This window comes from Prionailurus bengalensis, chromosome C2 (assembly GCF_016509475.1).
Source record: "Prionailurus bengalensis isolate Pbe53 chromosome C2, Fcat_Pben_1.1_paternal_pri, whole genome shotgun sequence".
In the NCBI taxonomy this organism is placed as follows: Eukaryota; Metazoa; Chordata; class Mammalia; order Carnivora; family Felidae; genus Prionailurus; species Prionailurus bengalensis.
In genome coordinates, this window is record NC_057350.1 from 96,042,853 (window position 1) to 96,309,674 (window position 266,822).

General features: G+C 42.6%; 2 protein-coding genes, 1 non-coding gene and 1 pseudogene across 3 annotated transcripts; 3 read left to right on the top strand and 1 right to left on the bottom strand.

Moving 5' to 3' along the window:
• Window positions 1–11,348: 11,348 nt before the first annotated feature.
• Window positions 11,349–11,528, top strand: LOC122491005 (annotated as a pseudogene).
• Window positions 11,529–70,642: 59,114 nt separating this feature from the next.
• On the top strand, window positions 70,643–70,747 carry LOC122492447. Its single transcript, XR_006299634.1, has one exon. It is a non-coding gene; the product is annotated as a U6 spliceosomal RNA (small nuclear RNA).
• Window positions 70,748–101,739: 30,992 nt separating this feature from the next.
• SLC7A14 (solute carrier family 7 member 14) lies at window positions 101,740–212,080 on the top strand. The gene is made up of 8 exons (XM_043594923.1): window positions 101,740–102,355; window positions 158,696–159,152; window positions 180,528–180,764; window positions 182,421–182,638; window positions 191,480–191,626; window positions 194,109–194,317; window positions 196,186–197,063; window positions 209,681–212,080. The coding sequence occupies exons 2-8, from the start codon at window positions 158,849–158,851 to the stop codon at window positions 210,001–210,003; spliced, it is 2,316 nt and encodes a 771-aa protein (XP_043450858.1). The 5' UTR covers window positions 101,740–102,355; window positions 158,696–158,848; the 3' UTR covers window positions 210,004–212,080.
• Window positions 212,081–239,605: 27,525 nt separating this feature from the next.
• CLDN11 (claudin 11) lies at window positions 239,606–254,772 on the bottom strand. The gene is made up of 3 exons (XM_043594927.1): window positions 254,329–254,772; window positions 250,364–250,528; window positions 239,606–240,894 (listed from the first exon to the last, which is right to left on the bottom strand). Exons 1-3 carry the CDS (start codon window positions 254,552–254,554, stop codon window positions 240,662–240,664), a joined length of 624 nt encoding a protein of 207 aa, XP_043450862.1. The 5' UTR covers window positions 254,555–254,772; the 3' UTR covers window positions 239,606–240,661.
• Between the last annotated feature and the right edge of the window lie 12,050 nt (window positions 254,773–266,822).

The window sequence follows — 266,822 nt, forward strand, 5'->3', positions numbered from 1 at the left end:
GCAGTGATTCAAATCACATCTTCGGGGTCCAAGTCGAGCCTTTTCCACACTCCAACCAGCTCTACATTTGTGAGTCCCGCTTGATGACCACCTTGTCAGCTTGCACAGGACGTTTGTCCTGACTTGCTGATGGTGCCTTTCAATCAGGATTACCATTTGGGAAGAAAGAACATCCCAGAGGCAGGTTTTCAGCCTTGTGCTTTCTTCATTATGTCTCATATGTTTCTTCACATTCTCATCCCCTCTGTTTTCCATCACTTCACACGGGGTTGTTACATATCTACGATGAATATTCTGTCACTCTGCCTCTTCCTTCCAAACCAGTTTCCCTATCGATATAGATTAATCTTCCTAAGATGCTGGCTTCATTACTGATTTTAAAACACTCAAGATATTGTCCTCAGGATCAGGTACAAACTCCTTGGCCTGACATTCAAGGCCCTCACAATTTGGCTCCAAACTATTTTGTAATCTTATGCCCAATTCCCCCTGTCCTTGGTCGTCCCAGAGCATGCATATTCCCAAATCTGAAGCTTTATGCCCTATGCTCACTCTGAACAGTGTTCATCCTCATCTCTCCTCTTACATCTATATATTCAATTTCTATTATTTTAAAGCTGAGGTATAGTTTTACTCCTTCGGCAACTTTCAGGGCTAGAGCCTTCTGTTTGCCCCTTCAGATCCACTTGCCACCCCCCCACCCTGCTCTGAGCCCCAGGAAACGAGTGCCATGGGTGGGCCCTCTTACTCTCTAAATGCTGAACTCTCTGTGGTTCTGTTCCACCCAACATTTACCTTGGTAAATAGCCTTTTTAAAAAAGGAAAGTCTCCTGTAATTCCCAACTTGAACGTAACACCTTCTTCCTACCAGGCTCCTGATGGATACCTTTTCGTTCCTCTATATACTCACAGGATTTATTTATTGCTTTAAGCCGCCTTATATCATAGCAAAGACTGCCTTGAATTAAAGGCCATTTCCCTCTGTGGTTATATATTTCTAGCCTGACTAAAGTTTCCTGAAGGCAGGAAATATGTATTATGCTCCTGTGTATGCCTTACCACCTCCCATCCCAACAATACTTAGCACATCTTTTATTTGTATGTATCTCTGTATAGAGAACACCTAAATTGATTAGAAAAGGCAGACCTACTTAAAGTAAAAAAAAAAAAAATCACATGCTTGAAAGTATCTAATTATAAAGGAAACAGGTAATTGAATGATGCCAGGAGTTGATAATGATATATTGTACCTTCCTTCTCCAGGTAATTGGTTCCAATTTAGTCCTGCTTAGAATTAAGCAAATCGTTACAATAACTCAAAGACATCCCCATTGGCCTGTTTCTTCCTAGCCCGTTGGGGACAGCTGCAAATGTGGTAGCAACTTTAAGAATCTGCCATGATCTTTTTTGTCCCTCAGAAATGGCTTCTAAAAGACCTGGAAAACCATTTTCCAGAAATCAAGAAAACAACCAAAATTGCTGTAAAAGGTAAATTTATCTCCTGTGACTTTTGTGAATACTAAAATAATAAATATAAAATACCAGGGTGCTTGGGTGGCTCAGTCGGTTAAACGTCCGACTTTGACTCAGGTCATGATCTCACAGTTCATGGGTCTCAGCCCCATGTCAGGCTCTGTGTTCACAGCTCAGAGCCTAGAACCTATTTCAGAGTCTGTGTCTTCCTCTCTCTCTGCCCCTCCCTGGCTTGCGCTCTGTCTCTCTTTCTCTTTCTCTCAAAAAATGAATGAAACATAAATAAATATATAAATAAGTAAATAAATAAATAAAACTTAGTTCAATGCCTGGCATGTGGTATTATTCAGTGGGTTTCTCCCTTCCGTCATATACTAAGATGCGTATACATTATATATGTACATATAGACACACACATATAATTATATTAAAATATAGAGTTATATATACAAAGTATACATAGGTTTAATTATAAATGTGTTGCAAACATTAAATATAGCACCAACATAATACAGACTGTACTTTTGGAAGCTTAAACTGAGAACAAAATGTATCTGCTTTTAATCATAGTAAATATCCAATACGTTAAGAGAAATAACCATTTCTCAAAATTCATAAGCAAGAGAATCACTGCCTAAGACAATTTGCTGAGAATTAAATGTAGTCTGTACGGTGTGTTTGTGGCTATTGTGAATTGCAGCTGGGAAAATGTTTTGGTTGTTTTATTTAATTGCCTCGGGCATTATAATTGGCTCTAAGTCTAATCTCTACAGGTTTTATAAGGATACTTTAAGAAAGACCACTGAATCAGTTGGCTAGAAAAGAAAGGTATAAAGAACCAGCTAAAAAGTGTCTTTATTCCCTTGTAAAAATCTCATAAGTAACGCAAAGTTGGGAAATGCATTACACTGAATCCCAGCTCTAGGTTAGATGGGAGTAAATAAATTGGGCTGTTTCAGCTAGCCTCCATCTTTGCTTCTTTCTCTTCCTGCTTTTCTTATGCCTTTGCTACTTTGTTTCTGGGTCTCTGCTTCTTTGATCTTGGTTTCTACTGTCAGGTGGCTTCCGCTCTCTGTCTCTTTCTGTGGGTTCCCCGGCTTCCTCTCCATTCTCTTGTTGGCTGAGTCTGCGCGTCTCAAGTGTCGCTGGTCAGGGACCTTCTAGAGGGTCAGTTCCCACTCACAGAACACGTCTGTAGAGCCGAGCTCCGGCTCTCGCTCTGCTTCTAGCAGTGTGGCCTAGGGATGGTGTCATGTGATACCTACATTTCAGAGAGGCTTCCTCAAGTGGTCTGTGGACACAGTTGGCACCAGTGTAATAACACCCATGGGACACCTTCCCTCTGGCTGCCCAAGACTGTAGATGCCGCCAGTTACAAGACATTAAAATGCAAATGCGTATCTTAGAATCAGCAACATGGGTATTATTAATTTATAGATGAGGCTTAGTGCCATTCCAGCCGCTTTCCTGTGGAATAGGTGGGAATATATGAAGTTACTGAGTGTATACTTGTTTGGCATTCTATACGCTTCCTTGGCGTCATTAAATGCTCAGAAAAACCTTTTGAAATGTGTGTTGTTTTACAGATGAGAAACTTGCCGGTGATCATAGATCGTGAACTAGCAGAGAAAGAATGTACCCCCAGGTCTTTCTTGTTCTGAGCTAGACCAGCCTGTGAAGGTTCGACTGTGATTGGAAGGTTGGACGAAGGGTACCTGGGTGACTCGGTTGGTTAAGCGTCCAACTCTTGATTTTGGCTCAGGTCGTGATCTCATGGTTGTGAGATCGAGCCCTGCGTGGAGCCCCATGTTGAGCCCCACATCGGGCTCTGAGCTGAGCATGGAATCGGATTAAGATTCTCTCTCTCCCTCTCTCTCTGCCCCTCCCCTGCTCACGCTCTCTCTCTTTCTCTCTCTCTCTCAAAAAAAGGGTGGGCTAGAAGGACAACTAATATTCTTAGAAAGCCCTCTAACAGACCAGCAAACTACCAGCATCGAGGACACACATGAATAAGTGGCTGCAACTCCCTAGCGTCTGAGGTCTGATAGTTAATACTGCCTGTTGGGAATAGGGAACTAGTCCCTGGCTTTCTGCCCCTGACACCCTAGCCTTGAGTGGGGTCTCATCAGCTCCCAAGGGCCTATCACCTATCACACAGGAAAGCTACACTATGTCCGTTATATTCTGCATTCATTTCTCATCATTTTGTCCAGCCTGATCCAGATCTGACCATGGTCTGCTAAGGAGCCTAAAGCCCTTACTTTCTTTTTGCTGTTTTTCGGTGGCAGTGGTTTGCTCATTTGGCTCTACAAGTCTAAAAGGATTCCATTTTATAAGAAGACCCTAAAAACATGATTTAAGATATTTTCCTTTCATTTCAGATAGACAATGATGAACCCGGAATTTATCTAGTATAAAAAGGACTTGAAATGGGAACACAGTTGGTGCCTGGGTGGCTGAGTTGGTTAAGCATCTAACTTCAGCTCAGGTTTGATCTCACCATTTGTGAGCTCGAGGCCCACGTAGGGCTCTGTGCTAACAGCTTAGAGGCTTGGAGCTCGCTTCAGATTCTGTGTCATTCTCTCCCTCTCTCTCTGACCCTCCCCCACCTGCACTGTGTGTGTGTCTCTCTCTCAAAAATAAATAAACATTAAAAAAGATTTTTTTTAAAGAAAAAAGAAACGGGAACAGGGCCATTTCAGAGTATTGTACCTGAGATAAAGATTTCCACCGTGGGCAAAGAGGAATGGCTGGAGGTAAGATTTCATCGTTACAGATTACATTGTTGCTCTGAGCTCCTCAAACTCTCATCAGGCAGCCAGGGGCATGTGTGTCTAAACGGAAAAAAGCAGGGCACCTGGGTGGCTCAGCTGGTTAAGTATCCGACTTCGGCTCAGGTCATGATCTCACGGTCCGTGAGTTCCAGCCCCATATCGGGCTCTGTGCTGACAGCTCAGAGCCTGGAGCCTCCTTCGGATTCCGTGTCTCCCTCTCTCTCTGCCCCTCCCCCACTCATGCTCTGTCTCTCAAAAAATGAATAAACATTTAAAAAAATAATAAAAATAAAAGGAAAAAGGCAAAGGGCAAGAAGTCAGACCACAGTGGGGCTATAGCTCTCCACAAGATGGGAGTCTTTGATGCGGCTCCCTTTTGTAGGCCCTGTTGTTCCTGAGGCAGAGCTGTAGGAAGCAGGGCCAACTGCTACTCTTACAAAGCCGTGGCAGGTAGTCTAATCTCCAACTCCATGACGTGCCCTTGGGCCAGAGTAACTTGCGTGAACTCAAGTTTGCCCACGGTTCCCCTGACTCCCTTCCAAAGCCAAGAGAAGCAATTCATGGGAAGGTCTCTGCCAAAGTCTGTGAGATGCAGTAGACTTCAACAACAACCATAAGCAGCTGCCACATATTGGGGACATCCCTTGTTTCGGACGTGTCACACATTTCCTCTCGTTCGAGCCTCCCAACCATCCTATGAATACCTATTATTACTCCAACTTTAAAATCAAGAGACTGAGATCTGGAGCCAGCTAAACTACTTGCCAAAGTTGACACAGCAACAAATGGCCGAGTTAGCACTCAAATCGAGAGCTGAGTGATGCCCAGACCGCTACACCGTGTCACCATCTGAATTCCCAGGGCCTAGACTGGCCACATCTATGGTGACCGATCAAAGATTCCTATTCCAGAAAACAAAACAAAACGGAACAGAACAAAAACCAAAATGCCTATAGGTTGAGGTAAGCTCTGCTTCAGTTCATACTCATAGATTTTAAAACAAATAAATGAAGAAACCAATACAAGAATTTTGTGTTTTCTCCTGCCTTTAAGGCTGTTTACATTGTCTGGGCTTGATGCCAACTCCTCCTTTTTCCTCAGCTCCCTTTGACCACCAGCTTCAACATCCCATCCAGCTCTTGGCTGTCTAGTGATTGACTCTGCCATTTTTGCCCCCCCCCCCCCCCGGCTTACATCTTAGCTCCATCTTGGCTCACCCCAATTCGGAAAACTACTCCTTTGGCATATTTCATACCTGTAGCTGTTACCTGAACACCTCTTCCCTTGAGTTCAGCAGGTCAAGTTCATGAAACCACTCTGCACAGAGGGTCTCTAGGAAATGGGTGGGAGTTGAGAAGATGAGTCTCTTAGAATTCCCCATCAGGCCTTGATCTTGATATAAAACCAGTTGGATGGGAATATCCAGGACACAAAAAGAATCGCCTGGCAAACCAAAGTTAGGTAGTCAAGTTCTGTTGGAACTCTGTGGTTTATTGTTGGGTCTCTGATTGTTCAGTAGTCAGGTTTCGGGCATAGAGGAATAGGAGCTGGGTGTGTGTGTGTGTGTGTGTGTGTGTTTCTGACTGAGCAGGTGCAGTGCAGAAAGGTTGTATTAGGAGGAAACCTAGAAGCTGTGATTTAAGAAGGAAAAGGTAAGCAGATATGGGGTATTTTGCTCAGAGCAATGATGTAATCTGTAATGATGAAATCTTACCTCCAGCCATTCCTCTCTGCCCACGGTGGAAATCTTTATCTCAGATATGGGGAACTTTGAGTGATATTTCCTTCTCATCTTCCAACTTTTACTTTCATAAACCCTTCTTCCTTTTTTCCTCATTGGTCAGTTTATACACTCAAAACATACTATATTGTATCTGAGTTCCTGGGATTCTGCATTCACTCTATGCAGTGAAAAATTTATTCTCATCTACTTTCCTTATGAAGAAGAACATTATTCCAAATACATCTCCACATATCTTTTCTGGAAGACATTATTGACTCTACTGCATCATCTCGCAAATTTTCTCCTTAGACGAAACTCAAGAAATGCTCAGCTGCTTCTCATAAAGGAATTTTGAGGCAACATTCAGACCTGCCAACCATCCAGAGGCCCGTATTGTTACCTCAGTGCCATAAACTTCAAATGAGTCTCCTGGCATAACAGCCTGAGAGATTTGCCAGTTCTAAATGAATGATTTGCTCTTCCACTGGCATTCCATTGTCCTTAAAACAGAGGCAGAAAAGAAGAGAAGAAAAGGAGTGGAAAAAAAAGAAGGAAAGAGAAGGGACAGGAAGGGCAGGGGAGGAAAGGAAGCAAAGGAAAGAAAATAGCCATTTCACCTTGCTGATCCATGCACTTAATAGATGCTCACTAAACGTTTGTGGCAGAACCCATGAGTAGTTGTTATCTCCAAACAAATGTTCTTCAAGAATTGATAAGAATCTCCAGGTGCTGACAAATGGTATTCCCTTTGGTAGAACAAGTTCCAAATTGCCGAGTAGTCGGGAATTTGTTTAATGGTGTCAGCTTGGGCACAACGTCATTATTTCATGCAAGTCCCATTTTTAAGTGCTTACTACCTGTCAAGAGCTGTGTTTGACACGTAAATTTTTTCTAATCTATTCAATAACACTAGATACGCATTTTATTTTATTTTTTCAGTTTGAAGAGGAAGAAAGTAAAGCATAACCTCTCTAGGTTATGCTGCCTGCCCAAGATTACATAGATAGTGAGTAACGTTGCTGGATTCCTACCCCAAGTAGGTCTGCATTCCTCCTGTATGCATTCACACATCTTCAACTTGTCATAACCGAACTCTAAGAAAAATACAGGAACTCCAAACATTACTTGGGATATGTAATTTATTCAGTGGGTAGGTTTTCTGAAAGCAAAACTATTTCACCTTTATACAGCATTTTAGAAAGCATTAAGTACCTATGCAGATATCACTTTATCTCACTTATCTTCACTCAGACCTTATGGGACATTATCATTATTTTTATAGTCTAGAGAATGTATAAATTTATTGGGTCAGAAAGATTGGAAAACCTTCCCTAGGACACATGGACAGAAGTAGCATAGCCAGAACTAATCACAAGAATTTTGTGGTTTTCACCACATGATTTCACATCCCAAAGATAGCAAGGAATCCTAAAAGGCTGAACAGAGAAGCAGTCAGCAGACGGGTTCTTGTCTAACACTATGGAAACAGAATTGAAAGTCAATACGTGCTAAAATATAATGCTTCACGCATGTGCCTTTAAAGAACATATATAGCAACCACATTTCAGGGGTAATTGTGCATGGTTTCTATAGCAATATGATTTATTTCCAGTGGAATTTGCCAACTTAAAATAGGTTTTTCTTCGTCGAAAAAAAACAAATAAAAAGTTCACTGATATTTGTTTTTCCATTATACAAAGATAATCATGTTTGGTTATGGCAAAAAGACAATAATTTTTGCCACAGAGCAAACAGGAGAAAAGGTCACCATTGTTTGTCTGAACAAAATGGATTCCCATTGGTCTTGAGGAGCTGCAGCAAAGTGCCGGACATGCTATGCCCAGGCTGGAGGTCGATGCAACGTTGGCAAGTGTACTACAACACAAAGAAGTTTAAGTTTGCCTTCCTTAAGTAGAAAAAAATTTTAAAGAGAAAGAAGAATGATTTTCTGCAGAAATGATCACTTCACCTTGGATGGAGGAGGGAAGTCCAGAACTAGAGGAAAACAACAATAATGAAAGCTCATGTGACTTGTGCTTTCTCTGTCAACACCATTCTAAGATCCTCTACGCCTGGGCTCAGTTACTCTCCTAACAGGCTGCGAGGTAGAAACTATTTCTATCCCTGATTTGCAGCTATGAAACCAACACAGAGTTGTGCATCTTGCCTGAGCACACCCAGTTGGCCCCAGAAGCAGGGCATTGAGCCACTCTTCTATGCAAGCATGGAAATCAAAATGAGGAAGTTTCTTGCCCAAACTCCAACGGGGTCTGACGTGACGGAAGTTAAGGTCTAAGACTGCAGATTCTCCAGCATTTCCATCATTCCAAGCTGGCCCTTCATGTGTGGCCTCAGGTATCAGGAGAATGGAGCCTCCCAGGAAGCCCAGTGGTAAAAGCCCTAACGCTTGTTTTTCTCATGTTTTTTTTAATAAACACGCTCATTCCTCTACTTTCAAACAGCCCTCTCCAAAACTTCCTCGACAACTCAAACCCTGCATAAGCTACTTTAAGGGTATGCCTGAATTTTGGTGGCACTACAATTTGATTAGCTGATAATTATTGAGCCTCAGATTTGAGCTTGAAGCTTTGCCACATAGCAATTGTCATGTTTGGAGGAATGGGGTTTGAACTGCGTTTCTTTTAGTCAAGGAGTGATCATGTAAAATGGCCGCATTCCATACACCAGCTGTCTTTGCTGACCTTGTAGACAAAAGTATCTCCAGTGAAAACAGGGACTTCAGCAGCTACTTGTTGGGACTGAAAACCAAGTTTGTCTGTGAGCTGAAGCATGAAGATAAACATAAGGAGGCAGTTTTGTATAGTGATGAATGTTGCTTCTACATGGGGGTCAAATCTCAACCTTAACAACTACTAGGTCAATAATCCTGAGCAAGTTATACAATCCTTCTAAGGCTCAGTTTTCTCCTCTGTTGAATGGAGCTAAGAACACCACCTCCATAGTGTTGTCAAAATTAGGCAAGAGAATTAATATACAGCAGTAAGAGCAGTATCTGGCCAACTGTAGGCCTCACCCCCTGCTTCCTTTGCCCTTGGTGCTCCAATACTGAACTTCCCCAAAATGCCATGTTCTCTAAGCCTTCCATTCTGCATGGAAGGCTCTTTCCCTTTGTGTCTTCTCGAAAACCCCGTATCATTCTTCAAGTTTAGCTCAAGTGCTTCATGACTCGCCCAGGCTGCCTTCAACATCTCTCCCATCCTTCCACTGTTTCTAGTAAACCACCATTGCATTGCTCATTACACTGTAATGTTTGGCCAGTGTGCCTTTCTCTTCATTCCACTCCTTGAGCGTGCATTTATCCTCCATGCCCAGCACAGAGCCTACTACGCAGTGGGCATTCACTAAACAGCTGTTAAATAGATGAACAGGCAAACACTGAGTTTGCCTATAAAGTCCAGGCTTACGTCAATAAAATAAGAAAATCTTCTGGAGGTACTAACAATCTAATGCAATTAATCAGAAGGGCTCCAACCAATAAAATGTAAAGTGCACTCCCATTTCGGTTTTAATTAAACTCCCAAGCTTTAAAAATTATAATCCAAACATAATTAGACTCAGAAGAGATTCTAGATTGTTTTGTGACAGAAGATGACTTTTGAGGCCAGTGGAAGGAGACTGATACCATGACCCAACTTGCACAAGAGAAATTCCACAAGATTCAAATTCATGTCCCAAAAAGCATATCAGTAACCAACTAGGTGTTGTCTTTCACATTAAACTAACAGTCTGTGGAAAGAGTTATAGCCCTTTCATTGTTCCAAGAGGATATGAAGTTCTAGGGAAGTTTCTCTATAATAGATCTAGAGCTAAGGGCTAAGTCTGGAAAGCAGCCCAACCACACCATTCAAGGCTTCTCTGGCCTACAATGCTGTAGCAGGCAGGATACCAGTAGTTTGATAAGGGCAGAATACTTCCACATTTTCTAAATGAAAACCAGGGGAATATGCACTGAAGGAAACTTTGTAAAGACACCTTACAAAATGCCACCCCTCATATAGTCTGCTGATCAGCCACCTTCAGCTGCATTAGCTCACAACCAGTGGAGAAACTGGAAGTCATTGGTATCAGGGTAAAGTCTGGATATCCCCAAGGCCCCTGGAAAAAGACCCCACAGAGCAGATGGAAAGGCAAAGCTTACTCTCTGACAGGTCCCATAAGAATTTCTCACCTGTAGCCAGATTACACAAGATGTCTCAGGGTTGGAGAAGACCTATAATATAAAAAGCTTCTATAGACACTTCTCTAAAGAAGACATCCAGATGGCCAACAGGCTCATGAAAAGATGCTCAACATCACTCCTCATCAGGGAAATACAAATCAAAACCACATTAAGATATCACCTCATGCAAATCAGAGTGGCTAAAATGAACAAATCAGGAGACTATAGATGCTGGAGAGGATGTGGAGAAATAGGAACCCTCTTGCACTGTTGGTGGGAATGCAAACTGGTGCAGCCACTCAGGAAAACAGTGGGGAGGTTCCTCAAAAAACTAAAAATAGATCTACCGTATGACTCAGCAATAGCACTGCTAGGAATTTACCCAAGGGATACAGGAGTGCTGATGCATAGGGGCTCTTGTACCCCAATGTTTATAGCAGCACTTTCAACAATAGCCAAATTATGGAAAGAGAGTAAATGTCCATCAGCTGATGAATGGATAAAGAAATTGTGGTTTATATATACAATGGAATACTACTTGTCAATGATAAAGAATGAAATATGGCCTTTTGTAACAACATGGATGGAACTGGAGAGTGTTATGCTAAGTGAAATAAGTCATACGGAGAAAGACAGATACCATACGTTTTCACTCTTATGTGGATCTTGAGAAACTTAACAGAAGACCATGGGGGAGGGGAAGGGGAAAAAATAGTTAGAGAGGGAGGGAGGCAAACCATAGGAGACTCTTAAAAACTGAGAATAAACTGAGGGTTGATGGGGGGTGGGAGGGAGAGGAAAGTGGGTGATGCGCATTGAGGAGGGCACCTGTTGGGATGAGCACTGGGTGTTGTATGGAAACCAATTTGACAATAAATTTCACATTAAAAATATAAAAAAATGAAAAGCTTGTAGAGATTACGATCACTTTTGTAGACTCCATCTGCAATGTCATAGTCAGAAGGGTGTGTGTGTGTGTGTATGTGTGTGTGTGTGTGTATGTATGTGTGATAAGAACACCACTATATATTCCTCCAGATGCAGGACAATCTGATACTTTTTAAAACATCAATACTGGGAAGGCAGAGTGTGTCCATATTGAGACCCACAGAATCCAGTTTACAGGGCTTCTTCCAGCTGGGCCAAGAGGTAGCTGTGTATGGGCTGCAGAATCTGTGTCTTTTGTGAGATTGAAATCATGGTAGTACCAGAAACTCATGCCCAATTCCATTTCACTGGTATTAAAAAATAGTCCAATACTCCCACAGGGAGAATGAATTGTGTACTGGCCACATGCAGCGGCATTGCTTTGGTAGTTTTATACTTGAAGTTAAGGTCTAAAAAACCTCCAGCTATGAAAGCCACATACGAACTCTAAACAGTCAGTACCTCATCTGTTAAGTTCCCATGCCTGGACAAGCTAATGTCAACTCACCATGTGATACTCAGTTTGTACAATACATTATGAACCTGGAAAAATAGAATCCAGTTTACATTTTTCATCACTTTCCCACTTGGTTGTCTCTAGGTTTTCATAGAACAATGGTTATCAGGCCCTAATTGATATCTCCCTCCATGTGGTGGGCACTCAGTGCAAGAAATGCTTCTGCTGTCTATCTGGTCCCTCTCTGATTCCTCCCCAGAGAGGAGGACTCCTCTTACCAGTGACTTTGTGACAGAAACTAGGCAAAGAGAGCTCAGTCCTTTCCTCTACCCTTATTCTAGAGAGTCAGCTGCCCAAAGAAATCAAGCATTCTGTTCTGATTCTCAGTACAGTAAGTTTTTCAAGAGGAGAGCTCCATATGGAAAAGCTTTTGGTCGTCCAGACGAGCTTGTGACCGATGGGTAGTTCTGCTTGATTCTGGAGAATAGTATTAGGAAGTCCCTTCTTGCTGCACCTAAACCACATTCACCAACCTAGCCTTTACCAGCAAAAGAGCTTATACATTGGGCTCCATCTATCTGACTGTTCTTTGTATTTTACTTAGTTCAGAACTGGGTTGGGGAAAATGGGTATCTTTATCAGCTCCCTAAAACCCCAATATGTTTTTGTAGACTCAGTTGATATTACCCATGGACCACGTTGTATATGCCACAGCAGGACAGATGGCAGTATCTAATCAATGGCCTTTGATCCTTCGGGGAAAGGCCCAATAATCAATGGATCTCCAAGATAAAAGCCTTCGCTTACAGTGTTTGCTAATTTCCATGGTGCACATACCTACACCATGGCTGGTATCAAGCTACGCTTGGGACATCACTGAAAAGACTTGGGAGATGTTCGCAATCTGCTCTCTCCAGCCAAAGAAGAGCCAACTGAGCCAACCTGTTGTACCTCTTTAGAGCCGGGGAACACTTCCTTCCACAGGAGCAGATGCCCCCGGCGCATGGCCAGATGCACACCTCTGAGCTGGAATTTCTGTTTGGTGATAGTTTGCTGCCCTGAGAACTGCAACTTCAGGGAAAGGCCAAGCTTTTGTTCCATATTCAGTGGCAAGTCTACTGTCAGCTCAATACATAATTAAAGGAAACAAGATGAGAACAAGGTTACCTTGCAGGAGGCCACACCAGAAGCCAGCCCAGCATGGATTAGGACTTTCTAAGTTCCTGCAGTGACACATTTCCTTACTCGCATTTTGGAGCTTGGTAATCACTTCCCCATCACATAAGACAGGTCATTTTTTTCTGTCCCTTACCCTCATTTTCTAACCAACAGAAACACCAGAGTTTGGATTCTGTGGAATGGTTGAATGATCGTGGACTGGTTGCTTACACAATCTTGATCCTAACTTTCCATATTTGAGAAAATGGAGATTGGGCTATTCTTCCCAGAGGTTGTTGGAAATATTACAAAGGATGTTTCTAAAACTGTTAAGGTGATGCGTTGCTTGCAGCAGGCACACAATAAATAGTAGACACGCAATCACCCCTGTGTTGGTGGCAGGGGGCACACATTCAGCCCGAGGGGAAGGTGTGGCCGAGTAGAGCTCAGCGGACGCAGTTCCTTTTGATTCCATCCCCTCGGTTGGTGCTGTTTACATTAGTTTTGTCTACTTGGCCAGATACTACATATCTGTTCTCCTTCCAGTTCCACCTTCTTCTGAGGCTTCTTCTCAGAAGTCATCACTATTAAGGGGTCACAGGAACTGTAAGCAGAAGTGTAAGCAAAAGGACTCTTGCTTCCAGCAATGGATAAAGGAAATTGTTTTAACATGCATGTCTATACTATTAGCATTTCATGTTTTAAAATATGCATTTTAAGAAGGGCCTGGGTGGTTCAGTCGGTTAAGCATCTGGCTCTTTATTTTGGCTCGGGTGATGATCTAACGGTTCCTGCATTCGAACCCTGCCTCGGGCTCTGCGCTGACAGTGGAGAGCCTGCTTGGGATTCTCTCACTCCCTCAGAGGACCTCACAAAATCCACCAGCCACAGCATGGTCCAGAAATGGAGACTGATTCCACACAACCCCCAGAGGTGCTGCAGGATGAGAATCATGTCCCCAGAGGGGCACAAAAGCAACAGAGAGAGCTATTAGGTATGAAGGGTGTTTGTCATGAGACTGAGGAATGCTGGACATGACCTGAGAGCAGGATGGATGGCTTAATGGCCCCAGAGCTAGCAGACAACAAATAAGAACCAGATGCCTGCCTCTGCCCCCCGCACCCCAAAGTCTTCCAGGGACTGGGATAGAGCCAGAGAAATTGGGAGGAAGGCAACCTGGATTGACTTAGAGTTCTACCTCCAGCAGAATGAGGTCTTGTCAAATAAATTCTTTTGAGTTACGGACAAACGAAGCAGGGACATCTCCCATATACTCCAGTTTGTGGTTTTAAAGTTATACCTATTGCCCAGTAGTTCCCCTAATTTCATGTTGTTCTCATCAATGAATCTCCCAGAGTGAAGTAGAGAGAGTAGAGCTTTTGCAGGCAGACAGACTTGTATTCAAGTCCTAACCCTCTGGATCCCAGTCCCTCATGTGTGATGACAGGCAAATTAACAGTATTTAAACCCTTTTTAGTATCAGGTGCCTCACCTGTAGAGTGGTGGTTAGTAGGAGGATTAGAAGACAAGACAGAAGATCATTTCCAGGGGAGTCTGAGCAGAGGAGGCCTCCAGCAGGGACTGGTGTGATAGTTGTGATTCTTGGCTTCCCGTACTGCAGAGTGATGTCGCCATGGCTCACAGACGAAGGGGAAGGAACCCTGATGGATGGGCCACCATGGCTCCACCTAGGCTGGGTGACGTTGTGAGGACATCATAGACTTCATGGAAATATTCCAGATGCACAGGCTGAGAGGGGAGCTTGGAAAGGAAAGGTTCTGTTAGAGGAGACGGACAAGAAACCTTCTACAAGAAGCTGTCACGTCATCTCACCTCTTGTTTCGCAGATGCAATTATATCAACTCGCAAAGGTGAGAGAACGTGCCACAGACCAACAAGCATTTCCAAAGAATAAAAAGTTTTCATATATATGTATATTTGTATATATGTATATCACACCAGTTTTTTAAATTTTTTGTTTGTATTTTTATTTTTTTTTAATGTTTATTTATTTTTGAGAGAGAGAGAGAGACAGAGCATGAGCCGGGGAGGGGCAGAGAGAGAGGGAGACACAGAATCTGAAACAGGCTCCAGGCTCTGAGCTGTCAGCACAGAGCCTGACACGGGGCTCGAACTCACAAAATGTGAGATCATGACCTCAGCTGAAGTCAGACGCCTAACTGCTTAACCGACTGAGTCCCCCAGGTGCCCCTGTATCACACCAGTTTTAAGGTAAAACTGTGAGTGAGCATCGTGAATTCCAATCTTCATTCCGAGAAAAACTAAGTAGAATGTATCATTTTTGTATACATGCTTACATGTCTAAAGATTTAGGAGTTTAACAAGATACTCTTTTTTCCCCTTTTTCAGTTATATCCAGATGTTTTTAATCTATGCAAAGTAATGATGGATACATGCTACATCCTTCAACTGATTTGCAAGACATATTTACATGAAATAAAGGAGTTTTAAAAACAAAATTCTTTCAAAACAATTTCTTTACCACATCTTTTGGCCTGGAAAATTATTTGCCTATTATTTTGCTCTTTGGAGTTAAGATATTCAAACTGTAGAAACATTGTTAATATAGGACAAATCAAGTCTCAGAAATTTTGGAAACAATGGCCTTCTGCAATATATGTAAAAAAAATATGATACACAGTGTCTGTCTTACAGGTAGTGCTTAGCAAAAGTTGTCTTCCTCCCTTCCTCCCCCACTGATGGGGGCCATATGAGAAAGAACCCACTTTCTCATTATTCCTACATATGGGGTTTCCCATTCTTAGTCTGCCTATCTCCAGATGTTTCTGCTTCAGCTGCACCAGGTCCTGGGAATGCAGAGAAGACTCGATCCCTGCCCGAAGAAGCTGACAGCTAGAGAGGGAGAAGGGCATGTAAACCTTGGACAGACTGTCAGTCTGACACTCACCAGTCTAGATTTCATTCCACAGTTTCCTGTTGTATTAGACAATAGTCTTCTTACCGGGCTCCTGCTGGCTTTCTTCTTCCTCGGGCCACCTGGTTCAATGAATGGGGTCAGCTCTTGGTAAATTGGGCCTGCCTCACACAAGTCCTTCAAACTCTAAAGTAAAAAAGACTAACAGCTCCGTGGTTAGGCTTGATAGATTCCTGGAAATGGCTTCCTAAATACAGCAGAATCTGCTCCTGAATTGAAGAGGGAATATTTTTAAAAAATCAATGACTCTAGATTCAAAGGAAGAAAGAAAAGAAAGAGAAGAAAGAGAAGAAAGAAAGAAAGCAAGAAAGCAAGAAAGCAAGCAAGAAAGAAAGAAAGAAAGAAAAAAGAAAGGAAGGAAGGAAGAAAGACAGAAAGAAAGAAAAGAAAGAAAAAGGAAAAATGCAATGAGTTTATATGTGGCAAAGACAGATGCCTACTCAAAATTTAGACCTTAGGAAACAAATTCTCTTTCATTTTTACCCATCAAATCTTTGATTCAATAAACATGCCTGCCTTGGGCCAGCCGCTGCACAGGCACTGAGGTAAAATGAGTTAGACATGGTGCCTGCCCTCAGAGAGTTCATGGCCAGGTAGAGAAGAAAGGCGAGTCAACAGGCATCAGAGAAGACTGCAGTGAGGGCAGCGGCGGAGAACATTGAGGATTGTCTCAATCAATTTAGCAAAATGTGCTCTTTCACAGTGTGCCATGGCCAAAGTTATCTCCGTACTATAAGAGAGGTCATCTGGGCACAGAGAATAAGAATATATTTTTCCTGATTGCAATTTGGCTCCCAAGTGAGGTGGAAGGGAAGTGGTATGTTTTAATATTTACATTCTTTCTGCTAATATGCTATAAGCTCATTGAGAAACTGGTCTCAACCTGACAGTCTCCTGGACTCTATTCTGTGTCCCTGAGGACATCTCAAAAAATGGCAACAATTGGACTGTCTTTGGCATTATCACATCTCCTCCTGAAAGAGTCTGATTTTTAGAACTTTTTTAAGTTTATTTATTTACTTTGAGAGAGAGAGAGAGAGAGAGCACAAGCAGGAGGAACAGAGAGAGAGGGATAGAGAGAGAATGCCAAGCAGACTCTGCATTGTCAGCACAGAGCCTGATGTGGGGTTCGAACTCACGAATGGTGAGATCATGACCTGAGCCAAAATCAAGAGTCAGATGCTTAACCGACTGAGCCACCCACGCGTGCCCCTGTTTTTTACCCACATTAAATGGAAGCTTATTCCCTTGTATTTCCAGGGAATTTCTTATTCCCTTTGTATCCCCCTAACAATTGGTGCTTAGCCCTAGCTCCTTGCTTATCACCATCCTCAGTCTGGATTAGATCAAGTAGAAAGTCTTCACATTTATTTCTCCCTTTCAAAGGTGTGCCCACTCAGCCTGTTTACTCTACACTGGGAATGATGAGCTGAGGGACAGAGGAGACTTTCCCAACTGATTCCCACTCGGAGAAATAATTGATGGGGTACATCCTCTCTTTTGGGCTCCATCACTGCCCTGTCGAAAGTAGGAAGCTGACCTGTATGGTGCACCTGTATGGTGCTGGGGATGGAAATGGAGTTGGAAGAAAAGATCCAGGAGAGGCTTTATAACCTGTGGCAGAATGGGAAAGCAGGAGAGACCAACAGCTGGAGGTGGGCCTATGGGGCAAAAGTAGAAGCTAGAAGGATGTTTCATCAATCACGTAGAACTCAGCACGCAGAGGCAATACATAAAAAATGAGATTAAAAGTGCTTTTTTAAGGGGCGCCTGGGTGGCTCAGTTGGTTAAGCGCCACATTGGCTCAGATCTCGTGGTTCATGAGTTTGAGCCCTGCATTGGGCCTGTGCTGACAGCTCAGAGCCTGGAGCCTGCTTGGATCCTGTGTCTCCTCTCTCTCTGCCCCTCCCCACTCATGCTCTATTTGTCTTTCTCTCTCTCTCTCAAAAATAAAAACAAACATAGGAACACCTGGGTGGCTCGGTTGAGCAGCTGAATTTGGCTCAGGTCATGATCTCATGGTTTGTGAGTTCAAGCCCCACATCAGGCTCTGTGCTGACAGCTCAGAGCCTGGAGCCTGCTTCAGATTCTGTGTCTCCCTCTCTTTCTGCCCCTCCCCTGCTCACGCTCTCTCTCTCTCTCTCTCAAAGGATTAACATTAAAAAAAAATTTTTAATAAAAATAAACATAAAAAATAGTTTATAAAAAAAGTGCTTTTAAAAAACATATAAAGTTCTTTGAATAACATTTTTAAATTAAAAAAATCAAGTTTAAACTATTTTGCTTTGAAACAGACAGCTGTTTATAACATTTTTGGTAAGGATGAAAGCTCATTTGCAACTTATGTAAACATATTGAGGGTTTTTTTTTAATTTAATTTTTTTTTAATTTACATCCAAATTAGTTAGCATATAGTGCAAAAATGATTTCAGGAGTAGATTCCTTTTTTTTTTAATATGAAATTTATTGTCCAATTGGTTTCCATACATCACCCAGTGCTCATCCCAACAGGTGCCCTCCTCAATGCCCATCACCCACTTTCCCCTCCCTCCCACCCCCCATCAACCCTCAGTTTATTCTCAGTTTTTAAGAGTCTCTTATGGTTTGGCTCCCTTCCTCTCTAACCTTTTTTTTTTTTTCCTTCCCCTCCCCCATGGTCTTCTGTTAAGTTTCTCAAGATCCACATAGGAGTGAAAACATATGGTATCTGTCTTTCTCTGTATGACTTATTTCACTTAGCATAACACTCTCCAGTTCCATCCATGTTGCTACAAAAGGCAAGATTTCATTCTTTCCCATTGCCATGTAGTATTCCATTGAGTATATAAACCACAATTTCTTTATCCATTCATCAGTTGATGGACATTTAGGCTCTTTCCATAATTTGGCTATTGTTGAAAGTGCTGCTGTAAACATTGGGGTACAAGTGCCCCTATGCATCAGCACTCTTGTATCCCTTGGGTAAATTTCTAGCAGTGCTATTGCTGGGTCATAGAGTAGATCTGTTTTTAATTTTCTGAGGAACCTCCACACTGTTTTCCAAGTGGCTGCACCAGTTTGCATTCCCACCAACAGTGCAAGAGGGTTCCCGTTTCTCCACATCCTCTCCAGCATCTATAGTCTCCTGATTTGTTCCTTTTGGCCACTCTAACTGGCGTGAGGTGGTATCTGAGTGTGGTTTTGATTTGTATTTCCCTGATGAGAAGCGACGTTGAGCATCCTTTCATGTGCCTGTTGGACATCTGGATGTCTTCTTCAGAGAAGTGTCTATTCATGTTTTCTGCCCATTTCTTCACTGGATTATTTGTTTTTTAGGTGTGGAGTTTGGTGAGCTCTTCATAGATTTTGGATACTAGCCCTTTGTCTGATATGTCATTTGCAAATATCTTTTCCCATTCCGTCGGTTGCCTTTTAGTTTTGTTGAATGTTTCCTTTGCACTGCAGAAACTTTTTATCTTCATGAGGTCCCAATAGTTCATTTTTGCTTTTAATTTGCTTGCCTTTGGGGATGTGTCAAGTAAGAAATTGCTGCGGCTGAGGTCAGAGAGGTTTTTTCCTGCTTTCTCCTCTAGGGTTTTGATGGTTTCCTGTCTCACATTCAGGTCCTTTATCCATTTTGAGTTTATTTTTGTGAATGGTGTAAGAAAGTGGTCTAGTTTCATTCTTCTGCATGTTGCTGTCCAGCTCTCCCAGCACCATTTATTAAAGAGACTATCTTTTTTCCATTGGATATTCTTTCCTGCTTTGTCAAAGATTAGTTGGCCTTACATTTCTGGGGGTAATTCTGGAGTTTCTATTCTATTCCATTGGTCTAGGAGTAGATTCCTTAATGCCCCTTACCCATTTAGCCCATCCCCCCTCCCAGACCCCCTCCAGTAACCCTCCATTTATTCTCCATATTTATGAGTCTATTGAGGGTTTTTTAATGTTCAATTGTTCAGTTTGAGAGAGAGAGAGAGAGAGAGAGAGAGAGAACAGGGGAGGGGCAGAGAGAAAGGGAGAGAGAATCCCAAGCAGGGATTCTCACTGTTAGAGCAGAGCCTGACGTGGGGCTAAATCTCATAAACTGTGTGATCATGACCTGAGCTGAAATCAAGACACTCAACTGGCTGAGCCACATAGATGCAGCATATATTGAATTGTTTAAAATATCACCTCAGGTTCTAGGGTGGAGTTGTTTATGAATTTAGGGGAGAGGTGAGAGCTTCCCAGAATACTTTTTTTTCTAATTAAAAAAACGTTTTTATACTGCTGTGTGAATATAGTGTGACCACAGTGTTACTTTTTCGGGTTTTGCTCTGTGGAAGGAAGAGAGGCACCCCTCCAAGGAGGAGAGGAGTAATGCTGTGTTTTTCTCGCTCTGCTCACAGTTCTTCCTCAGTTTAATGAATGGCAATAAGACTAAAATAACAGAGAGCAACTGTGGATTGCTATAAGTACATCTATGTTACTCCATTGCAGAGTTAAGCTTCATATAAGCTTAGAGACTTCAATGGAAAATCAAAAAAGGGAGAGAAAAACGTCAAGGCTGTGTCTATAGAAAGATACAGGAAATTTTAGGAAACATATCAATGAGGCTTAGTCAATAAGATGCTTAAAATGTACATAGGAGTTTATTTCTTTAAATTTGGCTCTATACAAATAGCACATTTATAGTGTTCCATAATGTTCATTTTTTAAATAATATATTTCATAAGATGATGGCTGGGTAAAAAGCAAAGCTTCTTTACCACTTCACTTTCCTGCTATGTACTTTCTTTCTCTCTCTCTCTTTTTTAAGTTTATTTATTTTGAGAGAGAGAGAGAGAGCAAGTAGGGGAGAGGCAGAGAGAGAGAGAGAATGCCAAGCAGGCTCCTTGCTGAGCCAGATGCAGGGTTTGATCTCACAAACCATGAGATCAGGACCTGAGCCGAGATCACCAAAACTAAGACACCTCAAATGACCTCAAGTTAGGATATGCAAATTGCAGGAACACTCTGTAAAGAGTTGGGCTTAGCAGACACTTAAGTGATAAATTTGCAACCTAAATATGAAGTGACCAAAGATATAAAGTAAATGCTTATCTGATTAATGTCAGTCACATAGTGATCAAACCATCTCACAGATTGAACTTAACACAGAAGAACCATTCCCATTGAGCTCTAAAGGCAGTCAACACGACTGAATCAACATGAACTGAAGTCCCTGCAAAAATAATTTTGGGAGTCAAATGAGGCTTCTATGGGGATTAATTGCCAGAGTTGGACTCAAAATCAAAGCAGCCTCTGAGAAAAATTCAATTCCCTGGCATGGAGAATGTGTTTTTTGTGGTTATTGTTCTGAGATATGCGTGGATAATTCAACACTGTAGGCAGAGTTCATTCTTTGGAATACCATATCTTGGAAGAGGCTAGACAAGAAACCCATATCCTCCTCCCTTGCTCTTATGGATGCTTGGTTTAGGAATCCAGCCACCATGACGTGAGGAAGCCCAAGAAATCCCAGGCAGAGACCACACTGGGAGCCATAGAAAGGCACTCTGGTCACTGAGCCCAGCTGAGGCCCTAATCAAGGGCATCAAGTGCCAGACATGTTGAATGGAGACACCTTGGATGATTCCAGCACCAAATCATTGAGTTGTCCCAGCTGAGAAACCCCAGACACATAGGGCAGAAAATAAGCTGTCCTTGCCATACACTGTCTGATTAATTGACACAGAATATACAAGTATAATAAAATGGCTGTTCTATCCCATTTAGGGTTTTTTTTGAGGGGCAGGGAGGTAATTATGCAGCAACAATAACTGCAATATTCAGTATCCTCAAGTCCCCCATGCCAAAGACCCTCTATTATAGTATGCAGAGAATAAATCTCCAGTCTTCATCCAGGATGGAGGAGAGGCAAATGGCAGTCACTTGAATTGGGGGAGGGGTCCAGAATCTCAGGATCTGTTTTTTTAGTGTACGTTCAGTGAACCTTGTCTTTAACCACACGCATACTATTCACTTCTAGAGTCATGGTGCCATCGAATCCTGAGCTCATCGACAGTTCTGCTCAGATTTTTTTCTTATCTGCCAGCTCAGAATTTAGCTTTCTCTGGTCCACTATTACCAGCCATCACTCCTTTAGTATCCCAGTTTCCAAAATGTCGTTGCCATGGTCTTCTCCTCCATTTCTTTTTCTTGTGAATTTATGCTTTAAAAATCACCTTATTGGGGTGCCTGGTTGGATGAGTCGGTTAAGCATCTGGCTTCGGCTCAGTTCATGATCTCATGGCTCATGAGTTTGAGCCCCACATGGGGGTCTCTGTTGCACAGAGCCCACCGCAGATCCCCTGTTCCCCTCTGTCTGCCCCTCCCCTGCTCTCTCTCTCTTTCAAAAATAAACATTTTTTTAAAAATCACCTTATTGATGTTTTAGTGGGATTTGGGGAGAAAATGGACTTAAATACATATGTTCAATTTAGCATCTCTAATTGGAATATTACTTTTTTATGTCTTTTATGGGTGTACTGACTCCCTTTACTTTTATTTATTTGAGTAAAATAAATGCCTCAAGAGTATTGGATACAAAATGTCTTGTGCTTTGTTGGAAAATAGCAATGACAACAACATCAACAACAAAAATCTTTTTACTCTCTCTTTTCAAATATTTCAGTTCTGAAATTTGCCCAAATTCATGAGTCTGAATGATGGGGGAAACAAAAGCAGAAGGAAATGATAGATAAAATTAAATTTCCTTATAACCTGCAGCCCATTGACAAATACTTGAGACTGGCAGAGTAGGACCTTCCTCCAGGAACTCCCAAGTGTATTAACAAGGGAAAAATAAATTTAACTCGACAGTAGCCAGGCTTCCAAGATCCTGTGAGTTTTCTTTAGCACAGGAAAATCCTTCTGGAAACTTCCCCTTACCTTTACCTCCCTCAACTCTCAAGTATATAATCAGTCACTTCTCACAATCCCAGCAATTTCTGCCCACAGATTCTGTCCCCATGCTTTAATAAAACTACCTTTTTGCACCAAAGATGCCTCAAGAATTCTTTCTTGGCTGTTGGCTCCAGACCCTGACATTTTCCCCATAATGAAGGCTCCCCTTTCTCTAGTTCCAACCCTCATCAACAATTTTGTGTACAATCTGTGTACATTTGTGTACAATCTGTGTTACATATTCATAAGAAGCTATAAAAACACAGGCTCATTCCTGAAGAAGACAACCTAATATAGAAAACAATGTAGAGAAAACACAAAGACTGCCAAAGAACATGTCATAGTTGTAAATAGGTAGAATGGATGAAATATTTACAGAATGAATGGCCAGGGGTTGACTACACCAGTGAGTGGTTTGGGCCATGAAGTCAAGAAAGTGTGAGGGTTTTTCTGTGGTCATAGCTATTACCACTTATTAGGACCACTGACATGCCCCTCCCTGCCCCTACAGATAGGGCCTCAAAGGATGGTGTTTCTACTGTTGGACTCTTTGGAAACAGGAAGAGTCTCCCTCTCTTATTCTCTCTGCCTTAGCAGAAATGAAAATTCCTCCCTGGAGGATGCTATTCTCTAACCTCAGTTCTGAGTCACACCTTGTCCATTCCTTGCCGCAGGCCTTCCTCGGTGTCTCCACTGGATGGGGCAAAGGGCCGCCTGGAGAAGCCATTGTCCACAAATAGAGTTAACCAGCACCTCTGCTCCCCCAATTCTTAATCTGCTAGAGCTTGGCAGCCATTCTTCTAGACTGTACCACATCCTGACCCATTCCAAACCCCAATTCTTCTGTGCTTGGAAACCTCTCTCTCTTTCTCAAATTAAGAGTTGGGCATAGCTTGATGTGATTTTTCATGTCCTCCCACTAGCCAATGAACATTCAAGCATCTTATGATCGTGTGAGAACCACACCTGTTAATTTACAAGTATTTACCATCACAGATGTGAGATAGGTAGTCCTTAGAAGAATTATATGTGTTCAAGTATTTCAGGGGTTTTTTTTGTTTTTGTTTTGGGTGTTTTTAATGTTTATTTACTTATTTGAGAGAGAGAGAGCATGAGAAGGGGAGGGGCAGAGGGAGGGAGAGAGCGAATTCCAAGCAGTCTCCTTGCTGTCAGCTCAGAGCTTGATCCTACAAACCATGAGATCATGACCTGAGCTGAAATCCAGAGTCAAGTGCTTAACTGACTGAGCCACACAGGTGCCCCTCAAGTATTTCATTTTTTAAAGTAAGCTTAGAATTTCTTTAAGTGTAACTGAAGCTAGTGCCACTTACTTTAAAAGTAGCACATAAAAGCATTTTTGATAATTATATGCATCTCTGAGCATATATTTTTGCAAATACTTTCATGTATTTGAAAATATTTATTTAATCAAATGTAAATGATTCAATGAGTATAAAAATAGCTGAAAAAAGAAGTTGAAGAAAGAAGAAACACTTCAATGAGAGAAAAAATGACTAAGAGGGAAAGTGAAAGACTAAGACAAAGAAGACCCTCTTCAGAGGGTGGTGCACCAAAAACAAAAGCCAGGGAAATGCCATGTGACTCATGAAATGGAAGCACCTGATGATGTAACTAACAAGTCATAACCAAGGTAGAAGAATGTGAGAGGAAATACATCAGCTTTCGGTGAACTTCAACATTGATCTCCCTCTACACACACCTTCCACTCCATCTGACTCCAGTGTAGTTCCCAGAGGAGACAGGACAGTTCTCTATACACTGCACACTTATTCAGAACCGGGGACAAAAACCAAACACCATAACAAAAGATGTCCCTATTGCTCTTATCACTTAGGAAATTACAGGAGTTTTAGGAACTCTGGCCAGAGGTGGAGTTGAACACCAAAGTGTATTTCTGATTCTATCACAATATCACATACATTATGTTCAAATGACAAATATAAATAATTAAAATTCAGTACTATTTTATTAATATGTTTCAACATGTTTAAGTTACGGTTTGTTACTCCAAGGTAAATGGGACAATAAATCCTCAGGTAAAACATCAAAGTTCTCCCTTATTTCTCTCTCAAGGGACATTCCCTGTTTAGAGGCAATCACTGTTATTGTATATAGTTAGGTATATTATCATTCCAGGCTTTTTCTCTGCATTTTATTGTGGGATCATTGAGTGTGATGGTCAAGAAAGAATTCTTGAAACATTTTACGGTGCAAGTTAGTAAGGTTATTTAAATAGCACAGGGACAGGACTCATGGACAGAAAGGGCTACACTTTTGCTGTAGGAGGCTAGTGGTTCTATGCTTAGTGCTCAAGAGGGAGGGGCATTGAGAGAGTCTTAGATCATAAATGTCTTCCTCGAATTTCTACTCGGAAAACTACTTTCACAAGATTTCTCTGGTGCTTGGGGCGCCTGGGTGGCTTGGTCGGTTAAGCGTCCGACTTCGGCTCAGGTCATGATCTTACGGTCTGTGGGTTCGAGCCCCGCGTCGGGCTCTGTGCTGACAGCTCAGAGCCTGGAGCCTGTTTCGGATTCTGTGTCTCCCTCTGTCTCTGCCCCTCCCCTGTTCATGCTCTGTCTCTCTCTGTCTCAAAAATAAACAAACGTTAAAAAAAAAATTAAAAAAAAAAAAGATTTCTCTGGTGCTTATCATTCAGCTCAACATTAACTATCGGTGAGATTTACAGGCAGTCATGAGACCCTTTAAGAATGTAACAACCAGCACGTATTTGATCCTTATCAAAACTATGCAGGCTATTAGGTCAGCCTCCCGGGCTAAAGATGAGCAATTTTCTGCTTCTATCCCTCATCAGTCTGAGTGTATGCACACCTGTGGTAGGCAGAATAAAGACCCGCCAAAGATGTTCACATCTTAATCCCTGAAATCTGTGAACAGGGTAGATTACACCCAGCAAAGGGAAACTCAGATGGCTAATCATCTGACACTAAAATATATATACCCTAAAATATATTATCTGGGTGGACCTAAGTAATCACAAGTTTCCTTAAATGTGGAAGAGGGAAACAGAAGAGCTCACAGTAATAAGATGTGAAAAAGACTCGACCTGCCATTGCCGACTTTGCAGATGGAAGAGGGCCAGGAGCAAGGAATGCAAACAACCTCTGGAAGCTGGAAATGATAGGAAAACAAATTCTTTCCTGGAGCCTTCAGAAAGGAACACAACCCTGCCAACATCTTCATTTTAGCCCAGTGAGACTTCTTTAAGACTTCTGGCCTCCAGAGCTGTCAGATAATAAATTTATGTTATTTTAAGCCACTACATTTGTGCTAATTTGTTGCAGCAGCGAAAGGAAACTAATATAAAGACTTTGGGAATTCCTCAAGAAATGGCTCGCCCATATCACCCAACAGGGAAGTTGAGTTAACAAGCCTTACACACACACACACACACACACACACACACAGAGGTTCCAGTCAGTTCTCTCTTGCAATCTCAATCATGAGCAGATAGACAAAAATCTCCAGACAGCTAATGAAAGGTAAGAGAACAAAACAACATTTTAAAAAATCTTGGTGTTGTCAAATCATCTTCTCCTATAAGGCTTCTGGATTTTGTGAATTGACAAGCAAAACCTGCCCCCTTTTCCAACAACGTGCTAAAATTAGTTTCCTATGTTCTTTTCCAAATCTTATGATGTTTTTGTTTTTAAGTTTTAACTTTTAAATTCTGTCCTTTCTACCCATATTGAGCCTCAGCTGATGGTTTCAGCCTTCTAGGGCATATACATTTTATCAATACCATTATATCATGGTCTCCCCCATCCTGAATGATTCTAGCCCTCAAAGTTTTTTAAAAAAACAAGTGGGTTGATGATTATGAAAGTAAATTTTATTTTTTATTTTTTTTAAGAATATTTTTATTATTTTTTTTAACATTTATTTATTTTTGAGACAGAGAGAGACAGAGCATGAACAGGGGAGGAGCAGAGAGAGAGAGGGAGACACAGAATCTGAAACAGACTCCAGGCTCTGAGCTGTCAGCACAGAGCCCGACGCGGGGCTCGAACTCACGGACCGTGTGATCATGACCTGAGCCGAAATTGGACGCTTAACTGACTGAGCCACCCAGGTGCCCCTGAAAGTAAATTTTAAAAGTAGATTTTTAAAAATGTAAAAAATACTACTCAAAAAGTTTGAGTAGTATCAGTTTCATCATCAAAAGGATGATGATGATGATCAATGTTTCCAACAGTCCTGCTCCTTGCCAATAATCTGTAACTACTTCTTTCCAATCATCCCATCTCTGAATTTCTGACTTGCCTTTTGTTCCCTCCTCGTGTCTCAAGCCCCCGGAATCCCAGTCAGGAATTCTGCTTTGCCTGGGAAGACCATCATCAGAAAAGGCCTGGGCAGGACAAGGATCTTGGAACTATAGTCATGAGTCCTGTGTCACCCTTGGCAACTGCAACAAGTTTGATATAGCAGTGGTGCTGCCCCACACAGACACAAACATTTCTCCCTCTGGTTCCACCCTGCTGGGGGGTTTATTTACCAGGCCAGTATTCCAAACGGAAGCTCCATTCACTTCATCTCCCTTTCAGAGGGTGGCAGAAACACACCACAGGCCATCCGTGAACTGGGTAGGCTTGTTAATCAAAATTTCTTTAGCTTCACGTAACGACAGGGGTGTGTTGAATAAAACTCCCAGAGTCAAGTGTTGGCTCAGCCTCCTTGAAAGGAAAACAGTAAAGCAGGAAAGGCATCCAACCGAGATAAAAGCTAAGTTAACAAATGATAGCATTTTCAAAACAAGTCATTGGGCTTGAACGCCCTAGAATGGAATAGAAGAGAAGGGAGTGTCAGAGAAGAGCACAGGCTGAACTCAACCTTGTGGTCGACAGAAGGCAGGGGGGCTGACAGAAGACCTTGCTATAAGAAGAGTGTCTTCCTGACAGTTTTCCCAAGAGCCCACCCTGCCATTATCATTCTGCTCTTCCTGTTTTCCCCACATTTCCTGTCTTCTTCACAAGTTGCATGCTGAGAGGACATGTTAGGCTATTGTTCTGAGGTTTAAATTATTTTCACTGTTTTGTTTAAGAAAATAATCTTTTAGGCGCGCCTGGGTGGCGCAGTCCGTTAAGCGTCCGACTTCAGCCAGGTCACTATCTCGCGGTCCGGGAGTTCGAGCCCCGCGTCGGGCTCTGGGCTGATGGCTCAGAGCCTGGAGCCTGTTTCCGATTCTGTGTCTCCCTCTCTCTCTGCCCCTCCCCCGTTCATGCTCTGTCTCTCTCTGTCCCAAAAATAAATAAACGTTGAAAAAAAAAATTTAAAAAAAAAAGAAAATAATCTTTTGGAGAGAAACACAGAGCTGATTGAGAAGAGACCATCATTTTTAGCATGGACAAGGAGCAGTGACAAATGTGGACCAAATGTGATGATAGAAAGCTGTTCTGGGGCGGCGGGGGTGGGGGGGCACCTGGGTGGCTCAGTCAGTTAAGTGTCTGACTTCAGCTCAGGTCATGATCTAGTGGTTTGTGTTCGAGCCCCATGTCAGGCTCTGTGCTGACAGCTTGCTCAGAGCCTGGAGCCTGCTTCGGATTCTGTGTCCCCCCCCCTCTGTCTCCCCCTCCCAGGCTCATGCTCTGTCACTTGTTGTCTCTCAATAATAAATAAATGTTTAAAAAAAATTAAAAAAAAAAAAGAAAGCTGTTTGGTGATGGAGTCAAAATCAAGCTCATGCCTCTAAGGTCATACGCTTGCTCCTAAATCCTGGTCAAGCCTCCACTACAAATCACATGATAAAACACACATAGGTCATCTCTGAATCAAAGTCCTGAAGAAACATAGGTGGACCTTAGGGTATGTTGCAGAGAATCATCTCAATGCATGCTGTCTTGGTACTTTCTCTGTGCCAGGCGTTGTGCTGAGTTGGAAAGGGCATAAAGATAGGCAAGATACTATTGTAGCCCCACGTTATCCAGCAGAGGAAATGGAAAAGCAGAAACATGTGACCCAGTCATAGAGAAAATTCAACAGGATTTGGAACCTGTATCCATCAAAACTCTTTTTGGTCTCAAGGATGAACTTGAGGTAGCCTTCAAGAGAAGGTGGGTTTTACTGGTGCTATATGATAGAAAACCAAGTATTGAAAAAGGCAGTGACATAGTGGAGTCTCAGAGTCACCTGGAGCCGGGGACTTGAATGCTGCTAAGAACTTTTTTCCATCTCAAGCAACTGTATTTTTCTTTTCCTTTTTCTCTGTAGATCACCTCTGCTTCTCTAGTTGAGTATCCAATAACATTCAGCTATTTGCATTCTTCTTGATTCCAACTCTGAAAATGCTGGGAAGGGTCTCAATGATCCATCTTGATTCATGTTCCCACTTTTGACCAATCCATTGAGGAGAGAGGGCAGACTAATATAAGAACACAGAAGCTCCAGTGAAAACCTCACAGCTACCCTCTTCACCTGGGTAAATGCCTCTGAGCTGTGCCTCTTACACTTACCTGGTTTCTCTGGGTTTTCTGGGGTTTTGTTTTTTCATAGTCATATTCAGATTCTTCTTCTCTGCCCAGATCTTTCAAAATGATCTGTATGATTTGAACCGTCTATTCTACAAGACAATGTCTCATGGATCTCCCACCTCCGTGCCATGAACATGGGCCATAGGCTCATGATGTATATCCACCCCTAGACTCCCAAGTGCCATGCACCCTTGACTAGACAGTGAGATTACCCATTGAAAAAAACCACATGGATCATCCAGAGGCTGTTAGAATGTGGGTTTGGAGCCCAAAGAAGCATTAGGATTGAAGGCATTGATTTTAGGGAATTATCTGTCTGGAAATGATAGCTGAAGTTGTGAACGTATATATATTTACTGAAGAAAAAAATAGCATGTGAGAAGAGAAGAGGACCAAAAAGAACTCGTAGTGTCCTACATATAATAGACAAAGGATAAGAAGCCTTCAGGTAAGAGACAGAAGATGAAGAAGAGGATGGGGATTTGACTGACTTAGATAACCAACTTGTGTTACACAGCAGACAACTCTTAACTATCCAATGGTTAGCACATGGTAGACTTTCCAGCTCCATGATTTCTCCCTATTTTTCTGTTTCTAGCCCTCATCTTCACTTCTTGAGGGCTGAGAAAGCATCAGAATCAATCTTATTTTGTTTCCATGCACCAGGCCTGATAAAAAAGATTGACCAGGTAGAGGAATGGCTAAAGTGCAAAGTAAAGAATTTTTACTTTCTTAGGTATGGATTTTTGTTCGTCCCTCCAATAATGCATTAAACTTTTATATAATTCCATAATTGCTAGGATTCTAAGCAACAAAGTGACAGACTTCCAAGTTTAGGAGACCAAGGTATGTAAGATTGCTTATTATTCTTCAGAAAGATCTTTCACTATAGGATATCCATTTTTATGTCACACTGTTGTCTTTTTATTTACACACTTGACATTTAAACCATAGCAGGAAATGAACAATCTACTGAGGAAAATATATGTCTGTGTTTGTAACAGCATTCATCGCCTAACTGCTTTGGCCAATTTCCAAGCTTCTGAGTGTATGTCTAAGATGGCCGTGCCTAGAAGCTGTGAAAGGATATAACCATAAATTAACAGGGTTGTTGGAGGTCATCAACAATTTCAATAAGGAGTTCCTCTCTCACTAATGATGTAAGGTCTTCTCTAAGGTTTTGAAAATGAAATCCTGTGGGTCAGATTGTGGTTCTTTGCCAAGCAAGGCTCATGTTCCGTGATGTGTTTTTAGTAAACGGCTCATACCGGTTTTCTGCAAAAGCCATTTATCATCAGCTTCTGAAATTAGCAATAAAGGAAATCTGGTGCCTCTTAAAGATTCTTGTTCTTTTTATACTTTGGATAATGAGTCAACTGAATGAAATCAGAAGGATCTTTTAGAAGAAACAACAATTAAAATAAGTTGAAGTAGCAATTGAAGTAATGGTAACACCACCATGGAGTATCAATACCAAGGCCACACTCAAGAGTATCAATACTAGCACCAAACTCAGTTGGGCACTTCAAATATTTAGTAACAGGGGTCATGGGCAGAAATAAGGTAATGAATAAATAAGAAAAATAATTTTGGACAAGGCAGGTGCTATGAAAATGGTGACTATATAATCTATTGACTCTCAGTTCTTTTTTTTTTTTTCAATGGAAGGAGATATGCTAAGACAACAAGTATAAACCAGGCTATCCTCAGCAAACTGAGAGTCTTTGCCAGTCAATACCCCAAAACAATCCAGTTAAGAAATGGGCAGAAGACATGAATAGATGTTTTTCTAAAGAAGGCATCACCTTGGGCATGGACACAACAAAACCAGATGGTGGTAGTGAGGCTTGTCTAAGGAGGTGATGCTTGAGATCAGACCAGAAGGATGAGAAAGAGCTAGCCACGTGTTGATCTTAAGGAAGTGTGTTCCAGGCAAGGGAACAGAAAATGCAAAGACTGTGAAGCAGTAATTGATTTGGCATATCTGAGGAGTATCAAAATGTTGGTGATTTTTTTATCAGAGTGAATAAGAAGGGAAGTGGTACAGAGATCAAGTCAGAAAGATACTAGGGATCACATCATGTATGGTCTTTTAGGTCAAGGTAAGAAATTTTGATTCTATTTTAAGGATAAAGGGAAGCTATGGAGAGTTTGACACCGAGCAATGATATGGTCCCATTTATTCTATAAAATAAGCACTCTAACTTCTAACTGAGGAATGGACTTTAGAGGGGCAGGATAGAAAAGTAGGAGCAGTTTGGAGACCCTTGCTAAAGCCCAGGAGAGAAGGTGAGGACTTGGGCTAGGGTGGAAACAGAGGCGATGGTGAGGACTGCACAGATTCAGGACAAATTTTGGAGATAGAGCTACAAGAATTCATGGATGGAGCTGATATAGGGAGTAGAGAAAAGACAGGAATCAACGTTCTGGGCTTTTAGCCTCCATAACCGAATCAATGGTGCCATTAACTGAGATGGGAGTCTTGAGAAAGAGCAAGTTTTAAGGAGAGGTGTTTGAGAATAGAATTGTGTTTAGGTTATGAATTATTTTGTGACCACATCCATTCCCCTAGCACCAAATATTATCTCCATAGATTTAAGTGTTCACCCATGAGGTCCTGATTCCTCATCAATTGACTGAAATTTCCACGTGTTTGTCTGGTAGACCTCTCACTCTTAATACCTTGCCAAGATCAAGGCACCTTCCTCACACCAGGGCTACCGGAACTCTCAGAAATCTGGGACCCTGCAGTGTCTTCAAGGAGCGACAAATTCACTTCCTTCGGTTTCCCCCTGCCTGATGCTGCCTTCAGGGGCCAGCCTGCTTTTGCTTTGGGCATCAACGTATCACCCGAGCATACCTGTCTTTCCAACCACCCCAAGAAGGAACATAGTCCTTTAGTTCAAGAAACAAACCCTAGACCTCCAAAGCTCTGAGACTTCTTACGTTTGCCTTCTATCTTCCCCGTGTGACACTATGACTCAGTATGTAAAGACATTACCACAAAAGGATTTAAGAATTCCTCAATTTGGCACAGGTTAGAGGAGTTTTAGGTAAGGAATCTTATCACTGGAAAAAAAAAACATAGGGGTGATTGTGAGTTTAGGAAATGGTGGCAGGAGACATACCAAGAACAGTGAAAGTATCTCATTCTCTTCATGAGATTAGTAGTGCTGGGAGACAGAAGGAAGAGGGGCGTCTGCTCCGGGCTCAGGTGCAGGGGATCCAGCTCCCGCTCTCTTCCAGCCATGCCCCTTCTCACAGAGCCAAGGAAATGGCTCACACAGAGCCCATGCCTCCACTTCTTTACCAAATCCTAGATATTCAAGACCTTGTGGTTCCTTGCTCACATGTCCCCAAGCATGTGCAGGCCTCTTCTGGGGCCCCATCTTCCAAAGAGTGGATTATGTTCGCATTTAAGCCCGCCTAGGCCGTGGTGGTAGCCACAGGGAGGTTGCCAGCAAATAATGTGGACGGAGTGTGGGCGGATAAGCGAGGGAGTCTCCGTGCAGGAGGCTCTCTGTGGGGTGGGGTGAAGCCAAGGGGTGGGAGGGGAAGGTGGGAGGACTGTCAGCTGGGACCCTAACCCCAACGCTAGCTGCCCCATGCAATCCTGCCCTGGGGAGGAACTCTGAGGAGTCCAAGCATCTTAAAGTTGAGCCTGGCCCCCCAGGTCTTTACAAAGATATATTTGTGAAAGTATGAGGATAGAACGTATCCATTTATCAGTCTCTTATCTCGATGTAAAACTTCTAGGTATAAGACGTAAGGTGTGTGGCCTGTGGCCTGAGTGTACCTGAGTGGGAAAGCACATGGGCCTGTCGCTGTGACTGTCTCCTTGCACCTACGAGAGGTGGTGCTAACAGCTTGCTGCTGTCTCCCCTCGGCCCTGCAGTATGTATAGCTTAGTAAAGGGAAGGAAGCTCAATTTAATCAGCAGAAGGTGGGCTAAGCACAACCATCTCAGGACAGAAATCATTAGCCCTCCACCCCCACGCCACGGCCTGGGGCAGGAAATGGTCTGTAAGTGGAGACAGAGGATTTTGTGGCTTTCTGTACAGTCAGAATGTATGTGGTTGGCTTGAAACATGAAGATAAAGACACAAGACGGGCAGAGATGGAGTCTGCATGGGGAAAATTACTAAGACCAGGGCTGAAATTTTACAAAGGAACAGGCATATCTTTGCTCTGTTGCAACTGAAGACGTGTGTGTTTGCGTGTGTTGAAGGGGGTCGGGAATGGGTGTGTCCACCAATCCGTCCAGAGCCTCTGAGCCAGGCCACCCGGCCTCACATGCTCCGAGTAAGACATCAGGCCCCCTCTATGTGGGCACTACTCTGAGACCCAGGAGAAAACATCTGGGGTCACTGTTTGTCCTTGCCTTCACCTGCCTATTTGAAACCCAGAATGTGCCAGAGTTCTTTGTGGCTGACACTTTTTATATATTAACTTTATTTGTATTATTATAAATAATAAATAAATATAATCGTGTTAAAGAAATATACAAATAGAAAATATATGTAAACATATCCTCATCCATTTACGTATGTTTTCTACAAAGGAAGCCAGGAGCAGACACAAGACCCACGTCACCCCACAGAGCCCAACCAGAAACACACTGCCAGCGCCCTCCCACACACAGCCACTGGGGAGAGCAGACGCCTGTGCAGCAGTGGGTGTTTATTCTCCAAGGCGGTTTCAAACCCCCATTTCATCCTCTTTCACTTCTCCCACTCTCCTCCTACCCTCTGGGCCCAGAGCAAGGGGGACACAGAGACATTCAGAAATGGCTGTCTTTTCGAAGACCGTAGTTCTCACCCGGGTCTGACCACCTCCCCCGCCTCAACCACCACCTCATCCGCCAGAGGGTCCGATCCACTCGGTCTAGGCTAGGGGATAGTCTAGGCGTCAGGGCTTTGAAAGCTCCCCACGTGATTCCAATGTGCAGCCAAGATCAAGAATCGCTGCTCTAACCCCAACAACCCACACACGCACCCAGGAAGAGGTTTTTAGTTTTAGGCCAACCTATTCCCAAACTGCCCTTCCACTGAGACTTCACTCAGGAGAAAGATATCCTTGGGCATTGTTTTAGCAGCGTTGGGTGAGTCTGTGCTGCTACCGTAGACAAAACAATGATGAACTTGGATACAGTTCACCATGATGTGTTCTCTCTTCCCTTGCTTGCATTTTGGCACAGATAAAGATAGCTCACTATGAGGCCTGGAAGTGAAATACCTAAACCATTTCATTGTTTAAAAAACACAACCTCGGGGCGCCTGGGTGGCGCAGTTGGTTAAGCGTCCGACCTCAGCCAGGTCACGATCTCGCGGTCCAGGAGTTCGAGCCCCGCGTCAGGCTCTGGGCTAATGGCTCAGAGCCTGGAGCCTGTTTCCGATTCTGTGTCTCCCTCTCTCTCTGCCCCTCCCCCGTTCATGCTCTGTCTCTCTCTGTCCCAAAAATAAATAAACGTTGAAAAAAAAATTAAAAAAAAAAAAAAACACAACCTCTGGCAGCAATTTGGATCAATAATAAAAATTATTTTAAAAACATTTTAAATTATAAATTATAACATTTAGTCTTAATAATTAATCATCTTTTCATTTGCATAGAGGTCTTTCGCGTATGAATCTGAAGGTACTCAGCTCCTTTTTTTCCGGGAGAGGATGTAAGAAAGCTCAAGTATGGGGGCACCTGGGTGGTTCAGTTAAGCATCAAGTGTCAAGCTGTTGGCTTGGCTTAGGTCATGATCTCATGGCTTCGTGGTTTCAAGCCCCACATCAGGCTCTGTGCTGACAGCATAGAACCTGCTTGGGATTCTCTGTCTCCCTCTCTGTCTGCCCACTCAAGCTGTCTCTGTCTCTCTCAAAATAAATAAATTTACTTTTTTTTTTAATTAAAAAAAAAAAAGCTGGGGTGTGGACTGAGCTCTCTTGAATCCTCATTCTGATCACTGCCCTCCAGCCAAAGAAGGCAAAGTTCCAGTGGGCCTTTTAGAACCTCTCAGATCTCTGTCCTGATGCCGACAGCCTTGTGTCTCAGACTGGCTGCTGGGCTTCTGTCCCGTGTCCTCCCTCACCAGACTGTACTTTTTCTATTTGTGGGAAGATGTTGAGAACTAACCCAGAAGAGAATTTGAAAAAGAAAATGAAATGGAATGTCACTGATAATAGTCTCTACCTTTACAGGGGGAACAAAGAAACTCAATCAGAAGGATTCAAACAGGGTTTGGCATAGTAGATGACAAGCAAGAGACCAGGAATAATTGCAGTCATGATATAAGACCATCCAAAGAGCTGTTTTTCAATTTACAATGGCATTAGCTCTTTGATTAACTCGAGGCTGAGAAACAAGTCATTTTCCACTTCACTGGTGATAAGTCAATATTTTTACTCCAAAGAATGACCGCTTTCATCTTTTTCTTTCACCTCAATGAAATTCTTAATTGATTAGTATTTAACAGTGTAAAACATTCAGACAGAGGTGTTAGAAGAACATCTCTCATTTACCGCAGAACAGTATATTCTCAAGAATGTGCTGGCTCAATATGGAGGTCTTTCCATGGCGTGGGCACTTTGCTGCAGCAGTTGGAGCCTGGCATTTGCCTCTTGTGGACGACCAAAGATGATTCTCTCAGAAACTTTGGGATGAATCAGTGCCGAACACTCTAAATACATCCTCAGAACAAGTCTGGAAGCTATAACTCTTTCCATTTCACAGATTAGTATGGCCAGCCAACAAAGAAAAGCAGAGAGAAAAACAAAGGACCATGAGCAGTTCCATCCCTGTCTAGGAGAATAGATGGACTAAGATTTAATAGAGCTTTTAATAAATGTGTTTGAGTTTGAATTACACTTTTATGTAGGGTGGTTTGGCCCTATCTAACAAAATGTAACTGTATGTGTTCCAGAACACCACAGTGTGTCATATCCTGGGATTATCCCACAGATGCACGCACGCCCGCAGGATGTACATGTACATCATGCTCATTTCAGATGAGTTGGAATAACAAAAGCTAGGGAGCAAACTAAATGTCCACCGATAGTAGGCTGGTTAAATCAATGTGTGCTATTCTAGCAATAGAATGCTGTGCAGTCATTAAAAGTGAGGCCACTCTTTCTGAAACAAGAGGGTCTCCAAGGTGTATTACGTGAAAAAAGAAGATATAGAAGGGTGAATGTTGGTATGGAAAGCATACACATATTAGATTATAGTCACGTGTCTTGGATATTTAGAGGCGGAGGCGCCTGCGTCTCTCAGTCAGTTAGGCGTTCGACTTCAGCTCAGGTCATGATCTCATGGTTTGTGGGTTCGAGCCCCACATTGGGCTCTGTGCTGACAGCTCAGAGCCTGGAGCCTGCTTGGGATTCTGTGTCTTTCTCTCTCTCCTTGCCCCTCCCCTGCTTGTGCTCTGTCTCTCTTCCTCTCTCTTTCTCAAAAATAATAAACATTAAAATATATGAATAAGTTTCTCTTAAGAGAGAAATTTAGTGGCTATCTCTGGGAGGGTACTCAGAAACCTGGCAGCAGGGGCTGCTTCTATGAGGGGAGTTGAGTGGCTTCAGTGAAGGGTAGGAAAGTCCGACTTTTCATTTTGTGCTTTTTGAATTTTGTACCATGTGCATGAATTACTTAGGAAAACAATTGTTTTTAATTATTTGAAGGGGGTCTGTAGTCCTCAGTGGAGGCTCACGGAGGTAAAGCCATGTGCCCAAGGTCACACGACGTCAAAAGCGATGAAGCCAGGTCTGACCTTGGTTTGGTGTCATTCTAAGTCCGCTGATTTTCCTGCCATCAGTGCACTCTTTGTCCTGTTCTCCCCTCCGTCACTTCTGATGATGAGCTCTCGGGGCTGACACAGTCCTCACCATCAGAACAGGCCCACATTCCATCTTCACTGTCTTTAACCTCACCTGAAAGAGACCTGCCAGTAATAAAGAGCTAAAAGAAAGGTAAGAAAATTATCTTAGCTTTTTTGTTCCAATATCTTACCGAAAATTTCATTCAGCAAAGCTTCTTTTTGACGTTTTGTGGGAAACTAAGCTCTTGAATAATTGACGTGAGAAAATATTACAAACCTATGTTGTGACTTTCAGCTAGAACCTTGAATACTCATTCATTGATTTCAAGAACTCTTATTGTGGGCGTGTTGTGTACCAGAGACAGTACGGGCTCCCAGATTACAAAAATGAATAACACGTGCCTCAGTGCTCCGAGAGCTTGGATGGAGCCTGTTGGGAGGCAATCGGGCACACAAGAATCTGTAATATGAAGCAGGATGTGATTCTAGCTAGAAGCCGGATACAGAAGGGTGTGGAAGAGAGAGGTGGGAGGCACTTGCTGAACTGTTCCTCCAGAGTCCTGGTCACAGGTCACAAGTCACAGGTCACAGGACCCAAGGGGTACCATGAATGAGCAGTGGACCTGTGGGCACGGGGCAGCTCAGGGGGCAGCCACTGCTTCCCTACCTGCTATCCATGCCTCACGGGAATGAGGGGCCAGTGTTGCCACATCTTCCTATTTTATGGGAAATCTCTTGACTTTTATGGAGTGGCTTATATTTTTAAAAAGCCACCAAGCTTCTCAAACAAAATGTGTCTGTGAGCAAGTTTTGCCCACAGATCACCAATCTGAAAACCTTGTTCTGTGTTTTTATGTGCTTTCTGCAGTTCCCCAGTGGACAAATAGGGAGTTCAATCTCTGGTTCAAAAACAAAGACCCTACGGCACCTGGATGACTCAGTAGGTTAAGGGTGAGACTCTTGATTTCAGCTGAGGTCATGATCTCACGGTTCGTGAGGTCAAGCCCCAAGTCGGGCCCTATGCTGACAGTGGTTCTGTCACTAATCCACTGTGTGGCCCTTGGGCACGTCATTGCCAGTTTAATATCCATTCACTCATCTCGACAATGCAGAATCTAATGAGAATATCCCTAACAGTCCTCTGACCCTTATTGTTGAGATTCTCTTAACCTGATCTGAATGGACACACAGAGGGCTACTCTCAGCGAGAATAGCTTTTGGTTGACACATGGCAGATTTAAATCACAACTGCAGGGCAGGGTGGCATCATCCAAAGGCATCATATTCTTTATTAGGTCATCAGAGGATATGATGCACATATTTTGTCAAAGTAAGTTCTTATCCTCAAATGCTTGAATCGCGATGGGGCCATGCATCATGAGGCCAGGAAACATGAATGACTGGGTTTTTCTTTTTCTCCCCCTCTGAGCCAAGCTGGCAATCCCAGGTGATAGATGCTCTGATATGGAAGGACAAGAGACCATGGGAGCACAGAGGGCAGGCTCTAGCCTGCGGTTAAGAGGAGTCCAGGAAGTCTTTCAGGATGCAATTACCTTTCTTGTTCAAAATTTTTTTAGAGTGAGAGCATGACAAGGGAGAGGGGCAGAGGGAGAGGGAGAGAGAACATTAAGTGGGCTCCACACTGCATAGAGCCTGATGTGGGACTCAACCCCACCACCCTGGGATCATGACCTGAGCCAAAATCAAGAGTTGGACGCTAAGCCAAATGAACCGCCCCAGCACCCCTGGGATGAGATCACTTTTAAGTAGAGGACTAAAATATGAGTAGAAGTTAGTGTTCACCTTAAAAATAAAAGTCAGTTATTCCACCAGCAACTGGTGAAATTATTTGGGACATGCAAGCCATCGGCAAAACCATGGACGAGTCTAACAAACAAAGCGGATGAATGTTATTTCTATGCCATATCATCACAAGCATATTAAGCCATGAACTTCTATGACCAGTTCCTCAGTTAAATCATTTATTCATCCATCTGTGAATCCCATCCATCCAGTCACCCAGCCATTGATCTATTTATTTACTCATCCAAGAAATAATGCCACTGTTTCAGCCTTGGCAGCTGATTAGAATTACATGAAGAAGGGTGCGTGGGTGTCTCGGTCGGTTGAGCGTTTGACTTCAGACCAGGTCATGATCTCACCCCTCTTGAGTTCAAGCCCTGAGTTGGGCTCTGTGCTGACAGTTCAGACTCTGGAGCCTGCTTCTAATTCTGTGTCTCCCTCTCTCTGTCCCTCTTCCGCTCACACTCTGTCTCTTTCTCTCAAAAATAAACATTAAAAAAAAAAGAAGAAGAAGAATTACATGAAGAAACTGTAAATATCCCCGTGCCTGGGCTGCATCCCAAACCAGCTAAATCAGAATCTCTAAGGATAGGACCTGGACATCAGTATTTTTTGAATCTCCCTCCCAAACTGCAACATGTAGCCAAGTTCTAGAACCACTGAAATGATGTGTTAATTTACATACCCACCAGTTTAACCAAAGTCCTGCAATCAATTGTTCCACTTTCCCCTTATTGCTCTGCATTCTGGCCTCTCTATGCCGGCCTAAGACTTGTGAGGGACCGGATATTCAGTCTAGATCCCGAGCAGTCTATAGGACCTCATTGTGCGAATTAGAACAGTAACCCTCTCTCAAAACACATTGCTTTGTTCTGTTTAAGATTGTCTTGGGGGGCCTGGGGGGCTCGGTCAGTTAAGCATCTGACTTTGACTCAGGTCACGATCTTGCAGTTCTTGAGTTCGAGCCCCACATCAGGCTCTGTGCTGACAGCTCAGAGCCTGGAGGCTGTTTCAGATTCTATGTCTCCCTCTCTCTTTGCTCCTCCTCCACGCTCTCTCGCTCTCTCAAAAATAAATAAACATTAAAAAAATAAAATAAAATAATCTTAATACGATATACTGATTATACTAGAATAAAATCTGTCCCTCATCAAACAAGATGTTCTTTTTTTTTTTAGTGGTCTTTTTTTTAATGTTTTGTTATTTATTTTAGAAAGAGGGAGAGAGAGGGAGTGGGGGAGGGGCAGAGAGCGAGAGAGACACAGAATCAGAAGCAGGCTCCAGTCTCTGAGCTGTCAGCACAGAGCCCGACATGGGGCTTGAACTCATGAACCGTGAGATCATGACCTGAGCCAAAGTCGGACGCTCAACCGACTGAGCCACGTAGGTGCCCCAAGATGTTCTAATAAATATACAAATCAATGATGCTTACAATGTGAATAGAGAATCTTCATATGCGGTAGCTTTGTACAGTGCACAACCTATACAACTATATTTGATGATCATCATGTAGTCAGGGGAGGTGTCTAATTCTGACTCCCTAAGTTTCTGACCCGAGCCCAGTCAACTTACTCTTTGACTCCTTCCTAGTCAGGATGATCCATAAATAAGGAGAATATATTTCCAAAGCCTAAATATGTATCCTTGGCACTGAGAAAGAATTTTGTTTTTCTGATTAGTGGATTTATTTAAATGAAGTCTTATAAAAGGCATAGAAATTAAATAACATCTAGTTATTTATTCAGTGAGCCAACTTTATTAAAAACAATTGTGCTGCATGAAATTGGAACTGTTGTGGAAAAGCGGAGAAGGATAGCTGCCAAACACGAACTCCCAGACTGAAATTCTGCAGGTCTATTCTCCAGCCTCCCATGATGTGACATTTGCACCCACTCCACTCCCTACCTTGCAGTTCCTTGCAGTTTAGAGACCACTGGTGACCGAGAGGATTCTTACTGGGAAATGAGAGATGCACAGAATACCATCCTTGCTGGGCTTTTCCTCCATGGCATCTCATGCTCAGAGATGGCTGCTTGAGAAGGAACAACGATTCCCTGCAATCTCTCACTTTACGAACCCATGGCAGGGGTGCCGTGGTGGCACTGCCATGGTGACCCCCGGGCTCACGGATGGCCAAGGAAAGGAGAGACTCAAACCGACAAGAATAATGATGGTCTCAGATACCCACATGGAGCATTTCTCCCACGGATGATCCGGAGGAAGGACACGTACCTTCGGGTGAGAAGGAGCTGTGCTGGCCTGGAGAAACTGTGAATGTGAGCATCCTCTACCCACCATGGAGGACAGAACAAGGACTATTGGCCAGGGGATAACACAGAAAGAAAATAGTAGTGAAAGCGATCTTTTAAAGAACTATCGTTTGAGTGGGGAGTGCAGAAATGAGGCTATTGCTAAGCCCCCATCCTTCACAGAATTCTTTGCCCAAAGAATCTAAGGTTATGGTGAAAAGAGTCATGTTCTAGAAGAGAAGATTCCAGCCCTGGTCCCGATATTAATCAGCTATTTGATCTTGGGGGAGTCACCTCACCACCTGGTACCTGTGAGTCAACATTCGTGGACTAAGGGGGATGACTTCCAAGATCCCTTCTAGATCCAGAGACAGCAAAGCGTGGCACAGAGACTCTGAAGCTGGAACAACTGGATACACATTGGGGCTCCACCTCCTGCTAGCTGTGTGACCTTGGGCACATTACTCATCAGGATTCTGTGCCGGAATAAAATAGGATAAAAAGGGTGCCTACTTCAAAGACTAGCTGTGAGGCTTAAATTAGATCACGTAAGGAAAAACTGCTTAGAACATAGCCTGGAGCACAGAACATGCTTAATAAAAAGCCATGAGAGCAGGGATCTATGTCTGCTGTGATCACTGCTGTGACATTAGGTACTGACAACCTCATCCGGAACATAGTGGACACTCAGTATTTGTTGAAAGAATGAATGAACCACGACATACCTATGAAAATGCTCAAAATCCATAAAACTAACACCACCAAATTCTGGTGGAGATGTGGAGCAATGGGAAGCCCCATTCGTGGCTGGCGGGAATGTGAACTAGGGTAGCCACGTTGGAAGCCTGTGTTTGGTGGTTTCTTATAAAACTAAAAGTCCTCTTACCATGTGATTCAGAAATTGCAATCTTTGTTATTTGCCCAAAAGAGCTGAAAGTTTATGTCCACACAAAATCCTGCACGCTGATGTGATGTTTATGCCAGCTTTATTCATAATTGCTAAAAGTTGGAAACATTCAAGACGTCTTTCACTGGGTGAATGGACAAATAGACTGTGGTCCATCCAAACAATGGAGTATTATTTAGCACTAGAAAGAAATGGACTATTGAGCCATGAAAAGACATGGAGTAGCCTTACATGCATGTGATTAAGTGAAAAGAACCCAGTCTGAAAGAAACTACATACTGTATGATTCCAACTATATGACATTCTGAAAAAGGCAAAACTATGGAGATAGTAAAAAAAAAAAAAAAAAAAAAAAAAAGAAGAAAGAAACAAAAAACAAACAAACAAACAAACAAAAAAAAACAAGTCAGTGATTGCCAGGTAGGATGGAAGGATGAATAAGGAGCACAGAGAAATTTTAGAGCAGTGAAATCATTCTGCACGATACTATAAATGTGCATAAATGTACTCCGAACGCTAAGGTAAACCGTGGACTTGGGGTGATAATGTTGTGTCAGTGTAGATTTCCTGATTGTAACAAATGTACCACTTTGACGGGGTTGAGGAGGAGGCCAGGCATGTATGGGGGCAGGAGGTATATGGGAACTCTCTATACTTCCTGCTCAATTTTGCTGTGAATCTGAAACTGCTCTAAAAAATAAAGTTTATTTACTTTTTATTTTTTTAATGTTAATTTATTTTTGAGAGAGAGACAGAGCAGCAGCAGGGGAGGGGCAGAGAGAGAGGGAGACACAGAATCCGAAGCAGGCTCCAGGCTCCGAGCTGTCAGCACAGAGCCCGATGTGGGGCTTGAACCCACGAACCATGAGATCATGACCTGAGCCAAAGTCGGATGCTTAACTGATTGAGCGACCTAGGCACCCCAAGTTTATTTTTTTTAATAATGAAAAAAGAACACAATGGATCATATAATTGTCAGGAGGAAAAAAGTATATACATTACATATATATGCACAAGACATACACACACAGATGTTCCAGAATGTATTACTGAGCTTCTAGTGAAGAATCACCTGGATATGGAAAATATGAGCAGTAGCAGTTGATGCTGTCCTGCCAAGAGTAGCGAATTTGGGGCAAGGTATCGTTTTAAAAAATGATAAGCAATAGCCGCTGGATTAATGAAGAAAAGCATCTGATTCTGTGTCTTTCCTAACATCCCTAATTTAAGCTATAGGGGAAAAAAATAGCATTTGCCAAGCAGGACTCTGCAACACACATTTCCTGTGTATAGTAATATCTAAACAAACAAACAAACAAAAAATAGTGCTTTTCCTTTGTGAGTGCTCAGAGCTTCCTTGAGGCAGCATCTGAAACAATGCAAAGTATAATAAGATTAAATTCTTTCTTTTCAAAATATGATTTTGGGGGTGGTGGGACACAAAGAAATGAAAGCATCTTGACGGTGCTCTGAGATGGGGTCAGGACTCTAGGGAATGTGATGCTATGTGACCTTCCAAGGTGAGGTCACAAAAAGCGACACAGCTTCTACCAGGCTCTCTCTCTTTTCTCTTGAAATACTCAGTTTGGGACACTGGGCTACCGTAGTAGCAAGTCGAAGGCTGTCATGCTGTGGGGAAGCCCAAGCGAGGCCATGTGCAGAGACCCCAGAGAAAAGCCTTGAGACCACACGAAGAGAAAGATACTGGCCAGCACCCAGCTGCTCCAGCACTCTTACCCCTCATCCCCGTTCCAATGGGAGCTGACTAACCACTCCTGCATGACAGACCCTGGGCCAGAACCACTTAGCTGAGTTGCCCCCCAGTTGCTGACCCACAGAAGCTATGAGAAATAAGAAATGTTCTTGTGTTGAGCCACTGTTTCGGATGATTTTTTCTTTTCCTGCAGCAACAGATCAACTGAACAAATTCCCTGGCAAGCAACAACCAAGGCTGGCTTCTTCTCATCCACCCATCTCAAGCCTTTAAATGGCTACTTGGTCCTTGAGAATGTTGGGATTTCTCTGGCAGGAAATCAAACACAACGTCCCTCAATTCGCCTGCGAACTTTCCTACTGGAAACTTCTGCTCTTGCAGTTTAAGACCAAGGATCATGGGTGACTTCAACCTTGACTTCCAGCAACCTTGCTGGCCCTTGTCAGATTACAAGGAAACTCACAGTTCAGCGAGGACTCTTTTCTCTCTTTGCTTCCAGTAAATGTTAGGGCGCCTCAAAAATCCTTTCTGATTGGCTCTTTCTTGAAAGGTTTCACTTTTCCTTCCTTTTCCCATCATTTCCCATCACGTTCCTCAAGTCTCAAGATGACAGTAACTCCAATGTCTTCTTTGGTCATTAATGTTTGACTGATCACGAAAGTGAACACCTATAAATCCTACATCTACACTGACAAACATAATGAAGAGTTGATTTGGGGAGGATAAGGTACATTTATCATGCTGAGGGAGGAACTCTATCATAATGGCAATTCAGGGTGTATATTTACACATTTTAAAAGAATAACTATACTTCGGGTAATCGTTTCCAATTACATGTCCAAGGAGCAGTGCACACAAATCTCCTCCTTTGATAAATTCAAGACCTGGCTGCTCTTCTGAGACAGAGACATCAAAGAGAGAACAAGCAGATGTCAGACAATAACACGTCTCAGGTGCCCAAAAAGGAGTTCTCCAAAGTTGAGGACAGAGAGCAAGGAAGCATAACTTCAAGGTGACTGTAGTGGACAACTCAGGTGTGACTTCTCATGAGCAGCTCGCAGTCCAGTAGAGCGAGCCCAGAATCAGGAGACAGAAACAGTTTCACCTCTGTGGCTTCCTAGATGTATGAACGGAAAAGTGAGATCTCTAAAGCCTAATTTCTTCACCTGTAAAATAAGATATAAATAAGTCTACTTTAAAAAATGTGTACAACAGAGTAGAAACAGGCATTGAAACAAATACTTGGGAACAAATCTTTGTAACAACACAATTTATAGTAGCCAAAAGGTAGAAACAACCTGAATGCTTATCAACTGTTGAATGGACAAACAACATGTAGTATTTGCATACAGTGGAATATTATTCAGCCATAAAAAAGAGCCGGGTGCCTGAGTCGGTTAAGTGTCTAACTTCGGCTCAGGTTATGATCTCATGGTTTGTGGGTTCAAGCTCTGGGTCAGGCTCTGTGCTGACTGCTTGGAGCCTGAAGCCTGCTTTGGATTCTGTGTTTCCCTCTCTCTCTCCCCTCCCCTGTTCACACTCTGTATCTCTCTCTCTCTCTCTCTCAAAAATAAATAAGCATTAAAAAAAAGAGCAAAGTACTGATACATGCTAAAACATGGACGAATAATGAAAACATGTCAAGTGAAAGACGCAAACACAAAAGGCCACATACTGTATCATTCCGTTTATATAAAGTGACCCAGAATAGGTAATTCCAGGTACCAAAAGCAGGTAAGTGGTTTCCAGGGCCTGGGAGTCAGGAGGAATGCGGGGTGACTTCTCAGTGAGTACTGGGTTTCCTTTTGGAATGATGAAAATATCCTGGAACTAGATAGCGATAATGGTCGCACGGTAATGAATGTTGTAAACGCCACTAAATTATACACTATAAAATGGTGAATTTAAGCTATGTGTATTTTAACATGACAACAAAATAAAATATGTAAAGCACATGTGCCCCCCCCACCCATGTCAGTAGACAAAGTAACCCAACAGCAGCCTGGAACAGCTTGTTCCAACCACCCCATCACAAACCGAGGTTCCCATTAAAAAGTCAGTACAAGAGAAAGAATAATAGGTATCAGAGATTCTGATTCATTTGCTTTGGGTGGGACTGGGGCATGTGTATTTTGCAAAATCTCTCTGGTGATTCTCATGTACGCCTCTAGTTAGGAAGTTCCTTACTAGATCAGGCAGCCTCCCACCAATAGGTTCTGGCCCCAAACTTTGCTTCACACTGAGTGTCCTGTTTGTCACCTGAGTTCACCCACAATGAAGTTCTCTGCACCAAAGACACATAGCTCACAAGACATTGTATTCAAAGACACTTTTAGAAAGACAGATAAGTCCCCTGGTGGCCCAATTAAATGGAGTTCCTATTTTGAGTGGGCTGAATTGCAATCAAAACTCAATCCTTGACTTTTATCACCGTGAGAAACAGCCATTAAGAAAAAAAAAAACACAAAAAAACAACCTTCTGATTATTTTGCACAATTGCTGTTGAGTGCTTTGTATAGTGAATTGAAGAGTTTCCCCCAAAAATGGTATGGCCAAATCCTGTCCCTGATACCTGTGAATGTGACCTTTACTTGGAAATAGGGTCTTTGCAGATGTAATTAAACTAAAGGTCTCGAGGTGAGATTGTTCTGGATTTAGGGTGGGGCCTAAATCCCATGAGTGATGTCCTTACAAGAGAAAGGGGAGGGAGTTTGGAGGCACAGGGAGGAAAAAACCATGGAAAGACACAGGGATCAGAGACACACAGGGCCATGGGAAGACAGAAGCAGAGATTGAAGTGATGCATCTACAATCCAAGGAACACTGAGGATTGCCTGCAGCCATCAGGAGATAGAAGAAAGGATTCTCCTTCAGACCCTCCAGGAAGCACCAATCGTGTCAACACCCTGATTTTGGACGTCTAGCCTTCAGAACTGTGAGAAAATAAATTTCTGTTGTTTCAAGCCACCAATTTGCATAAATTTGTTACAGCAGTCCCAGAAAACCAATACACTTGGTATCTCATATGACACTTTGTATCAGAGATTAGACAACAAATGTCTTTCTAGAATTCAGTCCAAGGAAGCAATGTGTCTCTCCAATTGATGTATATGCTCACCCTTACCCTGTAAGGAGTAAGAGACTTTGTATCCTGCCACATTTTGTATTGTTCTCATCAGAAAGCTCAGAGGGAGGTTAGGGCTCGAGCTGTGTGGTTACCCAATCTGATTCTTGCTGTAACTGTACCCTTGCTTTTCCATATTTGCTTTCTTTTTCATTTTTAATTTGCTTCATCTGTATAGTTGTAGTTTTATTATAAATCTCCTAAAATCCCTTTTGAGAAGAGATGGCTATGAAATTATAAGTTAATAGTAGAATGGCTAAGAGGGCGGGCTCAAGAACAAAACTTCCTAGGTTCAAATCCCAGCTGCATAACTTAGGAGCTATGTGACTGTGTGGGCACTCCAGGCCTCCACATCCTCCGGTGCAAAGTGGGGATAGTATTGGTAAGTGCCCTATAGGGCTGTTGTAAGGATTAAATGAGTTAATACATACATGAGAAGTACTTAGGACAACACAAAAATATTCATTCAGTAAATGTTAGCTATTACAATTATTTGTCCATGTTATGGTCTTAGTTAAAACTCTCAGGCTGCCTGGGTGGCTCAGTCAGTTGAGCGTTAGACTCTTGATTTCTGCTCAAGTCATGATCCCAGAGTCGTGGGATCAAACCCCACATGGGACTCTTCACTGAGCATGGAGCCTGCTTAAGATTCTCTCTCTCTCTCTCTCTCTCTCTCTCTCTCTCTGTCCCTCCCCCCCCCCCTTGCACTCTCTCTCTAAAAAAATAAATAAATAAAATTAAAAAATCTCTACTGATGCTTCATTTCCTGCTGGATGAAGTTCAAGCTACCTATCACAGCACGCAAGGCTTTCCATGACCAGCTTCTCCAGAGGGTTGCAGCTTGGCTCCTGCAGGATGTGCCCCACTGCACCTTCTGGCCACACTGACTACATCCACACGCTTGGCTGTCTGCTTTGCTAGGGATGCCATAGCTGGCTCCAGCTCACCCTTCCAGACTCAGCTCTGGGTTACCTTCTCTAGGAGCTCAGCCCTTGCTTCTCCACCTGTAGCAGGTGGTCCTCACCCCGGCCCCCTTGGCGGCATGGGCCCACCTCCTATCTCGAGCCCACTATTTCCACAGCCTGTTAGAATGACTTGTGCTTTGTCTCTCATCCGGGATGTGTCTGAGTCTCCCGATTTCCGTTGTCTCTGTGGGTGGACAATAGAAGCATTGAAGCCCTGTGGAGGATTGAACTCTCGGGCTGTAGAGAAGGAGGTATTGGGTGCAGTCTGTATACTGACTGACCAGGATGTCCCTGGAAGGGATGGCAGCACCTGGAGATCCAAAGCTCCACACGCTCCACGAGCCATGGAACTGTTCATGCTTAGGGTCAAAATTTGCTGTTCCATCCAGGCCTTTGACACTCGGGGTTGCTACTACTCGGTTGGCGAGATGTCATTCTGCATTTAGCACCTCTAACCCCTGCTCTCAAGGAAGTTAAAGAATAACAGCCTCTAGGGTTTCCAGATGGCTTTGTTTAATCAAGTTTGGAAGTGTAATATTAAATCCTCTGAGAGGTTTTCCCTGGTGCCCTTTCTCCCCCCCCCCACCTTACTGAGGTATAATTGACAAATAAAATTGTAACATATTTAAAATGTACATTGTGGAAATTTAGTACACGTATACATGTGAAAATATTCCCACCATTTGGTTAATTAACACATCGCTGCCTCACACATTTATTTATTTATTTATTTATTTATTATTGTGAGAACATTTCAGTTCTGCTATATTAACAAATTTCAATTAGATAATACAGCATTATCAACGACAGTCACCATGTTTTATATTCGATCGTCAGAACTAACTCATCTTATGGCTGAAAGTTTGTAGCCTTTTTACCAGTCTCTCCCTGACTTCCTACTTCCCAGGCCCTGGCGACCATTTTTCTACTTGTTTCCATGAGTTTGACTTTTTTTTTTTTTTTTTTTTTTTTTTAGATTCCACATGTAAGTGGTGCCATGCAGCATTTGTCTTTCTTTGTCTGGCTTTACTCACTTAGCATAATGCCCTCAAGATCCATCTGTGTTGTTGCAAACGGCAGGATTCCTTTGTTGTTGTTGTTGTTTTTTCATGGCTGAATAACATTCTTCATGCTCTTTTTGAAGACCTCAGATCTGGGGCTTGGTGTGGTGTGTGTGTGTGTGTGTGTGTGAGAGAGAGAGAGAGAGACAGACAGACAGACAGACATAGAGACAGACAGACATAGAGACAGAGACAGACAGAGAAGAAAAATTGGCCAATCATTGCCCTGTGGTATCACAAAAAAACATTCCCATTTGAGAATCAAAGGATATAAAATGAAGGGAAAAGCTCCACATGAACCTGTTTAGCTGGCCCTGTGTCCCTCCCCTACTCACAGCCCAGCTTTCTGCTTTCTTTCCACAGAGTCTAAGACCTTCACTCTTGGGTCTCCTTATTCCAAGACCAGAATGCGTGAACTTGAAGGCCCTGGTGTATAAGGGCCTGTGTACCTGCTGAGACCAGGGATTGAGCCTGCGGGGGGAGCGGTGGGGGGGAGGCAGAGCAACCAGGCTAAAGGTTCCCAGACAACAGAGGATTTCCTGGGTTGCCCAGGGCCCTCCCAAGGCTTCACCTTTTAACGCGCTCCTCCATTCAAGGAAGTTCTTAGTGGTTGCTATACCCAGTATTCAGATGTAGTAAACGAAGTGTTCACGGGTGAGTGGAAAAGGAGCACAGGATGATTTCTCTCAGGATAGCCTGTAGCCATCAGCCAGTGTGGAAACAAAATGGATCCTGGAGTCAGGCAGACCTGAGTTAGAGCCTGGGCTAGAAAGAGGAAGGAAAATGGAAACCTGCTCCTTCCAGGCTAGACTTTAAAGGTCTATGGATGGATAGCTGGTACCAGGTTCCTCTCCTTGCCCCAACCATGTTGATTGATACAGTGCACATTTTTTTGCACACAGAAATCCTGGCACCTCAGTCTATATCCTATATCTACTTGCAACCCTCAATCCTTCAATCCCAACTCGCCAGGAGGAAAGGTGTGGAAAGCTTTGCACTCCTTTGAGATCCTCTGGCCTAGTCTCATCATTCAGCAGGTGGGAAAATAGGACTCAATGGTGCTCATGCCAAGATTAGACTTATCTTGAGCCGGAGTTGCAAATGAACACATCTCTGGCTTTAAGGCAGGATTCTAGTATTCATATTAAAAAAAGTAAAAAGAAACTGGTAGAATTAATTTTGTGGCCTCTCTATAAATGATCTGAATCCTGCAACCCAGGAGGCAAGACATAAAGTCAAAGTCCGTTTAAGTGCAGGATAGAAAGTGCCAACGGAAGGAACCATCTGCTTCGATTGTCGTTTAGAGCTAAGGCTGGACATCACCAGCAGTGAATAGGTGACAGTCAGTCAGTCAACAGACAATTATTGAGCACCTGGTGAATGTCATGTACCCTTCTAGGTACTGAGGACCGAGAAGGAGCCTCTACTCCCTGAACTGTTGGTAGGTCAACCCGAGTCAAAAGGTACACTGCTGTGAGGCGAGGAGCTCGGGCTCAGTCTGAGTTCTTCTCTGCTTCTTACATTTGTGACCTTGGGCAAGCCATATACTCTCCATGCCTCAATTTCCTCATCTGCAATGTGAAAGTAATAAGGGTAACAGCTTCAGAGAGCCCCTGTGAAGGTTAAATCAGTTAAGTAAAGCACTAAGCATGGTGAGAACTTAGTTATCATCCTCCTGGACACTAATCTTATTAAAACGCTGGGAGTAAGCAATGTTAGCACTGCAGAGCATTTGAAAGAAGCCACCCAGGGCTCTGACAGCTTGTGTTCCTTCAGTGGTGACAAGTTGCGGCCTGGCTTCAAACAGGCCACTGGTTGTTCTCAGCCTCCATTCCATCCCCTAGTCCGGGGATGGCAGAGGAGGGATGATGCCAGCTTGCTCAAGAGGCACTGGGAGGCGAGATGAGGTCACACTAAGTCTTGGAAGCCCAGGGTGTACTCGTATAGCACACCTCACTTGGACTAGTCACATTTCAAGTGGCTCCGTATCCACACATGACTTGTGTCTACCATATTGTAGAGTACTGGTGTTCTAAACACGGCCAAGAGCTGTTTTGTTTTGGTTTGTTTTGGTTTTTGGTAACTAGACACTCATATTATTTCAGACAGTGCCCTGGAAATGGCAAACTAGACTAAATAGTGAAAGACATCCTAAGTTTTATTTTCAGGACACAGAATTACCTCCTGGCTTGCTCCTACCCTACCTTCATCAAAAGAAGCCAATTGTGTATTTAAAACTCTATGAGTTCAGTAATTAATCTTTTCACTCTTGATTTAACTTGAGTACGGCTTTCAATAAATCATGCCATGACACTCCAACGCTACCCTTCAGGCAGCTCACAAGAGCACACACACATAACCACTGGGAGCCCCAAGCTCCCACCCAGATGAAGCCTTAAGTGCCCCTCCGTCATCTGGCTGACTTACCATCTCTTTCCATGGCAAACACAGAGACGCCTGTCCTGCCTCTGCTGGAGATGACCTGAGCCAGAGTCAGACACTTAACCAACTGAGCCACCCAGGTGCCCCTATATGATTTCCCTTATAGGTGAATCTAAAAAATAAAACAAAGAAGCAAAGAATAACAACAATAAAGATCGAAACAGACTCACAAAAACAGAGAACAAACTGGTGGTTGCCAAAGGGAAGGAGGGTGAAGGGAGGAGCCAAATGGGGGAAGAGGTGAAGCTTAAGAGGTACAAACTTCCAGTTAGAAATTAAATAAGTCACAGGAATGAAAAGCACAGCATAAGGAATATAGTCAATAACATGGTAATACGCTTACTCTGGTGAAAATTTCATACTGCGTATGATTATTCAATCATTATGTTGTATACCTGAAACTAATTTAATATTACGTGGCAATATTGTACTTTAATACACAAGAAAAAAATTTTAGTAAAGAAGAAACAAGTCCAGAGCTCACAGATGATAATAGGTGGAGCTGGGATTCACACCCAGGCAGGCAGTTTCCAGGGTCTGTGCTGTGAACCACCCTGTGGCCTCTCGACTTATCCAGACTAGCCTGGATTCAATTTTGTAATCTATAAACTAGAGTCAACAACATCTGTTCTGTCTACCTTAAAGGACTGTGATGAGGACCAGAAGGAGACACGGGTGACCACAGACTGACTGTACACACGTGAGAGGGCAGAAGCTTCAGAAAGCAAATTACACAGAAAGAGCTTCCCGTCTGTAAAGCCGTTAAAATCCAGACCCAGTTCCTCCATACAGTGTCTTCCCAAATGCCCCAGATGGCATTAATTTTTTCCTCTTCTTGTGCTCCACAGCATTCTGTGATACATCACTGCCCTCACACTTGTCTTTCATTGCACGTATGTGTCTGTTTCTTTCATTACACTTCCGGTATCTTCAAGGCAGACTGTCTTTTTTTTTTTTTTTAAATATAATTTATTGTCAAATTGGTTTCCATACAACACTCGGTGCTCCTCCCAACAGGTGCCCTCCTCAATGCCCATCACCCACTTTCCCCTCTCCCCTGCCCCCATCAACCCTCAGTTTGTTCTCAGTATCCAAGGGTCTCTTAGGGTTTGCCTCCCTCCCTTTCTGTAACTTTCCCCCCCCCTTCCCCTCCCCCATGGTCTTCTGTTAAGTTTCTCAAGATCCACTTATGAGTGAAAACATGGTATCTGTCTTTCTCTGACTGACTTATTTCACTTAGCATAACACCCTCCCATTCCATCCATGTTGCTGCAAAAGGCCAGATTTCATTCTTTCTCATTGAAAGGCAGACTGTCTTGAAGATCAGTGCTTCTCAACTCGAGGTGATTTTGCTCCAGGGACATGTGGCAACATCTGGAGACATTTTTGGTTATCATGACTTGGGGGGGGGGTGGGTACTACTGAATTCTAGTGGATAAAGGTCAAGGATGATTCAAAACATCCTACAATGCACAGGACAGTCCCCACAACAAAGGATTATCTGGCCAAAATGTCAATAGTACTGAGATCATTCCATGACCCGTTGTGCCTCAGACACGCACGAAACAATAGGTGTTCAACAAATGAGGAAATATTGACTGAGTGAGTGAATGAATAACAAATATTATAAATTACCTGTCTTGGATATAGTTTTCTCTCAGCCACACTCAACAAATACATATTAAATACCCACGATATACCAAGCACATACGATAGCTGGAAAAAGAGGAGATGCAAAGGGTCACAGTCACAAGGAGACTGTCAATAACGTGGCAAATGATGAGTGCCATAGTCTTCACCAGCTTCGGGCAAAAGCACCACTCAGGAGATTTGTAAAATTGGATACATGTCCTGGCCAATCTGGATGCAACTAATAATTTTTTCTCCATTTTCTATTTTGAAAAATTTCAAATACCAAAAATGTAGAACACTGTACATTAAACAATTACACACATTTAGATAGATAGGTAGATGATAGACGATATATAGATAGATAGATAGATAGAAATATAAATAAAACACACCATTTTTTCAGAACCATTGGGGAATAGGATGCAGACATTATGACCTCAGCTAAAAGTATAAGCATACATTGGACTGACGTACTAATTTAATAGGTCTGGAGTAGGGTGCTGGCCTCGGACACACAGCCCAAGTTGTTCCAAAGTTCTCAGAGAAACCCTGAAATAGATTATGGGAACCAGGCCACTCTTGGGAAAGAGGAAAGGCCTTCCGGAGGAGACAAACTAAGTTTTGAAAGTAAGAGTCATTCAGGTAAATAAGAAAGAGAAAGAAGGTCTAAGCAAAGGTAACAGTGTGAACACAACTTCAGAGGCTAGAAATACCATGGCATGTTTTGTGTTCCTGGAACACAAACGTACATGAGATGAGGTTCAAAAGGAGAGACAGACGAGTTGCTAAAGCCTCATATGCCACTTGGGGGGCACCATCAGGAGCCACTGTGCATTTGGAGCAGAGGAGTGACATGGCCAGATCTGGCTGCCAGATGAACAGGTTGAGAGAGGAAATGATGAAGGAGGGGACAGCAGTTGGGCTGTTGCATTATTCCTGGAGAGGGACATGGGAGTCTGAACAAGGGCAGTGGTGGATCTGCAGAGGGAGTAGTGAAGGATTCAAGGGGAATTTGTTTAGGAGGTAATCAGAATCACTTGGTTCCTGATTCCCTTCTCCCCACTCGGGGCTGGAGTGTTCCCATCTGCAAGCTTGCTTTTCTAAGTTTCTAGAGCTAATCATGAACCAAGACGGGGTGATATGAGAAGCTTCTGCTCAAAATCAAATCACTCTTGCTAGGGTCCTAATTCTGACAGATGCACTCTTGTCCTGTCCCCATGAGAGGTCTCAGCCTTGGAATCTGGATTCTTGCCCTGTTCCTGCCCTTATTCCTATATATGTGTCTCAACAACCTGCCCAGGGACACACAGTCCTTCTTGGATGGGACCCCCATTGTCCTTCTCCCTTTATCAGAGGTTCCTGAAGATTTTTGCCTGGGTCTCTGAGTTCTACCTGCTCCCCAATTAACCACTGCACTTTCTATGCACTGCTGGGCCCCTCACACATGTTGGTTGTGCATGGGAAGCAAAAATATGTTGCTGTACCTTTCAGATACCTTGCCCATCCACCATGATGGATGTTCCACTGCCCCATTCACTCACCACCCCATTAGTGTCCGGGTCTGCTTTCAGGGCCTTTTCCCTCTCAGTTACCACAGCCCTGGTGTATTTACCCATTATTATTTTTCTTTTTTTTTTTTTTTTTTTTTAATTTTTTTTTTCAACGTTTATTTATTTTTGGGACAGAGAGAGACAAAGCATGAACGGGGGAGGGGCAGAGAGAGAGGGAGACACAGAATCGGAAGCAGGCTCCAGGCTCTGAGCCATCAGCCCAGAGCCCGACGCGGGGCTCGAACTCACAGACCGCGAGATCGTGACCTGGCTGAAGTCGGACGCTTAACCGACTGCGCCACCCAGGCGCCCCTATTATTATTTTTCATTTCCTTATCTGCACATGAGCAAGAGGCTTGCTTGAGTGATCCTAGGGCATCTTGGGGGTCAAATGACTTGTCAGTATCTTGTCTGATTCTCAAATCTGAGTGATAATACAGTGAGTATCAGAGCACATGCAGAAATCCCATACCTTGGCTGTGGCCATCCTAAGACTTAGCCTAGCAGCCACATAATTTCAATATTCAGTGAGTGCAAAGCCATCAAGACAGGCTTGTTTTTAGTCAATAAGCCAACAAAACATGCATTGGTTGGTTGATTGCGTTGTTGGATAATCTTCTGCTAACTATCTCATTAATATCTTCCTACCTCCCAAGATTCTGGTGAATGCTTCACTCTTCATCTGAAGTATATTTATCCCTTTCATTTCCCTCGGTCCTGTAAATTGAGGCAAAATGCCTCCATGTCACCTCTGATTTCCAAAGAGTCTACCAAAACAGCTACCTTTAAAGAGAAGAGAGATGCCACTTGAGGACAAATGAGGTCAGTCCTGGCCGTTGGACGTGTCTCTTCAAGTTTTGCTCTGCTGGCTGTGCACAGAATGAATTTTGGCTCCCAGGTGGTGGCCTAGACCCAGGGACACTGTGTCTGCAGGCAGATCACAGGAGGCACAGCAGTCTTCCTTGCCAAACTCCTCCCAGGTGGGAGGTTCTGAATCCCAGGAGCTCCCAAGGTGGAAAGGACCTGCAGGTCACCCAGGCCAACTCTCCTATTTTACAAATTTTTAAAAACAAGGCCCCAAAATAGCAAGTGCCTTTCCAAGGTCACACATCTAATTAAGTATGTGTTTGTCTGCTGTCTCTACTTGTTGTCTGACCCAGAAATTCCACTTCATGGACTTCATACCACAGATGTGCTCACACACAGGCACGGTGACGTATAAACAAGGTTATTCACTGCAGCATGCAACACAGAAAAGATTGGAAATGGCCTCTGTGTCCCCCATAGAGGACTAACTGTTCTTGTCATCAAACACACCGGACCACGTCCAGGCCCAAAAGCCATCTCCACCCACCACCCATGTTCCTTGAGTGTCCACCCCCACCTCAACTCAAATCCCACAGCATAAACCTTTCGGGGTGACTGCACCTGGCTGTGCCATGTGAGTTCCACCCGCAGCACAGCCTCCCCCAAGATGGTTGTGCACCAATCTCTCCAGCCCCCTGAGAGAACCACACCCTCCGCGTCTGTCGCACTAGTCTCTCCAATGGAGGTCTGACAGAACCCGCTGACAGCGCTGATTGGGGCCAGCCTGGGGCTGCAGCCAGCTTGGCCCCAGGCAGGGCTTACAGCTGAGTCAGCTGTTCACTCTTCCACATTTTTTAAATGTGCCCCTTACAGTGAAGAGAACTTCTCTGTCAGAGCACCATTTTAGATCCTCTCCTTTCTCAGCTCTGCCCTTCTCAGGGGCACAGAAGAGGTGTAGGTGAGTCGGGCCCTGTGCCGTTTTCACGCTCTCATGATGGGGAATAAAGCCCGGTTCAGGAAAACCTAAAATACAGGCCCCATTGTCTTCCCTCTATCCCCACAGCCTTCGGGGTCAAGGCTCCTTTGTTCAGTCATCCTTTCTTTCATGTGTAAAACACAAAAGCAACTTTCTGATTCTAATGCAAACACAGTGAGAAACCTAGAAAAGACCTCTGCGGCCCCCCCCCCCCCCCCCCATGGCTCGGTTCCTATCTTGCACTCAGTTGAGGCAGGAGGGTCCCAGGGGAACCCTGCTGGTGGGTTGTTCGGCTGCCTCGAAGTCGCACTGCAGCCTGGGTGCCCCGCCTCCGGCCAAAACCGAGTCACAGGTTCCGAGGCTTTGGTCTCACTGTTGGCAACAAAGCCCTCACACTGGAGGGGAAACATACACCAGAGGTTCCAAATGGCTCACTTTTGTCAATATATTGTCAGACAAGTGGGGCAATGCATCCAGAATGGTGTCAATCTTACATAGGAAATCCCTATGTGCAGAGGTGACACAGTGATACATGAATGAACAAGTCCGTGGGAGCAAAGAGCCTTTTACTACATCGGCTGAGCACAGAGGGAGCTGTGGTCTCCCAGACCCTTGGGCTCCAGGTTGGTGTGCAGCTGCTGGGAGGGGGCAGGGGCGTGGTCTCAGCGCAGATGTGGGCCTCCAGAAGGTGGACCTGGAATGTTTGAGAGGGGGGAGCTTTCATAGCCATCCCCAACAGGTCTGCGAGGGTGCATTCCCTCAATCGCAACCGGGCAGGAAGGCGAGAAAGGGGCCCATCACAGGGCTGTGGGCAGGGCATGCATATCCAAGTCTCATCCCTGTGCCTATTCTATCTTCTGATGGTAATATTTTTTTCCTAAGAGAGATAGCCCACTGGAATCTTCTGTGGTGAAGATTTTATTCATGAATAAATGTGGAAAGGAGTAAGAGGAATTGGCTGGTAATTTGATGCAGAGTAATTGTGAAATAAATAAAGAAAATGACATCTAGCAATTTGTAAGCATGGCACAGGATGGTCTCAACTCTAAAACTAACTCATCTCCCACAACATCTCCACATTCTGGGTTTTACCCCATCCTACAACAAAGTCCATTCTTGTTCCATCATTTTTCAAGCCTTGATTGAGCCCTAAATTGTCAGCACCTGGTCCAATACTGGTCCTGGGAGAGTGGAGTGGCATTGTTAGGTTCTTCATGCTGTAGTTCAATCCCAACGTCCAGACTAGTTTTAAGGAAACTCTCTAAGGGTAGATTCTCTGCCTCCATCAACTACCCATGTGCCCTAGGCTCTGCCACTTTCCCTAGGAAAAAATCTTTGAAATTCTCTCCAGTTCAGATCCACTGCTTGGATATGGCCCATAGTGTATCTGGCTTGGGCCATCATGACACTCCAAGTGGCATTTATTTTCCATAGGTTTCAGTGTCCAGCTGATAGCCAGGTATTTCCACACTTCACTCAATGAAGCTAAACTCTTTCTTGTGAAAACATGAAGAAACTAGGTTCCCTAAACTAAGATCAGGTGACAGAAAGACCCCTCTCCATGCCAGTGGCCAGTTTGCTGATAGTCATCTTTCCTGAAGCCAAGCCAAGACTTAAGCACTTTAGGAAGAGGAGGCCCAGATCTAATTTAGCAGGGAGGTAAGATGCCAGCTCGTCAACACTGCATCTCCAAGACCCTTGGGGACCCAAGCAGACATCTGCTGCTTTTGGCTTCAACATCACAATGGTGTCCATCAATAACAGCAGTGAAGTTACTCCTGGGGCTCCAACATTGGACAGACTTGTGTTTATTCATTTCATTTCCCTTCATTACGAATGGGTGTGATTATAATTAGCCCACTCCATGGAGTGCTATTGGGTTTCAGAATCTTTGTATATCTGCAGTAAAAATATTTCCTTTTCATACAGGGTACTTGGTAAATCAGTATTTAGCTCAAGAGTACATTCAGCCTCATAAATAAATAAATACAACTTGCACACAGATGGCTCACCAAGCTCCGAGCACCTTCTCAGAGTGAGAACCTGGGGCTGGTGAATGGAGGGTGAGGCATGCCCCAGTGTCTCGCCTTATTGCTGTTGGCTTGAGTCATTATGGTTTAGTAAAGCACCTCTGACTGGACTCATGTTCTCCCAGAGCAGTGGGAAAGCATCACCAGCTCTCAGTTAAGGAGCATTGGCTTGGCCTTTTGGCCATGTGTACAATTAATCGGCAGGCCATGTGAATTAGATGGTAATTAATTTCTGATAGCAAGGCCATGTCCATTTAAATAACTGATTCAGCTGCATATGCTGTGCGGTGACCACTTTGGTCTCCAGGAAAGCCCTGGTCCTTCTCCTGAAGTTTGTGGGTATTGAAATTGTGTAAAGAAGGCAAGGTTCGGAGCCTTTGGGAATCCCAACCTTTGTATTCAGTCCCACAGGTTGCCTTGCCCCGGAACCGTGGGGCAGTATGGCACCATGTACCCTTGAGCCCCTTCAAGCCTGTGTGCCTTCTACCCTGTCTCATGTATCCTCTCCCATCCCCCCCACAGTCAACCTACATGAGGTTGCAAGATCAGTCTTCCCGAAGTAGAGCTCAAATCATGTCACTTGTCTGCCAAAAACCCACGATGGCTTCCTGTTTGAACTTCAGAATGATATCTAAACCCCTTTGTGATGAACTTATTTGAAACTCTGTGTGGTAGGAGAAATTTCCCATTTTCTGGTGGTCGTGAAGCTGAGATCCACCCCGTAGACGGTGGCTGAGAGGTTTCTTCATTCCTGATAGTATGTGTCATGTTACCATCTAGCCTGTGCCCCACCACAGGCTGCTTTTTAAGGCAAGATGTGGCATCTTCAAGCCAACGTTGTTTCTTACCTGGTAATTACCACTGGCTTCTAGGACAGTCATAATAATAGTCGATTACAGAAATTTCATCCGACATGGGTGTGAGAAAGGAAACTGATAGATGGTACCTGTTCCCAGCATTCACTGCTCACACACATGTGTGAGTGTGTGTTACACATAATCACAAACTGGACAGAGCCCTGTACACCTCTTCATCACTAACAGTCTACTAACCAGGGGGCCCTTGCCCCCTAACTGCAAAAAGGGCCTGTAGACTCAGGACTAGAAGCTGAAACCGGAAAGTCTCAGTACAGGCTGAGAATGACTACTGGGAGGGGGCTCCAGGCAGGAGAGTTCAAAGGACCCGAGGTCAAGACAGTGCAGAGAATCAAAGCCAGCCCCCTATCAGGAGGCTAAAGTCAGGAAAAAACCAGGGACAAGAGGGGAAATAAGAGCAAGCTGAGCTATTAAAGGAACAGAGGCAGGCAGAGAGAACTCCAAAACTGAAGAAAACCCAGACAGAAACCTCTTGTAGCCTCCTGCTGCTGAGGCCAGGCCTGCCAGAGTGAGCCCAGCCCCAGTGCAGCCTCCGCAGTATTGCTGTTCCTGGCCCCCACGCCCAGCCTGGCGCCTTATCAGCGGCAACCTGTCTCCCTCCACCATGCCCAGTTCTCTGTGTTCAAATCCCCCCCACCTAGCTCACATGTTCCTACTCTCTCCCTGCAAGAAGAAGCCTGTGTTCCTCTCAACTTCATTTCTGTAAACATTTTAGTCTCTGCCGCTGAGTTCACCTTAACCAGAGGCTCTCAAACTCTGGAAACACATTGGCATTACCCAGTGAGCTTTTATAAAATACTGATGACTTCAACCCCAACGATCCTGATTTTATTTGGTCTTGGGAAAAACCTGGCAGGGATACTTTTCAGAAAGAAGCAGCCTCGGTGACTCCAATGTACAGCCAGAGCTAAGGAGGACTGACTTCAACCATTCCTTTGCCAGTAGAATCTTAGCCATGGAAGACACACCCTACACACTTAGAAAAAGCAGACTCCATGCCCCCCCCCCCTCCCTGGCTGTTTGAAGGACATTAAACACACCCCATGCCACAGGGCATTTGCCCTCACTGTTCCCTCTGCCTGGAATGCCCTTCCATGGTTTGATCCCTCGCCTCATTCAGGACTGCTGTGATGTCACTCCTCGGAGTAGCCCTCCCTGATGCTCCTGCCTAAATGAACAGCTCCTATGACTCTCCACCCCTTCCCTTGTTTATTGGTATTCATACCATTTCTCTGTGCTGATAATACATTAAACTTCCATTTAATTATGTTTTTATTGTTTAGCCCCCAGCAGAATGTAAGCTAACTATGGGCAGGGACATTTTCTTGTTCAACATGGGTATCCCCAAAGACTGGGACAGCTTCTAGAACATAATAGTTTTCCATAGATATTTGCCGTTTGAATAACGAACTGAGTTAACAGATGAAGAACCTGGCGCTCAAAAAGCGGGAATGCTAAACACCCCACAACACACAGGACACCTCCCCACAGCAAAGCCATGTCCGCAGTGCTGAGCTGAGGAATGCCGGGCTGGTGGTCAGGTGGGGAGGTTGGGAGTGAGAAGGAGGTATCAGAGCTGGTCCTAGAAGGGAGGCAGATAGGGAGACTGGCAGGAGTGGATGAGTCAGGAAGTTAAATGCCTGGTTCTGTCACTTCCTGGGGTGTGACCCCTGTAAGCCATGCCCTCATTTGGAGACTAGCACCCACCCTCGCCTCCTGTTGTGCCAACCAAAACTGTCTCCACACATTGGTAAATGTTCTTCCCTGGGGGACAAGACTGTCCTGGTTGAGAATTACTGCAAATCTACCCTCTCCTTCCTCAGAACTTTGGCCTCCCTTTGGGAGAAGCCTTCTCCAAAGTCTTGGGTTCCATTTTGAGGTCAAAAGCACTCCTGGAACCAGTGTATCTTCTCTCCTGCTGGATTGTGGGCTCTTCACTCACTGTCTTCCTGACTCCCCTGTGCATACTCCTGCCTCTACACTGCGCCTGTTTCTTCACCCACAGGAACAGGGAACATCCAGGGGAATCGGATTCTAAAACATCTGGCAACGTTTGAAGACAAAATGACCTAACTTAGGGCCAAACAGAAATAGATCCAAAATCTGGAGATTGCTCCAGATATCGCTGACTGCCATGTAGGTGTAATGCTATCAAGCCGCTATGCTAGACCAGTTCGTAGATAACTAACATAGCTCTGATACTATAGAGAAGGCTTGTGAAATAAAAGACCAACAACTCTCTGTTAGTCACTGCAGAACATTTGAATGAAAGCTGGGAAGGAAAAAGCACGGAGGGCAGAAAACCAAGTGACTTGATTGGCAGGTGAGACCACAGTCCCTGGGGGCACCAGGGAGGGCTCAGGACTGCATCATTTAGCATTTAAAGATGTTGCTCTTTCTTCATTCAAAGGGGAAAACAACCTACTTTTTGTTTGGTTTGGCTTTCTTTCTTCCTGGTTTAGGATTCAGCACATCACCCACGTTGGTGGATTTCACTGAAATATTTTCCCCAAATGACCTACAGTTCCATTTTCTAATATGCTGCCACCCTCCCACAGCCTAGCAGTCAGAGATTGATATTCTGTAATTTTCAGCCACTAGCTGGAGCTTTTCTATGCACTTCTGTAATACTACCACTCGTTACAGGTAAAAATGAGGGAAGTGATTACGGCGCTGGTAGAAAATCAGCTGCAGCTGAAACACAATATAAGTCTAAACCATAGAAGGGCTGGGAATCCACAACTTGACTGAGCAAGTACACTCAGCAACCTCAACGTCAACTTGCTTATTGTAAGGTGGGGCTAGAAGATACTGCAAAGCAAATTCAAGCTACCTTGAAAAATAATTAGTGAGATGCACAGCCTTGGAGATGGAAAATTTCTTTGAGATTAATTATTGCTGCTCAAATCTAGCCAGTCTCTGTCAGCAGCAAGGACAGTCTACAGCTACAGATCTCATCTCTTTGAGTGCTGCTGGAAGCTTCTGTTGGATCCTGATCTAAAATCAGCTTGAGGTACCCTGGGGGTACCTGGGTGGCTCAGTCCGTTAAGCGTCTGACTCTTGATTTCGGCTCAGATCCCAGCGTCATGGGATCAAGCCCCGTGTCGGACTCTGTGCTGAGCGTGGAGCCTGCTTAAGATTCTCTCTTTCTCTCTGTCTCTCTCTCTCTTCCTCTGCCCCTCTTTCTTGCTTGAGCCTGCACAAATGTGCTCTCTCACCAAAAAGAAAAAAAAAATAAATTAATAAAAAAATACAATAAAATCAGCTTGAGTCTAGCATTAGAGGGAGTAGCCCATGCTGCAGAGGGAACTGCATAGTCAGAGGGTCAGATGAGCCCCAAATGCACAGGGAAGAGAAAAATAGGAAGCAATATCTGAACTGAACCACCAAGTCAGATTTAGAGGCCTTAGCCTCATCTAGTAACCCAGGCAACTGTCAATTCTTTGTGTGGAAGAGGAGAGATGAATGATGAGTGTCTCCTTCACTCACAATACCCAGCGCACCCTCAGTGGTTGAAGACAAAAAAAATCCAACACAGTGACACATCCCATTTCTCACGTGCAGCACCCCTCCTTGGGAGCATTCCAGGCACAGAGGCAGAAGTTGTGAAGTGAATGAAAATCATCAGCAACAACTGGAAGGGAAACTTGAACAGTAGAGGGGGTGGGGGTCTTCGCACACCCGACAGGACTGGGGCTCACGTCCCACGAAGGAGGCAGGTCGTTTCCTTGCACGGAGGTATCCTTTGTCCTTTAGAGCTGACGTCATCATCCACTACAGCCGGGAATGGCAAGCACGCTTTCTGCCGACTGTGCTGCCGGCCAAGGATCACGCAAGCCTCCAGTGAGTTGGGGGAGGGTGTCTGCATGAAAACACAGCTGAAGGAACAGGTGAAAACAGCCGCAAAACACAAAACAACCAGAGGAACTGTGATCGTCGGTTTTTGGTCTTTCTCCTTCTGTAGGAGCAGCCAAAGTAGTCAACATTTGGAGAGCACGTGGAGTCCCTCTTGTTACTGCCTTTGTGGCTGCAGCTGGAGGTTCAGATGACTAACCAGGCTTCAGGCAAAGCTGTAACTCACAGGATAAGGAGGAAGGAAGGGAGAAAAGGAAAAAAAAAAAAAGGATCTGTCAGTGCATTTGCTTTTTTTGGGAAGTGAAAGCTCCTATCCATACATTCAGCCCAAGGTGGTACCAGCCCACACTCGCCTGTATGAGCATTAAAAAAGAGGCCCCTCCAGGTGCCTGGCTGGCTCAGTAGGGAGAGCATGAGACTCTTGATCTTGGGATCGTGAGTTCAAGCCCCACGTTGGGTTCAGAGATTACTTAAAAATAAATAAATAAACTTAAAAAAAAAAAAAAGAGGCCTCTCTTCCTCTTAGGGCACACAGTGTGGTGAACAGGTTGCAGCTTGATTTTAGGCATCAGCCACTAAACCAACATGCACACCCCCATGATCACCTATGTCAGTCATATCCCAGCAGAAAATAGACGGAGCGTTCAAATTAGGACAATTCAAGGAAGGTTTAATAACGGACCTTTACTAAGGTGTGGGCAGGGTGAGGGGAGGAAGCACAAGGGGTTGCACAGAACCTCTAGTCTGAAAGGATGAGAGTCACGGTGTCACTGGACCTTGGAAAGACAGGGTTGGGTAGAGGAGGTCACCTGCCAGGTGCTGTGACCTCAGGAAAGCCGTTCAGTCAAAAGAAATCTCACAGGGAGGAAGTTGAGGGAATAAATACGGCCACCTCACTCTGCTCTGTCCCTCCAAGCTTCTTCTGGGATTCACTGGCTGACTGACTCACCTGGAAAGCCAGAGGGAAAAGAGTTCATTGATGTGGCTTGTGCAGGTCAGCCTCTGGTGCAGAGAAGTAGCTAGAAGGTGGACAATGCTCCTGGTGCACAGGAGATATCCACCCTCCAAGGCAGTACCGCTCCAATCATTTATTTGCCATTCAAACATGTTCAGAACTGTCTACCCAGTGCTGCACCGGGTTCTGGGGACACTTTGACATGTCTATTCTGGGTCCCTAACCTCAAGCAGCTTTTTTCTAGTAGGGGAGATAGCTTCCTTGCTTGCTTTCTTGTTTTCTTCCTTCCTTCCTTCCTTCCTTCCTTCCTTCCTTCCTTCCTTCTTCTCTTTTTGCCTGTGAATCACAGTAAATCTAACCATCTTGGGAAATTAGAATTCTTTTCTCTTTACTTCCAGCCATGTGGCTTAAGCTTCCACTTAAGTGACTGGGTGGGGGTGGTGGGGGGAGGAAGGGGCTGATGTTATCTTGAAGGCTCCTGACAGCTTGCATTTTATGAGTTTGCCTGCTTTATAAAATATTAACCAGAAAAATATTAAAGTTTACAAATGCAGCAACAGACCCAGAGGGCCAATGTGATGATATCATTTTTGATAGGTTTTTAAAAACATGAAAAGCATATCTGACAACAAAAGGGGGGAAAAGTTCATGTGAATCTCTTTTCCCCTTCAGTGTAAGCAGGGTGGTATATATTTGTTTTCTGTGGACAGTGCTGACTCACCACGGATTTAAGGATTACTAATGAGTGTTTTCGCTTCTCATTTACAAGTGGAATATATTAAGAAATTACTCACCCACTCTGTGTGGTTTTTAATTGAAACCTACCTCTCTGTGTGGATGAGCAGAATTTGTTTTTCATTGCATACAGGGGCTGGGTGACCTTTTCAGCTTCACAGGGCCTGAGATGTGGTCGGCACATTTCCGCTTTTCACATGAACAACCCGTGCAATCTGTTTACATAGAATAACCGAACTGCCCGATGTTTCTTAGAATCCAGAATTCATTGCCTTAGAATATTCTCTCTCTCTCTCTCTCTCTCTCTCTCTCTCTCCATTCCCCCTGCCCTACCTTCTGAGCACTTTTTTTTAATGTTTATTTATTTTTGAGAGAGAGAGGGAGAGAGAGAGAGAGAGAGAGAGAACATGTGGGGGAGGGGCAGAAAGAGAGGGAGGCCCCAGGATCTGAAGGGGCTCTGAGCTGACAGCAGCGAGCCCTATGCAGGGCTTGAACTCACGAACCATGAGATCATGACCTGAGCTGAAGTCGGACGTTTAACCAACTGAGCCACCCAGGTGCCCCCTGAGCACCTTTGAAGCAGAGAAGATGCAGCATGAGATGGCATATTTATTAACCCAATTTCTACTCTCTATTTTAAAATATGCAGTAGACCATAGTCTGGGAGGAATTATTCCCCAAATGTGACAGGAAAAGAGTGATTATGTTCTCATATTCAAACACTAGTAAAAATCAATAAAAACCCGACATCAATAACTAAATGGACAAAGGACATAACTAGACAGTGCTTTGAGAAATCACATCTACCAAAACGAGGAATTTAGCAAATATTTTTAATGATAATGCTCAATGTTGTAAAGCAACAGTTAACTGGGCTGACCTTGTCAACCTTGTGTCTTTTTAAGTAGTAATATCCATGGCTTTCTAATTCTGTTTCTGGAGTTCCATATTAAGGGAATAATCTATCATAAAAGCTATATGCCTTAAGATATTTATATATCATACAATCCTGTTACATACTGTAGCAAAAAATGGAATCACCCTAAACGCCCAACATCCACAGAGACATTCAGTGAATTGTAGTATATCCATTTTTCTGACTATTCTGTATCCATTAGAAATGTTCGATATATCAACTGAAAAAATGAAAACTGTGTATGTACTAAGTAATAATTATTTTAAAATATGCACAGGGGAAAAAAAAAACCTGGGAGGAAATATTTTAAAAATACTGAGAGTGATCCCATGCATGATAGTTTTTTCTTTTTCCTAAGTCCCAAAAAAATTAATAGAATAAAATTGAAATCTGTATAAAATGCATAACTTACAAGGAAAATATAATCCTACCCATGTCATATCAGGAGCAGTTCTCCACCAGCTTAGTTCAAACAGCAGGAAAAGTGCTGTTGTCCGTCATGAGTCCTGGATAGTGGGCCCATCTCTAATCACTGTGTAATTTTGGTCAAGCCCCTTACCTCTCTGATTTTGTTTTCAGAAACGAAGAGAGATGCACTGAATTATCTCTCAAGCTCCTTCTGGCCCCCGAATCTATGAATCTTGATATTCTAGGAGGAAGAGTATGTGCCTCAATTCACTGAAATCACAAACGGGAACTGAGACACTTCTTCACCTAAATCAGGGGCAAAATGTCAGGCAGAGAAGGGACAGAATCAGAAACTAACGTGTGTTTGTCTCATCAGATATTGCTCAGAAGAGATTAAACAGGGTCTTTCCCACTGAACTTCTCACATCCTCTGTTTTTAGTGTATAAAACCAGGCTTTATGGAAGGGCGAGCTTTATCAATTATTCAGCACATGTCAATCTATTGCTATTCGGCCATGTAGAGGTGGTGCCCTTTATATACGATTTGGGTTTCCATATGCCAATACAAAACCTATATCTCTAATTTCTAAGTCCTTTTGCTTTTCTCGTGGTCATTCACAATACAGCGTACTCTGAGCTTCTACAGATTCAGTGTCTAAAACTGAAGGTGACCCTGGATAACAGAATCTACCAATTCTTCCCGCAGGGGAAAGTGAAGCATTAGTAGGAGGGTTTGTTTTTTGTTTTTTGTTTTTTTAATGTTTGCTTATTTTGAGAGAGAGAGAGAGAGAATGCGAGCACGGGAGGGGCAGAGAGAGAGGGAGACACAGAATCGAAAGCAGGCTCCAGGCTCTGAGTTGTCAGTACAGAGCCCAACACGGGGCTCAAACTCACAGACCCTGAGATCAAATGATCTGAAATCAAGAACCGGACATTTAACCAACTGAGCCACCACGCACCCCAGTAGGGGGTTTCTTAGCATGCTTCAGGGCTGGAAATGCTCTTCATTCCTTTTCCCAATGATAGAGGTTTTAAACATTAGATTGGTCTTTTCTTAGGGGCTGAAGTAAGTAAATCATCTCTTGGATTAAATGTAGGTTGATGGGCTCCCCTTAATCAAAGAAGTTTATCAGTGGTTGATAAAATGAAACCTGAAATATGCTTCATCTCATGGGTGTTAGTGGGTGAGTCAATTCCTTCATTTATAAAATGGGAGGCTTGGGCTTTATGCTTCCAAAGCCACCTTTCAGCTTCCTACTTTGCAGGCTTACTACAGAGCACCTAGGGCTGACCCAGGAGCTACTAGAAGATGCAGATATAGGAGCTTTTGGGATTCTGGCTCTCAGAAAATACCCACAATAGTTACTTACACCCATGAAAATAGAGAAACAAATGGCAAAATACTCTGGCAGCTGTGCAGACTTTCCAACGTACAACTGCTTAAGGTGACAACCTACCTGATGCCTGAGCATGAAAAACCTCACCCACACTTGCCCTGTCTTTTCCTCATAGGAGGGTTCCTAGGTCCAGGAGGTGCCGGGACTAGAGGAAAATGCAGAAAAGAAACTATAAGATCTGAAAGAAAAATATTTCCCTGGAGAATTTCCCTGACCATTGAGGGGTCAGTTAATAATGAATATATTACAAATCTCCAGAGAGCTGAGGGTTCCAGCAGGTGGGGATTTACTTCCTGACATGATTGGACACAGAGGAAGGTCACAGGTTCAGTCCCCGGGCCCCCTTCCCTTCCTCAACTGCACACCCTTCTTCAGAGTCTCATCCAGTCTTCCGGCTTTAAATATCAGGCTGCTGACAACTCCCAAATGGATCTCACACCTAGCTGACAACTCCACTTGGATGCCTTATAAGACATCTCCAATTTAAATATCCAAAGAAAACTCTTTTATTTTAATGTTTATTTTTGAGACAGAGAGCGCAAGCAGGGGAGGGGCAGAGAGAGAGGGGGACAGAGGATCTGAAGTCGGCTCTGCACCGACAGCAGAGAGCCCCAGGCGAGGCTGGAACTCACCAACCATACCTCGAGATCAAGACCTGAACGGAAGTTGGATGCTTACCTGACTGAGCCACCAAGGCGCCCCTCCAAAGAGAACCCTTAATCCCTGCTTTCCACTTCTGAATTTGGTGCTCCCCCCAAAACCCAGGAGTCATTACTGGCGTCTTCCTTCTTCCTCATCCCTCACCATCATTTCAGCTGTCAGCTCTGTTTCCTTTGAGATCCAACCGGCCCCATCTCCACTGTCACCACTGAGGTTCCAGCCATTGTCACCTCTCGTGGGGGCAACACGAATAACCTCATAATTACTCTCTCTACTTCCATTTCTGACCCCCCTCCAATCTAGTTTCCACACTGCAGCCAAAGGTTCTTTTCAAAACGTGGTTTGAATTACACTGTTCACCTGCTTAAAACTTATACCTGTCTCTTCACTGCGCTTCAGATGAAATCTTAGGCTCGTGCTATGGGGTCCTAAGGCATTCATGATGAGCCCCTTGCCCTCCTCTTCACCTCGCCTGGGGTCACACTTCTTTTGGTCCAGTACACTGCAGTCCCACTGCCCGAATTAGCGTGCTACATGTGATCCTGCCTTAGAGTCTTTGCCCCTCTGGTTCCCTTCCCACCCCTCCCCCCCCCCATTTGTGTGGCTGACTCTTCTTCAAGTTTCAGTGTCAGTGTGACTTCTACAGAGAGATCTTCTCTGATGACCTATCCAAAGGATACCCCACCTTCATTTCAGTCTGTGACAGTACCCTGTTTATTCTTTCTTAGCACTTTCTAAAACCTGTCATTATTTTATCACTCATTTGATTACTGTTCTAGTAAGGACAACGTCAATGTTCCAGACAAGAGTAGAGGTTCTCTTCTCGCCTATGTGTCTCACATCCAGCATATAACTGGTGCTCAATAAATATCTGTTGATTAAATTAATTAATTAAAGGACATTGGTTATTCCTATTTTGTGGCTAGCTGTTAGGAAAACATTCTGATGAACCTAATCTGACTGAGGCATACTGTTCTGTTCCCCCCACCTCTGTGTAAGTAGAGGTTTTGCCACACAAAGGGAAAAAAGAATTTGCAGCCTCATTTCCTGAAACCACCTCTTAAAAGAATAGAAAACTCTGTTCCTTTTTCAGGAGGACTTCTGAAAAGTTTCCTTTTCTGTAGCCTCTCCCCCAGAAACCTTTGGTTTCACAGGGTAAAGAGAATATTAATTATAATTTATGTGAGCTGCTCTCTATTTTATAGTCAATTGCCTTGTAGCTCAATAACATTTATGCCTATCATTAATATGTGTCAGATTGATGTTCTTTTAAGTTTTATTTAATTATAGCTCAGATAATACAATTTTCCCTTTTTTTTTAATTAGAGGAAACAATACATCAACTGGATGGACTATTACGCAACCATATAAAATTATTATTATGTTGACATAGTAACAAGTAACAATGTTTATGATTCATTTTAAGAGGCAACAGCAGGGGCGCCTGGGTGGCGCAGTCGGTTGAGCGTCCGACTTCAGCCAGGTCACGATCTCGCCCTCTGTGAGTTCGAGCCCCGCGTCGGCTCTGGGCTGATGGCTCAGAGCCTGGAGCCTGTTTCCGATTCTGTGTCTCCCTTTCTCTCTGCCCCTCCCCCGTTCATGCTCTGTCTCTCTCTGTCCCAAAAATAAAAATAAAAACGTTGAAAAAAAAAAAAAGTAAAAAAAAAAAAGAGGCAACAGCAGAATACATAATTGCTCTGATTTATAATTAAAACTATCAAAGTATGTATACAAATGAACAAGAACGAATAGGAAACAGGAAAAAAACACTTTGGTTTTCTAGTGTGTTTTATTTATGTATGATTCTTTTAAAAATTATTATTATTTCTTGGTCCAATATTAATTGCACAATCGTCAGAAGGAGCATGGGCTATAAATATGGCTGCTGGTACATACCTGAAGTTACTGTACCTACTAGAAATGCATGGTGCTAGCCTGAGAAAGTCTCACTGTTACTACTCTGGCTTATTTGGGCTGCCTAAAAATTGTGCCCTTCTGTTTAATGCTTATGGCTTTAGTGCCTGATTCAATGCTTCTTCACTCAAATATCCTATCAGGAGGGGCGCTTGGGTGGCTCAGTTGGTTAAGCATCCGATTTTGGCTCAAGTCATGATCTCATGGTTTGTGAGTTCGAGCCCCACATTGGGCTCTGTGCTGATAGTTCAGAGCCTGGAGCCTGCGTCGGATTCTGTGTCTTCCTCTCTCTCTTCCCCTCCCCCGTTATTGCTCTGTCTCTCTCTCTCTCTCTCTCAAAAATAAATAAACATCTAAAGTTTTTTTTTAACTATTCCTATCAGGAAATGACAACAAGATGAGCATCTGTAAAAGTTATATTTCCTGTTTGTGCTCCATGAGGATGTCTGTGTGAAAGTGTGTTGGTTAGGGTGGAGGAAACAGGGAGGACAATATATTTAAAATAAATGCAACAAAGTGTGCCTGGGTGGCTCAGTCAGCTAAGCATCTGACTCAATTTCAGCTCAGGTCAGGATCTCAGGGTTTGTGAGATCGAGTCCCATGTTGGGCTCTGTGCTGGGCATGGAACCTGCTTAAGATTCTCTCTCTCTCTCTCTCTCTCTCTCTCTCTCTCCTTCAACAAATTAAAAAAATAAATTTTTATAAAATAAGTTACAAGGAATGGAATGGATTTCTATGTCTTATGTGCAACAATTCCCAAGATTTATTGCTGAGTTAGTTTTCTTTAAAAAGTAGAAACATGTCACGCTCGCTTCAGTGGCACATATACTAAAATTGGAATGATACAGAGATGATTATTATGGCCCCTGAGCAAGGATGGCACACAAATGCATGAAGTGTTCCATATTTTTTCTTTTAAATAGACATCTATTAACAAAAAGTAGAAACATGTGCATTATACCATCATTTGATATAAACAAAATAAAATAAAAAAAGAAAGTCAGAGGAGGATATATATTTATATCTATATATAGATTTTTTTAAAGCATGGCTTTGCATAAATATATATACTATATATCTATAATACAGATGTGCATATTAGACACTCACACGCAGAGACATGTTTCTGAGCAAAGATTTATCTGGATAGACAGACAACACACTGGTAATAATGGCTGCCTCTAAGGAAGTGAACTGGAAGACTGAGGTGTGAGTGAGCGTTAGCTTTCACTGTATCATCTTTCATACTGTTTAAATACTTACCTTTTATGCATATTATCCATGCAAACAAATAGCTAAGTCTTCGCTAATGAAGACAGAGAACCATTTGCCAACAAACCAAAATGACTGCATATGAAGCAAATTACGTTAAATGCTTCATGAATGGATTTTTTTAATACATAAAGGATAAAAAGGAAAATAAATACAGCTAGTATTATTAAGTGCTACCTAAATTGTGTCCTAAGCATTTTGCATGACACAATGGGGCAGATATATCAGAGAAATAGAAGAGGTCACTATCTGTATTAATTTGCTGGGGCCTCCATAACAGAATACCACCAGCAGGTGACTTATTTTCCCGCAGTTCTGGAAGCCTGGAAGACCAGGTATCAGCAGGGTTGGTTTTTTCTGAGGCCTCTCTCCTTGGCCTGCAGTCAGCCACCTTTTCTCCCATGTTGTTCATCCCTGATGTCTCTTTGTGTGTCCTAATCTCCTTTTCTTAAAAGGACACGGTTAGACTGGATTAGGGTCCAGACTAACAGCCTCATTTTAACTTCATTACCTCCTCTAAAGGCCCTCTCTCCAAATACAGTCATATTTTAAAGGTTTTAACATACGAATTTGGGGGGACACAATTAATTCACAACACTATCTTTGAGTTTTCATTTGAGTCAGTGAGCTAAGCCATATATGCTTGAAGGAAAGAGAAGAAACAATGTTAAAGGCAGCACACAATTAAATGTCAAAGTTAATATAGAAGCTAATGTGTGAAATTTTCTTTTTTTCTTTTTTTAATGTTGATTTTTGAAAGAGAGAGACAGAGAGAGAGCAGGAGAGGGGCAGAGAGAGGGAGACAGAGAACCCAATGTGGGTTCTGTGCAGACAGCAAAGAGCCCAATACAAGACTCAAACTCATGACCCTGTGAGATAATTTATATATAATATAATTAACCTGAGCTGAAATCAGATGCTTAACTGACTGAGCCATCCAGGCGCCCCTGGGTGAGATTTCCTAGAGATTCCTAGGCACAATCTCCTATTTAAAGAAAAAAAAGAAAATTAAGAATCCATGAGGAAGCAAACAACAGTTAGTCCTTGCCATAGTTACCGTACCAGGTGCTGTGGGCAAGGGTCTGTCTGTATGGAGTTTGGAAAAACAATTCGTTCACTAAATTATAATGTGATATGCGTATCTCCCCACCATACTAAGGCAACTCATGAATTCAATCAATTTAGTGAAAAAATAGTATCTCTAATGCTATTTGAAGTTGCCTACGCAAGAGAATGTTAGATTGTTGAAAACTTTTGTTATCAGTTATTTTATAACAAGAACAAGTGAGTGGGACTCATACCCATAAAAATTAAGAATCCCTCCATCCAGGAGAAGGCATTGTAAGTCATTCTTGTTAATCAACTCAGGCAGTAAATATTTAAGTGAGTGCCCCTACAAAGAGCCCAGGTCTTTTCAGGGCTTGCCGTAGATCAGAAAAGAAAACCACCATGTCTGCCTGATGGAGCACTCAACCCAGCCAACCGAAGCTTCCAGTTGGTTAGATACTTCACCTGTTATTTTAACACCCTGACCCACCTTCCTTACTTGTTTCTTCTTACCCAATTTCTTCTTCTCTCTTTCCTCATTTTTTTCTCATTCTCTGTACATGCCCAATAGATAGAAGAGCACATGATTCAGAATCACACCAAAGTGATGTAGTCCTTAACCTCCCAGCTCCACACAGTACGACGGAGAAAGTTCTGTCTGACCTGCTCTGTACAGGAGTTCCTAATAACATTCTGTTCAACCCACTCCTCAGGAACTGCGAGCTTTTGATTGGGCAATGTATATGAAAGCACTGTAGGAGGAGTGAAGCCCTCTTCAAAAGCTGGCTATTACTGGGGCGCCTGGGTGGTGCAGTCGGTTAAGCGTCCGACTTCAGCCAGGTCACGATCTCGCGGTCCGGGAGTTCGAGCCCCGCGTCAGGCTCTGGGCTGATGGCTCAGAGCCTGGAGCCTGTTTCCGATTCTGTGTCTCCCTCTCTCTCTGCCCCTCCCCCGTTCATGCTCTGTCTCTCTCTGTCCCAAAAATAAATAAACGTTGAAAAGAAAAAAATTTAAAAAAAAAAAAAGCTGGCTATTACTACTGTGCAGAAGTAAACAAAACAAAAAACTGAAACAGCAGTCGGATCCATTGGAGCTGGTCATGTGGCCCAGTCGACTGTAATTGTCAGGTACCTTGAGAGTATCAGGGCTAAGAAGATGTGTTTTTGTTGCTCAGATGGTGAAATGGGGAGCCATGCAATGAGGGAACCCCCCTCCCCCCCCCCGGTAAATGTGTCAGGGGCAAATATACATACCATGAAACAAAGGGAATTTTGGCGTCTTCTTCCATTTTGAAAATCACTTACATATCAGTGTTGACTATTAGGTTTCCCCCAAAATGCCCGTCTTATGGGTATCTCGAAGGGATACATCGTAAAACAGCACAAATGGTATTTTTGGTGCTCTGAATCCAGGAAAGGAAGAGACCCAAGAAACTCAAGTGCCAATCAGCTCCTCTATGTGATCAATCACTTGGGGAAGATTTTGTAGCCACCCAAAGACCATTTAAAAGCAAAACAAATGTGAAGCTGGTGGGCTGCAACTTGACCACACAGACCTCCTTTCCCCCCAAAATGGAAGCCGTGGTCACAGTGTAACAGTGGACTCAGCCCCTACCACTGCTCCCTGATTGCCTACTTCCTGTGACAGATGCCAGAGGAGGTGAATCTTCAGGACAATTCTCCAGGCCATTGACCAGGCAGCACAGAATCCTAGGGGGGATCTAAACAAAGAAAGTTGTCAGCTCTCATTTTCTCAGTTTAAATTTCTGGAGGAATATAGCCACATGTGTTTGAGCAGAAAAAAAAAAAAATGTAGGGATCACTTTTTGGATTAGCTGAGCTCCAGAAACAGACAGGTGTTGTTTTGTTGTTGTTGTTGTTGTTGTTTTCTGTTTCTTTCTCCCCACTGGCCTGACTTAACCAGTCAATCTAAGTAGCAAAATTCCATTTGGCCCGAAGGCCCAGCCTTGTTCTCATTAGAACACCTATTTGCTTTGAATGAGAGGCCCTTAGACCTTCCCCTTCCTACAGAAAAGTGTTCGCATCTAATCTGGGATGAAAAACTTTCCAGTGACCCCAGGGGTAGGGAGGAAGCCGGGAATGGAAAGCCTCACACCAGTCAGTGCCTGTCTGTCCACCAGATCATACCAGCTCCCGTTCAGCTGAGCCAGAGAGCACCTGGAAGGGAAGCATGGAACTCCTTGCTGTCATCACTTGCCCTTTCCTCCCTGTTTTAGTGCTTCCAAGAAGGGGGAGGCCAATGTGAAACTGGGGAATCAGATCTGCTCTGAGCTTACATTACATTCATGTCTAGGCAGGGCTCCTCCAGGCATGGCTGTGCCCTCCGGAAACTTTCCCAAGCTCCCAGTGGGCATTTGTGGAAGGAGGTGAAGGAGGGACGAGGAGGTGCTACATGTGGCACAGAAGTAGTGACTAGGCCTCTGTGTCCTCCCAACAGGGAGGCGTGCTAGAAGAGAAAAAAGCATGGGCTTTGAAGTCAGACAGGCCTGGGTTTGAATCCTGCTTCGGTCACTGTATTAACCAGCTCAGGCTAAGTCATGGTGCAGTAACAAACAAATCCAGAATCTTGGTGGCTTGCAATAACAAAGGTTTATTTCTCACTCAGTCTACACGACATTTGTAGGTCAGCTGCAGTTCTGTTTCATGTTTTCTTCAGCTCAAGACCCAGGCTAAAGGAGCAGCCTCTGTTTAGGAAACTGACCTTGTGGAAGAAGGAGAAGATACAATGAAATCATATGCGGGCTTTAAAATTTTCTGCTCTCATCGCTTCCATTCATATTTTACTGACCAAACCAGTTATACCACCGAGTCTAACATCAACAGAGCAGGGATATTTAACCCAACAAAGGATAGCAAATATGTTGAACAATAACACACCTTGCCACAGCCATTTACCATGTGTCCTTTGGCAAATTACTGTGAGGAAGGAACAAGGATGTGAACCTAAAGTTGATGACGGGAAGGTTAAATAAAATACAGATTTTAAAAGTGAGTATAGTATAGTAGGAACCAGACAAGTTAGTTCCCTCTCACATTTCATATACGAGACTTATCAAAGAAATTCTCATCCCTTCAGAATTAGCTTTTATGATTCTCTTCTATGCAGGTGTGCCAATGTTAATGACTTCTCTTGAGAAATGCTTGCATTGTAATAATGGCCTTCCGTGCTATTTTCACCTAAAGTCTTAACTCTAACGATGGGAATTTCAGACACCAGAAGGTGTCGATATGCTTGACCACTTTCTTCCTTGCACTATGGCCCTCTAAACTTTCCAGTTTGGACCACTTATCCGAATTAGGAAGAACTACAATGCATCATGCCATGTAAGAAAATGAAAGTTGGAACGGCTACAGCTCAGTCCCCTAGGACTCTCAGAGGGTGTGGAACATACCTCAACAATTTTGATGACATCATGCAAAGAAGTATAGACATTGTAGCAGAAAGAGGAGTTACAAGGTTGCCAGGGCCAGGTGAGGTGATACCCATTGAGAGAGGAGGGTGGAGACGTGGACTGACGGCCAGGCCAAAGACAAACAACTGTCTCTCTCTGAGGGATCCTCAGTACCAAGGGTGGTGTGGGAAGAGAATCAGGCAAAATTTGACATCACCCGCAAGAAAATATGAAATAGTTATTTCTACAACACCATGCCCATCAGCAAAGGCAACTAGCATCAAACAGAACCAGATCAAAACAGAGCTTGGCCAGGGACATCTTCCTGCCACATATATGTCGTCAGGTATATAATATGACTTTTGCCTGCATCATCTCTCCTTCCAGCCCCCTGCAACCACACAGAATGGAGACCTAGAAAAGAAGAAGGCAGGCTGTGTGCATCTCACATCCTCTTCTTCCACCACCCAGAGGTCATGCTCAGGCCTGTGCTGCAGGGAAGGGAGAGAGCGAGCTTTAATACACTTTGAAATTGAACTGGACTCTTAATTAGCAAAAGTGACAAGAAAGTTATGGAATCGGCTGAACATGCTGCTGAGACAGGAAATGGAGGTCTTATCAGAGCATAGTTTAAAATGGTAATTGGAAAAAATAAAGCTGCTATACTCCACTGAGTTAAATCTCCTCAATAAATTGTGAAACCTATTTCTGAATCATTACCTGATTGTGTTTCCCTGATTAAAGACTAACTTTCTCATTTCAGGGGTGGAGTTAAAAGTGGGTTCTTTTGGGGCGCCTGAGTGGCTCAGTCGGCTGAGTTCCAACTTCAGCTCAGGTCATGATCTCACAGTCTGTGAGTTCGAGCCCTGCGTCAGGCTCCGTGCTGACAGCTCAGAGCCTGGAGCCTGCTTCGGATTCTGTGTCTCCCTCTCTCTCCGCCCCTCCCGTGCTCACACTCCGTCTCTGTCTCTCTCTCTCAAAAATAAATAAACATTAAAAAAAAATTTTTTTTTTAAAGTGGGTTCTCTTTTCCTTTAAATAGTGGGCGTTGGGGCGCCTGGGTGGCGCAGTCGGTTAAACGTCCGACTTCAGCCAGGTCACGATCTCGCGGTCCGTGAGTTCGAGCCCCGCGTCAGGCTCTGGGCTGATGGAGCCTGTTTCCGATTCTGTGTCTCCCTCTCTCTCTGCCCCTCCCCCGTTCATGCTCTGTCTCTCTCTGTCCCAAAAATAAATAAACGTTGAAAAAATAAATAAATAAATAGTGGGCGTTAATTCAGGGAACATAGACTCGTAAGCACAGGTAACATAATCACGTTTAATTCTGCCTTTCAATCTGCCTTGTTCCAAAGGGATCCCAAAAGGAAGTGGGGCCCCCAACCAGAAAAGAGTGGAGTTTTTTTCTCATTCCAAGCCAGATTGCACATTTACAGATGGTGAAGGGGAGGATGGAATGGTCCAAACGCCTGTGAGTTCCTAAGAAAACTAGGCCTGCTTTCTCCAGTCAGGAGAAAGGACAGAATGGGAGTAATTCTCAGAAGGGGTACCATGGGAGTACGGACCGTGAGTCCCATTACCTGAGACTATCCCGGAGAGACTGGGTGAGCCCGGAATCTTAACAAGAGTTAAGCTGATACCTTCTTTCCTAATTAAGCTGATACATTCATTCAGAAGATACATACTGAACACCACAATATGTTAGGCATTTGTCTGCTTCACTGTTGGGATACATCAGTGAACAAACAAATAAACAAACAAACAAACAGAAAAATCCTTACCCCCGGTAGGGTTCAGTTTACACTTTGGAGAAAGAGGTCATATAATATATTTTTTCGAATCAAGTGAGGAAGTGAGCTGGGCAGTTATCTGTGTTCCTGCATGCAAACAACCAATTGATTCAACACTGAAAGTTTACCATCTCCTCTGCTCTTCTTGGCCAACAGACCGTATGAGCAGCATCTTGACCTTCGATGTCAAGAAGTCTTACAGTGAACAGCTGCTCTTCCTTGTAAAGACTATCTATGATAAAAAATGATATACTTTCAGGCCAAGCAAAAACAATTAGAAAACGTCATCATTCTCAGGCCACACTTAGAGTATGTGCACTCTTTTCCATAGCTGTAGATTGTATTAACATTTAAGTTAGAAAAGAGATTTTTGGAGCACCTAGGTGGCTCAGTTGGTTAAGCATCCAAAGCTTGATTTCGGCTCAGGTCATGATCTCAGGGCCATAAGACTGACCCCCACATCAGGCTCAGTGCTGGGCATGGAGCCTGCTTAGGATTCTCTTTCTCCCTCTGCCCCTCTCCCCATCTCTTTCACACACACACAAAAAGAGATTTTCAAAAAACATCCAAAACCTGTCCATTTCTCACCAAATCTATCGCAGTCACACTGACGTAAGTAACCATTATTTTTTTCATCTGGTATATAATCAAAGTTACAAACCAAACAATAGTGAAAAAATGAGTTATTTAGAAAATGATATGGGGATCAAGATGTCCAAAAAATTGAGGGTAGTTCCCATCTCTTACTTACTAAAATACAACAGAAAGAGAAATCAAGAAATCAATCCCATTTATAATTGCAAGAACCATAAAATACCTGGGAATAAACCTAACCAAAGATGTAAAAGATCTGTATGCTGAAAACTATAGAAAACTTATGAAAGAAATTGAAGAAGACACAAAGAAATGGAAAAACATTCCATGTTCATGGATTTGAAGAACAAATATTGTTAAAATGTCAATACCACCCAAAGCAATCCACACATTCAGTGCAATCCCGATCAAAATTGCACCAGCATTCTTCTCAAAGCTAGAACAAACAATCCTAAAATTTGTATGGAACCACAAAAGACCCCGAATAGCCAAAGTAATGTTGAAAAAGAAAACCAAAGCGGGAGGCATCACAACCCTGGACTTTAGCCTCTACTACGAAGCTGTAATCATCAAGACAGTATAGTGTTGGCACAAAAACAGATACATAGACCAATGGAATAGAATAGAGAACACAGAAATGGACCCACAAATGTATAGCCAACTTATCTTTGACAAAGCAGGAAAGAGTATCCAACGGAAAAAAGATACTCTCTAGCAAATGGTGCTGGGAGAACTGGACAACAACATGCAGAAGAATGGACCACTTTCTTATACCACACACAAAAATAAACTCAAAATGGATGAAAGACTTAAATGTGAGACAGGAAACCATCAAAATCTTAGAGGAGAAAACAGGCAACAACCTGTTTGACCTCAGTCACAGCAACTTCTTTCTTGACACATCTCTGAAGGCAAGGAAACAAAAACAAAAAATGAACTATTGGGACCTCATCAAGGAAATCACCAGGGAAATACAAATCAAAACCACATTGAGATACCACCTCACACCTGTCAGAACGGCTAACATTAACAACTCAGGTAACAACAGATGTTGGCGAGGATGCAGAGAAAGAGGAACCCTTTTGCACTGTTGGTGGGAAAACAAACTGGTGTAGCTACTCTGGAAAACAGTATGGAGGCTCCTCAAAAAATTAAAAATATAACTACCCTATGACCCAACAATAGCATACTAGGAATTTATACAAAGGATACAGGAGTGCTGATTCATAGGGGCACATGTACCCCAATGTTTATAGCAGTGCTTTCAACAATAGCCAAATTATGGAAAAAGCTTAAATGTCCATCAACTGATGAATGGATAAAGAAGATGTGGTTTATATATACAATGAAATACTACTTGGCAATGAGAAAGAATGGAATCCTGCCATTTGCAACAACCTGGATGCAACTGGAGGGTATTATGCTAAGTGAAATAAGTCAGAGAAAGACAGATATCATATGTTTTCACTCATATGTGGAACTTCAGAAACTTAACAGAAGACCATGGGGGGAAGGGAAGGGGGAAAAAATAGTTACAAACAGGGAGGGAGGCAAACCATCAGAGACTCTTAAATACAGACAACAAACTTAGGATTGATGAAGGGGGAGCGGGGAAGAGGGGAAAATGGGTGATGGGAATTGAGGAAGACACTTGTTGGGATGAGCGCTGGGTGTTGTCTGTTAGCGATGAATCACAGGAATCTACCCCCAAAGCCAAGAGCACACTGTATACACTGTATGTTAGCCAACTTGACAATAAATTACATTTTAAAAAACATGTTCTTCCGATCAAATAAATAATCAAAATAAATCATTGTGAAAGTAAAATATAAATGATCAGTAAAATAATCAAAATAAATAATTGTGAAAGTAAAATATAAATGAGTAAGGACAGATTTCAAATCCTGACTTTGGAAATAGAACAAGGATATGTGCTACTATCCCTTCAATAGAATGTTGTACTGAAAGTCATAGCAATGCAAGGTGGGGAAGTATAAGCTTAGAAAAGAAAAATAAAACTCAGTATTTGCACATGGCAAGTAGTGTAGACAATTCACTGACTCTAAATATAAACTTTTAGAATTAATCATTTAATTTAGCAAATTGCTGGACACCATGTCAATATTTAAAAAATCAGTACTGGGGCGCCTGGGTGGCGCAGTCGGTTAAGCGTCCGACTTCAGCCAGGTCACGATCTCGCGGTCCATGAGTTCGAGCCCCGTGTCGGGCTCTGGGCTGATGGCTCAGAGCCTGGAGCCTGTTTCTGATTCTGTGTCTCCCTCTCTCTCTGCCACTCCCCCGTTCATGCTCTGTCTCTCTCTGTCCCAAAAATAAATAAACGTTGAAAAAAAAATTAAAAAAAAAAATTAAAAAAAAATCAGTACTATTTCTATATATAAACCAAAAATTCGAAAATAGTATTTTCATAATACATTCGTATTAAAACTATCAATTGCCTGGGAATAAATTTAACAAAAGATGCACAAAACCTCTGCCAGAAGACTCTAAAAAACTGTTAAGGTAAATAAAAGAACACTTAAAAAAGTGAAAGCCTCCAGTGTGTTGTAGATTAGAATATTCCATAAAGAAATTAATCCCCCCAAAATAGGCCTAAACATTCAACACAATCCAAGGTGAAATGCTAAGTAGGTTTTCCTGTGGAAATGAACAAGATGATTCCAAAATTAACGAAGAAATGCAAAGGCATGAAAAAGAAAAAAATCGTAAATAATAAGGAAAAATGGAAGTACTTGAATAAATTCAACACATATGAAGATACAGCTTTTAATAGAGAGTAGTGTTGATGTGGGGATAGACAAACAGATCAATGAAATGAACAGACCCACAACCACATGCATTTGTGAAGTGTTACACAGGTGGTACCTCAGAGTAGTGGGAAAAGGCCACCTTTCAGTGCAGACCCAATTGGTTGAGTGTTTTTAAAAAGACCCCTACTTCACTTTATGCAACTCAAAGATAAATGGATTGAGTATCTCTCTATAGTTTCATTAACATTAAAACTTAATGAAGATAATACAGGCTCACGTCTTCATAGTAGAGATCAAGAAAGAATAACTAAACAGATACAAAAAGCACTAATAACAAAGGAAAAGATTGATAAATTGGATTACAGCAAAGTCAAAAACCTCTATTCATCAAAAGATGCCATTAAGAGAATGAAAAAAACAAGGCACAGAGTCGAAAAAGATGTTTGTAATGCATGTAACAAAAATTTACAAAGAATTCCCATAAATCAATAAGAAATAAGAAAACTCGATAGAAAAATGAGCAAAGTATTGCACATGGCAATACTTTGAGACTCTTCTCTCTCTCTCCCTGAGTCACGGAACCTCGCCCTAGACCTTAGTTCCCAAATAAAGCCTTTGACTGCTAAAAAAAAAAAAAAAAAAAAAAAAAGAGAGAGACAATTTATAGGAAAAGTTGAATTTAAATGAAAAGGAGTTCAATCTCATTAGAAATCAAGAAAATACAAATTAAAACTAAAATGAGATGCTTATATACATTTACTGGAATAGCTACAATAGAGAAGACTGGCAATATCTAGTGCTAACAAAAATGTGGAGTAACTGGAACTCTCATACACTGCTGGTGGGAATTTAAATTGATACAACCACTTTAGGAAACTCTCTGGCATCATTTACCAAAATTGAATATATGCATACCCTGTGACCCAGCAGTTCACTCCAAAGTAAATATCCATCAGAAATGTACACACATGTGTACCAAAAGTTACGTCCAAGAATATTTGTGCAGTATCATTTGTAATAGCCCCAACCTGCAATCAACCTATGTCCGTGAATATATCAACTGTGATATATTCCTATAATGAAGTGCTCTCCAGACATTACAATGAAGAGCATACTGCTATTCTCAAAATTGAATCCCCCAAACGTAATTCTGAGTGAAAGAGGTCAGATCCCAAAGAACAGATTCGATTTTTTAAAGTCCACAGAGGAGAAAAACTCAAAGATGTTAGAAGTAAAGGTAGTCTTAGTGATGGTTTGAAAAATATGTCCACGAATTTTTCACTGTTGCTCCCTTTAAGAAGTGGATTCTGATTATCTTCCCTTTAAGTGTGGGCTGGACTTAAGTCCAGCTTCTAACAAATAGAATGAAGTGAAAATGACAGTGTGTGACTTCAGAGACTAGATCAGAAAAAGGCACTACAGATCTTCCTTCCTCTCTCCCAGCTTCCCTCTACCACCTCCACTCTGGGAAAGCTAGCTAATGTTCTGAAACACTCCAGGGAAGGCCCCACATGGTGAGAAAACGAGCCTTCTTACGACAACCAGAGAGGAACTAAGGACTCCAGTCAAGTCATGTGAGTGAGCTTTCTTGGAAGAAGATCCTCTACTCTTAATAAAGCCTTCAGAGGACTACAGCCCTTGACCACATCTTGACTGCAATCTCACGAGAGTCTGAGCTCAAATCACCAAGCTAAGGTGCTTCTAGAGTCCTGATACCCAGAAACTGTGAGATAATAAATGTTTATTGTTTTAACTCACTAAGTGAGTTATTTCTGTTATGCAGAAATAGATGACTAAGGCAGGTAAGTTTAGGAAAGAAAGAAAGGTTAGTAAAGAGAAGAAAGCTGAACACTTAATATTGTGCAAAATTTTATATATGTTATATTCTAATTATAGCCCAATTCTGAAAATTTTACTAAATTCAAATACATCTTTTTGTTCTTTAAAGAATACTATAGACAAAAGTAACAAATATGTGACTATCTGGGAGAAGATGTTTATAGTGCCCATGACTGACATTAGATTAATATCTAAAATATATAAAGAATTCTACAATGCAAAGAAAGATGAACAAACAGGAAAGGGGTCAAATAGTAAAAGCAATTCACAGGAAACACAATCACTTAATAACTATGTAAAGAAATGTTCAACTTTGCCAGTAAACAGAGAAATTCAAATAAAACAATAGAAACACACCACTTTGCATCAGATTGGCAAAAAAACCAGAAAAGCTGATAACATCAAGTGCCGATGAGGATGTGTGAAAACAGAATCTCTTTTGCACTGCTGGTGGAAAGTAGCCATTCCGTAAAGCAATCAAGCCTACAAAGCATGCTTGTACTTGACCACTCTGCAATCCCACTCCTGGATGTATAACCACAGAAATGCACAGGGAAGTATATAAATTAATATTAACTGGAGTGTGGGTTGAAACAGTAAAGAATAAGATTCAACAACAGGGGGATTTCATAAATAAAATGCAGTGGATGTATAAGAAGGAAATTTAGGCAGGTAACTGATAGAGTGAACTAGGTCCGCATATGGCACTGAGAACAAAGCTCAAAACATAGTTGTGAACTTTAAATTAAGAAACAAAATGCTATTTCTTTTTTTAATGTTTATTTATTTATTTTGAGAGAGAGCGAGCACACGTGAGTGGGACAGGGGCAGAGGGGGAGAGAGAGAAAGAGAGAGAGAGAGAGAGAGAGAGAGAGAGAGAGATTCCCAAGCAGGCTCCACACTGCCAGCACAGAGCCCCACGCAGGACTCGATCCCATGACGGTGAGATCATGACCAGGGGCAAAATCAAGAGTCAGATGCCCCACCAACTGAGCCACCCAGGCGTCCCACAAAATTATACTTCTGACAAAATGTTATTTCTGTACACTTAAAACACACAGTACTATGTATTGTCATTTATAAGTATGTGTGAAGAGACATATTAATAGTGAAATAGACATTCATAAAATAAGCAAGAATGTGCCCTTTAAGTCAAGGAGGAAATTTGGGTTAGAGGATTTGGTTTAGAGGAAGATGGGAGAAAATATTGAAATAAAGTATAAATAAAGGAAGGGTTCTCTATAAACGAATGATGATAATCAGGCATGATTTTAGGGGATACTTAGGAGTACATATGATGAACTAATTTTATACTCCAGAGTGAAGAGAAGAAAAGCAAATTCATGAATAGTGGATAAGCCACTGGACTACCCTGAATAGGAACTTTAGCTTCGAGGCGATCAAGGCCTCATTTTTAACTGCCCCAGCCTCTGCCATATACCTGCCAGACAGCTCCTTTCTCAGCAAGAATAAAAGAGAAATGAAGGTGCGCTGGGCCTACCTGTAGTGAGACATTGGCTCCTGTCAAAAGATAATATCTGTTTTTCTGCCCACACAGCCACCCCCAAGGTTGGGGGGGGGGGGGAAACCCTTACTGGAAATCTAAGTTTAATAACTATTATTTATGAAGCACCTACTTGTTTTCAAGAACTGTGCTGGCACTTTACATGTGTTACGCCTAAAAAGCCTCATTACTATTATGCAAGTTAAGTTTCTTACCCCATTTCGTAGATTAGCAAGCCAATGCTTAGAGAATTAATCCCCCCAAAATCATGTATCTGGCAAATAAACAAACGGAGCTGCCAGCCCTGTCTGGCTTTCTACCACACTGTGCCGCCTCCACACTGGTCTTAAAAAAAGAAACAAATACAAGCCCTTTGGGGCAGAAAAACCTAGACATCATATGACTCAGGGTTAGAAAAAAACCCATGCTTAAACATTTTTTAAGTGTGTCCCCAGAATTGGTGTGTTTGTAAATATAGTCTCGGCCACAAACCATGACAATAACTGCTGGGAAAGGTGAACCAGAAACAGCTGCTGCACAGTGTGTTTCTAGACACCCACACCCTGGCTGCCTACACACACCTACATGCCTACACATGGCATTTGCTGCATGAGGACATGAGGGCAGAGAACACCTACACTCACTGTGCTTCCCCCACGCTAGTGTGGTGAGCCTTCCTTGTGGCCAATGAATCACACAAGGGATTAGACAGTATAGGACCTGTGCTATCTCTCAGTGATGACTGCTCATAAACACTTCCTTCAGTCAAAATGGAGCCCACCTACCCTCTGCCCAGCTTGCCCTCTAGATAAATATCCTCGTATCTACCTCCCAGTTTTAGACACCAGGACCATTTTTACAGTCAGCTTTACAGAGACAGAAATATCTGTCCCAGCACCAAGGACGGCGACCCTTGGCTTCTGGGGTGTGTGGGTGGGAGAGCCTGGCATTCTAAGAACTATACCAAGTTTAAGGCAAATGTCTTCAGCAGATGAAAGGGACTTATAAATATTGTCTGACAATTCTTGCCTAGCTGATCAACCCCTACTTTATTTCCATGCCAGCTCATGAAATGAAAATCATAAACACTAATGATTGTTTTAGGCAATCTCTGATTCTTTTAGAGCTTTCCATAGCACCCACCACAGAGTACTATAATTTTCAGTATATTTCTCTGCCTCCTTCATTAGATAGTAAGCTCCTGGAAGGCAGAAATTGTATCTTCTCTCCGTTTATTCCTAGTAACTACCATGCATTGAGTACATAGAGGCTCTATAAATTATTGCTTAAATACATGAGATCCAGAGCCTGATCATGTGTCTAAATAAAAACTTAGAGGGTGTACAATGTTTTAAAACTAAAATCAAGGCCTAAATTCTGCCATCATCTTCTCAGTCTTCCCTTGACCTCATCCTCAGTCCCAAGCATTCCCTACCACATTCCCTCAGGCCACCACCTTAAATCAAAAAGAAGAATCATTAAACAATGTATTTATCCACTCAAAACTATGGTCTAGGAATTGAGCAAGACTGGAAGGATGCTGAAAGGAAAACTCAGTGGGTTAGGAGCTGAAGGATGATGATTTTACTTAAGGTGATGTCAACTCCCCAAATCAAAAGAAAAGTTGTAGAAAGAAAAAGAAGCATACAAAAGTGCTCAGTGAAAAATGAGAGGATATCGCCCAAAGCCAAAGGAGCTACAAGCATGTATTGACATCATAGTACGGAGTACAGACTCAAAGTTGCAAGCAAGAGCAAACATAAGTGAATGCCATTATCTCTAAACATGGAGGCAGGAAGGAGAGTATTAGTCATACCCCCTTGTGGATACCATCTATTTAGATGGTTTAAGAGAAACTGAATGCAAATATCTCCTAATGTAATTTTTCCAGAAAAAAAAAATCACAAATAACCCCTGGCATAAACACAATCTCTAATCAAAGCATTAGTCATTTCTGCCATCATTGAGTACCTCCAGACATACTTTAACAGCAGATTAAATTTAATATGATTTAAGATATTTTAAGAGCTGTTCACTTAGCTTTACAACAGCGCAGAAGTACTCTTCTCCAAGATGATGCACTTTTCCATGAAAAATTGGTGCGGAAGTATTAAATGAATCATGAATTCGGATGCAGACTGTTGCAGAGTGAAGCAATATGGAAAAGAAGTTCTACTCATTTTTTTCTGTAAATTCACAGTCTTTTGTGCATGCTCTGATTTCTCAACTACTCATCTGTGAAATGAATAAAGAGCATGATAATTTAATTTGATTGTAATTTTATTGCATTGGGAGAGAACAATTTTTTTGCATGGACATATGGAAGCTTTGACAGGTCATCCATTTGAGTGGCCATGACTTGCCATAGTGATGTCTACAACAATTATTATACACTGGTGATTGGAGACAATCATTAGAGCAACGTGTTCTACCACTAATAACAAATATTTCAAATAAGAGCCGCTTTTAATATTTATAAGTTAATTTTTCTCACACATAGAAGAAGACTCTAGGTCAGAGGTCCAGGGCTGACCTGGCAATTCTATAGTCATAAAGGACCCAGTGTCTTTCTATCTTTTTGCCCCACCATCCCTAATATATGGTGTCCATTCCCAAATCCCCTCCTGATCCAAAATGACTGCCTGGGCTCTAATGATTACAATCTGATTCAAGGTATGGGGCAAGATAAAACAGAGAAAGTCAAGACAGTCATGCATCATTTCCCAGGAGCCTCAGAGACAGAGTAGACTAAAAAGAATAGACTTTAGCTGGCAATTTTCCAATGAGAACAGAAAGACATTATTATTACTAAGGAAAGAAAAAAGGGGTACCATGTAGGTGAGTAGCCCCTGTTATTCAGATAAGGAAAATAAAGCTCAGAGTGTCTAGCTGGCTTGCCCAATCTCATACAGCTAGTAAAGACAGATCCTAGACTAGTGTCTGGGCATCCATTCTTCTCTTTCTTCTGCTCACCTAACAGAACCCTGATTTGACTCAGATATCCTCTCCTCCCACACACGGTGCCCTTGTATTCACAGAAGCTGTCCACACATCTAGCCTCAGAGAGGTGGGCTTGATTCATTTAAGGCCATCCCATCTTCCTTGCTATAATTGGCTCCAGACTAGTCACAGGATGTCAAATAGATCAACTAGATTTAAAAAAAAAAAAAAAAAAAAGGTTTCTCATGGCTGCTGAAAAGGTTACCTTGATCTTCTAGAAAAAAGTGCCCGACAATACTTTATCTATCATTATATTCTTTCATTGGTACATATGAGATTTAATTCTAGAGCAATGCCTCAGTACCAGCATGAAGCTACCACGCAGAGGCGAGAGAAGAATCAAGAAAACAGCAGAAAGACAAAGATCGAGTAAATGGATTAAGTTGGCATAGATTATACCTACCTCTGAATCATTGGTAAGTTTCTTATTCTTTATGTTGATTTCAGTTTGGGTTGTTATTGTCACGTTGTCAGACACACATAGTTTAACACGGGCCCCTTCGTGTTTGCCTGCACTATCTTGAAAGACTCTTTTTCTTACTGTAACGAGAGCCATGGTATTAACGTGGTAGGGCCTAATGGCACTTTGGAAATAACATACAAAAGTTTATGTGAGTAATAATAAGTGCTTTCTTGAATTTAGACTAACCCGAAGGATATGTCCATATTTAGCTCTTCACCAGAGGAAGCATAATTAAAGTTTCCTTCTTTTCTGCTTTCCCAGAAAACCACATTTTCCTTCTCCAACAAAGCCTCATGTCATAGTAGGGGTCATAGCATGTCTTCCTTACCTCAGCAGTCATGTCAGCTCTGCCGCTTGACAGACATGGACCATCACTTGACTTCCCATTGCTTAAGTCTGAATACATTCCCCATTGTGTCTGATCTCCAGCTCCTGTAGCATGTCAGTTGTCTCCTTAAATTGTTACTTGCTGGTGCATATTTAAGGCAGCAATCTAATCAGCTGAAATTGATGCTTCTACATTTGCTCCTGGGGGAGTTTCCATCACAAATACTATTGTAGCTTGAGTGAACATGCCATGACCAAAGTCCACCAACAGGTTAACGTCTATCAACCCTGGCTTTTTAGAATTGTACACAAGCTGTCTTTACTGACGGCTGTTTACACATCCAACGATGTTTGCTGATCCCAGTACTTATCATAATTGGACATTTTAAATATTTTTTGTTGCGCTAAGTATTTTTATGATTAATAGTTAAATAAGGAGCAGGCCATTAGAGGATGTAAGCAGATTGTCAACAAATGCACAAATACTAATTAGAGGATTATTAATGAATGTTAGCCAGTTGTGGGACATTTGTTGCGACAGCATATAAAATAAATAGATAACAGTGTCTATAACTGAAGTTACTTACATCAAGATTGAAAAAAGCATTTGATGAAATATGTATTAATAGTGGAAGATTATTAACAAATTAGCTCAAAACTTGTCTGTTAACATTTCAATTATCAATTTAGTTTGCCATAGTCATACAGTGTATGTACAATAATGTACTTCAATCTCAGAAATAATAATGAATTACACACTTGGAGTTGGCTCCCTGAGATCTATCCTTACTCAAGTTTTTTTTAATTTTTATATAATTTTTTTAAGTTTATTTATTTATTTTGAGAGAGAGGGCATGATCAGGGGAGGGGCAGAGAGAGAGAGAGAGAGAGAGAGAGAGAGAATCCCAAGCAGGCTTCATGCTATCAGCATGGACCATGAGATCATGACCTGAACCAGGATCAAGTGTCGGATGCTCAATTGACTGAGCCACCTAGGCACCTCTATATTTCATTTATTTTTTAATATAAGCTCTATACCCAACATGGGGCTTGAATTCATAACCCTGAGATCAAGTCATTGCATGATCTATCAACTGAAACAGCCAGGTGCCCCATTCTTTACTCAAATTTTAAACAGTGATTGGTTTTACAATATCTTACTTAAGATTAAAAATAGTAACTTTAGGGGCGCCTGGGTGGCGCAGTCGGTTAAGCATCCAACTTCAGCCAGGTCACGATCTTGCGGTCATTGAGTTCGAGCCCCGCGTCAGGCTCTGGGCTGATGGCTCAGAGCCTGGAGCCTGTTTCCGATTCTGTGTCTCCCTCTCTCTCTGCCCCTCCCCCATTCATGCTCTGTCTCTCTCTGTCCTAAAAATAAATAAACGTTGAAAAAAAAATTAAAAATAGTAACTTTGGGGTAGTTAATAAATTTGCTGCAAGCTACTCCTAGTTTTCTAACTGTAGCCTAATTTGCTTCTTTATTAAAAACACACAGTACATATTACATATTAGAATAGAAACATAAAATGTTATGAGCTAAAGGCATCTCAGCAATCATCTAGTACACCTCCCTTACTCTACAGATAACAAAGTTGAAGCGAGGTAGGTTAAGTGATTTCCCTAAAGTTGTGGAGATACTTAGTGTTTAGAACCTACACCTTCTTAGTCTGAATCCTAAAGCTGTTTTGAATGTTACTCTGCCTATGTTTGATGATTCAGAGGTACTAACCATGTCTTGAGAGTCAATACAAATATTAAGCAACACTGAACTATTAATTTATAGATATACTGGCCAGCAGAAATTGCCCATATATAAAGACAAAAATTGATTTTCCAAATTTTTAAGACCCATTAAATTTTCTTGAATTTTGACAATGATGGATAGTTATTTTCTAAAAAGAAACCTCAACAACTTTTCACAAGGTAATAACTAGATCTATAAGTTGTCATATTGATGATTAACAGATGGCTATCTCTTTGTATTTTTTATCCAAATCACTCTAGTAAGAGAAATCAACTTGAAAACATTGAGCCAAGCAAGCTAAGACACTTTAAGAAGTTCAGAAATCCCTGTTTTTAAGTATCTTAATGTCATCTCCAGATCATTGTTTTTAAGATTAAGACTGTCAAGAATCCTATTCAAAGTGTTTATGAACTTCTGAGGCTTAAAGAAGAAAGCTTCAGAGATAAGGTCCTCCTATTATTACCCACTTGTAAATTTACCAATTACTACAGACAGCCAGAGGAGTTACCACTTAGTAAGCAGCTACTATGTGCCAGGCATCGTTTGGCATTGTATAGTCACCAAGTTACATAACCGTCTCTCACATCTTATGAGGTCAATGTTACTATCTCCTTTGTCATATAAGAAATCTGAGGATCAAAGAGGTTAATGATTGCTTACAGTTATATAATAAATAGGTGTCTGTCTGTCCTGAAACCCATGTTTTTTACTTCTGGATATTCGAAGGGAAATAACAAGTATAGTACTTTATACTGCAGAGCATAATTTCTCCCCACATGACACTGTCCTAGGATACTGAACATGTTTCTAAAAATAACTCATTTGATCATAGAAGCATCCATCTGGTCTTTCTCCAGCTATTCCAAAGTCATTGTTTCCTGTACTCAGCACCATATACCTAAAATCCACTGCTGCTGCTTTTTGTGGCAACTGGAGGTTTAGGATAGAACATTTTCCAAAGCAAATCTGCTGCTCTGAGTGATTGCTCTGAAATCTCTATTCCTCATTAAATGATGACAGACATTTAAAAAAGTAATAACTTACATTTGCATTGTAAACTAGAAAATGTTACTAAATTCATGATCTTTTCTTTGATCACAACAACCTTGTGAGCTAGGTAGGGTAAACATTATTCTCATTTATCCAGTGAGAGAGACGGAATTTTCAGGTTGAAGATATGGGACTTGGCCAAGGTCACAGAGATGGGATATGGCATCACCGAACTCCAAGTCCAGTACTCTCTCTGTTATCCTCAACCTCCTCCTATAGATGGCCCATGTCTTCCTGAAGTCTTTTGTAGAATGAGGATAAATAGATAATATCTCAAAGGAAAGAGATAGAGAGGTGGGGAGAGAGTATACAATAATGTAATCCTACTCTAATGGGCTTTGTGTGAAGTTGCATCCCATATATCTGACTCCCATTCTTTGGTAACAACCCAGTTTACTCAGCTCACATAGGATTCAGGGTAAATTAACCCCACGTCTGGCTTCAGAGACAGAATATCATTTGGCAAAATTCAAATATCTGGTTAGAACTTTTGATAAGAAAGGGGCATATGACCTAATCCAAGCCAATGAGACTGGAGAGGATGTTTGCTAGGGTCTCATGGGAAAGAAAGGCATGCTCTCTCCTTCTGGATGGTAAACGGTACAGATGTAAAGCCTGGATACATTGCAGCCATTTCGATGCCATGCTAAGAACTCTTTTTGATGACTGTATTAAAACAAACAAATGCTGAATTCTACCCTATATATTATCTATCTATCTATCTATCTATCTATCACCTATCCATCCATTCTTGTCCTAAGAAGAATCTAAGGCAGACACAGGATTATATGAGCCAATAAATTCCTTTATTTTTAGTCAGTTTGAGTTGGACTTTCCTTTACTTGCAACCAAATACATCCTCACTGATCCATGCATACATACATTTATATATTCTTAGGTAAAAATGAATTGTCTAGGGGCATCTGAGTGGCTTAGTCATTCAAGCGGTCAACTCTTGATTTCAGCTCAGGTTCTGATCCCAGCGTTGTGGGATTGAGCCCCACGTTGAACTCTGCACTGAGTGTGGAGCCTGCTTAAGATTCTCTCTCCCCCCTCTTTGCCCCTCTCTCCTACTCACACTTACTTGCTCTCTCTCTCTCTCTCTCAAAAAAAAAAATAAATAAAAAATGAATTGCCTAGTGCCCAGTGGCAACTCCAACTAAGCCATCTCAATGCCACTACTCTTAAACATAAATAACTTGTGGCCGGGACCATTCTCTTCTGTCACTTTTCAAATTGACAGCTGGGTGCAATTTGCCAGTCTTCTCCCTTCGAGCGGCCCTTCCGTCTGCTAATTTCTTATGGCACTAAAATAAAAGATACTTTCACTAAGGCAAAGTTAATTAGCATACTTAACATCTTCATTAAGAGTTTTTGAGTCCAACAAGGTGACAGGTAGAGCTAAAGGGAGTTGGAAATTGGGCATGATATTTTGACAACTAATGACAAGATGACTGATGTCCGATAGCTGTGGTCATTGAGTAATTAACTACATTGAATAGCATCTAAGAGCTAATGAAATGGTATGTGGGGGAAAAACTTGATAAAGTATATAGTACTGAACAAATGCAGAATGGTACTTTTAAGAAGATATTTAATCACTATTATCATTGCCAATAAGGCAGTTCCTAGGGGTATAAAAACCAGGCGATGCGTTCGTCACCTGTATATACAAACAACTTCAGTGGGGTCAGATAAGATTTTTTAGGCATAAGACCATAATAATTGTGAGACATTTTTTAGGGATCAGATCACTTCAGACTGCACTTACCCAGATGTGTTCTACTGGATAATAATCTTAAGGAAAAAGGATTCTATAGGTAGTAAAGTTTGGGAACCATTGTTTTCACCCAGTTATAATATATTTCTTTCTCCTGATAGTAGTGTCTTATCCTCACCCCAAGCCCATGTGGTTTATATGGTTCTAACCTCTTCTCCCAGAACTATAGTGAGCCCCAGGCATAGACCAGCCAGTTAACACATTCTATTTCCCTGAACTTAATGATTAATTATGGAATGGGCAAATGACATCAGTCAGTCCAATGAGAATCAGCCTTGGACTTATGCTGGAATATTGCAAAAGAGATATTCTCCTTCCACTGGGGTTGTTAACCTGTTTTTTTAAGTGAGCCTGGGGCCAGTGGCGGCCATTTGCCACCTTTGAGGAGAGCTTGGCTGAGAAGAAGCTAACTCAGTAACAAGAACTTAAGGATCATGACAAACACCTCGTGATGGTCTTTCAGCACCTGAACCCAGCTGTGTCTTACACCTCTAAACTTTTAGTTTACACGAGCCTTCCATTTAGAAAATCATTCACAAGGGGGGTGCCGGAGTGGCTCAGTCAGTTAAGTGTCAAACTCTTGATTTCACCTCAGGTCATGATCTCGAGGCTCATGAGATCCAGCCCCGTGTCAGGCTCCGCGCTGACAGTGCAGCAGTGCCTGCTTGGGATTCTCTCTTTCCCTCTCTCTCTCTGTCCCTCCCCCACTCACACATGCACATGCTAAATAAACAAACTTTAAAAAAAAAAAGTTTAAAGGAAAATCATTCACAAGGAAGACTGCAGAGGCCAAGTCACAGACATGTTTTCCTTACTCCTCACCCTATTTCAGATCACAGCAATGCTGGCCCAACTGCTAGCCCCTCCCCTCTACCTACCCTTCATTCACACATGCCATCCTAGGTTCTATCTCCAAAAGAAATTCTCAGTTCTACTAAACAACTCAATTTTAGGCATTCTGTTCTTCCTCTTTTTCTTTCATCACAAAAGCCCACACTGGTCCCAAATGACATCTGTGTCTTGCTCAAACCCCACCTAGTCAGCACCCGATATGTGTTAGCCATTATAACTTTTATCCTTAAGTCTTCTAGTCTTCTTGATCAGGCTGAAATCACCCAAAAAGATGGTTCTCTTACTCATATCTTCCCGTTTTGTTCAAATAAACGTCTCCTCCAACAACTGTCCTAAACCGGCCTAAGTCTCATTAAGGAAGGCCTCAGGGCATAGCAATCATTTCCACATCTCACATCACTGAAGAGTATCCCCCACCCACCCCAACATAGACACAATATGTACAATTTGGGGTTTCTTTATCTTGTAATGCACTTACCCGACATGGGAAAGACCTAATTCTCAAAATATTTAGTGCTATTCCCTTAACTAGACACATGTCCCTCTCAAATCCAGAGGTCTTATACCCTTTTTCTCTCGTTTGATGAGGATTCCAAACCAGCCAAAAGCACTGGCATGTACGAGATTGGCCTGAGTTTTACGCAGAGATCAGAGCAAAGAATTAGGGATGTTAAAGCTACTTATAGAATTCAAAGGAGATGGGCACTTGCTTGTTAAATCAGCCATTGTCAGCATCTGTTCTGGACAAAACAATTCCAGTCTTTAAGCTATTGTGAGATGGGATTAATTTTGCCTCATTTCCCACTATAGCTTAAAGTACTTATGATTACACATTAATTGGTACAAATGTTTCCAAGACTAAACATAGTGAGAAGAGCAGCAGCTGGTTCAGCCAGGGTAGGGGGCTTGAGGCGCTGGGGAGTGGGAGGAAAGACATCAACACTCTTACTGCACTGTCATCATCTTCATCACCATATCTTCATACCAGAAGGTGGAGATTCCAGAGAACAGGAAGATTATCAAGACTGGAAACAAACCTCAGGGATGAAGCAAACCTTTGTAATGATCAGGGCTGAGTAGGGATAAAAGGAACAATCCTTATTTAGGCGTGCTTCCTATTTGATCATGTATATATAAACATAGATCAAAACAAGAAACACTTCAGTGTATGCAATAATACGGGGCTTTAGCTAGATAATTAAAAGGGACGCCTATGGGGTCAGAACCTAGAAAGCAGTGAACTGGTGTCTCTCAAGAATTAGTCCAAGAGGCCAAATCATGTTTCAGGATTGGAGAGTTCATTAGTAGTTGCCCCACGCCACATGGAGAAGGTGTTCCAAACCAATCTGAACACAGAATGAAGGGCCAGTGCCTCGAGTGATCAGCCAATCTGAAGACAGATGGCCACAGTTAGTGGGGTGATTGAGCCCTCCAAGTACTTGGACATACTGACTCTTGCCTTGAAACATCATACAGGCACTTCTGGTCCCTAATACAATGGACATAGAAAACCTTAATGCATGGATAACTAAAGACTATAACATTTTGTGGAAGGAGAGGAAATGGGGCAGTCAGGCTGTAAATTCTCCCTCCCTGGAGATTCTGAACACAAGAATCTGTTGGTTGCCTTCGCTGGCATTGGTCAACTTAGTGATTGTTGACTTAGGCCTTCTCCCACTAGGACCTGGTGGAGATAAAGACTGGAATTTCATTGCGTTTTCTAAATTATCTCGTAGCTTTCATCTAATGTGCTGGAATGCTTTGCAGAGTCTTTGGTCTTCTTAAGGGCTTTAAGGAAAGAGTAAATGGAATAAAATATTCTCATTTTCTAAAAGTCATTGAATTAAACAGGAGAAAGCTTATACACAGCAGGTGAATACATATCTTTAAAAGGCTGACAATAAAATAATCACTGTTTTACACGATGGATGTTTACTCAGAATGTAGTGATTTGCCTGTCTCTCATGAAGGGAATGCGCTGTGGAGATATTTGACCCACTATCAATAAAATCCACCCTTCACTTGGTGGCAATAGTATGGGTTGCAGAGACAGGAGCAAGCTTACAATCCCATTAGTATTTCTCTGGTGCTTCTTGATTGCTTTGTATTCAAATCTGCTGCTGTGGCTACTACCTTTGTTAACCACGTGACCTTTCTGACACTCAAGAGTGGCCAAAAAGACCATCCCTTGACCCACAATCATCCTTACGTTGCCTATTGTTGTAATGGGTCATTGGTTGGTGGAAAAGCAATAAAATTGCAGCAGTTTGCTGCTGTCTGGGGCTCACCTCAAGTATTGCCTGGATTTCCCCAGGAGAACACCATGACTCCTGGTTCGTTGACTTCAGTCTATGAAAGAGCTCTTAGAAGCAATCTGCTCCCATTCCTTCATTTTTCCAAAGAACAAATGAAGGCTAAGAACAGGAAACTGCCAGAGGTAAACCTACTCAAGTAGATGGAGGCTGAACCTCTTCAGTTTCTTTCACATCCATCTTCTTATTACTGATAACATTAACAACAGGCATTGATGTTGAGCAACTATATGTGCTGAGCACTTTATGTGTGTTATTTTCAATCTTCACCAGAACTCTGCAGTTAGGCATTATTATACTCTTTCACAGATAGGAATACTAAGCCTCAGAGAACTTGAATGATTCGCCGCATGCCAGATGCCCCATCACTAACAAGTAGTTGAGTTTGGATACAAACCCTGGTCTGTCTGAATTCAGTGCTCCTGCTCCTTCCCACGAGGACTTCAGCAGCACATGGGAGAGTTCTAGCCCTCATCATTCTCAGGCTTCAGAGAAAAACTCCCCAATACCCACGATGACCTTAGCCATTATATCTTCCCCTCAGTGGCTTCAGAAGAAGCTTGGCCTCCCGGGAGGATTGTATAATCCCATGTAATAGCCACTATGGGATCAGGACGTTTCAGCTATTTGTCTGTACACATCTACTACAGCAGAGCCAAGTCTCAGGAATTCCGATGTCACTGTGAACAAGTAATCTTTTCTCCAGGACCCATTCTGCCTCGCTCTGTAAGAGCGACTTTGTTAGACTCCCTAGGAGAGATTCTGGGTTTATGGTCTGACATCGATCCCGATTTACTCTCTGTGTTGACCTTGAAAAGTTATAGAAGCCCCCTGAGCCTCTGTGTCCTTGAGTGTAAAGCGGGCTAATAACAACCTGACAGGAATGTTATGCAGACAAAATTTGTAAATATCCTAATAAAGTGTCTAAAATATTCTAAGTTCTAAAGAAATGATCATTTCTTTTCCTTTCCTGTCTCTTTTCCTCTGCCCCTCCCCCTCTCGTAGTCACCGTGGCCTCTTTTCCTGACTGGCCTCTTTCTTTTGATGTCCCTGCTGTCACCAAAGTTTCCTGGAATCCTATGTTCTCTCTGCAGTTAAACTTTCTTTTCTTTCCATATGATACAGAAGGACCCAGGAGAGAAATGGACTCATGGTGGCCCTGTTGCCCTGGGAAACTTCATGAGAAGAGGGAAAAGATTGCCATGACAGACTCATGGATCGTCAGTGATAGAAAAACTATATTATTTGTTAGAGACTTTTAATACTCATTGTATCTGATTCTACTCTCATTCTAGGCAGGTGGAAATATTATCCTTCTCCACCCTTGTAACTGCAGCTGAGTGGGGATATGTTCTGGCCAATGGGCTGTGGGCAATAATGATATGCATCACTTCAACCTGAGCATTTAGTTGCTGTGCAAGGTCCTCCAGCATCGGTCCTGCCTGCCAAAGAAAACTCTGAACTACCATGTGAGGATGGGGCAACATAAAATGACATACAGTGACTACACGGAGCAGAGCCCATAGTGACCCACAGTGGAAACATAATGTCAACAACAAGTAAACTAATTTTAAGCTACTGTAAGTTTGGGCATGTTTGTTACCATAGAATAACCTAGAGAATATAGCAATGCAAACGTTGGCTTTCATGGCGTAGCCCGTTGAAAAAGGTATTTTGTGTCCCTAGTGACAAGTCAGTGACTTTACAGATCTTTTGGGAAAGAACACTAGACTGAAAGACAGGAAGCTAATGAAATTTTAGCCCTGGCTCATCTACCAACTGTAGGACCTTAGGTTATTCACAACCTCAAGTCCTCACTTTTCTCATCTATAAAGTAAGAGTTAGCATATCCCTGAGTGTGAGACACATAACATTATTGGTACTTTGGATCCTTGCAATTCAAAAAGTGGTCCAAGAACCAACAACACCAGCATTACCAAGACCGTATTAGAAATGCAAGTCCTTGGGTCCCACCCCAGTCCTACCGAATCCAATTCTGCATTTTTGACAAAATCCCCAGATGAGTCCCATGCACATTAAAGTTAGAAGAAATACTGATTTAGATGGTACTAGGACTCAACACTAAATGGCATATAATCACAGAGTGAGAGGTTAGTTTTATTCCTTTCTTTCAATCTTTCTGATTACTTCATGGAGAAAGTCTCAGTTTGATGCCAATATATCTTAAATACTTCTCTACAGTTGCTAATTTTCTTTTTTTTTTTTTTAAGGAGAAAACAAGCCTCAGGTGCCTAGGCAGGCAATAGTATTTAGCTTGGCTATCAAAGCATTGTTTTATTTTCATTGTGTTTACTTACACGGTTATCTTGTGTTAGTGGCAACTGATGCCAATTTTCTGTTTAAAGCAGTGAAAGAAACCTATTCAAAGTAAATTAAGTAGGAAAGTGAATGTATTTAAATAAATAAAATATAATAAATGGGAAGAAATGTTTGCCTTTTTAAAAATTTTATTTATTTTGAGAGAAAGAGAGAATCCCAAGCAGACTCCAGTTGTTAGCATCGGGCTGGAGGCAGGTCTCCACCTCACAAACCATGAGATCATGACCTGAGCCAAAATCAAGAGTTGGGTGCTTAACTGACCGAACCACCCAGGTGCCCAAGAAGTGTTTGCTTTAATGTTTCCTACTCCCACGTCAGGGAATGCCAGTGGTTTGACACTCCTGACTTCTCTCCACAGCTTCATCATTAAGGGACTTTATTCTCTCTATATGGGGTGGGGGTGGGAAAAGTGATATATGTCATTGTAAATTTCAGAAGAGTGAAATGAACATGTTTAGGATGAAATCCCCTTTCTTCCTCTTAGAATTTAGATATCCAGAGTATAATTACTCATAGATAATTGACTTATAAACTCCCAGTCCAATTGGTAGAATCCTAGCAGCAGGCTCTATATTCAATATACTTTTATTGTGTGCCAAGGTACACGAGGATCTCGTCTTCTCCTCCTGCTACCCAGAAGCACCTCCCCCTTTGGAGGGTTTTCGACCAGACTCTAGCCATGCTGTTGCAGTGTTTTTGGTTTCTCAGCTTCTAAATATGCTCTGAGGAAAATGTCAAGAGCGTTGATGAGCTTGGAATTCTCCTAGAAGGAAACATTAGGTACTCATCATTATAAATCATGAGACAAAAACCAGGTAATTGTTCATAAGGCATCTGACCAATTCCCTCATGGGTTAACCATAATCTACCAAAGCAGGTCTATCAGGAAGGATTTTAATGATTACCCTGCTAATGACACAGAATTTTGTCAAAGAGCCCTACATAAAACGGGCACTGCACCTTTCTTGCAAAGTAATCAGTTTTGTGTCTGGGCCCTGCATTTGTCTTTATCAGTTCTCCACCACTCAATACAGCGGTGCCTCTTTATTTCTTATTGTAACAGTCCATTTTGTTTTCATCATGATACTTCTCGCCACTTCTTTGCTTCTTTAGAATCTAACTCCCTCCACTAGACTGTAAGCTAAAGGAGAGCAGGAATCATCTCTGAATTGTTTGTGGCCGTATCTCAAATATCTAGAACATGTCGAATAAATGAATCAACCCTCCCATATTCCACTTGGAACGAAAAGAAACTAGAATGTTTACTTTCAAGGTCTAATTAGCAGTCACCCTGTAGTATTATTGCTTAACCCTGAAACTGAGTGAGATATGTATCAATTTTCCCTGCTATGTGTGGCTCTAAGTGCTCGACTACATTTTTATCTACTGCCTTTCTATTTGTTGGCTCATTAATGCTCTGCTAACAGCTGAAAAGCATCTGCACTAGCTTATAAAGGCAACAGTCAACAGGCAAAAGATAAGAGCTTATAAGTAAAGGAGTAGGACCCAAGGGAAACCTTATCAGGAAATCACTGTTACGGTGTAACTTTCTATTGCAATCAATCCAAGATCTGTCGCCGAAGCTCCCTTTTCTGCCCTTAGCTGGGTAAAATTGACTTGGGCATTGAAAACTGATTCAAAAAAAATTATTCAGAGTCCTAGAGCAACTTCTGATGAAACTGTCCACAATTTTCTAAAATGTATACTCATCTAAGGAACTGTTTACAAAGGCACCATTTTTGAGGCAAATTATTTCATTCTCATCCTTCCATTTCTCATGTTTTTGTCATGACAACACAAAGGTGGGTAGGAGTCAGAGGCAGCATCTTATTTAGCCTGGACAATATTTTTAAATGATACATTTAGGAGCATGAGTTGGCATCTTCTGGTCTTTTGATCTCTCTAAATATAAAGAGATCTAGATTGATAGTTTCTGAGGGATATTAAAAGGAAATAAACCAGAAAACTAGACTGGAGTCTGCTTAAGGGTAGGAGGGCCTACTTGGGAGTTTCTGGTTTGTGTGAGCGTTTCATTGGATTTATTGGCAATGGACTAGAGATTCATTTCACCATTCAAGGTGCTGATGAATATCCAGAAATTGCCCTTGGATGCTGAATTTTTTAATTTTGAAATCAAACCCATTTTGAATTTCTAACCCAAATCAATTTTACCTAGCAAAGGCAGAAAAATCTAAATTCTGCTGTCCTGAAATACAGGCACAAACTTATCTCAGATATTAAATACTCCTAACCCCTGTGATTGTGGCTGGTGTTGTCCTAAAAATGAAAGCCGAGGGGGCAAAATGGATGAGATTTAATCCAGCAATCCATCACAGAAGTGAAAATGAAAAAACACAATGCTCAAAACACCACACCCCTTGAATTACATGCACACACACAGACTTACAGAAATACATTGACATTTTAGTGGCTGCCCATTTAATGACAAATCCTGTCTTCTCATCCTTTCATGCCCATGATATATCTAGAACAAATGCAGGGTTTTATTTAGGGCATAATATTAACAGTTTGCATTTGTTTATTCTTTACCTTGTGCAGTGTGTCTTCTCATACATTATCCCATTTTAACATTACAACTATGAAGAAGGCAGATAAACATTCTATTCCCATTTTAAAGATGAGACTTTGAAAGCTTGAATGATTTGCCAAAGATCATACAATAAGCAATGGGCAGAACCTGTGCTAAGACTCCAAACTTCTGAGTCTTTAACTCGGTGCCTCTCCTGCAATGTTTCACAGCTTCTTGAGTATCCCAGGAGGTGTGACATACCCTGAAGTACTCTCATAAGCTTAAATTAGAGGGATGTCTCAAGACATCAGACCTGGATGCTGGTGATCCAAGACAATAATGAGCTTGATCTAGGTGTACTTACCAAGACTGTCCTGGCACCAATCAGTCATTTCCTTGGGTGAACCCAGGGTCTCTGAGCATAATCCACAACGTAAAGGTAAACTTGAACTGCTTTATCCAACAAAGGGGGTGTCAGTCAGCCAGCATTCTTCTCAAACAAAAGCTCAGTGAATTTGTTTCCAAGGATAGGAGTTATATTTCATTAGCTCCCACGTATTTTGAGGGCTTGGACCAAAGATGCAAGCATTCATGGAGGTACTTTCAGTCTACTCAATGAATGTTAAATAATTCATTCTCTGACGAGACCCAATATGCCTGGGTTGGTACCATCTAGTCCTCATCCTTTTGAGGCATAACAGAATTATGGGATACTTACTGTAATGGAACCAATGAAAAATATAAGCCTTCTGTCTCTCCTGTCCCCATTCAGACTGGTTATCTCTCTAGCTTGACCTCACAGATACCCCTCCCAGTCTTACAAAAGATAATTCTGTTCTGCTGGCACAAATTACAATCTTCTTGTTTTCTGAAATTTATTTTAATAGAGACAGGGAAAGAATGTTTATTTATTGAGTTACAAATATGTATCCAGCACTGGGCTAGGCAATTTCAAGAACATTATCATTTACAATTTTCATAGCTGTCCTGTGAGGTGGTCATTTCATAGATGAGAGAAGAAAGGTTAGGAAGATGAAATACTCCAAGGTCACACAGACTAGAATTCTTGGTGGGTCTTCAAAACTCAAACCCACAGTCTTTCCACTCATAAGATGTTGAGAACCCAAAGATAAATTTGACCTACTTGAGCTTTGGAGAAGGAGGGTCTGCCTTTTTTTAAGAAGAGAGATGAAATCAATCTCTCCCATCCTTTCTTTCCAGCAATGCTGAGGGAAGTGGAAGAAATTTAAGAGCAGCAAGGGTTCAGCAAAAGAGGAGGGAAGCTTTCAGAGGGTAGGAAGCAGGTCTGGAGAGCCAGCTTTGTTCAGTGCCAAGTCCAGCAAAGGTGGAGCTGTTGGCGGATGCCTTCTCAACCCACCGACACCGCAGACATCTGCTTAGTCCTGCTTTCCCAGGGGCAGAGAACTGCGCCCTTATCAGGCCCAGTAAGCTTCGGGACAGCCTGAGATACTGGAAGCAGCACCCGGAGGCTCAGCAAGCCAGAGAGGAGTTGAGAGTGGCATATAGCTGAGTGAGTGTGTGTGTGTGTGTGTGTGTCTGTGTGTGTGTGTGTGTGTGTGTGTGTGTGTCTGTGTGTGTGCTGGGAGGCGGGGGCGTCTGGTGAGAGGCCTCGGCTCAATAATGTAAGGGGTTGGGCCGCCCACGTGACTCCAGAAAGGCGGAGACAGGCGAGCTGGAGGGAGGACTGACAGGCCGCCCGGAGGGAGGTGAGGAGGGGGGCGAACTGAATAATTGAGGAGCTGTTCAGCAGCAGCGGCTGCCTCCTGCCTTCCTTTGCCTCCACCGCTCCGCATCATAGTGGGAGAGACAGAATCTGGCGCTGTAAGTGCAGACGGCTAGCCACCAGTCCCTGCAGCTAGTTCATCGCCTCCAGCTCTCCGGTGAGTGAACGTCCCCCTTCGCCGCAGTCTGTTCCCCTCCGCACGCCCTGCACCCCAACTGGACCCCCGCGAGTAGGATGGTCGCCTCTTGTTGAATGAACCAGGGAGCCGGAGCCACAGGAGGAGGGGAAACAGGAACATGGCGCGGAGGCTGAGGGCGCCCGCCGGGAAGGGGTCCCTTGGAAGAAGGAAGGAGCTGGGTTGGGGTCTTTCCGTATCTGGCCCGGGATGGGGCCTGGACAGGGTCTAGGGTCGGGGGACGCCGGGCTCCGACTCACGGGAGCTGCCAGGCTGGGCTGGGGCAAACGCAGCTCCGGCGCGGCCAGAGTGAGAGGCAGAGGAGGGAGCCGCAAGCAGTGTCCGGGCCGCCCGGGTCTCCACAGATGCCGGGCCTGTCCTTTCCTCCCTGCCTTGTCACACACCCGGCTCCCGCAGCTAGGTTCTCGGCCTCGGACTGAGCCCACGGAAAGGAAGAGAGGCTTTTCCGGCTGTAGCCCGAGGGGAGGGCGGGGACAACGTCTGCCCTTTTACCTGAGAGCAAACTCTTCAAAGGGGCTCCAGCTGAGCCCGATACCCACACAGGGCCGGTGCGCTCCTGTCCCCAGAGAGCGGTGATACGCGACGGGGCAGCGAGAAGGACGTGATGGGAAAAGTGTCCAAGGAAGCTCTCTTGCCAGAGCGCGCAGCCCCGGGGGAGAGGATTCTCGCCCGCACTTATTCACCCCATCGGAGCTTTCTCTCTTCCCTCATCCCAAACACGTCAGTTTCCTACAAATCAAGAGGGCCAGAGTAAGGCAGTGTGGCCTCGCGGGTACAGCCCCAAACCCCCTCCTCCATCCAGAGTCATCTTCCCCCCCCCCGCCCCCACACACACATACACACACAACGTTTATTTTATATCGTGATCGAAAAGTAAGGTAGAAATCGCCAAGTGACCAGAAGCAAAGGGAAGGCAGGGAAAGATGGAAGGAAAACTAGAACAGCAGTGATCTCATCTACTCCTGGTACTCCTCACCCCACTACCTGTGCGAGGCTTCATTCACTGAGTCCTGAACCGAGAGTCTTGAACTGAATTCAAATTCAGAGGAAAAACTTGGGGTGGGGTGGGGTGGGGTGGGGGGAGCAGGTGGGATTCTCGTCGAAGTGGCGGGGCCAGTCACTGGCCGGAGTTGACAAGCACCACAGAGTGATAACCCGCCTGTCGCCCGGAGTAAGGGGTCCTGAAGAACATCCCAGGCAGGATAGCACCAGGCAGGAGCCTGGGCCGCAGAGCTGACAGCAGGGAAGGGCGCTGTCCGCGGTGCTGAAAGTTCTGCGAGGCCGGGAGCTAAATACCGCGGGCAACTGGCGGCTCACTGCTCGCCGGCGGTTCCCGCAAGCTGAAACTGCGTTAGAGCCACGTAAAGACGGTCAGGTGGAACAAGCGACCTGGAGAAAGGGGTTTAGGAGCTCTGCGTTCCCCGATTCTCTGCCTTCCCCTGGACTCCTCTTGGAAAGAGGTTTTTCCGACTCCTGGGTAGAGGAGCAAGCAGCGGGTGTCACTCCAGGATCCAGTTTTGCTAACTTCAGGTGGAAATAAGTCGTGTGGTTCCCCTTTCTATGTCCTGGGCCTGTGCGGTTAATCTTCCTATTGGTAAAGTGTTGGAAAAGCAGTTAGGGTTGTTATTCTGATAAGCACTTCTGTGGCTTTCAGGAACCAGAGAATTGTGAGGCTACCAGACGAAGAGGTTTCATTAACGAAGAGGCTGGGTTTTCTATTCCTGGCTATGGCTTTTACTCTCTTCAGCACCCTTCTCTCCCCACCACAGATTGTTTACATCCTCTAGATACAGACCTCTAAGCAGCCCTACATGATTGTTTCTTCGACTAATCTTTTACATTATGGGTAAAATGGGGAAAGAATTAAGCCAATTTCGGGGGGGGGGGGGAGCAATTAAGAAAATATTTACTGAGCACCTGCTATCTACTAGGTAACATTATCTCATTTAAGCTTCATAATAGCTGCTGACTACAAATATCACAAGGATAAGAAAACTGAAGTTAGAATCCAGAGCTTGGATTCAAATTCAGGTCTACTTAACTCCAAACCCCAAGCTATTTTCATGCCCTCATTTTGGCATTTGGCTTTTGATAGCTTTATTGGAGAATGTAGCAAAAGAATGTCAAAAGAGGAAGGTCTACTTTCTTTTGCACACACACAACTCTCTCTCCCAACCCTTTCCTCTTTAATCTGTTCACCCACCCACTGTCACTAACTCCCACCATACCAACTGCTTTTGTGCATGCTGATTGAGATATCACTGTTCACACAAGTTGAGATTCAGAATTACAGAAACAAGTTAGAGGACTAAAACAGCAGGCTCTCCCGAAAGAGCAGTGGGGCTTCACAGGATCTGGAGAACTAGAGCCCACATGTGCTTTCATATTTAGAACTATACTCTTGAGCTTTAGGGCTGGAATAGGGCTTAAAGATCCTTGAGCACCATTCAGATCATTGTTTTACAAGAAGAATTTGGGGACCAAAAGATGATTATAAGTCTAAGTCACATGATTGAAAAGTTAGGATTGGAACCCAGTTAACTCAGTTCCAGGGTCAGTGGCCTTTCAAGTACCCTCATTGTGCTTCAGATACCCTTCCCTGCTTCCTTCTGTGGTTATCTTTGATAAGAACATTAGCATCAGTAAACTATATGCAATAATATACCACAAATACCTAAAATCCAAGTGCTCATCTTAAATTTTCTTCCTTTTCTTTTTCACTCTGGTCTCACTATTCCAATGTAGTCTGACCCAACATACCTGACCCCCCTTCCTCAACAACAGTTCTCCCTATGGGAGCAACTTGCAAATGGAGATGGGGGCATGGCATTTCTCTACACAAAGGCATTGCCTTTGTGTTGTCTATATTTCCTCTTCTGTGGTCTATTCCCAACAAAACAAGCTTTCCAAAATAAATACCCCTAAGCACCTTTCTATGTTCTCACAGGTACTTGGAATAGGCCTTTAAAAGATCTAGGCAGAAATAAATTATCATTATAAATGCTAATATCAGTCAAATGTGAGGCACTTTCCTAGTTCCTTTTTGTAAATAATTTCATTGGATCTTCACAATTCTGTCAAGTAGATAATTTCATTAGAGGTGATCTTAGAGTTCTAGTCCACTGTAACTAACATGCAGCAGATTTGATGTTCTATGTATTTCTTCTTGCTTCTCTTTCAGCCCCTAGTAAAATCCCAACTTTATTGCATTGGCAAGCAGGAGAAAATTTTTATCTTGAATTGAATTGTTCTATCCTCTTCCAGTGTGTAAAGTTTAGAAATTCAAATTCACTTCAAATGGTAATGTTCTGTTCTTTTATCTCAATATTTACCACAACATATTCTTCCTTCATTTGTTATCCTTTACTTAAAGATCCTTATATACCTTCTTAATTCTAATATTAACGTTCTGCTTCAAACCCCATCTAGAATGAATTAAGGCACAACTCATAATTAAATATATAACTTCTATTGTACCCTCACAGGGTGATCTTGCAAGGATGCTGTTCCTGAGGTGCTCTGGGCCCTGTGAACCATAATCTTTAACTGTCTAGAACTGCTCTTCAATATGGTGTCACTGGCCACATATAACTATTTAAATTTTAATTAATTAACATTAACATTTAATTAAAATTTTCAATTTTTAATCACACTAGCCATATTTCAAGTGCTCAATAACCATATGTGGCTAATAACTACCTTATTGAACCGTGCAAATATGGCACATTTCCAGCATTGTAGAAAGTCCTATTGCACGATGCTGTTTTGGAAAGTGCTAAAAACATCCTCACAACAACAACTGAGAACTTGGAATTGGGAAGAACTTGGGATTCTGCTTTAAAACTTCTGCCAAGAAAGGAGGAAAAGCCACTTGTGGCCTAGGACACCCCTAGAAGCCCAGATATGCTCAAGATAATAAGGCTAGCAAAGAGAGTACATGTCCCACTGAAGGAGCTGGTGACCTCTGGCATTTGCTTCACATGAATTCTGTTTTATCATGAAATAAAATATTCCATGAATGGGTCTTGCTGGTTTCCTGGATTCCATATTAGAAATAACCTGGAAGTTTTTATTCAAAATTCAAGTTTTATACACATATATATCACATATACATGTAACAACCTGTGTGTGTGTGTGTGTGTGTTTACACGTATATGTATGTATATCTTGTCTTAGTAAGTATAGTATGATAAATATGGAAAGAATATGGGACTTGGAGTTAGTAGTAAATCTGCCACTTACTACTTGGTGACATTTTAAGGCCCTCTAGATTTCCATTACTTCATTTGTAAAATGTTGACAAGAATAGCCTATCTCAACAGGCTATTGTGAGATTCAAAATGTAGATAAATGAAAGTACTTTCCAGGGAGCATGATCGCTATGTAATGGTTGATAATCTCACGTAGATATTATATAGTATATAAACAAATAGGATAGCTTAAACCAACAGCATTTTTGAATGCTTTTAGTCCCATATAAATATATTTTGCTTTTGTTGTCATTTTTCACTGTAAAGGAGAATGCTGAAGAAAAAAATCTTTTTGGTTGTTGAGATTTCTTGTTGGTTAAGTTCTATGAATTGAAATACTGTTTACTGTTTGTGGTTTACTTCCTTTGACCCTGAACATTTCCTTCAGGATAAAAAAATACCTAGGAAGTCTCATTGGTTCTGAAATAGCTTTTACCTGTTAACTAATAGCTTTAAATCAATTGTCAATAACTATCCTGTCATTACTATAGTGTTTCAGATAACAGAAAAAGTATTATTGATATTCTTGAGCAGGGGTGGATAAAAGGGATGATTTAAAATGACTATTTTTACTATTTATTCATTGAAATGAACTACCCATCTCATGAATCTATGAAGACTTCTATTTTATCCATTGATTAACCCAACAATAAAAGTAAAGGCTATCAATTTGACTGAATTCTTGAAGTTGCATTAGGGATTCTGACCTTAAATAAAGGGTCTTTATCTATTCTCTAAGGTAAAATGTGTTGGGGTCATAAGTAGAAACTTAACTTGCTAACAGGTGGGACTGGGAGGCCAGAAGTACCAGGGCACTAGGCAGCTATTCTCCACCCCCTCCAAACTTTAATCCATACCTTTTATAGAACAAGGGGCATTGTGGTGAGGTCAAAGGGCAAGCACCTAAAATGGCAACACCTGTACACCACTGGTCTCTACTAGTCATCTAACGTGGAGCCTTCTGTGTGCAACTGTAGGGAAGATCAGAACAAGCCTTCCCACATTCTGGTTAAGGCACACGTTAACTTCCAAGGAACCTGGAACACGTAGCCCCAAGTAAGGTCACTTCATGGGCATGAACAAGATGGAGGGTCAAACATGGAGTCAGTGTTGTCTGCACTTCTACAACTTAGCTAACATTTACTCCCAAACCTGGCATCTATTGCCTGTGCCTGAACTTTAATCTACAGTGTTTATAACTCAAGTAGGAGTGCTTTTTTTATATATGCCTGACTGGGTCAGAAAATACAGTCACACAAATACAGTCATGCCTTCTCTAATAGATCACCATTTTGATACTTAAATATTTTTCTCCTACAACACAAAAGTTAATACAATGCTCAAGTATTATAGAAAATAAGTCTGCAAAGGAAACTATTCTATCAGACGATTCTTAATTGTATTATGTTTGCTATTAATCCTGAAAACCCAATGAAGTAATATATTTTTTTATTGGGAACGGGTAGGTAAACCTCCTGAAAAATCAAGCTGAGCGTAGCTAAGGGCTCTAGATTCTATCTCTGGTTCTCTGGCAGGTTATTTCCTTTCTCGGAACCCGAGATTACCTTTGTTCAGACTTTGTTAAGGCACGCATGGTAATTTACAATATGCTCTACCAGAGAAATAGCTGAAACATACTCTCAGCTCCAAATGCTGGTCAAGCATACCATTCTCAGGTCTTTGTTGCATATAAAATTATCTTACTAAAGGGAAAATTAGTGAGATTATCAACTCTGGTCTCTGGTAGCTCATGCTAGCTTTAATAACAGATACCCTTTGTTAGGAATCATGGTTATTAATTTCATTGGAATTATTTGTCTCCTGGAAGGGCTTGGATTTTGGAAGGGGGAGAATACATTACCTTGGAGCTGAAAAGAGCTTACTTTTCACTGTCTTTAGCTTGAGGGATATCAATAATTTTATATCACAGGAAAGAAAATTAACAATGTAGCTTTGAAACTCATGCTGGTAGCATGCAATCATTCACTTAAAGTAACTGAGGTAGGGGAACCTCAGTGGCTCAGTCAGTTAAGCGTCGACTTTGGCTCGGGTCATGATCTCGTGGCTCATGAGTTTGAGCCCTGCAGAGCCTGCTGGGATTCTCTCACTCTCCCTGTCTCTCTGCTCTCTTTCTCTCTCTCTCTCTCTCTCTCTCTCTCACTCTCTCTCTCTCTCTCTCAAAATAAATAAAATTTAAAAAATAAGGTAACTGAGGTAGCCCTATATTGGTAGCCATGGGTGTTTGGAACCCCTATAGCCTGGCATATGAGTGCTGAATACATATTTGTTGAATTCAGGCCATTGTTCCAGGTCGGTTCATGCCATGCACTCATCTAGCCAAGAAATAAGTATACCCTGTGGCATTTTCCTTTAGCAAATGAAATAGGAGGCAAGCACCGAACATCAAATCTTACCCTGATAACCACACCTGTAACCATAAGTAGAAGTGGCCTGGACAGACTGCTCCTGAGAATTGGGTCTTGCCGCCTTCCTCCAGGAAATAAGGGATACATTAGCTCGAGGGTCTTGAATCTCACTGTGATGAGGCAACTCCATGAAGCCAAAGCTTAAAATAGAGTTGTATGTTATTTTTGACTTTACAGATATTTCTTTATTTCCTTGAGAAAATATTTGACTGGCAAGATTGTTACAGGCAATTACTATTGTTCCTAAATTCAGAAGGACTTAGAACGAAAGCTTAGAATGAAAGCACATACATTAATTAGAGAGCTGATGACATCACAGTCTGGAAGGTCACAGAATATTTTCCTTTTCCAGGAATAATTGGGCCTTCTTTCAAGAGTTTTGACTGGTCATTACTGACAAAAATGGAAGAAAAATAGATCATTCTATTCTAGCAAGTCAATAAGCAAATACCTAGAATTAACTGATTCTCATTTGCCAAAGGCAAAATATTCCAACCCAATAAACTGTCCTACAAATGAGCAAGCTGATTTCCACGGCCTGTTCATTTATTAGGTTGTTTTTTTCTCTGTTTGTTTTTTAAATAATTAGCAAATTTTAAAAATTACATCCAGGTGTTTGAACATTCTGATGACAAATTGTCTTCATAATTATAAATACTTTGTTGTTCATTAGAGATTATATTTATACAATATATTATTGTGCCAATGTTTTGGAATGATCACATAACCCAACTCTCTCATCTGACAGAGAAATTGAGGCTGAGAACCCTCACCCAAGTCAATAGCAAAGGCAGAAATAAGATTTGAGCCTCCTCTCTCTCAATCCACTGCTCTTTGTATATTTCAACCTCAGACATCTTTTCATTAGTCATGAAAACCTATTTAGTCAATGAGTTTAGCCACCAAACTTTTGCCAGGGCCACTAGGAGTAGGAAAGTATATGTATTTGGATTTCATATTATTTCCATTTGCACCTCCAAATGAAAGAACTGCAAAATCAAGGATAGTCAACAAGTAGAAATTTCATGGGTGGAACTACGAGCCAGAAGAAAAGCATCAAAACCCCAGAATCCTTGTGAGAACCTGGGCAAGAATTTAATTCCTCTTACCTTCATCATCTTCATCTCTAAAAACAAGAAATTTGAATTAAATAGTTTCAGATCCTATACGCTCTAACATTCTATAGTTTTATGAAATGAGGCCAAGGATTTAAATTATCCATGTTCTGCCTCACGCAGACCACATCATAAAAAACAAATCCGGATTCTTATTTTTACATCACTACTTATTGGAGGCTCCGTTTCATGCTAGTACTTCATTCAGTAACAATATTCATACTAACAGCACTTATGACGATAGCTAATAATTATTGACTTATTTAAATTTACTGTGACCCTATCCTGTTGGTAATGCTAGTATCCCCATTTTGCAGGTGAGAAAACTGGGTCCCAAAGTAATTAAATAACCTGCCCAAATTGATATAGCTTTATGCTCTTAACCACCATGCACACTGCCTCCTTTGTAAAGCACTGGTCTCTCAGATAACTGATGTGCGTCATTTACAGGCCACTTAACACACAAGCCCCTTTTCTGGGGGATTTTCCATCTCACCTACATTTTCTGACTAGAAGAGCAATCAAGAGAGTAAATAGAACTTCAGGTCTCTGGGTCTGATGAGGCTTGTAGACTGATCTTCATTGTCTTTCTGCAAGATGGCTCTTGTCCTTTTGCATTTGATACCATTGATCAATTATTTCAATGGTTTGGTACTGAAAGTTGGTGCTTTGCAAGCTGCTGCGTGCAATTAGAACCATTCTGCTGTGTTTTCCCCAGCATGTGTGGACAGCCTGCATTGCCAGAAATGGATGGATGCTGGTATAGGATTCAGCACCTTCTGAAACTACAGAAGTCACCCTCCCACATCTTCATTGTTCAGTGGCATCTTCTGGCTTCTGTCTCCAAGTTTTTGACTCAGAGTAACCATCTAGACAGCTTTTAAGGCAGAGAGAGAGAGAGAGAGAGAGTTTCAAAGCATCATTTTCTGGTGGTGGGATTCAGTTATTAATCGTTAAATACATATACCACAGTACCCATCTATTCTACTGCGGATTTCAACATGTGCTTAATCTGTTCACGGACATCCTGTACTTAATATGTCATGTCTAATAAATAGAATGCTCTGACAGCAGCCTAGCATGTACATACATTTTTATTGTGTAAATATATGATTATGTAAAAACTTATATAATGTAATAAATAAATATTATTTGTATACATGTTTTTATTTTTTAATTTTAAAAGGTTTTACTTAAATTCCAATTGGTTTGCATACAAAGCAATAGTAGTTTCAGGCGTACAATATAGTGATTCAACACTATATAACACCTGTTCCACATAACACCTGGTGCTCATCACAACATGTACACTCCTTAATCCCCACCACCTGTTTAACCCATTACCCCACTGACCTCCCCTCCAGTAACCATCAGGTTTTTCTCTATAGGTAAGAGTCTGTTTCTTGGTTTACCTCTCTCTCCTTTTTTCCCCTTTGCTCATTTGTCTTGTTTCTTAAACTCTACATATAAGTAAATCCTTTGTCTTTCTCTGACTTATTTCACTTAGCATAATACTCTCTAGCTCCTCCTGTGTCATTGCAAATGGCAAGGTTTCATTCTTTTTCACGGCTGAGTAATATTCTTCTTTACCCATTCGTTGGTTGATGGACACTTGGGCTGTTTCCATAATTTGGCTATTGTAGATAATGCTGCTATGAACATCCCGGTGCATGTAACCCTTTGAATTATTATTTTTGTATTCTTTGAGCAAATACCTAGCAGTGCAATTGCTGGATTGTAGGAGAGTTCTCTTTTTAACTTTTTGTATAAACTCCATACTGTTTTCTGGAGTGGCTGCACCCGTTTGCATTCCCACCAACAGTCCAAGAAGGTTCCCCTTCTTCTGCATCCTCACCGACATCAGTTGTGCTCCTGTGTTGTTGAGTTTAGCCATTCCAACAGCTGTGTGATTATATAATAATAACTTATATAAGATAATAAATATATGTGATATATTTAATATATTATTTTGCACATTTCATACACATCCTTTTATTCTTTAGCTCTAGTGTCTGGCTTGCTAAACTAGTCACCTACCCCACCAATACCAAAGTCAATTATAGGATGCGTAAGTCTACTTCTGCCTCTGCAGCAGTCAGATGGATGTAAACTCCACTAATCGTGTATGCAACATATCATTATATGCTGTAACATGTTACAGGGGAGCCTCAAGGAGAGACCAGGGAATAATTTACGTCCATAGAGAAAGTACAATGAAATTATACTTTGAATGATATGCGATATTTTCTCATGTGCATAAATAAGAGGGAAGGCTCTTGTAGAAATGGGAGCAGCGTAAACAGAGTGAATGTAAATGACATAGGCTGATGTGGTTAGTTAGAGACCTGGCTGGAAAAGTGGAAGGTCATATTGAAAAAGACTCTGAAGAAACTTGAATACAGCTGGGTGGATGTATTTATTCAGCCTAAAGTTTATCTTTGAAGACAGTTTTTATGACTATTTTAGAAATGCCACTGATTTCAGTGTTGGTTCATGGCCAGAATCATGAAGTCTAATTTCCTGGCTAGAAGGAACCTCAGAAATCATATTGGCCTTCCCCTTTGCCTATATTTTACAGTTGAAGTAATTAAAACCCAGAGACATTAAGTGACTTGCCCAAGGTCAGCAGCAAATTAGTGACAGGACAAAGACTAGAGCCTGGTCCATCCTCTTAGTTCATAGCATTTTGTCCTGCTCTGTGCTGCCTTCGGGGATTTTATTCATCATCTGAGCATAACCCAATGTAACACAAATGGTGATTATTAAGTATTTATGAAGCTCCGAGTTTTCCATTGCTCACTATGAAGGTATAGTTTCTTCATTACAGCCAGATGATAGATCAGATCCTGGGCTGCTTCTATCTACATGAGAGAGCATTCTCTTCAGAAACACAAACACAAACAGCATTCCGAACACATGGGCATGACATTCTTCCCCTGCCTCATTTCAAACCGCCAGAGATTATAGAGGCATAGCCTGAACAGAAGGTATCTTAATCTCTGGTGGTTCTGTAAATAATATGCTGTTCATGCCTGCATAGAAATGATCACAGCCTCTCTATTTTCTAGATGAGGGATCCTTCAGGAAAATGAAGCTGCTAGCACACACAGCACATCAGATAGGATTTCAGACCCCAGAGCACCAGACCTCTTTGTAACAAGTTTGAATATTTCACCCATTTGCACACTCTTAATTTATCCAGACTTGCGGTCTTAAATTTTATGTCACAGTCTAGTTAGTCTGTGCATATTTAGGTTCGATTGGTTATCCCCCACTCTTTTCCTCTGGCCACTCTTCCTTCACCTCCGCCCAAAGCAGCACTGTAACTAGATTCTCTGACTCCCAGTCTCATGCTTGTCCCTCCAAACTGCTTTCCAAAGGTAGAGAATACAGCGTTTTCGCACTCTTCACCACCCCTGCCCGCCATTCACATCATAACCTTGTAAGAATGGATGGAAATGACTACTTGCACTGCTTGGAAGTTCATTCCAAGCCCTTGTTTAGAATACCCACCATGCTATACTGTCCACCTATCATTTTAAGAAGCCGATTATGGAGAAGTTTAACACACTTTCTACTCTGGAGGTTATATACAATCATTGCCATTGCTCAAGGAGATATCACCACAGAGAACAGTGTGTTCAAGAAGAAAGAGGACAGGGCCTGCTGCTCCCATCACTTGACAATGGAGCAAAGTTCATCCAAAATTCACTATAAGTTATAGGTCATTAGATTCATAATCCCAGAGACCAGACAATTGGGTAATTAGATGGAGTTAAGCAATATTGGTAGCAGCCAAGGAAGTGAAAAAAGACAACTCCCACACCATTCCTTCTTTAGGGGTGAGGTGTTTTGCCTGAATTGATCAGCATGGTACACTTAATTTAGTGTACATAAAGTTTACAATGATAGGGTTTTTGTTTTTAGAAAATCAATGGAATTCACACTTTCTGTTTAAACTCCTTCTGATGAATCATTTTAAGACAAAAAAAACAGGTGGTGTTTGAGTAAAGAGTATGTGGAAAATAGAAGCAGGGAAGAGGGCAGAGAAATTCAAGAACTGGCTTCCCACCCAAGTCTTCATAGGCTCATGATTATCTCATAGTCTGACCAGGCTTATTTATTAGGTATAGAAACTCAATTTTATCAGTCTATCAAAAGTCATCTAGCTCTGAAGAATCAAGCCATGCCCCCTAAATCCCAAGAGGCTGATTTGTAAACTAGATGCAGTATAGTCACATGCAATGGGGAGATACTGTAGACTATTGCCCAGGTCATTCCCTTCCTGGTATTAGGTTAACAAGAAAACCAAAGGAGTGATCAAAGATAAGCTGTAAGCACAAGATAAGGATCAATGGCGTTAGACAGAGAGTCTCATAGAACGTGCTATGCAGGCTGCAAGAGAGACAGAGAGTTCTTTCAGATTCTACCCAAGAGCACCTTTTAGATTTCGGAAACAGTCGTGCCCTTCAATTTGACGCTCACAAGAGGGTCTTGTTTCCACTTTCTCTAATGTTGTAGAAACTTTGGCAAACACTTCCAGTAGAAGATAGAGACATTATCTAGTCTCTATGGAGTCCTCATCTTCCGTTCGGATATTACTTCGGACATGTTATAACTTCTTAATTCATAGCCTATCTCATATTAGTTCCATGCTAGTCTCCTTCAAGGAGTTCTGGTAGATGCCCCAGTTTATGCACCAGTCATGAATAAACTGCCTTAAGTTTTCTCTGGAAGGTTAGGTTAGGTTATTTCTGTAAGGGGCAAATCTCTTGTACCTTGTGTTAGTTCTGTTAATTCTGCTTCAGAGGGTACCATGATCTGACATTGCTCTGAGAGCTCTGGGGTCTGGTTTATCCTTGTCAGTAATCTACGTGTATGGACCCTGACATTTGAAACTGTATCCATTCATCATTCTCAATACAGAAAACATGCATGGGGTGACTATGACTCATCCACAAAACGCTGAAGGCATCAACTCTCAAAAGGTTTTTTAAAAATCAGACAATTACCTCTGAAAGAGGCCAAACAACCATTTTAACTATTTTTATTCTCCCCTTGACCTGACTGGTTACCCTGGTTCCAAGCAGGCACAAACTACACAGACAGTTTGGGATTCATTTTAAATTCTTTCCTAATCACATAGACTTTTGACACACTTTCCATTCCAGCATCAGAATACAGAGGAAAAAAAAAATCTGAATGAGTATAGACTGTTGTGCCAGAAATAAATCCCTAATATAGACAACTAAAATATGCCTCTATAGAACTTAGCTGTCAAAATAGAAACAAAACTACTGTTTCAATACTATCTTAGTATCTTGTCTGTGTTCTTCCTTTCTGCCCCCAAGTTATAGTTGTAAATAAATACTATGGTGCCATCACAGTGCATTAAGAGATTGAGGAGAACTTGTCCATCGAGCATTATGATGTTATCTCTTTACGTAGGTAATTCCAGTATGGCAAATTATAAAATGTTCTTCTTAAAGTCAAGGATAACTAAACAGCTCCATCATAATACTTGTGATCAGAATAGCTCACATTTACTCATGAAGTCTTATGAAGGAGATATGATTATCCCAATTCTACATATAATGATTGGCAAATTTAAATGACTTGTCCAAGGTTTTCTAGACAAAGGTTTCACAGGGTTGAGATTCAAATGCTGTGCCACCTGACATCAAAATCTTCCCCACTCGTACTACCCGTCCACAATTTAAAAATTCTCTCTGAGAGAGGCCAGTCTTAATGTATCTCAGATGAGTGCATGGATAATAAGAATGATTTTTTCAGGTTTACCTTCATGGTCTTTCAGAGGATTAGACTCAGGACTCCAAAGACTTGGCGTAGGACTTAGGGCAACACATCTCTTTCCTAGGCCTCAGTCATTCCATCTAGGAAAGAGAAAACTAGTGGCTCTTCATTTGGTTAGTTATTCACTCATTCCACAAATATGCTAAACACTGAAACGACAATGGGAAAAAACACAGACCGGAAGCTGTTAGTAAAAATAGGAACCACTATTCAGAATATTGTTACTAAAATAAAAACAATATCAAGTCCCTATTGTTCATGATATGTACAGGATTGAATCCAAGATTTGCTGTTTTGGAAAAAAAAAAAAAAGATTGATTGTTTTGCTTAAGTTTTCGTAATCAGTGAAATAATTTTAATTCTTCTCATATAATTGTCAAATAAACAAAATTACAGGCCCAACTAACCAATGTAATGCAAGTTATTACTTAAAAGAGCAGAAGTCTAGATCCTCAAGGTTCCTGTGGTTGGTTTCTGGAAGACAGATTTGCTCCAAACTATCAGTGATATACACTGCAACTCTAGACTTAATAAATTCATATTCTAAAAATTCAAAGTACATTTTCATTCCCTGCAGGAACTCATTTCTTTCAGCGAAGGCTGAGATTGTTTGAATACCCCAAAGCAAGAACATAGTACAAGAAGACTAATAAGCTGTAATGGGAGACTGATAGCAGAAGGGATATTTATTAAGCAAAACAGAACAGGAGACTTGAAAGGAAGAAAAGTAATTTGAAAGGCAATTTTCAGTTTAAGACAATTCTAAAGTTTAATATTGTTGATGGGCTAGAGCATATTAAAAAAAATGTTGAATGAGAGAGTAAAAAAGAAAAATAAGGCAACAAAAAAAAGAGGGAAATAAATTACATATTCTAAGACACTATTCTTTAAAATTGTATTCTTCCTAAGTACTTTTCCTTTAAAGGTCAGGGACAGGAGGCATTTGCTGGGCAGTGAGAAGGGAAGATACAATTCATTCCCCTGAGTCAAAACCTTTGCCAGTATCCCAGGCTTGAAAGTAAAAGGTACCTCTCACACATAAACACACAGTTGTCTTTTTCTCAGTTGTCTCTTTCTGCGTTCTTCAATTTGTCACCAATTTTCAGAAGCCACTTGCAAGAGGCATCATCACAAAACCATTATCTAATGACCCCCAACTGTGCCCAGCTGAGAGACCCAATTTATATATAGGAAACTATTTGGACTTTCAAGGTGATTTTCTTCTCTTAAAACATGGGACATCAAGTCTTTCCTAGCATGAGACCAAAACAAAGAAATAAATAAATAAAACAGAGCCCCCCCCCCCAACCCAAAAAAAAATCAAGGGGAAACCACTGTCGTTAGGAAATGAAGTAAATTTGCCTGCCAGCCTAATCTCATAGCTCAGCTTGTATGCAGGGCCGATTTCTAATCAAAAGGATTATACCAGTTGTAGGATAATATCAGTTGTAAATGGAATATTTATGACTGCATGACATCACTCAAGGTGATCCATTTTAACTTTGCTTTTAATATTAAAGCAAAGGTTTCAGGGTTAGCTTTTTCAGATTTTTTAAAATAAACTATAAGGTGATCCTCACCAAAATTTGTTTATCATTCAGCTTCTTGGGGTTTTTAGAGAAGCATTACAAATTCTGTGGCTACAAGGTGAGTAAAACTCATCTGTCCTGGATCTTGAATGTTGAGCTCGAGAAATTGGGCTTCAAGCCACGATCAGTGGAAGCCCCAAAGGTTTTGGTGCAGAGTTGTGACCCGAACAGTCATGGAAGTGTCCGACAACAGTGAGTGGGATATATCAGGGAAACACAGAGAAAGGGAGGAAGTAGAAAAGTAAGTCAGGAGAGTAAACTGTGGGAAAAGGTGCAAGAAAAAAAAAAAAACATTTCATAGCTACAGAATCGGGGTCCATTGTTGCTATTTCTTGGCTGGTGCTGAAGCCTGGAACGCAAATCTTGGAGGTGAGCACAGCTCTGAGCACTGGGGAGATGGCGCCCCTCTCTCCTTGGCTTCACACCTAACATCGGTGGGATGTTTCTCTCAGCTGACAGGAGCCCCTCTCCGCTGATGGTGAAAGAGTTGGTAGGGATGGGCAGAGTTGCAGAGAAGGGGGGAAACAGATGAGCTTTGCACACTTGGAACCAAAACAAACCCAAGGAAGCACCATGGAGAAGTGGAGCTGAGTGGGTAGTGGTTTCATACCCTCTCCAGCTGTGTGCACCTCAGTTCACACAGGTCCTTTTGCTTCGTGTGGCCTGAGACACCTCATCTACAAGGCAGAAAGGCTGCCACAGATGACTGCCATGGTTCTTACCAGCTGGACAATTTATAACATCAGCAGCGTATTATTAATTTAAAGATGCATTTCATGGATCATACTCAATTCACTTCAATTCCAGGGTGGATCATTGCACAAAATGGCGAAGCTCCTAAGGGCTCGATTTCCTCGCTTTATTTTTCTGCCCTCCATTTCTTGTTTTTTTCCATTACTTTTCTGAAGCAGTATTTTTCCCCTCTTCTACTTTTTTCTTCATTTTCTAGTGACAGCAGGGAAGGGACTGTTTCAGTAAGACAGGAAGCTGAGGTCATCTGCTTATCCACAGGACAAGGAGAACCCAGGGCCTAGGCAGCCAGCTCTTTTCCACACCATTCTGCTGCTAGACCTCAGTCCTTACCAGCAAGCAGAAAAAATCTTACTCAGCCTGTCTTCTGACTTATTTTTTTTTTTATCACTGCTTTCTCTGCCAGACTGCAGGCTCCCAGATGTTCTAGGCAACTCTATCTGTCTCATTGCCTGCAGGCCAAGCTAGGTGATTGTTGTCACCCCCTTCTTCTAGGAAAAGTACTACAGAGGGAGGTGATTTGCACAAGTCTTAGCATAGTTGAACTTGATGATAACCATGTGAGGTGCCATGCACGTATACATACCCAGTGCCAGTCTTCTATCCACAACTGCCTCTATTTAAACTTGTCTCCTCAAATCTAGCAGGTCAGCAGAGCCATGGAGATCACACTTCCCAAGGAAAAGCTGGACCTTGAATTAGTCAGTCTTCTTCTAGTCCCCGGAATTACAATCGCATTTGAGAACCAGCACTTCCTTGCCTTGCTCATCTCAGTGGAGGCTGAGCTGAGGTAGGATCTCTACCTTGTTATCTTGCCTCGCCCCCACCACCAGCCCAGAACTTCTGACCCACTGCTTGGGTGACTCACTTCCTGTACTAGCCCGGTTCTCTCCCTTTGGAGACAACTGAAGTTGCCTTTGAAATAAAGCAAAGAACACAGAATCTCTTTCTGCTGGTCCTCAGAGCTGAAGGAGGCTTGAGATTTCCTCGTAACAACACGTGAATCAGATCGTTGGGCTGCTCGAATCCTTTAAAAAATGAAACATTTGATTCCCAACAGAGTCAATACTCCTACAAGGTGGGCATTATCAGCCCCATTTTTTAGATGAAAGACCAAGGCTCACAAAGACTTGTAATAGGCAGGGTGGGGACTCTTAACACAGATCCATCTGACTTCAGAGGCTATAGCCTATTACTTCTGTGAAACAGGAAACTACTAAGACTTACGAAAATAAAGCCAAACCCAGAGAAATAAAGACAAGTGGAACTTAGGTAGTGGAACTACTACCTCTAACTAGCAGCTTGACCCTGGGCACACCTTTCGGGTTTCACTCTCTTTGTCCATGAAATGAGAGTGCTGGATCCAATGATTTCTTCCAGCTCCTGCACCCGGAAGTGTGCTTTCTAGTTAGTCCCTGTGTCTCTTCCACAGGAGCCAGCAGCTAAGATCTTACCTCAGCACAATAGACTTCTAACAACAGGAAGTGCCACTTCTCTAGAGGCTCTGGAAGTGACTCAGGAAATATCTGTTCTCCAGGGAGGACCTATAATTTCTATGACTTCGTTTGCCCAGTGGTCAGGGCTGGCTTAGGTAACATTCACAGCTGTTTATTCTGCCAGCAGGAGGTCTCCATGGCGTTCTCTGCCGACATTGGAGGGAGAATCTGGGCTCAATACTTGTTATCCCTGGATTTAAAGAGGTAGTGATTCAAAAGTGCCACAGAGAGAAAAGATAAATATTGCACACCCACTCATACTTCTTAAGTGAAAACCCATTACAAGAACGTGTTAAAGGTAGATAGAATTATTTACCAGCAAGGATTTTTCATTTAATAAAAGGAACCATCAGGATTCCTAAGTGGTGTATATTTAGTCTTCTAGAGACTGAATTTGGTGGAGAAATAGATATTAAATCCAATGCTGACTGAATGCAGATCATAATCAAAGGGGGGGACATGTTGTTTAATGGGAGAATATGATATGCTGTTTGCAAAAGTTTGCTTTACACACAACCCTTAGGAACCGATGTTTGTTGAACTGATATGAATGTATCTTTTGAGTGGCAGGATGCCCACTGGTATAAATCGACACAGGGGAGCTGGGTGTACATTGGTAAGGGAGGGGAAAGGGAAGTGGAGACCAGGTGTGAGTGAACACCATTTTTGCTTAGAAAAGCATCATGGTGGCAAATATTGTATTGACTTAAAAAAAAAAAAACTGGAATGATGTTGTTAAAAGGGGTGATGACATTTGATGCAATTATTTGCATTAAACAGCCAAAAAAGAAGCTTTGTCTAAGCCATCCAGAATAACAATAAGACTCCTTTGGTCAGCGTATTAACCATTAAAGAGAGTTTGACAAGTGAAAATAATATTTCTGTAGCACAGCCAGAAACAAGACAATGCCAGAATAAGCAATATTTCCCAGGAGGAATCAGGAAATCTTATTACTGCCTCTGTGGTTTACCATGTCCTGACCCACAAACAACAACACAATATCCACAACACCCAATAGATAGACTTTAAAAGTTTAAACCAGTTTTGCACATGGCATTTCTCGTTTAATCCTCATCCCAACCCTGTGGGATAAGCAAAGCAGATATACTGTCTTCATTTCATAGACATAAAAACAAAACAAAACAAAATAAAACTGAGGTCCAGAAGGGTAGAATTATTTGTCTGAAGACACACAATTTTTCTAGAATAGATTCATCTAAAACCCTGGACTTCTGACTCCTTGTCCAGTGACCCCTCCACAATACCCAATGAGATCTGAGGCTTAGGACACCCCCAACTCTATCAGTTTAATTGGAAAACAGCTTTTATATTATATGAAGATACACACACAGTAATTGCCCAGATTGGTGAGTTTGTGGATCGGCAAACAAATATTTGTTACAAGAAGCTTGCAAGCTGACATTTGCAAGGTCTAGACTGTGAAGGGACTGAAGGCCAGAAGATGTATTATCGGAAATAGTATTAGCACAAATTAAGGCTCAGAGAATAAAGAGAAGAGTCAGAAGAAAGAAATGAGAGCATGTTCTTGCAGGTAAGGATGAGAGGAGGAAGAGTTATAATACCCAGGAAAGGGTACTAATGCTTCAGGGCTTGGATTTGAAGGCCCATGCAGGAAAGACAACAGATACAGGCCCACTAGAGGAGGAGAGTTGAAACTGAGACCCCCTACCTGGAGCTAGGACCCTCAAAGGACCTCATTGTCAGTGAAAGAGGGACTAGAAAAATACCCACTGCATCAGTGATCATCAAGGAAGTGTGTCCCTGCCCAATATTTGGAGTAGAGGATAAATGTCTTGCATGAGAAATCAAAACCTTAAGCCTTTCCATGTAAGGGCTTGGGATCCAGGTTCACACTACTCACATGATATAAGAGCCCCAAGCCTGAGAATTTAACAAAAAAATCAGGCCTGGATACCCATGCTCAACTATGCTCAGGATTTCCTCTCATCCATGAAGCACCTGGCAGAAGAAAAACAAAAAAACAACTCTGGAAGGATACCTCCACAACCCAGGCTAGATGAGATACCCGAGAGAAAACAAATCCCATTAAGTTAGCTCATAAAAAAAATAATAAATAAATAAACAGATAAAGAAATACTCTCCTGTGAATCAGAATGAGTAAAAACAAAGAACTAGAGGTTAGCATTCCAAGAACCTGATATAACAGAAAATCTGAAGGAAACTACGAAATAAATGAGTTTGAAATCATTAAAGAGATAAAAGAAAGCAGGGAGGGAGCCACGAAGAAAAAACAAGATGTCATGAGAAAAAAAATAAACTGATTTGAAAAAGAACCAATTGAATAATTAGAAATAAAAAGTATGGTATTGAAATTTAAAGCTTAAGCAGATTACACATAATTAGAAAGAGACTTGGTGAACTGATAAATTTAAGGCAACTATACAGGATGCATCAGGGAAAGATTAAAAAGCTAAATATATAAAAATACCATTAAGAGACAAGAAGAATGAAATGAGAAGGCCAAGCATTTATCAAATAGGCATTTCAGAAAAATAGATCATAGAAAATATAAAGGCAGCAGTGTTTGAAAACAGTGTTTGAGAATTTTCCAGAATTTCATAAAACTATGAATTTTCAGGTGTAAAGATAACCACTAGTTCTTAGCAGAATAAATAAAAATAAATCTGTACCTAGATACATGTAACAAACTTCAAAATCCCAAAGACAAGAGGAAAAAAAAACTCTAAATATTCACAGTAAATATAAAAAGACTGCCTAGGAAGGAACAACAGCAGAATCTCAGCACATTTTCCAAAAGCAACAATAGAGGTCAAAAGATAATAGAATAGTATGTTCAAAGTGCTCGGGGAAAATAACTGTCAATTAGTATTCCACACACACTAAGAGAACGGATGAAATAAAGATATTTTCCACCGAATGCTAGGATAATCACTCAAAGACCCTAATGAAAGTACATTTAAAGAATATTCTTGTGGAAGAAGGAGACTGAACCCAAAGGAATAATGGGCAAAGAAAGAAATTAGGAAACTCGTGCATAAACCTGAAGAAGCATCTACCTGTTGCAAATAAATAAATGAATGAGTGAATAATTAAGGATGATTACCAAGGCAGTGAAGACTTAAAAACAAGGTGGGAATAAAATTGTAGGCAACAATAACATTGAAGTAGAGGGGAAATCAATAAGAGTGAAAAGAGTTAAAGCACTTGTTTTATGCAGAAGGTCGACAAAGATATTGACCGGATTCAGATTTTTTTGTCAATATTTAAGGGTAACTTAGAAAAATAATATGTTCTATAACAATAAAATGAGCAGAGGGGAAAACTTATTCAGTCCTATAGAAAAATAAAGGGAAAGAGGTGAAGGATGAGGAAAAGAAGAGGCACAGTAAATACACAATACAATATAATGGATATAAATCTAAATATTCCAGCAATCCAATAAATGTAAACAGATTAAATTGGTAACTTCAAGATTCTAAGAGTAGGTTTAAGGTTTAAGGTTCTAAGAGTAGATTTTTAATATTTTATTTATGGGATATACTTGGAAAACATAAAGACACAGAAAGTTTTAATATAAAGGGATAGAAAAATATAATCAATATTTTTCAAATACTGATTAAAAGAGGCTATCATAGGGCTCCTGGGTGGCTCAGTCGGTTAAGCATCTGACTTTGGCTCAGGTCATGATCTCATGGTTTGTGAGCATGAGCCCCACTTAAGGTAAACACGAGCCCCGCTTCGGGTGAGCCCCACTTCTCTTTCTCTCTCTCTCTCTCTCTCTCTCTCTCCCTGCTTCTCATGAGATTCTCTCTCTCTCTCCCTCTCTCTCTCTCTCTCTCTGCCCCCACTCACTTGTGCCCTCTCTCTAAAAAAAAAAAGGTCTATTATAAATAATTACACACAATAATTACAGGATAAATTACAGACACAATAATTACAGGATAAAAATATGATTATTATAAATATAAATGGTAATAGCATAATAATAAAAGGAAAAACTTGCCAGGAACATATCATAATTCTGAACCTCTATAGCCATAACAACATAGCCTCAGAATAGGAAGTAAAAATTGCCAAATGGATAAAATTCCCAAATGTGAAAACTAAATTTTAAAACTTTTAGGTCAATATATAAGATAAAATCTTTATGACATCAGAATAAAAAGGCTTTTTTAAATCACAGACACACACATACAAAGAAAACAGTAAGTCATAATTTAAAATATTTAATGACTACATTAAGGCGTCTACGTGGCTCAGTCAGTTAAGCTTCCAACTTCCACTCAACTCATGATCTCATGGTTTGTGGGTTCGAGCCCCACATCAATCAGTGCAGAGCCTTCTTAGGATTCTCTCTCTCTCTGCTCCTCCCCTACTTGCCCATGCTCTCTCTATCTCAAAATAAATAAAACCTTTAAAAAATAAAAAATATTTAATGACTACAGTAAAATCAAAGAGTTCTGTATAAGACTATTTTTTTTAAACAGAGCTAAGCCACAGACTCATTATAGCAATGCATTATGAGCCACATATAAAATATTAGAATGCAGAGTAAATTTTAAAATAGATAACAAGACTAGCTCCCCTAGCTCATTTCTTCCTTATATATGTTAGAATTTTTTAAATGGGGGCAACTGGCTGGTACTGGTTTTTGCAGGTCAACACTGCAGTTAAATATGCGTGTATGTGTGTGTGTGTGTGTGTGTGTGTGTGTGTTTTCTGCTATGCATTGCTCCTGACACATAGTGATGATGATTATATATGTGACTGAGGCAATTTCAATGTATAAGCTAAAATAAAATAAGTCAAGCAGATTACCTGAATATAAGTTTTATTGGAAATTAAAAACAATGTCCAACTATGCTCAGGATTGCCTTGAGAAAACTTGATATTTTTGAGAAAAATTATTGTTATTGAGAAGAGCTGCCAATGCTGGCCACTTTCAGATCGTGCTATTGTTTTCCATGAACCAAAACCTTGGTGCATTATGTGCAGATTATGAGGGGCTCTGTAGAGAGGCAGTACTTGCTTTGTCCGTCAAGGAAGAGGCTCATCTCCCAATTAAATGATTTCTTTTGGTTTTAGAACAGAGGTGTTGTTTTAACCAAAAAAAAATGTTAGAAGGACCCAGGCTATGTTGAATAAAGGAAATCCAATCCCCGTAGCTCCTTTTTTTTTTTTTTTTTTAAATTTCTCACCTCAGTGAGTTGCATTATCCCAACTAAATTCTCTTTTATTTTTTTTTATAAGTTTATTTATTTATTTTGAGAGAGAGTGTGCACGGGGGACGGGCAGAGAGAGATGGAGAAGTGGAGAGAGAGAACCCTAAGCACATTCACCCTATGCAAGGCTCTGGGCTCAAACTCACGAACTATAAGATCATGACCTGAGCCAAAATCAAGAGTCAAATGCTTAACCCACTGAACCACCCACAGTACCCTAAATTATCTTTTAAAGCAAACTTTTATATTAGCTATCAGAAATGGTAGGAAACAGCCCGAGAGCTCTACATTTCTTATATAATTTTAGCATCTTTTATTATAGGTTCCGAAAACCAAGCTTCATCAGAAATAAAAATCCCTTTTTAATTTTTAGGATTCTGCCAGCAAAATAAGTGCATTAGATGTAAGACTCTTTGATGTCATAATAAAAATAAACTTAAAAGAAAAAAAGAAACCACAAACATAGAGAAGATATATTCGATGCCTAAAACTAAGAAAAAATTAGTAGAAATCATATGTATTTTAAAATTCCTACACGTAGATAAGAAACAACATAGTAGAAAATGGACAATGATATGAACAAGCAGTTCGCAGAAAAGGAAACTCATATAGTCAAAAACACATGAAAAGACTTACTTAACTAAATGGATAGTTAGAGAAATACAAATTTGACCCATTGAAGCCATTTCAAATGTATCACATAAGCAACAATTTTAAAGTCCAATAACACTAGGTGTTGGTGAGGATGTGCAGAAACAAGAAGTCATACATGTAGCTGGTGGAAATACAATCTCTGCTACCACTTTAGAGAGCAATTTGGCAATATCTAGTCAAGTTAAAGGTCCCCCCACCTTATACCCCAGCAACTCCAACCACATATGTGTAAGGAGACGTATACCGTGAAGGTATTCATGGCAACATTGTTCGTATTAGTGCTAAAAAGAGAAGCAACCAAACTGCCAGCATCGAGAGAATGAATACGCAAACTAGTATATTCATACAGTGAGATATTGTACCTAAGTTAAAATAGATTATCTAGACCAAGGGACAGATAAATCTCAAAAATAAAAATTGGACACTACTTTAAATAAATAGTTGACACTATTTTTAAATATTTTGGACAATTACAAAACAATAATCTGTGTGGGTATGACCTAAGTGATTGTTTAAAGTTTTAAACATCCACAGGAATGATGCATGTGGACTCTAGGATAGTGGGTCCCTCTATGGAAAAAGAGGGAAGAGAGATAATAGGGGGCCTTAGCTATTAACAGCTACCTTTTATTTCTTTTCAGAAAGAGAGATCTAAAGCAAAAATGTTAAATAGGAGTGCCTGTGATAACGCTGTCTACACTTTTATATATGGGTGAAATATTTCAAAACTATAGTAATCTTTTCATTTACTTATTTTCAAAATTTTGTTTCTCAAAGAGAGGCACCATGTCTGGCCACCACATCAGAGCAAGATGGTGTCAGTGAGGTTGAGGGGATCATAGAAAAGTCTTCCTAACAATTCATATGAGAGTGGAGTTTGGGAAGGCACAGTCTCATGGTCACGGTCATGGAGAGAGATGGGGATGGGAAGGCCCTCGGCACCGGAGGCAGGGTCCTCGCACACCTTGACCGGCCCAGTCCTAATTGTGCTTGCTTGTTTGGAGACTTAAGATCCTGTCAGCGTCAGCCACAGTTGCTTCCTAATGGGAGGAAATTCTTCCTCCCAGTTACTACTAATCCCAATGAATGACTCAGCCAGGCCAAAAGCGTGGCAAAGACTGACGGGTCTTCCTTGCCTCTGAAATGGCAGTGGACCGAAAGGGTGTGGCTCCGTCTGGTTGTTAATTACACATTGTGTGAGACGGGAATCCCACTTAATAATAAAACCAACCACAGTGTGGCCTCCGAAATTCAAGAGAGAGCCAAAGAGGGAGAAGAAGAGAGATGTATGGTGTCCTTTTAATCCATTTGTTTGTTTTTTAACTCAGGTATTAGAATTTGTAATTTTTCAAAATCGATGGCATTTACTTAGAACATGGATTAATCAATGTTAATCAATGGTTTAATCCCTTTTTTGAATAATGCAAACTAGTGTGTGTTCAGGGATTAAAAAAAAAAAAAAGATTTGCCAGAGAAAATGAAAGGAACAAAAAATTACTCTGGGAATACTGCATGTCTTACATAAAAATAATTTTAAAACTTGTAATAATAGGCATGTTAAAGTGACAGATTACAGGTCTTTTTCCTACTTTGTAAATTTTCTATAATGATAGCTAATTATTACTTTTATAGTAACAAATTTTTTAAGACAAAGGGGTAGCTTTGCATTTCTGAAACCAATTAGTTCTACTGATTAAAAGAAATAGATCTTTTCTGCTATCCAGGAGATAATTTTACAATTGGTTAAGGAATGGGTTTTAGTAACAATCCACCTTTCCAAAATCGCATCCTCTATTCTCTGCCTGAACAAATTTAAAATTTGAAACAAACCTTTGAAACTAATAATGTGCCATTTAAATGGGTCCTTTATCAGCATTAATACTGGCAATTGGTAAGAGATATTAATTCGTAATTTTGTGAGGTGCAAGTTTAGAAAGCCCTGTCTCGTGTCATTCGTGAGTTTTGTGAACCGGACTTTCATGCAGTTGAATTCCTGTATAAACCATCCAAGACAGTCACTTGGCCTGGCAGCTACTAACAAGAAAATCAACAGTTCACATCCTTCAGCTCAGCAGGGCCACACACAGGGGAAACTATTTATAACAAGAAGGAATTGCCACCCCTTCTGTTTAAGGTGTAAGGAGAAGCTTAAACCAGCCATTCTTATACTATAACCTTATACTTATAGCCAACGAAAAAGCCCAGTCATTGAAATCCAACTTTGTAATTCTCCATTCAGAATGACACTGTAGGAAAAACATCATGTTTAACTCTGTCATTTGACATTTTTCATACGAAGTGGGTGTGTTTCCTATTTGATTTTCAGCCACACAGTCTTATTACTGAGCTACTCACATCTACCATGGTGATCTGAAAAGAAAAACTGGCTGTTTGCCCAGATGCCTTCAAGTACAAAACACAGCAAGTTACAAGTAGACTGGGGATTTGGAGCTTGAGAATTGTAAATGTGAAAGGGAATTTAAGTAGTTAATCCCTCCCACTACCCTTTTCTCTAAATTCAGAATACCAAGGCTCAGAGAACTCCTGCCTGAATTAGGTTGTTGTAGTTTCCCATTGCCACTAATCATAGGACAGAGGGTACTGAAGTGCCCTGGGGGAGCTCCTGTATTCCAGATACATCCTTCTTACCTCCAGTGTGTGGCACAGCCCAATTGCTCCTTGACAGTCAGGACAAATCAGCCCAGCCAAGACACTAACCCCCTTCTTTCCTGTTTGCTTTAGAGGCATGAGTCTTGCCCAAGATTACAAAATTATTCAATGGGAAAGAGAGGATTCAAATTCAACACTCTTGCCTCCCAGTAGTTGGTAATAAACATTTACTGGTGCTTACAATCAGCTCTACATTTTCTAAGCAAGTCCCGTGGAGCATCTTTTTTAATCCTTACAATAATTCTTTTAGGGAAGATGCTATTCTTACCCCCATCTTACAAAAGTCAGAAATCAAACTGAGATGTGGAGAGTTAAAATTACAAGGTCACACAGCTGGTCAGTGACAGAGTCGGGATTTGAATGGAGGTAGTTGGAGGCCAGATCTGTGCTCTTACACATTAGTTCACAGACTCTCTTTCTGGCCACGTCTGCTAATCCAATGACATTTCCACTACGCAGGCCAGAAGCAACTGAGTATGCGAAGCCCGAGGACAGGGGCCTCGTCCCCTTCATCTCCTGCCCCATCACCCAGCATTGCACCTGACACAGAATCAGTGCTTGTTAAGAGTTTGATAAATGGGATTGAACTCCAGGTAACAAACAAAATTAGGCAACTCCAGACACCTGTTCTTAAAATCAATATGAAATTACATAACTCAGTTACAAATGAAGGCTGATTGCAAACTTCCTGCCCTAAAGCCTGGATATTTTAAATAATAAAAAGGTTGGTTTGTGGGTTTGTTTGGATTTGTTTCTCTAGCACTTTTAAGCACTTCGCAAACCTTGTTTCATATTAATTGTTCTCCCATCCAAGTACTAACCAGGCCCAACCCTGCTTAGCTTCCGAGATCAGACGAGATCGGGCGCGTTCAGGGTGGTATGGCCGTAGACTCATATTAATTGTTCACCACAACTCTGCAAGACAGGTGCTGCTTTCCCCTTCAATTTACACATGAGAAAACTCAAGTTTGGGGGGCTGGTGTAAATTGCCCAAGACCACACGGCTAGTTAAGTGGCAAAGACAGGCTTTTAACACAGGACTGTCTTCTTCCAATGTACGTACTTTACTCCTATGAATACAAGATCTGTGTAAGTCCAACCATTTTGAGTTTTTTTACAAAAATCTCTTTATCAGTTTGTGAATATAAAGGTTCACACTGGGCACTCCCACCCCCACTCCAGCTGCTCAGAGTGGTCCTTGGGGCCCAGCTGGAAGGAGGAAGCAACAAGGACAGTGCCAAGCTCCCTCTACAGAGCATGGTTCTGTCCTTTCCTCTGATACACAAACAGTATGGATGTAGGCAATGCCCAGGCAGCAAGCACTTGCATTACTTATAACTGGCCCCAGCCCTCCTTAGCCACGCTTTCTTCCTTTACTGGGCCCAGCTCAGCCTGTCTCTGTTGATAGGGTGCCTGCACCTCCCCACCCTGCTCCCTTGTGGTCTCGGGCAGTTCTACTGCCCATGATTGCGTGGCCTCTGCAAAAGTGGGCTCCACGTTCCAGAAGATAAACTTACCAGTGAACCCCCATAATACATCCCATTAGAAAGTCCAGGGTGGCCTATACTTAGTAAGGAGAAGCACCAATTCATCCCCAAAAAACACTTAACACAATTGTGCTCCATAATCTACCTGGAGGTCACTGGAAAGAATAGGCAGTATGAACTCACAGGAAGCCTGACCCACCTCTCCAAGTGATCAGGACTGAGACACAGGGGAAAAGACAGGATTCCATGAGGGACCAGAAAGGCCTCATGAACACTATGTTTTTAAACGAGACTCTCATTTATCCATTTATTCCTCTGGGCTCTTGTTTTTCCTCTCAGTGCCTTAATGGCTTTAATTTTACTTTTGTTACAAAGGTTGGGATGGGAGGGGGAGAGAGCCTGGTAGGCTATATTTCAGCAAGGATAATATAGATCTTGAAATTATTTACCTGAAATATCAATGATTTGGCTTCCTTTGGTGTGTCTGTGTCTGTCTATGGGGGGCAAAATCAATACCCAGTTCCTCTGCATTTCCTGGGGAGTGCCCAAATAGGCCATGTGTCCAGATTCTTCTATTAAAAACACACACGTACAAAACAGGCTTAGGTGGTGACTCACCATTTACTGTGCTGTTATTGAAAAAGAGGATTAATGCCTTCCCTGAAGAATAACTCTGGTAGATCAAACTTTTGTGTCACCATCCAGAGCACATGATGCCCACGTGATTTATCGAAATGTATATTACAGTAATAGCTGTGATAATTAAAACCCACTATTACCGGGTCCCTGGTGGCTCAGCCAGTTAAGCGTCCAGCTCTTGATTTTGGCTTAGGTCACGTTCTCACAGTTCATAGGATCAAGCCCCACTTTGGGCTCTGTGCTGACAGCACAGAGCCTGCTTAGGATTCTCTCTCTCCCTCTCTCTCTGCCCCTCCCCTGCTTGCTCCCTCTCTCTCTCAAAAAAAAAAATAAGTACTAAAAATAAAACAAAGCAAAAAAACCCACTAATGTATGTAGGAGTCCTACATACATTATCCCATTTAGTTTTCCTATCAACCCTGCAAAACAGGCATGATAAATAGCATTTACAGAAGAAGACCTGTAATCCAAAGAGGCTAAACTACTTTGCCCAAGGTCACAAAGGAGAAACTGAAGCCAGGGCTGATGGAACACAAACACCATATACTTCCCAACTTGCCATATTGCCTCCCAACAGCTAGACCCAGTCTTTATACAGGCTATAGGCCATCCCGAGCTCCATGGGAAATTAATGAGCCATACAAGAAATGAGCTGTGATCACAATTATTTGTGAATATGATATCTTAGATATATGTTATTAGATCAAATCTGAAGGTCAGAATTGCTCAAAAATGACAGACTGTCATTGGTAAAAGGTAACATAATGCAATGCCTTCATTTTAGAAACGAAGGAAACCACTGAAGGAAACTGAGACCCAGGGAGGTGAACTGCCTTTTACTTCAACCAACATCTGTAGTGAACCTTCTCTGGACGGAACTTTGTGCCAATTTACACAGGATAGACACACATTTAGTAGGACAGATTAAAAAAATATGCCAATTATTGAAATACTAGAAGAAATATAAGGAGTCAACTTTTAGGAATATCTTCTAAACAAACATCAACAATGTAATCAAAGACGTATATGCAACCAAATCCACTGTAGCACTATTTATAATGATGATAAAATTTTATAGATATCTAAATGTCTAAAAATACCAATAGTAGATGGATGATTAAATCATAGCACAGCTATATAATGGGTCATTGAACAATGATTCAAATAATATTTTATAAGAATGTTTGAATAATCTGAGCAAATGTCCATGACATAATAAGTGAAAATACAGGAATATGATATCCTATATACAGTTTAAGCATAATTTTGGACCATTTTGCACCAAAATGTAACAGTGGCTAACTCTAGGCAGTGGAATATGGGTGATTATTTGCTTCTTTACACTCTCTGCATTTTCCAAATTGTCTGCAATGAGCATTATGAAAGCATAACTTTCACTATCAGCTAAACAAGCAATATAGATTTCAAAGGGCTTGGCAACCTCTTCAGACATTACTTTCCAACTGGAGCCATCTGAGAGTAACAGAATGTAAGACTGGAAAGGCAGACGAGGGCAAATAACCTACTAAGGGCGGGCAGCTCGTTCTTTTTGTGTTAGAGAACTGTTGAAGGTTTCTGAGAAGACAGGTGATAACCAGGGCTGGCCTTTGGGAGCAGTGGCTGTGCTGGGGCAGAGGATGGGGAGGGGCGAACTGAAAACAGAGGCCCATCAGGCTATCATACGTGGTCAGAGTAGCGTGGCTCACAAAGGCTGACATGAGTGAGGACTGTGGGAAGAAACGGGGGCGGGGGCTGTGCCAGAGACAATCCACAGGGCTAGTAGAACTGAAGGAAGCAAGGAGAAGGAAATGCTGAATATAAGTTCAGGTGCATTTTCAACATGGCGCCTTGGACTTCATACTGAATGAATGAAACAGAGACACAGAGGAGAATATGTTGAATTAAGGAACCCTTGCAAAAATCATTTCTCCTTAGTTAAAAATCCAGGAGCTGCCATCTGACTCATGGTTAATTTTGTTCTGGTCATTCTGAATTGCATTACTGACGTCAGGCCTGTGCAATGCAAGATGTAATCAAATCAATATTCTAATCAATCCTAGCCATGCCCGGCACAGTCCCAGACTGAGAATAGCTGACAAACCCATCAACATTTTTTGTTTACACTTTTCTTGATTGTACCTTTTTTTCTTTTTTAGCTTTGAAATTTGCAGTTTTCCCCCAATGACTGACTGTAAGAATCACACCGCGGAGAAGTTAAAAATGCTAGAGGGAGAAAACAGAATTGTGTACACCAGAATATGCACAGTGCCATCTGTAGGCAATGGCATTCATGATGATAGATGTTGCTTCTTTTTATTTAGCCATATTATTAAAGATTTTTCCAATTAATGTGTATTAACTGTGGAAAGAAAAAAAAGAATGATTCGAAAATGCCAAATCATGCAAAAAAAAAAAAATTGTTAACAGTGGCTTAGGCATCAGAGCTGGAGCGGGAAGATTGGTGTCCAAGGTTGATTCCAGTGCCAATGTTTGCAAACGGGTCACTTAAACACAGCAGCTGCCACTTCAGACAAACTTATCCTTCCAACTGTTTCTTTGTGGGGACCCCTGCACTATGGCTCCTCTTAGATCCCCAGGGCCTCCTCATCTGTCCATAGCCTCTGTTCATCTTCCATCAGACATTTCCACTGTCCTTGAATATTTTACATGGGGCACTTGGGTTTTAAACTGCCTCTTTAGTATATAAAACAAAAAGGCCTTGCCCTGTTAGAGAATTTCTAGTATTTAAAAGACTTTCTGTTGTTGCTGCTGATGATGATAAGGAGGAGGGAGAAAAGGAAAATGTTGATGTTTTGAACAAAGTTCTTCCCTACACCATGAGATTACACGTACAGACCCCTACCTATGTTCTCAAATAAAGGCATGTACATTATATAAATAAATGGTCATAAATCTCTATGAGCTTCAAGGCTAATCAATGTCTCAGGAGAGCTGGAGTAGTAAGAACTTATGGTAGTACTGAGGATTCATTCTTTCAATCAAACTTCACTGACCCCAACAGTACTCAGGCAACGCGCTTGGCATTGAGGTGGAGACAGAGATGCCAAGATGAACAAGGTAGGACACTTACAGCCAGCAGCAGAAAGAGAACCCAGCTCTTGCATTTCAGAGTGATAAATGCCAGAATGGAAGTTTCCCAAAGGCACTTTGGGAGCTCAAGGCAGGGAAGCACAAGCGGGAGTAAAGACCCACAGGCTTCCAGAGGAGCTGAGGAAGCTGGTCCCAAAGGATTAATGTGATTTCCAAAGAGCTGTTGGTTTGCTCAATGGAGGGGCAATGTGTAGTGGCCAGGTCAGATCCATAGGCCAGGTGGCATGGAGGATGAGGTTATGAAGGGTAATGGAGCTGACATGCCCTGTTGAAAAGCTTGAACTTCGTCTCACAGGGCATAAGAGTCATAGAAAGTTTTTAAGCAAGGAATAACCTGGGAAGATTGTATTTTAGGCATGTGGGAGATGGGCTGAAGAGGCAGAGGAGGAGATAGGCTGAAGGGTGCAGAAGATAACGTTAGAGAAATGGTTCTCAAAGGTGACGTTACCTTCTGAGGGTTGTTCTAGATATTTACAAGACATTTTAATTGTCAAAAAGGTTGACGGCACACTGACATTTTGTGGATAGAGGCTAGTAATGTTAGATGTACTGCAATGGGCAGCATAGCCCCACACGAGGAAGAATTGCTTTGCCTCCCACATGACTCTGAAATATTCCACAAGAAAATCATACGGGTAAAACCTGTTAATAATTATCTGAATCCAGGTGCACCTGGATGGCTCAGTCCATTGAGCATCTGACTCTTGATTTCAGCTCAGGTCATGATCCCAGTGTAGTGGATCAAGCCCCACATCAGGCTCCACACTGAGAGTGTGGAGATTAAGATTCTCTCTGCTTAAGATTCTCTCTCTCTCCCTCTGCCCCTCTCCCCTCCTCGCTCACTCTCCCTCTCTCCCTAAAATAATTTTTTAATTGTCTGAATCCAGAACATAATTCCATTTTACATGTAAATGTTGTGTGCAAATTTTATATATGCTGTAGACACATAGATCAATGGAATAGAATTGAGAGTTCAGAAATAATGAACCTTTACATTTATGGGCAATTGGTTTTGTTAAGGGCACCAAGGCAATTTAATGGGGTAAAAATAGTCTTTTCAACAAATGGTGCTGGAGGAATTAGATACCCATATGCAAAAGAATGAAATTGGACTCATCTCAGAAGATATACAATAATTAATACAGGATGGATCAAAGACCTAACTGTAGGAGTTAACTGTAAGAGTTAAAACTATAAAACTCCTAGAAGAAAACACAAAACATAAGTATAAATCTTTATGACCTTGGATTAAACAGTAGTTTCTTAGATATGACACCAAAAGTATAAGCAATAAAAGAAAAAATAGGCAAATTAGACTATATCAAAACCAAACACCTTTTGAAATGCCAATGATATCATCAACAAAGGAAAAAGACAGCCCACAGAATATGAGAAAATATTTGCAAATCCGATACCTGATAGGGGTCTAATATCCAGAATATATAAAGAACTCTTATGATTCAATAGTAAAAAGACAAATGACCCAATTTTTAAAATGAGCAAAGGATTTGAATAGACATTTCTCTAAAGGAGGTAGACATATGGCCAACAAGTATGTGAGAAGATTCTAAGTAATTATTAAGGAAATGAAAATCTAAACCACGGGGCGCCTGGGTGGCTCAGTTGGTTAAGCATCCGACTTCAGCTCAGGTCACGATCTCGCGGTACGTGAGTTCGAGCCCCGCGTCAGGCTCTGGGCTGATGGCTCAGAGCCTGGAGCCTGCTTCCGATTCTGTGTCTCCCTCTCTCTCTGCCCCTCCCCTGTTCATGCTCTGTCTCTCTCTGTCTGAAAAATAAATAAAAACATTAAAAAAAAAAAGAAAAGAAAATCTAAACCACAATGACATATCACTTCACGCTCACTAGGATGGTTATAGTAAAAAAAGAAAAAAAGATGGACATTAACAAGTGTTGATGAAGATGGAGAGAAATTGAAACCTTCAAATAGTGCTGAAGAGAACAGAAAATGTTGTTGCTGCCTTGGAACATTATCTGGAAGTTCCTCAAAATGTTAAACTTAGAGTTGCCAAATGACCTAGAAATCCCACTCCTAGTATATACCCAACACTTGAAAACATACGTCCATACAAAAATCTGTGCACAAATGCTCATAGCTGCATTATTCATAATAGCCAAAAAATGTAGATGACCCAAAAGGCACCAACTAATGAATGGATACAAAAAATATGGTATATCAATGCCCTGGAATTTTATCCAGCCATAAAAAGAAATGAAGTTATGATACATGATACAATGTGGATGAGCTTGGCAAACCTTATAAGTGAAAGAAGCCAGACACAAAAAGCCACATATTATAACATTGCATTTGCATGAAATGTTCAAAATAGGTAAATCCATTGAAACAGAAAGTAGATTCGTGTTTTCCAGGAGGTGGAGGAAGGGGAAATAGAGAGCAACTGCTAATGTACATGGGTTTCCTTTGGTGTGGGTGATAAAAATGTTCTGAAATTAGGTCATTGTGATGGTTGTATAATGCTAAAAAATGCTGAATTATTCCCTTTAAAAGGGATGGATTTTATGGTATGTGAATTATACCCCAATTTAAAAAATTCATATGTGCTGAATTTCTCAGAAAGGCAACTCACGTACAAATCAAGGAAAGATGGGATTCGGTTTCGTTTGGAATTTTGCAAGAGCTGTTCACCATTTCACAAAATCACTTCGCGCATAAGTGCTCATCACCAGCATTTGAATCACCAACACTGCACAACTTTATCATGTGTGGCTGTTGAGCTCACAGTGACTCTAATGCATGGATGCAAGTTTGAGTCCTTCATTATATTGTGCTGGGGCAGTGCGAAGAGCATTTTTATTACGAACTAATTGCCTTTTAGTTCTTCATATTATGAGTGCCCTGCATTGATTTTTCTTATGTAATATCTGTGGGTTGACTATATTATCTATGAATCTCTTGTCAAGATACACAAATGTGTAATGCTCCATCACATTCGTAATGCAATGTGGGCTATAATAAATGGTGGCAGTGAGCCTGAAAGAATTGAGAGGTCCATTGACCTATTTTCAGACCAACCCCTCATTAAATATGTTAGTCACAAATATGTACTTGTAGCCCCAGGTCTTCCTCTTTTCGTCTCTGCACATAAAATCGTGACAGGTAAAACCACAGCGAGCCCATCTTTGGCATTTCCCTAGACCGTAGCATTCACCCATTTGGCCTCTGCCCCCACAATTATAAAGATTTCCTTGTAAAGAGCTTAAATTCCCTTACTGTCTTCACTCTCATTCAGACTCCCCGTGCCTTCGTGGGTTTAAGGGAGAAGCTGACTTTTGCTGATTGGTCTACATGTGTTTTATCCACCTGCTCATGTTTTAAAAAGTATAACGTAGAAGTGACCGGGGTAACCATTGTCTGTTCTCAAAAGATGCGATCCTGGTGTCACTGTTCAAACTAACTGCCTCTCCCTAGGAGGTCAGGTGGGGATCACTCTTAGCATTTTTAATTTCTGAAATTATAAAAAGTGTCACACTGGTGACGCTTAAACAAATGTCCTCCACGTGGGCTGAGTGTAAAAGCTGTAAAGGAACAGCCTGGATAGGCAAAGATGGGCTGGCCTGGTGTTCAGAACGCCATTGGCCAGGTCTAACCCAAGCTGTGTCAACACTGAATGAGTCACTCTCTCCCTCCAAACTTTTGTCTTTTCATTTGTGAGATGGAGACATGCCTACACTTCCTGCCTCACAGGCTTACAACAATTGAATGTGAAAATATTTACAAAGTCTCTTATAAAGTATGTCTACTCATTTATTCATTCCTGTGTCCTGGGTGCCACATACTTGCCAACAGACCCTGAGCACCCAAGACAGACATAGCTCTGCCTTGATGGACCTCGGAGACTAAAAGGGACACAGACTCTAATAAATAATGACACAATCCGTGTATTATATGGAGTGCTCCAACGGAGAAGTGCAGAGTGCTATAAAAGTTTATAGTGGGGAGGGGCACCTGGGTGGCTCGGTCGGTTAAGCTTCCTTCCGACTTCAGCTCAGATCATGATCTCATGGTCCGTGAGTTCGAGCCCCGCGTTGGGCTCTGTGCTGACAGCTCAGAGCCTGGAGCCTGTTTCAGATTCTGTGTCTCCCTCTCTCTCTGCCCCTCCCCTGTTCATGCTCTGTCTCTCTCTGTCTCAAAAATAAATAAACGTTAAAAAAAAATTTAAAGTTTATAGTGGGGAGATGGATAGATCAGAAGTGACATGCAGGGTGAGGCCTGGGGATCAGAAGAATAACCTAACCAGCAGTTAAATGATTTTGTTTAAAACACTGATTCTTGGACCTTACTCCCAGAGATGTGGATTCAGTAGCTCCATGGAAAAGGCTGAGGATCTCTGTTTCTGCTTTTGTTTTGTTTTTTTTAAGTTTCCTACATGATTCTCTTTACAGCCAGGTAGGGGAACAACTGAGTTAGGCAAAGAAGGGGAAGAGCAAAATAGGCAAAGGGAACAGCTATTGCAAAGGCCCAGAGGTAGGATTGAGCCTTGCTGCTAGATGTAGACCAACTACACAGGTGCAGACATCTTCTGGAAGCTTCTTAGAAGTGCAGAATCTCAGGCCCCATCTCAGACTTACAGAGGCAGAAGCTGTATTTTAACAAGATGGCCAGGTGATATTTACATACATTAAAGTACCCAGAAACACTAGGTAAAGGAAGGGCGGAACTCTGGCTTATGCATTGGTATTCTAATGCACCCAGCACGTATTAGGCACTCTGTAAATGTGGCTCGAATCAAGTTTTACAGGTACAAATTTTTATTTTATGGGATCTACCCATTTCAGAGACTGTTAAGACTGATGGGAAATGGACATCGGCATGCTATCCTGAGGAGCACATAAAATGGCACAATCTTTTGAGAGGACAATTTGGCAAAGGCACCAGAACATAAAAGATGCATACCTGTTAACTTGGTAACTTCACTCCTAGGAACTTAGAGTAAGGGTTTATATGAAAATGTCTGCAAAATGTATGTCCACTGAGGCATTGTTTATAAGAGCAACATAATGAAAAGAGCTTCAATTTCCATTTTAAAAAGTATCTCAATTGTAAAAGTATGTGTGTGTGTGTGTGTGTATTGAAAAGAAAAATACTTACATCTAGAAAAATTTCTAGAAAGTTATATACCAAAATAGAGTTCTTATCTCTAGTAGGAGGTAATGAGCGGTTTTGGCTTTCTTTTTCAGACCCCTCCAAATTGTCTGAAATTATTTACAATAGGTATAGATTGTTTTGTTTATAAAGGATGGAAAATATTTTCATGTGCATAAAAGGAAACAAAATCCCCAACTTCAAGAAGTGTAAGCTACTCTATTTGGCTCCTTGAGTCACTGCAGGAAATAGCCAGGAGGAGGAGGAGAGGGGAACGGAGGAGGGGAGGGGGTCCTGACAACCTGAGGCTGCTGGTTACTCTATCTGGTGGTCTTAGCTCAGGCTGCACACTGGGGATCACCTGGGGAGTTTTCCAACATCACCAATGCCAGTGCTCTCCTCAGACCAACTCAACGTAAATCTCTTGGAAGTGAGACTGGACACTGTTATTTTTAGAAGCTCCCCAAGTGACTCAAATGGTTCTAAATGATTCCAAAGAAATCTTGGGAGTCTAGCTTGAAAGACCAAGGAAACATGTGCATCATCTACCTGCATGTGTTATTATGCATGATACTCTGGCTCTCGCCAATAATCCTAGTTCAAGTCCAGCCTTTAGGGTGAAAAAAATGATTGGATGAGTGAAAGCTGATCCAAATTACCTTCTGGAGTCAGCTGTCCATCTGTGCGAGGGGCCTCCGTCTGATTGCTTTCTAGCTGGATGCACCAGGGAATGGCACAGTTTGACAATGGGATTTTCTCCAAGAAATGGCTTGCAGGTCTGATTGCGAGTAGAAAGAGCTCCTGGTTAAAATCACAGTGCTGGATGTCATATCTTGAAAAATTATAAAATGCCTTCTTATTTCTTGCTCTTCTGTCACACCACCATATGAACTCGCTCCCTCTACGTGAGTCAGTGGAAACGAGAACGCTCATTTACATGAATGCTCTGGATTCTTAAGTACCAGCAGGCTGGCTGTGCTGGCATAGCTCAATCATCATTTGAGATCCACCGTGTCCAGGGCATGTCACATGGGAATTAGAATCATCGAGGAGACCCAAACACAGATGCCCTTTCTCCCCCACTTTTATTATGTTCTAAAAGAGTCTTCCTCCCTCCTCTGTCTCTTCTCAAGCTGCTTTCCAACGGACTCCTACTTTCCAGGTCATTGGAAATACTGGTGTGCTCTTCTCCATCAGGAAACATTAGATTCTGCCTCCTCCTGTCTGAGTCCTCGTCTCCAGATAAAACAGTGATCGCGTCTTGTGATCAGATTGGCAGGCTGCTATCTGACAAGTGACAGTATTTCTTCTCTTCTGAGGCCAAAACGGATTGCCTGAATGCTTTAAGCCTGGACGCACCAGTATTTGAATTCGGTTTTTCTTTGTTGAACAGAGCTCTGTTTTCTCTTTTCTTGCCCGATGGTTAAAGTGAGGTTTCCTACTCAGATAATTCCAAACTCACTAATGGAAGGTAGAAAAAGGCAAATCAGTGAAATGTTAATAGTTGTACAAGACAATACGCTTGGCTCACCATGGGTCAACATAAGGTTGGCTTATTCAAAACTACCCTTAAAAGAAAGTGACAGTCTTCTAAACCATAATGATTGTATTTTTTTCTTTAATGATATTAGCCAACATGAACCTAATTGGAAGAAGTTTGTTTGGGGAATTGGGGGGGGGGGTGGAATTTCAAATTAAATAGTAAAGCTTGAGGTAGATAAAACTTTAGTACTTTTAAGCAAAGTCTGTTTGATTATGTAGCATATATTTTGTTACCAATGATGGAAGAATTGAACTAGGGTAAGCTGGAGAGAAGAACAACCGAGAAGAAAGAGACAACAAAAGAATAGTGTGGGATAGGCCTTTAAGAATGTTCAGAAGGAGTACACCGCTTACTCTTAGGTTCAGCTATTCCGATTTGGCCAGTTAAACTCTCCAGGGCCATGCCACATCCCCCACACATGTCGCATGGCATTCTGCCACCACGTGCTACTGTCCTACCATTCCTGCATTCATAATAGAGGAAGGGAAAAAGAGACTTTGATAAGGGTGGAGGAAGAAAGGTAACCTTTCAGATCCTGTTTGGAAAGAGATGCAGAACTGGAGGGGGAGGTGCATCTCTGATGACCCCAGCATGGGGCGGGGCCTTAGAGGCTAGAATCCTGGCTTTTCCCCGTTCTAGCTTCGGAGCCTTGGATAAATCCCCTAACCTTTTTGACACTCAGTGTCCTCTTCTGTAAAGGATATCATCACCTTTCTGGTGATATTTTAGAAGTTATTAAAGTGTAGACCCTACAGCTATGTGTCTAGTATAGTAGCCTCTAGCCACGTGGGGCCATTTAAATTTAGATTAATCCAAATTGAGTAAAATTTACACTTCGTTCCTCCAGCTGCACTAGCCTCATTCCAAGTGCCTGGTAGACACATGTGCCTAGTGGCTGCTGTACCAGACAGCACAGGGACCGTGTTCAGCATCCCAGAGCTCTGCTGGGCGGTGCTGCTCCAGGTGGCCCGCTGCTCCAGAGCTGCACGGCCGGCATTTGAAGCTCAGCTCTGCCACTTAGTAGCGGCCTTCATTGCTCTGTACCTCAGGTCCCTGGTCTTTAACTTGGAAGTGGTTAAAAATAGTGAAAGTAGTGTTGTCAAAATAATATGTATGTACAAATCAGTTAAAATCATGCCTGGTACAGGGACGCCTACGTGGCTCCGTGGGTTGGGCATCCAACTTCGGCTCAGGTCATGATCTCATGGTTCATGGGTTCGAGCCCCTCATCAGGCTCTGCTGACAGCTCGGAGCCTGGAGTCTGCCTGGAATTCTGCCTCTCCCCTGCTTGTTCTCTCTCTCTCTCTCTCCCTCTCTCTCTCTCTCAAGAATAAATAAATAAACATTTTTAAAAAATGCCTGGTACATAGTAAACATCATATAAGTGATGCTATTATTTAAGTACAGTCACCCAAGAAAAAGCATGGGAAGTATCTGGCACATAGGAGGGGCTAGCAAATATTTCTTTTTTTTTTTAATTTTTATTCATTTTTTTAGATGGGGGGTGGGGGGAGGCGGGCATAGAGGATCTGAAGTGGGCTCTGCACTATAACAACAGAAAGCCTGATGTGGGGCTCGAACTTGCAAATTGTGAGTTCGTGACCTGAGCCAAAGTTGGACGCTTAACCAACTGAGCCACGCAGGTGCCCCAATGGGCAAATGTTTCTATCTCAGGTGTACAAACATAGAAGGCAGAGAAGGAAGACACTCTTATTTGAGTACTATGATTTGTTTTTTAGATATATATGACCATTTAATCTATTAATTTTTAGCTTCGTAAAGAGACTCTTTTTAGTCTATTTCACCTTTTATCTACTCAATACAGAATGAGACCCAGAATTCAAAATAACAAGAGAGCTGTTTCAGACCTTTTATGTGCCTGAGAGTGGTTCACCCCTTTCTACTTGTAAATTCCTCACTAACTGAATGGATGGGGATTCTGGTCAGACCCAAACTGCAAACAGGAAGGACTTACATGCTCAGCACTTGCCTTTGGCAGGTAGAACCAATTAAGCATTCTAGACACCAGGCTCTGAATGCAGAGGCTCATTTGTTGGGATTTTCCTCTATTGTCAAAGTACAAACCACAACTTGGCACATCTCTTTTCCCACCTCTCTTGATTCTAGAGAGATAGTGCTTCTTACAGATAGAGGACCACGGGCTCATGGACCTCACTGATGCAAAACATAGTGAAATGAGCTCTTCTTGGGCTGATTCTAAACAGCAAGCACCTCTCTACAAAAGAAGAAGGAATAAAAGTATCAATCAGATCTGGGCCAGTGCCTTCTGGGGGAAGGAAAGAAGTCAAAGACACCAGGGAAGCAAGTCCACCAGCCTAGTTTGGCAAGAGGACTTTACACTTTCAACCTGAGCTTCAATCTCAGAGAGGGCCACAGCCTCACACAGGTCAGCTCCAAGCATGGGTCAAGGTGCAGAGATGGCCAAATAGTCCAGATGGACCTGAAAGTTTGTAAACCATCTAATACTCTACCTCAAGGAATATTTTAATTCTTGTTAACATTAATCAAGCAAATTCTCCCATTTCTTTTTCATGTTGAATTAAAAGACATTTACATAGTCTCTTTCCCCTTCAGGACCACTCTTTCAGCAAAGGCATTCCAGGCATCAAGGCACAATGACTTCTTGACATTGACTCACACTGACCAATACATGGTCACATCAGAATCTCATTCTGTGATTCCATGTAATAATAGACACTGTATTAATAACTAAAATTGTACCAGCAGTAAAGGATCGTCTGGAGGATATGTTCTTCCTTTTAAAATCCCATTGCACTGAAGAAGAAAAAAATCACAATAGCTTATTCTTAAAAGAATGATAGGAGGTCACAGTCCAGCTTGCATGTGACACACACACACACACACACACACACACACACCCCTCATGCCTCCCACTGCTAGAAGATGAAATCCAAATCTCTTAGTGAAGAATTAAGAGTGTTTTGAGAAGGAAGACTTAACTGTGTTGAATGCCTCTAACAGGTCAAGTGAAAGAGATGAGGGCTAAAATACGTTCATCGGATTTAGCATCATGGAAGCCAACTGATGACCTCAACAAAAGTAGTTTTGGTGGCAAGAAAGATGCATATGGGAGAATGGAGAGGGTCCGTGACTGACAGGATATAAAGAAGTGGAGATTGCTCCTAGGACGATAGTCTAAGTGTGGCAATAGTTAAAGAGGGCATAGTGTTTGGGAGAAGAGGAGGGTTTTTTACTTGTTTGTTTTACAAGATAAACCTACTGGAAATAATTAGAATTCTTACAATAGTCCATGAAATTATTAGAATTAGTTGCCTGTGGGCGGTGATCAACATGGAAAGAAAGAAAACCAAACTATGAGAAACCAAAGTCATAGGGCTGTGGTATTTGCTTTAGGGGCAGAGTCTATCTTCCCAGCAAGGAGGTTAGCCTGAGCTTTGTGTAGAAACCAGGAGAATCCCACCTTCAGGCCCCTGGTGACTCAAACCTGCTATATGAAGCTGATTCTGTAACCAAGTCCGAGCTTTCCCTGGGCCTTAAAATTCTATTTCCAATGTGAAAAGAATGGTAATAATACTGACTAATCTAATTCTATGGGGGAAACAGATCCTAAAACAGTTCTCCATAAAAGACACGTAACTACAAAAATCAAAGATATCTCTTCATGGCCAGAGATAAGAGCATGCTCATTATTCTGGGATCTTCCGTGTTCTGTTTTGGTTTTTAATTAAATAGTTCTCCTCTGATTTTAAAGAGATACATGCTCCCCACAACAAAAATGGAGTAGAAATCACTCCTATAGAAATCGTTCCTCCACCACCCTAGTTCCATATTTTTAATATTCTAGCACACTGCCTTCAGAAGGAGAGAATGAAATTGGATCGCACTCAATACACAGTTCTATATCCTTTCTTTGTAGTAGCTTTAATTTAATATAGCCTGAGTGATTTTTGTGTCTTTAAATATTATCTTAAAATAATATTTTAATGTTTGTTTACTATTTATTCTTTGAATAGCTCATAATTGATTTGACTCCATCCATAGTTAAGGGCATTTAGATTGTCTCCAGTTTTTACTACTATAAGTAATATTGCAATAGGGGCGCCTGGGTGGCTCAGTCAGTTGGATGTCCGACTTCAGCTCAGGTCATGATCTCACAGTCTGTGAGTTCGAGCCCCACGTCAGGCTCTGTGCTGACAGCTCAGAGCCGGGAGCCTGCTTCGGATTCTGTGTCTCCCTCTCTCTCTGCCCCTCCCCTGCTCATGCTCTGTCTCTCTGTCTCAAAAATAAATAAAAACATTACAAAAATTTTAAATAATATTACAATAGATGCCCTTGAAAAAAAATTGCACCTGATTATTTCCACATGATCAATTTACTTTCCAAAACATTTAAGACAGATTGCATTCCCATCACCAGTGAATGGAAGTATTGTTTCTTTGACCACCACCCACCACCCCACCACCATCAGCAATGAGTGGTTCTTTTAACCTTTGCCATGTTAATAAGTGAAAATGACCCCTTTTTGGCATTTATTTGAATACTTGTGATAACGGACATGTTGTCTCATATTATTGAACATTGATATTTGCATTAACGGTTGCTCTTTACTGGGCTCTACGAGGAATACATTCAAACTAAAGAACTTGAAGAATGGAAAATTTTTTAACTCAACAGTTTGGAAGTAAGCACTTTTCAGTTGTATAGCTTGTAGGTTGGAAATTCATTTTATTTTTTTAATGTTTATTTATTTAAAGGAAATAAAGAGTGTGTGTGCACACGCGTGTTCACACACACACACACACACATGCGCACACACACACGAGCACACACAAGCAGGAGAGGAGCAGAGAGAGAATCCCAAGCAAGCTCCGCTGGCAGCATGGAACCGGAGGTGGGGCTCAAACTCAGGAACTATGAGATCATGACCTGAGCCTAAATCAAGAGTCAGCAGCTTAACCGACTGAGCCACCCGGGCACCCCTGGAAATTCATTTTAAACTCCCATAATGAAACCTGGCATTTTTCTGTGATTTCGTGCTATTGACATTGAAAGATGCACTCGGAGCTTTCAGATTTCTTGAGGAAATGACAGATAATAGGAAAGGAATCTGCCTCCAAAGAATTCTCTGGGCTGTGGATCCAGAATGTACCCTGAGGGCCTGCAGACTAACCAACCCTGCATGCAGGTGCCATTCTCAAAAGAGACTCAGAACTTACAAATGAATAGTGCACCCATAGGACAAAGCACGTCTCCATTTTTCAACAACATGCTAAACTCCCAGGCTATTAAAGTCTCGACTATTTTCCTCCCAGATAGAAAACAAAACAAAACAAAAAAGCAATGAAGCAAACTGAAAAATATACCTTCCCTTCTATGGTTCATACTCTATGACTTAGGAGGTTTCTCTGACACTCCGGTTGGAGCCTACAAATTGCCGCATGGAACATCTACATCAAAAAGTACAACTCTAACCTTAACTAGATTTTAATATTTTAATACTGTACAGTTTTCATCCAGTCTTCTCTTGATTTAATGAATATAAAAGAATCAAAAATAGATAGCAATAACTTATTTATAATCAGACATACTTATTTTTAGATAATTTAGGCTCCCAAAGGGATTTGTGAAGGCATTCAACAAAAATAAATTTCTCATTTGTAAAATCTGAGACTTGGGCCAGTTGATTTCTAAATTTTGTGTTCTGTGATTTTATGCACAAAGAGTAATTAACAAAGAAAGTCATCTCATATTCCAATAGATAATCGCAAGATAGCAAGGGTTGTTACAAACTGCTATTGTAAACTATATCTTTTATAAAGAAATACTTTGTTCCCAACAGTCTTTTAAGCACTGTGGAGGAATTTTGTTCTACAAATATTTATTGATTACCTGCTTTGTGCCAGTCCCCGCTGTGGTCCTTAGGTATTCAGCAAAAAACAAGATGGACAAAATCCTTACCTTCAAGGAGTTTACAGTCTACAGGGAGAATACACACAATGAAGCCATAAACAAATAAATATCCAATAGGGATAAATTACTCAAAAGTAAATAAATAAATAAGTAGATAAATGGATAGATGGATATATAGATAGAAGAACATGAGGGAAAGAGTACAAAGACCAGGCCATTGGTTTTTTTTTATTATTTCTAGATCATTTTTTTAATCTATTTGATTCATACATTACAGCAAAGTATAAAATAAAATAAAAAGTCTTTCTCTTTTAATCCCCCCTTCCAAATTCAGTTTGGTTTTTTTTTGGTTTTTGTTGTTGTTGTTTTTAATTTAAATCCAAGTTAGTTAACAAATAGCGTAATAATGATTTCAGGAATAGAATTGAGTGATTCATCACTTACATATAACACCCAGTGCTCATCCCAACGAGGGCCCTTCTTCATGCCCGTCACCCATTTAGCCCATCCCCCACTCAACACCCCTCCAGCAGTTTGTTCTCTGTATATAAGTCTCTTATGGTTTGTCTCAAGATATGGCTACTTTCAACTCAAGTAATTCGGCAGGGCCTCTCCTGCAGAGTGACATTCCAGCTGAGACCACAATCATGAGAAGGACAGAGTCATGCAAAGACTTGGAGCAAGGGATCCCAGGTAGAGGAAACAAGTGCAACCCTTGAAATAACAGGCATATTTCCTGTGTTTCAAAAACAGAAAGCAGGACAGCATGGCTGCACCAAGAAAGAGGCTGGCAGGAGATGTATTCAGGGGTGAAAGAGACACCAGACAGCATAGGGCTCTGTAAACCATTGTAAGGAGTTTGTATTTCGTTTCCTTTCCAAAAAAAATGGAGGGTTTTAAGGATACTCTAGCCCTCAAGTGTGTAACAATCTGTGCAAGGCAATTGAAAAATACATGCTGACTTGGGGGGTCCGTAGGAAATCAGAGAAGGGGAGGCCCAAGTGGTTAACACACATTTAATGGCAGATGGAGTATGAGCTGAGTTTCAAAAGAACATGAAAAGGTGGATGGCTGCAGGGGAAAGGTCAGAAAAGCAGCAAATAGAAAGGCTAAGAAGTAAAATCACTATAATCAGTGGGGAGACATACTGTTACGATAGATGGTCACTTCATTGGCAAGCTTATCTTTCTGGCCAAATCGGGAGCTCCTGGAGGAACGGGGCCATCTTCTTCCTCCTTCTGTCCCTGCATCTTGCACACATGGTGCCCGACATTTACTACGTGCTCTGAACCCATTAAAGCAGATGGTGTGTATTGAGAGCCGTACAAAGAGAAGAGTGGAGCTGGGTGTGAGGAGTCAGTCTTTGTTAAGAGCTAGAAGTTCACAGAGCATGTAAAGTGACCTACATCAATTAAAATGAAGATTCTGTCCACTTGTCTGTTTATAGCTGTATCACATGTAAATGGCCATTATCAAAACTTGAAGAGTTCACTTGAAATTACCTGACTTAATATGCAGACTCTTGAGAGTAGTAGAAATTTCCTTTGGGGGAGAGGAAGGAATCTCAAAGAGACGGGTGAATGGCTTCCAGGATAACTGAATCCACAGTACAAAAAAGAGTCCTGGGTATCAGTTAAGACACAGTGAATAGAAAAACAAAACTGTTTCATATATTAGCTCCACACCCAAGGGCACGAAGTCAGTTATCCAATTATTGATTTGTGTTTAGCCTCTCCGGGGAGAGTAGCTGTAGGGATGTACCTACTGAAGGATTTTCCTCAGTAACGCTGGGGATGCCAGCTGGTTAATCATGTGAATAATAGCATTTGGAAGACTCCTACAAGAGCCATGCTTCTCCAAACTGGCATGACGAAATGCCCACTGAGGCCAAGTCACCAGGAAGAGTTTTGAGATACATTAAACACCTTTGTCCATTCCCTTAGCTGCTAAGAAAGAGCTTTTCTTTTTGGCCATATCTAAGTTCATTGTAGGTTGTTAAGTACATTTACAGAACATATTGAAACCCATCAACCCAGTCAATACAATAATTTAGGGAGGGCACTGGTTCTCATATTTTAGATAATGTCAGCTGAAATAATATGAACAACCACTAGTGCTCACTATGTATTACAATTATATATTTTCCCTACTTATCCCTAGTATTCATTCCTGTTTTTTTCCATTTTATTTTATTATTATTTTTTATTATTTTTTTCAATTTTTTATTTTTATTTTCTTAATATTTATTGTTTAGTTAGCTAACATATAGCATATACCGTGCATTCTTGGTTTCATGGGGAGATTCCCATGATTCTTCACTTACATACAATGCCCAGTGCTCATCCCAAGAAGTGCCCTCCTTAATGCCCATCACCCATTTTTCCCTCTCCCCCACAACCAAGAAAAATATATTTTAAAGGACCATTACCACATAGGACATTACCACAAATGCCTTTTTTTCCTTTGGGGATCATCCCAAGCCTGACATGAGAGTGATATCATTCAAAGAAAATCGAGGCAGCTCCATTCACTTTCTTAAATATGGAGCAGTAGGGAGGGCCCCAGGGTGGAGGAAAGGAGACCCATATTATCCCATTACCTTGAGTGTGGCCTTGGATAAGTCATTCCAGTGCTCAGGCCCAGGGTTCCATCTATCTGAAAGTAGCTGAATGAATTACTCTGCTAAGGGTATTCTTTCAGAACAATGGGCAAATGTAGTTTGGGTTAAGTTTTCGTTGTAATTAGGGACCGAATTTTGGAGACAGGGTATGAAGAAAAGCTGAGCCAAGTATTTCCAGAAAAAGAGAGAGGTGGAAGTTTGCCATAGAGTGTAGGACTATGAAGAGATATGTCCTTAAAGAGTATGAAAAGGCATTCAGGCTGAAGAATAACTCCTCCAAAGATGCCCACAACCTAATCTCTAAAACCTGTCACTAAGTTCCTTTACATGATAAAGGGGAAACTTGTGGGTGATTAAATTAAGGGTCTTGAGATGAGGATATTAATCCTGGATTAAATCAATGGGCTGATGCTATCACAGGGAGGGAGTCTGGAGGACAGAGAGGAGAGAAGACGCCATGCTGCTGACTTTAAAGACGGATCCTGGGACCCCAGTTCCTGATATTCTGTGTCTTGTAGTAATTTATGGCCACAACAGCTACCGTTGAGTTCAGCACATAGTAGAAACTCATTAAATACTTTTAGCAATGATTAATTTAATGCAATTTCTTAAATCTTTTCTATTGGCATAGGAAAATGAACTAATTTTCTTGTGTAATTTTTCCCTTCTGAAAGAAGTGTTCCCCCAAGAAAATCTTAGTGCAGAGTTTTTCATTTCCTCTGGTCTTGCTCATGTTGCCATATGCACAATGAATAACATAAGACACTGCACAGAGACCTGACACCCTGGACCTACTCTTTCCTATAGGAAAGAATAGAAGGGTGACATCAGGCTGTGATATCCTCCCTGACTGGGTTGTTGGAGGAGAAACATGGTATCTCAGTGTTGAATAATCAGATCTCTGAACAAGCTTCTCCTCAATTCTCCTGCTTAGTAGATGCCAGGCATTCCCTCGAGACTATTTTCACAACAGTTGCTGCCAACTACATACACAGATAATATTCTCAACCCCTGAAGGGTTGACAAATAGGGAAGCAGAATGGGAAACGTTTTTAAACAGAAATGTTGTCCCAGACCAGGCAAAGATCAAATATTCTCATAAGGTTAAATATATATATATACGTATACGTATATATTTTTTAACATACATACGTATGTGTGTATATGCACTCATATATGTATTTGTTTATTTCTAGCAAATAAGGTTAGAATGACTTCTCATTGTTTTGTTGTGCTTGGTGTCAGAAGCAGATGAATTCTGGATTCATACTGGTATTCAAAGGAAATGAATATTCATACCTCTACAGCATTAATCGTGCAAGTACAGGAATGAGTATCAGAGTCTCTTTAAGTTTATATATCAGATGCCCAGACTTCTGCCCATTCTGGAAAAGCAGCCTCAAAAAAATCATAATACAATTGTTTTGCCTAGTACATAGAAGGGGTTCCGTAAGATAAGTTACGTGATTGTCACAGCTTTTCATATCCTCCTTCATAAGAGAAGTATGCAACCTCATGCATACTTACCCGTCTTCGATGAAAGAAACATACATCCCACCCCTCTAACTTTGAGCTTGGCCATTTGCTTCACCTGAATCCATGGAAACCTGTTGAATTCCAGTCCCAGCCAGAAGCAGAAGAGGCATTGCATGTTTCCACCAGTTGCCTGTTCTTGGCCTGTGCCACAAGAGAACAGCACATGTCAGGTAGGGATTGTTCCTTAGCCTGACTCTCAGAATGAGAGGACATGTGGGGACTCACAGTCCACCCTGGGGAGAAAACGTGAAGCCAATGCGCAGCCTGGAGTAGAGTCATAGCAAGAGATAAATGTCATTGTTGTAACATATTGAAATTTGATATTGTTTGTTACTGCAGCAAAAGCTGATTAATGCACTCAATAACATTTTAGAAACAGAAAAAGAAACAACAAGCTGAATTGGAACAACCTCTTTTGCTTAGCTACTCAATTGTCAGAGATCCAAACTCTCCTTTAAAAGCATTCCAAGCAAAACAAAGCCAGCTGTGCCTGAGTTTCTGCATGTAATGTAAATGGGGTAGCACGTTGTTAGGTAATATGGGAAGTGATCAAAAATACTTAAAGTGGGTTCCATCAATCAAACATTTAGAAAATATATAACTGGGAAAATTAGCAGTCTCAAAGTCAGGAATCCTAGTTTTGAACTCAAGGGTACCTCTGAGTCAATTTGTCAGGCACCAGTATTGCATGATTTAGGACACCCATGTGCATACACACACACACACACACACACACACACATGCAGAGCTAGACTGATCAAAAACATCTTCCTTACTGCCTTGTCATGGTCCCAAAATGTCAACAATGATAAACTGCAGCCTGCCCAAGAAGTATAAATCAAAATGTGATTGATCTAGAAGCTGTACTATGTGAGACAGTACTGCTCACTGAAGAAATTGAGGATGTTCAGTCTGGGGAAGATAAAACTCCAAGAGTTATGTTAGTTGCCTTCAAAAACATGAAGCCTGTTCCTGTAAGGAGATTAACCCTAATCTGCATAGATACAGGGAGCAAAACTGGGGATAACAGGAGAAAATTACCAGGACACAGATCTCAATTCCATTCACTAGGATGTTCTTTTAGAATGGGGCAGACCCTGGGACTCAGACACATCTGTATCTTGCCACCCAGAATCAAGTTACAGTGACTGGCAGGCAAGCCCATCCACAGTCAGGGTGCAAACACAGAGCCGTATCTGGCAAGCGTGGAAAGAATAGAAGAGCAACAGAAGCAAGTACCTCAGCAGAAAATCCGCCACCAGAGACTGGCTGAGCGAGCCGCAGTGAGCAACAGGCATAAAGGTCAGAAGTGGAGCATGTTTTCAGGGATACGGTGATGACTGTAAATGAACCCACCATGTCCTAGGCCCCTCACAACATATGTACATCTTGGGGAGAAAAGTCAAGGGCGTAAAAGAATGAGTAACACCCAGAGCCCCAAGCAAATCTGCTAAGAAACCCATTTCGATAATGAAACATAAGAAAGGAGGAAGCCATTCTCTGCAAGCACGAGAAAGAGAAGAACAAATCCCTTGGAGGAAAAATATCAGGGTACAGTGTGCAGCCAGAAGATACCCAAGGAAGTTTCAGCAGAGAAAACCCCTGGGTGAGGACTGGGCAGCAGGCCAAGGGTCTTCTGAGAACTGCCTAGGGAGGTGGAGGCAGTGAGAGGGGGTGTCAGCAGTAGGGGACAAAAAGACCTGGTCAGGGAGCAGGGTGATGCGAGCTAGTGCTCCCATGGCACCCACAGTGTGCCAGGCACTGTGCTAAAAGCTTCACACATATTAACTCCTTTGCCCCTCACCACAACCCTGTAAGCTAGGTACCATTATGATCCCATTTTATAGATGGCAAAACTGAAGCACAGAAAGGCTTCATTCAAGGTCACTTAGCTAGTAAGGGCAGAGCCAGAATTTGAACCCAGAGAACTCTACTACTGAATTATGTTCTATTTTATTTTATTTTATTTTATTTTATTTTATTTTTAAGAGAGAGAGGATGTGAGCAGAGGAGAGGAGCAGAGGGAGAGAGAGAGTGAAAGAATCTTAAGCAGCCTCCATGCTCAGCTCAAAGCCCCATGCAGGGCTCAATCCCATAACCCTGAGATCATGACCTAAGCCAAAATCAAAAGTCAGATGCTCAACCTACTGAGCCACCCGGGTGCCCCCTGAATTATGTTCTTAACCAGGCACCAGAAGCTCAGCCCAGAGGAGGAGAAACAGCAGACTGGTGAGGAGGAGGGGTAGTGCAGGACCCCACGATATGGGACAGGGGAGGGCCTCAGAAGGCTCCTCGAGATCCTGAAGTCACCAGGTAGGGTTCATCAAACCAGGCACCTTTTACTCTAACCGAAACCTCATTTTGCCAGGGGACATTGATTAGAAGAATTCTGTAGCAGTCACAACTGTCCAACTCCATGAAGGGGCTGCTTCGATCAGCCCATGTTTCCCACTGCTCCAGATGTTCGGGCAAAGGCTGGACAACTCTTTCTAGGGGACGCGAGGGAGGGATTGTTGTAATCCCTCGGTGTTTTCGCAAAATCAAGCTAGAATGATTTTTGGCCGTTTGCTGTTTTGTTTGTCTTCATTTCCTTCCTCTCCTCACCTCCGAAGGCAAGCTCCAACCTAATTCGATAATCCTACCTCTTCAGTGAACTTCTGAGCCACGATTGTTTTCATCCTGACACAAACCTGCTTTTACCATCATTATTCTTGGAGTCCACTGAACCCTCAACCACCCTGGCAAACACCACAATGAGGACTCTCTCCTCCCAGAGGCCCTGTAAGCCTTGCTTAGTTATAGCTGTGCAGTATTTTGAGAAACTTGAATTAAAGTGCTAGAGAAAGCACAACACACATTTATTGCTCATCTTGGAAAGACAACAGCAATGAGCTTCCAAAACTATCTTTGATTAACATAATCTAAGGGTAATGAATATGGATATTGTCAATAGTCACTTCGAAGCATGTTTTCTCGTACATTTTGTTCTCTCCAGTAAATTTCCAACCAAGAAAGAAAATGCCCCCAAGTTCCTGTTTGCATCAACAAAGCAAACACTCAGAGGAATTACGCAGAGGGAATAGAGCCAGGAAGGAATGCTCACCACCCTCAACCTTTGTTCCAGTTGGTTCTCTATGTTTTCACCACGCTTCTAATTATCTATCAAATAAAAGCCCTCGCCTCCCTAACAAGCCTGGTTATTTCTCTGTGTCCTTGTGACAGCTTCTGAGGAAGGCTGATCAGAACTAGTGTCCCAGAGGGTGTCTCTAGACCGCACAGCATCCGTAGTCACTGCTTGCAGAAGACGGATGCCAAAAAGCCCAGCTTCCTGCCCAAAAAGAGAAATAGAAAGTACCTGTCAGACTTGTGGCCCCATGTGGGAAATGACAATGTATTTCATGGTCCTCCAGAGAAACAGAACCAAGAGGGCATATACAGATACATACGAGGGGATTTATGATGGGAATTGGGTCCCATGTTACGGAGGCCAAGAAGACCCAGAACCTGCTATCTTCAAGCTGGAGACCCAGAACGGCCGGTGGTATGATTCAGTCTGAGTCTGAAGGCCTGAGAATCAAGGTGGAGGGGCCAGTGGCAGAGAGCCCAGTCTGCATCCAGAAGCTCAAGAACCAGGAGCACCAATGTCCAAGAACAGAAGATGGAGGTCAGTTCCAGCAAAGACTGTGAATTTGCCCTTCCTCGGCCTCTCTGTTCTATTCCGGCCCTCAACGGATCAGAAGATGCCCACCCACACCAGGGGAGAGGATCTTCTTCACTCAGTCTACAGATTCAAATGCTAATCTCTTCCAGGAACACCCTCACGGACACAGCCAGAAATCATGTTTCACCAGCTATCTGGGCATCCCTTTGCCCAGTCAAGCTGACACAAACTTAATCATCACAGGAACTATCTGGTTTTCCACACCTAAAGCTTTAGTCTTCCCTGGTGCCATAGGGCAGTGGACCCGACTGTGCCTTGCTAGGACGACCTGGGGAGCCTTAAAGAATCCCTATACCTAGGCCACACCTCAGACCGATTAAACTGGAATTTCTGGGGTGGAAGCCAGGCAGCAGTGTTTCTGGAAGAACCCTGGACAATTCCAGCACGCAGCCAAGATGGAGAACCACTGCAAAGGGATCAGGAGATCAGAAAACCCTTTTACCCTCCCTCAAAAAGCCGACATTAAGGCCACCTGCATTTACCACTGGCCTTCCCTGCCATGGGGCCACTCTCCTCATTTCTAACACGAGTGACCTAGGAGGCTCTCCCTGGCCTTCCTGACAGTTTGTCACCACACCTCCGTGTCCCCTGTCCTCGTGCACAGGTCCTGACACAGGCTGCTGTGGAACTGCACTGGTGATGGTTCTCTGTTTGCTTGTCTGTCTCCTCAGCAGCAGGGCCACACCTCCCGCACCTTTTTACTCCATCCTGGAGCTAGCTTATCATCAGGATGTGATTGTTCAGTTAACTGCACAGCAGCTATAATGAGCTTTTAAAAACATAAGTATAGGGGTTCCTGGGTGGCTCAGTCGGTTAAGCGTCCAACTTCAGCTCAGGTCACAATCTGGCAGTTCATGAGTTCGAGCCCCACGTGGGGCTCTGTGCTGACAGCTCACAGCCTGGAGCTTGCTTTGGAGTCTGTGTCCCCCTCTCTCTCTGCCCCCTCCCCTGCTCGCATGCTGTCTCTCTCTCGAAAATAAATAAACCATTAAAAAAAATAAAAACATAAATATTATCATATCACTCACCTGAATAAAACCCTCTGGTGACTTCTCACTGTGCTTACCGCAAACCCCAGCCCTCTTTTGGTTTGCAAGCCCTGTGCAGGCTGGTCCTGCCCACCTCAGGCAGGAGGATGGGGAGTAAGGACGTGAACTCTGCAAGCAAGCACCGCAGGACCAAGTGCGGTGCCATGGGCTCCTCCACCCTGGAGAAGTTACTGGACCTCTCCCGACCTCCTCTCCAAAGGCGGATTTGTTGTGATGATTAAATTAGCTGGCACACGGTCTAACAGGGCACTGGAATCCTCCCCACCCTGTCCCAGACTTAGTCCCAGGAATGAGCCACAACTGCTCTCCCCCTGGGAGCGCTGACACCTGGCCCGACTGGTTCCCCATCGTCACTCAGGAACCAGGAACCAATGTCATGGCTGCACAGACCCTCTGTCACCCCTTCGGCAGCCCGTTTCATATCCTTCATGACCCATGTTAGTTTGCTGAGCTGCTATATAACAAAGCACCACAAATGAGGTGTCTATTGTTTATTTATTTTTGAGAGAGAGAGAGAGAGACAGACAGACGGAACATGAGCAGGGGAGGGGCAGAAAGAGAGAGAGAGAAAGAGAGAAACGGAATCTGATGCAGGCTCCAGGCTTCACACTGTCACCACAGAGCCCAACACGGGGCTCGAACTCACAAATCACAAGATCATGACCTGAGCCACAGTGGGACGCTTAACCAACTGAGCCACCCAGGCACCCCCAAACTAGGTGTCTTAAATAGAGAAACATATTGACTCCCAGTTTTGGAGGCTGGAAGTCTGCGATAAAGGTGCAGCAAGGTTGGTTCCTTCCTTGAGGAAGATGCACATTCCATGGCTTTCTCCCGGCTTCTTGTGGTTTGCCAGCAAATCCTTGGTGTTCCTTCGCTTTTTTTAGATGCATCGCTCTGACCTCTGCTTTCATCTTCACACCTCATTCTCTCTGTGTCCAAATTTCCTCTTCCTACAAGGACACCAGTCATAGTAGATTAAGTGCCCACCCTATTCCAGACGACCTCATCTTAACTGACCACATCTATAACAACTATTTCCAAATAAGGGCACATTCTGAGACACAGAATGGGGGAACACAATTCAGCACACAGCATATCTACTCCTCTTCCCTCCCTGGAATGACCTGGTTTTATTTGTCATCCTCTATGTTGTATTATATTCTTTCTTCACTGAACATTATTGTTTATGTTGTCCAATTTTTCTGCAATAGAAAGTAAGAAAAATAATAAAAGATAGGCTTTTCAGATAAGAAGCAAAAACAAACCTTATTCCTTGCATTGTGATTTGGGTGTTCACCTTCTCCCATGCTAGACTTAAAGGTCCATGGGAGCAGGAACCATGTCTTTGCATCCCCAAGCCTAAGACCATGCACGGCACATAACAGATGCTTGGTACATGCTGAGTTGAAATTAAATAGATATGTACATTAAGTTCCCACAAGAGCTCAAGTGAAGCAATTGTCCTTGCAGTCTTGCTGGGATATATGTGACATGTTTTCTCACGAATCTGGAAATCTTTAAAAAAAAACAAAACAAAACCGCTGACACTTCAGGCTCTGAAATGACTCTGCCATATACAATGGCACTCTCCAACTATAGTGATATTTAAGCTATGGTCAAGAATTAAAACACAGCATGAAGCAACATTGTCAAATCTAGGAGGAAATTAAACCATTAGATCTATCATCACCCAACCCCTGTGAACCAAACTGCCACATTTCCCCCGATTCTTCTAATTAAGGTTGCGTTTGCAAAGCCTTTAGAAGCAGACGAGTGTTACATTAAGTGCTAAGCAGTATTAATTAATCATATTGGTAGATTACATGGGCTGGTACTTCTCGTAAATGTAAATGTCCTAGGCTTGTCAGCACAGTTCTTGGAAGCAATGTTCAGATGTACTCTAGAATTTCTTCATAGAATTGTAAAAAGCTCTTGGCTTCGTAGTTTCTTATCATCTTGATATTCTCCACTTTGTCAAAACTTTGGAAACGGTCTAATATAGTAGTTCCCGGTTCTATCAGGCCCAGCGCCTCTTTTCTGTATTGAAGATTTATTATACCTCTCTTTAATATCCTGAAGCAAAATGCATGAAAAACCTGCCTATATGTAACATATTTCAGTATGTAAACACTCCAGCAAGCACACATGGGGCTGTCAGATGCTCTCACTATATTAAGAATCCCTGTGCGTGTGCCAATTCCAAATGGTAGGTGTGCATGTGAGATGCAGTACCATGGGTGGTGCTGGAAGGTGGCCTTGAGTTTCAGAAGCAGTGAAGAACTCCTTTTTGGTTCCAAACTAAAGAATTTACAATCATCCTTCAATTTACTCTATAGTTGCATTCCTGGAAAAGTCAACGTACTAGTATTTTAAAACCATCCCTGAAAACCCCCATATGTTTATATATATAAAAGAGAATTAAGTTTGGGGCACCTGGATGCCTCAGTCAGTTGAGCGTCTGACTTCAGCTCAGGTCACCATCGCCCGCTTCTTGAGTTCTGGCCCCATATCGCGCTCACGCTGAGGTCAGTGCAGAGTCTGCTTCAATCATCGGTCCCCGCTTTCACTCTCAAAAAATAAATAAAACATTTTTTAAAACTAGGTTTTAAAAAAAAAAAAAGAGGTTAGAATGGGAGAGAGCCAAAGCATAAGAGACTTAAAAACTGAGAACAAACTGAGGGTTGATGGGGGGTGGGAGGGAGGAGAGGGTGGGTGATGGGTATTGAGGAGGGCACCTTTTGGGATGAGCACTGGGTGTTGTATGGAAACCAATTTGTCAATAAATTTCATAAAAAAAAAAAAAAAAAAAAACTAGGTTTTAGGTTTAGATCATCATAACCAGAATTTTCACCTACAGGAATGTCTGTGAGATCACTGAAAATTGGATGACACCATCCCACCCAGTTAGCATCTCTGGGGCTCACCCACCAAATGCAAGGAACACCTCCCCCTTTCTCCATCTCTGAGAGCAAAAAAATTGTTCAAAACCTTCTCATTTCATTTGAGAACAAAGTTCCAAAAGAACTCCATGGGTGGGACTGTCTCTCTTAAGAGTCAAAAATCTAATTTTACATCCTTATATTTTAAAAAAAGAGGATATCGTGTCCCCAAAGAATATGCCCCCAAATCACAGACCAGGCCTTGGCAGAGTCAGGTAGGAAGCACTTAAGAATTTGGACAAGTGGGCATTTTCCATGTGGCAGGTATTATCTTATGCTCTGTTTAGATGCTAATCTAATCTTCACATCAACACTAGGCAGGAGGCTCTATTATCCCCATGATACAGTTGAAACTGAAGCACAGAGAAATGAGATAACTTATCCAAGGTCCTACAGCAATAAGTAGCAGAGCCCTGACTCAGACCATCTTCTTCAGAATGACTTGGGGACACAGTGCAAATAACAGATTGTTGTTTAGGACTGGAGGAGACACAAAGGGGGAAATGCACCCCTTCTGCATTATGAGAACACAAGGTAGACCAGTTCGACCAGTTCAGTATACTGACCTCCAAGTGAAAATTTGTTCCTGCCTGGTCTCATCTTCTTCTTTCTTGTGTTTTTCCTGCAGGCATTCATGCCCAGGAGAAGACTGCTCTGGGTCCCTCTGGACCTTTCCTAAAAAGAAGATCCCCATTCACTAGATGAGTTCCAGAAGCATCCACTAAGGCTTCCATAGCTCGCTTCCTTCAGGTGACCTTCACCGTAACCCCTCTCACACAGGATGAGTGGCTTCCTTGCCTCCCTGGACCCCCGGCGGGTGCAGTGGGGGGCGGCCTGGTATGCCATGCACTCCAGGATCCTGCGCACCAAACCAGTGGAGTCGATGCTGGAGGGAACTGGGGCCACCACAACCCATGGCACCAAGCTAGCCAAGGTGCTCACCACCATGGACCTCATCTCACTTGGCGTTGGCAGCTGCGTGGGCACAGGGATGTACGTGGTGTCTGGTCTGGTGGCCAAGGAAATGGCAGGACCTGGTGTCATTGTGTCCTTCATCATTGCAGCTGTTGCGTCCATATTATCAGGTAAGTGCCTCAGTACAGTGAAAGGCCCATGGAAAGTGCACTTGCCAGTCTGTTACCGCTCATCCCGCTCTTCTAGAATATTGAATGGTGAGATGTAAGAAGTGTCACCAAAGAGGTCATCGGGCTCCTTTTTTGCCTTGACTGCCAGGGAGTTCAAGGCTCAATTATATAGCTTCCTTTTTCTCTGGTTTTTCTATACAACTAATTATTCTGGTGCCCAGCTTCCTCCCAATTTCTCTTTCCCTGTCATGTCCTAATGGCTCCGTTTTTATTATAACTCTCCCTTTCAATGGAGGATAGGTCAATCCCTTGGTGGAGATGTGGATATAGCTAGGATTATAAATAATACCTAAAGGATAGGCAGAGTAGCAAAATGACAAGTCACTAAATCTGATGTGATTGGGACTTGATGAGCCAAAAACTGGCATTGTGACACCCAAGCAGGAGGAAAGCAAGCTAGGAAATGTAAAGCCATCGTGAGAATCACAACGCACCATCTGCCACAAGCACTTCAACAGATTGTATTCTACAGAGGTGGTTCAACGAGCATTATCTCTTTCCTTGAGAAAGAATCATAGAACTCATTTTTTTTTTTAAATAAGGTGCCACCACTTACGTATTGATAATTTGTGAAATGGCTCTTCTATTTTCCTTTCCCTCTTCCCTCCTTGTCTCTTGAGCTATGGTCCACAGTATCTTGCCAGGAATGGGTAAACAGGTAACTTGAAAAAGAAGGAAACAACGCTTCCTGCTTCCTGATCATAATATTGTGCAAGCCCGAGGCTTTGCTGGGGTTTTGGTGGTGAATCAGGTGGCTCAACTCACATCCTGGCAGGGAATGCATGGTCTCTTCCAAAGCTTCAGAAGCAAGAATGCTGGGGTATATCAGGATTTCTGTGTACAAATGCACATCATCACAGGAAAAGTTCTACATTCATATTGTATATCCAGACTGAACAGCCCCCATCCACGGGGTGTGCGTGGACCAGGAACACACAACCAGAAAGTGCGCTAGTTTATATTTGACATCTTTTTTAACTTAATGGCAGAAATGTTTCCAGACTGATTTTATTTATCTCCCATCATGGCTTACTTTCCTGTTGGTGTTACAACTATCCCTTTTCCTGAAGTTATTCTCTAATATGCATGAATAGCCTAATAATTTCCTTCAGAAAAGAGAACTTTTTTTCTCAGAGATGAAAATAAATCATTCCCACGGATGAATTTTGTGGATACCTCAAATGCTATTAACCTCATTGTGTTCATTTTCAAACTTACTTGGCAAAGAAATTATTTGGAGGAAGTTGCCAGATTCCTATTCACCATAAATCTAGAGACCTAGAAGTGTTTGCATACAGACCAAAATAGTGATAGTGGGATAAAAGGCAGACATATAAACAGGGCTCCCATCGAAGGCACAGGGCAGGTGGCTAAGAGTCCCGCCTAGTTAATGCATACTGCCCTTTCTCCTCTTGACCCGTCCTTTTATGACCCCATCCCCAAACCACAATGATTCCTGCAAGCAAATCACCCACATCTTATCCTTCACAGTGCTACATTACATTTAGAAACCAGCACAAGGTTCAGTTGCATTCTGGGAAACTGCCCCCCTGCCAAGGTGCCCATGATGCTATATAACCCAGACTTTTCTGCTGCTCCTGCGGAGGAGACCCGGCCAGCACTGTGCTGGAGCTAGCTTGCCCCGGCTGCCAAGATCCCTCATTGTGCACACCTCTCCCCACCTTTGCATCTCCGCAAGGTTATGTTGTTAACTTGGAATTGGCTACAGCAGGAGTATTTACACCACAAAAATTGGCAAAGGCTCCAGGTAGAGTTTGTTTGTTTTGGTTGGTTGTTTCACCACCGGCCCGGTCCACTGAAAGCCCTGGAACTGCCCAGTAACTGGTACCTTCACCACTGCACCAGGCACCAAAAGAAAACTCTGTCTCTCCCCCAAGGAGAGACACCCCCCCCCCCCTCCACATGTGGCTGCATCCACAACACTTCTCTACACTCTGTGACTGACGCCAGCCAGAATTCTCCTACAGGCCCCAGCTAGAGCCTGGGCCCAAATAACTTGTGCCAAAATTAGCATTTTTATAACAGAAGTCTTCAACCAGGCGTCTCATTCTGTGATCCTTTGTCACTAAAGGAAGTCCCCCCCTGCTGCCTTCTTTCCACTCCTGTGTCGTCATCCTGGTGTCGCGTCTCCCTTGACCAAACTTGCCACCACTTTCTGCCTCACGATAATCAAGCTCCCCTCTGCCTTCAGACTTTTTAACACCTGATCCTTCCTCCCTCTGACCTTAACCAAAACCTGGCTCAACTCTGAGGACACCATTGCAAACACTGAGAAAGTGCGCGAGAAGGATAGACGTGTAGCCAAAGAGCGGGATGTTCGAAGCTGAGATTTTGGAAGTGGTACAGCGATCAGTGATGTTAAAATTAGACCTGGCTCCGCCGCTAACTGGCCGTGAGACCTTGAGCAAGTTCCATCACTTCTCTGAGCCTCAGTTTCTCCGCTTTGAAAACGGCCATCATGTCACCGCCTTCGCAGAGTTCCTGTGACGATTCGTGACGCCAGTGAGCGCCAGCCACAGGGCCTGGTACACGGCCCTCCACACGTCGTTCTTATCATCGTGTGCCAAGCCCTGTGTTCAGAGTTTGCCATACATTAACACATTTAAGAGGCAGCATACCCCTTCAAGGTGGGTTTTATTACTTTCACATACGAGAAAGCTGAAATTTCAATAAAAGAACCTAGGTTCAAATTTGTTATACCGGCAATAGTTTTCAGCACGGACTATGAATTTAAATCACCTGGGGAGCTTATTTTTTCAAATCGTGGTTTGGCAGAGAAAGGTTATAATTACATGCAGTAAAATCTACCCTGTTAAATATACAACTCTGTGAGTTTGACCAACGCATATCATTGTGTAACCTCCATATAATCAAGATACAGAAGCATCCCATCATCCCCAAATAATTCCTTCATGTTACCTCTTTGCAACGCTCCTCACCTCCACCCCCAACCCCTGGCAACCATTAATCTGTTTTCTGTCCCTATGCTTTTGCCTTTTCCAAGATGTCATATAAACGGAAACACTCAGTATGTAACATTTTGAGTTTGTTTTCTGTCCCTTAGTATGATACATTGAAGGCTTATTCATATTGTATGTATCAGTGGGTCGTTCCATTTTATTTTTGAGTAGTATCCCATTGTATGGACATACTACAGTTTATTTATCCATTTACTAGTTGAACGTGGAATTTGGTGGTTTCCGGTCTGGGGCCGTTATAAACAAAGCCATTATAAACATTTGTGTACAGGTTTTCGTGTGAACACAGGTTGTCAGTTCTCTTGAGTAAACACCTAGGGATGGAAGTGCTGGATTGTGTGTTAGGTGTAGGTTTAACTTCAAAATAAACCGCTAAACTCTTTTCCAAAGTGATTGTATTCTTTTTCATTCCCACCAGCCATGCCTTTGATTTCCAGTTGCTCCGTTCCTGGCCAGCCCTCAGGTGTTGCTTTGTGTTGCTGCTTTGTTTGTTTGCCGTTTTAAAAGGTGAAGGAGGGTATTTCAATGTGGTTTTCATTTGCATTTCCCTAACTGCTAATATTTCAAACATGTTTGTATGTGCTTGTTTGCCATCTATCTTCTCTGGTGAAGTGATCAAATCACTTGCCCATTCTTTAATTGGGTTCTTCATTTTCTTATTACTAACATTTAAATTTTTCTAATATATTCTAGATACAAGTCCTTTATCAGATATGTGATTTTGTGAATATTTTCTCCCAGTTTATGGCTCATCTTTTAGTTTACTTTTAATTTGTTGATTTCTTTTTAAAAAATGCCTAGGTTCCACCCCCAGGGATTCTCATTCAGTTGGACTGGGGCAGAACCTGGGGAATCGTATTTTTTTTTTACAAGCCTCAGAGGATTCGAATGTGGAGCCAGAGTTAAGAATTACTCTGTCATAGGGACCAAAACTTAACTTCTGCTGCAGCTGTGACCTACGAAAATAGAATATAGATGTTAAGATATAAGCTGGGGCGCCTGGGTGGCTTCAGCTTAAGACATGAACTCGCGGTTCATGAGTTCGAGCCCTGTGTCGGGCTCCGTGCTGACAGCTCAGAGCCTGGAGCCTGCTTCGGATTCTGTGTTTCCCCTCCTCTGTTCCTTCCTCTCTCTCTCTCTCTCATGTGCACGCTCTCAAAAATAAGTAAACATTAAGAAAATTTAAAAAAACAGATACAAGTTATTTGGCCAGCAGATAGCAGATTCTTAAGTGATTTTCATGGCCCTATGGCATCATCACCCATGCCATGCAAACCAGCCTATAACCTGAAACAAATCTGACTAAGAGAGAAAGCCACTTCCTCTACAATTTGACAAGACACAAAGTTACAATAACCTCCCCAGGTGCTCCTGCCAGTAATGCCCCAACACCGTAACCACCCACAGCCCTATCACAGGTGGATAGAAAGTTATCAGAGGAAGCAGCTTGTGCTGTAACCTTTACCCTTTGTCCATAGAGTATTATCTACCCTTTAATAGTTCAGCAGGCCCCATGCCCATACCAGACCTAAAACACCCTTTGAATACACCAGATCGAATCAACCAGATAGGAGAAATCGTGTTCCTTTATGATTCCCACCTATAACGTTATTGAGACACTGAGGGACAGAAGCAGGATGGCTTGGATGGCTTACAGAGGTTCTCTAATTCAGTTGACTTAGGAGGAAACACAAAGCAAAGCCACCATGCCAGTGACACTGGGCCATTCAAAGTTCTAAGAGCCTCCTATGAACTTGAGTGAGGATGCCTGCTTTGGCTTTTTTTCCTAAGTTTATTTCCAGTTCTCTCTTAATATTATTAAAATTGAACCTTAAATAGAATGTAGGTCTGAATGACTCCTAAGCTCATGTGGACCCTACAGTAACGCTTAAGGCCTGTAGCTCAAATGGTTTTGGTAGGGATTAAGTGACAGTGTGCATACATCACATCAGTCCCCAGTCTGATGCATGAAACCAGTAATTTCTATCATCTACTCCTAAGAAATAGTTGACAAAAATCTAATAAGACGTGGTTCAGTACAGATGTATTGTATACCCACCATCTACCAGTTCTGGGGCAGTACCAAAAACAAATAAGAGATTGTTTCTACTCTAAAGGACCCATTGTTTATTGACACAGATGAACACCTAATCTGATAGGTAACTATGGCAATGATAGTAGTAATAATAGAAATAAAGCAGCAGGGGCACCTGGATGGCTCGGTCGGTTAAGCACCCGGCTTCAGATCAGGTCATGATCTCACGGTTCATGAGTTTGAGCCCCTCATCAGGCTCTGTGCAGACAGCTCAGAGCCTGGAGCCTGCTTCGGATTCTGTCTCCCTCTCTCTTTGCTCCTCCTCTGCTCATGGTCCCCTGTCTCTCTCTCTCAAAAATAAATAAACATAAAAAAGTATTTTAAAAAAAGAAAAGAAATAATAGCAGCAGCAGTAGCTACTATTTATTGAGCACTTACTATATACTAAAAGAGTTCTAAGTGCTTAACACATTATTTTACTTAACCTTCACATCAACTCTACGTGATAAGTGGTGTCATTATCCTCATACTACAGATGGAGAAAACAGAGCCTTGTGAAAAGTTTGGTAACTTGCTTAAGGCACCTGATTAAGAGGTGACAGAGCAAGGAATAGAGTGAAAGCACCCTGACTCCAGGGCCAAATCTTAATCACCTTGCTGCTAATCGGCTACTGTGGTAGCGGATTAGGGTCAGATTCCATCACATACAAAACAAAACTAAAAATGAGAGACAATTTCACTTCTTTCCTGTGTAGAAAGAATCCGGAGGGAGGCTGGTATTGTGGCTCTGCAGTCATGGGGACTCAGGCCCCTTCATCTTTGGTTCTAACGATGAGGATGTTTGCCTTCCATCCTCAAGATGACTTCAAGCCCCAAGATGGCTGCTGGAGCTCCAGTTGGTACATTTGAGCTCCAGAAGTCAGGAAGGAGAACAGACAGTTGAAGCAAGTCATTTCCCACATTTCTGTCCCCCTCCTTTTTTAAGTTTTTTTAATGTTGGTTTATTTTTGAGAGAGAGTGTGTGTGTGTAAGCAGGGGAGGGGCTAAGAGAGAGGGAGACACAGAATCCGAAGCGGGATCCAGGCTGCGAGCTGTCAGCACAGAGCCCAATGCAGGGCTCAAACCCTCTAACCGTGGGATCACGACCTGAGCTGAAGCCGGACGCTTAACCAACTGAGCCACCCAGGTGCCCCTCAGTCCCCTTTTAAGAAACTTCTTCAGGGGCGCCTGGGTGGCGCAGTCGGTTAAGCGTCCGACTTCAGCCAGGTCACGATCTCGCGGTCCGTGGGTTCGAGCCCCGCGTCAGGCTCTGGGCTGATGGCTCAAAGCCTGGAGCCTGTTTCCGATTCTGTGTCTCCCTCTCTCTCTGCCCCTCCCCCGTTCATGCTCTGTCTCTCTCTGTCCCAAAAATAAATAAATATTGAAAAAAAAAAAAAGAAACTTCTTCAGAAATCCTTCTCTATAACTTACAATTGGCTGAAACTTGTACACTTGGCCACAAGGAAGGCTGGGAAGTATAGTCTTCAGACAGGGTATATTGCCAACCCCAGTATCACAGGGGCTGTGTCGATGGGGAAGAACAGGAAAACTGGCTGTCACTGCCACATCTATAGTGGGTGCAGAACCTCTAAGCCCTCCATCTTGCTGAGGTCAAGTTGTTCTGAAATATTTAAATAAAATTGGTTCTAATTCCCAGTAACATACAACCGGAAAATCTAGAGTCCCCCTCAATAAACCTAGGGAGTTCAAGGCTTACTTTTTCCTAGTTCTGCTGACTCTGAATCTCCGCTCCCATGGAGTCTTCGTCTCCATTCTGCATTTCATTAGCTTCTGCCCATTTTCTTTACCTCATCATGCAACCAGATGAACTCCAATCCCTCCTCTCCCCAAATATCCGCAAGACAAAACTGAATGTGCAGTGGGCTTTATAGAAAGTTTGGGCCAGACACCTTTTGGGATGAGCACTGGGTGTTGTATGGAAACCAATTTGACAATAAATTTCATATATTGAAAAAAAAAAAAAGAAAGAAAGTTTGGGCCAGAGACGGGAGCTATAATACAGTCCATCCCAGCAGACCACAAACTTCTAATTGAATGTAGGATTCCAATTCTCCCTGCCTTTAAACAAGTCCACAGACTCTCTCTTTTCCTTGGGTCCAGCCTCCAGCACCATTAATGGGCAGCTTTTCTCCTTCAATCTCACCTTCTTTTCCCTTGCTGCTCCCTGTCAAGCCCTAAAACCCTTGTCCATATCTTATCCAGAGCAGTATACTATCTCTCTATCTCTCTACAAGTTCATCCCCACCATATTCCAAAGACTATTGTCCCCTAACCAAAATGTCCCATCAAGATAATTCATTAAACAAAGTGGGTTCTTAAGGGAGAGACGTGGGGGCCAAGCAAGAAGGTTGGAGATCACTTGTTCGGCAGAGAGGTTGAGCAACGTGACAAGATCTGTAATGTATTAATACGGTGGAGAGAGAGTAGGGGTGAAGAAACTGGCCATGCAGTTGTACAAAACAGGCAAGAGACCATGAGTGGAGATCAGAAGGAAGCTTCAGATGGAGAGGATGCGGGCATGGGTGGACAAGGGAGGACAGGGGGAGAAGGATAAATGCTCTCTGTAGCTGAGAAAAGACATAACACATGAGAGTGTTTTTGAAATAATGTCATTAGAATAACGGATTTGCAGCACAGTTCTGGTGACAGAAAGTGAAAGTAGAAACAGAAAACCCAAGGAAAGGGGACCTCCACAGAATGCCACCAGGGGCAGTGAATGAACGCGTGTGTGCAGAACGCCGCAGGTGGGGCTCCCGTGCAGCCCCACGGACACAGTGGGGCGAAGAGTGACTTTATCTCCTCCCTCAGCTGGAGGAGCCAGACGGTCAGAAGTTAAAGTCACTTCCTGAGAGGCAGGCAGATATTTAGTGGCAGGGCCAGAACTCCAACCTCAGCCTGCAGGACTCCAGAACTCACAGTCTTCCATTTCAGCAAGTGCCTCTGAGATCTTTGAAGCCAACCATCTAAAAGGCAATACTGGGGTCGTCTGTGTGGCTCAGTCGGTCTGACTTCAGTCTGACTTTGACTCAGGTCATGATCTCACAGTTTGTGAGTTCGAGCCCCATGGGCTCTGTGCTGGCAGCTCAGAGCCTGGAGCCTGCTTCAGATTCTGTGTCTCCCTCTCTCTGCCCCTCCCCCACTCATTCTCCTCTCTCTCTCTCTCTCTCTCTCTCAAAAACAAATAAACATTGAAAAAAAAATTTAAGGCAATACAGGCCAACATGCTGAGTAGCATTTTCTTGGCATTCTTAGTTTATGGTTTAGCGCTAGCATTTATCATTTGTATTTCCTGCCATCCTCATTCACTCTTTGGCATCTTCTAATCCATCATCACGTGAGAGTGTGGGAACAGAATCCCTGGGAAGGCGGTAAGGGGCACAGAGTTCTGTCAAGCAGATGCCTTCCCCACAGGCAAAGCTCCCCACCCTCTGGGCTGGGCCTTCACCAGGCTTCAGCAGAATATCCTCACTCCAATATTCATCTCAGGCTGGATTTTCATGACCAAGGAAGATTTCTAAAGATTCAGAGTCTATATAGATAGTCTGCTCAGTTCCCTTGTCTTGTTTTTCAGAACAAACCGTTTTCCCCTCCTCAAACTGAAGCCAGACTAGAGAGGTGGACACAGGAGGGTGGGTCCTTTTGCACTGCTGGTCGTTCTCAGTGATCTAGGATCACTCATTCATTTCACAAGCTTGCATCTATGCGTTTGCCCAAACATACCTGAGCACTGCTCTCAGCCACCCTGGTGAGGGGAGAGGTAGAAACACTGAAAGGACAGAAAGGAAAGGCAAAGATGAACAGATACGTGCCAGTCTTCAAGCTTCTGGAAAACTAGCTCTCCAAAATATTGCCCAAACACACAGCTCTATGTCGAACTCTTAATAATGATAGCAGCTCCCCCGATGTTTGTGAAGTCTCTAAGACATAGCTTAGGAAGCACGTGATAAATGTTAGTAATTATTATTACTATTATTTTTATTGCTATTAATCAAATACTGTGCCCCAGGCACTGTGCATATATTACCTCATTTAATGCTCTCAACCTTCCTACTGGGAGGAAGAGACACTATTAGTGTCCCCATTTTATGGCTAATCATAACAGCTAAAGCACTGAGGACTTCATGTGCCTGGCTTTAGCTGCACACAGCTGCAAAATCCTCCCAATGAATCTTACAAAATAAGTGATACTGTATACTTATTCTGCAGATGATAAAACTGAGGCCCAGAGAGGTATGGTGGCTTATCCAGGCCCATAAAGCAGTCAGTGGCGAAGGCTGAATCTAAATTTGATTCTGCCTGGTTCCAAAGGCTATTACCCCTAACCTGCTTCATGCAGACACATCCCCCAAATTTAAAAACTCACCAAAGAGAATCAAATGAATCAAGGAAACTCTCACCCTTACTGAGGTCTCAAAAGAGCCTGCAGCTCACTCTGTTCTATTGATCAGTTGAGCACTCTTCTAGATCGTAACTTCTGTAACCCAGGTCATGAAAATGCTTTCTAAGCTCAGCACCTTTCTGTCACCTGTCAGCAATGAGAAGGGTGTTGTGAAGTTCATGTAACTCTTCTATACAGAGCTGGATTGACAGTCCTGTAGGAAGGATGTCAGTTACCAGTTCAGAGAAGGTGAGCGCATTTTAATAAAAATTTACAAGGCTCTCAAGTTGCTGATTCTGAAATGAGCTTCCTCCAGCAAACCGAGGAGGACCGGGCTTGTTTTACATCTTGTACAGCACCTGGTAGAGTAGACAGTGCAGAGCAAGGGCAGCGAGCATGGCCATGGGAGGGACTGGTCACCTGCTCTGGGCTCAGCACAGCCGCTGTGCTGCAGAACACAGGAAAGAAACCAGGAGACAAAGGGCTCAACATCCATGCGAAGAAACAAGACAAGCCCGCATGAAATAGTCATGAGCACTGCAAGAGACCACAGGGCCCAGGACAGAAGTCGGTACATCCGAGTCCTAGTTCCAGCTCTGTTTCTCAGCAGCTCGGGACGCTGACCTCTTGACTTCAGTTTCTTCCTCTGCAAAAGGAACAGTTCAGATTAGATTGCCTGTGTGAGGACAACAAAAGAATCCAGGGAGGGGAAAGATCTGTAAAGAAAGACACAATGTCTCAACTTTCCACACGCACTTTCCAACCCCATGTAGCAGCCAGGCGCCAGAGGCACTTAGTCCCTGGAATGGATCTCCCTCACTTCAAGCCCTGCTCTGCTACTTACAACCTGTGTGACTTGGGAAACATGCTTAACCTAGACCTTCCCAAACAGGTTGCCCGAAGTTACAGGTGGGCCACGGTATTGAGCCCTCAGCCCTCGGCACAGCTAGCAGGTGGCAGAGACCCCAGGCTATCACCTCTACCTGTGAGCGGCCTCGCCCTGTGCCTGCTGACCTCCCTCTCATGTCTGCACCATAGCCCATTTAGATCTTAGATTCATCATCTGTAAATGGAAATAATAATAGTTTCTCCTTGGGAAGATTGTGTATGTAAAGCGCTTAGTAGAGCCGGTGCACGTAGTAAATGCTCAGTAAATTTGCCCAGATTATTACTACTGCCAACACTATTAGCCAGATCTCCAACCTAACAAGGCTAGGTTGGTTCTTAGTGCAAATGAGCACCCATCTTTCAGATTCTGAAGCCCCTTGGTGCACACCTAGCAAAAGACCCAGCGGGCCTGCCTCCTATTCACCCTTTCTCCAGATGGACCTTCCACAAAGAGCATTCTTTTGCATCTGAAGGTATATTCCCAAGAGCAATTCTCATCTCTACCAGGATAACCCCCTTCCAAAAGATTGTGCTTCAAAACGTACAGGCAGGCTGTGCCTTAGAAAACAAGTACATGGATACATTTAACTACAAATTGTGGTAAGTGCCCTTAAGGAAATTAAACAGGGTCCCGTGACAAAGTTCTCTTTCTGAACAAGGGGTATTGAAGCACTGGAATGGGTGCTAGAAGTGAGTAAGGCAGGACTGCATGAGACAGCGTGAAGAGGCCTCGCCCGGGACAAAGCAGACTTCGTGCACAGCGGCTCGGAAGTTCTGCAGGTGCCAGGCACTGGCTCTGTGCACTTGGTGTCCCTCCTCACATTGCTAGGTCCCCTAAATCCCTAGTCCCTGGCCCTGCTCCGCCCTCCCTGCATACTAGCCCTGTCTGGGAAAACGGAGATGGCACCCCTCTTTTTAAATGAAGGGTGTCTCATGTCTCTGGGAAGGTCCTCTACGGAGAATAGATCCAGGCCCGTGAGAGATTCAGCGTGTCTCATGCTCCCGGGCATCTGCTGAGAATGCAGCCCATCCCCGGGGGAACCCGGTCCCACCTGCCCATGAGCTGGGCCGAGGAGCCACACAAGGGCTCATGTGTGTTCTCTTAGGACTCAGCTTTGACCCCCTCCCACTAAGTCCTCAGGGCAGGGAGGGATGGCCTGGTCCCCTCACAGAGCTTCTTAGGTCTGTCATCCTTGTTGGTGCCACTTTCATCTGCTTTAGAAATGGGGACACTGCCTACTCCTGGGGAGTGGTGAGCCGGAAAATACCTGGGTGCACGAGAATTGCTGGCTGTCCCTTGACCCCTGTTCTCTCCTTTCTGCACAAAGTCTTTCTAGCCCGGTTATCAGAGTCATCTGAACCGGGCCAGAGGCCTCATGAAGAAAAGTTGAGCAAGAAAGCAGGAAATTTCTCTCCACCCTCACAACGTCCAGCTGGACTTGCGGGAAAAGAACATGTGTTTCCAGATTAAAGGTTTAAAACCTAAGAAGGAACTTTTCCACGTTCTCATTTAGAAGTGAATTAGAGGAGAAAAAAAAAAGAACCAAAGCATCCATCAAGAAGTGAATTGGGCACACGTAGGGCTTGGTCTAGACTCCAGATGATTTCTGATATCCCTGCCAACGCTGACTCTCTAAAACCATGAGCCAACTATTCTTGCTTCCAACCTCTTCTCTCCCATCCCCAAGGAAAAGGTTCCTGCAGAAACACTCAGGAGGCTACTGCTAAGAAAGTCTGTGCGATTCCCTTTCCTCCTCGGTAATAATTGCCATTGCTCCCACTGCCGGAGTGCCCACCACACTCCAGAACGTGTGCTCCTTTGCAGACCCATGGCAACCTCACAGCAGGGATCACCATCGCCACTGTCCAGATGGGGAAACTAACGCCCAGTGAACCGGGTGCCTTACTCAAGGCCACAGTTAGCAATAACTTCAGTTGCCATTTATTAGACACTCACTGTGTGCCAGCACTGGGCAAAGTGATGTGTGTGCATTATCTCATTTAGCTGTCAAAACCACTCTCTAGACCTCTCTCCAGATGCTGTGTCGCTCCTGTGACACTCACTGCTTCTCCTAAAGCCAGAGACGGGCTGCTGATGTTGGCCTCGTCATTTGCCTACAGCTTACCTGGGCATCAGATGAAAAACTGTGTACAATGGGCCTGGCACAGGCAGATGCCAACAACCAGGTGCCTTTCTCTTTTGTAACTTCTTTTTCCCTCCGAGGCTGCCTTTGACATTACCCTGAGGTCACCTACATAGAAATGTTAGCAGCAGAGAAAAGAGCTGTCCCCGTCCACCCGCCACCTCAGCAATGAAGAGGGACCAATCTGGGTCAGAATATGGGATCAAGGAACAGCTAAGCCTGTGGGTCACTTCGTTGAAAGCAACCACGAGTGTTATTATTATTACCGTCTCCATCATCATTTGATAAAGCAATAAAACTAGTATGCACTAATGATGATAATTAACAATAGCATGGCCACACAATATAATACTCTAATCCATCATGCTATGGAAATCGTACCTCCGACAAACCTTTAAAGTCTTTTCACAGATAGTCTGGTCACATTTAATCAGTAAATTATGAAACTTCCTCGACATGTCTTAGGGGTCACTTCTCTGACTATGAGAACAGCTTCTTTCCTCTCTGTGTAGGTGTTGACAGATTGGTGCTCTGGTTTAGGGACCCAGCGAGCCCTCTTTTCCCCAACCCAACTTTAATTGGAGCCCTGTCAGGTTCAGTAACGAATAGTGTCACACACACCCTGATCAAAGATGCTACCCATCCTCTGAACACAGGCTCCTACTGTCCCCCTAAGGCCCTGCTTTGGCAGGAAAATGATGTCTCTTCTTAGACGCAAAGAAATGGGCGTTCCCAGACAAATTGCTTTTCTTCCAGACGCATTTGTTAGAACTGCCTGGACTTCCCTGACAGGTGATGGAGTGACCAGGGTTCCTCAGGTAGATGAGACAGGAGCAGGGAGGTGAGAGGAAGAGACAGCCTGATGGGTTTCTCCTGGGAAAAGAAATGCACAATTTTCTTGGTTAATCAAGAGCATTGGAAAGAGGACACAGGGGCAGGGATCACAGGGTCCCACAAACCGGGGGACTGAAGAGATAGATGTCTCTGAGAATCCAGCAGCCTGCTTCTCAAGGGCAACAGCAATGATGGTGATACTTCATTACTTGCCATCTGGAATCCGGTGTCACAAAGGAAACAAATGTTTCCGAAAGAATCCACACTCTATTTCTCTCTGAGGTCCTGTGATTTCTCCCGGTAGCCCACTCCCAATCCACATTTATGCAGTGCTATCACCCACAGCAATATAGTCGTGTCTTAGCCCGGCTGTGAATCTGTAAACAGAACAAAGATGTCTTAAGAAAACTAAGAAAAGGACAAAGAAATGAGTTAACAACCATCCCAGCAAAAATGTTGTATTTGGTGAGGACTTGTTCAGGCCTAATTGGTGTGGTGCACAGGTTCCATCCAATGGCTGATTCCATCCTGTGTCTGGGAGACAGAGCAGATGACTGGCACTCGGGAGGAACCGACTTCGTGAATGAGAATCACTGAGAGACGCATGTTCAAAATAACTGCACAGGCTTGATGTCTGTGACCAAGAGAGTCTGATTGACCTTGTGAGCAACACTCCCGATGTTACTGATCCCAGAGGCCGGAATGAAGCGGCAGCTTGGCAAACTGTTTTCTTGGAGACTCCGCCCCCTCCTTCTCATATCTCCGGATACCTCTTGCCCTAGAGACAGTCCTTCTGGCTGTCCAAAGACCTTACTTTAGAACTCAGTTTTGCAGCTCTTTAAAGCAGCTCATGAGTTTTCCCCCATCCCCCCGCCACGACTAATATCTCCTTTCTCGTTTTATTATAATGTGTTGGGATTTTTTTGTCTGTCTTCTCCACTAGACTGTAAGACCCACAACAAAGGGACTGTATTCTTCCCACTCACCTTTAAATCTCTAAAATCTAACATAGAGGCGTAGAGATAGAACCTTATAAATGTTGTGGATGAATGGATGAGTTGGAGAGCTCCTAGAACTGCTAGCCATGGCTCTATCACTAATTGAAGGTGCAACGTCAGGTCTGGGGCTCAGTTGCATCGACCATCAAGGGAAAAGCCCTGATGAGCAGGTGACACGCTCCCCCCACACTGCACTCAGTGCGGCCCCGTGAGTCCACAGAGGAGGGCTGGCATTTGGGGAGGTATGGGATGAGGGGGATCCTGAGCAGACCAGCCTCAGGCTCCCCACCCCCTCCTCAAACAAAGCCACCTTGCTTTTACTTATTTATGTATGAGACTCTTAAAGAACACTTGTGTGTGAAGAGGTTTTTACAACCAAGACAAAGCTTTAAAACGAGACAAGTAGATGATTGAACAGTTTTCTTCTTTCAGCTAGATTCCCCCAGTCTGTTAAGAAGATCCCACTCCTTCAATCACTTGATCCTCAGTTCACCTCTACAAGACTCATCCTCCTCAATCCACAAAGCAGCCCACGCGTGCCATCCAGCTACCCCCTTCCATCTGCCTGAGATCACCCTTTTCCATTTCATTCTGCCTGGAAAAGCCCAAGTTGCCCTTCAATATGAGCTCAGAAGCCTCCCCTTCGTCACTACCTCCCCAGAAACCGAGGACCGTGTTCTCTAAGAGCCGCTCACCCCACTGGGTTCCCAGAGCACCTCATAAATACTGATAGTACTGAAACTGGCTGCATGGAATCATCTGTTTATTAAACTCTTTCCTGGTTGGAATCCAGATGCTTCAAGATCAGGAGATTTATGCCTCTGGTATTCACTTCAGTGCCTGACATAGTAGGCACTTAACTGTGTGCCTCACTTAAAGGAAAGACATTAGGAAGTCAGAAGTTATTGTGGGAAATCAGTAAGTTAGTTGATAGGTCAGTTAGGGAATCAGTCCATAAGTTAAACTGCATGTTAACGGAAAAACCTGTTTGTATCTGAGTAGAGTAATTGGCATTCAAGTGTGAAAAACCTCTAGATTTAATCTTTCCAGGTGAAAGTATTTTAAAAAGTACTTATGTAGACAATGTTTTGTTTTGTTTTTTGTTTTGTTTTGTTTTGTTTTGTTAGCAGAATGTGGAGGGAATATAGTTCTTGAGTGGAGAAATCCTTCTCGAACTTTCACCTACACCCAGCTGGATCTTTCTCTTCTACACCTCTTAGAATGGAGGAGAATCTTCGCCTCCTGGTTCTCGAGTGACAGGAAGCACATGTAGAGGTTATCTTGATGATTGGCAGTAGCATATCAGGCAGTTTGGAAAGTTCAACATCCCATCTAGGCTCTCTGGGAGAATTTAATGTAAGGCCGGCTGATTATATCTATATGCGATAGAACCACAGATTCTCTGAGTTGGAAAGAAATCCACTTCGAAAAGGACCAAATTTCTCTAAACTCCAAACCATGCATCATTTATAGGGTACACGAGAGATCAATAGAGAATATTTCAAATAAAGAATCCCCTTGGTATCTTATCCCAACCTTCTTTTCGATGTGTAAGTCCTAAGTTTGACTGCTATTCAGGCTGGCTGGTTGTCAATTTAACAAAAAAATAGTTCTGGGCGTAGAAACAAAACAAAACACTAGGGATATGACAAAATGAAAAGAAGGGCATGTTTACAATATACTTAAAGAGCTGATAAGTTGAAAAGGATACCTGAGTTTCAGGCTATGAAAAATCACACTATTCCCTCTTGTCCTGCTCAAATGAACCCCTATATTTCTCAAGGACCTGGACTTGCCAACTCTGAACAACCCCATTGGGAAACTTTCACCCAGTGGTCTGCACCATCTGTACCCCGACGTTGTACTTCATGATTTTCTCCAGCCACACAGTTATACTTTTGAAATCAATATATATCTCCCTCCCCGATCACTTGATGGTTAGCCAAGGAATGCAGAATCAATTTGACAATAGCATAAAGCAAATATGACTAGGAAGATAACCCTAGGGCAAGAAATTTTTTAATGCATTACTAAATTGAGTACAGATTATTTATAAATGTTTCTCCCATAGTGATTCTCCCCCCTAGTACAAATCAACTTTAGGTAATGAATACTTTGAAATTCTTCCTTTGCTATCAAATAGTTCTAGAAATAAACTAGAGATAATGTTTACCTTCCTACACACTTATTTTTTTCTAGTGATTAAAATTATATATATTTTTTTAAGTTTTTATTTAAATTCCAGTTAACAGAGGCGCCTGGGTGGCTCAGTCCATTGAGCGTCCGACTTCAGCTCAGGTCAGGATCTCGAGGTTCATGGGTTGAAGCCCCACATTGGACTCTGTGCTGACAGCTTGGAGCCTGGAGCCTGTTTCGGATTCTGTGTCTCCCTCTTTCTCTGCCCCTCCCCTGCTTACGCTCTGTCTCTCTCTCTCTCTCTCTCTCTCTCTCTCTCTCAAAAATAAATAAACATTACAAAAATATTATTAAATTCCAGTTAACATACAGTATAATATTAGCTTCAGTTATATAATTAGTGATTCAACACTCCATACAACATCTGGTGCTTATCACAACAAGTGCCAATTCCTTAATCCCAATCACCTATTTAACCCATACCCCCCCCCCAACCTCCCTTCTGGTAACCATCAGTTTGTTCTCTGAAGGTAAGAGTCTGTTTCTTGGTTTGACTCCCCCTCTCTCTCTCTCCTTTTCCCCCACTTAGTTCCTTTTTTTTGTTTCTTAAATTCCACATATTAGTGAAATCATATGATATTTGTCTTTCTCTGACTGACTTATTTTGTTTACCGTTAATACTCTAGCTCCATCCTTGTTGTTACGAATTGCAAAATTGCATTCTTTTTTATGGCTCAGTAATATTCCAGTGTGTGTGTGTGTGTGTGTGTGTGTGTATGTGTGTGTGTGTATATATATATATATATATATATATACCATACCTTCTTTATCCATCAGTCAATGGGCCTTTGGGCTGTTTCCATAATTTGGCTATTGTAGATAGTGCTGCTATAAATATTGGGGTGCCTGTATCCCTTTGAATTCGAGTTTTTGTATTCTTTGGATAAACACCTAGTAACCCAATAGCTGGATCACAAGGTAGTTCTATTTTTAACTTTTTGAGGAACGCTTACTATTTTCCAGAGCCACACACTTAATTTAAATATATATATATATCTCCCCTGAGTGTGGAAGGTAAACGAAAGAAAAGTCACTTCTAGTAAAAATAATATTTCAGTGTGTAGAAGCTAGAGCATAAGAACAATAGGAGACGTAACGAAGTCATCAGATGTCTGCTGTCACTTGTAGAACAACTGTGAACACAAGTCACATAGGTGTGCTGTTGGATATTCAGAGACCATGACTTATGCTGCTGTTGATGATGTGGTTTTCCAAAATAATGACCAACTCTTAATTCCAAACAAAAGAAATTGCAACTGTCCCTTAATTTACCCAGCTGTTGCAGCCCTGGAAAATTCGATGCATATAAAATCATGAAAAAAAAAAAAAAACTTTGTGTTAATATGTAAAATGGAGATACGGGCACCTGGGTGGCTCAGTCAGTTAAGCACTCTTGATTTCGGCTCAGGTCATGATTTCTCAGTTCATGAGATCAAGCCCCGTAACAGGCCCTGTGATGACAGCACGGAGCCTGCTTAGGATTCTATGTGTCCCTCTCTCTCTCTCTGCTCCTCTCTCCCAGCTCCTGTGGGCTCTCTCTCTCTCTCTCTCTCTCTCTCAAAATAAGTAAATAAACTTAAAAATGTATTAAAATTGGGGCGCCTGGGTGGCTCAGTCGGTTGAGCATCCGACTTTGGCTCGGGTCGTGATCTAGCAGTTTGTGAGTTCAAGCCCTGTGTCAGGCTCTGTGCTGACAGCTCAGAGCCTGGAGCCGGCTTCCGATTCTGTGTTTCCTTCTCTCTCTGCCCCTCCCCCACTTGTGCTCTGCCTCTTTCTGCCTATCAAAAAAATAAATGTAAAAAAAGTGTTTTTTTAATGTATTAAAATGGAGATAGATTCAGGCTCAGAAATTATAAAAAGGTTTTTATAATTTATAAACTTGTTTTCATAAACAGGTCCTTTGGGACCCTCAGAAGTTATGTAAGACACAGGAAAATGCTTCATTCTGTGGGACAGTCCCACACTGCAGAATGTCTAATGGCTCCCTACACATTGAATGCCTCAAGTGTCCACAATCATGAAAACCTTGGACACCCCCACAGATTTCCAAAATTCCCCCTAGATGGCAGTACTACTTTTGCTGAAAACTACTGGTTTCCAGTATTTTCTCCGGAGCTGCCCCCATTGACTCAAATGTTTGAAAGTTGATTCTGGCTGTGAAACCAAAGAATGGCAACACTAGAAGGGACCCTAAAGTTTATCTACCTGGCCCCTTCACTTTACCCATGTTAGGTAAGTAACTTGCCCTTCGACACTCAATTATTATATAATCTAAGATAAAAACCGAGGTTTCCTTTTCTTTGGTTCTTGTTTCTTATTAAATTAGAAAGATACTTTTGAATATGTTTCTCTTACACACCATCTTTTTGAAAAAAGTGGAGTGATTGACAACTTTTTCCAGGTTGGTTTTTTTTTTTTTTTTCAGGACATTTGGGGTTGAGATCACTTACTCCTCACCACTGAGGTTCAGTGCCAGGCTGGATCGTCTCTAATGCCCACTAAAAGCCTGGATTCTTGCATACAAATAAATCAGAAAGATGCAAAAATAAAATCCTTTGCAATGCATCCAAAAGAATGGTCTCTAGGAGCAGAAATTGTCTTACCTAGTTAGTGTCTCATTTAGTTTTCCTGCTGTTCTTCCCAAATTCCACCTATCAGAATACAAGCTGGACCTTGGGAAATAAACAACTGATGTCATATGCTCCTACACTGTGCACAGCTAAGGGCCTCTTCCTCTGCCTCAGGACAGCAATGCCCTGGCTCCTTCACAAGACCTAAGTAAGATGTGGCTATTGAGTTGGCGAGTGAGTTCTGATGGTGAATTGGGAATTTTTACATCTAATTTGGCCGATCAAATATTAAGGAGAGAACCACTGATTGCCCAAACTTCAAAATATTGCCTCTCCAAATTAAATGTACAATCAAATCAATGCCAGTTTCAAAAGCGTTGGTTGAGATTTTTCCATTTATTAGCCGTGTGCATTATCAGGGGTAAAAAGGGTGAAAAGATGAAGTTCACAGGATGTAAGAATTGTTGGGTAAAGCTATGGATCCTATACCCAAGAGCAGAATTAGGATTGCCTCCTAATCCTTTCCTTACACTGCACTAAAGGGCAACCCTAATATGTATCCACAAACCCAACTCTCTTCAGGAGAGAGTGCTTATTCACTCCATACACTCCTCAGTCCTTCCTTCAGGGACCACTTCCTCTTAGTTTTAGACTCACTCTAACAATGTAAACATCAGGTGTTGGAAGTGGCAATTTAGAAAAGGAGGTGGTCAGCCTGTTCAAGGTAATCCCTGTGACAGCAACAAAAAGAAACAACTTACAGTCTGACCTCCAGGAGGGAGATGAAAAACTGTTTTACAAAGGTGGGGGGCGGGCAAGCGGGGCCAACACAGGAACTCAAAACAAACAGTGGCCTAGGTCATTCAGTGCAGGGACGGATGACTTTGCTAGGCCTGAGAATGTCTCCAGATGTGGAACAATATAGTAATTGATGTAAAAGAAAAGTGAACCATGTTCAATGTGTTTTGCAGCAAAATCCATAAAATTCAGTGTAACAGGTAGAATCCTAGAGTGTCACAGTAGGGAGGCCCTTAAGAGAGCATCCCTGTCTAATTCCTTTAGTTTACAAAGAAGGAAACTGAATATAAAGGGATGAACAGGTTCAAGGCAAAGTTGAGACAAGAGCACAGCTCCCCTGGTCCAGTGCTCCTTTCACATGGACACCCGGAGAGCCGGCACCACTAAGGGGTAGGAAAAGAGAAAGTGCATCACCTTTAACCACTCATTGTGCCGTGGCTTCTGACATCTCTGTGCTTCCTTGCACTGATATCACTCCCTTCAAAGGAGAAGAAATTTGCTCTCTTTATTCACAAAAGAGTGAACTGTTATCCCCTGATTTATGATGAGAGAACCTCAGGGTTGGCCCTTAACAAAATTGGGACTGAAGGTAAAGTTTACTTTGAAATCCCTCCTACAACCCGTTCCTGGTGTGTTTCCTCCAGGCTGTCCTAGGTTTGTCCTCCAACTTGGCATCCTACCTACTGGCCTCACATCCAGAGTCCCTAGCAAGATGCAGGAAACTCTCCCAGCTCCCAGAAGCTTGGTGTATTCCCAGTCTCTTTCTAATTTAATCTATAATTCCATCAAAGATAGGCCATCTGGGTGGCTCAGTAGATTAAGCGTCCACTCTTGATTTTAGCTCAGGTCATGATCTTAGGGTTGTGAGATCAAGCCCCTCATCAGCTCCACCTAGTGTGGAGCCTGCTTAAGATTCTCTCAATCTGTCTCTCATTTTGTATCAATCCTGCCTCCCGTATATAGTACAGAATCTTCACAGATCACTTGAACTATCATTGTCAAATGAGGAGGACCTCTGTAATATGTAAAAATGAAAGTGAAGAATGTTATACATAATGTAAACTTAGTGTCATCAAGTCATGAACTAGACCGTGCTCATTCTGACACCTAAGGACACCTAAAGAACATGACAGAGACACATACAACAAATAGGAATTTTTCTAAACAAAGAGCAGTTTCCAATAGTTCATTAAAATTAGTTCTGATTCTCTTCCCAAACATTCAGGTTAAAAGTTTTTCAGAACTGACGTTGAAAGACATTAGAATTGGCCTTGAATTTATTCATATGCATAAAATTTTGTGTATTTGTTCTAAGATCCCAGAGATTCCCAGTATTTTGTACCCAAGATGGTTGACCACCAAGAGGTTATCTCATCTCCTAAAGTCCCCCACCCATATATGCTTTTTCCACGCAGGTGTCTGCTATGCAGAGTTCGGAGTCCGTGTTCCCAAGACAACGGGGTCGGCCTACACCTACAGCTACGTCACTGTCGGAGAATTCGTGGCATTTTTCATTGGCTGGAACCTGATCCTGGAGTACCTGATTGGCACTGCAGCCGGCGCCAGTGCTCTGAGCAGCATGTTCGACTCCTTGGCAAACCACACCATCAGCCGCTGGATGGTGGACACTGTGGGGACCCTCAATGGCCTAGGTGAGACTGCCATATCCTCTTGCCCCAACGTGCAAAATTACCCCAACAAACAAATGGGTTCTTCCTTCAGGATTCACTTTGACAAAATGTATCAGGACGCTTAAATGTGTCTCTTTCTTCTTTGTTATTTTTTTTTTTGCAAAGTAATTCTTCTTCTGTGAATCTATGCTAAGGAAATCATTCTAATTTCCATAAAAGCTTTATATGAAAAGATATTCATCACAGCCTTATTTATATTAAAGATTAGAAACCGCCTAAATACTCTACAGTGGAGCAAACCATTAAGTAAATTGTGGAAGCATATTATGTAGCAATTAAAAGGATAATTAGGAGGACTGTTGTAATAATATGGAATATGTTTTTGATGCAATGTCATGTGACAAAGGATACAAATTGTATACGCGTTATGCTGATAACTATATAAAAACAAAATCAATGCAGGAAAAATAACCGTAAGGAACTTCTCTAGTGGTTTCGGCAGATTTTTTTAAATTTTTATAAATAAGCATGTATTAACTTTTAAATGAGAAAATATACTTTTAAAAGGGAAAAATGGATTCCAGTCTAGCAGAGGTCAAGGAAGGGGTAATACAACTGGGTGAACACTGAACAGTCAGAAGCTCACATAACAAATACCACTCACTCCATCCATCGCTTGCCTTGCTTCCCATCCTAATGTCTGACTTTAACCTCTCATATTCGTGGGAAGCCACACAATAGTTGGGGAAACTTGGGGGTCTTGTCCCAGAACTTCCAAGTATACATTCTTGGCTGTGTGCTAGTCATGTGACTTTGGTGTGCCTATCTCAGAAGAATTGACAAAAACGCTGAGCAAGCAGATACCATAAGAAGATAAAAAGTATGAAGACCACATCTCCACAGTATACTGATTTCATGGAATTTTTAAGCTCAAAAGGGCCTCCAAAATCAGGTAGTCCAAACTCTTCACTTCACAAATGAGATCCAGGGAACTGAGGCATTTGCCCAAGGCCACACAACCGGTCATGGGCAAAAGTACAGCTGAAATTCAGGACCCTGACAGCTGAGGCAGTGCCTTTTCCATTCTGTAGAGAGCAGGAGTCCACTGGCCAACAGACAAGGCCAATCAGGTGGGGGTATGTTCACTGCTTATCTTCTCTGCAAACACATACACATAAATGCAAAGAATACTCTTCTTCCAATAGCGTTCAAAGATACACATTTTAAAACTTTCTAAAAATGAAAAGATTACTAGGATGGAAAATTTATGGACTCTATACTGAACAACTGTGAAGATAAACCAGTTTTCAAACGACACGTTAAACCAATGTTTTATACCACCGATATGTCAGTACGGTTCTGACTTCAAATGTTCCGTGCCATGGTTCCCTAGGCTGTGTTGTCATTGTCATATCATGTATCCCAATTTTTGGTCCAGGATATCAGGTCGTCTTACTTGTATTTCAAAATCTCCCCATTGGCAAATAGACACTTGTGGACCACAGTGTAGGCACATGCATTCATACATACACCCACTTACACGCAAGCCTCCCCTCCCTCCATGTCAAACTGATTACCCTTGTCAGAGCTGAGTGCAAATGCTCTGAAGCGGTGCTGGGGGTTTGCATGGCCCTTTCTCCCCTCTGAACAACATTAACTCATATCTTTCCTCTCTAGGGAAAGGTGAAAAATCATACCCTGACCTTCTGGCTCTAGTAATTGCTGTGATTGTCACCATCATTGTTGCGCTGGGGGTGAAGAATTCCGTGGGCTTCAACAACGTCCTCAACGTGCTGAATCTGGCAGTATGGGCATTCATCATGATTGCAGGCCTCTTCTTCATCAATGGGAAATACTGGGCTGAGGGCCAGTTTTTGCCCCACGGCTGGTCAGGGGTGAGTTCACTTCTAAAGTCTAGTATGGCTATTGCACATTCTGCCTTCCATCTTGTGGCTAGTCTGAGACATATTTTTAAGAAAATGCTGCTCTGTCCTGTAATCTTCATGGCATCCGTTTCATTACTTTTTATCTGAATTTAATTGGAATGCTCTGAAAAAGTGGTTCCTATATAATTTTTTAATTTGTTTCACATTTATTGAGATCCTATTTTATACAAACAACAAGAAAAGATTTTATGTTTTGGCCACGTGAAATATGCCTAATCTTATGCTAAGTGCTCTGCATGTAATATTTAGGTGTCTTAAGAACCTTGCAAGGAAGATATTTACATTCTGGTCTTATAGATGAAAAACTCGCACTTGGAGAGGTCAGTGTGTGCTCACTATTAAGCATACAATGTAACTGGCAGAGTCAAGACCCAAAGGCAGGATGGTCTGACTCCAAAGCCTGTACAGCTTGGTCCTCTAGAATCTCTGTAGAGTATTTTCCGAGAGACAGACAGCCCTAAATAGACAAGGCAGTAAAGGAGCCAGGACAGTGGGTGGGTAGGTAAGGGATGAGTGTTGCCTGGGTACAGAACTAGAGAAAGAACGGTTTTTAAATTTAATCCCAATGTTTGGCCCAATATGGAGAGCCCCACTGAAGTCTAAGTGCAGCTGGGCCGGCCCAGTGAGGGCCGCTCATAAATCCCATTCCAGTGGTGTGGCTCACGGCACAAAAGTCCACCTGGAGTGGTCTGGGAGTTGACCAGAGAGCAGGCTGGACCAAAAGGACATTTTCCGATCTCATCCCCATGATCTGGGTGGTGAGGTTTATGCTAAAGAAAAATGGGAAGGTCAGAGTGGCAAGCCAACTACTTGGCTGATAAATAGTTCTAAATTGTGTCTGGATCCTCTTTCTAGTATGACTAAAAATGCCTACTTTATGAATTCATTGGTAAAATTTACCCACCTATCCCTTTTTCTTTTTTTTTAATAATAGAACATAAATCAGAGAATTTTGAGCTGGGAGAGGTCTTAGAAATCACCTGGTCTTATCCCCTCACCTAGCAGGTGAAGAAATGGAGGCCGAGAAAGGCATGCCCGCCTAGCAGACTGCCATGCGACTGGCAGACGCATGTCCAGGACTCTCCCAGATTTGCTTGTGTAGCTTTTGCTTAGACTGGTTTTCCTCCAAGATGTCCAGGGACCAGAAATCTCTCTTGGAGAATACTCAAAATAACTCCTGTTTATTCTGAACCGTGCCACACTGTTCAATGCCAAGAAATAAGCAAAGGAGGAATCTGAGCCAAGATTTCTAGTCTTCTGCTTATCTGTAAGAATTCCACAGTACCGCAAAGTTCATCTCTCCTCCTTGAAGTGAATAAATCCCGAAACTGGTTAAAACCAGAAAAGACAAAGAAACACTGTTGACCTTATTCTGGATCCCTGAGTCTATATTCTCTTGCGATACAAATCGTTCCTTTCCTATCAAATAAGAGAAACAATATATTACAAGAGTGGCAAAGAAAAAAAGTGTTTTTCCGGAACACAACTGCATTTCCACTGTAGCGCACAAATTCCCACCATTTTTTTTCACAATTTAAGACATTTGGGGGTCATGGACTTACTGTTAGGGCTTTGACCAACAGCTAACTTCTGTGCTCTCAGGTTTTCTCATCCACCAAATGGGAAAACTAATTGTATCAAATGTTTGCCAAAAAGAAGAACATCTTGGATAGTTTTTTTAGTACACATTGTGTGGTTAGCAATAGTGATAATTACAGGAGGAAGAAGCTAGAGTTTAGGTACCCAGCATTGTGTTCTATGGATATTATTTCACTCTTATAACAAAACTTTAAAGAAGGTGCTGTTGTCCCCAACTTAACAGGTGGAGAATCCAAGGCTCAAAGAGGCTGGGGAGCTTACCTGAGGTCACTTAGCTAGTCAGTGCCAGGACTGAAATTCCTACTTGGGTCTATGTGACTACGACATGCTTTCTACTTCATGGACTACCTTGTGCATGATCACCCCCTTCCATCTGAGCCTTCTTTAAAAAAATGCAATAAGGTAATTCATCCAACATGTTACATTTTCATTTCCTTTAAGCTTTTACAAAGTCATAAAGTCTTCGAGCTAGGAGGAACATTAAGACGTGGTCTAGCTACTCTTCTTATCTACAGTTGGGCATGTAAACCAACCTAGGCCATATGCATTGTTTACCAAGACGACGCAGCAAAACAATTTGAAAACCTTTCTTAAGTTCTTTCTTAAGACTCAGTTCATGTCTACTTTCCAAAATCCTCCGAAGAGTTCACCGAAATGGCATACATTGTAGTCTAGGCCCCACGTAAAGACTAGAAACAATCTCTTCTGTGCCCGTGCCAAAAAAGATGAATGAATCTTTTACCCTTCCCCCTGTGCTTTGTGCTGGGGTATTTATTCTCTTTGGGGGTCTCCTCTTCCCACTCGAGGGCTCCATATCCCTCCTCAGGATAGTCAGGAGTCTACCTCATCAAGGAAGAAACTAAGGCAAACCAGCCTTAGGGGGTCCCCATTTATACATATCCCATGTTCTCACTAGCTTTTGTGGCCAGAAAAGAAGATCTGAAGTCAGGCATAAAAAAAGGAAAGGAAGGATTCTGTTCCTAACACAAACCATTTTCTTTGTGATGCACTCTTTCATGTACACTTTTCATTTCATCTTCACAGCAGCCTTACAAAATAAGGACAATGGTCTCTACTCGTACATCAAAATACCTTAAATTGAGAAAAGTTAAGGCTACAGATCTAGATGGCAATGGATCTGAAATTCAATCCCAGTTCTGCTTCAGTCAAAGCCCTATTTACTCCACTATCCCCCAACCTGGTTTGGTCACACGGGACCGATTGCCTCTCTTTGCACCTTTGGCCTCGCAATCTCGCTGCAACCCAACCTTACGATCTTGAGTAGGCTTGTCACTGGCCACCAAAAAGGTCTAGCTGGAATTTTGTATTTTTCGCTGCAAATCCATTATCCCTGCAGGGAATTCAAATATGTGCTCTAGTGGCTGTGACTAAAAGCATCAGCTGAGCACAAAGGACAGCCCAGTTTGAGGATGTTGCTGACTCATCCTCTTTTCTATCTGCCCGGCCTTGGATTTCTGCATAGTACATTTCCTCCCTAGCAAACTGGCCTGGACCTGTTCTTTCTCAACTTTGTTTTCTGGTCACTTTTCTAGTCCATGAAGGCCACTTTGGGGTTTTTTTGTTTTGTTTTGTTTTGTTTTTTTCTTTTTCTTTTTCTTTTTCCTTCTTTTTTTTTTTTTTATGTAAACTCTTCACCCAACGTGGGGCTTGAACTCATGACCTCAATATCAAGAGTTTTGTGCTCTACTGACTGAGCCAGCCAGATGGCCCCTAGCAAGGCCACTTTGAATATGGATCCTAATTTTTAAGGTCTGAAACCCTCTCATGAACATGACATCCACCAAGTGAATAAACACACTCCCTACTCCGTTACTTGACAATTGTCAACAAAAGTGAGTTGACTACTCGACAGCTGCAGACTTCTCCTTAGGGAAAACCCAACCCTTATCCCTGACAAAGGGCCTAGTACAGAGCTCCAATCCACTTTACTTTTCAATCACTTCTGGTAGGATGGGCTGGGGGAGATCATTGTGTTATGTAGGAGATGGTTTATAAGGATACCGGTACCTGACTTGACACACAATTCTCGAGTACGTTGAAAGGGTTAATAATAAACAATCTGTCCTCTGGCCGTAGACCCTTCACAAGCCTACTCTCTCCCTGCCCCAACCACATCCTTCCAAAGAAAATAGCTTAAGGAATGGTTTACTCACTTACAGGTTCTGGGTCAGATGCTGCTTTGGTCTTGAAGAACCGAAGAACAACAAACATTTTTCTCTAGATCAAGTAACTGCTGGCCCTCAGCTGAACCCCTGCTTCCATCTGCAGTTCTTTAGCCCCTGGACACTGTTGGATGTGTATTGCCTGTATGTTATTTGTTCTTGATGTTATCTTATGGTTTCTCTTGAACCAAATGAGACACTCCACCGCACAAACAGCTCCAAGGAAAATGGTCCTTAGCAAGTATGTGTGGGGAATGCTGAACGCCTCCAAACAAAGGAAACGTTGGTTTTCGTGTTCTCCACAGTTTAATTCATTTGTTGGAACCTATTAACGCATTCCACTGTCACCGTGGACAGGCTGCTAATAGATATCCGGAGCTTGAGGGTGGTAGAGAATGCTATTAAAGTTGGAGTTTTGTCTCGTTACCGTGGGAGTGAATTATATAAAGGTGCCCAATTATCTCCTAGACATCTGGCAGACTGGCCAAGGCAGAATAGGGAGAGCTGCCTCATTCCTATGCCTCTTGAATATCAGCAAGACACAGAGGGCCAGCTTTTAGGGACCCCACACACTGAACAGCATGCCGCTAACGGCATTGCTTTCGACGACCAAGTAAGCAGCAGCCTTTCAGCAACTGAGGCACGTGCTGCTTCCCCACGAAGGCTCTGTCGAGGGATGAGCTGATCTGGATCGCCTGGCTGAGCAGCTACACCAGCTTTTCCACGGAAAACTTTCCACTTACGTCGTCAAATTAAAAAGTCAATGCTATTTTTTATTCATGCGAAATACTTTTTTAAAGCTAGGTGAAAGCACCGACGAACCCAGAAACATGCACATACGCACACTTCACCCACCAATTTCATTCATAGATGTTCACTCCTAAGAACATACGCATTCTTTCAGGCTTGGAAGGGAATCCTAATCACAAATACCAATGGCCAGATCTGAGGGCTGGAGAGAGCGAATAATTTTAGTGGTTATTTGGGTAGAGACAGACCCATACCCAGTTTCATTTCCTGGCTCTTTTGTATTCATCAATCAGGAATCATTTGCTTGCAAGGAAGAAACATTCATTCAAACTAACTTAAGTAAAACTGACATAGGCAAAAAGGTGATCTTATTTGCTAATTTTATTATCTTCTCCTTGGTAATGTGTTTATTTAATCTATAGCTTGTTAGGCCAGGATCTGTTTGATCTTGACAGGTATGCTGGGTTTTTTCTATTTCTCCTCCCTCCCCAGATCCATTATCCATCTTTCATACTCTGTTCTGTGCTCCAGAAGGCCCCTTGCTGGTTGCTCCCTGATGGACTTAGCCAATGGGCCTTCACTGAAATCATTTCCTTTGAACCATCTGAGTTAAATTCTGTTTCCTGCCTAATGCAGTAGAACCTCCAAATGTCCTACCTTTGATCTATCCAGTCTTCCTTCAACTATAATGGCTTTCTAGTTTTACATAGCAAATTCAGGCTAACAGGCATTCTCTTTGCAGACTAATTCTCTCCATTCCCAACTTGAGCATAGTCAATATTCTGGTATCTCATCATTTTCAGCAGTTGCCATCTATTTTTTCAATTATTTGGAGAGCAGCAGAATTTGTGTTTCATAAATAATATAGACACTTATCAATCTCATTCAGTTTATTACCACAGTCAATATTGTATTTTAGGTCTTGCAGTATCCTCTAGACTCCAAGCCCCAGGGGGTTAAGCTCACAGTATTTTTGTTCATGACTATATCCACATCCCCAAGCACAGTGCCTGGCACAAGGGAGCAGTTAATAAAATATGTGCCCTTAAAAAAAAAAAGGAGGAGGAAGAATTTGTTTATGCCTTTGAGTTTCATCTGTTCTAGAAATTTTATAATAGTAATTAAAAAATACTGCTGGTAAGAGCTAATATTTACTAAGTACCTGCTGTAGTCTATGACTGCAGTTCACTGTATAATCTCATTTAATCCTTGCAACAACCCTATGAACTAAATACCACTTAATTTAATACCATCTCCATTTAAGAAAATGAGGTTCCAAGAGGTTAGGAACTTATTCTAGGTCACCAAGCCAGTATGTGACAGAACCACGCTAAGTCTGACAATCTGTAAAATCTGTTCTCCTAACTAAATCCAATCCCCGCCCCCAACCCCCAACCTGTGGATGGCTGTGCATGGCTTTGGGATTCCCTCTGGAGCCTACAGTATATTTCTCCTCCAACTGCTTCATGATCAGCGCTTCAAAATTGGAAGGTGTCCTCCATGTCTTCCACTGAGTCTTCTTTTCTTCACATTTGACATCCCTGGGTCCCCAGTGATTCCTCACAAGGCGTGGCTTACAGACTTCTCATCTTTTTCTAGGGTAGATTGGCCCCCAAGTTCTTATTTTAAGATCCTTCCAACCCCCTTTCCTCAACAGTGAGCTCTTGCAATATCTGTGAACTTTCCATCCAGAACTGACCATAGCAAATAGGCATAGGGACTATGCATGGCTCATCCTAACTGGGAGGGATACATCATCAACTGACTGTCTTGACAGATCTGTATGATTTGCAGGAGCTGTGTGTGTGTGTGTGTGCACGCACACGAACGTATGTATGTACGTGTAAAGGAAGAAAGATGTTAAAGGAAGAGAAAGCAGAACCTGTTTTCTGGTAGCTATCTTAAAGCAAGGCTTTCCTTGATTGGGGAGGTTTAGGGAGCCTGCAATCACAGTCTCTGTTCATCCTTAAAGACCAAAAACATTTGCTAGATAAGCGAAAACAAGCACATTTCCAGACCGGTAAACCTCCAGGTACAATGAAGTGAGATCTGTTTTCTCTCCTTGCCTGGAGGCCAAAACACTTTCCATTCCCTGAAATGAAGGAGTTTACTGGAGTAAATTTTGAGATATCTCCTCTCCCAGAAAGCAGTCCTCTGATGACAATTCCTTGAGAAGTTCTTTCTACCTGAGTTATTAGGATAGACCAGCAGCTCTTATGGGGTGCTTGGGTGGCTCAGTCAGTTAAGCATCCGACTTCAGCTCAGGTCACGATCTCATGGTTTGTGGGTTCGAGCCCCGCATCGGGCTCTGTGCTGACACCTCAGAGGCTGAAGCCTGCTTTGGATTCTGTGTCTCCTTCTCTCTGCCCCTCCCCTGCTCATGCTCTGTCTTTCTCTCTCTCTCAAAAAGAAATAAATGTCAAAAAAAAAAAAAGGAATTTGGAATAGACCAGCAGCTCTTAGATTATTTTGTGCCATGGACTCTTTGGCAGTTTGATGAAGCCTATGGACCCCTTCTGAGAATTGTGTTTATAAATGAATAACCTGATTACATAGGAATTCAAAAGAAAGCAAATATATTAAAACATAGTTATAAAAACATTTTTAATTGTGATATAATAACAATGTGCTTCTATATTAGTGTTTTAAATATTAATATCTGTGTCTAATAACTATCGTAATTTGGAAGTAGCAATAAGCACAAGAAACATTTCAAGATCTCTGCAACTATCTACTAGTATAGAAAAAATATCTGATTGCTTTGGTGACAAAATCACAGGTACTATTAGTTTGTCACTTACATTCATAATTAAAAGAAATGTTTATGTTTAGTCAGAGGTTACTAACAATAAAGAGGTAATCTTTTCTTAGCAAAGTTCATAGACTCCCACCCTGAGTTGAACGGACCCCAGGATAAGAATGCCCACTTAGGGACTTGGAACTTTAGAATCCTGGTGGGAAAGACCACAGAAAGGGCCAAGTCATTTTACAGGTGAGCAAACTTGCTTCTGAGGTTTGAGAAGATATTCAGTTTGTCATGTACCTGGTCAATTCCAGTACTGAGTATTTTATCTGTTACTTACTGAGAAGCCAGTGGGAGAGGTAAGAGTGAAACTTTGGGCACAGGTATCTGCTTGGCACATGTTTTGAATTTCATCATTTGTAAGCTATATGTGGATTAGAGGAGGAGAAATGATCCTTCAATGAAGCTCACCCCTGGGCCCCTGGCTAGAGCTTGCATGTTGCCAAGGCCCCTGGCCCATACACACAAGTCTAGAAAAAGCTCTCTCACCCTCCCCTGAAAGGACATTCCCCAAGCATTCAGAGAGGCACACTTTTTGCTTTCAGCCGATAATGAGAATGCCAAGGTGGGGAAACTTCATCTAAAGTTCAGTCAATTCTTTGGAAGAAAGTAACTCACTCCTTAAGAGAAGATTCGCACTGACATCTTGACTTATAGTCCCACCCACCCTTGCAGCCGTGCAGGCTCAGTCCAACAGACATCCAGCAGATGTCACTGGTTACCACCTCCCCAGCCCGACACTGCCTCTCACTGCATATCTTCTCCAGCCTTATAACCCAGCTAGGACACTCGAGCCCCAGAGGGACAGAAAAATCAGACTGTCTCTACCTGTCTCCCCACGGAAGACAGTAGGATATCTGAAGATCTGAAAATCTTTTCTATCATTTCAGATCTAGAGGGTACCACAGAGATGATCTATGAAGGGCACCAATGGTAATGTCAGTAGGACAATTCTTGGTGCAGAAGCGTTTGAGTCCTGTACCCTAATGCTGAAAGCACACCTCACGTCTCTGTGAAAGTCACAAGTAGCTCCTCACATTTCCAAACATCCCCTAAAGGAAGTCATACGACCCCTGGTTGTGGTTGAGAACGATTGGAAGAAAATAAGGCACGGAGAGGTTAGTTAATGAGTTCCTCAAGACATAGGGATAGCCAGTTTATTGATTTACTTAAAACCCCACTTATTTCCCGAAATGATTTGAATATGTTGAACAACCCAGTGTTTATGTGGCCATAAGTCTTCTTATCTCCACTTTACCCATGAGGGAATTGCCCAGGATCACACAGCTAGAAAGCACAGGAGATCAGAACTCAACTGCTGAGCACGAGATCCACCATGTTATTCCCTCTGCTGCTCAGTGACGTGGCCGAGCGCTGGGCAGTTGTTGGTACCACATGTTGGGCCCTGGTGCTGCCCTGACACTCTGAGTCTGAAAAATGCCATTGTCCCACCAGGTGCTGCAAGGAGCAGCCACGTGTTTCTACGCTTTCATTGGCTTTGACATCATTGCCACCACTGGAGAGGAAGCCAAGAATCCCAACACGTCCATCCCTTATGCCATCACCGCCTCTTTGGTCATCTGCCTGACAGCATACGTATCTGTAAGTACTACATCCTTTTGGGACCATCTTGATGGACTTTTCGTATTTGACCTTAAAAAGTAGCTCTGGGACTGGGTCACCCTCTGTCAGGAAATGATCCCTTCCTTGTGTCGTCTCGGCGTTTGTATGCATGCGTCCATGCACCCTATATCCCCACCCACCAATGACAAGAAGAAAATCAGCACTCCGAACTGGAGACGGGGGCAGTCTTGACCTCTGAGTTTCCATCCCTGCTCCTCCGCACACACAGGCTCTGGGTGTCCACTACTGCCCAGGGGACGGTGTACAGGGAGTGGGCTGCTGTCCAAGGAGCTCAGATCATAGGCTGGCAGTAACGGGTGGGTGTGCAAGCAGAGGCATTGTGGACCTCTGTGCACCCTCCTCAATGCTCTTCTGTCTTCTGGGATCTTCCCGGCAGCGGGAGGCGAGGCTCCTCCAGAGTGGGGAGAGAGTACACCACCCTCCCAGAGACACTCTTCCCCTTAAATCTCAGGGGAAATGCCATTTCTTTCTGCTGTTGCTCCCTCTTTTTATACCTGCCCAAGCTCATTTTTCAAGTTTTCCTGCCAAGGGGAATCCTTAGAAGGAAGCCTGCAGCTTCTTGTCATCTTAGGATCAGACGCTCCTCAAACTTGTGATGTGTCATTTCCCAGTTCCCATCCCAGAATTTCTATCACAGAAATAGCTCACTCGCAGCCAACGTCCTCCTCGGCCCCTGGCAATGGAGAGAACCAGCTAACAAGTCAATAGGTGTGTGGTCACAAAAATGCCCCAGGCCCTGGGGGTCCCACTCACTTCACTTACCACCAATAGGAAAGATCCATGGCTGTTATGTGCACCCCTGCTGCAAAACATAGGAAAAGCACCTCCTCCCCAAAACACAAACAAAACAGAAACAGCTTTAGCAACTACTTAAGGAAGTCAGACCAGCGGCTGGCTCGATCATTAGGGCAAGCTGCAAAATAAGATTGTCCTGGGCACCAAAGGAAAACACAAGAGCAGCCATGGATGTGGTTTATAGGAATTCAATTGTCCCTGGCAATTGTTTTATGGGTCGATTATCACCTCCCCTTGAGCACACACAGGCAACTGGCTTCATCTTAACCATACTCTGATGATCCCTGCAGACAGTGTTCAGGCCATGAGGGTGGTGTGGGGCAGAGTATCTCAGGGCAGAGATGCTCTGCTTTGCATTTCCCCTCTTATTCCTCCCTCATATACCCCCCCGCCAGGGGTCAACCCCTGTTGCACACATAATAAAGTTGGTCATCATAATTCCTTTCTTAGAATAGCGCCTTATAGACTACAGACTACTTCTATGCATCTGCCCACTTTTTGCCCATCCGGATCTAACATGAGCAGCCAACTCAACGCAAACTGCTGTAGGAATCAATCCCACTGTCTCCCAGCCCACCCCGTGTTGCAAGTGGTGAAGCTGCTGGGAAACATCCTCTTCTAGAACACACGGCCCTTCACCAGGCCTCAGGGGCTGTTTGGTCTTGCACCGGTCAGCAGGCTGCCATTCCACCGTCAGGAGAAGAGCCAAACTGCTGGGCTGTGGTGGTCCATCCTGCTGTCCTCCCTAGCAGCCCATGGCTTCACTGGAGGATGTTGGCTCCCGAAGAATATGCAAAGAAGTGGTCTGGAAATGCACCACCCTCTCCCGTTCAGGCTCTGACCTCCATTCTTGATGCCAGCATTGGCCCCTGCAGGCCAGGGGGAGCCTGGACCTATAACTGGTGGTTTCATTGCCTGGGGCCATGGAGGGAGGGTTGTTATGGCCGATTTATGACATAAAGGAAGATGGGTCCTAGGTGCCAAGTGATTCCTGGCTAAGCAAAGCCACAGTAGTCTTACAACCCCAGAGTAGGACCGGGTTCCATCCTGATGCCTTCATTTGTGGGCTGCCTGGCTCCTGGCACTGAGCTACAGAGAGGAAATGGAAATATAGGCCTCATATGGGTGCCCCCTGTTAACTGGCTATGGACCTCTGATCACTTATCTTTGGAGTTTTTATCTCTGATTTTCAGAGTGAATGGGAGAATCCATTTAAGACCATAGAGGATCCTGAAAGTATAAAGGAAATGAGAGTCCTGCCCATGTGGGCAGGGTGCTCACGGCCACTGCCAGGTCCTGGCTCCAGCACCTTTGGCTCCAGTTCCTTCCATGTGATGGTATCTGCCCTTCACTGAACTGTCAGTGTAGTTCTGCTGTTGTGGGGCTTAGATACCTGCATACTTATTCCTCAGATATGAAAGCCTGAGAGAGATATTGAGGACCATCTTGTCAAGTCCACTAAATTCTAATGTGAGGAGAAAATACTGAGACCAAGAGGTCCAGATGCAAAATGACTGGTCTAAATTAAGGGCACATGCCAAGAAGTGACAAATCCAAAGTCCAGGCCTCTTCCCTCTCCTTTGGGACACCCATCCATGCTGTCAGTCCTCTCCACCTCCAGCCATGTTTTCTCTTGTTTCAACAGGTGAGCATAATCTTAACTCTGATGGTGCCATTCTATGCCATCGACACGGAATCCCCGCTCATGGAGATGTTTGTGGCTCATGGGTTCTATGCTGCAAAATTCGTAGTAGCCATTGGGTCAGTTGCAGGACTGACAGTCAGTTTGCTGGGCTCTCTCTTCCCAATGCCAAGGGTCATTTATGCCATGGCTGGTGATGGGCTCCTTTTCAGGTAAGGACTATGCTTTATGAAATTAATTCTGCTCTGCCATGCCTGTCCAGGGAGAATGTCACCCCCTGTCAGCCTGACTATAATTTTGATGTGCGTGTATGTCACATAGACGATGGAATTTGTCATATATCCTAATAAAGAGTCTGAGCGAAAAGAACGTAAGCCCCATAACAGCCCCTCAGTTTGACTCTGGGTCTCCCAATCTAGCACAAACTGGTATACTCCCCCTAACTGCCCCTCCCCTCTTGTTTGACACTGTGTGTTGCTTTGTGAAGATTGTGGGTGTCAAACTGCTGCACTGAGTGACTTCCAGAAGGAAGGACCCATCCCAGGGACATCTTAGGCCTGCCCTCACATTGAGGTGAGGTACTGACCATCTCTCCACAGCCCCTCTGAAGGTGAAAACATTAAAAGCTACCATCACAGGGAGTATAAGACCATGTGAACAGAACCTAATAACAGTAGCAACAATAACTACCATTCATTGAACATTTGTGTACCCTCGGTGCTTTGTATACAGATCCCATGTAGTTGTCACAATAACCCTGTTTTGCAGACAAATATAGTAGATGAGTATACTTAGAAAGGCGAAAACACTTACCCCAATCCTCCAGCTGCTGAGGGGAGGCCGGGATTTGAATCCATGACTGTCTGACTCCAAAGACAGGATTTTCAAGCACTCCAATATATTGGCTTCCAGCCCCCTACATTGGCCACGAAGTGGTCAATCTGCCCCAAGGAAATGTGGCCCATCTCTCGGTTCCCAGTGCCCACTGTATGAGGGGCTTGCAGGGAAGGCATTCTTCAAGCATGGAGGTCAAGGAGCGCTCAGGGGTACGGGGGTGGGGGGGGATCCAGCTCAGGGACTTCCTCTCTGCCGCCAGCTGTCATCTTCTGCTCCATTTCCCCTGCATACCCCCTGAAGTCATCACCAGGTCAGAGCTGCCATGTTTGGGGAGCTGGATAGATCAAGAAGAGGCTGAGTGTGGCGGAGATGTTACAACTTCACACACCCAAAAGGTTTTTCTGCTGTCAAAGAGGAAAGATGCTGGAGCTCCAAAGGCAGCTGATAGTCAGTCATATGTGAAAGACGAAAATAAAAAAGAAATGGAAGAGGTGGGAGGAGGGCAGATTAGGAAGAGAGTGAGGAGGAGAGCAGGAACCTGCTTAAGGCCCACAGGAACTGCTAAAGAGGCACCTGTCATTCACTCACCTTTGTTGGTCTTCTCCAGTTGGTAAGTGGCTGGATTTGGGCTGCATTTATGAGCACATGTTCTGAGTTATTGCGCTATTTTGCCAACTAAACTTCTGCACTTTTGTTGTATGGCAATGCTTCTCAAGCTTTGGTATAAATCAGAATCCTCTGGAGGTTTTTTAAAGCATAGTTTGCTAGGCCCCATGCCCAGAGGTTCTGACGTAGGAGGTCTCTGGTGATACCTGAATATGTGCATTTCCAATAAGCTCCAAGGTGATACTGATGCTGCTGGTCCACGGACTGACCATATTTTAGGTAACACAGGTTTAGGGGACCCCAAGGAGGTGTATGAATGTTCCACATATCACTCCTTCCCAGCAAAGCTTGCACTTCGATTCAGATTTCTAACATGCCTTCCTAAATTCAGTCGTCCCTTCACATCGCATAATGAAGTAGGAACTTTAATAAAGAAGTTTGCCTCAAAACCAAGGCATGAAAGCAAATTATTTTTAAATTGTATTCCAGAAACCAAATCCTGCAGTAGGAATAACTGTATTCAAAGCAGTGACTCCAGAAGTACATTGGAGGAGCAGGACCAGGTGGACTTAAGCCGTGTTAGAGTCAGTCACCATCTGTAGCTCACTGTTAACCCTCTGCTTGCCCGTCCCTCCAGGTTCCTGGCTCATGTGAGCACCTACACAGAGACACCAGTGGTGGCCTGCATTGTATCGGGGTTCCTAGCAGCTCTCCTCTCGTTATTAGTCAGCCTGAAAGACCTAATAGAGATGATGTCCATCGGCACACTCCTTGCCTACACCTTGGTCTCTGTCTGCGTCTTGCTCCTTCGATACCAACCAGAGAGTGACATTGATGGTTTTGTCAAGTTCTTGTCCCAGGAGCACACAAAGAAGAAGGAGGGCATCCTGGCGGACTGTGAGAAGGAAGTTTGTTCTCCTGTGAGTGAAGGGGAAGAGTTTTCCGGCCCAGCCACCAACACATGCGGGGCCAAGAACCTACCATCCCTGGGAGACAACGAGATGCTCATAGGCAAGTCGGACAAGTCCACCTACAATGTGAACCATCCCAACTACGGCACTGTGGACATGACCACAGGCATCGAAGCCGATGAATCTGAAAACATTTATCTCATCAAGTTAAAGAAGCTGATCGGGCCCCGCTACTACACCATGAGGATCCGGCTGGGCCTTCCAGGCAAAATGGACCGGCCCACAGCAGCTACAGGGCACACGGTGACCATCTGCGTGCTCCTGCTCTTCATCCTCATGTTCATCTTCTGCTCCTTCCTCATCTTTGGTTCCGACCACATCTCAGAGCGGAGCTGGTGGGCCATCCTGCTGGTTGTTCTGATGGTGCTGCTGATCGGCGCCCTGGTGTTCGTGATCCTGCAGCAACCAGAGAACCCCAAAAAGCTACCCTACATGGCTCCTTGCCTCCCCTTCGTGCCTGCCTTTGCCATGCTGGTGAACATTTATCTCATGCTAAAGCTCTCCACCATCACATGGATCCGGTTTGCAGTCTGGTGCTTTGTGGGTAAGCAATTTCCTTTGACGCCTGGAGAATTCCCTCTCAAGGCCTTAAACAGGCTTATCCCAAAATTACCTCCTAGCTGGACTAGGCATCTCCGTTGCAAGAGAAGTCTGGCTTGTTCTATGCACCCTTGCTCTCTGCATTAGAGTCAATAAAGCCAGTTGTGCCCTTTCTGCCTATTATGGTCTTGGCCGTTGGTTCTGAAGAATGATGCTAATCAATCCATCACTTCATTGAATACTATTACTGGACATTCTTCTTATGAATAATTAATTCCATAAAAAGTCATTAATTAAAAATATAAATAAATTTTATAGAAATATAAACAGTCATTCAGTAAAATGAATCCACATAATAAAGGGACATAAATAACACAGTAAAAATTAGAGTGAAAAAGGTTGACTGGAATTCTATCTTAGAAACTAAAAATTATGAAACTGAAAGTTACAGAAGAATTACTTTTCTTATATTTGACAAAATTTAAGTAAAATACCAATCATGCCCTAATATTTTAAATGAGCAAAGTATGAATTAAGTGTGGATTTTGGCATAATTTTTCCGACTAGATTATACCATTTACCATCCCTCACTTCATATTGACTTTTATAAGATATTCAAGAGTTTTTCGTTTTCTCTCAAGATTCTTTCATCATCCTTCGATATTCTAGTCATTCTCTTGGAAAGCACACATCACGCTGTCAATCTTAACTGATTTTCTCTTTGTTGACAACTGATACAGTTCTGCTAGGACTTCAACTGTCCACAACTTTGGGCGTAAATCAGAGGTTCTCTCTCTAAATTCACTTTTATTGCCTTCATAAAGCCCTACCCCTGTCCCAAGATTTTTCATTTTCCTTTGTGATTGATTTATATTACATTCACATCACACGTTTATTATATCCAACAAGTACTGATGTTCATGAAATGGTTGGAGATCAGTGCTCATGGTAACTTGAGAGGGGTGTTTAAGTGAAAACTGATTTTAAAGTTCCTTAGTCACTCCCTTTATTTCCCTATACAAATTGATAGCCCTGAGGTCCCATCCACTCCTTGATATAGGAATACGGGTGTTTAGCACTATGTCCTCTGTGCCTGGCACACAGCATGTGCTTAATAAATACTTCTCTATGACTACTCTTCCGATGAGAAAAAAAGAATAGCTGGAAAGGAACTTGAGGAGGTGGAATTTGAACCGTTAGCCTAAGGATGCTTGGGTGTCTCGGTTGGTTGAAAGTCCAACTCTTGATTTCGACTCAGGTCATGATCCCCAGGCCATAGGATCAAGCCCCACATTGGGCTCTACACTGAGCATGGAGCCTGCTTTAAATTCTCTCTTTTTCCCTCTGCCCCTCTCCCCTTCTAGTGCTCTCTCTTTCTCTCTCTCTCTCAAATTATAAATAAATAAATAAACAAACAAACAAAAACAAACAAACAGAAACTGTAAGCCTATAAGATAAGATCTGCATAGAAGGAAGTGGAGCAAAAACAGTACCCAAAGGAAAGGGTCCAGACCTTCCGGTAGATTCCTCACCTCTCAAGGCCATCCTGTGTCTTCTTAGAAGCATCCCGTCCCAATTTTCACAACTCTAGGTTTCATCCTTTGTTAGACTCTAGGGGGAGTTCTTGAGAGAACCCCACTAACCCCTCAAAGTTTAAACCACTTACATGATTTATTCACAATCTCTCTTCTCCATTTAAACATTTTTCCACTGAAACCTGTAGCCAACCAGTGGAAAGATTCTACTGTGGGTAGAAGTGACTGAGGAGGGTAGAAATATTCCAGTCACGTATGTGTCAAATGACTGAAGGCATAGACACGAAGACACGTGCATTTATTCATTCATTCCTAGAGTATTAAAGCTGGAAGGGACCTTCAATATCTAGCACAATGTTCCCCATGGTTTTGGTGACCATTCTGTCAGTAATATTTGGGCTGATTTTAGAGAGCATATGAATGGACTTTTTTTGAATTTTTAAAAGTATTATATAGGTATTATACATTTGCACACGTACGAGAAAAAATATACCTACTCACATGAATCTGGTGATTATTTTTAAATTTAACAAGTGAGTCCAATTAAAGAAAAAGCATTACTACTGGTACAGGTGCCATGATTCGTAGTAATAATTAACACTTAATGTAGCCCTTATCACATACCAACTATTACTCAAGGACTTTCCTCACATTAACTTATGTATTCCTCACAGCAATCTTCATTTTACAGATGAGGAAGTGGAAGCACTTGACCGAGGTCACATAGCTAGAATTTAGGGGAGCCAAAATTAGAAGTCAGGTAGTATGGGTCCAGGGATCATGACCATGGCCACGATACAAAATATGTGGCATATAAATAACCAAAGTTTGAGGGGTGCTTGGGTGGCTCAGTCAGTCAAGTGTCCCACTTCAGCTCAGGTCATGATCTCACAGTTCGTGGGTTCGAGCCCCACCTAGGACTCTGTGCTGACAGCTCGGAGCCTGGAGCCTGCTTCGGAGTCTGTGTCTCCCTCTCTCTTTGCCCCTCCCTTGCTCATGCTCTGTCTCCCTCTCTAAAAAATAAATAAGCATTACAAAACAACAACAACAACAAAGTTTGAGAAACACTGAAATCATCTACCCTTCCCCACCGCTCCCTCTCTCAATGTCACAGATGACTAACCTGAACCTCCAAAAGGTTAAACAACATACTCAAGGTCAACAGGAATAACTGGAGATTATTCACAGAGCTATTATTAAAAACTCAGTATCTCCATGCCCAGATCTGCAGCCCGTACCTCCCTGCCAGGGTGCCTCTGAGCATCTTCCCTATTGGATCAGGATGTTTGATATGTAGTTTGTGCGGATTAACACCTAACATCAGGGCTGGCTCCATGGGCGCATAGGACCCCACATTTGGCCTAATGCTCTGCTGCTGCTTTCTTGAATTCTTAACAACCTTTTTTTTCTTAACAACTTTTTAACAAGGGGCCCTATGGTTTCATTTCACACTGGGGCCCGTAAATTACGTCACCAGTTCTGCACTAAATCTATGGTTTCTGGAGCACCAGAGGCACTCTGCAAACATGGTAAGGTGGCAGGGACCCTTGCCTTTGGAGTCAAACAGTCCAGGTTCAAATCACAGTTCTGCCACCTCTGTGTCTTGTGACCTTGGGAAGTTCACTTAGCTCCTTTGGGTCTCAGTTTACCCATCTGTAAAAATGCAGATTAATTCTACTCGTCTTCATCTGGTTGCTGTTTGGGGCTTAAATAAGAAAATATTGCAGAAAGTAATAAGAATCATTTCTTCCCTGCCTTTCTCTTTAAAATCTAAAATGATTCATTGTCGCCCAGACTAGCTATCACATGCCAAAGTACAGCATGAACCTGTTCTGACTCAGGCTGCCCTCCCAGTTATCAGGCAGAAGAAAACTCCCAGAGAGCCTTTTGTAATCTTGCTGATAGCATAAACTTCAAACTCGCTCCAGAAATTGATACTCCATGACATGGGAGGGTGCCACTACGCAGCCTGGAGTTGGCCAGTCAGAGGACACAGGAGCTCACAGCTCGCATCCAGCTGCTGGCTACTAACTGCTTTAGCATCGTGGTCTTTGAGAAATGGTCCCTGAGTAATTTCTGCCTAGAACAAACAGTCTCAGTCCTGACTACACATCAGAATCACCCGAGCTGCTCCTGAAATATTCTATACCCAGGATCTCAGAGATTTTCTGATTTAATTGGTCTGGTGCAGCCAAGCACTGGGTATTTTTTTTTTTTTTTTGAAGATCCCCAGGGAATTTTAATGTGCGGGCAGGTTTACAATGATCTAGAACAGTGGTTCTCCCAGTGTGGTCCCAGACCAGGAGCATCACTCACGGAACAGGTTAAAAGTGAGATTTTAAACCCCATCCCAGACCTGCCAAGTCAAAATCTCTGAGAGCAATTTAGGTTTTAACAAACCCTACACATTGTTCTGATGCATGCTCAAATGTGACAAGGACTGGTCTAGAGAGAAGAATAAGAAGATACTAGCAGGCAAGGCAAATGATTTAATTACAAAAACTCCCTGTTTTTCAAAAACAAATTTTTGCACATATAAAATATATCCATCGAACAACCCCAAATTGGCTTATACAATTTTCAGTGATCTCATAGAATAATTATCCCATCTCTAAACTTCTGAGTCTCCAAGATGTCAGATTTTTATTTTGTTATTCATAGTATAACTTTCCTGGGGAGAACAGTAGAGATATTTTTAAACGGAGCTTCTTATGAAACATTAGCTACTTTTTAAAAACGAGATTTACATGGTTAGGCTGAGTCATAACTCGATCATCTTCTCGGGCATATCTTTTTAACCAGCCTTCTCTAGATGAATCTTAATCACAGCATTTTTCTAACAATGTTTTGCTAAGCTCTGAACCTTCGGATGAGCACGACTCACTGAATAAAATAAGGCCCAAGTCCCAGCAAGATTACTCAGCACTTGTTCCTTTTCCTTCAGACAAGAGAAGGAACACGCACAGCAAATGTTTGATAATCCCCAGCAAAATGAGCACAGATCAGACTTCCTGTTCCTTTTCTCTCAGCTGATGCGGTTTTGTAAAAGAACACCTCGAAGTGTTGGGCAGAGTCTCAGGGAGCCCGAAACTAGCAGTTACCAGTGATGACACCGTACGGCAGTACTTTCCAGGTCTACTGTTCCCTGTGGGACTTGAGTATAAAATAATGATCGGGTGAACCAGCTCGTGGGCCCCCTCACCCTGAGGGCTGCCAAGTTCTCACCTGGAATGTTTTCAGCCCCTCAGAGAAAAACCAAATTCTCATCTATAGATTTAGAGAACAGACACTAATCTGGCAATGAGCTTCGTAAATCCTGTACTAAAACGTGGTTTCCAAAGGGAAAACACAGCTGTGGTCTTTACCTGCAGTATCATTTGAAAACCCTGTTGGAAATTGACTCAAAGCAGCCATTGTCGTGTAGGGAAGAGGAGGAGAAGAGGGGGGCCTTGAATGGGGAGCAGAGAGGACACCAAGATAAATCAATTCCTGAGGATATGTCCCATAAATAAGCTTGAAATTCTCCTTGTAGGCAGAGGAGGAAACAATTGGCAACTTCGACAAATAAATCATGCTCAAAAGGGCAAAATAAAACTCACGAAGGCCAGGGCGAGGATGGCAAGAGGAGCAGCGTAATTCCAAGAAGGAGGGAGGGGGGGGTCCCGCTACAGTCCAGGCTGCCTGCTGGCAGAGGGGCTATGCCGGGCAGGGCTATGCATGGAGAAAAGGGCCGGGCGATACCATGGCTCTGCACCCAGCAGCAGCCACAATATCGGCTGTCCTTTGAGACAAAAGAAGGAAAGGAGAGATGGCCATGGCAGAGACGAAGGGCCCCGGAGCAGGTGTGAACAGGGCCCCTGGAACACACTTAGAGCCATGAAAGAGTGGCCACTGGGCATCTTTCCCTCAGCATTATAAGACTCATCCGTGTCGTTGCTTGTGGTTTTAGTTCGTTCACTCTCCTTACCCGGCTGGCATTCCACTGTGGTAATAGTATGCCACAGCGCACTTATCCATTCTAGTGCCTGTGGACATTTAACTTGCTTCTACTCTGGGGCTATTACAGATAGAGCTGCTGTGAACATTCTTGTACATGTTTTTGGTGGACACATGAACATGTCTCCCTTGGGTTTCTGCTGAGTTAGAAGTGGCATTACTGGCTTGCATTACTGGATTTTTTAAAATATTCTTTAATAAGATTGCATTCTGTTTCATGGCCATTATACCCCTCAAATAAAATAAGTCCCCAGTTCCATTTTGCAGGTGGGAAACTGAGGCATAAAGTAATGTGACTTTGTATTTGATCAGTAGCAGGGCCAGGAAGAGAATTTCTACCCCCCCCCCCCCCCCCCCCGCCAACCCCCTATTCAATCCAAGCCTGCTCTTCCTGGCCACACCATCTTAAACAAACCTTACTGTTACTATAATCAATGGGCTTGCAGTGGTATTTTTTTTTTTTTTTTTGAGAGAGAGAGAGAGAGAGAGAGAGAGAGCTGGAGAGGGGCAGAGGGAGAGGGAGAGACAAAATCTTAAGCAGACTCCATGCCCAGCACAGTGCCTGATGCGGGGCTCAATCTCATGATTGTGAGATCACGACCTAAGCCAAAATCAGGAGTCAGATGCTTAACCAGCTGAGCCACCCAGGCGCCCCTCTGGTGGTATTTTAAAAACTAACCAGCAAAGCAGGAGTTGGTAGGGATGGCAGTGGGTGGGGAGGACACCTTCTCATTACCATTTAGTTTTCATTTCTGCCTTGGCAAATGTCTGTTTTGGGAAGTCGATCCCAGAGTAGTAAAAATAAAAAAGCCTCTGGGCATAACAAAGTGCCTCAGTTATCTGCCGCGGGCAGGGCTTCCTGCTGGAAAGTGCACCCCAGGAAGAGGTAGCTCCACCCAGCCTGAGGTCAGGTAGCCCACCTCATCTGGCCCTGAGCCCTGTTGCTGCCTACAGAGGACAGGAAGCCCCCAGGGGACTCTAGAGATCCAACATCTGCTCCTCAGCCAGACTTTGGGCCCGTGAGGTTAGAAATCTGCGGCTGCTGTCTATCTCCAGGTCACCCAGTCTCTTTTCAGACTTGAGGTTTTGTGCTAGGTTTTCCCCATATGATCCAGAGACACTCCCCTCCTCCTACCCCTCTCACTTGTAGGTTTGGCGTCATTTGCTTGGTTTGCACAAATGGAGCAACACAAGTAGAGTAAGTTGTTGTTTGTCCCAGCATCTGAAGGCAGGCTTGGCATTTCTAAACCTTCCCTGGAGGTGCCCGGGTGGGATGGGCACAGCCATCAGTTTAGACTCAACAGATGAAAGTTCCAGTGCCTTTTCAATCACTGACTTATTAACCAGTTCTTAACCTCTCTGGGATGATAGACGAGGAAGTGCTTTTCTACAAAGGGCTTTATGATCACAAAGTGTTCTACTACATTTAAAAAGCCCACTAAATTGCTGAAGGAGTGATTCCTCATCTTGTCTAGCGTGAACCTCTCCTGGGCACATTCTCCACCAGGGAATTTCTGTCTGAAAGAAAAGCCAATGCCTCCTTTTGAATGAATATTTCCCTGCAAACAGCCTTTTGCGGGACTCATGGCCATTACCTTTGACCAAGGCTGGCATTCAGCCCATGTGCCCGGTACAGCCATGTCTGTTTTTTAAAACACTGAAACCCGTCTGTGCCTGCTGCTAACTTGTGGCTGCCCTGAGCTTCTCCTCTCCCTAAAAAAATAACTCCAGCCCACCAGGGGGGCTTCCAAGACCCTACGGCAACAGAAGAGCTAACCCCCCTCTGATTTTTAACATCACCCCTGCCTTTCATTTATCACAGATATAAGACATGTAACTACAAAGCAATGGATCTAAGTTTTTAAGACACAGCAGGATTAAATATGCAAATGTCAATTAGCCGTCTCATTCTTAAGGGTTCATTCCAAATGACTTCTGGCTTAGGCCAAAAGCGAATCCTCTCTCAAAAGATAAACTTTGCCATCTGTAACGGTTTGCAAAAGAATATGATGCCAGCCCCAGTGACGACTTGAATAACAGTGCCCCAAAACTCTATCAAGCAGTGACAGCATCATTGGAGTAAGTCTATAGCCTCATACGGTAAAGAGTATTTCCCCCACATGCACAATAATTCAGGGAAATTTTAATACTTCTGCATATCAGATAATCTTAGGGAATTATTATTAGTTTTTAGATGTGATAATGATAGTAAGTTAAGTATTTTTAAGAAGTCTATTTTAGGGGCACCTGGGTGGTTCAGTCAGTTGAGCATCCAACTCTTGATTTCGGCTCAGGTCGTGATCTCATGATCTCAATCTTGTGGGACCTAACCCTGCATTGGGCTCCATGCTGAGTGTGGAGCCTGCTTGGGATTCTCCCTCTCCCTCTCCCCTGCTTGCCCTCTCTCTTTCAAAACAGATAAATGAACATTTAAAAAAGAATGCTGGGGGCGCCTGGGTGGCGCAGTCGGTTAAGCGTCTGACTTCAGCCAGGTCACGATCTCGCGGTCCTTGAGTTCGAGCCCCGCGTCAGGCTCTGGGCTGATGGCTCAGAGCCTGTTTCCGAGTCTGTGTCTCCCTCTCTCTCTTCCCCTCCCCCGTTCATGCTCTGTCTCCCTCTGTCCCAAAAGTAAATAAACGTTGAAAATAAAAAAAAAAATAAAATAAATAAAATAAAAATAAAAAAGAATGCTGTTTTAAATATACGTACTTATTTATTTACAGGTGAAGCATAGGATGGAAGGGATTTGTTTCAAAGTAACCTGAGAAGGGAGCGGTGGGTGGATGTCAGGAGCAAACTAGTGATGAGTATATGGGGTTCTTTATACTATTCTCTCCACTTTGATATATGTTTGAAATTCTTCAAACTAAAAAGTTAAGCAAGCTTGATTGCAATCAGTCTATAGTCCTGGCAGGTGAGAGAAATAACAGAAGCACCCTGGATCAGGACACGGAGAGACCCTGAAGGATTCACAGTCCAACCACTAACCACGTCCCTGTGGAAAATCTCTTATTTTGTCCCGTGCCCAACTTTCCTGTCCGTGCGACGCACGTAATCGCAACCTTCCCACTCCCGGCCACACACGCACACACACACACACACACACACACACACACACACACGCTCACACACACACTCCTGAACAGGCGAGGAGGGATCTGAGCAGGATAACATGTGTATAACATTTTGAGCTTCGTGGGGGAAAGGCGCAACGTAACGAATGTATCATTAGGACCTCAGCACCCGGAGGTGTTGTGCGAAGTTCAGTTTAGATGATTCAGAATTCCCAGAATCCCCACAGACTTTTCAGAAACTACCTCATGCTTAGTTTTGTAAGCCAGCTGAAGAAAGGAGCAGAAACAAAACACCCTGCTTCTACACAGGAGGCTTTTAGCAGCTCTGTTTACTCCTCCGACACAAAGCCTTTGTTTATGTGTGACAGATGGTAGTACATGCTTCTCTCCTCTCTCTCTCTCTCTCTCTCTCTCTACCTCCCTTCTACCCTCCCTTCCTCACTTCATTTGTTCCTGTTTCTTTGTCCCCCTACATTTTTCCTTTTATTCAATCCTCAGTGCTTCACATCACTTTTCTTTTCTTCTTCTTATTTTTTTAGAGAGAGAGAGAGAGAGCTCACACAAGCGGGGGGAGGGGCAGAGAGAGAGAGGGGAGAGAGAGAATCCCAAGCAGGCTCCATGCTCAGTGCAAATCCTGACACAGGGCTCAATCCCATGACCTTGGGACCATGACCTGAGTCGAAATAAAGAGTCAGGCGCTCAACCTACTGAGCCACCCAGGCGCCCCTCACAACGCTCTTCTTGAATTTACTCAAGAGCCAGCAAGAAGGATGAAGGCAGACAGAACACCAGGCCTTTGCCCAGGTTGACCATTTAGTCCATCAGGCTGCATGCACAAGTCACTTCTTGGTTCAGAGCACTCATATTTGAAATATATTTTAGGGGCGCCTGGGTGGCGCAGTCGGTTAAGCGTCCGACTTCAGCCAGGTCACGATCTCGCGGTCCGGGAGTTCGAGCCCCGCATCAGGCTCTGGGCTGATGGCTCGGAGCCTGGAGCCTGCTTCCGATTCTGTGTCTCCCTCTCTCTCTGCCCCTCCCCCGTTCATGCTCTGTCTCTCTCTGTCCCAAAAATAAATAAACGTTGAAAAAAAAAAATTAAAAAAAAAAAAAGAAATATATTTTAGAAGACAAAATAATGCACCTTTGAAATTGTAGAGCAAACATTAAAAGGCCCATAAATATTTACATGGCAGATTTCCATAGGTTGCTTTCTCAAAGTAATCACAGTCAATGCATTCATGCACACACACACATCCCTTCAGACTCAGCCATTCCCAAACAACAAATGTAGACATAACCTCTTTTTTTTTAATTTTTTAATTTTTATTTATTTTTGAGAGAGAGAGAGAGAGTGCGAGCAGGGGAAAAACAGAGAGAGAGGGAGACACAGAATCCGAAGCAGTCTCCAGGCTCTAAGCTGTCAGCGCAGAGCCGGACGCGGGGCTCGAACCCATGAACCGTGAGATCATGACCTGAGCTGAAGTCGGACACCCAACCGACTGAGCCACCCAGGTGCCCCTTTTTGTTATTTTAGACATAACCTCTCACTGAATATGTACTGTGATATGCATAGTGTATACGCCAGCCTGCGGAGGAGAGGTGTGAAGGACTGAGTATGCAAGAGCCTTCTCTCTATCCATATAGAATGCTGGTTCTGCCCTCAGCCTGTTTCTTTTTCTGTAAAGTGAAGGTATTGCATTCACTCACAGCCTCTTTCCCAGCTCTATATATCTAGGATTCTATGAGGCTCTTAGAGAATTTCCATAAATTCTGGTGGGGGCATGGGAAGGTCTGTCGGAATACGTGTCAAACCAGTGCTTGAATGATGAGCCACGTAATGGCACAGCAGAGAACTTAGGGGCAAAGGGAAAAGGGGGGGAAATGGTATTAAGTTCAGTAGGGAAATAATTTGCCTATAAATAGGGTCTGAGAAGGGGATCAGAGATGGAAAAAATTGATATAATAGATACCAAGCAGGAATAGGAGGCAAGATTTGACACTTGCCTTGATGTCTAAGACAAAAAATAACAAAACAGCAAAATTGGGCCAAAAAAAAAATTAAAAAAAGGTGTGTGCCTGTTGATCCCACCTAGTCTCCTGAAATTTACTCTCAGATCTCAAACATGCTTCCAAAACAGGCATTCTTCAAGCTGCAGCATACTGGCCATTTTAGAGGAGGTCTGGATGCCTTGTGCTACACAAGGATGATAACTACTCCCGTGGCCACCCTCCGCCCCCAGACAAGAAAGAGTAAAGATCCGTGCTCAGAAAAATGAAGTTGCTATTTGAGAATAGCTACATCTGCAAATGATTAACTCCAGGATTTATTACCAATTAGGACTATAAATCTCTGCTTACTTTGGCTCCTGGAAAGTTGATTTCACTGGGGGGTGGGGGAAGGGGTGAGGAGAAAGTCATTTGAGACAGGGAGGGAGAAATCCAAGCTTAAAAAGACACACTTCAAATTCAAAAGGGAGAAGGATTTCTCAAGTACCAAAGAGGAAAGCACACTTGACCTTAAGGTCCTATGCAAACAGCTCTACAGATGCCTGCTGTGTTAGCAAAGTCAAAGGTGCTAATGCCACTCAGAAGAGGGTGTCTGGGGTCTGGAAGGGGGGTGCATAACAGAGTGCCATCCACTGGCCAAGCCATAATGTGTCCAGAGTCGGCAATGGAGTATGTGCCTCAGGAGGTTTATACTCCTGAGCTAAGGGATTCCCAGCCTTGGCTGACCATTGGACTCACCTGTGAAGCCTTAAAACAGACCTATGCTTCGATCATATTACAGGCCAATTAAATTGGAATCTCCAGGGGTGGTGTTTGGGTATAAGGGCGGTTCAAAAACTCCCCAGGTGACCCTCCAGGTGAAGCCAGGGTTGAAAGCCACCGCCTATCTCATTCCATCCTCATGGCAACCCCAAGTTATAAGTGTCTATCTTATGGTTTTCTAAAAGGCAAAACTGAGGCACAAAAAGGCTAAGTAACTGGTCCAGGGTTACACAGCTAATAGTGATGGGAGGCAGGGTTTGAACCCATGGCTCACAGTCTTAATCATCATGCCCTATGACCTCCCAGGGATATGGTTCTCACCCATTCCAGGCCCTGAGCCTTTATGAGCTTTTCAAGGTGGAAAACGGGGGTTCGCAAACTATTTTGTTATTTCAAAAATATTATAATAGAAATGAAACATTAGCCCTTATTAATGCTACATATCAATTAGGAAGACACGTTTCTTTCCTTGGCTTGGAATGACATCAAAGTAAGGAGGTTGCACTGGAAAATTCATGCTCATCAGGAGTTCTCATTCTTTCGTTCAACAAATCTTAAGCGCCAGTTTTCTGCAGAGTCTATAAAACAGAACCACCCTGTGCAGGTAATCACACAATAGATGTTCTCAGGGCCGTAACAGTGGCATGCTCCAGACACTCTGAGAGCCCACAGAAGAAAGTAAACAGCTCTGAGTGGCAGTAATATAATAATACTCCTTTGGTGAGTGAAAAATGTCAAGGTAAACCATAGGGCAATATATGCGCATTGCTCAGTGGTAAGATAAAAGAGGGAGTCCCCTGGTGGAGGCGTGGGATAATAAAATACTGTAAGAAGGCTGGGGACGCACTGTGGGTGATCCATAAATATTTAAGCCAGGGTGGAAAATTCAAAGTCCTGGTTGGCACCTCCATGAGTGTAGTGGGCTGGATGTCAACAGGGACGTGGGGACAGAGGCGACTAAAGAGCCCACATTCTGTCCGAAGAGGCAGCTGTTCTCACCTCCAGCTAAAACTGTCATATAGAAATGTGGGGACAGGGTTGTCAGGCCTTCGGAGTTTTTGAGGGAAAGCTGTGAATAAGGGTTGCTTAATGCAAGATATCCCACTTTGAGTCTTTTCCAGACACTGTGCAGACCAAAGAAAACACATCCACCCCCAGCCCTGCTTTCACCATTTGAGTGATCTCCCCGCTAGTCCCATGGATCCCCAAGCAACTGCTTATTCACCTGTGCCTTTCCCTCCCGGCAGGTATGCTCATTTATTTTGGGTATGGCATCTGGAACAGCACCCTGGAAATCAGTGCTCGAGAAGAAGCCTTGCACCAAAGCACGTACCAGCGCTACGACGTGGATGACCCTTTCTCGGTAGAGGAGGGTTTCTCCTATGCCACCGAAGGCGAAAGCCAGGAGAACTGGGGCGGGCCCGCCGAGGACAAAGGCTTCTATTACCAACAGATGTCAGATGCTAAGGCAAACACCCGGACAAGTAGCAAAGCAAAGAGCAAAAGCAAACACAAACAGAACTCAGAGGCCCTGATTGCAAATGATGAGTTAGATTACTCTCCAGAGTAGGAGTAAACATACAAGAAACGTGTAGACACGATGGTGATTTCTTTTCAGTAACTTAACCTGTGGGCTAGAGGGTGAAAACATTTTTTGGCTCTCATTTCAAAACTCCAGCCTTCCCCCAGAGTCAGTCCCCAGTCATAGCCCTTCATTTGCTACTTTTGCTCTTCAGGATAGTTCTGTTGAAGGGTCTAACCTGGGTTTCGTCACCGATTCCCTTGTAAAAAAAAAAAAAAAAAAAAAAAACTAAACAGGAGGCTACAAGAAATTCTATCTTAGGTGCAACCATCAGAGCTGATGGCAGCAAATGTTTCCCAGGCCTTTGCTTTGCTGGTTGAATCCTTCTGCTTCTTACTGAGACCCCAGAAGCAAGGGGCTAACTTCTTGGGCCACACCGAGGCTGCAGCTCCTCCTGGAGATGTGCCAAAGCAGGCGGGTGGGGGCACAGGGCGGCTTTTCAGGCACCGGGATCACAAGGGCAAAGATCCTCTCAGCGCTGGTGGGCTGAGGACTGCTCCCCAGGGGGTGGGCAGGTGGGTGCTAGCACTTCCTCAGCCAGCAACACTTTGTCCTCAGATCTCACAAAAATGAATTCATGGGAGAAGACACGTGCTTCTTTTTATTCCCCAAGGTTCTCAGTCTCCACACTAGAACTTCAGGAACCAGCAAAGGTTAGGGACTCTGAGACCATCTCCCCAGAGGTTTCAGATTTACCATAAAGCAGTCGCACAGACCCCACAACATGGTGAGAAGCACCATCAAAGGCCTACTTAACGTGCCCGGGAAAAAACTAAACAAGCATCTCTTGCAGCGAAGGCCAGAAGGGCATTGGCAGAAATTAACTCTCTGTCATACCTTTTCTTTTACCAGCCCCTAAGCTCCTGCTGATATAATGAAAGAGGGCAAAGTTGGAGCATGATTTCATGGCACTAATATGCCTTGAAGAAGTAGGCCGTTTGTTTTATAATCAGATAAAAATCTTTACAAGGAGAAGTGACCCAGCCACTGAGATCACATTGCAAATTCTATTTCAGATTTCCAAAATTATAAATTGTGCAGTTTGTTGAGATTTGCAACCACTTGATTGGTGGGGGCTCCTCTGAAAACAAAGATGTGAAAGCACAGCTACTTAGGTAATCACATTCCAAGAGATCACATTTCACTTCTGAACCTTATTCTTCTGGAGTAGCTCCCTTTTAGACATGTATTTTGTCTGTTATTTCCCAGAGCAGGATTCACTGAAGCCCAGAGAAATACCTACCCAGTAAGGTCTAAATTGGGCCATGAGAGGGGCTCCTAAAAGAATTTTCTCAGAAATAACCTAGGTGAGAGAACGTGCCGCAGGAAGAAAGCACATGGCCTCTATTCTCTCCTCTTGGGTTCCAGGGATTCCCACGGCTGCACTGAGATGTGCATGCGAAAACATGAAGGCACAGTTTCAGTCGAGCTAAAATCTTCGTGGGAGTTTCCTGAAAGGGGGACAAAATAGCAAATTTCGTGCCCTCTCTCTCCCGGATCTAGCATTATGCCAAAAGTTTTCCAGAATACATCGACTAATGTGAAGTGTATTCTTTCTTAACTGTTGAGGTTCCTGCCATCTTGGCATGCTTTAGGATTCTGGAGAAGAGGCAAATTCCATTTTTTCACTCAGTGAACACTGATTGAGAAAGTACCAAGGGCTAAGCAATGAGAAGGGAAAGAAGTGTAACATTGTGCCCTTGGGGTTCCCAGGTCAGGGAAAGCACAGCTCTGACGCCTGCCAAACGCAGACAAAACCACCAAGCCTGAGTCCTTGTGGATGGCGCACTGGGCTTAAAATTGAAGGTCAACTGAAACTAGTTTTTTAACACGCTTTTAAGTCAATTGCATATCACACTCGTAGCCAATGTATGCCAATAAGTTCAAGCAACTCCTATTTTCTAGATCTTCTTTTTCTGTATCAATTGTTCAGATTTCTGGTTCCCTGAGGTCATTCTGTCATTTTAACGTGATGCATGGCAATGCCGTGTCTTCTCTCCCCTACACTTGACCATAAAGACACAGTAGCTGGTCTGTGAAATATAGTCGTGGGAATGAACCGTAAGCTAATTATCAGAAATGTTTTGTGAAGACAAAGTTCTGAACTAGTTTTGAGATTCAACAAATCTGCCTAAATCAAATAATAACGTGCTAAGCCTGAGATATCCAGATAGATGGGATGGGGCTGTATTCATTAAAAATTTCCCAAAAGAAATATGAATGCAAAATAACAAAATCTTAACATGGGTGAAAGAGCTTCCTTTTACTATGAGGGTTGAGTGTTAAGGTTACAAGAGTCTGGTGGCAGATGTACGAAATTTCTGTAGCATGAGGAGAGAGAACGCACGCTTCGGTAAACACCACTGGCATATAGATTTTGTGAAGATCCTATGACCTGCTCTTTTTTCTGGAGCCATTTCTCCCAAATGGTATCTCCTTCTTGTCTTAATCCTGGCCTCTTCATTTCTCTAAAGTTAGTCATCTCCCTAGCAATCTTGGTTTAAAAAAAAAAAATAATAAGACAAAAAAACTTAGTATGATAGAAAAAGATTTCTTAAGGTAAGTTGACATGTTTTGTTCATGTTTCCCAGCCTCTGTGCAATGGTCCCAGGTTTCAGAATGCAGTTTCAAATACCGTCAATGACTAGAATGATTCTATCAGTGTTTCCTAACAATTTCCGCAAGACCACTTTCTGGGATCATGTTAAAAGTGAGATCACCTTATAATTACTGAAGAAACTTAGCCTTCTTGAATGGAGTTCAAGGAAGACCTACATTTTATTGAATTCTTCTCTGCTGCGAAAGCTCTTCCAGGGAAGTTTCATTGTGTGAATTAGTAGTTTGGAACCAATTACTTGATTTTTTTTTTTTTTGTAATTGTATTCTATTTATCGGTACTCTGCTTCATTTCAAAAGGATTTTGAGGTGGCCATTAAAATACATATAATACCGAAAAAAAAAGTGAGGAGTTTGGATAAATTAAAAATAGAGATAGAAAGGATAAGACAAATCTAGAAGTGTGTTGAGTGCACAAACGCAAAATCTTTATGTGCATTGCTAGATTTGCCAGTGAGGGGCAACTTGGAAAATAATGGAATTGTTAGTAATGGCAAGAAGAAATAGTTCTGCATGATAACAACAAATCTTTCCCCATGAGGGTAGAGAATAGCATGGACTATTGAAACCCACATATAAGCTTCAGACTTAGATTTTGTCAGAAACACGTGCCTGGCATATAGTGAATGCTCAATAAATATCTGATGATGAGATGGATGGATGAATAGATGGATGAAAGGAAAATGAAATGTCATGTATTCAACAATTTTTTGTGGAGTCCTTATTCTGTGCTATGGCATAAGAAATGAGGGAAATCAGGATATATAAGATATATAAATAAAAACTATAGTGAAGGTTACAGGTGCGATGAGGGAATTACAATGTGAAATTGGAGTTCAAGTATGGAAAAGACCTCCTTCCATTGGAGAAAAAAAATGATAGAGAATGCAGCCCTTGTGTTGAGCCTTGTGGAATGGGCGGAATTCTGCCAGGTAGAAATGGGGGAGAGGCTTGCCCAGTGGAGAAACAGCATGGATAAGGTGGAGACTGGCTGGTAATCTGTACTGTGACTAATAATCTGTACTGTGCCTCCTTCAAGGGAAGGCAAGAAGCTAGTTTGACAGGAGCTTATGCTGTCTGCACGATTTATATATGGAACAGTAAGCAATAATGCTGAGAAGGTGGCCAGGGCTTACTCACTGATAGACTGGAAGAGCGAACTAAGCTGGCTGGCTCTCCCTGGGTGGGGAGGCACTGGCGAAATGAGGAAGGTATGAGTCAGGTTGGACTTTAAGAAGCAGGGGCAGTGGCCTCATCCGCCTGTGGAAGGAGCTAACAGATCACATACACATTTCAAATTGACTTAATACATTAAAGGGGAAAATATATCCAAATTAAAGCAATGTATGGTTGATTCTTCTTTTGAATCCTGATTTCATCGTTAACCTAGGAAAAGTATAGTCATTTAACGTGTAGACAGACAATACGAAGTTATTCACAGCCACTTTATAATTTTCAACAGTAAGTTTAAACGACCAAACCTAACAACTTTTTATGTCTAACTAATCTAAACGGTAAAACCTCAGCTCCAGATTTTACTCAGCTTGAGTGCAAGGCCACGTTGAACTGGAGAAAGGAATTGGATGATAGAATTCGGCTAAGGGACACCTGGGTGGCTCAGTCGGTTAAGCCTCAGACTCCTGGTTTCAGCTCAGGTCATGATCTCACTGTTTGTAGGTTTGAGACCTGCATCCGGCTCTGTGCTGGGCGGGGGCCGGAAGTTGTTGAATTTAACGATCCATTTGTCTAGATATAAAGCCAGCGATTATTGGGAAACAAAACATGAACTCCTTCAAAGAAATGTCTTTCCCCTATTCTCCCGAAAAGAATTGATCAACTTGACCTCCTTCACATCACACTTGTTGGAAGTCTACAAGGGGCTACCTTTTCTCTGTATTATAAACAGAGGCTACAGGAGTTTGAGACTCAGCCTAAAAGACCAAAGGAAGTAGCTTTCCCCTCACCCCAGCTTTCACCAGGGGCTGAGATGTCAGTGGAAGCCCATGGCGGGTCAGCCACAGGTTGACCTAATTTTGTATCTCAGAGTGGAAAAGTCAGAAGTCAGGAACCACGTCTGAAGGCAGGGAAGGGACCAGCTCACTGAATCCAGGTGGAGTTAATGGCCCCTCTTGGATGTAAGCTTCCAGGTTAGTGACCACTCCAGAGATGGCCTCAATTTCTTATGCTGGTGGGAGAGGGGGCACGAATGAGACACACACTCCAAAGTTTGCCACTAGGGCTTCATGGCAGTACTCCATTTTTACGCCATTTGAAACAAGACCAGTCAAGGAAGGTGTTTCCAACCAAAATGTCCATAGAGCCTCCATTACTTCCATATGCTTGCACCTCCCTGACACTGAGGACCCGTTTATCTGCAAGGGCCCGTTGAAGTCCCTAAGAGAGAGAGTTACCAGCTGGTAACCACTGAGGCCTGGCCGTGAAAAGAGCCAATATTTGTAATTAAACAGCAGGCAGACGCAGAAACGGCATCCCAAACCACAGGCTCCATGGCGAGCAGGAACCCGGATGTTGTTTCATCAAAGAGCTGACTTTGTATTTCTCAGTTAGAATGGTGATGGGTGGCAAAAAGCCCCTTTCATGTACACAACCGTTAGCCCTGTGTCTATTTTTTTTTTTTTTTATCTAAGACTTTCGAGGAGAAGCTATTGTAATTTCCTTTCCTCCTCAGGAGCTACTGCTTTCTAAAATGCTTTCCTTTTCTGGCTTGGCTTGAGTGACACATGCATCATTCTGAAATACCTAGGCCATTGTCTTTTCTCAAAATTATTGCTCTAAAATAATGTTCTTTTTTTTCTTTTAGGGCTTAAAGCCCAAAAGGGATTGGTGAGAGTTTTGAAGCCCATCAAAAGGGAATATATATTCTGCAGTGTCAACTAAAAGAGTGCTAGAGGGGCACCTGGGTGGTTCAGTCTGTTGAGCATCCAACTCTTGATTTGGGCTCAGGTCGTGATCTCACAGGTTCGTGGGATCAAGCCCCGGGTCAGGCTCTGCACTGTCAGTGCAGAGATTCTCTCTCTCATCCGAGTGCTTGGGATTCTCTCCCTCTCTCTCTGCCCCTCCCCTGCTCATGCTTGCGCACTCTCATTCTCTCTCTTTCTCTCACTCTCTCAAAAATAAATAAACATTTAAAAATAAATAATAAAATAAAATAGTGTTCGAAATCGTTAAACAGTGTTCTACGTGCATGGCATTACCAAATTCATACAGGACTTCCGCAAAGTCAGCTTTGGGCTTGAAGTCTTCTGAAAACAGGTAGCTTTTATTTTTTACCCCAGGAGACCATTCAGTACATTTTGGTACAATAAGGAGAGAAAATGGCTCTGTATTAGAATTCGGAAACAAGAGCAGCCTGGATTTTTTTCATTAGGGACTCACCCTGTGCTTTTTTTTTTTTTTCTATTACACTTTCCTAACATTGACATTAGCGACATTGGCTAAAGAGAATTGTGGGTCACGTAAATTTCCCAGGCAGTGCGGACTTTGAAGGATTGTGCTCATTCCAACATCCAGAGGAGGAGAGAGCTCCTTGCACATCTCCGACTGATTGGTGTTGGCAATTGCCAGTTCACTGGTCTCACTCATGCTCCCGAAGGCGAGAATCTACGGCAGACATCATACGTTCCCACTTTCCAAAGCAAAGACATGCCATGTTAGTGCTATGATGGCGCATAAATACCTCAACTGTCTGGGCTGATAGAGGGGCTGCGGGTTTTTAAGAGAGCAGCTATTTCTTCTTTCTTCATCCCATGTAGTTATACCATCTAAGGACAGAACTCACTCGACATTCTAGCTTTTCTCACTGTGGAAAAGAAACATTACTGTTCAATTCATGTCCAAAGTTATAAATACAGCTTGTAAATCTTACTAACTTGTTTCATTTTTGTTTGGTCCTTGAGAAGTACAACTTGCTTTTTGCCGATGGTAATTTCTAGTGTCTTTCTCTGCTATTTTTTTTTTGGGGGGGGGGGGGAGTATGAAATTGCTGTATTTGCTAAAGTTTGTTCGTTTTGTGGTTTTTAATTCCCATTGGTGCACTGTACAATGGGGTGTTGTAGTGTATCATGAAGAAAGAAATAATTTGCAGATATGTTATGGGGTGTGTTTTATTTTCAAATGACTGTGGTGTTGATAATATATTGGTTTATCAAGATACGAAGGGAAAATTCTAAATTTACCAAAATGTGTATATTTTAATAAATGCATAAAGCTTTATTGTGTGCCTTTAAATTTAAAAATGGGTGATAAAGTCAGAAACAAAAATGTCTTACTATAAAATATACATAGTAATGTAAAGCTTTTACGCAGAAGACTACCAAAAGAAAAAAAAAAGAAAAGAAAAGAAAAAGGAACTTCCCCCTATTTTGTTCACCTTAATCAGTACCTGAAGTCTGATACTTTCTTTCCCGTCTAAAATGGAGACGAATACGTGAATCTTGCCTTAAATGTTTCAGTTGTCCTTTGTAGAAAAGCCAGATAAATGAGCTCATTTTTTTTTTTTGGAACTAATTGCATTACTGTGGAAAAATTCATTTTCAGAATAAAAATATTTTAAAAATTACAGCTAATCGACTATGAAAATTGAAATTTGAAGAAAGTCAGTGTCATCCTACCTTTCAAGTTCACTTTATTTCCATGAAGAGAACTACAAGTTCTTCTTCAGTGGACTCTCAGGAGGACAGGAAGTGACCCAATCTCCCTCTGGTCATTTTCTTCTAACACGGTACCAGGCTCCGTCTGAGACCCCCCACTACACTGCTTCCTGAATTACCCCATCCCCAGTACCACAAGCCATAACCACACACCTGCCCCCCATCCTCAGCAGCAAGGAGCATTCCGACTCGTTGCCCCCATTCATTTTAGGGACAAACTGGAGGACCATTACCTACCTACAGACAGCATTTCTGGTGGTTTAATTTATTTTTACTGCTTGACAGTACAGTGGTGACGTCTGGAGAAAAGGTAAAGTGGTGTGGTAGGGTCACATGATGCCACACCGCACGAGATGCAAAGAACCTGCCATGTCTCTATTTTCTGCAATGCGTTGATCTCCCTTGCCAGGGTCTACCTGCCTGGGTAGCAGGGAGAGAAAAACAAATTTTAAATGTATTCATTTGCAGAATCACGGCTGTCTTCTACTTGAGTCTCTTTTTCGATGATTGAGTCTCTTTGGGATGCAGGCTCAGTCTTTTGGATTTCCTCCCCTCCCCCTTGCTTCTCTCCAAAATGACAGCTGGGAACAGAACCTATAGGATCTCACAGAAGTTGGCGGGGGGGGGGGGGGGGCGGGGGAGGCTAGGCGAGCAGATGAGAACTAAGGTGTTCTGGACCCTCTGCTGCTGCAGAATGGCTACCTGGACTGCTCCCTGCACAGGTGACCATGGAAAAAGAACTGGCCCGTCTAGCCATATGGATTTCATGATGACATTCACTTCCAAAGTCCACACTGAATCCCAGTTGTGAAGTTCCTGCACACAGATGCTCCTTGGTATGATTCCAGGCCTCTGCTGGTCCACCAAGCCCTCAGCACTTCCACTTAAGAACCCACTGCATCCCCTCTGAGACCTGGGGCAGGACCACCACCACGGGCCAAAGTATCCAGTCACTTCTGTCACTAATGACACACTATTATTTCTGGGCTCTGCTCATTGATGCTTATAGCCCATGATTGCAGCTTCTAGCCTGTGGTGTGCTGCAGCCTGATCCTGAGAACAATTGTTAACTTTTCATAACTTTTGTGAGTCAGTTGCTAAAGACAACTATTATTAAAACTCGGGGCGCCTGGGTGGCTCAGTCGGTTGAGCGTCCGACTTTGGCTCAGGTCATGATCTCCCGTTCGTGGGTTCGAGCCCCGCATCTGGCTCTGTGCTGACAGCTCAGAGCCTGCAGCCTGCTTCGGATTCTGTGTCTCCCTCTCTTTCTGCCCCTCCCCTGGTTGTGCTCTGTCTGTCTCTTTCTTTCTCAAAAATAAATGTTAATCAAAAAAATTTTTTTAAACTTAACTTCTATAACCTTACAATCAATTGTATGGAAAGCAAAGGGAATAAATACTCAAAACTAATTACTACATTTAACTGTTATCTACTACATTTAACTCTTCTTGAGGTTATTTACAACCGTTATATCTGTCTGGGGAACACTCTACAATCATGTGCTGTCAACATCTTTTCCCAACTTCGTGCTCAGTGAGTTCACACTGGTAGCTTGAAATCGGCCATGGTGGGAGTATTCACACCGTGCAAATTGACACATGCTACAAAATCAGGGTCTGTTTGTTTGTTTCCAGAGAGCTGTCTGTTAGACATTGATAAGCACACCACCGCTTATATCCCTGCCGGCTAAGTATACCACTAATCCGTCCAGTGTTTTCAGACGTTATCACTCCTAACACAACCCTGCCCACAGAGAGGGGAAAAGCCTGGACAAGTATTTTTCCCTTTCCATCCTACCTCTGTTTCTCTTCTTCTCCCCACCATCCAGCAGGACCAGCAGGGGTTGGCTTTCCACTCTTCTCTCAGTCTGAAAAAGGATTTTTCCTACACATCACCTCCCTCCTGAGGTCTATACGCCTTGGAATTCTGTCTTACTGGTGAAAGAGTTGCCCGTTTATTTGTAAATAGTAGCCAAGGAGACTCACAGGACAACCTGGAACTGGGGATCACCAGGATCAAAAGAATTGGATACATATTCCAAAATACAGCCTCATTACATGGGTCTTAATGTTGAAAGGTTATTTAATGCCAAGCGTTAGTGAAGATGTGAAGAAGTTGGAACCCTTCAACTTGCCCTGGTGGGAAGGTGAAATGATGCAGCCACTGTGGAAAACAGTGTGGCTATTCCTCAAAAAAAAAAAAAATAGATTACCATATGATCCAAAAACTCCACTTCCGGATATATATCCAAAAGCATTGAAAGCAGGGTCTCAAAGGTACTTGTTCACAGCAGCATTACTCACAGTGGCTAAAACAGGAAAGCAACCCAAGTGTCCATCGATGACTGAATAGATATGTATATATACATACATGTGTATATATGTATATGTATATATAAACAATGGAATATTATTCAACCTTAAAAAGGAAGGAAATCGTGGGCACCTGGATGGCTCAGTTGGTTAAGCATCCGAATCTTGATTTTGGCTCAGGTCATGATCTCATGGTCCTTGAGATCGAGCCCTGTGTCGGGCTCCATGCTGGGTGTGGAGCGTGCTTAAGATTCTCTCTTTCCCTCTCGCTCTGCCCCCCCTCCTGTTCACTTGCTCCCTCTCTCTCAAAAAAAAGAAAGGAAAAAGGAAAGAAAAAGGAAGGAAATCCTGACATACGCTACATCATGGATGAACTTTGAGGACATTATGCTGAGTAAGCCAATGACAAAAAGATAAATACCATCTGACTCTACTTATATGGGGTACCTAGAGTAATCCAAATCATAGAAGCAGTAAGAAGGGCTGAGGGGAGAGGAGAACAGAGACTTATTGTTTAATGGGTGCAGAGTTTCAGTTTTGCAAGATGAAAGAGTTCACGAGAGGATGCAGTGATGGCTGTGCAACAATATGAATGTGGTTAATAGCACTGAACTGTATGCTTACAAATGGTTAAGATGATACGTGTCAGGTTATGTACATTTTCCACAATTTTTAAAAGTGAAAAAGATTCAAAGGTTGTTCAGAGTATCAAAGCTGCTTTATAGGCATTTTCTCCTTAGGCCATAACTGAAAACCTTTGTTTTATTCAAATGCCAGTTAGTTAACACACAGTGTAGTCTTGGTTTCAGGAGTGGAACTCAGTGATTCATCTCTTACATTACACCCAGTGCCCATTCCTAAAAGCACCCTCCTTAATACCCATGACCCATTTAACCCACCTCCCCTCCAGCAGCCCTCAGTTTGTTCTCTGTATTTAAGAGTCTCTTATGGTTTGCCTCCTTCTCTGTTTTTATCTCATTTTTCCTTCCCTTCTCCTATATCAAAACCATTTTAAAACTTAAATGCCCCATTCGAAATTTAAAGGACCCCCCATATCCCAAACACTAAACATTTCATTTCCAACTACTAAGAGTTCAGTGCCTGGCAGTGAGAGCCCTTTCTGTGTCAAGGTCCCCTCCTCTCTTTTGCCCACATGCACCTCTTCCCCCACCCGAGGATAGGTTTTTTTTTCCATTCTCACACTGGCCTGAATCAAATCAAGAAAAACTCTAAGCTATGAGGCTCAGAGAGAAAACCACACACACACATCCCATTTCTATGACCTAGAAAATTTGAATTCTCCAAGCTTTTATTACATATATGTGTAATCCTGATGCTTACCCATCAGAACCATTTAGAGTGTTTTCGGGAAGGGATGAGCCAGCCCTCTATAAGTCAATTAACTGGCTGAGATAAGTGTAGTGGCAGGCTTTCCTTCAGAGGAGGGAAATACAAATGATTTGTGACTCTGATTAACTTCAAACACAGCAACAGGAATACAATTTGGCACAAATCCGAAGAGGAAATAGTCCATCTAAATTCAATTCTGGTGGCTGGAAGACGGTAATTGAATTTCCTTCCTAACAGAGACACTCCTCACAGGGCAGGGTGGGGAGGAGAAAGGGGGTTTCCTAGCAATGGGGTTTCCCTGTTCTATGAAGCTCCGTGTCCAAAGCAACCCCTTTAATGTGCTGGAAACTATTCAAGGTGTGGATACAATGTCCTCCACTTTCTCACCCAGGCTTGTCAGTCTTATAAAAGAAGGTGGAGGAGACTGGGCTGATCAACCCACTGGAAAGGGCATGGGAAGGAGGTAGGCTGTGAGCCTTGAAGACCAGCAGAGAGAGGACACCTCTGCCCTATCTGCTCCCTGAGGCCCAAATGCCTCCATTGGAAACAAAGTCTGGCATTCCTCAATAAGAAAGAGATCTTTAAATGCCTTCACAGTTAACTCCCCTTGGAGGAAGGAACACAGTGTCTTAATTCAATCATGTTGAGATATGAATGACTGATATTAGTTCCTTCTCAGAAAGTTGGTTTTCCCTGGTCATGGGAACAGAGTATGAGGGCCCTGGGTGCCTGACAGGGGTTTGGGAGCCTCCCAGAGGTGAAAATGGCACGGAAGGAAGAGGCCAGGGTCCCAAAGACACACTTAGCCCCATTCACTTCACAATCTTGCTGAGAGCTAAATCTAAAATACAGCAAGGGTTTAGATACCATAAATCTGCCTTGAACTGATGCCCCCAAGATCACTCTCAGGGGAGAGCTGGCAGGTGAGGTGCAAAGAGGTTTGGACTGCTAGAGAGAGACGGTATTCCAGTCCTGGCTCTCCATAGCTGGTTCTGTAAACCTTGTTTCCTCATCTCTAAACAATAAGTTGACCTGTGATTTCTCACTTTCCAGATCGCTGCCATGAGGGCAGTGAACACAACTCTCTTGCTTCCTACTGCACCTTGGCACCTAGTGCAGAGCCTGGGATGCAGGAGGCCTTCAAAGAATATTTGTTAAACGGATGAATGACTGGAAGCTGAGTTTTCCTTCACCATCCAGAAGCCCTCCCTACACTTTTGCCAAAGTGGAGAACAATTTCAATCACACTATTAAATGTTGGGCAGTTCACCTCTCTGACAGATTTCAGATCCTTTAACTCAACTCTTTAGAAATTGATCCTAAGAAAATAAATAATCAGAGATATGGTCAAAGGTTTATGCCAAAGACTATATCTATAATTACAGGGGGAAAATACCAAAACATGGAAGTCAACCTAATGTCCCAAACAGGAGGTTGTTTAAGTACATTGCAATGTAACTGTAGAACTCAGTAATGTACAGCCAACCAAAACTGTCTTCAAGGGGCACCTGGGTGCCCACCTTTTTCACCATGGAAAATGTGTACCGATACAACTTTGTGTTGCCTTGGGGACATGGCATGTCACACAGAAAATGATCAATAATTTTTTCTTAAATTCGATCAGAGTTTCATCCACACCTGCCAAAAATACATTTTCAAAATGTACATGTTGTTCATGATTTATAAAGGAAATATATCCTTCTCTAAGGTCATTCCTCTATTTAAAATCTCCACTGGCTCCCATTTGCCAATAGAATCAGCCCTCCATAGCATATATCCCACCAGTATCTCCAGTCTCATGCCTAACCCTCCCCCAAGCGTCCTATATTTTGACCCCATCAGACTCCTGAATGTGTTCTAAGCCCATTCTCTTGCCCTCTTCTTGAATGTCCTTCACCCCTCATCCACTCAACAAACTCCCATTCATCCTTCAAGTTCCTCTCAAATGCGTCCCTTTTCTGAATTTCTGGAATTTAACCTCTGCCCTACTGACTCCTCTCCCAACTACATGTTTGTATAGCATTCTTTTTTCCTTAATGTATCCAGCATTGTCCATGCTGAATACAGTTATTTGTTTATATGTCTCTTCCCTGCACTAGATCAGGTGCGTCCAAAAAAAACATAACAAAGAAAATATTAGAACTACTTTTCCAAAATTTAAAATCTAAAAAATGAGAACAAAACTAAGCCTTATGTTCAATACATTATTATATAAAATTAACATATTACAATATGCTTATTATAATACATTAATATATATTATAATATACTTATAATCTGTATTAACATACAACAATAACATATTCAATGGATGAAGTATAAGACTTAATTTTATTTGTGTTATATTGTATTAAGTAGCTTACTATGGATTACTCAGAGCCACATATTCATCAGATCATCACTGCGAGGATCTAATGGTCATATGGGTCCCTAAGAGCTTCTGAGGACTGAGAAGAGGTAGATAGCACCACCCTCACCACCCTCACCATTTCATTCAAGTTATGATATTTTGTATATTACAAATACCCATTTAAGTGGATTTATGGATTGCATTGTCTGTTTTTATTAAACTGACCCCACACAAAGAGCTGTCATTTACAAAACTTCCTACAAAGCATAAACTAACAAATTGTGGCAGAAACAGTGAAGCCAAAAGTACAAAAGTTTGTTATCGAAGAATTTTAAAAACAAGCATTGTGAGTCTGTGATCTTACAACAATTCATGAAAAACAATTGCTGTTGGGGGCGCCTGGGTGGCTCAATCGGTTAAGCGTCCAGCTCTTGATTTCGGCTGGGGTCATGATCTCACAGCTCCTGAGATTCAGCAGCCCCCTCCACCCCCACTCCTCCCAGCCCCGAGTGGGGCTCTGTGTTGGCAACTGGAGGCGTGCTTGGGATTCTGTCTCTGCCCCTCCCCCTGCACACTCGCGCTCTCTCTCTCTCTCTCTCTCTCTCAAAATAAATATTTAAAGAAATTGCTTTTGTGGGGTGCCTGGATGGCTCAGCTGGTTACGTGTGCAACTTCAGCTCAGGTCATGATCTCACGGTTCATGAGTCCGAGCCCCGCGTCCAGCTCTGTGCTGACAGCTCGGAGCCTGGAGCCTGCTTCGGATCCTGTGTCTCCCTCTCTCTGCCCCTCCCCAGCTCACGCTCTGTCTCTCAAAAATAGATAAAACGTTAAACAAGAAAGAAATTCCAAATCCTAACACACAGAGGGAGCCTTTGACAGCCTCCTGGTCTTGACACTGTCCACCCTCCCTGGGCTAGGAGGAGAAGTACAGGACTAAAGAATCAGAACCCTGACCCTCTCTGCCATCCTGAGGCCAATCTTTAACCAAAGCGAGGCCCTACTTCCCTTTTCGGGGTCTGGCTGGACTGAAAGTAGCTCAGAAAGACCTTCTGACCTGGAGTGCTCTCTTCTTTTATTTTCACATTTTAAACACAAACTGGTTAACTTCAAGAGGGCTCTGTACAAAAATCTTATTGTTTTTCTAAAGAGGTCTTATTGAGTGATTGATATTTTGAGGGTTTTCCAGCACAATGATTTCTTTGCTAAAAACAGAGTGCGCTCACTCGGTTTGGTATTTGTTTGCAAACCAAACCCATAGTCTGAACATTGGCCATGTCCCCTTCCTCCCCTCTCCCATCCCCCTGCTAACAAGTGCTAACCACAGTGGCCCATACCTAGCATACAGATTATGTATGATCTGTCATTCATTAGGACTTCAAAGCCTACAAAAGAGTTCACTCCCTTCAGTAGCTAATTCCCCTTATTTCCTGAAAATCCATTTGTGGCCTGGTGGAGAATATGAGTCTACCTTTCCTCTTTCCAGAGATACAAATATCCAATAGCTCTTATGCCATAGAGAAGCTTGAGTTCCCTTTATTTTCCAATTGACCACAGATAAATGATCCCTTTCTAAGAATAATTGTTTTGAAAATAGGTCCAGAATTTAACTCTATTTCTAAACTAACATTTTTAAGAAGGAGAGGATTTATGTTAAAGACTCTTACACTAATTTTGTATCTGTCCTTTTATTAAATGGCTTTCCATAGTAATTCACTCCACTTTCTTAGGAGGCAAATTCCGTTTGAAGGCTAGAGTAGCATTTAATACTTCAGACTTTATAGTCAGAATGCAAAGGTTATAATCTTGGCTATGGAACCTGCAATTTACTTAATCTCTCTGCGCCTCTATTTTCTCATCTGTAAAAATGACTATGTGATAGTCCCTAATTCATGGAATGGTTGTAAGAATTAAATGAACCAAACCTGTGTGATGAACTCTGTTACTATTTTAGGTAAGATCAATACTTCTCTTTAAAGTCCTATGTGAAAGATGCATATTTTTGATATTGTAATTCTGCTCTAGTTTGTGAAACATAATTTAACTTCATTTCGTAAACTCCAAGTATGCTGTAGCAGTATCAGAACGGGCCTTAGCTTTAGAACACGTGGGTTCAAGGCTTTTACTTCGAGAGAGAGAGAGAGAAAGAGTGCGAGCAGGAGAGGGGGCAGAGGGAGAAAGATAGAGAATCTTTAAGCAGGCTCCGTGCTGAGCACAGAACCCGATGTGGGGCTCAGTCCCACGACTTTGGGGTCATGATCTGAGTCGAAATCAAGAGTTGGACACACTCGGGGCGCCTGGGTGGCGCAGTCGGTTGAGCGTCCGACTTCAGCCAGGTCACGATCTCGCGGTCTGTGAGTTCGAGCCCCGCGTCGGGCTCTGGGCTGATGGCTCAGAGCCTGGAGCCTGTTTCCGATTCTGTGTCTCCCTCTCTCTCTGCCCCTCGCCCGTTCATGCTCTGTCTCTCTCTGTCCCAAAAATAAATAAACGTTGAAAAAAAAAAAAAGAATAAAAAAAAGAGTTGGACACACTCAACTGAGCCACCCAGGCGCCCCCAAGTATTGATACTTGCTAGAGCTGTCGCTGTGGTTCATTACTTCATCTCCCTGAGCCCCGGTTTCTTCACATGGGAAAAAGGGGGTGATACTAATAGTTGAATAGACCGAATGTTTGTGTGTCCCTCCAATTCATATGTTGACACCCTCATCCCCAAAGTGATGGTGTTTGGAGGGGCTGCCTTTCAGAGGTAATTAGGTTTAGATAAGGTCATGACAGAGGAGCCCCATGATAGAATTTGTGTTCCTATAAAAAGAAGGTCTAGGGGAGCCTGTGAGGCTCAGTCCGTTAAGTGTCTGACTTCAGCTCAGGCCATGATCTTGCGGTTCGTGGGTTCAAGCCCCACATCAGGCTCTGTGCTGACAGCTCAGAGCCTGGATCCTGCTTCGGATTCTGGGTCTCCTTCTCTCTCTCTGCCCCTCCCCTACTCATGCTCTGTCTCTCTCGAAAAATGAATAAACGTTAGAAAGCAAGCAAGAAAGAAAAAAAGTCTAGAGCTTTCGCTTGCTTTCTCTTCCTACCCCATGAGGACACAGCAAGAAGGCAGCATCTGCAAACCAGCAAGAGACTCCTCACCAGATACTAGATCTGCCGGCACCTTAATCTTAGACTTCCCAGCCTCCAGAACAGTGAGAAATTAATGTTTATTATTTAAGCCATCGAGTCTATGGTATTTTGTTACAGAAGTCTGAACTAAGACAGATACCCTTCTCATAGAATTGTTAGAAAGTATCACATAGGTTTCCCTCAAAATCCGTTCTCTTCTTACACATTTTTTTTTAATGTTTTTTTTCAACATTTATTTATTTTTGGGACAGAGAGAGACAGAGCATGAACAGGGGCGGGGCAGAGAGAGAGGGAGACACAGAATCGGAAACAGGCTCCAGGCTCCAAGCCATCCGCCCAGAGCCTGACGCGGGGCTCGAACTCACGGACCGCGAGATCGTGACCTGGCTGAAGTCGGACGCTTAACCGACTGCGCCACCCAGGCGCCCCTCTTCTTACACATTTAATCGAGGAGCCTGGGGTGGCTCATTCGGTTAAGCGTCTGTCTCTTGATCTCGGCTCAGGTCATGATCTCACAGTTCATGAGATGAAGCTCTGCATCGGGCCCTGTGCTGATAGCTCAGAGCCTGCTTGGGATTCTTCTCTCTCTCTCTCTCTCTCTCTCTCTCTCTCTCCCTATGCCTCTCCCCTGCTCACTCTCTCTCTCTCAAAATAAATAAATAAATAAATAAATAAATAAATAAACATTTAAAAAAATAATAATTGAAAATTCAGCTGGGTACATAGCCAGCTAGAACAAAGGCCAGCTAGAACAAAAGGCAGGGCCAGCTTCGTGGACACAATGACCTGTGTAGTCTCACAGTCCCTGAAAGAAGGGGGACCCTGTACTTGGTTTAATTCTCTGCTGTTGCCATCTTGAAATTCTTGACAGTTTTACCATTGAACTTGTGTTTTCTAAGTCAAGTCTAACAGGACAATAGAGCATGCATATGAATAGAGAAAATATGTGCAATACATGTTTCCAACATTTCTTGCCACTGTATTTTCATATAGCATTCACAATGCCCCGCGAGCACAGAATTCCAGTGGATCCATGATGTATGGGAGCTCAGCAAGATCCAAAGCAAGCTCAAAGGTAAGAGTGTGTTATATCTATGACTGAGTATCACGGTCTGAATATTTGAGTACCCCCAAAATTCATATGTTGGGATCCTAGACCCCACAAGTTATGGTATTAGGAGGTGGATCTTTTGGGAGGTACTTAGGTACTTGGGGGTGAAGCTCTCTTGGGATTAACGCTTTGATAAATGAAGCCCCAGGGAGGTCCCTCACCCCTTCCGCTGCATAAGATACAGTGAGAGGGCACTGGCTGTGAACCAGGAGGAGGGCGAACGCCACCATGCTGGTGCCTTCATGGTGGGCTTCCAGCCTCTCAAACTGTGAGAATAAATTTCTGTTGTTTATAAGCCACCCTGTCTGTGGTGTTTTGTTATAGCAGCAGAAACAGACTAAGACACTGAGTAAGCAAGTGTACTGACAGTCTCCAGAGGCCACACCTACCATTCAAACCACGGCTCACTTCAAACAGAAAGAAGGCAATGGAGTCCTAAGAAACACGAATGATTAAGGAACCCTATCACATCCTTGTATTAATTCCCTGTATTCGCCAACTACTTTTATACTGAAAAGGACGACAGAGAAGGAAAGGGAAAAATAGGGCAACTTACAGTTCCTTTTCATTTCAACCTTTCCTTACTCATCAGGAAGCTGAAACTAGAGAGAATTGGTAGACCGGGTGCATGTCAAGAAGTAAAATAAAAAACAATTTAGTTAGCTTGGTGCAATGTTTCCACAGTTCTAATAAGAATTAAGTGTTAATAGATGCATGAGCGACCAAATACAAATTGTGGGATTTTTAAGTTTCTGCATAAAAGTAAAATGTTCTTATATTTACATTTAAAACAGACATTCCAGGGGTGCCTGGGAGGCTTAGTGGGTTAAGTGTCCAACTCGTGATTTTGTGTCAGGTCATGATCTCACAGTTTTTGAGTTCGAACCCCACATTGGGCTTTGCTAACAGTGCAGAGTCTGCTTAGGATTCTCTCCCTCTTTCTCTCTCTCTATCCCTGTGCCTCTCAAAAGGAAATAAATAAACATTTAAAAAATAATAAAACAGGGGCGCCTGGGTGGCTCAGTCGGTTAAGCATCCGACATCAGCTCAGGTCATGATCTTGTGGTTTGTGAGTTCGAGCCCAGCGTCGGGCTCTGTGCTGACGGCTTGGAGGCTGGAGCCTGCTTCGGATTCTGTGTCTCTTCCTCTCTCTGCCCCTCCCATACTCATGCTATGTCTCTCTCTGTCTCTCAATAATAAATAAACATTAAAAAAAATTAAATAATAAAACAAACATTCCACAATATAAAGAATAGTAAAATTCATGCTACAAATTTAAAATTTTAATTTTTCTTTACCTAGAACAACATTAAATGGCAAAACAAAACAAAGTGAAAGATCATGACAAGTCAAAAGAGAGACCACAGGAAAAGGAAAAAACTTTACATTTTTGTTATCTTTAACACCTTTTTCCTGCGTTTTCTAAAAAGAGCTCCACATTTTCATTTTACACTGGGCATTGCAGATTACATAGCCAGCCCTGATGAAGATTGTATTTCCCAACCTCTCCTGCAGCTAGATGTGGCCATGTGACTTACTACAATCAGATTCCTGTGACAGCTTGAGGGAACTATCCCAGGACATAGTGGGCATGGGCCTTTGCCTCTTTTCTTCGATCCTTTTTCCACCTGCAATGTAGATGCTGCCATCTTGGAGCATGAGTTCAAGAGCCACTTCTAGGACTGATGAAGCAGTGTGTTGGAAGGAGCCGGGGGTCCCTGAGCGCCTTGTGAAGAAGAATCACCGTATCAGGCCAAGACTATGGATTGCCAAATTTTACAGTTTGTGAAATGCATTTCATGAAATGACTCATGTGTGTGGTAGCATATTGCCTATGTTAGTTATTCGATAGACGCCTAGATTTTTGTTTTGATTGGTTTTTTTTAATCGACTATGAAAAGAAACATTACTCCTCATATTTTTAGAGGAGGAACAGTTCAGCACCCTCAGACCACCTACAGTTTCCAGCATGAAGGTCACTGTCTCTACTGTACTGTGCCCATTGTACCTGGTCGTGTCTTTTACATGCATGTCAGTGCCAGGTGACTCAGCTGTTTTTGTTGCCCTTAACACAATAAAAACTGAGTCCCAACCCCTGGAGAGAAAGTTTTTAAATCACTCAGAAAACAAAAGATTGACACCTTCCACTAAATTCCAGCCCTAAGGAGAAGCAACATGCTTCTCTGCAGAAGGTCTCAACAGGACACTGTGCAAAAGCCTTGGGAAGGCACTTTCTGCCAATTCCTCGGTGTTCGGCTCATAATTAAATCAATAGGTTTTATGTAGTTTAGGGATTGGCTGACTTTCAGCCAAAAAGGTGCCAGGTTGAGAGATGACCTAGTCAATACGCCTTTATATATCAGATAGTCTGTGAACTCCTATCTTTAATCTGCACTAACGTGCTTCTGTTGGCATTTTATTTTCCCCTCTCAGTCAGGGTGTAACTTTCCGACGTAGATTGAGGATGGCAATGATAAGAAGCTACGGCCTCCTTATTCATGATGTGCCTGACTATGCCACTAGCCTGTGCATTATCTGAGGGCTGCCTTCCTGCTTATTTTTATACCTGGTGGCTAATGCATGGCTGGCACACAGCAAGCACTCATTAAATGTCTGTTTAATCAATTAACTAGTCAAATGGCTCAATGAGTGAATAAATGAATAATGTAATTTTAGCAGATGCTCTTTAAATCTATTTTATTTTATATTTTATTTTATTTTATTTTGTTTTATTTTATTTTATTTTAACTCAAGTTAGATAACATACAGTGTAGTCTTGGCTTCAGGAGTAGAGCCCATTGATTCATCTCTTACATATGACACCCAGTGCTCATCCCGAAAAGTGCCCTCCTTAATGCCCATCACCCACTTAACCCCTCTCTCCCCCACCCTCCTCCAGCACTCCTCAGTTTTTTCAATCTATTTTAAATGACCAAAAGTCTAAGAGCTTGTGAATTTTTAAATAATAAGCTAGATTTCAAATCTTAATGTCAATAAGCTCTAGGGAAACCCAGACCTAAAAACATGTGAATTATGTAGCTGGCACGATACCCTGAAGGCCAACTTATTCAGAATTCTGTTCTATTCTGAACACAATTGAGGAAAATATTTTAATTAATAACAGGTTTTTAAATTTACAGAAAATATAAATAGCCCTAGGGAATAAGTTTAAAATTTATAATAATTAATCCACCAGGAGATTGTTCCTATAAAATATCCCTTGTTTGGTGGTAAGTGATTCTTTCCAAAAGACTCTCTAGATGAGATCACAGGGCAATAAGGCAGAGCAGGCCAATGTAAAAGAAGGTTGTTGGTTGAATTAAACTTTCAGGTATTGGTAAGTGTAATGGACATACATTATTTTGGGTCCTCTCAGCATCATTGTGCCCTTTCCTGGTAAAAGCACTGTAACTTCCATTGGGGAAGCCATGCTCTTTCTCATCCAGCAGGAAAAGAAATCTACATGGCGTATATGACCCAGGCCTGCCCCAATTTCCCTAGCTCCAGAGACTGGCACAGGAGCAGGAACACAACCCTTGTACCTGATCAGATGCTCTCTTCCTGGCATTCGAATCTTACGCTGAGTGACAAAACACTAAACATAATTGTTGTCCCTTCATCCTAGCAGTAAAGCCCTTACAAAATTGTCCTGTGCTTGCCCTTCTCGGAGTTTAGTTTTCCTGAAAAATTAAGTTTTGTTCTCCAAAAATCCTTTTCTCCTCCCCACCATCTTTTGTGTGTTAATTTCATCTATCCAGAGTCTGTTTCTCTTACTCATAACCAAACCGTTTTAATAAGAGCCAGGTATCTTAGGGGCATATTGTGAAGCCTTGCATGCTAAGCTAAGGCATTTGCACTTTATCCAGTGGGCAAAGGGAACATATCAAATGATGTCAAGACAGAGAAACACATGTTGTCGAGATCTGTGTATGGATGTGAAGGCAGAAGATGGATAGAAGGAAGAGAGGGAAGAGTCATCCAGGAAGGAGATGATGTACTCTTGAGGCAATAAGGAGACAGTGAGAATGGACAGGTGAAAGGGCCCCCCGGGGTACAGCCTATGTAGCATCAATGGGAAAGGAAGTGGTCCAGAACTCAAGTTCTGGTTTTGGTTCCAGGGAACACAGTAAGAGAAGCAATCTCATCTCTGAACCTGAGCAATAGAACTGCAGGGCAATGCTGAGCACTATTAGGAGCATCACTGATTCCAGTGGGGAAGGTAGATTTGGAAATCAGTTTTGAATCAATATCTTAAACAAGCCTAGAAGTACCTATCTGTGAGGTACTCACAGGCAGCCTCTCAGAAAATGCCTACCCACCCACCCCCGGGACCCCCTCTGCCCTCAGCGACTTCCAGATTTTGTGACTCCCTAATCTTTGCACCTGCTCTGCCATGTTCAGACTTAACTGCCCATGTGCTCTGAGAACCATTTCCTGCCCTTCTCTTACTCTTCCCTCTATATTTCCCAGGTTCCCTTGACCTCTGCTGACTTCTGGCAAGCTCTGCCAAAGAGAGGCACTGTCAGAACACTAGAGGGTAGAAGGGGAGACACCAGGGTATTTCTCTTTCTCTCACTCTGCTTTGGTGGCTTCTTGAGCAGGGGCTGAGTCTCCTCCATAGTCCCACATCCCACAGGACAGCCTCTCCCTCTGTGCTCTCGGCCGTTACCAGATACCCACCGTGGTCCCAGCCCTGAACAGATGGCCCCAGCTGTTGGGTTCTGGTCACATGGCCCCATCCCATTGCTTCTCCATCCCCTGCTAGTGGCTTCCTGCTCCTGCCGACTTGGTGTTACCTCATCACCCTGTTTGGCTTTTCAGCTGTTCCATATCTGGAACCAATCCCCTGTACTAAAATCTCTGCTTGTAACCCTAAGTCGGTTTCTGTTTTCCGGAAATATGACTCAGCAGCTATTATATGGGGGGCAAGGAAGGGGACAGTGGTGTGAGGAGGTGTCCGTGAGTTTCAGTTAGGATCAACACTAGTGATGAAACCCCAGCCCTCCGCCCTGCATAAACATACCACAGCAGCAGCCCAAACACGAGACAGCCTCAGGCTCCGGGTCTAAGTCAAACCGTTCTCAGGGCCCTCTATGACAGATGACTTTTTTAATTACAAGTGACAGCACACCAGGTCAGATTAGCTTTAAGCATAAACGATGGTGCTGGTTCCCAGGTCACCTAGAACTAGAAACCTGAATATTGTTGGGCTCTCTGCCCTCCCTACCCCATTTCTTCTCTTTCCCTCCATTCCTACAGATAAGCTGCTTCACAAAGTTGATGGACGCCATGGGGACTGGAAAACTCTCCCAGCTGGAGAAGAAAGGTCACCTCTTTTAGAAATTCCAGGAGAGAACTTGATTGGCCTGACTTGAGTCACACATCCATCTTCTGGGTCTTTCATTGTGGCAAAGGAAGAGGGACACAGTCCCACTCAGACCACGCAGCTAATGAAAAAAGGCACAACGCCCAGAGGAAGAGGAGAAGACTGGCATGGACAGTGTAGGAACTGTGCCTGTAAGTACCGCCTCTTCCTAGTCAGAATTCTTTTGGTTGCAAGAGACAGAATTCAACTAAGAAAAGTAGAGGGGTAGGGGCGCCTGGGTGGCGCAGTCGGTTGAGCGTCCGACTTCAGCCAGGTCATGATCTCACGGTCCGTGAGTTCGAGCCCCGCGTCAGGCTCTGGGCTGATGGCTCGGAGCCTGGAGCCTGTTTCCGATTCTGTGTCTCCCTCTCTCTCTGCCCCTCCCCCGTTCATGCTCTATCTCTCTCTGTCCCAAAAATAAATAAACGTTGGAAAAAAAATTAAAAAAAAAAAAAAAGAAAAGTAAAGGGGTAAACGGAGGTACTGGTTTGTGTAACCAAAGAGCTTTTGTAAAGGCGGCCTCAGAAATGATGGAACCAGGTCCCCTTATACTCTCTGCTCTTTTATCCCTACTTCCCTCTGCATTTGGCCTCATATGCCCCAGGCTCCCTTTTTCCGCAAGGCCATAAGTGCAGCTCTAAGAACTTCCAATCTCACATCTTCCCCGCCTGGCTCTCAGAGAGGAACGTGCTCTGACCCACAGCTCCAATAAAGGATGGGCTCCAGTTTTGGATGGGCCACCCCTGTCCTCTCAGGGAGAACCTGAGTCAGGTGCTTGCTCCAAGACCAGGGAGGAAGGGTCAGGTAAGACAAAGGAAGTCCTCATTCTGATGGATTGGCTAGTTCAAAGAAGGAGAAGGTCCCCCAAACCATGACCTCATAATTTTACAGTCCTAGGAAATGAAGAATGACTCCCTAGAATACGGCCTTGGCAAATCAGCAAACTTTCCGGCTTCTAGTTTCTTCATTTGACCAGATACTCTTTCTGTAATGTTCTCTTCCAGTACCTACATTCACTGAAACTTTTTCAATGGTTCTCAAACTTTGGGGTGTGTCAGAATCACCTGAGGAGTCATTTAAAATGCAGATTCCCAGGCTCCATCCAGATACCATCTCCATAAGTCTGGGGCAGAACCCACAAATCTGCATTCACTGAATAAATCTTATGTTGGTGACCTCTGTGCCATGCTTTAGAAATAATGAATGGAATGATTTGAGATCCTTGCTTAGACAGTCTACAACAGAGGCACATAGGAACTGTGTTCTGGCTCAGGGAAGGCCAAGGTGGAGGAGGAAGGGTTTGCCATAGCCTAGAATCGAAGGGAAGAGCAGTACCCCCAGGTCAGCCTGTGGGCTGGAATGCACGAGTGAGGTCTCCTGACTGGATGCTGAGAAGGTTCTGTTCTGCTCATGGGAACCAAAGCAGCACCAAGGGAAACACCCAAAGGTCCCTGGCTGCCCTCATCCCCAACAGTCCTGGGCCTTTTCATGCCTCTAGAAGCACTCCTTTATGCGTATTTTTTTTCTGACCCTTTGTTGAAACAGAAACAAAAGCAGTCAGCAAGAGAAGCCAGGTAAATTCTCTTTCCACCATATGCACAGGATTAACATTTAGAAGGTTTGAGGCAAGGGCAAGTGACTCGTTTTTACCCTACTTCGTTTTTATCTCAAGTTTAATAAATTATTGGGGGGAGGGGCAAATAAAATAAAGAATGATTCAGCTGGCAATGCTCGCAGAGCTTCCCACTCCTAACCAGGGCTGTTGGGATCAGAGTGTTCCCAGCACAAGGTCTCCTGGAGATAAATGCTCATGTTTGGATCCCCTATAGACCAGAGTCAACTGAAGCAGAATTGTAATGTAGAGCAGGCTGAACTCCAGACCCCCACCTCCCCTCTCCACACATTTTCTCCTATTGTGAATACTTCTGGAAATTTCCATTGGCTATTTATTACAAGTATTGTTTTTATATAATTCCCTATCAACACAACCGAAATTTTAAAGATTTCAAATAATTAAAAAAAAAAACAAACAGCATATTAGGGGCACCTGGGTGGCTCAGTTGGTTCAGTGTATGACTCTTCGTTTTGGCCCAGGTCACGATCCCAGGGTCATGGAATCAAGCCCCGAGTCGGGCTCTGTGCTGAGCATGGAGCCTGATTAAAAATTCTCTCTCTCTCTCCCTCTGCTCTTCTCTCCCCAATAAAAAAATAAAAAATTTTAAAATGTGAAAAACAGCATACTACATTGATACACCCGATCCTATTGGGGGAAGCTAAGCACACCCTTATCAAAAAAATAAACTGTTCTTAAAACACCGTCTGGAATATGTGATTCAGCAACTCCTTTCTAGGAATTTACGTTAAAGGGATCATCATGTGTATGGGCAAGACTTACTTGTGAGGATATTGATGGCAAAATTACTTAGAAGAAATTAGAAAGGAAGTAAGGTAACCAAGATATTCTTGGGAGCTCCTTGCGTAACTTATGGTACCTCCAAACAATGGGAGATTATGGAAATATTAAAATTTTTGTTTTAGAAAAACACCTAATGATAAAAGAAAATGTGCTCTACACATTAAGGTTTTTTTTACGTAGATTACAAACTACATGTATAGTATATTAGAAGTTTTTGTTTTACAAAAGTAGTTGCTCTAGCGATGAAATGATGGGTAATTTTTTTATTTTATTTCAGTTTTCTACAGTGTTCAAATTTTCTTTAATGAGTACATATTACTCCAAGTGTGAATCTATACCAACAGCATCAGCATCTCCTGAGAGCTTGTTAGAAATGCAGAATGCCCCCCCCAACTCCATGATCTGTATGCACATTATACTTTGAAAAGCAAAGCTGTATATAACTCAACATAGGAGAAGTAAGTGTTGTTGTTGTCCTTGTTGTTGTTTTAAATAGGCTTCTCACCCAGTATGGAGCCCAACACAGGACTTGAACTCACAACCCTGAAATCAAGACCCTGAGTTCAAAACCTGAGCTGAGATCAAGAGTCAGACACTTAACCAACTAAGCCACCCAAGTGCCCCTAGAAATAACAGTTTTAAATAAAGAAAGCCCCAGGCTGTGACAACTGGGTGCCCTTTACTATTTGGAAGGTCATTCTGATGTACAGTGTAAGCAATTCTTACCTCCAAAATCCAAAATCCTCTAGAAATGGCTTAACATTTCCACATTTTTCATTTCAACAATGGGGCATGGAACAGTGACAAGTCCCTCCATCTCCGTCCCCTCCCCCGGCCACAGGGCCACAAAGCCTGAGCTCTGAGACTCCGCGTGAGGTAGAGAAATATAGATTCCTCAAGAGCTGCTATTCAAGCCATTAAGCAGCATGTGCCAATGTTCCACCCACAATTCTGGTTCAGTCTCCATTAAGCTGCACATCTGGCCGTCACACACTCTTTTGTGGGGACATCTCAATGGCAGCACTGATGCTGCCTCTCCCTAGGGCCAGCCCTACAGTGGCCTCCCTGTCCTCCCAGCATGTGATGTCATGAGCATGAATGTCCTGCCAAACATTTAAGATGTTGCAGTTCACATTGTGTACATTGTATAGAGAAACACTGACAGGCAGATTTGAAATTTAAAAAAACCACACACACACAGGGCAAGACACAACCAAACCTTGTTCTATTGTTATTCCAAACCACCACTTCAGCACAAATATGTATCTTGTATTCTTTAGCTACATAATCTTCTCCTCTTTGTTGCTGTTGTTCTAACTAGCATCCCCAGATTCAGAGATTTCCTTGAAACATTCTTTCTCTAATTTGGTTGCTGTCAAATTCGTGGAAAGCATGAACACAACTGGTTCATTTCAAACCAAAGATCCCCTGCGTGGGGTCTCTTTCGAAAAGGCCAAAGGAGGGAAAGCTGGATGTTACGTCTCAAAGTCATCTCGCCCTCAGAGAGGGATGGGACGTGGTTAGCTGCACACAGAAGACATGAGAAAGAGGCCCCTCCCTTCACTGTTCCTCGAAGTGTGGCATGGGGACCATCTCATCAAAATCACCGGGGTGCACAATGAAAATGCAGATTCCTGGGTACGGGCCCAAAACTACTGAGTGGCCTCTGGGAATGAGGAGAACGAATCTGCATTTTACCTGACTTCCTAGCAGTGATTCATATATGAGAGTACAAGGGCTTTAAAATTAGATGGATTTAAACTCCATTTTTCTCCTGTATAGTGGCTATCTGACCTTGACAAATAACCTAAACTCTCTCATTTTCCTCTCTATACACCGGGGACTATGGGGAGGATTAAAAGTCTGAAGTTCCTGACACAAAGAGGTCCCAAGAGCATGAATTCCCTTTTCCCAGTTGTTCAGGTAGAGCACTTTGGGTCTGCTATTTTACCTGTGATTGGGGCGGGGGGGTCATTGTTTTCCCCTGGCTAACAATTGCTGTCACTGTATTGCCAGGTTCCAATGGGGCTCTAATGAGACAAAATCATCAAGTCTGAATTCCACTGGATGATTACGGAAGCAGAACCTGTAGTTGTAGAGCTGTGCTGTCCAATCCAATAGCCAATAGCCCATGTGGCCATTGAGCACTTAAGGTGTGACTAGTACAGGGGCGCCTGAGTGACTCAGTCGGTTGAGCATCCGACTTCGGCTCAGGTCATGATCTAGAGGCTCTTGAGTTTGAGCCCCGCATTGGGCTCTGTGCTGACAGCTCGGAGCCTGGAGCCTGCTTCAGATTCTGTGTCTCCCTCTCTCTCTGCCCCTCCCCCACTCAGAGTCTGTCACTGTCTCTCAAAAATGAATAAATACAAAAAAGTGTTTTTAAAAAGGTGTGATTAGTACAAACAGAGACATGTTGTAAGTGTAAAATATACATTGGAACCCAAAAACAATACAAAAGGGCATAAAATATCCCATTAATTGATTACATATTGAAATGATAATATTTTAGATATGTCAGATTAAATAGAATAAATTAAAATTAATTTCACTTGTTTATTTTCAGCTTTTTTTTCAACGTTTTTTATTTATTTTGGGGACAGAGAGAGACAGAGCATGAACGGGGGAGGGGCAGAGAGAGAGGGAGACACAGAGTCGGAAACAGGCTCCAGGCTCCGAGCCATCAGCCCAGAGCCTGACGCGGGGCTCGAACTCACGGACCGCGAGATCGTGACCTGGCTGAAGTCGGACGCTTAACTGACTGCGCCACCCAGGCGCCCCTATTTTTAGCTTTTTAATGTGACTTTTAGAAAATTTTAAATCACATATGTGGCTATATTGTATTTCTATTGGACACTACTGTTCTGGAGGAACAGTTACCCTCCTCTCCCTCCCTAGCACTGATAATAAAACCCAACCCTGTAATTATGACATACAAAATGGGGTTTCCTGGGCACCTGAGTGGCTCAGTCGGTTAAGTGTCCCATTTCGGCTCAGGTCATGATCTCAAGGTTTAGGTGTTTGAGCCCCATGCCAGGCCCTGTGCTGACAGCTCAGAGCCTGGAACCTGCTTCAGATTCTGTGTCTCCCTCTCTCTCTGCCCCTCCCCTGCTCATGCTCTGTCTCCCACTCTCTCTCAACAATAAACAAACACTTAAAAAATAATAATAAATAAATAAAATTTCTAAGTGGGATTTCCTAACTAGACAGGCAACGATCAGCTAGGAGAGATTTAGGGTGTCTGTTCTCCCACTGCAGGGAAAAGTGGGCTCATGTAGCATGACCCCTCATGTGAGAAAGCAAGCAGCAATGTCAACGAAGGAGGTGGCTGGGTGAGGAGATCAGTCTTTAAGAGCATAGATTTGTCAGTTGAAACACCTTGAATTCAAGCCAGCAGTGCTAAGGAGAGGGTATGTGGGGGTCTTACTTGTCTTGTCCCCACCCCCTGGATGCCTTTTGCTCTGTTAGTGCTTACAGTCATTACACCTGACAAGTTTTATTAGTTAAAGAGAGCCCTCCAACACAATTACACGACTTACGTCCTTACAAAAGCTGCATCATAACTAAGCAAATATTTTGGTCAACAGGAAGACTGTCTCTTCTGCACAAGTAATTTAGAAATAGTTATAATCTCCTAATATACACAGATATCTACCAAAATGACTAGCCCAAATGGATATTTCCAAAGAGGAAATGTCTGTCTATTATATTATCAGCTAATGAAATTAGTATTTTTGGAAAAATACTGCCAAAATAGATTGTAATCTGTGTGTTTTATAACAGATTCATAACCTGACACAGTTTCTGGAATAAAAAACAAATAAAAATCAACTCAATGCATCTGTCTTTGTCCAAAATTTCCAAATTTTCAAAACAATTTTGAAAAAAAATGCATTTTAGATACTATTACCAAAATACCCTATACTGTGTGTGGTTTATACTTCCTTTTATACCTAGCCAATTTCTTCACTCAGTGTTCAAAGTAGATAAAGAGTTTAACTGTGTAATGCTTGGAACTTGGTTTCTAATTGTTGACCATTTATATATGACTTAAAGATGCTATAACATCATTCCACTAAAGAAATCTAACAGAGCACCTAGGTTGCATTTTTATGACCACACATGACCACCATGATACAGTAAATAATACAGAACATCTTAATTATTCGGGGCCAGGCAGAATAACTTGTTCTTGAGTCACTGACCAGGTTCCTATAAATTATTAGTAGAGATTAATGACATTTTTGAAAATTTTTTGAAAATAAGAGAATATTAAAGGCCACTTTTGCAGACAGTCTGTTATTTTATTGCACAGATTTCACTTAAAGAACAAAATGCACCATCAATGTTTGGAGAGTTTGGGGTCTCAGATACTGATACACTATCAGTGTTTACACCCGTAAAGCCAAATCCAACAGCACAATTTATGTTAAACAATATCACTTCAAGATGGCCAACAAAATGAAAATAGAGAATGGGGGAAAAGCTTTAAAAATGTGTTAATTTGAAGCACATGCAAGTGTAGGATTAAAAACTACATCGTACAAACCTGGAAACCAAAAACGTTTTGTGGAATGTCAGTCACAGTTATATTCACTTGTACTGTTATTTGTCATATAATTAAAGTCTATTCGGTTCATTTCCTTCATACTGATGAATTGAGAATTTCAGGAAAACCATGGTTATAAAAATGATCAATCTTGAAAAAGTATGTACAGATAAATGTAAAATCACAAACTAAAAAATATCCCCACCCCTTGCCCTCGACTTACAAAAGGGAAAGTTTCCCATAGAGGAAAGTTCCACAGTCCCCTCCCTCCCCACCCCATGTCCCCAGTTCTATTTTTTTCTATCGCTTATAACTAAATGACCTTGGAGCTGAAGAGGAGGGAGCGAACAGAGAGGCATCTTTATGAAGCTCCCATTGTCATCTGTAACGGTTTGAAAAGTGTCTTTTATTTCTCTCCCCACACCCAACTCAGCAATGTTTGCAAGATATTTAAAATTTAAAGAGAGAGAGGAAAATACATATACATATACATATACACATACATATATGTATATATCCTGGTGAACAATAAAGTTAATGCCCAAGAAAAGAGCTAATAATGGGCAAAACCATGAGAAAAGTGTGTGGGCGTTTTCTGAGCTAAAGATTTCTTTTAAGGCAATAAATGGGGAGCAGGGTGTTAAGACTAAAAAATGCCAGACAGGATGCTTTTCTGGACCTTTGGCGTTGGAGCCTGGCAGCGGAGTGGGCTTCCCCCGCCTGTGGCAAGCAAACCGAGGGCCGTGGCCCCAGTATCTGCAGCACCTCCGTGGGCAGGCTAGCAGCCCTCTTATACGTGGGCACTCTTGGCATGGGTTGGGGAGCTGGAGCCCGAAGAGTAGTAGAAACGGTTTTCACCAAACGCCTGGGCATCTCCAGCGCAGCAGACGATGACACAGCCACCCACGAGGCACAGGACAGCACCGATCCAGCCTGCATACAGGGAGTAGCCAAAGCTCACGATGGTGGTCTCGCGGTGGGCGCACACAGGAAACCAGATGGTGGCAACCATGGCACAGAGAGCTGGGGAGACATGAGAGGGCTATGACTGGGCACACCCATCACACACCCCGAGCAGCAGACAGGCTTCCCTTCACTCCACATGCACACTCCTCTGGCCTCCAACTAACTCCAGAACGCTTGATACGCACAGCTCTGCTCCCGTGGCAACCTGAACCTACAAGTTTGCATCTATAGAATCAACCGATCGAAAGCTGTGTCAAACTGCTAGATGCTTATTTTTTCAACTGGTGGCAGAGATGAAAGAACTCCAGTGTAAAAGCCCAGAAATAAATCATTGAGGCCGAAAAATATGTACTTGTATTTACTTATGTACCTTTACTTCGTATATCTATACTTATGATTCTTTTATTATGCTTACCTACTTGTATTATAATTATCTCTTTACATGTCTATTTCCCATTCCAAGTTCTGGGTTCCTTGACGGCAATGGCCATGTCCAATTTATGTTTGTAAAGTCAGTATTTAACCCACTATGAGGCCCATAGTATGTGCTCGGCGTCTACTAGCTGAATGACTGCATAGCCTGAGGTATTCCGAAATGAGAAACACAGCGGTGCCCATTCCATTTATCCACTCTATTTTTTCAATTTGGTCAATTCACATTACAAAGACCTGAAGAAGCCATGTGAATTCTCTTGCTGTGATGAATGTTGTTAGACACCAGTGGAATATCAGCTAAGAGTTTGAGTTTGTGTGATGCTGTTCGCAATCACAAAATCTCAACATACCATAAACAGCACTCAAGGTAAAAGAATTTACCCATCCGAGGATTTTATGGTGTTGGAATTTGTGATGGGTCGCAATGGTAGAATTTTACGGTCTTCCACCAACCAGCCTTTCAGACTTGGTGTAGATTTGAAAGAATAAACTAAGAAATAGCTTCTATATCATTTAGTTCCTCTCTTCCTAAGCAAAGCAGCTAAACTAGGCAGGCAGGAGCCCATAAGAAAGTTTAAAAAAAAAATAAATTTAAACCTCTACACCAGCACTGCTAAATATGGCACTCACTAGCTACATGGGCTTTTAAACGTTTTTCATGAGGCCAGTGAGATCAAAAAACAGAGTTTTGAATTTTAATTAATTAAAAGTTAAATAGTCATATGTGGCTGGTGGCTCATGTGTTGAACAGCACAACTCTAGACAAAGTAACTCCATAACCTCCTTTGGTATCATCTGATTTCTCATAACTACAAGCAGGACAGAAATTTTAGTGGAAGCTTTAAATTGGGAGGATACATTAAAGTCGGCAGATCAAGAAAACAGTAACAATGAGGTTTCCAATCATAAGCCATAAAGTTTTCAATAAATTCAAGGCAGGGCACTGCAATGTTTGCTGCCTGCAGTATCCTTGTTACTTTCAACTCAGCAAGCATTTTTGATTTCTACTCACACTGAGTGACTTTCTGACTTACCTCTAGGCCCAAATAGAAGAAATATAATTTCTCTGTACACATAAGCACTCAATTCTAACAGCCTCGTACATTAGTTCTAAACTGAACTAAAGATTGAAGCCTTACCCATTTTGAAAGATCTCTTAAACTAGCTCACTGCATTTGTGTAACTTGTAACATAACCTCACTCCCCCAAGCTGGGTATAGATACACATAAATAGATGTGATTCCTATCATAAAAATACATAGATCCCAAATGGAAGTCAGAAGGAAGAAAGTTAATTTGGGGGCTTTGATTGCTCAAATTGACTTTCTAACAGCCTAAATTCACTCCATTAATTGTGTACTATTCACATATTTAAGGAGTTGTTATAGATCATCTAAGAAGCTAAAATCTGTCTATATATTAATGTCTTCATTTTTTTCTTGAAAGAGTAAAATCAATCATGCCAGCTTCTATAATGTTTGTATGAGACACCATGAGAATATGTATTTTCCTTCTGTGAATAAAATGTTCTCAAAATGACCAGTGCTGGGACTCCTGGGTGGCTCAGTTGGTTGAGCATCCAACTCTTGATTTTGGCTCAGGTCATGATCTCACAGCTTGTGAGATGGAGCTTCGCATTGGGCTCTGTGTTGACAGCATTGACCTGCTTGGGATTCTCTGTCTCCCACGCTCTCTTCTCCTCTCCCACTCATGCTCTCTTTCAAAATAAATAGATAAACTTATTAAATTAAATTAAATTAAATTAAATTAAATTAGATTAAAAAAGAAGACCGGTGTTAATTGTAGCTTCCCTTTCCAGCTCAGGACCTCAAACACCTGGTGGGGGTGGGGGTGGGGGAGTCTTTTTCTCTCCTCCTCCAGCCGCACATTCCAAGTGTGGCACTCACGGAGAACAGCTTGGCTACTGTCCTCAGCAAGGCACAGAGAAAAAGAGAAGTCTTCTTCTCTGTCAGGACAAGAAACAGAAACTCTTCTAGAGCATTTCAGCCAGAGAGAACTGCCCTTGGTTCTTCGTGTCAACATATAACCTAGCTACACACCCCTAGACCCCCAAAGGGGGCACTCTCTGCTTGAGCAAAACAGCACCCTAGCAAGTGCTTCCAAACACCCAAGCTTGATTAGAGGGAGAAGGTGGAGAGTGAAAAGATGAATTCCATAGGAAAAAAAATATTTGATTGCCAAACAACTGGTTTGAAAACAGCTTATGGTTCAAATTAGGTATAATATTTTTTCAATTACTTCATATTTATACATAAAACACACACACACACACACACACACACTCACAAGTATTCCCCACATTTCACGTAAACCTAACTCCAATACAGAGTTGATATAGATTTTATAGAATAAGATAAGAAATTGCCTCTAATTTCATTTAGTTCTTCCACCTTTCCTAAGCAAAATAATAAGAGTATCTTCACACAGGGAAAGAAATCAGGCTCAATATTCCAAAAATAACCATCAGTCTTGATTTTGATTGCTTTAGGGATTTTGTTAGATTTTATTCCAGTGTAATTCACTAGAAAAAGGAAAAATCAGGAACATGTCTAAATATTTAAATAATGAGCCTATAAGGACCGAATGGGTGGGTGAGTGGATGAGAGGTGGTCTCATTTCAAGTCTACTTTCCACTTCAAACACATCAAAACTGACTTCCAAAATCATAAAACCTTAATGTGACTTTAACACACTTAAAGTTACAAACTCATGATTTACCTCATTAAAAATTTCCTCCTTTTATAATCCATGCAAAACAAGGCAGACCAGTGCTAGCGGGGTCTTTATTTCCTAGCAGATAAATGAACTCTGGGTCGGATTCCTGTGGCTCTCAGAGACGAACCACATCAAAACCACTGAAAGATGACAGGCCGCCACACAACACGAAGGGAAATGAGAGGTTCAATACAAACAGTGACCTTCAACTGAACTCAGAATGAAGAATGTTTAGAAACTAAAAAAGGAGAATTTACTCAATTTCAGCATCGTTTGAAGGGAAAGGGGAATGTTTTCAGCAGTAAAGTTAAAATGCAAGTCAAATCATTACTTAACCAAAAGATGTAAAATATTAATAAAACTGGCAATAATTTGGGGCTGTCTTAATGACACAGAAGGCCTGCTGGATTTATTTCTGTTTGTGTGCAAGTGTGCACACACACACAGACACACACACACACACACACACAGAGTTTATAATGGCTCTCCCAATTATTTGGAGAAAAGAAAATGCTTTTCTAAAAAAGTCACAGTTTCCCATAAGGTAAAGAAAAGTGAAGAAAGATAAAGAGAATTTTCATTGCTTTTCTTTTCATGTCATCAAAATGTATTTTTAAAGTAAGTCTCTAATAGAAGAATTTTAACACTCAGATTTTTCAATCTGTTTCTCCTCTTCTACCTTCAAAAGATGCAATAGTTAACTGTACAAGGGGGGCAGGAATAAGTCATTTGGGAGGGAGCAGAAAGTAAAAATTGGGGACGTACTTAGCTAAAATAAAAATTTTTAAAAAAAAAGGAGGAGGAGGGGGAAGTGGAGGAGAAGGAGAGCAGGGGAGAAGAAAGCTTCACTGTGTAGATTATAGATTCATCCAGACTTGGTCCTCTCACCAGTAGAACTCCTGCTCTTTATAGAATAAATTGTTTGCCTCTTTTGGTAAGTTTCAAATAATGTAATACAATGTGTTCTTTAGTTGACAGAATACAGCCTTATTAAAACTTAACAATGATCTCGATAGAGCCAAACACAGAAAATAGTTGGAAAAGCAATTTTAGAGCAATGAAACGTAAACACAGCTTTTAATTTCTTTAGGGATTAAATGACACACAGTAATATATGGAGTTAAATAAATGTGAAATTAAATAATATTAGTACATGTGTGTTTGACTTTGAAGGTAACAATTTAGAGACAGAGGGAAAGACTGACAAGGGGGCCCAAAAAGGCAGAAGGGCACCAGATTCATTTCTTCCTTCCTCCAATGGACATCTCTGTTTTCAGGCTTTGTCACTTTCAGAACTAAGAACTGATAGTACTTTTAAGAGCATTATTTCTAGCACCAAGCAATATTTCCATCAAAATCACATAAATTACTCTGAATGATATAAGTAATACTGGAAAAATTCTTCCTTGACATTATATCTGAGATTTGCTTCAAAAAAAAAAATCTGGGGACTAGAAGAAAAGAAGTACATGGATGAAGCAGATTGGCTGTGACTGAGAATGAGTTTGGGCTCATGGGGGTTCATTATACTATTTTTTCTACTTCTGTGTATGTATGAAATTTTCCACAATAAAAACTATTTCTTAAACTTTCTCCTTTTAAACGTTTTACAATGCAAAGAATGCTGCCTTCTACAACTGATGCTATTATAACATATGATCTAAATAGCAACAAACTTTAGCTTTGTGCCAGTTAACTTAAGGCAACAAGTAATGAGATTTCTAATGAGCTATTGGCTGGAGTCATATTTATTTGTTGTTTCCTTATAATTTGACTCTAGAAAAATTTTACTTTTTATTTTTATCATTTGTCATTCTCTAAATTTTGACATAAGAAAACATAGTTGCCAAAAGACATACTCCTCTTATACAATGGCTTTTATGAAGATTTAATATTTAAAACAATCAAGTCAAAGGAATGTTTGACTATATTATTTTTCCTGGCCTGCTTTCAACATTTTTTCCTTTATTTTTCTATTTCACACATCATTATCTTTTTTTTTTCCCATAACCTTTTTTAAAAGCCAGTCTCGTGGTTATTTAATATTTTTTTAATCACAGAATTTAGAGATAGGAGAGACCTCATAAACCAGTTAACTCCTCCAATTTTACCAGTAAGTTCATTTTAAGCCACAACCGTACTAAAGATACCGCAGCCTTCCCACTACCCACATAAAATCTGACTGACATTATGGACTTGTTTGTAGAAAGCTAATGACTTTAGAGGAAGACTTTTTCCATCTACTTGCTTAAGACCCCGGGATTAAGAGCATCACTGTTTACTACACATCCAAGGGAGACCTTTCCTAGGACATCTGATTCTGTGTGCCAGACAAACTTAACCTGTCCCACATTTGCACATGCCTTTTATTTTACAGCAATTCCATTATTAACCTGTAAGTTTCAAGTTAAAACAACTTTTTTCCAATACAAATAGGATTCTTGGGGCCATATTTTTAAAAAGAAGAGAAGTTGAGAGGGTCCCACTTAGGGAGGAATATACACTTTCTTTCTGTCCATTCCCTACCTCATCTCCCCAAGAAACACTCAAATCAAGGACTTTCTAAGTTACAATGAGGTGAGAATGAGACCAAATCAGAACTAAGCTTGAGCATTTTCAGTTGGGTAGCTTAACATGGCTTCCTATAATGGAATAAGCAAAAAAACTCCAACTATTTATTGATCCCTACACTCCAGTTTCTACAAAGTAAACAATGGAAATGTTTCCATTAGACCAGGATGCAACCAACCTAGTGTTTCCAGGAACAGCTCACTGTCTCTCTTGACCAGTGCCATGTGTGGAGATTACCCCCACAGAAATGAGACATCAACAAAAGAATACCCACTTCCCTCTGGCTTAGGTCTCTATTTCCTCTAACCAACAACAGCAATTATAATAACAACCATTTGTTGAGTACTTATTATGTGCCAGACTCCAGGCTAAATAACTTGCATACCTCCCTTCACTATTCTTACCCATCTCAGATGAAAGCATTATGGTCTCATTCCATAGAAAAGCTCAGAGACATTAAGTAACTGCCCCAGTTCACACAGCTGGAAAGTGGTAGACTGGAGATTCAGTACCACTGGTCTGGCTCCCAGTGATGAGATAAAGCAGCTCAGGGCATAGGCACTTCCTGCCTTGGCAGGGGCTCTTGAAAAGCTGCAGACTAGGGTCGCCTGGGTAGCTCAGTCGGTTAAGCTACCAACTTCGGCTCAGGTCATGATCTCATGGTTCATGAGTCCTAGCCCCACATCAGGCTCTGTGCTGACAGCTCGGAGCCTGGAGCCTCCTTCAGATTCTGTCTCTGTCTCTCTCTGCTCCTTCCCCACTCATGCTCGCACTCTCTCTCTCTCTCTCTCTCTCTCTCTCTCTCTCTCTCAAAAATAAATAAACATTAAAAAGAAAAAAGAAAAGAAAACTACAGACTATGTTCGCCTGGATCCATCCTACATCTAAGGAGCCTGCTACATCTGGCTCCCATGCCTTCCCCCAAAGCAGGGCTGAATCCTCACAAACTTAAGACAGTTGAGAAGATAAAGCTATTGTACAATAGACATATAATTTTTTTAAGCTTTTGGAAAAATAAAAATTTTCAGGGTCAGGAAGAACTGATTTTAATTAATAGTCCTTACAGTTTCCATACCAAGATTAGCTTTGGTATTGTTTCCAGTTCCCAGGCCCCAAAACCCCGGTGCTGCCTAGTCCCCTTTGGTCAGTGACCACACCTCAGCGGGAGCACCACTGGTGACCTCTAGGATCCAGCAGGAGCCCAGCACTGGCTTCTCCGGGGAGAGCAGAGCATCAGAAGCCAATCCAGAGCAACACAAAGGGAGCCTTCACTCACTCTAGCTCCTCCCACCCACTGCCAACAGGGGAACCGAGGCACCGGGCTCCAAAGAAGACCCAGAGGAGACCAGCCGGTGCCACAGCTGAGACAATGAGCATTACATTTCCAGAGCTAGCTTGTTCCTGTCAAAACAACATCCAACCTGAAGGCAAATGGCCACACACTGAGAAATAACTCCAACAGGAGCCGTGAGAGAGGCGGCAGGTAACACTGGAAATTAAATGCTACAAGAGGGCACAGGGAGGTGTCCTCACCCCAAACTAATAGCGAGTGGCTGGAAAGGTACAGCCGCTCTGAGAGGGCCAGATCACTCAATGCCCCTCCATCTTTTCACTCAGACAGGAGTCAGGGACTGAGGGACCCACACCACTCCCCACCCCACCTCACGCTCCTCTCTGTGATTCTGTCCACATACACCAACCAACCCACTTGAAAAACGTAAAGAAAAGCTTTAATTGAGCTAGGAAGTTTCAAACAACTGGTTGCCTTTGGTTTTTTAATAACCCTTGCTATTCAGCTGGACGATTCAGTTGGTTTTAGAGTTTATTTAAATACCAATTTGTCTGTATGTACTTGCTTTTATATCTTTATTTTCCAACAAGGCTGGGTTTTGTTTGTTTATCTGTTTGTTTGTTTTCAGTACCTCCTTCTTGAAAACTCCACATTCCTGCATTATCTGAAAGCCCTGGGGAATTTCACAGCCAAAAATATCTTAGTGGATATTCGGTGACTCTCAGATGGAAGGCCAGAATTTCTAAAAATGAACACCTAATACAATTGGCCCACCTTTTGGCTCTGGCACCCTCAGAGATAGAGCCCTGTGGGACTTCTCTAAGAATATGCGGAAAGCAGTCATGCTGCCTGCCTAAGATGACAAGGGTTTCCACCTGGATTCCACAAACCAATTTACCTGTAGAGTTTTGGTCTAACTGTTGGAAAGAGAATTTGAATGTAAAGATCTGACTTCCAAAAAGCACTGTAAAGAGGACCTTGTGAGTTAGATGAGTCACATGATACTGATTGTGTGTTCCATGGGGCACTCCAATACAAATTCTTTGTGGCTGGACCCAAAATGTCCATGCCCAGATTCTTCTCTGGAAATGACAGTGGCCCTCTGGCCTTTTTGCTCCTGTTACCCACCCCTCCCCCCTACACACACACACACACACACACACACACACACACACACACACTTGTGTGTACAAGCCCCTCCTCTGAATTCTCTGTGGCTTCACAAGCCCCTGAAAACCTCCATCCCTTTGCAATCTTGGGAAATTGCATCCCTACCTCTCATGTCCCCTTACCTCACCAATATCACTGTGTGTGACCATTACTAAGTGGCATTGACCCGCATAGAACCCTGACCCTTACCTTTAAGCACATGGTCTGATACCAGTTTGGGGATGGGAATTCCTTGTCTCAGGAATACCTGACTTCGTGTATAACCCATATGCAGACCAGTTGCTGCTCACCGATGTATCAGTGCCCTCTGCAACAAGAGCTGCTGTTCTTAAAATTCATGTCTTCTATTAGGATTTAGAATGTGCTGATGGAATTAGCACTCAAGAAAAAAGTAGAGAGAAACGAAGTCACTCAAGAGAGCAGAGCTAGAAGGATCCTCCCTAGGTTGTTAAATCAAGCCCTCTGTGGGCAAGCACAACAAGGAAAATGGAATGGGCACGTGCCATTTCCTTGGCCTGGGCTGTCCCCCCTCCCCACCCTCCACTCCCCGCAATCTAGGATCTCACCACCTTCTCTTCAACTCTCATCACTGGGATCCTCTGCTCTGGGAAACTCCTCCAGTCTTGCTTAGGTTCCTTCCTATGTGTGTGCACAATCTGTGTACCTTCTTTAGATGAGCACATGCCACACTCCATAAAAATATCCAAGTGCACTCCAAGCAGAGACTACCTTCTTCCCCAGGGTCCCCAATGCCAACCGTGATGCCTGGCACTCCTCAGATGCCCAATGAATCTTTACTGTATAAAAGACTGAATCATCACTAGTGATCTACCACCCTCAACATCTTGCTTTTCCCTTGCCCTCCTTTCTCTACTCTTTCCTTATAGGTTAACTGAAGTTTTCGATCGTGGCTACAAGTAAGAATCACCTGGAAGCTTTCCAAAAATATCCTTGCTTGGTCTGATGCCAGGTAATTCTGACTCAGTTGACCTGCTATGGGATCCGGGCAAAGGTATTCCCAAAGAAAAGATTCCACTGTGTTACTCTTCTGTCGCTTGGTCTCTCTCTTAAGTATACCCTCAAAATCCTTTTTGCCTTTTGGGCTTAAATTTATTTTCATGCCTAGTGACCCCCACAGACATTACTCATCCGTCTGCATAAACGACGCAGGAAACATAAAGGGATACACGTTGTGAGGATCTTTTCCTGGGTGGATTCACTTGGCTTCCTTTTACATGCTCTTGAACTCAATGAAGCAGCAGCAGGATCTGAGATTCATCAGACTCACTTGGAGTTGGGGTGCTATATAGAAAGCTGTCTTACCTAGCAGAATGAGCATAACGCCAGCCAGCTGGGCTCGCCTGTACTTGGCCACACCAGGCTCATGGCCCATTCGGATGCAGGGGAGAACCGTCAGCAGCAGGAGAATGGCCGGCAGACCCAGGACTGAAGCTGCGATCATCAGGGCTCGGCAAGCCTGCACATAGCCTGGACACAAGAGAGCACACAGAGGGGTTAGACCGTGGGTCTCCCTGACCCCTGAACCCTGGCTCAAGGGAATTCAGCACCATCTGCCTTCCTCTCGTCCCATTCCAGGACTTAGAATGTGGTAAATGTTATCTAAGATCACTTCACATGTTCAGTTTTTAAAGTGACTCCATGACACGAAAGGGAGGTTGGAGGCTGGAGATACTGGATGCTCTAGGCTAGACCACTTGTCTAAGCCTTCAGGATGAAGAGGCCAAGAGTCCATCTACACTGTTGCATCACCTTATGAAAAATTCAGATTAAAACTCAAATCTTCCAAGAGGCCTTCTGTGAGGGTCTATGTGGACTCTATGCTGCTGATACACTCTACCTGTGTGACCTTGGGCAAGTTACTGAACTGTTATGTCTTGACCCTCTCCGCATCTATAAAGTAAAAATATAATAATAGTACCTATATCTCTCTAAAAGAATTCAACTAAGATTAAATTAGTTAATTCATACAGTGCTTAGAACAGTGCCTAGTGCATACTAAGTATTCCAAAAAGATTAGCTATTATTACCAGTGTTATTACTCTGTGTCAGTGCAATCATTTTATACTAAGTATATTCGGCGATTTTGTCCTAACCATGTGCTTTTAATTCACGTTGTATATAGCGTGTGGCCCTAACTAAACTAAGACTCAGGCTTCCTCTCTTGACATCTCCCCAGAGACTGCTGTGCTCATGAATCCTGACCCCTATTGACTGATGGTCAGACTCCATCTCCTGCCTCACCCACAGTCTCCTGGGCATGCTTCCACAACGGTCTGGTATCTGCTCTAAAGGCATCTCTCTGGCCCCAAAGATTCCTAGAGGGCAGACTCCTGCTTTGGTCTTCATGGAGTTAACACAGTGCCCCCAGCAGATGACGTAAACATACAATTATGAATTAAGGAATAAGAAGTTGAATGATAGGGGAACCTGGATAGCTCAGTCGGTTAAGCGTCCGACTTCAGGTCAGGTCATGATCTTGCAGTTCAAGAGTTCGAGCCCCCCATCAGGCTCTATGCTGACAGCTCAGTGCCTGGAGCCTGCTTTGGATTCTGTGTCTCCCTCTCTCTCTACCCCTCCCCCACTCATGTTCTCTCTCTCTCTCTCTCTCTCTCTCTCTCTCTCTCTCTCCCCCTCCCTCTCTTTCTCCAAATAAAAATAAACATTAAAAATTAAAAAAAAAAAAGAAGTTGAATGATAAGAGTGGAGCAAACCCAACTGAACGTTATGCTGTCAAATAAAAAGCCAGGTAACAATTTCATTAAGAAACAGATTACAATATGTGCAAATTTATGTAAAATAAATCTGACAAGATACTAGCAGAATATGGCAGACTTCAATGTATTGTTTCTCATTAAAACACTCTCCCTTCTCCAAAAATAAAGGAGGGGGTTGTACTTATTACTCTTCCTTTTTCACTCAGAGGAAATTAAGCTAGTGGCTGCGGGTGGGAGGGTGGGTAGAGTTAAAGGCAAAGCCAAAAATGAGCCCTGATTTCTGCCTCCACACACTCCACACAACTCTCATACCAAGACGCAACTGCAACACTGTCTCTTAGCAAGACCTAGCTATTTTACCAGAATTCAGACTCCACAAGGGTACTCTTCCAGTCATTACCCACCTCAGCTTCTTCAAAATTAAGGGTAAACACTCAACTATTGACTTTATTGACTTGAAGACCCCCCCCAAAGAGGAGCCACAGGATTCTGAAACAGGATCTCTGACGGAAGTCCTATGCCCCTGAAGCTTATAGGAGAGCAGGGTGAACGCAACGGAGACGGTCAACTAGCAACTGAGGTTCTGAAATTCATAGTGCAGGCTATCCATGTGCTAGATGCCAAGGCCATGTCTAAAAAAACAAAAGATGGACACTGAGCTCTGTTCCTGTCCCCACCCAGGTGTGAGGGAGGGGGACAGCAGGAAGGATTAGGCCCTCCCTAAAATGTACTCCATCCGTAGGATGGAACATGGTCTGTTCTCCGAAAATAAACCACTTGGCTCTGAGTGCTCAGTAAACTTAATTTCAGGGGAAGGAAGGAAAGAGTGATTTTATGCTTCAATCAGATTCCTACAAATACCATGCCCAGCTTTTTGAAAAAAAATTATAGCTACAATTTATGAAGCCTACTCTACATCAAAGGAGGTTTACATTTCTCATATCTAATCCCCAAAACAACTCTGTAAGACAGGTGGTTGGTTTGCTTTTACTTTTTAAAGGAAGACATTTGGGATTCACAGACATTAGTGAATTGTCCTAAATTACCCAGGTTATGAGCACTGGATCCCAGAGTCTGACCCAGGTCTACCAAGGCCACCATTAAGTGAAGGTAAGTGAAGATCTGGGTTCCCCCCATCTCTGTCATTCTGAAAGTTCAAAATGGAAAAGAAGAAAGTACATTGTGTGCACCAGCCCTGTTCCCCGGATTTCCTGATGCAGGGGAGGATGGAAAGAGAGTAGGAAGCCATCTTTATCTTTGAGGAATTCAAAATGTGTAGGAAAACTTGATTCACGATGAACAAAAATGTCAAAATGTGCCCTGATGGAAACAAGAGTCAAATACCAGGGCAGCAAGGAGGAAGGGGGGATTGATTCCAACCACAAGGACTAGGAAATAGGAGGCACTTTGGGATAGGTTTAAAGGGGGAGCAGAGTCTCTAGGGAGCTAAAGGCTCACCCAGGAGATGGCACAAAGCCAAAGGCTCCCAAACTGGTCTTGAGACCAAGTTGCCCCGCTGGTTAAGGATAGGCCTTTAAATGGGCACCATCCTCAAAGACTAGCGGGGACAGAAGGCAATCCTTAAGGGGAGCCCACGACCTCGCCAATCACCCAACCACCCACTGGCTCGAGGTTTACATCTGAATTGAAACTGTTGCCCAGAATTTCTCAATGCCCACCACCCCCTCCGCACCCGACCCCGGATGGCGAAGGAGTTGGGAGGCTAGATAATTCTTCCCTTGTCTCCCGCAGCTGGAGGGGAGCGAGCGACCGATGGTGGCGCGCCTTCTCGCGCCAGGTGAGTGGGCCCCCCTGGGGACGACAGCTCTTCCCTAGTGGACATGAGAGGTGCAGAGGCAGGGAGGGGAATCCCCGCAGGCCCGCGGACCGACGCCCCCACTGCGGGGGCAAGGGGTGGGGGGAGTAACACAGGCCCCCCGGACCTACGGGAACCGACCTGGCAGCGCTAGGAGGTCCGGGACTTGTGGCCAGTCTCACAAAGACGAAAGACCGGGTAACTCGGCCTACTCCTGTTGGGATCGCTGGAATGCTAGGGTTTCTCTCCTCCTCGCCACTGCGGGTGGAGTCTAACGCCCGAGGGAAGAGGCCCCCGGGGGGGGGGGGGGGGTGGAGGGAAGTACAGTACTTCTGAACCACTGACGGTGGGAGCCTGAGGCAGGTGGGTGACCGTCAGTCGTTAACATGGACAGAGTTCCAACTAGGTGTCTGCGTCTCAGTTTATTAACTTCTCAGGGTGACTCGGCCAGTGGCTACCACTATCATCCCAAATTCCGGATAAGAAAACTGAGGCTGAGAGAGGCTAATCTCTCAGATTAGCCTGCCTAATCTCTCTACAAGGTGAGACTACACCTGATCTACAAGGCAGATCAGGACTGCCTAATCTCTCTACAAGGTGAGACTGAAGGTATCAAAATGTGCGCTAAGGTCTTCAAGGCCTTGAAACGTTTCTGTGAACGCCATCTAATGCGCCCATCCCGGGTCTGCCCCGACGATAAGGGCTAGGAGCAGCCGCTCGAGAGGTGGGGTCCTTACCCGGCAGGATGAGGATGTCCACCAGGGGCTTGCAGTGGTACAGCCCCGTGGCCATGACGCAGTCTGCCCACAGCCCCTTGGAGCCCAGTTCGTCCAGCTTGCGGCAGGTGGGGATGGTGTAGCCGCAGGTCACCACCCAGTCGTTGGTGGACGTGGTGACGATGATGCCGATCCAACCCACGAAGCTCGTGACGAAGCCCACTACCTGCAGGCACGTGGCCACCATGGTAGCCACCTTGGCGTCTGCGGGCCTCGCCCCTCACCAGCTGTGCCTGCGCCTGGGACTGGACGGCACCTGCCGCGGTCCTCTCGCGCGCGCCCTCGAGAGCCGCTGACCGGCGACGGGCGGACGTGCGACGCTGGAAGCGGCGGCAGGCAAAGAGAGGCCGCGAGCCCAGCTCCGACGGCGCGACGGGTGCACGGCGGCAGGGACAGCGGCGCGGCTGGGCAGTGGGCCCCCGCCCCCCTCTTTAAACCCCTTAGACCCGGCCGGCGAGCGCCAATCGGCGACGGCCCGGGTGGAGCCAGCCAATCGCGGGGCGGGGCCCGGAGTTGGGGGGTGGGGAGGAGGAGCAGGGTCAGAGAGGGGGCGATGTGGCCTCTGCGTCCAGCCCGGCGTGGCGGGTCCAGGTTAGAAAGTAAAATAATCCGTTGCAGGTCCAAGAAGTGGAGAGCGATGAGAGGGCCCGCGTCAGTCTCCAGTTCTGTTTCGCTGCAAATAATTTCTCTTCTTGCTGCCCCTCTGTCACCTCTGTCTCTGGGTCTCCGCTTCGCTCCCTCCCTCCTCATTCTCCCCACCCGCTCTTTCTTCCCAGATGAGAGCTGGGACAGTTCTTCCACCGCCCAAGAGGGTAACAACGGAGGAGCTGCGAATTGCCCTGAGGAACAGAGGAGAAGCATCCGGCATACCACAGTTACTAGTGGAAAGAAAATGATCCTTTCTTGTGCTTGAAAATCATCAGAGGTGGACATGGCCATATTAATGGTGACAACAGCAATAGCAACTCAAATTTATCCAATTGTACTGTCATGTACTATATGCACGTGTTTATATTTATGTATTATTTAATTCTCATAACAACCGTCTGTGGTAGGAACCATTGTTTACGCATAATACGTATGAAGAAATAGCACGAGAGGTTCAATTGCCCAATGTCACACAGCCAGGTGGGAAGAGAGTACGTGGGCCTCTTAACCCTTCCTGGGAACCTCTCCTGATAATCACTTTCTGAAAATTCTTGAAGGGCTCAAACTCCGTGTTTTGACACATTGAAAGCTAGGCTGACTGCTCTGGCTGAGGCTAAGTTAGTATCTGTACTCCAGTGAGAACTCTGGGTAGCCTAAAGTGAGTGCCCTACAAGTGCTTACTACCATCATCATCATTAAGCTGCCTTCTCTCTTTGCATTCAAATGAGACCCATTATATGCACTTTTTTATCAAGTTGAGAAGTCTTCCTTGGACTATATTTACATTAAACAATTTCAATTCCCTTTGATACCTTTGGCTTATCTTATTATATCCCTCTATCAACAACCATGAGATTTAAAGATGAGGAGGATTTCAGCAAACACAAAACTTCCTACTCAATCTAAGATATGGATCATGAATCACAGCTACTAAGCCTTCCCATATCTATTCTGGGTGTCAGGGCAAATCACCAGATCTCCTAGGGAAGACTAGGCTTGAGGAAACCCCAAAGAATCCAAGTGCACAAACAGAAAAGGCTCCACAAATAGATGACAGTGTCAAGGACAAGAGCCCACAACAATCACTGGGGAGAGCTCGGTGGTGGTGAACAACGCATCTGGGGCTGCCTGACTTCAAATCCTGGCTCCACCACTAACTAGCTTGGGACCAAGTTGCTTCATCTCTCTGGGCCTCAGTTTTCTTATTTGTAAGATGGGGATGAAAATAGTGCCTACTTCGTAGGTTTCTTGATTGTTACATGACTTAACATACATATAGAGCTTAAAACAATATCTGGTACAAAGCGCTCAGTAAACCTGAATAACGATTCAGAACTCTTGCTTTTCACTCCTACGTTCTCTCTGCATTCATACAGGTTTGGTTTGTAGAAACTGCTGTAGGAATATGTCCCTTTTTTGAAGGAGCCATGTGTTTGGGACATTTCATCACCAGGATCTATTGACCTGGATGTTTTCAGATGTTTCCTTCATAACCTTTTTTTTTTTTTTTTTTTTTACAAAAGAGCTTTTGTTTTAAGTACAATATAGACTATAAAATCCGGGTTGCCTGGCTGGCTCAGTCAGTAGAGCATGTGACCCTTGATCTCAGGATTGTAAGTTCAAGACCCACATTGGGTATGGAGCCTACTTAAACTAAAACTTAAAACATAGATAGATAGATAGATAGATAGATAGATAGATAGATAGATATAGATAGATACACATATGTATATATTAAAAACTATAAAACCCAACATCAATTCATTGAAAAAGCAATTATGAAATCTGCATTCTTATGACTCCATTAGCATTTGACATTCCAACAATAAAAATTCAACCAATCAGAATTCAACAACGCTCAGCACCCCCCCCCCCCCAGGTGACACACACAGAGGTATTTGTAAAGCCAGATTTTAGAACTCAGACACTAAATGGTAAAAGGTTGCCAGGTTGTTAAGTTCTTGGAATGGAACCTCCTGAGGTTATATTCCAACTTTATCACTTGGGCTGTCCCTTAACCTATGTAACTCTCAGGTTCTCAATCTATAAAGTGAGAATTGTCGATGCCCCATAGGGTTATTGTTCGGGTTAAGTGAGATAACGTATGCAAAGTTGAATATTTATATATGTGCTTTATTTACATATACATACACACATATATATTACAAATGGACGCTCATAATGTTAGCTACTGTTAGCATTATCCGTAGGCAAAATGGATTAATTGAAAATATGAGCTGCTTTTGATAGAAACTAAAGATAAAATAATTAGGTTATACAGAAGAGAAATCCTAAGATGAATATTGAAACAATCACAACACAGATGTACACAAGGCCACTGGAGGAAGAGCTGCAAACTGTAACCTGTTTGAATTAATTAGCCATAACAGAGCATGTCCCTCGGAAAGGAAGTTGGGCAGCCATGGAAGCACAAGGAACTGGAAGCCAAGAGGCCATGAGAATCCTCTACTATCCATGGGAGATGGTATAGTGACCCACCAACACCAAGAATACTGTCCCTTTGATAAGGTTCCCTGTATACTGGGGAAGTCCCGGAAGCTATTTTAGCTGAGGGACCTACCCTAAAATCATCCACATTCCTGTGGTGACTCTACTCCCCAAGGCTTCCTTGTGATTAGAAAATGACTTCCCACATGGCATGACTTAATAAACTGACGTTCCAGGTCTACCACAGTCCCGGGTACCGTTTCAGCAGTGAAAGTCAGTTTCTCAGGGTCCAGTCACCCCAGTCAACGGTGGGCTCCCAGTCCTCCCAGACAATGTCTTTCCAGTTAATTTTCTCTCAGAAAACTGTGCCTTGCCATCTCTTCACATTTCTGTGTAACAGAACTAGTAAGGTAAAGATGAAATCTGATCCCAGCTCTTCCAACCCTAAGTCCAATATCCTTTCCATTACAAAAAATGTAAGAAGGTCTTTCCTTCCTTAATCTTGTTCAAAAATGTATAATGGAGAGCATTAGAAAGGCAGTTGATGACCTTAACCCCAGATATGTACTGAACAAAGGAGTCGGCGTGGTTAACTGTTCTACCATTCACACTGAAACATAGTCACATAGCCTGTGATTCAGTTAGAGCACTAATGCACTAGGCACTGACAAGTGTGTTTGCTTACAAGCGGCAAAAGCCCACACAGAAAGCAAAACTTGGGCCAAAGGAGTGGGCTTACAGCGACTACTAATGGTTGTCTTTTATCATTGCATAGCTGGTGAAAACATTTTCTGTGTCAAGGGGCCTATGATTTGCAGAGAAACATGATTAACAGCAACTTCCCACATTCTACATGTGTGATCATTAGCCCCAAATGGAATGTACGCTTCTCTGTAGAAAGCTTTCCTCCCAGGAGCGCCTGACTGGCTCAGTCAGTAGAGCAGGTGACTCTCGATCTCAGGGTTGTAAGCTTAAGCCCCACGCTGGATGTAGAGATTACTTAAAAACAAAATCTTAAAAAAAAAAAGAAAAAGGCTTTCCTCACATATTAAGAAACATGCATTTCTTTATAAAATGTGAACGCATAGGACATATATGATACTACTTGGGTGAGATCATTCATTTAAAAATTAAAATACTTTTGGCGTTCCTGGCAGGCTCAGTCAGTAGAGCATGCGACTCTTGTTCTTGGGGTAGTGAGTTCAAGCCCTGCAGAGAGCTTACTTAAAAAAATAATTAAAATACTTTTAATAAGGCTTCTTTTAAAGGATAAATTCCTCTTGTGGATTTTCATATTTGGTAATACACAATTCCAAATACACATACATTTTTAGAAATATTGTAGTATATGGGCGCTTGGAGGGCTCAGTCCATTAAGCATCTGACTTCGGCTCAGGTCATGATCTCACAGTTCGTGAGTTTGAGCCCTGCATCTGGCTCTGTCCTGACAGCTCAGAGCCTGGAGCCTGCGTTGGATTCTGGGTCTCCCTCTCTCTCTGTCCCACCCCTGTTTACACTCTGTCTCTGTCTCTCAAAAGTGAATAAACGTTAAAAAAAATTAAGAAATATTGTAGTATAGGGGCACCTGGGTGGCTCGGTTGGCTAAACGTCCAACTTCAGCTCAGGTCATGATTTCATGGCTCGTGGGTTCAAACCCCATGTCAGACTCTATGCTGAAAGCCTGGAGCCTGGAGTCTGCTTCATATTCTGTGTCTCCCTCTCTCTCTGCACCCCACCCCCAACACACACTCTGACCCTCTCTCTTTCAAAAATAAATAAACTTTAAAACAAAAAGAAATACTGTAGTATAAACTCATAGTGTAATATAAACTCATAGTGTAAGCAAATGTGAAATGCCCTGTGAGTTTGGGGGATTTGTCTATTTTATTGATCACTGAAATCTGAGTGTGGCAGTGTCTGAAAGACTTAAAGGCACTCTGTACCTATCTGTTGAATGGAGTTGAATTGAAATGTTCCCCCCAAAAATAGAGACTGCATTTGCAAGCCTCCAAGTTTCACTAAGATGCTGTCTCAGTCTATCTGGACTTCCAAAAAAGAATGCCATAGACTGAGTAGTTCATAGAGAACAGAAACTTACTTCTACAATTCTGGGGTTAGAAGTGTAAGGTCAAGGAACCGACTAGCAGATTCTGTGTTTGCTGAGAATCCTCCTCTAGGTTCATAGACAGTAGTCTTTTTGCTGTGTCCTGACATGATAGAAAGGATAAGGGAGTTTTGTGGGGGCTCTCTCTCTCTTTTTTTTTTAATTTTTTTAAATGTCTATTCATTTTTGAGAGAGAGAGAGACTGTGAGTGGGGAAGAGTCAGAGAGAGGGAGACACAGAATCCCAAGAAGGATCCAGGCTCTGTGCTGACAGCACAGAGCCCAACGAAGGACTCGAACTCTTGGACCACAAGATGATGACCTGAGCCAAAGTCAGATGCTTAACCTACTGAGCCAGCCAGGCGCCCCGGGGTCTCTTTTATAAAGGCACTAATTTCATGCACGAGGCCTACACTCTTAAGACCTAATCACCTCCCAAAGGTTTAGGTTTCAACCAGCGATTGTGGGAGGACACAAATATTTAGTCCATAGCAGATGGGAATCTGAAGAAGAAGAAATCAGGAGGTAGGGATTAGAACTGGTCTGAGAGCAGGCAAGAGGCAGTAATGAAGGCCCTATGTGGTCTCTGTACCCACCTGCTGTCCTTGGTAAGGAAGAGACTTCTCCAGTAAGGAATGTGTGCTGCTCAGGTCTCAAGCAGGAAAGTCTCTGATTACCTAGAGATACTGGCCTCAGTCAAGGTAACTCCATCGAGAGCAAAGCAGCACTTTCACAAATTACTTCCATCTAAAATTTTGACTTCAGCTACTGGGGAAAAAAAAAACAACAACTGTCTTTTCAGGGTCCCAGTTCTTGGCCTGCATCATGCAATTAAAAAAACATTCCTAGGGCACCTGGGTGGCTCAGTCAGTTAAGTGTAGGACTCTTGGTTTCAGCTCAAGCCCCACATCGGGCTCTGCGCTGACAGTGAGGAGCCTGCATGGGATTCTCTGTCTCCCTCTCTCTCTGCCCCTCCCCCACTCACTCTCTATCTTTCTCTCTCTCTCTCAAATGAATAAATAAACATTTTTTAAAAATCCTTCAGGGGTCCCTGGGTGGCTCAGTTGGTTGAGTGACTGACGTCTGCTCAGGTCATGATCTCATAGTGACTTCGAGCCCCGCCTCGGGCTCTGTGCCATTTGCTCAGAGCTTCAGATCCTCTCTGGCCCTCGCACACATGCGCTCTCATTCTCTCTTAAAAATAAATACACATTTTTTTAAAAAATTCCTTCAGGAGCCATTTTATTCCAAATTTCTCCTCCTTCCACTCAGAGATAAAGCAAAATAATAAAAAGCTGTACCTGGATTGTTAGGTTTGAGTCCCTTCCAGAATGTGTTTTCTCCTCTGCTTTCAAATAGCCATTTATCTGCTTCTCTACCAGAAGTTTCAGAATACATTAGATAATAGGCCTCATTCAACCTATAAGATTATACATCCTAGGGGCACCTGGGTGGCACAGTCAGTTAAGCATCTGACTCATGATCATGGCTTAGGTCATGAGTTCCTTAGGTCACGGTTCATGAGTTCCCGCCCCGCATCGGGCTTTGTGCTGATGGTGCAGAGCCTGCTTGGGATTCTGTCTCTCCTTCTCTCTGCCCTTCCCCAACATGGGCATGCGCTGTCTCTCTCTTTCTCTCCCTCAAAATAAATAAATAAACATAAAAATAAATAAAAATTTTAAAAAAGATCATACATCCTGAAGAACAGTAGAAGTCTTTATTTTTAGTTCAAACAGGAGATCACATTTTCTAAAAATAGAATAGTAGCAAAGTATGTAAGTACTGAAAGGAAAATAAGACAATTAACTAGAAAGCCACACCATTAAATTCTCTTAGAAATTAAGAGCAGATATTTCTACTTACCCACCTAGGACGTCAAAATACAGAGCAATCTGTCAAACTTTAAGTCTTTCACTGAAAAATGCATGAATTATAAAATAATCAAAACTATCATGTGACCTCTTGTTATTCATTCAACACATGATATAAAATCATAAATTATGTTATCAACACTATACTGTTCCTAAAGAACTACTAGAAGGGAAGCCAATGTCTCAACTGTACCGATTGTTTTCTTTGTTCATTCATTTGTAACATAAATAAAGATTCTACTTTATGAATTGTCCTGAATGAGAACATTCTTGGACACCAAGATCCAAAGGAGACATTAGAGCAGGTGGTTAAGAGCACTGGGTTGGAATTCTAACTCCATCACTTATGATTTGTGTGACTGTGGGCAAGTTATTTAACCTTTCTGTTAAGCTATTCTATTTAGTAACGAGAATTCTATTTCCTGCCAGTAAAATGGTATTGAAAAATAGTAATTATGTTATAATAACCATGAAATTTAAATTCATTACCGTATGTAAAATGCTTGAAACAGTGCCTGACACATATAAGTACTCAATAAACATTAGCTTTTATAAGCAATCAGTTGGTTTTAAACCTGTTTGAAACCAGCATAATCTTCATATTACATAGCAGTGACATTCAAAACATTGCATAATCTAGTAGCAGATGAACAAGAATTTGAAAAGAAAGCAAATGGCAGCCCTACTCTAACTAAAGGATAAGCCCTTTTCAACAGGCAAGATATTTCTAGCACTTCCCTCTTTTTGCCGTTAAGATTCAGCAACTAGATACAATTCCTTTTTAATTCCACTCATGATAATATTTTTGCAGAAATCAGCTTAGCCACTGGAGGGCTCTCACAGCCTCTCATTAACCCTCTATCAAAGTGATTTAATAAAAATAACCAACACAAAGAATGAACATTACAAAATACCAATAACACAAATGATATGCTCTTTTTCAAAATAATTCAGCAATATATAAAGGACTTAAATATGTATATTCTTTGATCCAGCTTCTAAAAGTCTACCTAAGAAAATCATTATAAAAGTATTCAATTAAGTTTTTCAACTTACATTTCAACTAAGTGTTCAGTTAAGAAGCAAATATGCTGGGGCACTTTCCTGGCTCAGTCAGCAGAGTATGCGACTCTTGATGTCAGGGTCATGTGCATCTGTGTTTGGCTGCATGGTTGGTGGAGGTATCAAGAGGGGAAAGAAGTTAGATAAAACTCTTCTCGAAAGAAAGGGGGTGTTGGGCACCTGGGTGGGTCAGTTGGTCAAGCATCCAACTCTTGATTTTGGATCAGGTCTTGATCTCAGGCTTGTGAATTCAAGTCCCACACTGGGCTCCACACTAGGTGTGAAGCCTACTTAAACAAAAAAGCAAAACAAAACAAAACAAAAAAAAACAAAGCAAGCAAACAAATGAAAGATCCAATATCAATAACCAAACTATAAATCCTGAGGAACTAAAAAAAAAAAGAGTAGGGGCCCCTGGCTGTCTCATTCAGTGGAGCATATGACTCTTGATCTCAGGGCTGTGAGTTCTAACCCCATGCTGGGTGTAGAGATTACTTAAAAATAAAATCTTAAGGGACGCCTGGGTTGCTCAGTTGGATTTCGGCTCAAGTCATGATCTCACAGTTCATGAGTTCAAGCCCTGCGTCAGGCTCTGTACTGACAGCTCAGAGCCTGGAGCCTGCTTCAGATTCTGTGTCTCCCTCTCTCTCTGCCCCTCCCCTGCTCATGTTTGCTCTCTCTCTCACACACAAAAAATAAACATTAAAAAAAGAAAAAAATCTTAAAAAAATAAAATAAAATAAATTTAAAAATAAAAAAAAGAAGGGTAAACTAAACTCAAGTTCAGTAGAAGGAAAAAATAAAGATAAGAGTGGACATAGAGAAGAAAAAACAGTGGAGAAAATCAGTAAAATCAAAAGCTGGTTCTTTGAAAAGGTCACAAAATTGATGAAACTTTAACTAGATTGACTAAGGAAAAAGAAGACTCAAACTCCTAAAATCAGAAATGAAAATAGGAACATTTCTACTTATTTTACAAAAATAAAAGGGATTTTTAAGAGAGTTCTATCAACAATTATGTGCCATCAAAAAAGATAACCTGGATGAAATGGACAAATTCCTACAAACACGCCATCCACCAAAAATAACTCATGAAGAAATAAAAAAATTGAATAAACCTGTAACTAGTAAGATTAAATCACTAATCAAAAACCTCCCAACAATGCAAAGTGGTGCAGCCTCTCTGGAAAACAGTGTGGAGGTCCCTCAAAAAATTTAAAATAGGACTACCCTAAGACCCAGCAATAGCACTGCTAGGAATTTACCCCAGGGATACAGGAATGCTGATTCATAGGGGCACATGTACCCCAATGTTTATAGCAGGGCTTTCAACAATAGCCAAATTATGGAAAGAGCCCAAATGTCCATCAACTGATGAATGGATAAAGAAGATGTGGTTTATATATACAATGGAATACTACTTGGCAATGAGAAAGAATGAAATCTGGCCATTTGAAGCAACGTGGATGGAACTGGAGGGTATTATGCTAAGTGAAATAAGTCAGTCAGAGAAAAACAGGTATCATATGTTTTCACTCATATGTGGATCTTGAGAAACTTAACAGAAGACCATGGGGAAGGGGAGGGGGGGAAATAGTTACAAACAGGGAGGGAGGCAAACTCTTAAATATGGAGAACAAACTGAGGGTTGATGGGGGGTGGGGGAGAGGGGAAAGTGGATGATGGACACTGAGGAGGTTGCTTGTTGGGATGAGCACTGGGTGTTGTATGTAAGCCAATTTGACAATAAATTATATTTAAAAAACAAAAACAAAAAAAAAAAAAAACAAAAACAAAAAAACTCCCAACAAAGAAAAGTGCAGAACCAGATGGCTTCAGTGGGGACTTCTACAAAACACTGAAGAAAGAACTAACACCAGTATTTCTCAAACTCTTCCAAAAAATCAAAGCACAGGGGTGCCTGGGTGACTCAGTCAGTGAAATGTCCCACTCTTGATTTGGGCTCAGGTCATGATATCAGGGTTTGTGGATTTGAGCCCCACATTGGGCCCTGCACAGGCAATGCAGAGCCTGCTTGGGATCCTCACTCTTCTCTCTCTGCCCTTCCCCAGCTCGTGCTCTCCCTCAAAATAAATAAACAATAAACAAACAAACATTTTTTAAGAAAGATTCTTGAGGCACGTGAGTGGCTCAGTCAGTTAAGCGTCAGAGTCTTGATTTTGGCTCAGGCCATGATCTCAGCGTTCGTGAATTCAAGCCCTGCATCCAGCCCTACACTGACAGTGCGGAGCCCGCTTGGGATTCTCTCTCTCCGTCTGTCTCTCTCCCTCTCTCTCTGCCCTTCTCCCGTGCATTCTCTCTCTCTCTCTCTCTCTCTCTCTCTCTCTCTCTCTCTCAGAATAAATACAAAAAAATTTTTTAAAGATTCTCCCTCTGCCCCTCCTCCATGTTCTTGCACTTTCACTCTTTCCCTTTCTCTTAAAAAAATAAAAATAAAATGAATCTTATGAAAAAAAAATCAAAGCACAGAGAACACTTCCTAAGTCGTTCTGTGAGGCTAGGATTATCCCAATACTAGGACCAATGACACTACAGAAGACAAACAAAACCTACAGACCAATATCTTTTATGAGTATTGATGCAAAAGCCCTCAACAAAATGCTAAATTCAACATATTAAAAACTAAATGAATGTATCAAATTAACATAGTGTACACCTTAAATTTACACATTGTATGTCAAATATATTTCATTTAAATAAATAACAGCATATTAAGCGGATTATTCACCATGAGCAATGGAATTTATTCTTGGAATGCAAAAGATAGTTCACCTTACAAAAACCAAGCAATGTAACACATCACAAAAACAGAAGGGGGAATAAAAAACACATGATCATCTTAAGTGTTGCAGAAAAAGTATTTGACAAAATTCAACACCTTTCCATGATAAAAGCACTCAATAAGCTAGATATAGATGGAATTTTTTCAACATAAGTAGGCCGTATATGAAAAATCCACAGCTGACATTACACACAATGATGAAAGACTAAAAGCTTTCCCTCCAAGATCAAGAACTAAACAAAGATGCCTGCTTTCACCACTTCTATCCAATATAGTATTGGAGGTTCTAGCTGGAATAATTAGGCAAGAAAAATGAATAAAAAGCATCCAAATTAAAAAGGAAGAAGTAAAATTATTTGTTTGCAGATGATTCGATCTTACATGTTAAAAATTCCACACATGATAAAATTGTTACACCTAATAAATAAATTCAGCAAAGTTCCAGGATACAAAATTAATACACAAAAACTAATTGCATTTTCTACAAACTAGCAACGAACAGTCTTAATGGAAATTAATAAAATCCCATTTACAATGCATCAAAAAGAACAAAATATGTAAGAATAAATCTGAGGGGGAAATCTTGTACATTGAAAACTATAAAACATTGCTGAAAGAAATTAAAGACCTAAATAAATGCAAAGATATCCCATGGTCATAGACTGGAAGACCTAATATCATTAAGATGACAATACCATCTAAAGTGATCCAGATTCAGTGAAATGCCTAACAAAATTTCAATGGTGTTTTTTGTAAAAGTAGAAGAACCCACCCTAAATTCACATGGAATATCAAGGGACCCAAAATAGGCAAAACAATCTTGAAAAAGAACAACTTTGGAAGACTCTCACTTCCTCATTTCAAAACTTACTACAAAGCTACAGTAACCAAAAGAGTGTGATACTGGTATAAGGACAGATACATAGACCAGTGGAATAAAACAGAGAGCCCAGAAATAAAACTTCACACATACGGTCAATGATTTTGGACAAAGGTGTCAAAGCCATTCAACAGGAAGGACAGTTTTCAATAAATGATGCTGTGAACTGGATACCCATATGCAAAAGAATAAAATTGGACTCTTACCTGACATCAGATACAAAAGTAACATAATGTGGATCAAAGACCTAAATGGAAAAGCTAAAACAATATAAATCTTAGAATAAAACATAGGGGGAAATTACTGTTTAATAGGTACATAGTTTCTGTTTGGGATAATGAAAAAGTCTGAATATAGTGGTGATAGTCGAACATTGTGAACGTACCCATTGCCACTGAATTACACTCTTAAAAATAGTCAAAATGTTAACTTTTACGTTATGCGTATTTTGCCACAAAAAACTTGGGAAGTTATGGTAATCAGACTCTAGAATGGTCCTCAGTAATCCCTGCCTCCTGGTATTCCATACCCTTCTGTAATCTTCTCCAATCGCATATGGGCTGGACTTGGGACTCACTTAGTCTAAGCAACGAAAGAAACTGGCATCATTCTTACTCTCCTTTGGATCATTCATTTGTGG

Excerpts from the sequence above, each read along its gene's own strand:
- SLC7A14 (XM_043594923.1), top strand. The coding sequence starts at position 158,849 with ATGAGTGGCTTCCTTGCCTCCCTGGACCCCCGGCGGGTGCAGTGGGGG. Across the intron at positions 180,765-182,420 it reads GGGGACCCTCAATGGCCTAG|GGAAAGGTGAAAAATCATAC; the intron begins GTGAGACTGCCA and ends TTTCCTCTCTAG. Across the intron at positions 191,627-194,108 it reads GCCTGACAGCATACGTATCT|GTGAGCATAATCTTAACTCT; the intron begins GTAAGTACTACA and ends TTGTTTCAACAG.
- CLDN11 (XM_043594927.1), bottom strand. The coding sequence starts at position 254,554 with ATGGTGGCCACGTGCCTGCAGGTAGTGGGCTTCGTCACGAGCTTCGTG. Across the intron at positions 250,529-254,328 it reads GGACATCCTCATCCTGCCGG|GCTATGTGCAGGCTTGCCGA; the intron begins GTAAGGACCCCA and ends TCTTGTGTCCAG. Across the intron at positions 240,895-250,363 it reads CGTTATGCTCATTCTGCTAG|CTCTCTGTGCCATGGTTGCC; the intron begins GTAAGACAGCTT and ends ATGTCTCCCCAG.